This window comes from Halichoerus grypus, chromosome 15 (genome assembly GCF_964656455.1).
Source record: "Halichoerus grypus chromosome 15, mHalGry1.hap1.1, whole genome shotgun sequence".
Classification (NCBI taxonomy): Eukaryota; Metazoa; Chordata; class Mammalia; order Carnivora; family Phocidae; genus Halichoerus; species Halichoerus grypus.
Window position 1 is genome coordinate 1,953,406 of NC_135726.1, and position 282,084 is coordinate 2,235,489.

Below are 282,084 nucleotides of genomic sequence, written 5' to 3' on the forward strand. Positions count from 1 at the left end.
CAAATGCTTGTTTTTAGGGACAAAGTTTGACTGGGACAACCGTGCTGCCCATGTACACACAGCCACAGACGGTTTCACACTACAGTGTCAGGGTTGAAGAGTTTTGACAGAAACCACATGGCCCATAAAGCCTATACTACTCACCATCTTGTCCTTTACAAAGAAAGTGTGCCAAGCCCTGTGTCTTAGTCTGCTCAGGCTACCGAAACAAAATACTATAGATTGAGTGCCTTCCATCACGGGAAATTGTTTCTCACAATACTGGAGGCTAGAAATCGAGCTCAGAGTGCCAACAAGGTCAGGTTTTGGGGAGAGCCATGTTCCTTCTCACTGTGTCCTCACATGGTGGGGGGTTGGGGGTGGGGAGGGAGAGAATGAGAAAACCCTCTGGTGACTCTTCTTATAAGGACACTAATCCAGTGGGATCAGGGTCCCACCCTTATGACCTCATTTAATTTTAATTACTTCCTTACCCCAAATACAGCCACACTGGAGGTTAGGGCTTTAATATATGAACTGAAGGACACAAACATTTAGTCTATAATACCTGTTTTAAGCCACTAGGTTTTGGGGTGGTTTGTTACAGAGCAGTAGCAACCAGAACAGACCATATGCTTCATGAGGATGGCTCTGTGTCCCTTTCTCCTCACCTGTAAAATGTCACCAACACAATTCCTACTTCCGAAGGCTGGGGCAAAGGTGACTAAGGTGTTTGGGGGTCCCTAGTGCCTCACTGGTCTTCAACAACTCATAGCTGTATTTCCTTGCCCTCTCTGGGGGTGGTCATTCCCAAGAATGAAGATCACCCCGAGGGTGCTGGAGGTGTCCCCCTGTCCTCTTCCCAGCCACCACTGCTCATCCTCTGGTTTTAATGTTCCACCTGTCCATGCGTGTATGGACAAGAATACCCTACCATACAATATGACAATTACTTGGAGGTGCCGTGAGATTGTACCGGGACTCCTGATTCTCCCCAAACCAGAGGCAGAAAAAGATGCCAGCCGTGGGTGGGAGCAAAATCAGGAGTAGTCAGGATCATTGGATGTTGTTGGCCAATGTCTCTGTGCCAGACCTGGAATGCCTCATTTCATCTAAGTCTTGGCATGGCCCTTTGGGGTCCAGACTGTGACCATCTCTTCCTTCTTAAAGATGGGGAAACTGAGGCTCAGGCAGTTAAAGGAGGTAGCCCAAGGCCACATACAGCTAGCAAGTGCCAACCCCAGGGCTTGACCCCAGAAAGGTCAGGTGAACTTTGACAGAAATGTCCTCCTGGGCTGCAGTCTGCTGCCAGCACCCGGCCTTCAGACAGGCAGGCCATCCCCAGGGACTGATCCAGGAGACAGAGGAAGCCTTTGTTCTTGATCAGCTGCTGACCAGCTCCAGGGTCAAAAGTCTGCTAAGGAGAAAAGTTGAGAAAGCTAGTTTGAGCTTTGAAATTATACCCTAAGACACCCTGCTGGGAGTGTTTTTTCCTTATGCTGGAGCTGGCTCGATCCCGTCCTAGTCCTGGGCAATGCCGGGGTAACAGTGCTAACGGGAGTGCCAGTGGAGTGCCAGAGGTTAATTCATTTATTCCTCATAACAACTCCAAGAGATGTTGTTATCCCCACGCTACAGATGAAGAACCTGAGGCAGAGAACAGATAAATGAGTTGCCTAAGATAGGCAAGTAAATTCTCGAGGAATCAGATCTCCAAGCTTGCCATTCCAAGTTCATCCAAACTAACTGTCCTCTCCACCTGGAGTGCCAGAAACCATCCTCCATAAGGATAGCCAGGGGTGCCTGCTTTGAGCTGGGCTCAGTGCCCCAAAATCCCTACCTCCCCCAAGACATATCAGCCCCGAGGGTGGGCGCCACTTTACAGATGAGGAGCCAGAGCCTAGGGCAAATGAGCTAGCCTGCCAGTAAGTGGCCGTCTGGGTTCCTAGCAGGCATGTGGCCACCTGCTGGCCTGCACTGAGCCGCTAGACTCACGGTATCCGGAGCCAGCAGCAATAACAGCAGGAATTGTGCCCTGTCGCTGCTCTTACTGGGGCCCACCCCATGCAGGTACCAAGCACAGTGGTAACAGTAGCACCATGTGGTTCAAGATACAGAGCGTCTCTCTCATGTACCTCCTACCAATACTCCGCCCCCCCACACCACCACACGGAACAGCTACGCTGACTTGTATCACCATAGATTAGTTCTGCCTTATCTTTGAGACTCACGTCCATGCACTCATACATTTGTATCCGGCTCCTTTCATTCAACATCACGTGTCAGATTCATCTGATGTGTTCATGTGTAACTGTGCTTTGTTCTTTTCGGCGCTGTGTAGTATTCCATTGCATGAATATACTACAAATCATTTCTCTCTTGTCTGTTGATAAACATGTGTGTTGTTTCCAGTTGGGGGTTATTTTGAATAACCTGGTACAAGCACCCTCTTATGTGTCTTCTGGCAGACACCCATCTCTAGAGCGTACGCCTAAGAGTGAACTTCCTGGGGCCTAGGGTAGATGTATATTTAATTTTAGTATTTAGTTCTTGAAAGTGGTCCAGTCAATTTACAACCGCCCCCTCCCAGCAGAGGGTGAGCATTGCAGTTGCTCCATGTCCTCACCAACACTTGGTGATATCAGTGTTTTAAATTTTAGCCAATCTAATGTATTGTAGTGGTTATCTCACTGTGATTCTATTTTGCACTCCTGAAACACTTTGTAGATAAAGTAGTCTTCTTTTTTTACTTATAGATCACTACTTAATTTTTAATTTAATAGATATAAACGTATCTATTTTTATTATTTATTTGTTGTATTTACTTTTACAGTCTTCTGGAAGTATCATATGCTACTAATTTTCTATTTAGATTACTAATGTAAAGTTTTCTTTATAGATAAATCCATCCAAGTTAAAAAGAAAAAAGGAGGTGTGGGGGAGATCCACTTAAAGAGAAATATTATGCAACTAATAGACCAGCACAGGTGGGAATGTGGCAATTGTTGAAGAGATAGAGACCTCTCTGACCTTGAATTTAGAGGTGAAAGCAGGTTCTGGACAGAAGCCAAGAACCAGGAAGTCAGAACCCAAGTCTGTCCCTCATCCTGGGCCCCCCTATCTCTCCTCTTGGCCCATCTGCTCTGTGTATCTGCTCTCTGCAGTCTGCTGTACTCTGCTCTTTCCTTTGCCTCTCAGTCCAAACCCTGACAGTCAATAAACCAGACTCTATAGATCCAAATTCCTGGGAGACACTCCCCTGGGGTCATCTTGAGTCAGGCACTGATTCCTGACCATCAGCCATCATCAGGGAGTGGGGACCTGCCTTGTGACAGCAGGAAGAACGCATGATTGGCCTTTCCAGCACAAGTAGAGGAAGCACATCCAGAGGCAAAAATTGGGATGTGCCGTTGATGGGACAGATGATTTAAAATTGAGAATGGAAGAGCTTTGAAAAGCAATAGGCATAATTATACTTCCTTATTTGTCAAGATCTAGAGCTGTCTATGACCCCAGGGTCACTGTCACTGGCCATTCAATTTCTAAGTGAAGATTATTACGAAAAAGAGAGAGGTGGAGGAAGGAAGGAAGAAATGGAAAAGGAAGATAATGTGAAGTGATTTGGATGAATTAGCAAGAAGAAAAAAAGAGAGGCTGTGGTGATGATGGTGGTGATGATAATGGTGATGGTGATGATGGTGATGAGGATGCTGGCGATGATGATGATGATGATGGTGATGGTGGTGGTGATGAGGATGGTGGTGATGATGGTGATGGTGATGAGAATGGTGGCGATGATGATGATGTTAGTGATGGTGGTGGTGATGTTGGTGGTGATGGTGATGGTGATGATGAGGAAGGTGATGATAAGGATGATGGTGATGAGGATGGTGATGATGGTGATGGTGGTGATGATGAGGATGGTGGTGATGATGGTGATGTTGGTGGTGATGATGATGGTGGTGATGAGGAAAGTGATGATGAGGATGGTGGCAATGATGATGATGATGGTAGTGATGGTGGTGGTGATGTTGGTGGTGATGATGATGGTGATGATGAGGAAGGTGATGATGAGGATGATAGTGATGAGGATGGTGATGATGGTGATGGTGGTGATGATGAGGATGGTGGTGATGATGGTGATGTTGGTGGTGATAATGGTGACAATGATGACAGTGATGGTGGTGATGATGTAGATGAGAGTGATAATGGTTACGATGCTGGGGATGGTAATTATGGTGATGGTGAGGATGATGGTGATGATGGTGATGGTGAGGATGATGGTGATGATGGTGATGGTGAGGATGATGGTGATGGTGAGGATGATGGTAATGATGCTGATGACGGTTACATTTTTTTGCCTGACTCTGTTGAGCACTTTACATTCACTATCACATTTCATCCTAAAACAATTTCATGAGGCTGTTACTATTGTTATCCTCATTTCACAGTTGAGGAAACCTGAAGCTTAGACTGGTCAAGTCGCTTGCCCAAGTGGAAATGAACCCAGGCAGCTGACAGCAGAGCACGAGCATGTAACTACCATGTTCCTCTGTCTCAAGTGCATAAATGTCCCCTCACTGGGGAAGATGAGCTGTTGTCTGTGCTCAAGCCACATATTTGTACAATTTAACGAATGGTTATATAGCAAATGTCCATGAACAATCAAGCACCAGGGCCCAGGACTGAACATTATTCACATCCCCAAAACCTGTTGTGTGCCTCTCCCCAGTCATAACTGTCTCCTCCCCTGAGACAGAACTGTTCATCTGAATTTCCAATCATCTTGTTTTCCCTTATAGCTTCACCCCCGTGAATGTGCATCCCTGCGCACTGCAGTTCAGCTCTGTCTGTCGTTGGACTTTTTGTGGCTGCATTTGGAAAATCCGTGTTCTTTTTTTGCCCAACAACGTGGTTGTGTGTCTCTAGGGTTCTTTGTCCCCTTCTCTGCACAATAGTCCATGGTATGGATGCCCATTCCACTGTAACTGGACATTCGGGTTGTTTCCAGTTAGGGGCTTTTGTCTGTGTATCCTGAAATGTGTGCACAGGAACACTTAGCATGAACCTCCCTCTCCAGGGATCCCCTGGCCCAGTGGGTGCCTCTTCTCTGGGCTTTGTCAGCCGCTGTGCTCCCCCCGTAACCGCGTATGTCCCTCTGCCAGGTAGCTGTCTTTTAATTCATGGCCTCATCCACGCACATGGGGTTGGGGGCTGCTGCCAGCTGCGACCCTGTCCAGTTCCTCTCGTCCCCACCCAGCACCCAGCACAGTGTCTGGCGCTAGGAATGCAATCATAGAATTCTGAGTAAATGATGAATGAGCAAAGGAATAAATGAATGAACTGTCAGCATTCCCTCAACACTTGCTGAATCGAAGCGCGTCACCGACGTGAATGCTGGAGTCCGGGGGTACTGTTAGGACACAGCTGTGGCTGTGCCTGATCTGCATTTTGACCTTGTTTGACACCTGCTGGTATCACCGACATGGCATGCGGGGACACAGTCTACTGGCGGAGGAGCGGGCGGAGGTTACAGAGGCGGTTGGTGCTTCGCACATCAAGACATCGAGAGAAACCCTTCCCAGATGGATTCCTTTCCTCAGCTCCTCCTCCTCTGCTTCCCAGGGCTAATAAGTGTGATTAGACCTCCTCAGAAGGAGGCAGCTAGTGGTTTCCTCAGGCCTTTTCCTTACCTACCCTGTATCCGATCTGTCCCTCCCCGGGAAGATGAGTGAGCTGGGCCGCGGCAGGTGGCTCCCGGATCTGCTCCTTCATCGAAGAGGAAGATGAAACTCATGGAGGGTGAGCAAGGGCTGTGGACAGGGGGCTGAGCTCCCATACGTTGGGGGTGTATCTGAGGGTCCAAGCCAACGTGGAGAGGCTCAGAGGCGGGGGACACGAATCCAGAAGTCCCAGTCGTGGGTCAGAACCCTGGCTGGTGTAGACCAGCTTTGTTCCACACGCAGGCCAGGCCAGGTGCATTCACACCGTCCTATCAATGATAGGCTTCATCAGAGCCCACTGGCCTGCAGATCACGTCCAGCCTCCTTAACACAGTTTACAAGGCCTCCCTGACCGGTGCCCACCAACCCCTCCACCTCCCCAGGCTCTACTCCATACATCCTGCTCCTCTTCCTCACCCTGCCCCGGCTGGTTCCGCCCTGGCAGGTCCTGCTCCCCTTCCTCCTGCACTCTTGTATGGCTCAGCTTAGTGACTGCTTCTTCCAGGGGGCCGGCCTGACCCCCACCCCGTCCAAGGCCAGGCCGGGTGCTCCCAAAATGCCTTGGACCTTCTGAATCGTAGCACCTGGCACACTCTATGGTCCAGGCTTGTTTCCTCAGCACCATTCTCTGCTGGATGATTAAGAGCAGACACCAAAGGTGCTGGATTGATATTCTATCCCAATTCAGGGTCTGGACACAGCAGGTGCTCAGTAAATATGTTCTAGGTGACTGAATAAATAAAGTGATCAAGTATTTGCATAGAATCATAAGATGACTCAGAGGTAACCAGGTGTGGGGAGAGCTTCTTCCCTCTTCCAGCTCAGTCCCCCAACCTCGCCTTCCCTATAGACAAGCCAGGAGGGCCTCCCTCTCCGTCTCTCAAGTGGCTACCTCCTGAGCCAACTCAAGCCTGCAATGGGTATAGATAGGGTTGCTCAGGATCCATTACCCCCTAGTCAGGCAAAAGCATTCAGACCACTCCCCGATTCTCAGCCTGGGTGTTGGGCTGATGACCTGTTTTAGCCCCTGAATCAGGCAGAACCTGAAGCCAGCCTGTGTTTGAATTTACTCACTTACTGATGTACAGAAGCTAACAAATTCCCTTTTTGCTTATATCACTCTGAGCTGGGTTTCCAGGCATTTGCAAAAGGATTTTTTTTAAACAGCTTTATTGAGATATAATTCACATGCCATATAATACATACACTTAAAGTGTATAAATCAGTGTTTTTAGTACAATCATAAAGTTGGGAACTACCACCACAGTGTAATTTTGCCTTTTCATCACCCCAAAAAGAAACCTTGAGCTATTACCAGCCACTCCCGGTTCCTCCCTCCCCCAGCCCGTGGAAAGTATGAATCTGCTTTCTGTCTCAATGGATTTGCCGACTCTGGACATTTCATATAAATAGAACCATCCAAGAGGGGCCATTTGTGACTGTCTTCTTTCATTGAACCCAGTGTCCTCACGGTTCATCCATATCATGGCAGGTGTCAGACTACCTTTCTCTTTACATCTGAGTCATATTCCATCGTGTGGATGGACCACATTTTGTGTATCTGTTCCTCACGTGATGGACATTTGGGTTGTTTCCACTTTGGGGTCCTGTGAACGATGCTGCGGTGCACATTTGTGTTCAAGCCTTCGTGTGCATATATGTCTTCACTTCTTGTGGGTGTAAAGCTAGGGATGACGTTGCTGGGTCATGTGGTGGCTCTGTTTCACCTTCTGAGGAGTCACCGGTCCGTTTTGGGGACCAGCTGCCCAGCCGCTCTGGTGCTTAGTGATGAGGAGCATCTCCAGGTGCGCTTACCAGCCTCTCCTATGTCTTCTTTTGGAGTGATAGGTATTTGAACCTTTTCCCCTTTTCTAAATGTGTGCTTTTAGGGGCACCTGGGTGGCTCAATCGTTGAGCGTCTGCCTTCAGCTCAGATGATGATCCCAGGGTCCTGGGATCGAGCCCCACATCGGGCTCCCTGCTCAGCAGGAAGCCTGCTTCTCCCTCTCCGACTCCCCCTGCTTGTGTCCCCTCTCTTGCTCTCTCTCTCTCTCTGTCAAATAAATAAATAAAATATTAAAAAAAAATAAATGTGTGTTTTTATTGTGAGTTGTAGGAGTTCTTTATATAGTCTGGATACAAACCCCTTATCAGATAGATGATTTGCAAAAAATGTCTTCCTTTCTGTGAGTTGTCTTTACACTGTCTTCACAGCATCTTTCGTTGTAACACAAAAGCTTTTGATTTTGGTGAAGTCCAGTGTATCTATTTTTCTTTTTGTCACTTGTGCTTTTGGTGTCATTGCTAAGAAAGAATCTTAACACGCCCACCTTCCCTGAGAGGACTGCTCCCCCTCGAGAGTCTGCCCTGCCCTCTGTCCCCCTGGCCTGCCTCCCGATGAGAACCTGAAGACGGGGGTGTGTCTGAGCCCACCATGTCAGTGTCGCCTGCTCCCACAACAGTGTGTTCTCAGTGAGAGCACATCTCGGGCACCTGGGGAGACCAGGTTCTGAGCCACACACTCCTGCCCCCACGGTGGCCAGAGAAGACGGACATTCAAGGACTTCCAGAAGGAGGTAGGCGACAAGGAAGGGAGCCAATCATGGAGCGTGAGCATGAGTCACACTCCACCCCTTTGGGGCTGAAGACCCTGGAGTCTGCTTGAATCAGGTAGCTCTCCCGGCCCATTGCAGCAGCTGTGAGCTCCATCCACCCCAAACAACATTCAGGCCTCCAACCAGCAGGAGCCAATCTCTGCCCTTTGCTAACTGAAGAGCTGACCATGTTCGCTTCTTTCTGTGCCCTGCTCCCTCCCCACCCACCTTCCTGCCTCCAAAACATAGACCCTTCACCCTGAACAATTAACAGCTTGCTCAACATTCACTCAAGAAACCCAAGGCTAGAGCTGGGGACACACAGAGAAAGAAACAGGCATGGTCTTTGTCCACGTGGCCAGAAAGCTATCACGCTGTAGAAGCTGACACATTCTACTGACAAATGGCAATTAGGTTTGGGTGATAAGCAGTTATGTCACTGAAGGAATCCCCTAACCGAATGAAGAACTGCCCAAATAAAGGACTTCCAGAGGCCTGGAGTGGACTCAGAAGGTGTGTGCTCTGTCCTAACCTTGCCCCACACCAGCGGTGTGGCATTGGGCAGGTCACTCAGCCTCTCTGAGCCTCAGAGTCCCCCCTGTCCCGGGCACAGGGGGAGGTGGTGACAATCCCTCTGTTCATGAAGAGCTATGTACCAAGACCTGGCCTAGGCATTGCCCAGGGACTGTGCAACAACAGCCCCACGTGGGAGGAACCCCCAGGAAAGGAGACAAACACCTCCGAGTGGGAGAGGCAGGGCGAGAGAGCAGTGGTTGTCACCCCAGCCCCAGCCCCACCCCCTCGCCCTGCGGAGGGGCCTCGGCTCTGGGAAAATGAGACGAAGCTCCCTGGCAGAAAGGGTTGGGGACCCCTGAACTACAGCTTTCTTCTTTGCAGAGCAGCTGTTAAGAATGTGCTTCGTTCAAATCATAGCCATCACACTTACTATGCACGTTCTGGGAAATGCAGAAAAGCACGCATGAGAAATGCAAGTCCTCATTATGCCATTGCTCAGCGCATACACAGTTAACGACTTACTTCCTTCAAGTTGTTTTCTTTGGGGCACAGTTAACACGGATATATTTTACAAAATCAGTGTCATACTGAAAAGGCTGTTTTGTACTTACTTTTTCTTCAGTTAGCAATATGTCCCAGACATTTTCCCATCTCATTAAAGGGTCTTCTACAGCCCAACTTCCTAGTTGCTGGTGTTCGTCTGTGGACATTAATAACAGCAAATGCTTATACACATGTGTAGTTTATATCGTGCTTTAGAGCCTTGTCATGTCCCCCTTGTGTTCATATGTTCTCAGTGCTCTTCATATGCAATCTCATTTAATCCTCACACCTGTGTGAATGAAGTATCCTATTAAGACCCATTTTACAGAGGAGAAGGCTGAGGCGCAGAGAAGTAAGGCCACTTGCCCAGGGTCACACAGCTGCTAAGTGGCGAGGCCAGGATTTGAACCCAGGAGTCTGGCTCCAGGGTCCACTTGGCCTCTGATGTGCCCTCATCGTGAGCACAAATGGGACAGGGATGGCACTGGGGGGTGAGGGCAGGCTGCCTCTTCTTCAGAGCTCCAGAAGCCTCCCGAGAGGGGGCAGGAAGACTGGCTGACTCTGCGCCCAAGCATGTAACTGATGCTGGGCTGTCTGTGCCCCCACCGCACTGTTCCCAGGGGCCTGCGGTGGGGAAGGTGGCTGCACCTGTCTCCGTGGACCCAGGTGCCCTCCTACGCCTGTGAGAAGCGCTGCAGACCCATTGGACACAGAGCTCGCATCAGTTTTAGCAACAATTCCCCACCCCTTTGGTCCCAAGCATTGTGTTCTAGAACGAGGACCGCCCCGGCCTGCCTGTGGCGATGCTGGCCTACATCACTGCAGACAGGGGCTTCACTGGTCCATGGAAACCAGTGATTCCAGTAGCAGCCTCAACAGCAGGAGCCAGGTCACAGGCCTCAGCTGGCAGAACAGGCACCCCTTCCCCTGGGAAGCCACATGAGCCCCTGGGGCTCCGGGACTTTTTAAGAGGGCAGGAAGAAGGGAGGAAAGCATAGGCTTCAGGCCAGTGTGGAGGGGTGTTGTTCAAGTGTCCACAAGAGTCCCCCAAACTAGGGAGCAGGACACCCAGTTCTATAGACAGACTGCATCCTACGTGGCCAGCCCCCAGGGTGGGAGATGCATCGTCCTGCCCCTCCCGAATACATAAAGTCACTCGCACATGCAGGCATCGGGCTGCTGAGGGGGGCGGGCAAACGGTCTGCAGGCTACCTTCTGACCTTAATTCCTAACCCTGCCATGTCCTGGCTGGGCCACTCTGGCCTCCTTAGCTTCGGAAGCCTCAGAGAGCCACACCCCAGGGTTGCTGCAAAGATGGAACGGGACATCCACGGTAAGCGCTTTGTCACTAGATCAAACATTTCCATGTGTACACCCCTGATCGCTTCCGTTGAATAAATCCCAAAGTGCGCAAGGGCCAGGTCAAAGGGCACCTGCATTCTGCAAGCCTGCTGCTGCCACCTGATGGTCCCCTTTGTCACAGTGCTGCTCAACCTTCCACAGCACCAAAATCACCTGGACGCTCATGAAAAAGCAGACACTGGTTCAGCGAGCTGGGCGAGGCCTGAGCTCTGCATTTCTCCTCCCAGCGGAGGGGTCCCCATGTGTCCACGGGTTCTCTGCCACTTCCTGTCCACGGGAAGCCTACTGCTCGATGGGGCCGGCAGACCCCAGCCCCAGGCGGGGTGTTAATGGTCAGATGCATTGGCTGTGGGGGCTGGAGAAGGCTGGTTCTTGGCATGCCGCCTGCGTCCGGCACAGCTCCTGCCCACCCCGCAGAGCCTGAACCTCTGCCTTTGGCCGCTAGCCCAGCCTGGCCGTTTCCGCAGCCAATTTCTGCAAATCTAATCCGCCCAGAGAGGATTAGAGAGTCCAGCTCTCTGCACCAAGGCCAGGCGGCGGGGGTCCAGCCCTGTGCGTGGAGGGTCTTTCCTGCAGCCCCCAGGCCTGCGGGCTTCGGTCCCTGCAGCGAGCAAGTTCAGAGAGGACGGCAGGCTGAGGGAGACCCCATCTGGACGGGAGTGGCCGTGCAGCAGGCTCTCTCCACTGCAAACCCCAGCAATGGGGAACCGGAGACTGTGACCACGCGTGGGGGTTTCCGCTCTACCCCCAAGAGGCTGCCAATGCCTGTGCTTTCCTTGTGTTGGGGTTGGGAGAGGGGAGAAGCAAACAAATAAATAAATTTAATCCTGGTAAAAGTTGGGGGGAGGGCACAGAACACTTAAGAGTGTTTTGCTTTCCATGCGAACCATATGAAATTGCTGATTTGGGCCATTTTTGCCCTCCAGAAAGGCAGTTTCAGACGGTTCAGTGTTAATGCTCAGAGCAAAATCGGGGTTGTTTTTATAAGCTCCCGCATTCTTGGGACACACAAAACTGGTATATTTGCACACAGTCACATATCTCACACATATTGCTACCCACAGGTGCCATATTTCATGGAATCTGAGATGCCACCAAGTATCAGGTGCTCTGGGTCCCTCTGTCCCTCTGACAGCTGAGGAATTCCAGACAGTGCTCCTATTTCCTCTTTCCAGCGTAACAGGGCTGCTGTGCCTCATGGTACACTTCCCAGAGCCACATGCCTGTGAGGGATGATGAGCTAACATGGGGGATGAGGCCCCTCATGGGCCTGGTGTCTGTCTGTGTCAGTGGGGGCCATCCTCTTCCTCTTTTCTCTCCCACCAAGACTCTGAGGGTCAGCCCCAGGGAAGAGCAGCAGGGTGGGTGGGGAGGGGGGCCAGACCGAGGGCTCCGTGCCCCAGAGAATGCTAACCCAGGGGTGGGGCTCCCAGGAGACAAAGATGCTAATATGCTAATACATAGCCAGATTACTGTCTCACCTGGCCCCGGCCTCCCAGAATCAGGAGTTGAGAACTTCCCAGGAGTCACTGCGCTGCAACCACATTGGAGAAACAGGGAGGACCCCCACCCAAAGTTGTGTTCGGATGTCAAGAGTGATGAGACATACACAGGCTCCGAGGGTAGGAACAGGTTGTTACTCCTGTAATGAGGCTTTCTGGGGAGAGCAAGGCAGCTCCCAAATTGCTCCAGAATGGCTGGAAGGAGCAGGGGAAGGAGACTGGCCTGGGGTCTTCCTGTGGTTGGATGATGGGGCCAGGGGGAGGCTTCCTCCGCTCAGAAAGGAGCTGTGGGCTGTGAACCTACTACAGCACCAAAGGACGGAGCAGCTGGGCTTTTTCCCAGCCGGCCGGGCCACAGGGCCGCGGGGCACAGGGAAATGGGGTTAACCACTGCCAGCAGTGCGGCATCTCGGATGGAGTCAGACGCCACCACATGTCGGCACGCCTGCTTCCCGGCTCTGAGACACTCGGGGACACGCGTGGCAGGCATGCGTGTGCACACATGCACATACAATGCACGGGGAGCATGATGACCCCTGTGAGCCCCCAGCATGTTAGTGTCTGTGGGGGTGTATTCAAGCCACCTCTCCCAGAGCATCCTCATAGCGGCTCCTTTGTCAACATACACTCAAGATTCCAAACGATGAATAGTTCAGCATGTACCAGACGCCCATGTACCACCACCCAGATCGAACAAATGTTAATTTTTTCATATTTGCTTTAATGTTTCTTAAGGAGATCAAAGTTAGAGTTGACGTGCTCTCTCCTCTCCCTCTCTCTCCCTCTCCCTCTCTCCTTTTCTCAGATCGCTCACTCTGGGAAGCCAGCTGCCAGGTTGGGAGCCACCTAGCAAGGAGTAAAGGCCTCCTGTGAACAGCCAGCGAGGACCTGGGGCCTGTCGACAACCACAAAGTTAGCTTGGAAGTGGACACTTCTGCCCCAGTTAGAGCACCACATGACCCCCTGACATAGCAAGGAGTAAAGGCCTCCTGTGAACAGCCAGCGAGGACCTGGGGCCTGTCGACAACCACAAAGTTAGCTTGGAAGTGGACACTTCTGCCCCAGTTAGAGCACCACATGACCCCCTGACCTCAACCACATGAGATATCAGGAGCCAGAAAACTCAGGCAGCTCCCAGATTCCTGACCCACCAAAACAAGGAGCTAATATATGTGTGTTGTTTTAAGCCCCTGAGTTTGGGGGCATTTGTTATGCATCTGTGGATAACTAATACACCCATTGGCATCACTCAGAGGCTGGGTGCTAGGACACAGGTGGACTTGGGCATCCACCTGGCCCCACCACCAACAGTCTCAAAGCGTCTGTTCCTCGTAGTATCCTGGCATTGGATGGGGTGGTGATGAGCCAGGAACCACCAGTGTGGACCCCTGACCCAGCATGCTGAGCTGTGCCCCGGAGGGCTGAACCCGGGCAGCATGTCTCTATGAGTCCTGGGGGCAAATGCCTCCTCCTGGTCCCCCTCCGGGTCCTCCAGCCCACCTTCTCAGCCAGTTCCCTTACAGTCCGACCATCTGACCCTCTAGGGACTAACACCACGGAATGAACTCAGACCAGCTCTGATCTGCAGCTCAATCGCCTGGCCCAGCTTCCTTCCCAATGTCACTTCTGACACAGAACCCAGCAGTCCTTGCCACAGAAGGTGTTTGGAGTTTTGCCCCCAAGTCAAGAGGTTCTGCAGTCAGACAGACTGGTTTCCAATCTCCTCCCACCATCTCTGCCCCCGAGGCTCCTTCTGGAAAGTGGGCTCCATAATCAGGCCTATCTCCAGGACGACGGAGAATCGAGGCAGACGAGGAGGGCCAGCGCTCAGCAGAGAGCCCTCAGCGAACATGCTATGCGGATGTCATGCCTTTATTAACACGGGGACGGGAGGTGCTCGGCAGCCCAGCCCTGGGGGAGGCCTGGGGCCTGTGGCTGAGCCTGGCTTCCGCGGGAGGCCTGGGTGGGGTGTGGTGGGGCGAGGCAGGGGAGGCGCTCCCGAGCAGGGAGGGTCCCTCCCGTGTCCCACGGGGCCTCCTCTAGGCTCCATATGGAAACACGCTGCCTCCCACCCCCTGCTAACTATTTTTTCTTTCTTTTTTTATTGAGGTAAAATTCACACAACATAAAATTAACTGTTTAAAGTGAACAATCCAGTGGCATTTAGTACATGCACGGAGCTGTTGCAACTGTCACCACAATCTAGTTCCAGAACATTCCATCACCCCAAAGGAAACCTGCCCCCTCCCCCAGCCCCTGGCAACTACGAATCTACTTTCTGTCTCTACAGATTTGCATCTTCTAGACGTTTCCTATAAAAGGAAACAAACGCTATGGGACCTTCTGAGGCAGGCTCCTTTCACGTCGGAAACATTTTCGGGGTGCATCCGCATTGCAGCCTGTGTCAGAGTGCCATCCCTCTCTGTGGCTGAGGAACATGGCATTGTATGGGTGACGCCCTTGCTTGTCCATTCCTCGATGGGTGGACGTTTGTTTGTCGGCACGTTTTGACTGTCATGAATAATGGTGCTGTGAACACTCATTCACAGGTTTTCGTGCGGACCTGTGGTTTCAGTTCTCCTGGGGAGATACCTGGGTGTGGACCCCCTGGGACTGTTTGCTTTTGAGAACCCCACCCCCCACCTGCCCGCTCCCACCATGCTCTCAGCGCGCTGAGAGCTCATGATTGCGCTCTCTCCAGGGGTCATTTCCACGGGACTTTGGGGAAAGATCTGCATGGGGGTCTGTGAGCCCCATGTGAGCAGGAGGGGCTTGCTCACCCCGCATCCAGGCCTGGTGCATGGAGATACGCAGGGACACCTGTTAATGTGAGAATGGACTGCAGGTATGAGCCGACGGGCGAGCAGAGACGTTGCCGGGAAGCCCGAGAAGCCCGGTGCAGGCGACTCGGCAGATGTGGTGCACACTCAGGTGGGCTCGGGGCAGGCTGAGGTGCTGGGGCTTACGCACAGGTTGTGCACAGGGGCAGCGCCTACTGAATACGCTACATCCTACACTGGCCCCAAGGACAAGAGTGGGACGGCATCCTAGTGCGGTTAGAATGAACACGTCTGTGTCCCTCCTTCCACCCCCCACTGCCCCCCAGATCTTCCAGCATCACCTCCAGATTGACTGAACCCACTAGAATCCTGGCTCAGGGTCCGTTCCCGGAACGTGGTCTAAGACGGTAGGTGTGCCCTCTGGTCCGGTTGAGGACCAGCCTTGCCATTAGGAGGGATGCCTGATCATTTACAGTAAGGATTAACCAGAATCAAGGGCTTTCCCAAGGCTGCTGCATTAGGCACCATTACGCCCTGGTTCCACGGGGCTGCCCGGGGCTACACCGCCTCCCCCGGAAGACACAGGTCAGGTGGGACCAGCGGAGGAAAGTGAGAGGCCCCCCTCAGAGTCCTGCAGTGCAGGCTCACACCCAGGGGACAGCACCCCCTTGTCCTGGTGGCCCTGGTCCAGATGTGCACACGTGTGAGCATGTACACGCATGTGCCCGTGGTGAACACATACGTGTATGTGTGTATCCGCATGTCTTGCACGTGTGGCTGTGTGCATGCCTATGTATCTGCATGCGTGCAGTGTGCCTGTGTGAGTATACATGGGCACATCGGTGAGTGTATGTATGTTGGTGTGTGTCGCATGTATTTGTGTGTATGTGTGCCTAAGTGAATTGTGCATGTGTGTGTGTGTTTGCACACCTCAAAATAGCTACTGAGCACTTGTCGTAGGCCCAACATAATCCTCGGGGCTTTACATGTAGTAACCCATTTAATCTGCACAACCCTTTGGGGTTGGTCCTACCATTATCCCCATTTTGCAGATGGGGAAACTGAGGCTCAGGGAGGCCACACAGCTGGTAGATGTGGGACCGGGATGCAAGAGCAGACAGCCTGAGTCTGGAACCCACACTCTGAACCTCTAGGGAAGGTACTCGATGACGTAAATCTATCTTCCCCTCCGAGCTACGGATCAGTGATGCTCCTTCCTTTTGTGCTGGCTTCTTCGCAGCCAAGGAGAACAAGAAATCCTAGAGTGTACCTGGTACGTGTGCTCACTTTACAATCGAGAGGAAGGGCTCCAGGGAGAGACGCGATGCCCCCCCGCCCTGCAAGCTCACGGGGCCCTCGGTGACAGGTGTGGCTCCAGACCCGCCCAGAGCCTGGCGGTCCCAGAGGAGAGGCGGACCCCCATGTCTGCCAGACTGCAGGACCTCCTCCAGCCCAGCCCGCACAAGCTGTGTCCTTTCTCCGACGGCCGCCAGGACCCATTCTGTCCCGCTGAGGTGAGCCTCTGCCCATGGCACGCCGAGCCGTGCTCACTCCCCAGGGCACCTGCTGCCTGACCCCTTGTTCTTCCGGCGGGTGGGTTCCCCTTCTCACCTCACTGCCAGTGTTAGTGGGAAGGAAAAGGGCCAGCAGAGACCAAAGCCTGGGGGTGGTGCCTCTGGAGCATACGCTTAGCCCACGCAGAGGAGCGAGGCCGCTCCCTCCTGGCTTCAGGCCTCGTCTGCCCGCCAGGGTCGGATCATGGGACCGGAGAAGGACGTCGCCTGTGGCGACAGCTGCCCGCACTACCCACCCCCCCCCCCTCGCTCTGGCTGCCAGACAGGCTGGCCTTGGCCAGAAATGATATGTTCTGAAGCTGTTCCTGAACCAGAAACCCCAGGACAGTGCCGTTTGAATTCTCCTTGCAATCAACTTGCTTCTCCCCCCTGCTTTGATTTTTCAAAAATGTGTTTCACCTTGTAATATATATGCATTGCAGAAAAATGGGAAAATGTAAATAAGCATCAGGAGGAATTGAAAACCCCCCAAGTCCGCCGCACAGTGAGGAGGTGAACCGCCCTGATCTACGCACACAGCGGTCGCACTCCTGGCAGGAAGCCCGGCTCAGGGGCTCTGTGATCACCGCCGAGCTCCAAATGGGACTAACTAAAGTTTGGTGGCACTGGAAGCCGGGGTGGCGGCCACTGGGTGGAGGAGCAGGGCCCGGCAGGGAGGCTGCACTTTTGTGCTCCTTTGACTCATGACGTATGTTCAGCAACGTCTTGACCAGATGGACACTCGCCCTTTCTATTCCCAGGGATCGCCGCTATTCACCTTTGCAGGTCCCCTGACAGACCTTCTCGCGTGTGTTTTTCTCGTGGGAAGATAAAACCCACTGAGCCTGCCGTGTCTTCACTGGTCAGATGGCGGGCGCGCTGTCCCGCCACGAGCCCCCCGCCCCCCAGAGGCCCCCCGCTGCGTCGTTGAGGGAGGGTAGCAGCGAGCAGGCGGCGGCAGTACCCTCCTGCTCTTCACCTGGCTCTTTCCCCCTGGTCTTTGCAAACACCTTCCCAATCAAGAAATCACACCTGTGCCTACGTACCAGGGAGCCTCCAACCCAGGGAAACGCCCAGTAGGATCCTCCAAATTGGTTTCTGTCCAACCTGAATATAGAAATGTTTTGGATGTCAAACAAGTCGCCACAGGAATGCTATTGAAATTTAATTCGTTAGTTAAATTAGAAATGCAATTTTAGATCATAAATAAGGTCACAGAGAACATGTGGAGAGGCGCCTGGGTGACTCAGGCGGAGAAGTGTCTGCCTTCGGCTCAGGGCGTGATCTCAGGGTCCTGGGATCAAGCCCGCATCGGGCTCCCTGCTCAGCAGGGAGTCGGCTTCTCCCTCTCCCTCTGCCCTTCCCCCTGCTTGTGCTTTCTCTCTCTGTGTCACACTCTCTCTCAAATAAATAAATAAAACTTAAAAAAAATAAATTAAAAAACAAAACAAAATAAGAACACGTGGTGGAGGCCGGCGAGTTGTCTAGCCCACAGCTCCCCTCTCCCTCCCGGGGACACACGTACCATCCACCCCGGCAGGTAGCGCAGACACACAGAGGTTTGCTCGGCGGGACTCCGGCGGTCACACTGTGCACCGCTCCCAGCCTGGCCTCAGAAACCTCCCGAGTCCAGCCTTCTCCAGCTCGCAGCCCACGTGTTGCCCGGACGCCGAATCCAGCCCAGGATGCTGACGCCCCGGGGACGGTGGACCCACCACACGACGGGCCCTCGCCCCCCGAAGACCACTCGCCAGACACCCAACCACGACTGAGGTGAGAAAGGAAAAAGGCAGGGCTCACTGCACACGAGCGTCTCAGTGTTGGGGGCGGTGCTGGACCCGTTCTAACTCAACACGTCAGCTTACAGGTAGAGCTTCCTCCGCATCACGTCTCCAGACTCACGGCGTGTGTCGCCAACACGACAGCCACGCCGTGAGCCTTCACGCTCCTTCCCCAGGCGCGGCATCTTGCTCTGTCTTCCCGTTCTGAGGCCGGGATCCACTCCGGGGCTGTTGATGATCCCTTCACCAAGACACACATCTCCACTGACGCAATATGAGTGTTCTCCCAAGTCCACTTGCAGGTCTCGACGCCCGGTCTTCACCACCTCGGCGCTCGCAGGATTTCTTTGGAAGAGACCGCTACAAGGCTTATTCACTGTGGCCCCTACACTTGGGAGGTCCTCCCCACAGAAGATTGGCTAAACCCATGTCTGCGTCCTCTTTCATTGTTTTCCTCCTGTTACCCCCAAAAGGGCCTCAGTTGAAGTCATTTCAGAAGAAGGTTTTTTGTCCAAATAAATGTGCTGGTTCAAAATAAAATAATTGAAAGACTGACCTGTAAATATACAATTATTAGGTGACTTTACTTTTAACCTGCTATGTTTTATTTGTATTATTATTTACTTTTTAGTTTGGGGATTTCCAAACACATACAAAAGTAGGGTGGAGTGAATAATGGACACTCACGTGCCCACCACCCTTGGGACAATCTAACACTGTCTGCCCTCCAGAAGACGAGGGGGCCCTTCTCGGAGTCAGTTCAAGAAGCTGTTAAGTAGCTGAGGTTCAGGAGGCAGAAGCATCTTTCCCTCCTCCTTTGTCCTGTCATAGGCAGCTCAGGGCATCGCCAACTTTTCCTAGGAAGGGCCAGGCAGTAAATATTTGCGGTTTTGCAGATAAACGGTCTCTGCGGCACCTACGGGGCTCTGGGCCCTGGGGTTGCTATGTTCCAATAAAACTTTATTTACAAAACCTGGCAGTGGCTCGATTTGACCTGTGGGCCATCGTTTGCCAATCCCGATACAGCCCATCTCAACTTAGAGAAACACAAGCGTCCACCTCGGTTCAGCTGCTTCAACCATCAGCGACAAAAGACCCCACAGCCGAGAGCTTGAGCACTAGGGGTTTGAATCTCCGAGTGGGCCTTGGAGCTTAACTAGGGGTGTGAGCCTGGGCAAGTTAGTATCCTCTAGGCCTGGTTGGTGAAAGGGCCTTTGTAAGCGTCCCTGCCTCTGGGCAGAGTCGTGGGAGTGACCAGCTGACCTGGGTGGGGGGCTTAGCCCAGAGGCTGCCATGGGCTACCCAAGGACCACTGTCATTAAAACGGGGGCATGACAGGTAGCCGGGAACATGTGCTTCTGAGCATGAGGGAGGCGGCCCGGAGGGAGGCAGAGGTAATTAATAAATCAGGCCCGTTGGGGGCAGCAGGGGTTTGCACTGAGAGCAGGTAGGAGGAAGCCGACAGAGGGCTGCTGGTCCTTCTCCGTGTGAGGGCTCTTTTTTCTAAGGCCGTCTCTCCCACTTGACTATGCTGTGCATGCCACCAGGGACAAGGCGAATTTTACTCTAGCCCCCCAAGTGCAGGCTGCACCTCTGATCACTGGGACAAACAACCTCCTTCCAGAACCTTCCAGCTCGGCCCCTAGGGGAGGCAGTGCCCACTGCATTGGGCAATCCACCAGGCCTTAGGGGTGCTGGCTAGGGTGCATCAACCAAACAGCCCACTCTGTGCCTCCCCATCCCCTCCCCCCCATGACGGTGCCCAGCTGGAAGCCAGAGTGGGTAGAGACCACAGTGGTCACCCAGGCCAGGGTCTCCCGGGGCCACCTGTGCCCCCAGGAGCTGTGGAGAATCAGGTGGACCTGGCTTCTCAGGGCTTCTTCCCGGGAGGGGAGGCAGAGGGGAAGCCAGGGTGCAGGCCACAGGCCGGGGGGAGCAGGGCCATGCCAACGGCTGGCTGTCGCCAGGCAGAAGGCAGGGCTCTGGAACCAGACGGCAGTGGGACGAGGCGGCCCCTCGAGCCCTCAGTGTGGTGGTTGTTAATATGACCGATGGGAGGCAGAGGAGGTCAGCGGTCAGAGGTCATGACAAGGACTTTCAGGGATCAGTAGGAAAACACTGGAGAGAGAGATTTCAGAGGGCGAATCATGTGGCCTGGAGGAGGCCCGTGTTTGTGTCCCTGGCCCAGCACAGCTCTCTCAGCCCCACGGTGGGTCTCACCCCAAGAACTGACCTGGACCTGGACTTCCCAGGCCATCCCCCGACCCCGCCTCACCCATCTTCCTTTTGGGGGGCTGTCCTGCTGGTCTCCTGGGGCCGAACAAGCTCCTCATCAAGCGCTGCTTGTCCATTCGGACAGAGCAGCCCGTCGCCCCGGGAAGACATGACCCCATCCAGGCTGGGAACGTGACTCAGGAGGGAGGCAGCCGCACTGCTCCAGCAGCAGCCAGGGACGCCGTTTGGAAGTCTGGGGGCCAGAGCCACCCCCGCCCCGGGCTCCGCGCCCCCAGGGTCCTGCCTCTGTCACTGGCACTCCTCGCACCCGTGAGATGAGAGTGCTCGGCGACAGGAGGCCCTGCCTACCTCCGTGCCACGGCCTTGTGCCACGACCTCCCCCGATGGGCGCACTGCTCTCCATCCCCCAATGTGGGGCCTCGAGTCCCAGGAGAACCAGCAGGGGTTTTCCTTTGGGGGCCTCGGCTGTGGAGGCCCCTGAGTGAGTCCAGGCTGATACCGAGAAGATGGCCATTGTCCCTTGTCAGGAAAGGTGGGGAGGCTAAAGGGAGTCAAGGGGACAGAAGGACACCTGCCTCTCGAGGGCCCTGCGGAGGCCAAACTAGAGGGCGGGTGTGACCCAGCCCGACGCGGCCACTGCAGCCCACAGGTGATATACTGGCCTGTGCCACCTATGCGGCCAGTTTCTGACCTCAGACTTTAACGTTGTCATCGAGTGAATGAGTGAGTGAATGTATCAAACAGGTACTGAGTGTAGGTCGTTGAGCTAAAAGTGAAGTAAATGAAAGAAAGGAAAGAGAATCTCACCGCTTTGGGCAAGTTCCTACCTTGTTTGAAATGGAAATGTCTGGGGACACCCGGGTGGCTCCGTCGGAGGGCTTAGGTCATGATCCCGGGGTCCTGGGGTCGAGCCCCTGTGTCTCCCTCTCCCTCTGCCCTCCCCCCACCACTCGTGCTCTCTCTCTCGTGCTCTCTGCCCCTCTCTCAAATAGATAAATGAAATCTTTAGAAGAAAGGGAGGAAGGGAGGGAGGGAGGAAGGAAGGAAGGAAGGAAGTGTCTGGAGCTTCCCAGGAGCTGTCCCTTCTCCCTCCTGCCACTGGGAGGCCCAAGGGCTCCATGGATGCCTGGATGCCGGTGCTGGGCAGTCCCTGGTGGACAGGCAGGATCGCCAGGGCGGCCCGCCTCTAGGAACCAGGCAGTCCTCCGCTCCAGAACATAAACACATTCCACGCGGCCTCTGGGAGGGCCACAGGCCCTGCTAGCTGCCTCGGAGGGAGGATTGTTGTCCAAAGAACGGTGTGCAGCTGGGGCCTGCTTCCTGAGAGCTGGGAGAGCCCAGAGCATCATCAGGTTGACCCTGTGCTCCTGCTATGGGCAAACTGAGACCAGATGGCCAGTGACCTGCCCAAGGCCCCTCGGGAGTCAGGGGCAGAATCCAAGCCCCTGCTACTCAGCCGAGCCCAGGTTCCACCAGACTGTGCATCTTGTTAGAACAAGAGGCCCAGAGCTCAGGTGCGGAGGAGGGCCTCCTCTGCAGCACAATGGTGCCCACTGACCGCCCAGCACCCCGTGCCTTCATGCCGAAGCTGGTGTCCCCGCTGACCAGAGCCCGCTCGGACCCCTCTATGTTTCCATCCAAGCGGCAACGGCCCCCTGGGAGGGGCTGACCCCTTTGCAGTCAGAAGTCAGAGCCCCTTCCTCTGTTCTGGGCGATTTCTCCACATCAAAGGCAACTTCTGGAACTTTCTGTGAGTGACAGAACCAAGGAGCTGTTTTAGTCCCACCCTCCCCAACAAGCAAAAGCTGGGCTTTGGCAAAACACGAGCATGGGCCTGCCAGGCGGGGCTGGACAGCATTTCTGGGCAGGCCTGTGTGACATTGCCTAGAAACCACAAAACTAATCAAGCCTGGCCCCTCCAACTTGTGTGAGGAACTTGCACCGATCGTCCTTCCTGGGAGACGCCTGCCACCAGAGAAACCGCGGCCACGGGCCACAGATCCCACTGTGGACTCTAGGCCCGCCGCCGCCTCGAGACACTGCATGACCACTGCGTACACGGCCGCCCCCAAGGGCAAACTGGACTCTCCCCAGATGCCGGCCGCCCCGGGCTGTCCACGCGGTGGCAGCACGGGTCCCCAGCAGCGTGCATGCAGAGACAGGATGCCGCCTTCCCTGAGGCTTGCCTATGCTCAGCCCCGCCTGGTGGAGTGGCGTGTCTTGCTGGGCACGGAGATGGCTGCTGGGGGGATGGACGGCGGTGCAGCCACCGTGGAAAACAGTCGGACACTTCCTCCAACAGTTAAACATGGAGGGACTGCCCCAGGAATCCTGCTCCCGGGTCTCGACCCAAGGGAAATGAAAACATACGTCCACACAAAAACTTGTACCAGAATATCCACGGCAACATTATTCACAACAGCCAAAAGGTGGAACCAACCCAAGTGGCCGACACCCATTGAGCGGATAATGGAAACGGGAGCTAGCCACACACTGGAGTATTAATCAGCCACAAAGAGGACTGACATGCTGACGCGCGCCACTAGCCCGGGGCCTTGGACACTGTGTCAAGTTAAGAAGCAGTCACAAAGACCACGTCCGGTCTGACTGCATTTGTACAGAAACAGAAGGTAAATCGGAGCTGGCCCAGGGCCGGATGGAATGGGGGCCGGAGGATGATAGCTAGGGCATGCAGGATCCTCTTCAGGGTGATTAAAACGTCCTAAAATGGACCATGGTGGCGGCCGTACAGCCCTGTGAGTACGCTAACCACCACTGAACCGCACACCGGACACGGATGCATTGTATGGTCTGTGAATTGTATCTCAGTAAAGCCTTAAACAAAGCAAACGTTAACGGAGGGTGAGGACGCCGTGTAACGGGCACTCTCAGGCACTTCTGGGGCCTTGAGTTACAGAGCTTTGTAGAGCCGACCATGCCTACTGAGGCCGAACACGCATGCACCATGACTTCAAGCCCCACTCGCAGTTGGAGTGAATGCACCTGTCCATCCACAGACACGTGCTAGGACGTCCACAGCAGCGCCGCTGGTGACGGCTCTCACTCGGAGCAACGCGCTGTCCATCAACAGCGGCGGGAATAAATAAATGTGGTCTGCTCGTACAACAGAGTGCCGTGTGGCAGTAAGAGGAACGAGCGGAAGCCGCACGCGGCATGGATGTCTCAGACACAGTGGTGAGCAGGACAGGCACCTGCTGTCAGAAGCCAATCTTCCGCGCTGAAGGTCACATCAGTGCTCACTCCCGGGGGGCAGCCAACGTCAAGGAGGCACGGGAATGGGGGCTACGGGGGCTGGCCATGTTCCACGAATGCATTCGTTCTGAGAATGCAACCCACGGCACATGCAGGATTTGCGTGCTCTTGGCTGGTATGTCGTATCTCAGTAAAAAGTCTGCTGATAAAAATGTTTCCAAAGTTAGTGGAAGGAGACAAGCCAGTGTCCATCAGCTGAAGAACGGATACACGCAACGCGGTGACAGTGGGATGTTACTGGGCAGTGAAAAGGCAGGAAGTGCTGACCCGTGCTACAACAGGGAGGAGAAAACTGGGTGCAGATACCCCGCCACCTGCTGTGTGGATCCATCCACACCAGCTGTGTGCGCCGAGCAGGCAAATCCAGAGATGGAGAGCAGGTTCGTGGGTGCCAGGGTCTGGCGAGCGGAGTGGGGAGTGCCTGCTGATAGGGACAGGGTTTCTATTCGGGGCAGTGAAAAGTTCTGGAAGCAGGTGGTGCTGATGATTGTCCCAACTCCGAGAATGTGCTAAACACCACTGAATGCCCCCTTGAAATGGTGAATTTTGTGTTTAAGGAAGGAAGCAGAAGTACCAAGGAGCTAGCTCAATCCACAAAGAGCTGGGATTTCTAATCAACACACCCCCTGTCGATTGCCACTGAGCGTGTGTTTTGAGTCCTTGCTGTGTGCTAAGTTCCAGGGTGAGCCCCTTCCCTACAATCCCGTTCCCGTTTCCAAAGCCATCCTAGGGAGTCATCACAGTCATCACCCCCACATTACAGATGAGGAATCTGTAACAGCTGGGGGGCGGCAGGATGGGGCTCACCGTTCAGGGCCATCCTGCAGGCAGGTGGGCCAATTCCTCGCTGGCGGCCGGCCTGACGCGGCCCGTAGGGGAGGCGTTTGTGGGGGAGGGCACGGTGGGCCAAGACACCGACGAACAACCGGGCAGACCACCACTGTCCCCCAGGCCTCCCTTCAGTGAGCCCGCGGCAGGGTCGAGGGAGGCTGGCCTCTGTGGGCGGCACCACAGTGCTGACGTCGCGGATGTCCTCCCGCCCGCCAGGCCTCTTAGAGCCTGTGCGCATCGCCCCCTGGCCTCTCGCAACCACCCAGGCTGTTCTCCATTCAACAGCTGAGGGAACGAGGCACATTGCTCACGCAGCGCCCAGTGGCAGAGCGCGGACCGAAAACCGGAAAGCCGTGGGCTTGAGAGAACCCCCCCACGGGGAGCATGGGCCCTGAACGCACTCCCTGGTGATGGCCAAGCGGATTTGGCACGGTAAACACTTGGTAAACATTTGGAACCCTCTGGGGGGGCAGGTTACATAACAAGGGAGGGAAGCCAAGCCTTGGGCCTCAAGGTCAATGTGTGGAGACACACAGCTCCACAATCCCCCAGAGGCGGTGGTAAGTGTTCACACCTGGGACGCTTCCAACGGCACGCAGAGCTGGCGGCTGCCCCAGGGAGGCCACCACCACACCCCGCGGGGCCCGACCCCTCTCCTTCTGCAGAGTGGCGGGCAGGTACCCAGCTGGCCCCAGTCTAGGCTGGTTTCCCTCCAGCAAGGGAACAAACGGGAGCCCAGGGCTGAGGCCACAGCAAGAGGTGACCCGCAGGGCAAGGGCTGGTCTAGGACATGCGGGCTTTCCCGTGTCCAGGCCAGTGCCCATCAGAGAGGATTCTGCCCTAACAGAATCGGGCCTTGCCTGGCCCCAACAGGGTGGATTTATTCATTCAACAAGTATCTACCGGGCACTGTGATGTTTGATTTTATGTGTCAAGGTGGCTGGGCCACAGTGCCCGGATAATTATTTAGTCCAACCTTATTCTGGATGTTTTTAGATGAGACTAGCCCTTAGATTGGTGGGTTGAGTAAAGAAGGTCGACCTCCATAATGAGGGTGGGCCTCATCCAATCCGTTGAAGGCCTGGATAGAAAAAAAGACTGACCTCCTCCAGGTCAGAGGGAATTCTGCCAGCACATGACAGACTGGGACTGTGGCATCAGCTGTCCCCGGGTCTCCAGCCCAGGCCGGCCCACCCTGCAGGCTCTGGAATGCTAGCTGCCAGAATTGCATGAGCCAATTTCTCCATATATATATATGTGTGTATATGTATGAGAGAGATTTATATATATAAATATATAATGTGTGTATATGTGTATAATGTGTATATATGTAAATGTAAATTGGTTACATAATATTAATTCTGTTTCTCTGACAAATACAGGTGCCTACAGTCTGATAGGGCTGGAACTCAGAGTGATGACACAGCCCTATGGTGTCGGTCTGCCCTTCTGAAGAGAAACAGCAATGGGACACCTTCAGGTCATGGAGGTCACACAGGCCAACAGGCACAGGCTTTGCAAGGCTTTGCCAGCTGCTGAGAGCAAGCCTGTCTGCCAGGATAGAGGTTCCTTCCAGATGGCGGTGTGACCTTGACCAAAGGACTTCACATCCTAGGTTTCTATTTCCTTGTCTGTGAAGTGGGCTAATGACAGTTTTATCTCATGGGTGGCGATCCCAAGGACTGGACGAAACCTAATGCATATAAAGGGAGTTGTGCTCAGCCTCCCATAGGATCTCAGCAAAACTCCTCCGGATATGGTTCTCAGGTCGAGCCAGGGACCTGGATGTGTCAGAATCACCTGGGAGCTTGCCTAAAAAGGCAGGCTGCTGGGCCCCTCTGACCTGCTGAATCTTCCTCTCTGGGCGGAGAAGCCCAGGATCTGCCTTGGAAGCACACCTATCCCTAGGTAGCAGATTTGGGAATCCTGGCCCGTCACAGAGGGGCACCAAAGGACCCTTTGCATGCGGGCAGGGCTGTGCCTTCTCAAACAGGCAGGACCAGGCCCAGACCTCACCTCCCTGGGCTGAGTGAGTTGGACTGGGGCTAGGCTCTCAGCCACCAAAAAAATTGCCTGATAACGAGCTACCTCATTACCTTGCAGACTGCCAACCCCTCAGCCACCATCTGCCATCTCACCTGTCCCTGGCATATCCCCATCCTCCCGCTGCAGGAAGGGGGAAGACCATGCTGCCTTGAGCCTCCTCGATCCACACTGTGCCTGCATCCTGTTCCCATGGGGGGCCGTGTGCGGAGGCCGAGGCTGTGGGACAGATGCAAGCTGGGGGCCACGGGGGCAGGACAAGCAGCTTGCTCTCCAGCACATGCTTCAGCCGTGCTGGGGAGGGCTGTTTGTTTTAGATAGGTGATGGAGTTTCCTAGCACAAAATTCAAAAGGCACACAGGGTGCCCATCCTGCCTCCACACCTTCCGTCTTCTTTCCTACCAGGGCTCCAATTTTGTCCAGGGTGTCAAGTCCTTGCTGAAAACCCCCATGTCCCAGCCTTCCCTGCAGCCAGGCTGGGCCGTGGGACCCAGCACCGCTGATAGCACATGCATGTCAGGAACAGGCTTCTGGAAAGGCCCTTCCCACTTAGCTGGTTTCTGCGCTTTGCACGGCCCTCCTTCCTGTGTGGAGGCCACAGAGGGTGGGGGTGCAGCCACTGTCGGGCAGCCATGACGGCAGGAGCTGGGCGAGGTCACTGCTGCCCCAGCCAGGATGCCCACATCTGCTCGCCGCTGGGTCCCATGACGAGACGTGCTCCTTATCCACTATGCCCGAGCCTGGTTCTGTTCCCGGAAGTGCACACAGGCTGCTCCCAACCAACTCGGGAATAAGGTGAGAAGTCTCCTTCTCCACCCTGTCCCACGGCCCAGCTACCCCAGAGGCAAGCAATATAAGCAATATGGCAGGGGTCTTGGGGTCTTCCCAGAAATCTGGATGCTCATACAAGCACATAGCATTGTGGGTTGTTCTCCTTCTGCATCGGAATGGTGGCACGTGGCACACGGTTCTGCACTCTACCAGACTGCCTAGATTCCCTCCTGCCCAGGCGCGGTTGTGGGCTCCATGTGCGACATCACCCGAAGGGATGGACACCGGACTGTCTCCAACCATTCCAGGCACATGCTTTCCAGGCAAAGGTTTCTAAAGGTACTTACTGTTCGGCCAGATGGCTCCGGCTAGGAGGGAAACACAGGTAGCCCGGTGAAAAGCAGGCTGGGAGACAGCCAGAAGGCCTGCAACCCCCAGGCTATATGGCCGCACCCCAGGAGGCTTGGCCCCTCCCCCTAAAATATACGGCTCCACCCTCAGGATATGTGGCCCCACCGCCCACAATATATGGCTCCCTCTCCACCTCCACCCCAATGCCTGGCCCCACCCTAAGGACATATGGCCCCACCCCCAGGAGGCCTGGCCCCGCCCCAAGAACATATGGCCCCTCCCCCAGGACATATGGCCCCACCCCAGGAAGCCTGGCCCCACCCCCTAAGATATATGGCCCCACCCTCAGGATATGTGGCCCCAATCCCCCCACAATATATGGCACCCCCTCCACCCACCCAGAATGCCTGGCCCCACCCCCAGGCTATATAGCCCCACCCCCCGGAGGCCTGGCCCCCCCCCCCCCCCACCGGCTCCATTAGAATCTGTTCTACCTGTTTGCTTTCCTGCTGCCCAGCCCCTCCTCTGGCCATCACCACTGGGCCCAGTCCTCACTGCCCCATTCCTGTGCGGCTGTAACTGCCTCCCACCCAGCCCCACTCCTACCCCCTTCTCACTCCCAGGGTATGGCACTCACCCTTGCTTAAGGCCCCCTAGGGGGCTTGTTGCCTCCAGGGGCAAGGACCACGCCAGGGCAGGTCTTTCTGCAGCCACAGCACACTGTCAAGCTGTCCACCTCTGCTCGTGCACCCCCTTCCTTCATTTCCGATTGGGTGTCAGCCCCCCAACCCGCCCTGGGCAGCGAGCCCCGCCCCACTGGACCCAGCCACTCGCGACGGCTGCCCCTCCTGCCCTGCAGACTTTCATCCCGATTCTAGGAGTCGACCGCTTTCTGCACACTTTGCCGGCACCTCTCACTTAATCCTCAACCCTGGGAGGTCAGTGACTGTTCTCGGGTCTGACTGGAGAGGAAACTGAGGGCTGTCTGTGGTGGCGTCCCCCAGGCCCCACACATGGGTTTCGTTGGTTGAAAGAAGGTATAAATTAGGTGGGCAAGGAGATGGAGAGGCAAGAAAATGCCCAGTTTCCATAGCAACAGAAAGGCTGCAGCACCGTGAACAGAGAGGAGGGAGGGGGTTGTCCTGGGAGTAGAATCAGTCCTGGGATTTGAGGACAGAAGGGACCTTCAGTTCCCGCTAGTTCAGGAGTTCTCAACAGGGTGCGAGTTCCCCCCAGGGGACATTCGGCAATGGCCGCAGACATTTCTGGGGGGTCATTTTGGTTGGGTGGGAGGTGCTACCGGCGTCTAGTGGACAGAGACCAGGGACACCACCAAACAGCCTGCAGCGGCACCCAGGGCCGAGCAGCAAGGCTATCCAGCCCAGGACATCCACAGGGCAGAGATGCAGAAACCCCGATGCCAGGCAGGCCCTGTTCTGGGCTCGAATGTGCTCTATGACATCTTCCCACCCGCTCCAGAGCTCGTTTCAGTCTTTGCTTAACTGCCTCCAGTGACGGAGGGCTCACTACCTATGGGAGCAGCTGGTCCAAGGTGAGGAGCTCGGCATTGGTGCCAGAGCTGGTAGGACACCCGGGGGACGCTGCTGCACGCGTGTCTCCAAAGCAGGAAGGCAGCACTGGGCTTGCACTGAAGGCTTCTAGAGGAATGAACCCAGGCAAAAACTAAGACACCAGCTTCTGTCCTTAGATTGTCCAAGGAGGAGGGTCCTCCAGAAACCAGGGGTCTGGGGGGGCAATTCGGAGGGTCCTGCTGGTTCCTGGCCCAGGATCTCCCAGCCTGTGGCTGCAGGGTGGGAGTGGGGACAGGAAGAAGGAGGCAGGACATCTGGATCCCCAGAAGTAAAATTAAGTGTCTGCAGTACTAAAGTCTTGTTCGTGATACGCACGTCGAAGTACTTAGGGGGAAATGTACATACCCTGAAATATGTCCAAAAATAAGAGGAGATGGATGGATAGGTGGCATTAGATGGACCTGTGTTGGAACTCACAAGCTGGAGCCTTGTCTCCCTGCTGATCCTTGGTCCTCTCATCTGTAAAGTGGGGATGATCACAGCACCTGCCTGGAAGGTTGGAGGTGAGGATAGCATTTCTGACATGTCTGCCCTGACTCTGGCTGATATGACCATCTGAAGTCTCCATGGGAGGCAAAGTTGCCTCTTGAGCCTGTCCTTGTCCTGCCCGAGCAGCGGGGAGCCTGAGTGGCGGCGGGAATTTCCAGGCTGTTGGAGGCAAGGCCTCTGTGCCCCAGCCCATCCCACCCCGAGTCCCAGCCTGGAAACCCTTGGGGTCACAGACTGAGGTTTGCTTTCTGTTCTGCCCAGGAAGGAAACAGGGCCAGTCCTGAACAGAGGCCAGGCAGGCACTCAGACCTTGAGCCTGCAGCTGGGCGATCTTTTAGCAGCTGGGGAGAAGCTAGGCTATTTCTATGCCCATCAGGTCCCCAGGGGCCCAGCCGGCCAGGAACGCCACTCAGGGCCAGGCCCATGCAGTCACCAGCCATGACACTGGTTTTCCGGAAAGTGTAGGCAGGATGGGACAATGCTGTCTGGCTGGGAAGTGGAGACGCTACCCAGTTGTGAGAAAGCGGCCACCGTGCCCAGGGAAGCTGGGTGTGAGCGGCATGGCCCACAGCTGGTTGGCAAGTCCGAGTGTGTGGGAAGGGACGTTGCCTACAGGGCAGCACAGACCCTCCTCCCCCCAGGCAGGGCGGAAAAGTGAGGGTGTTTCAGGCAAGGGAACGGGCTGGATCCAGGCAGGGCAGTGGCGTTCAGCAGAAAGGACTGCACTGTGGGCCAGGGCGGACAAACCCTTCCTGGAGGCAGCAAGCGTGGCCGAGCATGTGGCCTCGGAGTCTGGCTCTGGGCTTCAAAGCCTGCTTCTGGCTGTGCGGTCTTGGGCGAGTTGCATAACTGCTCTGTTTCAACAAGATGGGGATGATCTGAGCATCTAGTCTTAAGAGCTCTTGCAGGGAGCCCATGTGACAACATTGAGGGCACAGTGAGCAAGGAAGGAGCATTAGCGCCTCTGGGCCTCGGTTTCCCCATGTGGGAACTGGGAGAGCAGACTCTGTCCCATCTATGGGACCCTCTAGATCCGATGTGACCCCTTCCTCTTGTCTGGAGACGGCGTCCAGCTCCCTTCCTCAAAGCTGAGCCTCTCTGCCCTCTTTGAAAAGCCTGTTTGGGGGGGGCACCTGGGTGGCTCAGTTGTTGAGCATCTGCCTTTGGCTAGGGCATGGTCCCGGGGTCCTGGGATCGAGCCCCACATTGGGCTCCCTGCTCCGCGGGGAAGCCTGCTTCTCCCTCTCCCACTCCCCCTGCTTGTGTTCCCTCTCTCGCTGTGTCTCTCTCTGTCAAGTAAATAAATAAAATCTTTAAAAAAAAAAAAAAAGAAAAGCCTGTTTGGTTCATTTTTTGTGCGGGAATCTTACAGAAAAGCTGAGTGCAGAGCAAGGGGGCAGAAGCAGCCCATCAGAGGGCCACCCTGCATCTCCTGCCCAGGCAGGATCCCCTCTGTCCGCACGCGCCATACACACACAGAGCACGCGCGGGCAGCCCTCCGTCTTGTCCTGCTTCGTGGCACCTCCGTTAAGTGTCTGTCCACACTGTTTCGTAATCCTGGTAAACACTGGCTTTCCCTTGCAACATTTATGTATTTATTGCAAAATAGCTATTTTTCTCATTGTAAGAGCAGTACAGTACTCATTGCAAAATATTCAGAAAATAAAAAGTGTAATGGAGAGGAAAAAAAGATTGCCCTTAACCCTCATATCCCAGGATTGTCACTGCTAACCCTTTGGTGCCCACCAGGCCAGACTGATTTTTAAGAACCATCTCTGTAGAAGGGTACTTGTTGACTTATTTACAAACTTAAGATCATACCTACATATGTGCTTGCTGTTATGTTTTTCATTTTACATGTACGTATACACATGTATGTGTGTGTGTTTCCACACATACATATATATTCACATAGATACGTATATTCATACGTTTTACTTTGTTGCATGGTCTCGTACCCCCCTTGAGGTAGGAGAGCAAAGACACTAAAATAAATCACATTTAGGAGTTCTGCATATACTCAGATACATTGTTAAATGCCGCCGCCTCTGTCCTGGGACCCTGATATTCTGCTGTGCGGGGCCCCTTCCTCCTCCACCCCAGGAGGGCAGGGGCTGCTGGCTCCCGCATCCTTTGCTAACCGCCTTGAGCCCCACTCGCACCTTCACAAATCGACCCTCCACTGAATTCTTTGAACTTGCCCATCTGTTTCTGCTTTCCATTCCACGCTCCAAGTTTGGAAGCTTATTCAACCATGTCTTTGCTGGGTGTCAGCGAGGTGGAGTCCGGCTTTTCACAAGAATTGTGAAATGCTGTATTCTCTCCCTTGGGTGTGCCTGGGAGAGGGATTCTGGGAAGTGAAATCGCTGGGTCTCGAGAGTACACGTTAATATTTCTAGCCGCCCCTGCAGATGGTCCCTGGACACTCTGTCTGGAGAGACGGCGCTGCTCACTCTGCCATCCCCTGTGGTTGGACGTGTCTGCTGATCCCAACAATTCCCATTATAAGTAACACTGGGGGGAACATCTTCAAGCACAAAGTGGCTTCTGTGTCTGGGACTGCTCTCTGGCCGGCCTGGATTTCCCAAATTGGCTACAGACAAGATGCCCAGGGAGCCTCCCGCCCGGGCTGGACGGTTCATTTAAAACAGCCATACCCGCCAAAGTTTACACTGGAGTGACAAATCTGACAAGAATAACCGCTTTATTTCATGATCTATGTGTCCACTGACATTAGGAGGACAGCGCCCCATGAGGCGCCCAGCATGTAGGTCCTACAGAAATATCTGACCTTAAAAAAAGCCACAAAAATCGAACCTCAACCTCCCTCCCCTGGGGCTCCAGCTGCCTATTCCTGCTACAGACGGAAGGAGATACTTCTGACTGCAGAGGGGGGTCCAGCAGGCCAGACCATGCAGCCCCCCACCCAAGCGCAGAGAGCAGGAGACCTGGCACCTGGGGATGCCGTCGGTGTCCTCCCCACACTGGACTCCCAGGCCCCCCACTTGCTCCTCCTGGGTGCTTGCTGTTGCCCCGGGGTTTGGGGTCGGGGCCTATACTCATGTGAATGGATTTTAAGGTCAGTCCCTGAAACTGGATCTCTGACATGTGTTGCTAGAAAATCACGTGATCCACTGTGTGCTGTGCACTCCACCCTGACTTCGGGAGCCTTCCATTTGGATTCGGTGGGTCCGAAGTGCTCATGTTCCGCTCAGAAACCTCACAGCGTCTGTTCATCCATTTCCAAAGCTCCTCCAGCAGAACCTCTGTGTTCTCTTAAATACTCAGGTTTTAACCCACATACTGTGTGGGAGCTTTTTGTGTGAACCCTATCTGTAGGTGCACTTTTCTTCTCTCGGCCCTCGGGCTGCCCCAGGGCCACCCCTCCTGCCTGACCCACAGCCAGCTCGCAGGTGGGAATCCAGGAGCTGCTGTCCCGTCCCTTGGCTCATTCACCCTGGGTTCTAGGCTGCACTCCACACTCACTGTCGGGATCCACCATTTACTGAGCGCCTGCTCTTCACGCGCAGGACAGCAATGTCTGGTGTCATCCTTACGACAGCCCTGTGGGCCAGCTAGGACTAGCCCCTTACAGATGGGACACCTGAGGCTCCGAGGGCAAGTCCCTGCCCTGCGAGTGGCAGGCACAAGACCCCTCACCATGCCTCAGCCTGGAGCGCCACTCAGGTGTGTGCTCAGAGCACACACGGGCCAGAGCCGGGGGACACCCAGGGACATGTGTGCGTGAAAGTGGTGGCTGAGGGGTCTGCATGCAGCTGCTAGCAGAGATGTGTGCCGAGTCTGGGTAGGAGCCCCAGAGGCACCCGCCTGGCCCATGTTCAGCCACCTCCGAGCCAGGTCTCAGAGGAAAAGGGAGCAGGGGGGTGGCAGCCTGCCCCTCAGGGCTGCTGTGAGCCAGAGGCTCCTTCCCGATCCCGGGCATGCCCTCTGCACCAGCGCCCTGGGGCTGCGATAGCAAAGCAGCACAGACCGCGGGCTTAGAACAACAGAAGTCTGTTCTCTTACATTCCGGAGGCCAGAAGTCTGAGATCAAGGTGTCAGCAGAGGCCACGCTCCTTCAAGCCTCTAGAGAGGATCCTTCCTGTCTCTCCCAGTTTCTGATGGTGGCTGGCAAACCAGGGCATTCCTCTGCCCGTAGACGCGTCCTTCCAGCCTGTGTCTCTGTCGCCACGTGGACTCTCTGGTGTGTGTGTCTGTCTCTGGGTCTCTTTTCATAAGGACATTTGACATTGGATTTAAAGCTCACCCCACTCCATCCAACAGGACCTGAGCTTAACTTGATGACCTCTCCGAAGACCCTATTTCCAAGTAAGGCCACATCCACAGGTAACAGTTAGGACTTGAACACGTTCTGAACACACCCCTTCCAATACACCAGGTCAGGGCTCGCTGAGGCGCCTGCGTGGAGCGGTCCCAGTGCCTTTGCGGGGTGTCTCATATCCATCTGTGTCCCCATTCTTGTGCACTGGGATGTGCTGCCTGTCCCCAAAACACATGGAGACAGAAGAGACCAGGGGCTAATGAGGGAGATGAGATGCACAGCCGTAACCGTAATTCCCAGAGGGGGCTCAGGGTCAGCCAGCGCTGGGGTGCTCCCAGGCGCAGTGTGCTGGGGATGGGATGAGGGCACTGTTCTAGGGCCAGGCACTTCCCACTGGGCACACACCTGTCCTGGCTCAGGGGCACGAGCTCCAGAAGGGGCCCTGATCTGCTCTGCTCACCACTGTTCACAGCCCTGATCATGGAGCAGGTCCCCATGAACACTTGGAACCTGTGGGAATGAACTCCCTGGTGTGGAAGGAAAAGCCTCCGGGGCAGGAGAACTGCCTCAGTTTCCCCGTCTTGCACACAGGGGGTTGGGCCCAGACCCAGACATCCTGCCGCAAACTGCCCAGGCAGCGCCACCTGCTGGACAGCCCAGATAGCGCACCTGGTGGGAACATAGCCAAAGAACTGGGGGACCCAAGGTCCTCATGCCTGGGGCCCCATCATTGTGTTCTTCCCTGAAAAGCGACTCCTAAGGAGGCCAGTGACCCTGTTCCTCGGGTCCCCCCTGTGGCTCTGGCTGGCAGAGTGGCCCGTGCCCAGCGACGGGGACCTCGGGGATGGCCCCCAAGTCACCGACACTGGGGGGCCGGCCGCTCAGGGTTTCACACTTGTGACCCCGAGACTCAGCCTCACTTCACACACTCATACACCCATCGTCACACACTGCTCACACTGTCACAATACACACATGGTCACACTAGACTCACTCACTCACATATAATCACACGCTCACACATCACTCAGTCACACACTCACATACACTCCTACACACACACACACACTCCTGTAAACACACCCACTCACACTCACCCATATATGTGCACATGTGCACACACGCTGTTCCCCACCGACGTCACCGCAATCACGTACACACCCCTGCCGGCCACACGCACACCCTCGCTCACTACACACCCCTGCCGGCCACACGCACACCCTCGCTCACGTACACACCCCTGCCGACCACACGCACACCCTCGCTCACTACACACCCCTGCCGGCCACACGCACACCCTCGCTCACATACACACCCCTGCCGACCACACGCACACCCTCGCTCACGTACACACCCCTGCCGGCCACACGCACACCCTCGCTCACATACACACCCCTGCCGGCCACACGCACACCCTTGCTCACTACACACCCCTGCCGGCCACACGCACACCCTCGCTCACTACACACCCCTGCCGGCCACACGCATACCCTCGCTCACGTACACACCCCTGCCAGCCACACGCACACCCTCGCTCACATACACACTCCTCTCAGCCACACACACACACACACACACACACTCCCACACACTGCATCACACCCAGTCCCCGCCCCGGCCTGGGCAGCGGGGCTCAGTGACGAGGTGGTGGGGGGAGGAGTCTGCATCTCAGCAGGGCAAACAGCCCCCAGGTAAACCCTGGACCACCTTTGCTGGGCTTCCTTTCAAACTGTATAGAAGTAGCGTGATGCCACACTTGCCATTCAGCTCTTTTGATTCATTATGTTGGGAGATTTACCAGCTTTCGTTCATTTATTGTAGAGGCTCCAGGATCCCATTGTACACATTTACCATAATTGAGTGATTCACTCCCCCACTGACCGACGCTCCCAGGCAGCCTGCTATTATAAACAGTGCTACAGTGAACACTGCTGCGTGTGTCTCTGCACACCGGGAGCATCCTTCCGTGGCCTGTCCTCTGCAGAGCACTTAGCGCCGGGCCACGTGTGCGGCATCTCCTCTGCTGGGGGCTGCCCGGGGGTCTTCCTGCGGGAAGTGCCACATGCCTATGTCCCCCATCCTGACCAAGCCTGGTGCTCTGCTGACCTGCTGGGAGTGAAAGAGCACCGCGCTGTGACTTGTGTGTTCCCGCGGACCACAGTGTGCAGTGCACGGGGCCCAAGCACATTCTCTCTTCCACTCGCCTCGCCGGCTTGTGCCCTTTGCTCATCTTTCCATTTGGTTCCTTGTCTTTTACTTACAGGTTTTCAGAAGCTCTTCAGATGGTCTGGATGCTACTCTTTCATCAGTTGCTTACACTGCACAGACTTTTAGTCTGTGACTTGTGTTTTCACTTTGTAAAAGAAATTTTTACATTTTTATTCTTTTTTAAGATTTTATTTATTTATTTGACAGAGAGAGACACAGCAAGTGAGGGAACACAAGCAGGGGGAGTGGGAGAGGGAGAAGCAGGCTTCCCGCTGAGCAGGGAGCCCGATGTGGGGCTCGATCCCAGGACCCTGGGATCATGACCTGAGCCGAAGGCAGACGCTCAACGACTGAGCCACCCAGGCGCCCCAAGAAATTTTTACATTTTTAAAAAGATTTTATTTATTTGAGAGAGAGAGAGAGAGCGCGGGCACATAAGCGGGGGAGGGGCAGAGGGAGAGGGACAAGCAGACTCCCTGCCGAGCACGGAGCCTGACGTGGGGCTCGATCCCAGCACCCCGGGATCATGACCTGAGCTGAAGGCAGATGCTTCATCAAAGGAGCCACGCAAGCGCCCCCAGAAATTTTTACATTTTTAATGTCAAAGCCACCAATATTTTCTTCCACAGTTTGTACTTTGGGTATCTTGTTAAAGAATTCCTTCCCAGCCATGAAGTCAGGAAGATACGGCTTCTTTCCCCCAAAGTTGTACACATTTTGCTTTCTGCTGTCACAGGCCTCTTTGCCATTAAAGGCAGCCGTCAAAGAGTCAGGCTGCTCCTCACCTGCATTCCCACCCAGCTCCCGCCTCCTGCTGGCTCCTTTCTGCCCTCTCTGCCGCCATCCCTCCTCACGTCTTCCCTCCCATCTGTTCTCCCACCCCCACCCCCAGTCCTCCATCTATCCTGCAGAACAGTCCCACTCTCCCCAGGCCCTCCTCCTGCACCCAGCTCCAGGCCAGAGAGTCTGACTAACACACCAGCTCTGTTACGTGCCCGCTGTGGGATTTCAGCCACATGCTCAGCCTGCCACAAACACGTGCCACAAAGCTTGATGCAAATGCCTGCGCAAACACCTGCTCAGATGGCTGCCACCGAAACCACCCTGCCCGTCCGCACCCCCGTCCACCCTGGTCTCTGCCCATGGAGCTGACCTGTCTGTTCTGCAGAAACAGCCATCTTTGCTCTCCGGCTTCTAGATGCCTACAGCATGCCCTGGTGCAAGGTGAGTGTGACGGTGCAGAAGGAGGTCCGAGTGTTTCCTCCTCTGGACCCTTCCCCCAGGGTGGCATCCGGCCAGGTCCCTCAACTGAAGGGCACACCCCCTCAAGGCTACGGCTTCATGCTCCCCCCACATTCCAGCCCCACTCCCCTGCATACCCCAGGCAGGATCACTGCATTATCCTCATGGCCCTCTGCCTGCCACACCCCTATGAATCACACTCCGTAAGCACCTCCTCGTGCGGTCCTATGGTGGGTGTGCAATGGCCACCCTCCCTCCTTCAGAAACCCCAACTGCTCTCAGTCGAGGCAGAAACCCTCAGAAAGAAAAGTCAGAAAGGCAATGGCAGGCAAATGCACCAACAGGTTCCAAAGACAATTTAACTGGTGATGACCAGTTGGACCACTGTTCTCCTCAAGATGGGATGTCATAAAGATGTGTGGTGACAGTCAGCATACTCCAGGGCCAGCCTGGCCACCAGAGAGTCAAGCTGTCCCTTCTGGCACTTGCTGGGCCCTGAGCTCTGATGAAAGCTGCTAGGCGATGAAGGGGGAGACGTCAGCAGGAGGGCGTGGTGATGGGCCCAGGTTTTCCCCGGGGCTTTGTCAAGGTCAGAGGAGGAGGCGGCCTCCTTCCACCCCCCAGCCAGCCTGCTGGAAAGTTAAATTCCATCAGAGAGCAGGGACTGCTGCCAATTAGAGATAGAGGGGACAGCGTGAAGGGCACACGCTCTGAAGTTGGGTCGGCCTCTGCCGAGTGCCCAGCCCTGCCGTTCTCTAGCTGCGTGGCTTGGCAGGTCCCTCAGCCTCTCTGAGCCAGGTGTCCTGGTCCGCGAAGCGAGGGCGGCATTCCTGCCCTTGTAGAGTTTTAGAGATGTGCTTATGAGCCGTTCGAACTGTGGCACATTAGTTATGCTTAGCATGCATAGCCACAGTGGGGAGCATTCCTAGGATTAACACGAAAACAGCACTGCTAACCAAACACGCTCTTTGAACTTAAGAAAAACGCGCATCTCTTTTAATGTTGAAACTGCTGACCGTTGACCTTCACTGCTTAGTCGCACAGATGAGGATGCTGAGGCCCAGAGAAGGTGAGTAGCTTGCCCGAGGTCACACAGCAGTAGCAGAAATGGGTCTGGAACTAGGGCCTTCTGAAACTGTTTTCACAGTCTCATGCTGCGGCAGACACATCCTAGGGTGACTGGCAATGAACCACACCCTGTTGGGGTCCTCTCCCCTCAAGTGTGGGCAAGACATGTGAGTTGCTTCTTTCTTTAAAAAAGATTTATTTATTAATTTGAGAGAGAGAGCAGGGGGAGGGGCAGAGACAGAAGGAGAAAGAGGATCTCACGCAGACTCCACACTGAGCGCAGAGCCTGATGCGGGGCTCAATCCCATGACCCCGAGATCATGACCTAAGCCAAAACCAAGAGTTAGACGCTCAACCGATTAAGCCACCCAGGCGCCCGTGACTTGCTTCTAACCAACAGAATATGGGATGCCCCTACATTTCATCACATAAGGCTCTGTCTTAGCTGATGGAGGGAGAGAGATCCTCCCGAGGGCCTTGCAGAAGTAAACAGCCGTGCTAGGAAATGCCCGTGGACAGAGCCGTGAGGTGGGGCCTGAGCGTGGCCTCTAGGTGATATCCAGTGATGAAGTAAGGTCCTCGGTCCCTCAGTCACAGGGAAATAAATACGGCCAACAATCTGAGTGAACCTGGAACCAGCCTCCCCGGCTGACTCTCCGGATGAGAGCACAGCCCAGCCGACACCATACTGCAGCCAGTGAGGCCTGGAGCAGAGACCCCGCACAGCCGAGCCTGGACTTCTGACCCACAGTAACTGGGTGTTTTCAGCCACTAAGCTTGTGGTAATTATTATGCAGCCTAAAAAACGAACACACACGGTCCTTCTGAGTGCTGCTAAACATCCCACCTTCCCTACCTGCAGCAGACAATCAGGGCTTAATCTCTCCTTTGCTGTCATTGATGTTCAGGGCCCCTGGGCTCTGGGCCGGCCCGTGGTGGCACAGATGCCTTGATCTATCTCCCCGCCACTCTCACAGCAGAGACCCCTGGCTTCCAACAGGCGCACGCGGCTCACGGTAAACACCACGGCACCAGCCTCCTTGCAGGGAGACACAGCCACGGGACCAAGTTCCCACCAGGGGCTTGAGCAGAGGTGATGTGCACAGTTCCCGAACGCCTCCTTAAAGCCTGGGGAGTGCCCTCCCTCGCACCCCCTTCCTGCTGGCTGCGATGCAGCCTGAGGTGAGCCAGCTTGGTTAGGCATTATGTGCCCCAGTGAATGGGGCGCTTTACCTCACTCCGCTTGCTGCCGGGAGGTGGCCCTCCGCCCTCAGCCCTCTCCAGGAATGCCCTCAGCTGAAGATGGAGGCCTTGCTCAGAGCCATAGCCCCCTGTGGTCCCTGCAGGAGATGAAGTCCCAGCCCCTCACCTGTGCTTGAGACACCTCAAAGGGCCACCCCACCCCATGAGGTTGCATCACAAAGCAGGTGCTCCCTCTGTCCGGCAGCATCTTGGGACCCCTTCTGCGTGCAGATCTCCCCCTGGGGTTAGCCTGCAGCCTGGTGAACAAGTCAGCACCAGGGGACTCGGAGAGTTATAAGTGAGGAGATGCCTGAACCCCACCAGCTTGACCTTGACATGAGAGAGACAGAAAGAAACCCCCACCTCTGCTGCTTTGGTTTTCTTCGTTAGAGTTAATATATCAGGCTGCCTATATGGACTGAGTCCCTGTCACTGCACGCACCTGTAAGTTTCCTGCACCCGGAGGGCTGTGCTTTTTCCAATTTGCCCTAAGACATCCCATAGACTGGTTCGTGCCCCATATGCCAAATGGCCTTGAAGACTTGCAGGAGAAGTCAAGGAGGGCCCCTGCCTGCGCACGGTGGGATCTGCACGGGACTGGGAAGGCGGTGAGGCCAGTTACAGCATGACGGGTGGCCAGCAGAGTCAGAAGTCCTTACGGGAAGTTTCCTACAGAAACGCAGCTCACCCGGGAAGCATGTGGCTCACACAGGACCACAGAGCCCCTGCCGGCACTGGGCCTCCAGCTGCAGGATTATTTGCAGAGCATGCACGGCAGGCGGGCCTGTGTGGGGGGCGGCACGGGGTGATCGTAGAGGCCTCTCAGAGGCCTCGGATAATGCAGTCCATGCTAGCATGTTCAGGATCCTGTGTATCTGAAAGACCTTAACCTTTACTATCAAATGTGGGGAATCAATCACCAAGTTATTACCAATAACAGTGTATTTTACAGTGATGACACAAACAGATCAATAAAACGTGGTGACCACTGGAGTGATTTCGGCACCGGGGCTCCGCGCACATCATGGCTGGCAGAGAGAGCGCCTGATCTCGAGGCACCGGCTGCAGGGTGGAGAACGGGGCCAGCATGTCTGATCGTGCTCACCTGCTGGGCACCAGGTGTCTGGAGGAAATTGATCTGTACCCGGCGGACCCCTCGTACTCCCTTGTTCATGGAGGTCCCCCATAAATAGGGGTGGTCCCTGAGCTAGGGGAGAGCCTCTGGGAAGCCGCCTGTCTGAATCAAATACAGCAGAACCAGTTTCGGTTCAGGGGAGAGTGTCCGGCCTCCTCCCTGGTTTGGAGGATCCATTTTTGCCATTTCTGTGAACCCAGAGTTTGGTGTGTTTAAAGCTCCCACAGCCACGGCTGTGGTGATTGTGCGGAGGATGTCCTTGGCTCCTGCAGGCCCTCTGCCTTCCCCAGTGGAAATGCCTGGGGGTTTACATCACTCTAGGCAGCCCTTCACCAAGACGTGGGCATCCTGGGTGGTCTCCTTCCCCCATGCTTATACCCACTTCTCCAGGGGACGGACACTTCTAATAGTCACCTGAAAACAAATCTTCACGTTAGGTTCTGCTTCTGGGCAGCTTGTCCTAAGAAAAAAGATCCGGGGAAGGACCTGCACGCAGAGGGGACAGCACTGTGCAGTTATTAAAAACACAGCAGCTGCAGCTACTGATCTGGGGACACCTTTAAAATATACTGTTAGGGACGCCTGGGTGGCTCAGTTGGTTGAGTGTCTGCCTTCAGCTCAGGTCATGATCCCAGGGTTCTGGGATTGAGCCCCACAATGGGCTCCCTGCTCAGTGAGAAGCCTGCTTCTCCCTCTCCCCTGCTTGTGTGCCCTCTCTCTGTCTAATAAATAATCTTTAAACAAATACAAAAAATGAAATAAAATATACTGTTAAGTGAAAAAAGCAAGGTGCCTATGAGTGCATAGAGTATCCTTATTTTTTGAAAGGGGAAGGATAGAACTTACACTGTATGTGTTTGATCTTCATCCAGAAAACTAGCAGAAATTGAGACACTAACAAAAGTGCCTAGGACAGTGAGTGGACGCAAGTGCACGTGTGCGGCTCTCTGTGGGGTTAGGTCACTGAGTGCCATGGGTTTCCACCAATCCAAAAAGTAAAATACAGACTCCTGGGCCCCATCCTCCTGGGAGTCTGCTGCAGCTGGCCTGGGGTGAGGGGCCAGAATCTTGAAAGGCTCCATGGCTGGCCGATGCTCCGCCAGGCTCGGGGGCCTTGTTCTGGACGATTTCATCAAGAGGCTTAACAAAACCCAACCACTAACACCCCGGTGGTGCTGCTTTCCAGGACATGCGCCAGCCCTCACTGGAAGCACAACTGAAAGCCTCCTTTCAATTCTGGTGACCCCCGATAGCGCGCGGGAGCTGGGGGCTCCCGGCTGGAGATCAGCCGCCTTCACCGGCCTCCGGGGTCCCTTCAAGCCCAAGCTTGCGCCACGTCCCTGTTGCCACAGCAACGGCACACACAACGGTTTCTGTGGATTTCGGGTCTATAAATAATTTCTAGATCAGTCGTTGTGGTGTGAACGGGGTGGGCTCGGCAGGGCGGTTCGTGGTGGCCGGGCCACTGTCCACGGGAAACGGCCATGCTCGGGAAGCAAGGTCACAGCCCTGTCCTGTCCCACCGGGCAGGGGCAGCCTAGCCCCATCCTGCAGCGGTTTCTGCTTCAGAGACCGTATCTGGGGCGGTTCCATCTTGTCTGTGAACCCCAGAGATGTTCACCTCCGAAGTGGCTGTGTGGTGGCAGGGACGATGTGGGTGTTCAAAACCCCTTCTGGGGACTTGGGGACTAAGGAAGCCTCAAAGGAGCACAGGTGTGGATCTCGCTGTTTCTGAGCCAGCAAGGACAGTCCTGTTGCATGCTCTGTTGGGCTGGGGGAGCTCAGGCAGAGCGAAGGGACCGGGGTCTGCGGGTCTGGGTTCTAGTCTGCCTGGCTCCCTCGGTGCCCGAAGCAATGCTTTCCACGTTCTGAGGATGCTCTTCTCCACCGGCCCTCCTCTTCTCCTTCTCCTCCCCCTCCTTCTTCTCCTTCTCCTTCTTCTTCTTCCTCTTCTTTCTAATAGTGTCTCCAGGGAAGGACTCACATTCACAAACCAAGGGCTGAGGAGGTGGATTTGGTGGTTAAGTCATTTGAAAATCCAGCTGATTGAACGCCTTTGCTCTCTGGTGAGAGTGAGTCCCCGGTGGGACACCTGAAGGGCCCCCTGGCCCATGGCCAGCTGCGTGGTGTGGCAGCAGGGCGTCGTACTGACCCCCTGGGGTGGGAGTATGACGGCGGGTCCCCCGTGCAGTTCTGCCTCTGAGGTTCCTGCTGTCCATGGCACATGGCACATTCCACAAGCATGCCGGAGCCATGTTCCATGCAGCTCTGTTTACTACAGTGAAGACCTGGAACGGCCTCATGTCTCTCCGGAGCGAGGGGTGGATACATTCCTCCTGGTGCCTGAGTACCAACAACCAGCGCGCAGTCAGAGAGAAAGAAGGGGTGGGTCTGTCCGAGGTGAGGCAGAACAGTCTCCGGGATGAACGAAGGAAAAAGAACAAGGCACATGGATGCCCCCGCTTGTGTAAGAAGAGGTGCATGCCATGCTGCAAACACACAGCTGTGTACGTGCACACATGGTCACGGACACACATACACGCATGCACGTGGATAAAGACTATTTCTGAGAAGAAACGGATGACCTTGCTTAGCTCTGGAAAGGTGGGTCTGGCACCCTGAAGGTTTGGGGTAGAAGGAGACTTACTTTTCATTGCACACTCTCTGTAGCGTTTGGGTCTTATCATTTGCATACATTAATTTTTCAATTAAAAAAAAAAACAGATGAACGGAAGCATGAAAAAAAAAGAATGAAGGGCAGAAAACGAAAGGAGCCAGGAAGGGAGGCAGGAATCTTCATTTCTCCTGGCTTTCAGGGGGTTGTGCCTGGGAGGTCAGAGGGCAGGAGGCCCAGTGTGGTTTCAGTCTGGGCACTCAGCACAGGCAATGAAAATGCAAATCAGATAGGAGAAGGCTTCTCTCCGCCTGCGCCAGCCCCTGGGCTGGTAGGAAATGCATTCTGGAGGGCAAAGGGCAAACTGTGAACTTGTGTTCCCCGACTGCATGGAGGCTGGGGTTTGGGCTTCGGGAGCAGCCGAGTGAACCGGGAAGCAGGTCTCAGGGCACTGCATCCACCCTCAGCCCAGGCGCAGCACCCCCCCCCCCACCCCCCGCGCCGGCGTTTTCCACATTTCTGGAACGAACGCCGGTCTCAGGCAGTCGGGCCTCCCGAGCTGGTGTCTGCTGACCGGCTGCGCTCACGGTGAGGGAGACCCGGCGTCAGCAGTGAGGGTCTAAGGGCCAGCCTCACTGGACATGGAGAACGCGGGGAGAACCTCTTTAAACAGAAGTGCTGGATGCGAGAGAATCGGTTGGCAGCGCGGGAAGAAACTGTCATAATTTCCACTTGAATTCATCTCATCCTTCTACAGCTTCTCAGTTACGTTTGCTAACGTACACAAAGCCACAGCAGCGTGCAGATCCGGGCCTTCTGCACAGTAACACAGTGACAGCCAGCCCCTCATGCTGCCCGTGCTACATAGCCCGGCCCCCAGCCGCTCACACGCACACTCATTCGCCCCTCACAACTCGGTGAGGTGCTCTCGCTCCCAATGTGGGCAGAACTGGGCACCCCCATCCACCCGTCAAAGTCCTACCCCCCAATGTGGCTGAATTTGCAGCAAGGGTAGCAGATGAAAGGCGTTCCAGAGGGGGCCCTGACCCGAGAGGCTCAGCATCCTTACAAGAGACGTCAGACAGCACTCTGCTCCCTCCATCATGTAAGGATGCAATGGGAGGGTGGCGGCCTGCGAGCCAGAGTCCTCCCCGCAAACCGTGGTCTCGGACAACTGGCCTCCAGAGCCGTGGGACGGTTGGCGTGTGCTGTTTAAATCACCCAGCGTGTGGTGTTTTGTTAAGGCACCCACAGGACGCGAGCAGCCCTCGTCGTGCAGGTGGGGAAACGGAGGTGTGGGGAGTTTGAGGAGTGCGGCCAGGGCAGCCAGCAGGGGATGTGCCTCGGAGTTGGGCTGAGGAGCCCAGGCTTTTAATTACATAGAGTAGGGCATGCTCTTTTATTTTTTTAACCTCATATGGCAATATGTTAGAAAACGTCTGGAAACTACCAGATTAGAAAGAAAGCATGTGAGAATCTGTGCTATGCAGAATAACCACCCCAGTGATGTCCAGGTCCCAAGGCCCTGGAACCTGTGAATATTTACCTCACTTGGCGAAGGGACCCGTGTAGATGGAGGGTGTCGAGACGTGTGGATTGTTCTGGACGATTCAGGCGAGCCCTAAATGCAATCCCAAGTATGCTCATGAGAGGCAGGCAGGGGGGTCAGACGGGGGTGAAGACGCTGAGCTGCCGGCTGGGAAGACGGAGGGAGGAGCCGCAGGCCAGGGAGCATGGCACCTCCGGAAACTGGGAAAAGCAGAACACACTCACCTCCAGAGCCTCCTGCAGACATGCAGACCATTTTAGGCTTCCGACCTCCAGAGTGTTAATACGAGGTTCGTGGCAAATCTCTGACAACAGCAGTAGAAAATGATTCAGAGTAAAAACTGCAGATTTCGGGGGTAGATCATCACGGGGATGGTATGGTTGGGAGAAGGAGCTGAAACACGCGGGCCTGTGGACCTGCTCCTCTGCAATGAGACTTGGCAAATCTGCAAAGGGCTTTGGCCCACACAGTGTGGCAGAAGTGATGTGCGACCTCTGACCTCGGTTTCGAGGGGCCCTGCAGGCCCCGCTCCCACTCTCTCGGATGGCCGCAAGGAGACCCAATCTGCCGACGGAAGATGAGGCCACGTGGAACAGAAGAGAGCCAAGCAAGCTACATGAACCACCAGGCGGGTGGCAGCGGCCACCTCTGACCATGCAGCCCCGGTGTGCCACCAAATCACTAGAGCCACGTGAGTGGTCCCATGCCATCCCACAGAAGGATCACCCGCCAAGCCCAGCCCAAACCGCCCTGCCTAAGGATCAGGAACGTGTAGATGCTGGAACCAGATCCCACCCCTTCGGGCACGGAAGTGGGGCCATCTCCCCATTACTCTCCACCTCTTCGGCCCCCAGTGCCACCCTCACTCCTGACAGGTCAGTAACAACGCCAGAGAGAACCCCCGTTCAACCTGCTCATCCTCACCACAAGTCTCGCAGGTGGTTGATCGCGGTATCACCGTTTGACAGATAGGGCACTGAGGCCGGGGGAGGTTAGTGGACCTGCCCAAGATCCAAAAGGTGGTAAGAGGAGGGAGTGGGCTTTGAACGCAGATTTATCTGACACCGGACCCACTGTCACAGAGCCTTTTGCTAGTCTACTCCACTCACTCATTCATCCAAGATAAGTTTATTGAGAGTCTTTTATGTCCAGTGCTTGGAAAGATGAACAAAAGAGACGTGGTCCCTCTCTGAATAGCTATTCAAATAGAGTCGCCATCCACGGTGATCCTGGGCTTTGTGTTTGCTTCAGTGATGGACAAGGAATGGATGTGAAAGTGGCTGTTTGTTCCGAGTATAAACTAGGATTGTGCTCGGCTGTCACAGAAAACCCACTCCCGTGGCTTGTCCAGCTAAGCTGTCATTTTCCTCAGAAGACCCTGAAGACAAGGGTCCTGGGTGGACAGCAACAGGATGGCATCATCTGTCTTTCTGCCACGCTGTCCATTCCCGAGGCAGGGTTTGTGGCTGTGGGCTTGGCTACCGCTGCGCTGGTTGGGGTCACGGGCCCACTCCTGGCCTGATCCCCGTGGCTGGAGAGACCGTGAGTTACACTTGGCCCAGCCTGGGTCATGGGCTTCCTCTATGGACAGAGGATGGGTCTGTCAGACAAAGGGGGAGGCCGGGAGCAGGAGAAAGGAGTTACAGGTCGTGTTTCCCAACAGTATGTCCCACCCACACGCTCTTCTTATAGTAGGATTTTTCTGCTCCTCCCAAAAGAAGTGGGGACTAGATCTCTTTCCCTTGAGTTGGAGCGGGCTTGTGACAATGGTCAAAGTAACTCTGTCCCAGATCTGGTGCTGGGTCATAAAGGTGATGCACCTTCCACCCACTTCTCTTGGGATGCTCGCTCTTGGAAGCCGGCTGCCATGGAGAGGTCACATGCTGGTGCCCGAGTGAGGTCCCATCAGCCCTGTGAGTGAGAGAACCTTCAGCAGATCTCAGCTCCCAGCCACTGAATCACGCTCAGATGCCGAGCTGCCCCACCTGAATCCACACAGAGCACAGACCCACTATCCCTGCCAAGCCCTGCTCAGATTACAGATTTGTCACCATGATGCACGATTTCCTTTTTCTTCTGGTGACTAGGTTTGGGGTAGTTGGTTAGGCAGTACCAGAAAACCAGAACAAGAGGAGGTGAGCACAGGTGAAGGACAGGCGTGCTCAACCACATCCTTTCTTCTGGGAGGTGAGGGCCAAAGGGCAGCAGGCACACAGAGGCGGAAGGAGACAGGCACAGAGACTCCAGGCTCGCTGGCAGCAGAACAAGGGCATGGGGCCTGGGTGTGCCTGTTTCTTGCAAACATGGAAGAATCTAAGCTGACCATTCGGTTGCAGGCTAGCTGGACCAGAAGAAACCCAGAGACGGTGTATCTGGGACCAGTGGAGAGTGAAACACGGGATTCGTGGGGCTAGCACCAGGAAACATGTGCTCCTCACCGTGCTGTGCCTCCTCTCTGACCAGGTGGAACCAGACCCACCCACATTCTTGCACCAGCTCTGGCCTTGGGCACAACCCATCCTGGGGACCAGCGGCTCTGTGATAGACTATGCTCTTGGGCCTCCATCTAAGTCCTGCCATTCGCTGCTCTGTTCCCTTGGCTCTAGATCCGAGTTTTTAATTACTGGACATAACCTTGCTAAACTCTTATCATTCCTAATTATTTTTTTCCTGTAGATTCAAGTTTTTAATAGTCGTATCATCTGAGAGTAATGATGGCTTTGTTTCTTCTCAACCCTGAGAGTTTTTATTACTTTTCTCATTCCCTTATGCTGGTAGCTGCCCCCGTACAATGTTGAACAGAAACAAGAGCCGTCCCTGCTTTGCCCCTGATTTTAAAGACACTGCTTCAAATGGGCACTGTTAAGAATGGTATTTACCAAAGCATTTTGGTAGGTGTGCTTTATCATATTAAGAAAGGTAATTGTGTTCTTTTTAAGAAATCTAAAAAAAAAAAAATTTATTTTTATCTTAAGTAGGCTCCATGCCCAACATGGGGCTTGAACTCACGACCCTGAGATTAAGAGTCGCATGCACCGGTGACTGAGCCAGCCAGATGCCCCAGCTAATGTTTAATTTTGTTCTTAATTTACCAGTTTTTAAGATAAAAGGATGTTGAGTTTTAGCCACTGCTCTTTCTCCATTGGTGCAGATGATCACCTGGTTTTTCTCCTTTAATCTGCTACTGTGATAGCTGACATTTATAGATTCTCAAATATTAAATCACTCTTGTATCCCTGGTGTAAATTTACATTTGTTTTGAAGCATCACCATTTTATATATCAAAGACTGGGTTTGCCAATATTGTAAGACTTTTGCGTCTATGTTCATGGGTAATGTTGACATATAATTTTCCATTCTCCCACTATTGGTGTCAGTATTTTTTTAGTATCAAGACTACACTGGCCTCAGAGAATGAGTTTGGAAATATTCCTCCTTTCTGTATTTGCTGGAAGAGTTTGTGTAGACTTTAAACGTCTGGTAGAACGACATCTGTAAAATGCACTGGGCCCGATGTTTTCTCTGTGGGAGCATTTGGAACGACTGTTCAGTATCATCTTTGGTTGCAGGACTGTTCAGACTTCCTCCTTCTTTGTGAGCCGGTTTTGGCTGATATGTTTTTTTCTAATACTGTTTCCATTTCCCTGCCGCTGCCTGCATTGGAAGAATCCTTGTCTGGCCAGCTCTACGTGACGGTCCAGCCTCCTGAATCTGAGCTGCCCTCGACTCTCTGGGGAAACCCAGTCTCCTTCTGCTCCTCTCTTCCTATGTTGGCATCTGAATCAGGATGATGTGGGCTGCAGGTAGCAGACCGTTGGGCTAAAAATGGCTTAAACAGCAAAGAATTTTTACGATTTAGTGTGAGCAGCTCAGAGTCGGGCAGCTCCAGGGCTGGTTCAGGGGACTAGGGTGCCACTGAGGACCCCGCCTCTTTCTTTCTGCTCCCTCATCCCCGGCACATTCGTCTGCACACGGAACACGACAGCTGCTGTCCCTATAGGCATCACATTTGTGGACATGGAAACACCCAGGAACAGGCGCAGCTCAAGCTTTGCAAGACTTATTATGGGGGAGGAAAGCATTCCCCCAAAGCAGCCCCCACACCAGGCCCTATGGGCTAGGGTCAGGTTCCAACGGAGGTCTTCACCTCTACAGTGGGGGGCAGGCCCTGCGGCCAGGAGTGGGAGGGGCGCTGGGGAGGAAACTGCGTCTGCCCCAGCACCCTCGGGCTTCACCCATGGACTGTCTCAGCGGACCCCTTCCTGACCTCTCTGGCCTGCTGCCACCCAGGCCAGCCTGACAGAAAGTACTAGCACCCATGGTGTGCGGGTAAATGTTTAACAACAGGCTCTTGGTGGGGTTGGGGGGGGGCTCGTTTGAAGGTTTGCGGATTTCCAGGATATAAAGACTCCCACTTTGGTTGATTTCAAGCTACCAATCAAAGTCATTGACTGCAGAGTTGGCAAGAGTGCATACAAGCGCTCCAGAACACCCCTCACTAAAACCCACTGGATCCTATACATGTGAGCTGGGTTGAAGGCGGATGCCCTGCCCTAGCCAGAGAACAATAATTAGGCATTAAAGGGGCTGCCCTCCCATGAATGAGACCATGTGTTGAACACCTACCATGGACTAGTCAGGTACAAAACACTGTCTTGATTCCTCTTAACCGTTCATTTGCTCAATGAGGAGATGGAGATGCAGAGACGCTAAGGCACACAGGGCCTTATACGGAACTGGATCCCAACCCAGGCTTGTCCCATCCATGTCCTTCCCCCCCAGACAAAGGCCCACGTGCGGAACAGACTCAGCTTGCTCTTGTTCAGCCCCCACGATGTGCCGGGGTAGTGCCATCAAAGTGGAGTGTTATTCATAAGAGCCCAAAATGTGGGGAAAAAACAAGTATCCAGGAACTAATAAATGGATCAATAGTGTGGTATACCCAGTGGAGTATCATTCAGCCATGAAGAGTAATGAAGTCACGACTCTGGCTGCAATGGGGATGAACCCCGGAAACATGCTGAACATGGGGATGAACTGAAACATGCAGTCATGATGGACCAGGCATGGTGTGACTCCACGTACGGGAAATGTCCAGAATACACAAATCTACAGGGACAGAAAGTAGATCAGCGGTTCCAGGGGCTGAAGGGAGGGGGAGTGGAGAGTGACTGCTACTGGATATGGGGCTTCTTTTGGGGGTAATGAAATTCTGGAAGTAGGCAGTGATGATGTTTGTGCGACTGTCTGAATATCCCAAAAGCCACTGGATTATAAAGCGAACGAAGTGCAGGATTAATTGAAAAGGGATTCTACACACACACACACACACGCACGCACGCACACACACAAGCACACACCCAGCTGAGGCCTTCTACAGACCTCTTGTGATCACTGAGCGGGACTGGCCAAGTCGCCCAGCTAAGGAAGTCCTTAATCCGGGGTCCTGGGCTAAGGAAGCACTTTACATGCATGTTTCCCACTAAGTCCCTCAACCCCCCTACAGGTGGGTCGGATTATTAACCCCATTCCACAGGTGAGAAAACGGAGGCTCAGAGTGAAATTAAGCAACTGGGCAGTTGACAGCAAGTCAGGACTTGGACCCTGGTCCATTGGACTCCAAAGTTTGTGTTCCAAATGCTTCACTGTTGTAAAGTGAGCTCTGGGTTGCTGGGGGACTCCTCTTTCCTCCTTCAGGATGCTGGTTCAGCTGACTCTGCAGCTCACAAGGCTACCTAGCCTAGGAGCAGCCCCCCATCTCTCAGCAGGAAGGACTGAGTGCTGGAAGAAAGGGCCCTCTGTTGTGGGAAAGAAGCCTGTGCTAAGAGGACAGGGTCCCTGCTCTGACACTCAGTTCTTTGGCTACACCACTGGGTGACCTAGGTAAGCCCCATCCCCTCTGCAGCCTCATTTTGCTTACCTTAAAAAATGAGGGACCCCACACATCACTGGTCCTCAACAGGGGCACTGCTGCCCCCTAAGGAATATTCTGGAAATTTGCAGGGCTTCCATGAGTGGGACAATTCCCCAAAATGGAGAATCCCCCCAACCCCTCCACTTTCCAGTGTCCCACCAGACCTTCATGGAAATGAAAGATCTTGGAATTTATGGGTCAAGAACCTAGCTCCATTTTCTGTTTGTCTGCTTTTTTGCAGAGCTATAATGTGTGCTGGGTCATCCAGGACCGCAACTACCGCGCAGTCAAGGGGAAGTGGTTGCTTCCATTTGGACTTGGCCGAGAGTCGGTCACCATTTTGGAAAATCACATCGCCGGAGCAATGCCTTCATGGTGTTTGAGCCTCCGTGGGACACACCCGTGTCACCGAGCTTCTCCCTCCGGTGCAAGCGACTGACCACTGTGTTGTCTAGTAGGGTCAGCCCCAGACATTTATCTTTGAAATCCATACTGTTTAATTTTAGATGACCTCTCCTTTATGTTACAGTTAGGGCCTCATGTTGGTTGTTTTTTGCAATGGGTGTGTGTCCTATGAATTTCATTTCAGAATAAGAAAAAGAGCATTCAAAAAAAATTTTAAGGTGTTAGTTAGGGCTGAAATAGGTCTGGGGACCACTGAGCTCCGTTTGATTTCTTCAGATCCCTTCCAGCTTCTAAATAATGAAACCTGACCTCAGAACACTTTTTCCACAATTCTAATAAAACCGAGTGTGTAGTGCCTTTTAAACAATTTCAAAACCGTCGCTGCGCCTCAGTGGCCCACGTGCATCCAGAAGCTGATCTCAACTAACTGACCCTGTGGACTCTCGAGAGGCTTCCTTCTGTCCCCGTGTAGATCACCAGCTCATCGGTAACCCACACTCACAACCAACTTCCCTTGTGTGCTTCCTTCTCACCTCAAGAGAGAAAAAAGCCAATACCCCAGACTCAAACTCTTTCTTATGCCATTTCTTTGTGCTCTAACAAGTTCAGTGCCTAACTGGAATGTTTACTGCAAGACAAAAATAAAATAAAAATAAATAGAAGATGATTTCCGAGGAAGTCAGAAAGTTCCAATTTTTGTTCCCATTTTCCAAATTTTGCTGTGCTTGAGTGAGTTCACGCCGTGTGCCATTCCTTCCTATTAATTACTGCTCCCAGGCTTATCTTCCCTCATCTCTTCTCTAGCTTATTATATTTTAACGGCAGCCAGCAGAAGGGTTTGGGCACCGCCCTTCCCATCTGCGTGGAACAGAATGTTCAGAACGGCTGGTGTAGGGATGCCACGCAGGACTGGCAGATGCGCCAGGGAGCGGAAAAAAGCAAAAGTGAGGAGGTGAGGAGCAGAACCCACCAAAGCCGGGCAGGGAGCAGACCAGGAGGAGGGGCACTCCGTGTTGAAGAGCAGCCCCCCCCAACATTCACATCTGCCCGAAACCTCAGAATGTGACCTTGTTCGGAAACAGGGTGCTTGCAGGTGTATAGTCAGGCTATGAGGAGGTCGTATGGGATTGGGGTGTGCCCTAACGTGGGCCCGCTTCTTGTAAAGGGAGGGCAGGACACAGAGAGATACGGAGGGGAGGCCAGGTGGCGGCAGGGGCAGACGGTGGAGGGACACGGTCACAAGCCACGGGACGCCAGGAGCCCCCAGAAGGTGGAAGCGGCAGGCAGGACCCTCCCCTGCAGCCTCCAGAGGAAGCGTGGCCCTGCCCACACCATGACTTCAGACTCTGGCCTCCAGAACTGAAAGAATACATTTCTCTTGTTTGAAGCCCTCCAGTTTGTGGTACTTTGTATGGCGGTCATAGGAAACTCTTCCAGGGCTTACAATGGAAAACCAAGAAGGTAAGTGTTGTGGACTGAATGTTTGTGTCCCCCGCCCCCCGGCCAAATTCTTATGTTGAAACCCTACCCTTGATGTGACATGACGAGGTGGGGCCTTTGGGACGTGCTATGGGTTAGATGAGGCCATAAGGATGGAGCCCCGGGAATGGGACCCATGCCCTTCTGAGAGTTGGGAGGGGCTTGCTGTCCCAGCTCTGTCCCCCATCATGGGAGGGTACAGTCAGAGGTCACCAGAGCCCCCCCATGCTGCACTCTGCCTCTAGAACTATGGTAAATAAATGTGTTGTTTATAAGCACCACCAACCCCCACCCCAATTTGTGGTATTTTGTTGAAGCAGCCCAAGCCGACTAAGATAATAAGTAGGCTGACCCCCATCCGCTCCACCCAGCTAACAACTGCAAAATTGATTTTGAGAACCAGAGTGGTGTGTGGGATGGAGGAAGGACCTGCTGGGCTCTTGCCTTGCTGAAAGGTAGGGGAGGTTATAGACTCACTGAGCCCTGGGTATATGTCAGCCCAGGCTGGTTGAGCCACATCCTTCTCCCCTCTGGTCATGCTTGATACCAGCAGCAGCCGGCATTTACTGAGTCTTTGCTACAATCCTGGCACTAGCCACGTGAAAAATACGAATACTGACAACTGCATTCTATATAACCTACTGATAATTCTATTCATAAATAGAATGAGTTGACTCCATATTTTATCCTCAAAACAATTGTATTTCATCAAATATTAGACGCCAGGAGTTGTAAGATACATCGTTATGTTCTATACTACTTAGAATCAAAGAAACTTCCAGGGAAACACGTCCTTACTTGTAAATACATTCCAATTTTAGAGATGTTAACACGTGAATCTTCAAATCGATGACATGTGGTGCTATTGTCACCCCTATTTTATGGATACGAAAATCGAAAATCGAGGCCAAGTTTACACCACTCTTTTTTTTTTTTTTTTTAAATGGAAGGATATGGTTCTTTTTTTTTTTTTTTTTTTAAAGATTTTATTTATTTATTTGAGAGAGAGAGAGCATGAGAGGAGGAGGGTCAGAGGGAGAAGCAGACTCCCTGCCGAGCAGAGAGCCCGATGCGGGACTCGATCCTGGGACTCCAGGATCATGACCTGAGCCGAAGGCAGTTGTTTAACCAACTGAGCCACCCAGGCGCCCCAAGTTTACACCACTCTTAAAGGGTAGAGCCACGATGAAAGCCACTGGAAGTTTGGCTCTGGGGCCTGAGCTCTTAGGGTACACACTGCACTTCCCACAGGGAATACTGCCAACTCTACAGCTTTGAGAGTCTTAGGCTGAGTCTCCTGGTTGTCACTCAAGGGCCATTCTCCCCCTTTTTCTTTAGCATTACAAACCTTGAGTTTCAGTGGGCACTTGGTCACTGGCTACGAACTACATTTCCCAGCCTCCTTTGCAGCTAGCTGGGGCCATGTGACTGGGTTCTGGCCAATGGGATATAGGCAGAAGAAAAGAGTAAAACTCCTGGGCCTTGTCCTTACAAAGAGGAGGGGGCGCCCTTTCCCTCCTCTGGTTTCCCTCTTTGCCCTGGCTGGAATGCAGACGTGCTGGCAGGAGCTGGAGCAGCCGCCTTAGGTCTTAGGGTGGATTACATATTGGGGTTGGCAGCGCAACAAGACAAGATATAAAAGAGCAGCTAGGCTTGTCATGTTAGCCTGAATTGTTTAGTCTTGGGCAATCATGAGAGAAAGAAAGAAACCTCTTCCTTGGTTAAGCCACTGTTATTTTGGCCTCTGTTGGAGCAGCCGAGATGTAATCCTAACTAATACACACCATTGTGTGCTGGATGCTGCCCAGGAGGCTCAGTCCCTGCCCTCCAAGAGCTGTGGGTTCACTGAATGAGAATGTATATAAAACACCCAATGCAGTGCTGAGCGCAGAGGAGGCCCTGGGGAGAAAAGAGTCAGTTCCTCACACAAACACGGGTAACTGAGGCATCAGTTTGCATATTGTGACATTCTCCTGCTTTCTCCAAATCCTACCCAGGTATGGCTGGAAAGGCAGCATGACTCTTATTTTACTGGGTTCCTTTGCCCAGCTCCCTACCACGTACACCTTAACAAATACAACGTTTTCTTGGTAGGCAGAGCAATTCATAACGAAGCTGTGGGGCTGCCTTTACACCCCAGAATGCTTACGCCTTCCTCGAATAGCCGCATCCCACTCTTCCTTCCTGAGCCACCCGTGGCCAAGTCCCTGTGGTCCTCACCAGGCCAGAGCGCGGCTCACAACCCAGCCTGAGGGCCAGGGCCCTTCATCCCTCTGGCCACAGCAGCCGCTTTAGATGAGACTCGTGCCCAAGCTGAATCAGCCTGCATCTTTACTAAGAACTGATATTGGATGTTGGGGGAGGGAAGATCTGGCTCCTCACTTGAGATTTGGAGCTGCAGTGATCATGAAATCTATTGCAGTTGCTACAGCTATGTAACAAATTACCCCAAGCCTAGTGACGGAAGACCACCATTTACTATGCTTATGGATCCTGTGGGTCAGGACAAAGCACAGTGTGGATGACCCTGCTGCTCCACAATGTCTGGGGTCTTGACGGCAAGTCTTGAAAGCTAGAGTCTGGAATTTACTGAAGGCCCAGCCTTTCATATGGGGCAGTAGCTGCTGTCAGCAGGGGCCTCAGGTCCTCTCCATGTGGTCTCTTTGTGAAGGCCAGCCTGGGCTTCCTGACAGCATGGTTGCTGGTTTCCAAGAGCTAGTGTCCCCAAAGAGAGCAAGCCAGGTAGACGCTGCAGGCCTTTTAAGGCCTAGCCTCAGGAATTACATGGAACTTCCACCACTATCTGTGGATTGAGGCAGTTCAAAGGGCATTCAAGGTCAAAAGGAGGGACCATAAACCCCAGCTCCTGATGGAAGTATGTTAAGGCCACATTTTAGAAGAGTGTGTGGGATGGGATGTGTGTAGATGTCGCCAAATTTGGAATACACAACAACATATCACAGAAGCCCTAGAGGTACTACCACCCCTAGCCAAATGTTGAGGTTATCTACAAAATGAGGCCAACACAGAGGAAAGCAGAGCAAAGAGAAGGCGAGCCCCCTGGATCCAGTTGTACCTGAAGCTTGACTCACCTGTAGATTGTCTTTTCCAGATAGTGAGCCAATAAACATTATTTTTCCTTTAGAGATCTGGGTGGAATTTCTATCATTTGCAGCCAAAAATGTCCCAAGCAACATAGAGACCGTAAGCACGGAAAAGCTCGGCCAAGGCAGGACTCCAGCAGTTAGCAGCATGAAGCACTTGCCTGTGCTCTGAAATGACATGTTTTCCTCTGCTCTTGGCTCACCAGAGTCCCCAGGCCAGCATCCCCAGTATGAATTTGCCACTCCCTTTAGAGGGCAAGAATTGATGACAGTCAGTTTTTTGCTTGGCTTAGGCTTAAGCAACCAAAATGTTCCCTTTTGCCACGAGTGCAATACAGGGTAGCATCTGGAAAGTGCTATCCAAATGACCCAGATCAAGGTGATGGTTAACACAAGAGAGAGCAACCCTGGGGCCTGGAACATTCCTCCAGGCTCGTCCTGCAGGGAGATGCCAGGCCTTGGGCAGAGAGTAAGAGCACTGTAGCTGGCATCTGCTCTGTGCCAAGCATTGGTGTCTGCCCACCTTACTCCCAATCTTTACAGTAATCCTGCAAGGGAGGTCTCATGTTACCAAGGAGGAAACAGAGGCGGAGAGAAGCCATGCAACTTGCCCAAGATCCACACCAGGAAGCTGTGAAGCCAGACATGTGGGTTTCTGACTGCCTGAATTCTTTCATGCCAAGCTGGTGGGGCTGGGAGGAAACCGGCGCAGGGCACTCTAGGCGAGGTGGACCACATGCTTGCCTCTGCGTGGGGAGGGAGGACCAGCAAGTCTGTCACGTGGCCAGAGCAAGGAGGGGAGGGGCTCGTCACGGGAGCAGATGCTGATGAGGGGGCTTGGTCAGACAGGATGGTCAGAGAGGCAAGGACTGGCATCCTGCCAAGGCCATTCTTCTGTGACCTATGTGTAAATCAAGGCCTGGCCACTCTGAGCAGGGTTTCGGTTGCTGGTTGGTGACTGTCGACCGGCTCCTGCTTGCCAGCCTCTCTGTTTGGCACTTGGCTGGGTAGACAGAAATGAGTCACACCCCGGTCCTGCCTGAGCCCCCCTTCCTCTTCCTGGGGCGCAGGCTGCCTGCCAATCCGAAATAAGCAATGCGTGGCCCGAGGGTTCAGGATCTGTGAGGGGAAGGAGCCCTGGGACAGGTTCTCCTGCTGGAGGACCTCAAGCTTTGCAGGGTGGACTCTGGCGGGGGCCCCGGACTTCAGAGACCTGGGTGGTCCCACTGCCGTCAATGGACTGAGGTCCAGGGCTGGCTGTGCCTCTGGTCAGCCATCTGGCCCTGGGCAAGTCCCTTCCTCTCTGCCTCTCAGTTGCTCATGTATAAAATGGAGCAAACCGATATCTGCAGCACACTGACCTCCTCCACCCCAGGCCTCCTGTTGATCTTACTCCCAGATCCTGGGCGCTGTGCTGCTCCTGTCTGACCTGTAATCGGGTATCCATCTTTCCTTTCTGTTCCGTAAACTCGCCCGTCTCCACCCAGTAACCCCCACCCCTGAATCCAACATGGCTAGCAAGAGTCAACCCCAAAATCCTGGGTGACAGAGTGACCCAGTTGGGCATCGTGCCCCGCCCCACACAACTGCTAATGTCCCAAAGGGGACTGGCATCCTTGCCTCAAAGCCCGCAAGGTGCTTTATCTGCTCCTGGTGGTGGCCAGAGCCCCCCCCAGTCTCCAGAGCCAGGCAGAAGGGACACATGTCGGGGAGGAGGGGGGAGGACCCAACACAGGAAGTGTGGCCAAGAAGCACCCTTACAGTCTGAGTGGGGCACTTTCCAGAAGTGGGATGTGGCCTCATGTGTCAGAGCTGCTGGGGAAGGCAAGGCAGGATGTGATTAATGTCGGCCGTGGGTGTGACAGCCCGCCAGCCTGCCAGCCCGCACTCTCATTGTTAGAGCAGAACAAATGCAGCCCCCCGCCTGCTCCCCTGCCTGCTGCCTGCCCAGCCCTGCCCTGCGTTGAGTCCCCCTCCTCCCTTGGGGTGTACAAACCCACAGTGCCAGGCTCTTAAAAATAGCATCCTACCCGAAACGTAGGCATGAGACGGAACTCCAGAAAAGGAGAAAGCGTCTCCTCCCTTGACTTGGAGCACGTGGACTCTGAGCGAGCTGTGCCTGGCGCTCACAAGGGGCCTCTCTCCGTGCCTTCTGTTCCGCGTGGGGAAGGGAAAGCCCATGTGGTAAGCTCCCTAGCCTAAAGCCAGCACCGTGCTTCAATGGGGCTGCTGCGTGGGGCATCACTCCTCCCACCCAGGGCCGCTCTGTGCCCCGGCCGTGAAGGAGAGGCTGACCCGAGGAACAGACACTGGGAGCTACTCACTTCCTACCTTCCTCCCAGAAGGTCACCACGGGCTGGCTGTGACCTTGGCCTCTCCATCCAGCCTCTCCCGTGGGGTCAGTGACCCACCTGATTGCAGTTTCTGCCATGTTTTTTTTTTTTTTTCTCTCAGCTTTGTTGATAATAGCGAAAAATCAGAAGGAGCTAAAACATCCAAAAATAGGGGTCAATCAAGGTAATTATCGCGAAGGCACCAAAGAGTACCCTGTGGTCTTCCAGAAGCCTCTTCAGAACGCCCCATTGTCATTTGTCACCCCGATCGCCCATCCCGTGACCCCCTTCAGGGGAGAGAGAGAGAAGAAGCAGCAGCTGGTACGTTTCTTTTGACAATGATTCTAAAACACGTCCCTATTTCAGAAACATCAAAGTGTGGGAAAATATGCAATCTGGTGAAATGGAATGATTTGGAGAAAATGTTCTCGATACATTTTTAAGTTTAAAAGAAGTGGGTTAAGCAACATCATGCCCGGTCTTAAGAAAAACTAGCACGCACCTACAGAAGTACGCTGTGCTCATTCAACAGTGATTCGAGTCTGAGACACGCGAGCCTACAAACAGGCCCGAGGGACACGTAACAGAAGCTATAGCAGCGTGCGTCTCCAGGCACCGGGGCTACGGGCACTGTGGGTTCTCTTCCTTGACGATTTTCTGATTTCACAGTCAGGTGACTAAAATCCCAGTGGTTCCTGCTTCTGCCCACTCCCCATGCGTCCGCGCTCACCTGTGCAGAACGCCCTGCAACGGGGACCCTTTCAGGCCTCACGACCCCCTGTGGCAGCAGGAATCCTTGCTGTTGGCATTCTGCAGGTTGGAAAACTGAGACTCAGACAGACTGAGTAATTTTTCCGACATGGTGGAACCCGGTTTCAAGCTCCAGTCAGCACGATTCCAGAGCAGAAGCTCCTAACCATTACGTGCGGACAGGAGCCTCACTGCGGGCCCTGCATCTTCATGCCACAGGGCATCTAAGGACAGTGCCACCTCCCTTCTGGCCAGGAAGGGAGGCCTTGATGTGGAGCCCAGAGAGGGCCCCTCACGCGGCTACCGAAAGGCTGGGAGCTGGGGCTGGGGTCCCCCAGCCCCTTCGGTCCTGAGCCACTGAAGTGTTTTGTGGCATAAAATGAGCGTGATTAGGCTGAGAAAACCAAGACCCAGACCACTAGCCCAGCCCACCCAGCCCCTCTTGCAGGTGGACATAGGAGACGGATATTCCCACAGCACCACACGAAGATGCTTTGGCAAACCCCCTGCACCCCTTTTTCACGGCGTCTTCTTGTCCTGCTGAAAGGAGTCTCCAGCTTCCCCAAGAGAGAAACATGCCTGACATCATTTCTTCTCAGCTGGGCAGCCAAGGGAGCAGCTGGGAGCCCTCCAAGCAGGGGGGTGGGGAGCATACTCATTTGCTGGCACTCAGCTGAGAATCTTTTCTCTAGGAGACCCCAAGAAACCGCTCCAAACAAACAAAAAGGCTGCTGGGGAAACTGGTGGCCAGGAACCCCGGGCAGCCACTGCAGCCCTAGAGAGAAGGATAGAGTCAGCAAATTCCAGTGTCGCTGGTACTGGGCATGGCCGCCAACCACGGAGCTCCCTGAGGCACCGGGCTGTGTACCCATGGCAACAACCCGAGTGGGGCAGGATGGTCCCATTGTCCAGGCGAGGGAAGCTGAGGCTCCGAGAGGTGAAGGACAGCGCCACGGCCAGAAAGCAGCCTGAGCTCCGAACGATGCTCTCCCAACTCTTTGTAATGTCCCTCGGGTCTCAGACTCCTTTGGGGACGCTGTGGAAGCCATATACTCTCTGCTTTAAAAAAAATTGCGCTCAGGCTTTTCATGCAAAACATGGCAGATAAATTCAGGGAGGTCAAGCTCTCCTCGAAGGCCTTTGATAAGAATCTCCGTCAACTGTCCAAACACATTCACCTCCACCCTGTGTCCCTGGGCCAGCACGGTGGTCAGGAGAAAGGGGCGGGGGTAAGGATGTTCGTCTCCACCTGCTACCGCAGCCTTGGAGGGGAGAAGGACCCAGAACTGTGTTTTCCCTGTAGCGGCCCTGTGCTCGTAGGACCAGGACTCTGTGCATGGTGGGAGAGCCGGACCTGGTCCCCCCTCCAACATTTCTGGCTATCGGGAACTCCAGTCTCACCCCCATTTCTAAACTTGTAAGACTCGTGTCAGACTTCGGACCTCCAGAACGGGGAAATAGGTATGTGTGCTGTCTTAAGCTCCGGAGTTTATGGGCATTTGTTACAGCCGCCACAGGAAGCCAAGGCACCCCCCGAGAAACAAACCTTTGGGGCTGCTCTCCCAGTTTCCCCGCACAGAGCAAGCAAGCCCACAGACCTGGAAGCCAGACCCCATGGGAAAATTTAAGCTCTGCTTTCGAAGAACACCAAGATGTCAAGTGACCCCTAGGAGATCGGTCTGCTCCATCTGAACCCGCCGCGGCCACACCCCAATCGCTGTGAGAAAGTGTCACTGCTCACGGGGGCCAGCCACTCTCAAGCTGCTGTACTCACGGTCCCTGAGCCACACAGCAGCCCATTACGCAGATAGGAAAAGTGAGGTGCAGAGAGACTGAGTGGCATGCCCAGGGCCACGCAGCCACGGACCCAGGTTCCCCAGGCTCTGGGCTCTTCCAGCTCGCTCTCATTTCCAACACAGCCCACTGTGAATGAACCCAGACACGATGAAGGGGGTGCCGGTATGGTCACCGCAGGGCAGAGGCGGGGCACGGGCAGTGCGGCACGCATGCCCAGGGAGGTGCGGCACCTGTTATCTGTGGCAATGGGCCAGCGACGGTGAGACAATCCAGGGGTGCTCCTGCCTCAGCAGAGACAGCCCCTCAAACCTCCCAGAGGAGCTCACGGGGGACATGGAGCCAACAAGTCCCTTCCCTCACTCCAGGAGAACCAGCCCCGCGGTGGATGGGAAGGCAGAAAGTGTCCCGAGAGGCCGCAGAGTCCATCCCCGCTGGTGAGGAGATGAACCGGGCAGACTTGGCCTCAGACAGTGCTAGAAGGTGCCCAGGGGGTCATCTGGGCTAGCCGTATCTGCCCAGCTGTGAAATAACTGATTACGAGCACAGACATGATCAAAAGCTGGCTCTAATGGAGTATGGTGGCCCCCACGATGATGACAAAGGGTGACAACAGCCCAGTCATGATATGAGCCCCGCTCCACCCACACCTCATGCTGCACGGCCGTGCAGCCCCGTGGAGACACAGCTGGGGTCAGACAGATCCAAGTTAGGAATCTGGCACGACGGTAGACCACAGCTGACCTCCTGAGCCTCACTGTCCTCCTCTGCAAATAGAACCCTTATTTTGTTCTGGCTTCCACACTCTGCATATCCAGGACTTCAGGACAGGCAGAAGGCATATCCTGATGGATCAAGGGCCATCACAATGGCTCTAGTCCTCTTGTCTGTTGTTACTTTCAACACAGATATGTGACACAACCTAGCCAATGAGCGGAGGGGCTTCAGTGAAAGATTTTTTTTTTTCCCTTAAAATTGATACACAAAGAAAGATAATCTTTCTCCTTCTGTTGGAAACTGCATGTGATGCCTGGAACAGCTACAGCCACTTGTAAGCATGAGGAGAACCAGCCTGATGTCAAGGCTGACACCCAGAGGATGGCACAATGTATGAACAGAAGGAGGCTGGGTCCTCAACGGTGTCTGTGAGCCAGGGCATTAACCAACTCTAGAGCCTTCCTGTCTCAGGACTTTTTGGCTTTTTGAGCTGCTAGTTAGCAGATTACATGGATAATGTCACATGCTAATGTCAGAAGCATGGATGGATAGTGAATAGGATGTATTACCGTCAAATGTTATCATACATTTAATACAGAAAAATGTGGCCAAACATTGGTGATCAAAAATATGAAGATGTTGTGAATCATACCAACCATTTTCTACATTAGCAATCAGCTCCCAAAGGTCGGTTGATAAGTAGATTGGCTGGGTGATCCCCAATGGCCCCTTTGCCTCTTTTCTCATCTGCTAATTAAGAAGTTAACCTCACATGACCACCAAATTCTCTTCCAGATCAAGTCTTTCCCATCCTGGGATTCACACTATGTTATAAGGAAATGTTAACAATATTTTGGAAAAAAATTCCACTCTGCAAGCACGAGGGTAGAAACATAATTACACATAACAAATCATCTCTGATAGACAAGATACTGTACTAATTAGAGAAATTAGCATGGTACCACAATCTTTACAGAAGAAAAGGGAGAGCTTTGGAAGAAGCACTGCAAAAGCTTATTTGGCAAGTCAGAACGACCATCCGCAAACATTGAATAAGTGCCTACTGTATACAAGGCGTCCATCTAGAGCTGGAAACCCAAAGTGACAAACACGTATCAGACCTAGTCCCTGTTCTCGGGGAGCACAGAATTTAGTTAAGGCTCTAACAGATGTGTGTCGACAAGACTGACCTTCCCTCGGGATGCGCTGGCATGGCCTTCCCGCGTTTCACAGCCAGGGACGGTTCTGATGGTTCCGTACTGATGTTTTTGTGGCACGCTGTCCCTGCGTGGAAGAGAGTGAGTCTCAGCGCCAAGGAGCCAATGCATGAAAAGAATCACATGTATGGCATGTGGGCCAGTGGTTTAAAAAAACGTTAGCTATAGAACAACTCTTCAAACAAAATCTGAAGCTGACGTCAAACACACATGACCTATGCAAGCATGCAAACACACATATGTATCCGGGCCGCTGTGGTTAACACGTGAGGGCAAGGCCTCCACTCGGTCAGGAAACCTCTCACGTGATTAGGGTCACACAGTGGCCAGGACATGGGATCTGTCCTAGCCGGCTGTGTGCAGAGGGAACATAGCCTCTTTATCTGTGAAAAGAGAGCCGAGGGACACGATGCAGAGCACCGAGCCTCTGGCAAGTCCCCAGAAGGGCTGTGAGCTCCGTGACACCGGGGTCACCTGAGCCATGTGGAAGAGACACTCCATGATGACCTTCCTCATTATTCGGCCTCCATCTGTGCCATTCTGGAGGGGACAGGGCAGCGGGACTGGGGACCAGGAAACCTTTGTGCAGGCCCCGCTCTGCCAACGCCCGCTCTCCTTCCTCAAGGCCTGATCGCCTCCCTTGCCAGGTGAGGATAATGATCTATTGATTTCCAAGGCATGTCACAGGGTTAAATGAGGCATGAAAGTGCTTTGTCCCCTGGCATTTCTGCCTTTCCTGCTTTTGGTGCCAAAACCTTTAGCTTGGCCGGGCTTGGCAGGAGACACAGTGACCTCCCAGCCTTGAGGCCTAGCACTGTCACTTGCTAGCCATCTGTTCTTTAAAAGTGACTTGAGACTCTGTGCTCTGTGCACCGAACCCACTGGATAAATGACGGCAAGTATGATAACATCCTGTTATTTTTGTCCTGTGACACGGAAATGGCTTGGGCCAACACACACACACACACACACACACTAAGATCAGGGGGACTCATTCGGCATCAAGAACTCGTTCACATGAGAGACTATGGACTCTGAGAAACAAACGGAGGGTTCTAGAGGGGAGGGGGGGTGGGGGGATGGGTTAGCCTGGTGATGGGTATTAAAAAGGGCACGTTCTGCATGGAGCACTGGGTGTTATGCACAAACAATGAATCATGGAACACTACATCAAAAACTAATGATGTACTGTATGGTGATTAACATAACAATAAAAAATTAAAAAAAAAAAAGAACTCGTTCAGAGGCCAGGTGACATGGAAGACTTCTCACCCTGGCCCTGTTTGCACTGTTTACAGCACCAAGCCTGTTATGGGACCCCTACCCTCAACAGAACACAGGAAGAAGATGCTCCTAGAGATGCTGCCAGCCACCATTTCTTGAGTACCTGCTAAGCAGTATCTCATCTCATTCCCCAGCCACCTTTTGAAGTAGATACTTCTACCTCCATTTTGCAGAGGAAGGCGGGACACGGGAGAGGAGGCGAAATGCAAGCTGGGGGTGAGAGCCAGGATTAGAATCCGCTCCCTCTGACTTCTGCAGCTCCTGCCCTTAACCTCTCTGGTCCACCAGAGGGGAGATGGGCTCGGGAAGGCTTCTGTGGGCAAACCACGGTATTGGCTAGGAATGCATTCAGCAGCACGTAGCAGAGAGCTCAACTAACTTGAGCAAAGGTGGGTTTATTTTTCAAAAAGGAGCTTGGTGGAGCAGCTGGGTGGTGCCAGGCACAAGGTCTGGGCTGAGTGTCTCTCCTGTTCATCATCACAAGGTGACAAGATGGTAGCCGTGGCCCTCCAACGCGTGGCTGCACTGCGTTCAAGAGAGCTCTGGTGGGCAGGGTGAAGAGCTTTGCCTGACGCAGTTCCCCTTCTGGTAGAAAAGCAGTTTCCCAAAAACCCCTTGTCACGCTTTTACTTGAGTCTTATTGGCCAGAACTGGATCACAAGGTTACTCCTGGATACAAGGGAAGCTGGGCATGTAGAAGTTTTGTTTTCCAACCTTCGTAGCCAGAGACGGTGAGAGAGAACAACCGGGAATGGCTTTCTGGTCGTTCACCAGCCATGTTGAACACCTACCGAGTGGCTGTCCCCACCCTTGTCTTGGAGACCAGATGCGTGCCCTGGGGCTGTCATTACAAAACACCACGTATAGGGAGTGGGGTGGGGGTTTGCTTAAAACAGCAGAAATCTGTTCTCTCTCAGCCGTGGAGGCCACAAGCCCAGAGTCAAGGTGGAACAGGGCCTCTCTCCCTCTGGAGGCTCTATGGGAGCTCCTTCCTGCCTCTTCCAGCTCCCAGGGGCTCCTCAAGTCCCTCTGTCTCTGCCTCTGTCCTCACATGACCTCTCCCCTGTGTGTCTCCTCTTCTAGAAGGATACCAGTTCTTGGATTAGGACCTACCCTCATGACCTCATTTCAACCTGATTACATCTGCAAAGACAGTATTTCCAAATAAAGTCACATTCACAGATACTGGAGGTTAGGACTCCAAGACATCCTTTTTGGGGGACACAACCCCTAAGAGAGACCGTGTCAGCCTTCTGTCTTTGGGAGGGAATGTAAAGGACCACACCTGTTCCCTTCAGAGGCACAAAGACGTCTTCTTCCAAGATCAGACCCCACCCCCCACCCCTGCCCCCATGGCCTCGGGTCAGCCTTGCCTGAGTAGGGGGTTTTGGATCCCCCCTTCTCCTTCCTCATACCCCCCTTTCCACCAGAGGCCCTCCAGAGTCCTCTGCTGCAGGGGCTCATCTCTCCTCCTCCTGCCTGAGGGTTTTCTTGGACACATGAGTCCTAAAGCCTGTCAGAGACAAAATGGTTTTCAAACCCCTGAACGAACTGCCCTTCTCGATAGGGCCCTTACCTCCCACCTGAAACCTGGCACTTGCCGTCCACGTGGCCCCTCAATGCTCAGGGCTCCTGGGGTTACCTTTCCAGGGAGGGCTCAGCTCCTCCCTGGCCCAGTGCTAGTTACCTGTCCCCAGGTGACATGCCTATGCGGCCAGAGCTGCGTGAGCCCCTTCTCCAGTCCTCCCCTTTGTGAATGGATGAGGAAATTGCTCTTGGAGGACCAGCCCTGGGGCATGCAGCTTCTCAACATGGGGGTGGGGTGAGGTGCAAGAAGCATTACACCTGAGAATCCTAACCCTAACTGCTAGCGCTTATTGAGCACCTGCCACAAGCCTAATGGTTCACGCCTACCACCTCTGAGTCAATGGGGCAGGAGCTCCTGGGAGCTGGGAAGTGACTTGCCCCCAGGCTAGGTGCACCTAAAGCAAAAAACTTTGCTGTTTGCTTCTTTTGCGGGGGGCGGGGGGGGGGGCAGGATGCAATTTTCTGGGCTGTTACCCTGAAAAGGGAATTTATTATGTTTAAGGACTTTAGCATGAATCCTCCTGGTCCTAAAAACCTATAAAACATCAGGACAAAATGTGGTTAGACCCACTCGGCTCCCTCGTCTTCAGTAACTGCTCAAGCACAAGAGGGGATGTGTCTCTGATTTCCATCAGCCTCTGAAGCCACCGAGGACACCCCAAGCTGAGTTCATGTGGTGCCTCTATGTCTTTGCAGGGGCCAGAAGGTCTCATGGGTGAGTGGCTGAATGCACGCAGGGGCTGGGGGAGGCAGAATATGGGGTTGTCCGATCTCACACCTTCATTCCCCCTCATCATTCTCAGCGTCCCCACCCCCAGACCTTCGCCAGGAGCAGAGGTATGTTAATTTGTGCGACTGCAGAACCCACAAACTCGAGAGGCCTGAAACAGCACCCATGTATCATCTGGCAGCTGCACATGCCAGAAATTGGAACAGACTCATCTAGGATCTCTGCTCAGGGTCTCCTGGGCAGAAATCAAGGTGTTGGTGGCTGGGTTCTTGCCAGTGGGAGAATCTGCTTACAAGCTCAAGCAGGTTCTGGCAATCCACTTCCTGGAGGCTGTAGGTCTGAGGACCCATGTCTTTGCTGGCTGTTGGTCAGGACCACCCTTTGCTTCCTTCCCACGTGGCCTTGTCTGTTTTACAAGCAGCAATGACATCTCCTGTCCTCCTGACCCTTCTAACATCGCTGACACCCCATCTAAATATCCAGTTTCCGGGGCTGTGAGAGGATACATTTCTGTGGTTTTAAGCCACGAAGTTTGTGATAATTTATCTATGGCAGCCCTAGGAAACTAATACACCCACTGTGTGTGTGTGTTATTTATTTATGTATTTATTTATTAATATTTTGTTTCTTTATTAGAGAGCAAGCACAAGCAGGGGGAGCGGCAGGAAGAGGGAGAGGGAGAAGCAGACTCCCTGCTGAGCAGGGAGCCCAATGTGGGGCTCGACCCCAGGACGCTGAGATTAGGACCTGAGCTGAAGGCAGACGCTTAACCTACTGAGCCACCCAGGTGCCCCAGTGTGCGCGTGTTTTTTTGTTTTTGTTTTTTTTTAAGATTTTATTTATTTATTTGACAGAGAGAGACACAGCGAGAGAAGGAACACAAGCAGGGGGAGTGGGAGAGGGAGAAGCAGGCTTCCCACCTGCCAAGCAGGGAGCCCGATGTGGGGCTCAATCCCAGGACCCTGTGACCATGACCTGAGCCAAAGGCAGACGCTTAACGACTGAGCCACCCAGGTGCGCCTGTGTGCGTGTTTTTTTAATGTAATCCTGACTGGCTACAACCCTCACCCTATTTTATTATTCCATCCATCTTCAGTCACTTACTTTTTGCCGGCCTCTTTAAAGCATTTTAATTTGCAACCCCTGGTGTAATTAAATATAACACTGGGTTTCAAAAGCAAATACCTCATATTACACATAAGAATAAACTCCAGGGGTGCCTGGGTGGCTCAGTCTGTTAAGCATCCCACTCTTGATTTCAGCTCAGGTCATGGTTTCAGGGTCATGAGGTCAAGCCCTGCACTGGGCTCTGTGCTGAGCATGTAGCCTGCTTAAGATTCTCCCTCTCCCTCTGCCCCTCCCCTCCTGCTTGTGCGTGCACACACATGCACTCTCTCTAAAATAAATAAATAATAAACCCCAAATGGGTCAGGGATCTAAAAATGAAAAAAATGAAACCATATACATAATATAAGAAAACCTGTAAACCTATAAATTTCTTTATAACTTGGTTGTAGGGAGTGGTTTTTCTAACCACAACTAAAAATCCAGATGTAATAAGTGATCATAAAAATAAACTCTTTCAAGATAAAAACACCATAAATGAAGTCAAAGGCAACTGACAAGCTGGGACAGAATATTTTCAACATAAATCACAGATAAAGGGCTATTAACTCTAATATATAAAGAACTTTCAAAAATTGATGGAGGGGTGCCTGGATGGCTCAGTGTGTTAAGCATCCAACTCTTGGTTTCCGCACATGTGTTGTGGGATAGAGCCCCACGTTGGGCTCCTTGCTCAGCTTGAAAGAGTCTCTCCCTCTGCCCCTCTCTCCGCTCATGCCCCCCCTCCATCTCTCTAAAAATAAATAAATCTATCTTTAAATAAAATAAATAAATAAAAATAGACGGAAACAAGGACGCAAAACCTGATAGAAAAATGGGCAAAAAGCATGAACAGGCAACTCATTTAAAAAAAAAAAAAGATACAAAAATGGCATCCACATCTGGTTCTCCAACCCTACCGAAAACTCTGAATCCCCTGTTGTAATTTAATAAACCTGTTTCTGCTCAAACCAGACATAGCAGACTCTGCTGTTTGCAGTTTATTTCATAAGCACAGGCTGTTTCCAGATATCAATCCACCTCAAAGCACAAAGACTTCCCAGCCTACAGTGTCTCCAAAAATTACTTATACAGACTGTGGAGACAGCTGCATGAAAGATGAGTTCATGGATATATTTTCAAGCAATCACAGTTTTATCACAACAGGAGCACTGCCTTCCGGGGTGAGCACCTTGAAGGAGGGAGTGTTACTGGGTTGGGTGAGCGCTGGTGTGTTTGCTTAAAAAGAATCCTCCCATCTTTTAGAGTTACACCTTGTCACCCAGACATATGTTATCTGCCTTTGGAATGTATTTTTCACCCAGATTTGAGTCTGGTGTGTCCTGTGTCTTGAGCCGTCACACCAGGGGGTGCAGCCTTGACTGGGATGGCACTGGGAAGCAGTCCAGTTCCTCCACGTTAGACCTGCTTGTGCTTCTCAGAAACACCCAGGGGATCTCGAGGAGGTAGATCGGGTTTCAGCCTGGTGCAAGGTCCAGGGTAAGCAGAATGCCTTCCGAAACTCAATCGCAAGGCACAGAAACAACCTGAATGCCCAGCAATAGGGGATTAGTAGAAAATATTGTGGCATATCCAAACAGGATTCTAGGCTGCCCTTGAAAACCAGGAGTTACAAGAGAGTCTGTGACATGGGAGGACATCTGTGATATGTTGTTAAATGGAAAAAAGAGATCGCAAAATGTGGAGAAGAGCCCTATTTTTGTGGAGGATACCACTTATGTAAAAATAGGTGTGCCTATAAATATGTGTGAAAACAACAATGTCTAGGAGGATGTGTTTTAAAATGTTAATGTTGTTACGACTGAGAAGCGAGATTATGTGTGACTTTTATGTCGTGTTTCAGTAAGATACAATCTCTGTACGAGGAGTATGTATTACCCCATAATCAGGCAAAACAACACTAATATATATGTATATTACTACTTATATATGCATAAAACCCCTAATTTATTTGCTTTAAAATAATCCATTAGAAAAATGTGCATCTGCCAGGGTGGAGGCAATAGATGAGCCATTACCGTGGAAGCTGGGTGACAGGGACACAGGGAATCACCATACCAGTCAAATGACTTTTGGGTATGCTTGAGAATTTCCATAGTAGAAAGATAAGCAAAACACACAAAACCAAAAGCAGCAGTGAGGGGCGCTTGGGTGGCTCAGTCGTTAAGCGTCTGCCTTCGGCTCAGATCATGATCCCAGGGTCCTGGGATCGAGCCCCGCATCGGGCTCCCTGCTCTGCAGGAAGCCTGCTTCTCCCTCTCCCACTCCCCCTGCTTGTGTTCCCTCTCTCGCTGTGTCTCTCTCTGTCAAATAAATAAATAAAATCTTAAAAAAAAGACAAAACCCAAAAGCAGCAGTGAATTAATTGTTGGCTTTCAGAGATATAACTGTGGTGTGAGAAAGGCAAAAATGTGAAAAATGAACAAACATACAGAAGAAATAAGGCTCAGGACTTAACGAGAACCCATGAGCCACTGAGGGTGTGACCTCTTTAAGCCTCAGCTTCCCCGGCTATATAACAGGGAGGATCCTTGTCCACTGGCAGGCCTGTGATATGGACGTAAGTGATTATTTTCGTGGTTGCTCTTGGTCCAGAGAAGGAGGCCAGATGCCTGAAAGCAAAACCTCCACTGCCCAAAGCAGTTTTCAAATGTCGGTGTGCACTGGGGTCACCCGAGAGCTAGCATAAAGCAGAGTCCAAGACCCCAGCCCCTGGGAGTCTGACTCCACACCTGGGGTCAGGCTTAGGAAATGTCCATCTTAAATAAGAGCCCAGACAATTCTCTGCTGTGGAAATGCCGCACATAGCCAAAGGCCAAAGACACCCAGGAAAGCAGGTCTGCCCTGAAGGAAAACGTGCAGCACTGCAGAAACGGCGCCGGGCACAATGCGGACATTTGCCCATTTATGACTCCAGGTGGACTCGGTCAGCAAAGTCCAGGCTGGGAAAAACTGGCATGCAACAAATACGACCAGAGTCTCTGGTTTGCAGAAATAATGCATAAATGACATGTCACCTTCGTACTTTCCTCCGGGAGGGACAGAGTCTGGGCAACTGACTTATGTCAGGACGTGGTTCCAACGCGCACAAGCTGCACAGCCCTGGGCCCACGGCGACCGGTCCACATCTGTAAAACGGAACAACAGCAGCAGCTCTCAGAACCAGGCACACGGAGTTGTGGCGATCACACGAGGTGATCAGGAGCTGAGGCACCAAGCAAGGATGCCGTCGGTAAGAGTAGGGACCCACTTCTTAAGGCCTGCACGTGAGGGGTTTTGGGTCTCTTTGTTTTCTGTCTCAGAAAGACAGAGCCTTGGACAAAGGAAAAATGAAACTCAGTAGCTATCTCCAACTGGACACCATGCACACCCCTCCATGAACCCTCAGGGAAAGGTAAGTGGGGGATCCCGGCACAGAGCCTGTGTGTGCACCTGCGCCCTGACTGCTCGAGGAGCTCTTGTCTTAACCGGACTCTCCACCTTAGCCCTCTGTTTTCATTTTCCTATCCCAACGTGGCCTCTAGGCTCCTCCTCTAGGGCTGGGTTGTAAATGAGAAGGGAGAAGTGGGGCGACAGGGCGGGGGTGGGGTGCGGGCATTGGACTTGGAGTCCAGATGGCCGAGCCCTGGCCTCAGCCCTGGCCCTGCCTCCGCAGCAAAGTCACCAGTGTCGCCACTCCGGACACAGGAAGTCATCCAGGCACACCACGTCTTCATTACAAAAGCGTTTCTTTGGGGCATTTGGGGTGAACTCCCAGTCTTTCCCTCGCTCTCTTTCTCAAAAATAGTATTAATTTATACTCTGTTCCAGCTTTATAGAAAACGTAGACAGACCTACTGTTCTGCCCTAGACCTACACCGTGAGCTCCCGAGGGCAGGGCCCACGGCACCGTTGGCGCCTGGCCTGAGTTAGGCACGTTGCAGGTATGTTCACTCCTGGGAGTGAACTTGCTGTCCCACTCAGCGTCTCACCGGGCACCTCTCCTTGTCTGAACACATGGCCTGCTTCCCCTTTACCTGCAACCCCTTTGATTGTGTGGAGGAAGGCTCCACCATCTGACTTAACACTGCGCCCCACCTCCCCAGCCTCCTCCCATGGATCCTCAGGCCCTCCACTTTCTGGGGGTGGAGAAATGTTCACATCCCACTTGAAGCCAGGGATCACCTTTTGCAGAGAGAGCGGACAGAACCAGCTCCAAACAGCCCGGAGCTGGAGGCTGTTTTAGGGAAGGAGCCCTAGGTGGGAGGGAGAACAGCGGCTGGCTAAGAGAACCACAGCCCCACGGCCAGGCCTGAGGGACAACATTGGGAGGGACTGGCAGGTCGTCGTCCACTCTCCCCTTCAGGAGGCTCCTGGCTGCTTCCTGGGAAAGGGAACAGTATGCGAAGAGAAAGCTCCCGCAGATGGGTGGCCATCTGCTTTGGAGACAGGAGTCTAGGCCGTCTGTTCCTTAAAGTGGACGAGCTGGGTCTTATTCCTCTTGGAGGCCCCCAAGTCCTTAGTGGGGTCTGGTCCTGCAGGGTAGAGATTCACTATCCACAGAGCTGAATTAAATTGAGCTGGAGTGAGGGGAAATCACGCTGTAAGAGTGTCCAGGGGCAGCCATGACAAATGACCGCAGACTGGGGGCTTCACATGACAGAAATGTTCTTCTGCAGTCAGACGTCCAAAGGCAGGAGGTCACAGGGCTGTGCTCCCTCCACAGGCTCTAGGGGAGGGTCTTTTCTACCTCTTCCAGCTCCTGGTGGCTCCAGGCATGCCCTGGCTCCAAACCTCTGCCTGTTTTCAATGGCGTCCCCCATCCCTGAGTCTCTGCTTGTTCTTTCCTGTTACAAAGGACACTCTCATTTTGATTCTTACCTAAAGTATATCTGCAAAGACCCTATTTCCAAAAAAATTCACATCCTGAGGTTCTGGGTGGACATGACCTTTTGGGGGACACCACCATTCAGGCCAGTACACACATTCCATGGCACATCGCACAGCAAAAAGTGGCAAGAAGGCAGTCAAGAGCTGGGAGGCCTTGATCCTGGTACTTGTGGCTCAGCTGTCCCAGCTGTCTGGGCCCTCTGTTCGCACCTCTGACCTCCACTGCCAGCTGGGAGTGGGGTCCTGGCTTCCTTTTACACGTGGAGGCTTGAGTGAGTGGCCAAGGTCACAGAGCTGGCTGTACCTGGGACCGGAACACAGGTCAGCTTGACACCATCACTTGGGGGCTTCACAGCCTGGCTGGGCTGGATTGGAGGAACCCTCAGTGCTGGAGGGCCCTGAGATCTTTCCGCTCCGAGGAACCTAATCAACCAAGAGAAGGCAAAGGTGTTGACTCGCCTTGATTTTCACATTGCTTTACTTCCACATATCATAAATTTTGGAATGTGGCTACTTTCCTGGAATCACTTGAAAAGGTGAGGTCAAAGAGAACAAGGATTAATTTAATGATTTATAGAAATTAGTCTGTAATGGGGAAATGAGATAGGGAGACCCAACGGAGCCAGACTTTACCCTGCTGCCTATGCAGATTTTACACTCCCTAGGATTGTCACCCAGACGCTGGGATGTCTGGGAGTGTCACCCGGTTGCTGGGATGTCTGGGGCTGTCACCCGGTTGCTGGGATGTATGGGAGTTTCACCCAGTTGCTGGGATGTCTGGGACTGTCGACCAGATGCCAGGATGTCTGGGACTGTCACCTGGTTGTCGGGATGTCTGGGACTGTCACCTGGATGCCAGGATGTCTGGGAGTGTCACTGGTTGCTGGGATGTCTGGGACTGTCACCTGGATGCTTTCTCCTCCTGTCACTGGCCAAGAGCCCCAGAGTGGCTCTGGGAAATTTTGCCCAAGGAGTGGAGAGGGGTCAGGGAGTGGGAAGCAGATTTTCTTTTTGTCCCTCATGTGGCTCTACAAAATCTGTCCAACCTTGAAGTCCCAAAGCTGGAGAAGGTCTTGTTAGAAAGTTTACAGCACCTTGGACCTGTCCTGAAGAAATCCGCGCATGGGTCCAGTCCTTCCTCTGGTGCACTGCTGAGAACCAGGGTGTGAGCTCCGCAAGGCAGGGAGGGCAGGGCAGCGCGCACCCCTGGCCCCAGGCCTCAGGACCTGGCACACACAGCTGCGGAACCAATGAACCCGCACATGAGTCACAAGACACCCGCAGCCGAGACCTAGCGGCAGGGCGGGGAGAATGGGCGACTGCTCCGGAGGGCAGCGGTTTCCACGCCCGAGGCCTGCAACTGTAGGGTGTCCAGGGGATGGGGCGCGCCGGCCTCGGCTCAGCCTGCAGCCCGGCGCCACGCACAGGCCCGGGCAGGCGGGCGCATTTGCGCTCTCTCGACTCCCCGCTCGCGGACAGGAGCCTGGCTTAACAATGGCTCCATCCGGGCGAGGATTCCGGAGAACGGGGTTCCCCGCTCACCCCAAGGCAGGCGGGTCGGCTCGCACGGGCGGGCGCCGGCCCTCTGTAAGCTCACGACCTTCTCGCGAGCCCCCCGGGCCGGTGAGAATTACCCTCAGGTTCCGCGGAGGCGCCCAGGGCTCAGAGAGGCCAAGCGACTCGGCCAAGGTCACACAGCTTCGCTGACGGAGCACCGGGTCGCGCGGCTCGGGGCTCCGGAGCCCCGCTCCAGCAGCTTTCCGGAGACACTCGCCGCCTCCCTACGGTGACGCCCGGGAGTCACACGGGAAGGCCGGACTCCCGACTTTCACCTCAAACAATGCTCGGCGCAAATCTGCGGGAACAAAAGCGAGCAGGAATCCGCCCCGGGTTTTCCGCCGCTCCGGCCCCGCGGGCCGCCGAGGGGCGGGACGGGGCGGCTCCGACGTGATCGACAGCCCCGGGGAGGCGTGGCCGCGGCGGGGGCGAATCGGATTGGGGACTCGGAACAATCACGGGCCGAGAAGGGGCAGCCCGAGCCAATCAGCAAGGGGGGCGGGCCTGGCCGGCACGGCTGTCGCGAGAGGCGGCCACCCCGCCCACTTGCGCCTCGTCCCGGCGCCCGTCAGCAGCGAACGCGGCGGCGCTCGGCCCGGATCCGTCCGCGGCGCGGGGAGAGGCCGGAGCGCGAGCCCGCGCGAGTGCCGGCATAGATCCCTCCGCCGCCGCTGCCACCGCCGCCGCCGCCGCGCCCGCCAGTCCCTGCGCGCCCCGCGCCCGCCCGCCGCTCCTGACGCGCCCGCCCGCCGCCCGCGGCCTCCGACCCGGCAACGGCCGGCCGGCCCAGGCGCGGCGGCGGCGGCGGCGGCGGCGGCGGAGGACGAGGAGGAGGGGCAGCAGCAGCCGCAGCAGGAGGAGGAGGAGGCATGGCCCGGGCGGCTCCGGCGGGGGGCGGCCCGCAGTGACAGACCCTGCGGCGCGGGGGGAGATGGGGGCGGCCGCCTCCCGGACGACGACGACGACGACGACGAGGAGCGGCCGCCGCCGCCGCCGCGCACCGGCCGCCGCTGGGGACGGGCGCGGGCCAGGAGCCCGCCCGTGAGCGGGGGGCCCGCGGCCGCTCGCCGCCCCCGGCCGCCCCGGCCGCCCCGGGCCCCCCCGGCGCCCCGCGCGCGCCCGCCCGCCGGCCCCTGGCGGGGGTCCCGCCCGCGCCGCGCGCCCCCGGCCCCGGCCCCGGCCCCGGCGCGGCCCGCGGCGCCCGCCCGCCCTCGCCCGGCCCCGGCCCGCGCGCCCCCGGCCCCGGCGCGCCCCGGCCCCCCGCGCCCCCCGCCCGCGCCCGCGCCCGCCCGCGCCCCCGGCCCCGGCCGGCGGCCCCCGGCCCCGGGGCGCGGCGCGGCGCGGGCGGCAGCATGGTGGAGAAGCGCTGCCCGCTGCAGAGGGACGGCGTGTACCGCTGGTTCTCGGAGCTGCCGTCGCCGCAGCGCGTGGAGTTCCTGTGCGGCCTGCTGGACCTGTGCATCCCGCTCGAGCTGCGCTTCCTCGGCTCGTGCCTCGAGGACCTGGCCCGCAAGGACTACCACTCGCTGCGCGACTCGGAGATCAAGGCCAACAACCCGGCTGACCTGGGCAGCCTCACCAACCTGACGGACGAGGTGGTGCGCAGCAAGCTGCTCGTGTCGCTGGCGCTGCTGGGCTCGGAGCAGCGCGAGGCGGCGGGCGTGCTCTACCGCACGCTCACGCACATCGACTCCATCATCCACAACTACGGGCTGCAGCTCAACGAGGGCCGCACGGGCGATGAGTTCCTGCTGCTCTTCACCATGGCCTCCAACCACCCGGCCTTCAGCTTCCACCAGAAGCAGGTGCTGCGCCAGGAGCTCACGCAGATCCAGAGCAGCCTGAGCGGCGGCGGCGGCGGCGGAGGCCACGGCGGCAAGAGCGCGCTGCCCACCTGCCCGGCCTGCCACAAGGTGCGTCCCCCCGCAGCCCCGAGCCGCTCGTGGGCGGTCGCGGAGGTTGCGGGGCGCCTGGGCCCTGGGGAGGCCTGCCCGGTCAGAGTTCGCGGCCCCTTTGTGCCTCTCTTTCTTTCACGCCTGTGGCCGCAAGCGCGATAAGGCCTTTGTCCCCTTAATCGGGCCCTTGGGCGACAGATCAGTTACGCTTGGTGTCGTCCGGATTTCTCCAAATCTGGTGTTTCTTAGCAGGAAGGGAAGCCGTTGGCGAGGTGGAGATGGGAACCTTAGCGGACGGCGCGGGGGCTGTGCGGCGCCCCCCACGGCCTGCGTGTTCCCTTGGTGGGGCGGGTGTCGCCGCGGGGCAGGTGCGGAGCCCGGCTCCCGTGACAGGCACAGAAATACGTCTGCAGCCTTGGACGCATGCGGGACGCCTGCCTTTGTGGGAGCAGATCCTGGGTCTGCCGGGAGGCCCAGGGTGTTGGTCTCCAAACTAAACAGGAAGGGCATTGTGGTCATCCACTTGGAAATGTGAACTTTTGTCTAAATGTTTCAAAACTATGTAAACACCAAATGTTCGGAGCTCAAACTCATTTTTCACAGCCCCATGGGACCCAGTGCCAAAATGGTGGTCCAAGAAAAAGGGTTTTTCTTTGACCCAGTGTGGCGTGTGTTCAGATGACACTGGGACCCTTGGGAAGAGACTGCAGTCAGGACCAGTGGTGCTGCGTGCCTTTTTCCGTGGCTGAGCTGTTTTCAGGGAACACTTGGGTCCTCTCTGCTTTGCTGCTGGTGGCTTTCAAGCTCTCAACTCTGGGTTGTGGCTTTTCTTCTTTAATGTTTTTCTCTAAGATGTGGTTGTGGTACCTCCATTGGTTTTAATCTGTGTCTTATCTTTTTTTGGTGATGTGGAGCTCTGAGACTGTGGTTTTCTTTTTAAATGTGTGTTCAGCTGCCACTGTGAATCTCCTGTTGTGCACTGGGCAGAAAAATGGTATTCGAGCTGTAACAAAGGGAAAGCAGTGTCCTAGGCAGTGTGGTCGTCTGTGGGGGCTCAGTCGGCTCTGGGGTGCCAGTGCTACATCACCTGTTCATGGGGTCTCAGTCCCTGGTGGTTAGTTTCACGTGCTGCTAGCCTTCTGTTCAGATGCCGTGCACTGATGTCTGGGTTCTTTCTCCACTCCTGTTCAGCTCTCGAAGGCAGTTCTTTTGTGTATACGGATTCATCTCTTTATAAAAGGGGAAGATGGCGATTATTATTTTGGTGGGGCAGGAGCTGGCTCTAGAACGAAAATATGCTTTAGAAGAGAGCCTTTCTTTCTGTCAAGTGAGAAATCCCTCTGGTGACGCCAAGGGCCAGTCTCCCCCCCACCCCTGCCCACACGCTCGGAACTGGCCAGCTGTGTGACCTTGGCCAGAACCCCGCCTCCTCTTGGTGTTTCCTGTGAAGTAGGTGGCAGGTTACCTGCCTCCTGGGCTTGTTGGAGGGCTACATGAGGTCACGCGTGACGTACCCAGCAGATGTGCAGGGACTGCTCCCTTCTCTGCCAGGTCCATCCTCTCTGGGTTTTTATGGAGGAGTGCTGACTTCGGCAGGGCACACTGTTACAGAGTGAAATATTTATGTCTCAGAGAGTTCCTGTTTTCTAAATTGATTTTTGAGTAGTTGCTTGGGGCTGACAATTTTTTCTGTTTATCCGTGGGAAATTGGAGAGTTCTGCCTGACCCTTAATAATGACGTTATGGTGAGTAACCTTAGGGCTATTGCTTCCATATTTCAGAGCAACCATGGTGTCTAGTTTTCCCCACATTCCCTCTGTCACTGCTAAACTAATTTCAGTCTCATTCATGTAACTTTCTGTTACTTTTAAGGTCTGATGCACCCTTTGCTGCTTTTGGAGGCGGTCCCTCTGGTGAAATCTAACGTCTGAGTGTTTTCCCGTCTTAGTGTCTCTGGATCTAATGTTTACTGTCATCCTGGGAAAACAGCCCCATTAAAGCTCTGCTTGCATTTCTTTTGTAAGCTGTTTTTATTCTGTTTTGAACTCTTTGAGCTTAGAGGCTTTGTGTTTATCCCTTAGGGATGAAGACGAGGGTTTGATCTTTTTCTTTTCTTTGTTTAAAGTGATAGTTCTTATAACGATGTTTTCTGATACAGTCATGATTTGCAATTGCATCTTCAAACCCTCACTGTGTTATTTGGTAATCCTTCCCGCTCAGAGGACAAGCAGAAGGCGTTTAAGAGTGTGAATGACGGGGGCGCCTGGGTGGCTCAGTCGTTAAGCGTCTGCCTTCGGCTCAGGTCATGATCCCAGGGTCCTGGGATCGAGCCCCGCATCGGGCTCCCTGCTCCACGGGAAGCCTGCTTCTCCCTCTCCCATTCCCTCTGCTTGTGTTCCCTCTCTTGCTGTGTCTCTGTCAAATAAATAAATAAAATCTTTAAAAAAAAAAAAAAAAAAAAGAGTGTGAATGACGTAAAATAGACACTTTCACGTCCGAGAGGGAAAGCAGTCGGTGCGGCAAAGCTGATGGTAGATTGCGGTCGCGTTGCCGCGCTCAGGAGCGCACAGGTGCCGTAGGTACGCTGCTCCTCGGGGTCCCGTGTGAGCTAGTGATAAAAGTTGCCTGGGACTCTTCACTCTCTTCCTAGTTAAGTAAAAAGCTGTAGTTTTGGAAAAAGTTTAACTTTATCCTTTGCGGTCTTTTTTTAATGTAAATGATAATGTGTTATAGGTATATGCTTTTTTAAAGTTTTTGAGATTTAATTTTTAAAAATCGTAAAATTCACCCTTTCAAAGCGTACACTTAAGTAGTTTTTAACATACTGACGGAGTTGTGTAACCATTACCACTGTCTCCTTCCAGAACATTTTCATCACCCCCCAAAGAAACCCCATGCCTGTTTGCGGTCCCTCCCCATTCCCTCTTCCCAGCCCCTGACAGCCAGTCGTCTGTGTTGTGCATTTGCTTGTCCTGGACATTTCATGGAAGCGGAATCGTACAGTGTGTGGCCTTCCGTGTCTGGCCTCCCTCACTCAGCGTCATGTTCTCACAGTTTATTCCTGTGGTAGTATGTGGCAGTGCTTCTCTGCTTTTTTAGGGTTGAATGATATTCACTGTGTGGATAGACCCTGTTTTGTTTATCTCCTCGTCTGTGGATGAACACTTGGGTTGTTGCATGTGCTTATTTTTAGACTTTTTTTTCCTCGTGGTTAACAGGCTCTTGTTTTAATCCCTTACACTTAACACTTAACCAGTCGTCTTTGGAGCACCGTCCACGTGTGGCTGTCTGAGGGACCTCCCGGTGGTGATGAGAGCCCGCCTGGGGGATGCGGGGTGCTGTGCGCGGGGCCGCTCTCCAGAGCCGTGGCTGAAGGTGGCAGAGAACGCGCTGCTCTGACGGTCGTGGCCGGGCGCTGTGGGCTCCGTGTCGTGGTTGGGAGCCGGGTGGCAGTGTCAGCTCTGGCTGGGCAGGGTAGCAGGAAGCTGCCCCCACCCTGGCATTTCAGAATCCTCATGACGAGGATCACAACCGAACAACTTCATGAGGTTGACTTCTGTGGGTGCTGCTGAGCCTTTTTAAGGGGCTGGCTGCGGGAGCGCAGCGGCGGCGTCACCGTGAGCGCTCTAGGGTAAGCACCGTGGGGGCGGGGGGGGGCAGATTTTGTGAGTAAGCTGCTAACAAGGGCTTGCCCAGGGCAGGCGACAGCTGGCTCTGTCGCATTGCTTCCTGCGAGCTGCTGAAAATCATTGCGGTTCAAAGGTGGAAGCTTGGTAGTTTGTGCGCTGGTTGTCACATGAGGGTTGAATGGCCCCTTCTGGTCTCTCCTTTCCTGGGAAACTCTGCCCGGTGCCACTGAGAGTGATGCTGCTGAGAGTGATGCGGCACCCCACGGGAAGGGACTTTGTCGGGGCCGCTGTCCTTAGCGCTAATGGTTGCGGGAGGAGCCGTGACCTCAAGGCACAGCGGTGGCTCCCCCTTCGGCACTGGGGCCCCGGGCAGCTGAGGATGGCCCGGCCCAGGGACTCAGGCCTGCGGTCTGAGCTCAGTCTGGCTGCCTTTGCCTCCACTGCTTTGTTCATGATGCTGCAGGAGCTAAATGTCCTAACGCATTCTGGATTCCTCGTTTTGGGCCAGCTTTTATAGGCCCGCAGACTGCCCTCTTTTTATGGTGAGGTGCACGATCATTGAGACTGGGTGCTGGGATGCAGGTTTGCTTGGTGGTGGTGGTGCAGTCCCTTGCTGCTGCCGGCGCCCGGCTGGAGGGTGAGCCGCCCGCCCGGGTCCTGCCCTTCGCCCTCGTGTGGGCTGGTGCATGTGAGCTGTGTCCGACCCCACTGACGCCCCAGCTCCGGCTCTCGGTGGTGTTCTGGAGCGCAGCTGTGGAAAGCGCAGGTCTTCTGGAGCTTCTCCGGAGTGTGTGGCAGGGTTACTTAACACAAAACGTAATTACAGACAAACATCCGCGTTCGCCGTGTTTCTGCAGTGTTCGATGTTCACCAGGTAGCTTCACTTTACCCATTTTCCCCCTCAGCGCTGCATACTTCATTTACCTTCCTTTGGGACTGAGGACATTTGGGATTGATACATTTTTCCCCCCACAAATCAACATAGGCGTCTTACGACCTCAGCGGCAAGCTAGCAAAAGGGACAGTTTTGTTTGTTCAGTTGGTGGCTGCCCTCCCCGAGACTGCTAGTAACAAAAAATTTCTGTTATATTTAGGGAAAAATAGTTTCTATATAAGTGTGCTTTTTTTTTTCTGCCTTAGATAGATTATATTTCAGAAAGAAAGATCCTTTGGTTGTTTCTTTCTTTTTAATTTTAATTTTAATTTTTTTGAGGAACCACCATATCGGACACCAGTTCTCTTTTGAGAACAGTTGCCACAAGCTCTCCAGTGAGTCTACAGATCACTGAGGGATTCTGATTTTGGACTCTAGCCCTGACGTGTGCAGGGCAGAGATGAGTGTCCGCGAGGTGGCTCGTCCCCAGGCTCCACAGAGGTTTTGTGTGTGGAGAGACCTAACGTGTTATAGAGCTGCTTCCTGTCACGGTGAAAGCCATAATCAAGAACTTCATAAAATAGGTTAATTCTTTTTCCTTTTTTTGTTAGTACAGCCAGAATTTATTCAGTCACTCTTACACTGAATGGATGGGCATAAAATAGGTTCATTCTTAAGCAGTTTGTTTTGTTCTGAGTTACAAGGCCTGAGGTATTTTAGAGTGAAGACAAAGGCAAGACTGAATATGTTTCCCATAATTGATACTCTAGTAGCTACTTGTAATCTGTGATCAGGGCGTAATGAAGTGGGCCTGGACTCGCTGTGTGGTCCCCAAGGACTGGCGTAGACTTGTGGTCCTGTCTCTAAAGCAGCAAGGGGCACTCTGGACTTGAGGATGCTTTTCACTGAGTCTTGTCTCTAAGTAGTGTTTGGGATTTTAGGTGGGTGTTTCTCAGGTCCATAGAAAAATCACGAGCCCCTGGAAGGTCTTGTGTGTGCCTTTCAACGTTGGCGAGTTTCTCTGTGGACTAGAAACCTGGAAGTGGGGTTGATGGTGGACCAGAGGGTGTGTGCCTCTGGGATGATTTTAGATACTGTGGTGGCCCTCCTCTGCGCCCCCACATCAGTGCATGTGAGTGCCTGTTTGTTCGCCTCCGAGTGGTGTGCGGGCTCGCCGTGTCCCCGCCGGTGGCTGCCCCTGGCTGGCGGGAGGCGCCTCTCAGGGTGCTGCAGTCCCCTGGTGAGTGAGCTTGAGCATTTCTTCAAGCGAGCTTTTTATTTTTGGCAAGCTCTCCATATCCTATGCCCATTTCTTTTGAGTTGTTGGTCTTTTCTTTATTAGGAGCTCTTTAAGTTTCAAGGAAATTGTCCTTTTGTCTTTAGTAGAAATGGCAAGAATTTGTTTTCCTGGGGTTTTTCCTGCCTGTTGACTTTACCATGCAGGTCCTTCTTAGTGTCCTTTTCATCAATCTTGTATGGCTTCTGGGTTTTGTGTCATAATTAGAAATGTATTATACCTCATGCATTGCACAAATTGTGATGTGCGTGATAGACTATGGTCAGGCGCGCGTTACGCAATGTACGTTGTGAAAGCGTTCCCTGTGGCGTCCTCTGGTACAGATGTTTCACAGATCCATCTGGAATTTATTTGGTGTAAGGTATGGAGCTAGTTTTATCTTTCCCGAATGCGAACCTGGTTGCTCCTGTGCCATTTGTTGAATAATCCATCTTTTCCCATTGCTCGCATGCTGCCCTCCACTTGGAGATGTGGGTTTCCTTCTAGACGGTGTGTACTGGGTTTCACTGATGTCTTTATCTGGATGGCCTCTGATTTGCCTGGTTCCTTGCATGCTTTTCAGTCCTTATCTTTCTTATCTCTCATTGGTGCTGTGGGCTCCCCACACAGTGGAATACCCAGGGGAGGGTGTGGTTGTGGAGGTGCCTCCCCCAGATGCTGGCTTTCAGGAGCCTGGGCGTGGCCTTAGTGTCCCGAGAGTCTCCGCCCCCATTCATTCCTGGCACTGCTGATTTTCCTCTCACTTCTCAGTGTTCTCAGTTTCTCTCAGCTCTCCTGCCCTTTACATGATGGTGTTCTCACTGATGAATCCAAAACCTGCATGCCCACCTAGATCCGGGCTCCAGCTGGAGGTTCCAGGTAGCTCAGTATGTCCAGAGGCACTCTGCTTGACTGCTCTCCCCCTGTCCCCCAGCCAGAAGCCCATGCCTCTCCTATGGTTGCCTTCTCTCCTGGGCCCCCAGTCAGTTAACAGGCCCTCAGCAGCTTTGCAGGTTTCTTCTCTGCTGACACCAGCACAGCCCCTGTCTGTCCCTCTCTGTCTCTCTGTCTCTCTTTCTCCCCACACACTTGACGTGAGGGCTCCACATACAGCACACTTCCGTGCAGGTGGACTTAGATTTGGGGCCGTTTGCCAGAGAGCCAGGACGCAGATTAAAATGGTGTTCAGGGAACAAGCACACCCCCAGCCTCGTGTAACTTCATTCCTTCCCCTGAGTCCAGAACGCATGCTGGCATGCAAGTGAGTGATCACCTCCTTTTAGAATTGAGCTGATGTCATTGTTTAAAGTCTACAAGAAATAACTTGTAGCTGCTCTGTTTGGTTTTTTAATTAAATTATCCAGAAACTGTAGTACCTTAATTCTTCTTAGAAATAGCAGTGACATGTCCAACTTCTCATCTTGACCAAGGTCTAGTCTGCTATGACAGCCAGTCCCCTGGCCTAAGTCTAGTATACTGTGACAACGTGTCCCCCTTGGCCTGTGTCAGGAGGATGAAAACCCATTCTCCTGGCCTGGTTCTAATCTACTGTGACAACCTGTTCCCCTGGTCTGGGTCTAGTCTACTATGAAAAGCCGTCCCCTCGGCCTGGTTCTAATCTACTGTGACAACCTGTTCCCCTGTTTGGGGTCTAGTCTGTTATGACAGCCTGTCCCCGGCCTGGGTCTAGTCTACTGTGGCAGCCCATCCCCCCTGGTCTGGGTCTAGTCTACTGTGGCAGCCCATCCCCCTGACCCCACTCTTAGCCTCTTAACAACAGGTCTCATGGTGTCCCTGGAATGGTCTTTGTAAGATGCCTGTAGGATTGTTACCCTCCAACATGCGGGTCTTAGCAGGGCATGCTGTGGCCTTTGTGATCTGTCCTCTGCTTGTCTATACTCACCTCTGTCTATACTTGAGGTTCCTTATATTTACTGCAATTCCTCTTTCCCCTGAGCCTTTATAGATACCGTTCTCTCAGATGGGACACCTGGTACCTGGGGCTCCCCAACCCCCAGTTCTTGGCTCACACTTACAAGCCTTCTGTGGCCTTCTTCTGTCCTAGACCTTATCATACTCTACTGAAGTGGGTTTCATTACATTTTCATCACCAGACTTGACTTATTGGAGGGCAGAGATTGTCTCTTTCAGTCCAGAGCCTCATGGTCCCTGCCACCCAGCAGGGGCTGTGTCCTGAGCATCTGTGAAAGCCAAGTGGGAGGGAGGTGTTGGATGTTTATGAAAGGCCACTCTAGTGAGAACATTTTTTCCTTCATGCTTTGCTTTTCTGTGGTCCTGTCAGTAACACCTGTTACCAAATCACACTCTTCCTTAATGGCTTTTGTGGCTGTTTCTCTTATGCATTACGTAGCTGTGGATTCTAGGGAATTTTTAACATCAGTATTTTACTTTATTAATTTTCAAAAGCTGGTATGCAAAAGCTTCCTGTGGGAGCAACTCTCTGTGGTTGATAGTTCAAATGGTATTACCCCATGGCAGAGTGGAGTGTACGGACCGTCCACTGGGCGCTGGAGGGGCGTGAGCTCTCTGGTGCTCTGTGGCCCTGCCTCCCGTGACTTTGCTGTCGGGGTGGTGCTGGCGGCCCTAGCGGTAAGGCTCTTGTGCTTGTGGTCCTCACATGCTTATGGGAGTATAGATCACGGTACGCCTTGGTGTTAGAGTTTCCTACAGAATGGCAGTAAACCAAACGAGGATTCATCATGCCAATTAAAGTGTGGTTTATATTCTTCTAGACCTTCAACAGGGACATCAGATTAATTAGAAGGGAGCATTACAGAGTCATGTCCTAATTATTTGTGACTTTTATGTTAACACTTCAGTAGAATTACTAGAAAGAAATTATATCCTCAGGTTTCTTACTGAGTCACAGTGAATCTAATTAAAACATGTATATGTAGAAACGACTTCTGGAAATATAGTCTAGACTAGAAAAAGTAACTTTGTGGAAGGAGGAGAATTAATTTATGGGGAAGAGGATCCCTTCTCCCATCTCTTTTGGGCATTTCAACAAAATAAAAAATCTTGGGACTAATGCTACCAACCTAGCCCTAATACCATGAATAAAATCAGTGAGACATTTCGAAAGTCCCAGGTCCAGGGGTTGTGTGGCGGCGCTGCGTGGTGTGCGTGCTGGGCCTGGACGCCGTTCGTCCTGTGCTGCGATCGGCGCCTGCTCGCTTTCCTCCTGACCGCGGCTTCCGGGCCCGTGAGTTTTCTCGTGTGGGCGCTTTTGCGAGGTGTGGGACTTCTGAGAACACTTGCTGTGCAGTGGTTTTCTGTATTTTAAAAATGACGTATGAAGCTCGTGAGCTGGTGTCCTATTAATATTTGTATTGAGGAGGCTAATTGACCAATCAAGGTGATTTTTTTCTTCCAGAATTACCAATAAAGAGAGGAAGGAGAGGACAGGCCGTGAGAGGGAATGATGCCAGTGCTAACAGTTCCATTTGCTGTGCTCCAGCGCTGCTCTGCGAGCTTCCCATGTATTTATTTAGTCCTCAGAACAGCTCCATAGTTCCCGTCTGTCTTTGTGCCCGTTTTAGCTGTGAGAATTAAGTGTAAGTAATTTGCCAAAGGTGACATTAGTAAGTGGCTATTTTTATTATGTGAAGCCAAAAGTATATTTAACGATGTTTTCACTTCATCATTAAAAGTTAGAGGGAAAAGCGAAGATCGTGACTGAGAACAGGGGCCTCTGGGGCTCGCGGGTGCTGGAGCGTGGCTGCCCTGGTGGCCCGCGAGCCCCTGTGCTGTGGTACGTGTGGACTACACGGTGTTGTCATTGTCATGAGAGCACGATGGCTGCCTGCGGTGTTCATTCCCATAGCCCCTCACATATGTGCGCTTCAAGAAATGCGCACGTTTATGTGTATCGTTTCCAGGTGGTTCTCAGTCTTTTGAGTTTCGGTAAATGTGTGACGCTCTGTAACCAAGCCCCTGTGGAGATCTAGAACGTTCCTGTTACTGCTTTTTCCTGGTCAGCTCAGGCCTCCCCCCTCCTCCCACCTTTAACTATGTTTTCTTCTGGGTTTTGTTTTTTGTTTTTTTTCAGTATTGATTAGCGTCCTAGAACTTCATTCAAGTGGAATCATAGAATCGCATTTTAGCCCCTGGCTCTCGGCGTGCCACGTTGCATTCTTTTCACTGGTTGGTCTAGGGATCACGAACCTAGATTAGCTTTCCACAGCCCACCTCAGCCCACCTCGATGGGGTGAGTGCTGCCCGGCTTGTCGTGAAGTGTAAGACTCTTGCACTTGTACTGCGACCATTTATCTTCTCTGTCCTTCATGCTGTGGTCACCATACCTATTATTTCCACATGTGCTGGACACCCCAGTGATACCAGAGTACTTTTTGCTTTAATACGAATGTATTTTTTTTTTAATTAAGAAGAAAATATAGTCTTATATTTACCCACATATTTGGTATTCTCAGTGCTTTCCATTCCTCACCGAAGAGCCAGTTTGTTACTATGTCCCTTTAGTCAGGAAAACTTTCCTTAAGCATTTTTTGGAGTCTGGGTCTGTGGGTTAGAAATTCCCTTAGTTTTCTTTCATCCAGGAATGTTTGACTTCTACCTGTGTTGTGACAGGGCATTTACACTGGACGTAGGAGCCTTTGTTGACAGCCTTCCTCCAGCATGGAAGGGAGGGGAGGCCGTGGTCCTCCAGTGGCCGCAGCCCATGGTCCTGGCCCGGCGGCCCGCGCTGGCTCCTCCCACCGCCCCGGTGCGCGCCCTCGCCATTGGTGTGGGGCCGCCTGGCTTTGACGCGCCCAGTGCTGTTTGCTTGAATCTGTCTTGTTTGGTGTTCTCTGAACTTATTGGATCTGTAAGTTTATGTCTTTTACTAAATTTGAGAAATTTTCACTCATAATTTTCCATAGTTTTTCCTGTCTCGATGTTTCCTTTTGGGACTCCCCTGTAGGGATGTTAAGGCTTCTGAAATTATTCCACAGGTCCCAGAAGCTTTTTCTTTTCTTATCCAGTTTTTTTCTTCTCTCTTTTTTTTTGGACTGGACACTTTCAGTTGATCTTTCTTGAAATTCTGCAGGTCTTCTATTAATTCCAAACTGCTGTTAAGCTCATCCAGTGGATTTTTTAGTTCAGAAATAGCATTTGTTTCATTTTAGAATTTCTATTTAAATTCTTTTTTATGATTTTAAGGGTTTATTTATTTTTTTTAGAGCAGTTCTAAGTTCACAGATAAATTGAATGTCATAATCATCCAAAGTCTGTGGTTTACGTCAGGGTTCACTCTTGGTGTTGCACAGGTTATGGGTTCGGACAAATGTATAATAACGGGTGTCTACCACCGTGGTACCTCCTATTTTCCCTGTCTTACAGTCCTCTGGGCTCTCTGCCTTTTCACCAGCCCCCTTCAGCCCCTGACCTTTCACCATCTCCATAGTTTTGCCTTTTTCAGAGTGTCATCCGGGTGGGGTCACACTGGATGTAGACTTTTCAGGTACGCATTTCATTTTCCTCCATGCCTTTTCATGACTTGACAGCTCCTTTTTTATTGCTGAATAATATTCCTTTGTGTGGACGGACACACATATCCATGTGTTCATTTATGTATTCCCCTACTGTGGGACATCTTGATTGCTTCTTGAATTTTCATATTTTAAGAATTTCCATTTCTCTCCTGAGATGTTCCTTTGGTTCTTACATCACAAATGTTTGCTTTTCTTTTGTTGAGCTTCGTTTTAACAGCCACTTCATGCTGCTTGCCTCTGATTCCAGCATATGACTCGTCTTGTGCTCGGCCCCCTGCTTCTCTGTATGGTCATGTTCTTGTTTCTTTACATGTCTAGTAATTATAGATTGCTTCTTGGATTTTGTGAACGAGACACTGTAGAAACCCTGGATTTTGTTTGGTCCTCCTGCAGAGTATCAGGTGGTTGTTTAGTTTGTTTGAGCAGGCAGTAAACTTGGCCTGACTCAAACTCCGGAACGGTCTTCCTCTGTTGAGCGGCAGTCGCAGTCTCCGGTGGTTTGGTGTTAGCCTGGCTTCTTGGGTCCTGCCCCACGTGTGCCTATTTCAAGGGCTCATGCAGAGGTGCAGGCAGAATTTATATGCAGAATTAGACATGTTCCCCATCTTTTTTTTTTTTTTTTAAGATTTGATTTATTTGAGAGAGAGCAAGAGTGCACATGGACGTACATGTAGGGGGAGGGGCAGAGGCAGAGGGAGAAGCAGGCTCCCCGTGGGGAGCCTGACACGGGGCTCGATCCCAGGACCCCGGGACCGTGACCTGAGCCGAAGGCAGACGCTTCACCGCCTGAGCCACCCGGGCGCCCCTAGACGTGTTTCCCTTCTAAGGCACTCTTCTGTCAGGGACTTCTCCCTCACTTTGCTGCCATTACATTTTACCAGAATTCTGATCTTGGCTCCTCAAATCAGCAGGACTGTGGAATTCAAGCTGAGCTTCCACTGCTGCTTTTCCTGATGTGCCTGCAGCGCATCAAACCCACCCAGTACAAGTCTCTTTTTCCGAGTGTAGACCTTCCTTTAGTTTCTGCCTGCTTTTGGTCATGTTCAGTTTCTTGTTTTTTTTATACTTTGTCCAGAGCTTATGGTTATCTGTAAGAAGGTTGGTCTGAATACTCAGCCATTTTTTTTTTTTTAAAGATTTTATTTATTTATTTGCCAGAGAGAGGGAGAGTACAAGCAGGGGGAGCGGCAGAAGGAGAAGCAGGCTCCTAGCTAAGCAAGGAGCCCTATGTGGGGCTCAGTCCCAGGACCCTGAGATCATGACCTGAGCCGAAGGCAGACGCTTAACCATCTGAGCCACCCAGGCGCCCCAATACTCAGCCATTATTGAAAGTAGAACCACCTGCTTTTTATAATCCACATGTTGTGGTAAATATGGGCCATGTGTTGTAGGAAGGATTAATTCTCTCTAAGCAAGTGTAGCTGTGAAGGAGGGTTTTATAGTAACTGTGACATTTGTCCTTACAAAGAATGAGGCTCAGTGTGGAGGAGAAATGAGCTGGCCTGGTGCCTTGAAACCAGAGGGTTGTTGGAGAATGTCATGGGGTGATTATTAGGCGTTCTGGTCCTGAGTAGGTAGGTGCTGAGGAGCTGGAAGTGAGCTGGTGGGACAAGTGTGGAGGGCGGTGCGGGCTTTGGTCTCCCTGCTGTTGTGGGGCTCCTGTGAGCAAGTACCATTTCCCTGCTGGATGCAGGGTGTGCCTGTATCTGCTGTGGGGGGTCAGTCTTGAATTTCTTGACCTCAGTGTCTTTTCTGTTCCGTCCAGTTGAGCCCTTTCTGGCCTGACCTTCCCTTCATGGCTGACCATAGGGGCCTGGTCTCTGACTCTCTGAGCAGCTTTGCCTTGTTCCTAATAGGTGTCCAGTCAAGACTCATTAAGTGGAACTTGTGGCTTCTATGGAAATAAAACCCAAGGGCATGTTTTACTGACACTTGGTGGACCTTTGATATGCTCTTGTTCTCATCCAGATGCTTCCTGGTCATTTCTAGCTTGTTTTAGTGCTTGTCCTTTCCCATCCTGGATGTCTAAATGCTCTGTGACTGAACTCCTGTCATGGCCAGTATCTCATGGGGGTCATAAAACAACCGTCTTAATGTGCTAACAGCTCTGAATGGTTCATCTCAGCAGTTGTATATTACATTGGGAACCAAAATGGTCATTATAGCAGTTTATTTATTAGTATTAGACACTGAGCCAGTTTCTCAAAGAAATCCCCAATATTTAAACTACTTGTGACCAAAATACGCATAACAGTACTGGGTGTATGTGCCCTTAACGTCAGAAGTCTTGAAGGTGGCGCGTGCGGATCGAAGCCCTGCCTTAGCGGGCCCAGTGCCGTGGGGGAGGGGCTGCGGCCTGTGCACCTGAAGCTCTGGCTACTCTCCACCATTTTCCATAGCACACTGGTCACGTGATTTAAGCATTTCTGGAAGGGAAAGGAAAGAGCTTCCTGGAGGCATTGTTCTGTATTCACATGCAGTGTTGCCCTCGAGTTTACTGAGACTGGGTTGTTCCCATATGGCTGTGCCTTTTTAAATTCCGGTCACTTGTCGCTCCTTCCTGCTAACGTTGTACCTTCCTCTAGCAACCATTGGTTTCTTTTACTCCCCTGCCCTCACCTGAAATTTGCGCCTGTTCTCTGGAGAACACACCAAGCCTGTTGGCACTGTGTTTAGAGTGACCGTCTGAGATGCTGGTCGTGTGGCTGTCCGAGGGACGAGCCTTCCTGCCACACCGCCTCCCCCTCTGACCTGGGTCATGGTGGCTGTTCGTGGAGCACCTGCTGTACGACCAGCCCCAGAGCCGCCCTCTGGGTTCTAGCTGCTCTGACCTGGGTCATGGTGGCTGTTCGTGGAGCACCTGCTGTACGACCAGCCCCAGAGCCGCCCTCTGGGTTCTAGCTGCTCTGACCTGGGTCATGGTGGCTGTTCGTGGAGCACCTGCTGTAGGACCAGCCCCAGAGCCGCCCTCTGGGTTCTAGCTGCTCTAATGCTGCACAGGCCAAGGTTGTTGGCTTCCGTAGGTTTGCGTCGCAGAAGTGTCGTCTTCAGCCACCTAGGGCCCTTGACTTTGAATCCATGCTGAGTCTGCGCTGCAGATCTCTGGGCAGGGATTCTGGGCACTTGCAGAGCTGTTTGTGACTGACCCCGCCCCCCAGGTTCTAGCTTAATTGGTCTGTTGGGGGTGCCCTGCGGTCTGAATTTGTAAGAGCTGCTCGGTGTGCACGCGGGTGTGCACGCCGAGGCCTGGGAACTCCTGGGAGAGGCTGCTCTGCTCTGAAGGCTGCTGGTGGAAGGACTTGGTTTTGTAGTCACTTTGCTGGAACTCTTCTAGCAAAGTACTTGGTACCTTTTGCCGAGATTTTGAGCAGCAATCTTTCTTTTTTAATGAGTACAGCTCTAGGGTAAGAAATTTTAAAAGGAATGTTTTTTCGTGGAGAACGGTTTCTGGTTAGCATTGGCTTTCACTTGGCCTAAGTCAGCAAATAGCTTTCGCTACTAAACTATCTATTTTCCTTTTCTGGTTTTGAGAGACACATAATTACTATTTTAGTAAAATGCTTACAAATCACTTTTCTTTTTGATTTTATGTATTTTTTTTCCCACTGAGTTAAAAGTGTTTAACAGATGATACTCTTTCCTGTATGGAGGTGGGTTGCTTGGAAAACAAACTGAAAATAAATGAGTCTGTTTGTCGACACTCTGGAGCTCGTGTCTGTGCTTGAGGGCCCCGGCCCCCGCTGCCCCTTGACATTCATAAGCTTCAGGCAGGAAGGCCTTCTGCCTCAGCGTTCCACACTTTCCGTTTCTGTGTCTGGAAGGCCCCTCCTTTGCTTGGCTGGCTCCTTCTCCAGTTTGGCCTCACCAAGCAGTCCCTGCACCCAGAGTCCATGCCCCGCCCCTTGGACTTGCCCTAGTTGTTGCCGTGTCTGCCCCCCACGTCTGGTCCTCTGGCAGTGTCTGCCCCACCTGTCTGGGCCACTCAGCACCTCGGGGTGAGCCATTGGTTTTATTTTATTTTATTTTTTTTAATTTAAAGATTTTTATTTATTTATTTAACAGAGAGAGAGAGCACAAGTAGGCAGAGCGGCAGGCAGAGGGAGAGGGAGAAGCAGGCTCTCTGCTGAGCAGGGAGCCCGATGTGGGGCTCGATCCCAGAACCTTGGGATCATGACCTGAGCCGAAGGCAGACGCTCAACGACTGAGCCACCCAGGTGCCTGGTGCCATTTGGTTTTAGAAGCTGCTTCTGTTTTCCTGTGTTGTGTTCCTGTCTTGTAGGAAGTTACTTACGCTGAGACTTAGTAGCTTCTAACTTTTATTTTAGTTCTAATAGTAACCGTTCTTTGCACAAGAATTGGAAAATAGAAAAATATTTTTAGAAAATCACCCAGGGCGCCTGGGTGGCTCAGTTGGTTAAGCAACTGCCTTCGGCCTAGGTCATGATCCCAGGGTGCTGGGATCGAGCCCCACATCGGGCTCCCTGCTCAGCGGGGAACTTGCTTCTCCCTCTCCCTCTGACTACAGCTCTGCCTACTTGTGCTCTCGCTCTCTCTCTCTCTCTGTGTCAAATAAATAAATAAAATCTTAAAAAAAAAAAAAAAGAAAAGAAAATCACCCGAAGATAATAAACGTTATTAGTATTGTGGTATATTTTCTTCTGTCTTCAGTGTCTGTGTGCATGCACCGGTGACACATTCTGCCTCGTTCCCAGGATCTGAGTGTGAGCATCCCCGTGCCTTTTGTTTTTTAAAATTATCTTTTAAAGGCTGCATAATATTTAATCATATGATTGTGAATTTACGTGTTTAGATTATTATTAATTTTATTGGGCATTTTTGTCGTTTGCAGATATATATATATTTTGCTCTTTTAAAGCTAAGTTGAACCTCCTTGTACACAAACCTATGACTGTATCACTGATTGTGTTCCTAGGATAGATTATTCCCAGACGGATTAGTAGACCCAGAACTCTTGTACTGGCGTAATAAAAGATTGCTACATACGCCTGGTTTTTGTGAGGACAGTTGACCCATTTTGCACTTGATCTTTGGGGCTGAGATTGCTCCCGTTGTAACAGTAGGAATGTTGACTCTTAAGAATGTTTTGTCGAACTGTACTTCACGTGATAAATGATCTTTCTAGCTGCTCTGTGCTGTTTTTAGACTAGGTGATCACTGGTCTTGGTGGAGTCCGTGTTTCAGTGGCTTGTCTGTTGAGAGAAGGTAGCCCCCAGCTCCCGGTGAGGGGCCACGGAGAGTGGTGGTGTGTGGAGCTCTTCCCAGGCGGGCGTGGCCACAGACGAATCAGCCTCGTGGAAGCAGTTCTCTGCCAGGACATCAGAGGTGTGTGTCTCTTCCAGGTGTCCTCACGGAGCTGGTGTCCCCCGGGGCACTTCTGCCTCTCCCACCGTGTCCCAGCCAGACTGGTGGCCTCAGGAACAAGAGCAGCCGACGTTCTGTTGAATATTGACTGTTTGCCCAGCACTCTACTTTAGGTGCATTATTTATATGAGGTGGGCACCGTTATCCCCACTTTGCACTGGGGTGACTGGACCTGAGCGACGTGGATCCTGGCTGCCTGTCACAGCCAGCAGGGGCTGCTGGAACAAGTGCTGTGGCCTCTGTAAAGGGGCTCTGCTCTCCCTGGATTTGACCCGCACCAACCAACTCGTGAAGCTTGATAGCTGCAGGACTGCCCCCTACTGGTCGGGTGACCCGGGCGGGGGGGTACTCCTGCTGTTCCAAGTGGAGAGAGTTACGAGGGTTGAGTAGGTTGGCGTGGTTACGAGCAGATTGCATCCATGATAAGAAACGTATAAAGTGTGCTCATAATTCTAGTCGCTCTCATTTTTTTATTCTGCATGGCCTCTTCCCGTATGTTCACATCTCGGGCATTCCATGTGCACCATGTGCACAGCAGTTTTGAGTTGATCTGCTGTCTTAACCGCCTCTTGGTGGCACAGCCTGGCTCGCCATCTCGTTCCCAGCCCTGCGCACAGCCGTCGTCTTATTTACAGCCCTCGGGAACAGCACTTCATTGTTACCGTGTGCATCACTGCAGGGGAGAAACCTCACAGAGATGCCGTGTTGAATGTGTCTGGGTGTATCTGAGGGTAGAATCTGGAACTGCTAACTTCATGGTAGGGGAAAGGCTGGCCATCGTCTTTTTGTAGGAGTTCCCCTAAGAGATTCTTCGGGGGGCCTCACCATGGAGAACCATCACCTTGGGAATAAATACACGGGGCCCTCCTGTTGCCTGCAGCACCTTCGGTTTCTTACCTGGATTACTGAAGATCTGTTTATATTACGGCACAGCTGGGACACTGAGACTTTGCTTTTCCAGCATATTCACTGTTGCTTTGCCAGATTTTTCTTAAAAACTCCCCACCGTCACTCAGACGTTGAATGTTTGCACACGTGCTGCACGCCTTGCCCTCTGCCTGCCTCTGTCGCATCCAGTGACTTAGAAAGATCTTTAATGAAATCGGTTTTTAAAAATGAAACCTCTCTGCTAACAGTTGTGGTTCTGGTCCCTGAGTATTAAAGTGGGTTTTCAGCACAAAGCCTCAGGCAGCCTGTTCTTCTGGTCTCTCTGGTCAGAGGCCAGCACTGAGGGAACCTCTGAGGAAAGCATCTATCTGAGGGAGCGGACGGACGGGCAGGAGCCTCGCTGCCGGCCCCCCTCGCATCTGCAGGCTGATGTGCTACGCCTCGGCGTCTTTGTCCCTTGCCCTTGGAAGGGGCCTCGGAGCTCGTCTGACCTCATGTTCTGTGCAGAGCTGGGGTTCCGTTTCGCATCCCGCCTGCGGGGAGGTGGCTTGGCCTTTGGACGTTCTGACCGCGGTGAGCTGCTTCATCTTGAAATAGTCTTGCAGCGCCTGAGAGGAGTGCAGAGCCGTGGGCCCTACCTGACCTTCTCCGTCAGAACCCGCACTTCAGACACTGGAAGCGTTGTGCACGTGGAAGTTTGGAGACCGAGGCGTGCCAGTGAGAGGGCTAGCGCTCAGAGCTGGGGCGTCAGCTGCTTGCGTCCCAGGCTGGCACTGGCCCGTTACCGTCTCCCGCGTGTGCCGCCCCTGTCGGACCACGTCACTTTCCCGAGGCAGCCCAGACTGGAGTGAGTGCCCCATGCCTAGGAACGTGCTCCAGAGTCCGATGTCGTTCACGCTCACGGCTCGGTCGGCCCTGTGTCCGACCCGGTGAAGTGCTGTGCTGGTCGTGTAGTGTGTCACTGAGAACGCAGACATTTTACTGGGAAGTAGAGGTGCCGTTTTTGTCCGGTTAATCCTGATTTCACTAAAACTCGGTGAAATGGTCAGATTTTTCAGACACCCATTAGGTGCCTGTGTCATATAAGGTGCTGTTCGAAGTCCAGAGGGTACAGCCGCGAACAAGACAGACAAAAAGTCCCTACTTCATCGAGCTTTGAGAGGGCCTAAGAAGGTCACACGAGCATAGACCTGACGTGTGAGGGGTCCGTGCAGGTGCGTACGGGGTCTGGGGGGCCCTTCAGGCAGATCCTGGCTGCCAGGCCCACCCTGGTGGGGCCACAGTGGGTTGAGTGGAGGGGAGAAGTGAGAGGTGACAGGTCCCCTGTAGGTTGTGGCAGAGGCTGTCTGGAGGTGGGACGGTGATCAGCTGGTCCCGGGGGCACAGGGAGTGTCCATTGAGTGAGAAAGCGAGGTGCTCACGGGACAGAGGACTCGGAACTTCATGGAAGTGGCTGAGTCGGGCTGGTTGTTGGAGAGCATCTTCTTGTTGCCCTTCCAGCCGTAGCAGGAGGCGACATTTGGAACTGCTCAAGTCTTTATTCTCGTGTCCATCAGGCTCATGACTGGAGTGCCGCTTGTGAGCGTGAGTCAGAGAGCATCTGAGTTGAACTGCGGAGGTCACATGGGGCAAATTAACTTAACCAAAAATAACCCCAAACACAGCATTTCTGGGAAATGCAGGGGAAGAGAGCTTTCAATGTAAACAAAGGAGCAAAATCAAGATAAAGGCTTGGTTGGAAAAAGTGAGCATCTGGAAAACTAGGAAGAGACGCTCTGGTAAAACACAGTGAGGCAAACAAATACTTCTTCTCTGCTGGTTATAATTTTAACGAGTTTTGTTTTGCACGTTTGTGTTGTCGGCATGGTGTGTGCTTCCATAGTGTGACTCCTAGGCTTTCCCCTTCTCCTGGGAACCGTGGCGCACGGACCTACACCCTTACCTTTCCTGTGAACCCGCGGAAGGAGCTTCCTGTCCCCCTGGGTGACACCTGGTCCTCACAGGGGCTGACCAGACAACAGGGCTCCTGTGCTTTGCACTCTGGCTGAGGTGCCCAGTGCACAGGACAAAAGAACACCATGACCAGTGTCCAGGCCCCACTCCGGAAATTCTGATTGGGTGGGGGTGGGAGGCACACGTTCTTGCTGGGCCTCGGGGGTTCCCCATGCCTCCAGGTTGAGAACCACCGTCCAGTGCAGTTGTCTGTACCTCCCAGGCTGTGCTCGAGGCAGGCGTCCTGGCTGGGCTGTGTTCTCCCCCTGCCCCTGTTTCAGCCCTTCCAGAGGCAGAGTCCGGAGGCTGGTTTTCTGTTTGTGGCTGTTCAGGATGCTTTTGGGTGGGCATCAGTGTGTGCGCGTCTGTGTGTGCGGGTTCGTCACTAGCAGGGTTGGCACTTCTGCGGTTGGTTGTCCGGACAGCTCGGCCTCACCCTTCTGCAGTTGAGGACTTAGACATACTTCCCAAGGGAGCCCAGAGGACATGGGGGCTCGTGTGAGCCAGGCCAGATCCGATGGCATCTGCTGTGGTTAGGTTTATTACAGGAGTTAAAAATGTTAACCTCCTGAGTTGTTTCCCAAAGTAATATTTACTGTTTGGAACTAAAAATCTTGGTCTTTCATTAATTACTTGTAAGTGTTGCTTCTGTTATTTAATAGGAAAGAAGTTCATTCCTGCAATACTCTGACCATTGGATGAAACTTTGCTGAATCTGAGGGAAATAATCCATTTTAGTTAAATGACAAATATAAGTAATTTAAATTTTAACTGTCTTGATAATATCTTGGTAATGTTATCCAAAAAATTGACTTTTTAGAGGAGTCTTGGGTGGTTAGGATTCATTTCCTTGGGCTCTGTGAACTCCAGATTTCACGGGACTGTGCTGGGTTGCTTTTCTCGTGTGGCGTAGGACCTGTTGGTCCTGTGCTGGGTGCACGCGGGGAGGCCTCCCTGCGGTGGCTTTGACGCGGGTGGGTGGGAGGAGAGGGGGCTTGCTGGGTACCTGGCGTGCGCGGTCTGCCCGGAAGATACCGGCTGTCGCCGTGCTGCAGGCCTGGTGGCATCTCTGGCCTCTCCTGCCGGCTCTCTCCCTCTGCCTTCATGGCCCTCTGCCTGCTCCGGGCTCACGGGCTCGTCCGATGGGCCGCCGCCTGCCTTCCAGCTAGTGAAGCCGGCTGATGAAAACCAAGGGCCGGCGAGGCGTGCGTCTCACGCGACTCCACATCAGGATGGAGACCAGCAGTCACGTTCCTTTTCTCCCCCAAACCTTGCCCCTTCCTTGTGTGTGTAGCATAGTGTTTCTCACCCTTTAAAACTCACACCTGTCTTGATAAACTTTAAAATCTTTACTCGCCTTTGAAATTTTGATATATATTAAATTGTGACTCTGAGGAAGTCAAAGCATGGGTCACTTTCATTCTTCTCAAGCCTACAAGTACTCAATAAATTTTGCCTGTAAACTTTTTAGGTACTGATCCTTGTTAAGGGGGAAAAATGAAAGTTCTTGCCCCCAGCCCGGGGGCTCTCCTCTCTTCTGCGACGTCACTGCGGTTCGCCGTGTGCCGTCTCCTCGGCTCTCCTCCCGCCTCTGGCCGTGTGCTTGCACAGACACGCTGGCGGCGGGCGGAGAGCAGGAGGGCGGGAAGCCCGCGCGGACTGGGGGTGCCGAAGAGCTGCTGTCGCAGGGGCCGGGCCCCCGCCGACCTTCATCTGGTCGGGGCTGTATGCTCAGCTCTTTCGGAGGCTTTCCACTTTTCACTCTTACAGAAGCTGCTGCGGTGAGCGCCACCCCCTCCCCCCCACTTTTCTCACGTGAAACTTTGTGTGACGAATTCCTAGAAGTGGGATTGTGGTGTAACGTTAGGACGTGTACCCCACATAGATCCAGTTGTCGTCTCTTCTTGACTGTTCTTTTTGGAGCATTTGTGACTTCTTCAAGATTTATAGGACAGCGTCAGGTCCAGCTGTGTAATTAATTTTATAGGGAACTCTATGATTTGAACAAACAAAATACAAGGTTTGACCTCAGATGGGAGGTATGTGGCTCACGGAAGCTCAGCTGATGGAGCTCCTGTGCGGGCGCACGAAGCAGCGGCGCGGCCAAGCTCCCAGGTGCACGCACACTTCACCTGGCTGGTTTTAAATTTCAGGGGTGAGTTGGAGATGGGTGCAGGAAGTGCTTGTTGTTACAGTATTGTGTAAGTAGTGTTTTATATAACATTTTTATATGAAAATTGAAACTATAATAAATATCAGTGACTTTAGGATAACAATGAAAATCATTCCACATGGACCAGATGGAAGAAAATAAGGTGATTTATTTTGTCCTCCCAGGTGACTCCAAGAACCGAGGCCCCTGTCAGCAGCGTGAGTAATAGTTTGGAGAATGCACTACATACATCAGCACATTCCACGGAGGAGTCGCTACCCAAGAGGACTGTGGGGAAACACTCCAAAGGTGAGTCCGTCTGTGTGAGGGCTCCAGGGGAAAGAGGTGCACCAGGGTGTGGAAAGCAGATCTTTGTGATGCTATGTGGTTAAATACTTTGAGATCTTTCATTAGCCGTGGTCTTTTGTATGGTACGCCAATTTTCTAAATTGTACAAGTAATATACAAACGTATTTTGGCTGTAAAAGTCTCAAATGCTGATGTTCATTAAGGGGAAAAATGAAAGTTGTTGCACTCTCCTCCCTGCCCCATACCAAATAAGTCCTAAATTCTAGAGAAGGACTATCCTGTAGAACTTTCTGCGGAGATAATGGAATGTTCTCTCTCTGCACTAACTCGGGTGCCATCAGCCACATGTACCTTTTGAGCACTTGAAATGAGCCTCATGCAACCAAGGACCTGAAATTTTATTTTTATTTCCTTTCCATTGGAACCGCGATAGCTCTGCGTGGATAGGGGCCACCATATGGGACAGTGCCGCTCTGGAGATGGCAGAGGGCACATTTCAGACGAAGCTGAGTCTTCTTGGTTCTTGGGTCAGCTAGACAGTCCAAGTGTCGCACTTAACCATACAGTTGTAGTCTGAGTGGTGGCGTGGGGACTTCCCAGGAGGCAAGTGCAGGTGATGTGTGGGACTCGTGAGGGCCAGGATGGGCCCAACTTGGCCCTGTGATCAAGAGGCCCAGGGCACTCCAGGCTACCCACCCCCTCCCTCACTGGCCTTTGCTCTCCTTTTGTTCGTGTCTCGGGCACAGTGTACCTCACGGATGTTTCATAAATACTTCATTTTTAAAATAAAGCCCCATTCTGAGAATCCCAGAGCCAGCTGTCCCTGACTTAGGTCATAGGCTGGAAGTAGCCAAATCCTAACTGCTGCCCTGTGTTTATGTGCATAAACGTGTACTGGTACCAAAACCGTGAATCCTCGTAGGTCAGCTCCTGGATGGGGCCGTTGTTGAGAAGACGCAGCAGGGCTTCACCTCCCTGGATGGATAGTTGTCACTCAGGCATAGGGACTTTCCTACCCTGACACTGCTCTTGTCCTTTCTCCTTAGACATGTCGCCCTGGGAGAATTGCCTTCCAGTGAGGTGTTGTGTCCTTTGTCCCTCGACTGTCCAGCATGGGCCCTCTGCCCTGCACCCTCCTCATGTGGGGGGACGGCCTCCTCTTTCCCATAGTGCTTTTTCCTTGAGACATAATTATCAAGACCCCTCATTCCTATCTTTTAAATATAGTTGCAAGATACGTGACTGTTCTCTGTCCGTCCCTTGTCTGTGTGTGGTGGTGCTGAGAGCCCTGGGTGAGCTGGCTTTGGTATCAGGTGCAGCAAACGAAGCATAGTGAGCCAGGCGTTGTTAGTTGTCCACTGTGTTCTCCACTCAGTGGTTCTAAGTAAGAAGTTTCTTCTGCCCAGAATTTGGCAAGCAAGCGAAGTTGGTTTTCTTCGTCACGCTTCTCGTGACGCTCCGCTGGGCCTGGGCGGTTGCTCTTGGCAAAGCCTAAAGTCACTGCAAGTGTTATTACTATAGTGTTTTCTCGCTGTCTTTTCTGTATTCTACTTGTATTTTGATTTTTCTCTGCTTCCTTGGAAGTCCTCAGCGATAAAAGAAGTCAGAACTTCTGTTTGTTTTGTATGAAAGTTCAGGGGATAGCACGGAGGACAGCCAGAAACTGACTGCTCTCGTCAGATGGCGTTCAAGGTGGCGGTCGTCTTTCCCTGTGCTCTTCATTGTGAAGATTTTCAAGTACGGGAGTAGAGGGACTGGGGCAGCCGTTCCTGGCATCTGGCTTCAGTGGCAGGTACGGGCTGTGCCCTCCTCAGGACCGCCACGCGGCGCTGCCGGCCTCGCCTGGAGAGAGCTCAGAGCCCGCGCATCCCGGCTCGCCGTACTGACGCGTAGGGAAACATCCGTGACGTACAGGGTGAGGCTGAAATTACTTGTAGTGATGCTCTCGGTGAGAGCAGTTCTTTAGCTTTTTCTGGGCTGGAGGAGTTATTTTTTAGAATTGTCCTTGTGTGAGACTGAGAGTCTCAGCAAGCTTAATGACAGCACAGACCGCTTAGCTGTGGTCCTAAAACCTGGTCTCCAGACCGCTTTGCATTCTTAAAACTTAAGGATTCCAAAGAACTTTTGTTTCTGTAGGTTATACCTATAGATATTTATCATATTAGAAGTTAAAACTGGGATTTTTTTTTTTTTTCTGAATAAATGCTTTTTGTCGTGCACCACTGTGGTTTTTGTGTTTGTTGTGCAGCAGCTTTATGACACAGGGAAACGTCAAGGTCAAGCTCCAAAAGTCTTGTCCTGTTGGTGACACAGAGTTAGAGTAGGAATTCTGATAAGAAGCATGACCGTAAAACCCGGCTTCTGGAAGACCGGTAGTAGGCTGCCTTGCTCATGCAGCCCTGGGGATCAAAGGTGCGTTTGGAACTGAGGCGTTTGGATCATTTTAATTTGTCTGTTGGCTCTCTCAACATTTTATTAAGACTTTGAAACATACAATAAAGTTCAGAGAATTTTACAGTGAACACCTACCATCCAGATTCCATAATTTCATTTTATTTTACCTGCTTCTTCCCTTATCTATCTCTCCATCCATGAAGACATTGCATTTTTTGGTGTATTTCAGAGTAAGTTGTTCTGTTGACTTTTTTGCTATGTTTTTGTGCATTATTATTATTTTTTCAAAACTGGTTGTTTGCAACCTTCCTCAGCCAACAAGTCTCATTTGAAGCACAGAACAGAGTTGTCTGAGTGACGGTTTCTCATCCCCTAAAGAAGGAGTGACCTGGACACATAGGAGTCGAGCTGAGCATCCCACAGGGCTTCTTTCAGACGGCAGGGCTCAGCTCTGTTGGAGCCCCCGTCGAGGGCAGCTGCCGGGACCACGGCACACGTCTGTCACTTTTCAGGCCTTGCCTTGAATTCATAGCCACCCACTGGATGCAGAGCGCGAGAACCGTGCAGTCTGCCCAACGGTGTACTGAAGCCCGGCGTGCCGGCCCACGGGGTCAGCTGTTCAAAGTGCAGGAGGGTTTTTGGCCTCTTGATGTCCTGTTGATGGCAGAGAATCGGCCGTGGTGGAAGTACTTACACCTTGGAAGTGGGTACGGGCCGCAGAGGAGGGGCTGTCCCGCAGCGAGCCGTGACACGTTCTGCAGGAGCCCCGCCCCCCCAGCCTGTCCTGTCTGCTGTGGTTGTGTCTGCCCCGTGCACACGTGCCGTGCACCCGCAGCCCAGCTCTGGGAAGAGCAGGTGGTTCCCTGTGACCCGTGAGCCCCGGCACCCTGACTTCAGCACCCTCCTCTCTCCAGCTGTCATGAAAGGTCACGACAGGTCAGCTCTTCGCTTGGCATATCTGGTCTCCCCCCGCCCACCACCACCGCTCTGTCCTCTCTTGGTTTCTTTCCGTTTTTAAACTGTGGACCATCCTACATCCAGAAGCATTGGGGTGGCGTGCTCCGTTGGTCTCCTGGTAACACACGTCCCGGTTCTCCTCTTGCCTCTCTGTCTGCTCGTTCCCTGTGAAACCCCCGCTTCTGTCTGCCCCTTAGACGCTGGTGCTGTCTGGCCTCCTCTCTGGTATCCACTCACGCTCTGTTGGAGTATCTTCTGTTCACCTGTTGATGACTTTAAGATCTGAGCGTTCAGCTGAGACCCTTGCCGGGGACCCCGAATCACTGTGAATATTTCCATTGAGGGGGCCTGCTGGCGCCTCTGCTGTGTGCCCGGAATGGACCCATCACTCCCATTGCTGCCCCTAAAATGAGTTTCCAGTATACGCGATTGGTGCCGACCTTCCGGTGTTGGAGCCACACCTTCAGGCCCACCCCAGCTCCCTGCCCCACACGAGGGGGCTCAGCCTCACAGCCCTGGTGGGTGTGGCTCTGCGGGGCCATCACTGTGGCCGCCATCCTGGTTCAGGCCTCCATCCCCTCTGCCACCTGTGGGTTCTCCTGTCTGGTCCATCCCCAAGCAGGGACCCGCCCTGCAGCCGGACCACAGTGCCCCTACTCAGGAAGCTTGTCACGGGGCTTGCACTAGGTGCCCCCCTCAGTGTGTGTGTGCCCCTCATTGATGTCACAGGCCTGTGAAGTAGGGACCAGTCTTCCTTTTGTTCAGGGACTCAGTAACTACTCAAGGTCACTGAGCTGGAAAGTGTCACATTTCTAACGGAACCCATCTGACAGCAGACCCCACAGGCTTACCTTGACCTGCCTGGAGGAGGCCCACTGTGGGGTTTGTGGGATTTGTGGGCCGGCCTCATCTTGTCCTCTGCTCTGGTCTCTTGTCACTCCTCTGAGTTGCTGGCTCTAGCCATGAGCAAACTTCCTCAGACGCCCTGCTCTGTCCTGCCTGGGCCTTGATCACCACGTCCCTCTGCTCAGATGGGCTCTTCCCTTTGAAGTCCACCTCTCATGTCACTGCTGTGAACTTTGTAATTTTTGTGTCACTTATGGTTAGTGCTGTGCCTGGAACATACTAATGCTGAATAAAATGTTTGCCTTAATATTTAAATAAGTGAAAAATCCTTGGGCCCTTAGATTCAAGTGCCATATCCCTAACCATTCAAATAGAATATGTATGTGTTCATTTCCTACTTTTGCTACTTGAGAAGTACCTTTTATCAGCTTTATATTTTCTAGATCATGCCATGCACTACTCTTGTTTCTATTTATATTTCTAGAGACTTAACAAATCAAATTAATGCAAGGTAGCTAGATTAAAAAAATCAAAGAAAAACAAATTAGGGAATTCTTAAATATAACATGATATGTCCTAGAAAGATGTCAGAGAGGAGGAGGGTCAGGTTAATCAGTGAAGTAGTGAATGCTCAGATTTTAACAATAGCTGAAAAACTGCTTCTAAAAATGATCCCCACTAACATGGACAACCACACGGAAGGGAGAAAGTCTGTCGATACATGAGGAACATTATTATTCAGCTGAGACCTTTAAGAATATAGTTTTTCAATTTTTAGATGAAAACTAGATTTCAGTAATAAAAATTTAAGGAGGAAGCATATTTTTTTTTTTTAAAGATTTTATTTATTTATTAGAGAGAGTGCGCACAAGCAGGGGGAACGGCAGGCATAGGGAGAGGGAGAAGCAGGCTCCCTGAGGAGCAGGGAGCCCGATGCGGAACTCCATCCCAGGACCCTGGGATCATGACCTGAGCCGAAGGCAGACGCTTAACCAACTGAGCCATCCAGGTGCCCCTAAGCAGGAAGCATTTTAAATGTTATTCTGGTTCAGTTTCTTTATTTTAAGTAGGAAGACATTGAGTTCTTTTGTATAGGACTCGGGAGAAGGAGGTGTTTGTGCCGGGGGGGATGATCATGCATCTTTTCCCGCAGTCATAAATGATACACTTCTGACTTTGATGGCTTGTAGCATAGTTTTGGTAAGTTTTGAAGTGCTTTCCTATGTGGGGCACATAGAAATTAAACTGTTTGACCAAAGATACATCGAAATCAAGTAAAGGATCTATGGCAGAAAAGTACCAACCACTCAGTTTTTTCCAGAAGAGTTTAGGGTACAAAGGGAAGTTTCAGAAGAGTGACTCATTCTTGGAACACATTAAAGCTATTACCTATGGGTGTCTGAGATCTATGTGTGACATGACAGTCAGCTCTCGTAAATCACTTGAAGATGCTTGGCAGTGAGGGTGACCCTTAGAACATGGCCGTTTGAACTGGGAACTCCCAGGGCTGCGATCGCGAGAATGTGTTCCTGGTCCCGGGTTTGTCGCTGCCGGCTGAGAGGCCTTTGGGTCTGGCTCAACCGTAAACCGTCTGTGACTTTTTGCCAGCCCCCGCCCCCATTCAGATGCCCAGTCCTGCTTCAGGATGTTTGGAACCCCTGCCTGCACTGCTCGAGCAATGCCTTTGTACTTCTCTCCCACACGAATTCCCTCCCACATTTTCCAGTTACATTAGCGTATTGGTTTTTGAAATTAGGTGTCGATCCAATGATAGAAGTGGTAGTTCATTGCAATTAGATGTTTTATTGACGGCCATGTGGTCTGGCTTGCAGGACTGGAGGCAGATTTCTCATGTGCATCTTGAATGAGAAAAGAAGGAAAGTTAAAACAAACCATCTTAAAAGGAGAACACACATCCCTCTTTGCTTTCTCAGTTTAGCATGAGCGAGCCGGCTGGACCCCATCGGTCCTCGACAGATGTGCCTGCATGCAGTCCAGACCCCAGCCCGTTGCTCCCCACATAGGAGCCCTCCTGCCCGGTCCACCTTCCAAGTGCGCTTCTGTCTGTGGCCTTTCTGTCTGGGAGTCGTTGTGGGCGACGCGAATCTCATCCCTACATGATGGATTGATTTCTAGCCCCTCAGACCTAGCCGTGATTGCTTGCACTCTTCAGAAAACCGTGAGACTTGTACGTGCCAGTTAGAAGACCATCTGCAGGACTGAGCAGGGCGGTGTGAGGAACAGGGATCTCACTGTATCTACCAGGAGAGAAGTGGATCGTAAACAGATGTTTGTGTACATATGGGAACGAATACCCTTTAAAATCATGAAACTACATTATGGAAATTTGGGATAAATACTCATAATTCTACCACCAAGCCCAGTGATCCTTGTCAGCTTTGATAACTTATTTTTCATCTTTCTTTTACATTTTAAACAGGTATAGCCATGTTACACATACAATTTGTAATTTTTTAGTTAATATTACAAGGTCTTTTCATGTTTTTGTTCTTGAAATCGGGTCTTTAACATGAACTCCAAAATTGAGAGCATGTTTGACCATCTTTGAAGCGTAATGAAAGACCCCTAGCCCCACCCCGCATCAGCCGCTGTTGCCCCCACGCCCGCTGCAGGTGTCTCCACAGGGACAGGCCCACCGCAGGTGAAATAGCAGAGCTCCCCCGTGGTGCCTGGTGCCCGAGCCGCGCATGCTGCCCGCGGGGGGGCTGGTGGCGCCGCTCGCTCCGACCGCCGTCCTGGACAGGCCTCCCAGACTGCAGCCACGGAGTTCCAGATGCCTCCGTTCCTCGCAGACAGCTGGAACAGCGTTCATCTGCTTTCCACATTCTCCTGTCCAGAGATGAGTCACTTCCGCCTTCAGTCCAATTGGGGTTTTCTCTCTTGACTTTTTTTCATAAATCCTAACATTATTCAGTCCTGGGACATTTAGGTGCACTTCGCTGTCCTGTGGCCGGGGAAAATGCTGACTACATTTTTCTGTGTTCATTGACTTCGTATGTTCTGTTGTTTAAAAAGGGGGAAGATCCAGGTTAGAGTGATGTCATTGTGGGTCAGTTTTTTAAAAATGCCTATTGGGAAAACATAAAAGCTGTTTATTTGCTGACGGTCTGATGGAGGAGGCCAGACAGGAACAGCTAGTGGTTTCACTGAGTGAAAATAGGGAGGTGTGCAACCTCGAAATGTGTGTTCTTCGTTTTGCCAGAAAGGAAACACTTTTTTTTTTTTAAAGTAATTCCTTCCTGTAAGGTGCTATTTTAAGCTTAAAATACTTCAAACCGAATGGCTTCTCGTATCTCCCGAGATGCATATCGACCCTGATGCCACTTTACAAAATTAGGGAGGCCTCAGAGAGAACCGTTTAGCAGGTGAAAGGTCTTCCCCGAAACAGCCAGTAACCTCTGCGAGTGTGAGGACCCATCTGTCATGTTCGCTGCTCTGTTCACAACCCCTAGAATTTGACCTTGTGCACAGTAGGAATCTGATAGGACATGTTGGTGAGTGAACAGTTGTTGGTTTTAGAGCAGGGATCGCACATTTTTCTGCACAGATCCAGATAGTAAATATTTTTGGTTTCGGGAGGCATAGGGTCTCTGGCACAATGGCTGGGCTCTGCTGTCGTGGGGTGGAGGGCGGCCACTGACAGTAGGTAAACAAAAGGCGTGGCTGCGTGCCAACGAAGCTGTTTACACAAGCAGGCCCAGGGCCGCCTCCAGTTGGCCAGCCCCGCTTAGACCCGTGCTGTCCAGTGGAAGTCTCTGTGATGACCGAATGTTCTGTGTACTGCACAGCATGGCAGCCACTAGCCCCATCTGGCCGTGGAGCACTTAGGATGGGATTACTGCAACCAAAGAAGTGGATTTTTGATTCTGTTCGGTTGTAATTAATACAAATGTAAATAGTCACATGTGGTTAGTGGCTGTGGTGTTGGGCGTTGCAGGGTTAGAACCTTCCCCGAAGCACGTTGCACAGAGTGGTTTGTTGTTCTCTGGGAGGTCTGTGCACGGGTGGGGAAGAAAGAGTTCTGTGGCCTCCAAAACTGGGGAATTGTTAATAAGAATAGACTTGTTCATTTCAGGACTGCTCAGAGCCTTTAATATTCTAATGTAAAAGACAGTCTACCAGAAAGTCTCAGATTTTTTCCTCTGAGCTTTTTGACCGTGAAGCTTTCCGGGCGTGCCCTTGAGCATCTTAGAGCACCGGTGTTCTTGGAGAAGACCTTGGGAGATGCCGGTGTGGCAGGCCAGGCCAGGACGCTGGGCGTCTGCAGGACATGGAGCTTAATAGTTTCAGAGGTTCTGTTAAGTGCTTCCCCTTGGACAGTTAGGTTTGTGGCCACGGGCTCTCTGGGACTGTGAAAACTGACATGGAGGAAGACGTGTGTAACACGCACGTACCGAAGCCCCTCGTCTGTCGTGGACTCTGCTCGTTCACTGCATAGGGGGGTGACTAGACTGTCCGTGTCTGCAGACAACAGAGACGCTCCAGGAATCCGTCCCGTTAGCACTTGAGAAACATTCTCATTTGAATTGGAAATAGGGCGTGCACACCTTCGTGTGGTTTTCGAGTTTGGAACGTGCATCACGTTTGTAAGTGGCTGTTTTATCTTCAGCAAATGTTTGTGCTCAGATATTTGCATTTTCATACTGTAGTTAAAGTGCGTAAGAACTTAACTGTACCCTTTTGGTTCTGAGGAGACACAGGATGCAGCCCTGTGAGTTCGAGGGCGGAGTGGAACTGTCGCGCGGGGGCTGGGGCCGTGCTTTGTCCCCTGCGGCGCTGGCGGTGGGCCGCTGCGGCCCCGGACTCCCCGTTCTGCTCTTCAGAGGCAGCGCTAGGAGCCTTCCATGCTGCCTTGACTACCGCCAGCCAGGCCCTGTCACAGGACAGTGACACCGTCACAGCCGACAATGTGGAATTTTCCCGAAGTCGGAGCAGATCCTACCACATCTGCCCTCATAATTGGGGTCTGTACCCTCGTGCATTCCCATCAACTCCTGTTCTTTTTCCAAGGACCGTTCTCTTCCTTTTCTATGATTTGTTTTCATGTTTGGCCTTTTTTTTTTTTTCTGTTCCGCTTTTAAATTCCCCTCCGTTCCCGAGTGTGACAGCATTCTGCTTTCCATTTCCGCCCCTCCTCCCAGGCGAGCACTCGGCAGAGGAGAGTGAGCGGCGCCGGCGTCTGAAGCCTCGTTTTGAAAATTGCTAAAATATCAAATGCTAACTAATTTGTGCCCCAAGATTTTATTTCATTTTTATAATTTTGTTTGTTGTTGTTGTTGTTTTTTGCTTTTACAGTGAGTGTTGAAAAGATAGACCTGAAGGGATTATCTCACAAAAAAAGTGAAAGAAATGTTGAATGTTCCTTTGAGGTAAGATGCCAAGTTTTTTTTCCCTTTTCTCCTCTGAGGGGTAGGAAGGAAACATTTGCCATGAGTAGATACTTAGCTTGATCTAAATGGAAGATGGGCTCTACCAGTGCTGTGGGAGGCAGAAAGCCGGGCCTGGGCCACGGGCGGGCAGTCTCCCGAGAGCCTGTGTGCTGAGCGTGGTCTAGACCGGCGTGCTCAGCTGCTACTGCTCGGTCACCAAAGTTGGCTGACACAGGGACACCATGTGAAAATTGAGAAGCACTGCATATGAGGATTGGAGGCCCCCAGGAACCGTGGCTCAGCGGCCTCACAGTGTGCCGGGAGCTGTGCTCCATGAGGCCCTTGGGGGCCTGGGGCTCCCCCCAGTTGACTGCCTTGATATCCCTGGGGTGTGCGCCCTCAGCCTCATGGTCCAGGGTAGTAGCCAGGGCGCTAGTCCTCATGTTTTCATTCCAGGTAGCAAGACACAGGATGAAGAGGAGGGAAAATTTTACTTCTCTCTCTTTTAAGGAAAATTCTGAAAGCGGCCACTAGACATTTCCATTTATGTTTTGTTGACCCAAACTTAGTTTCTTGGTCCTGCTTAGCTGCAGAGGAGGCTGGGAAATGTATTCTGGCTGGCCATATCCCCAGGGTTCTGTTACTTGGCTGTCATGTTGTGTGAGGTTCTCCTTTGACCATGTGCCTGAACACTGACTGGTAAGGGAAATCTGCTTCCTGCATTACTAGGGAGTGTTCTCAGGAATGAAAGCTTCTGGTTTGTATCTAGTTTGTATGCTCTGATGCTGTGTGTGGTTCACTAACTTTTCAGAGGGTATAGATGCATCGAAATACTTTAAATAGTCTCACCACTAAAAGGATAACATCTTCATTTGATTCGGAGGGTGTACTGCATTGTGAGAATCCCTTGTTTCGCTATGCATGTGTCTTCAGAACATTCGGGAAAGACTCACCTAAGGTTTTGGAGGCTGTTGAAACTTGTGACCAGCACCCAGGTCTCAGCACCCGGAGAACCTTGGAATCCCAACATCTTCAAGGCCTTGTAGAGGTGGGAGCCTAGCAGGTCCCTAGAGCCCTGAGCATGTTGTTTTCCCTCCACCATGCTCTGGGTCTCACGGCCGGACCTCCCCTCGCGATCATCCGCCTCCACACGGCTGAGCCATTCTGGGGGTGGGCCCCGCTCAGCCCGTCCTCGGGCCTACAGCCTGGGCTTACACAGCGTGAGACGTGGTGACTCTGGCTGGTGTGACGCCTGCAGCTTCTCTCTGAAGACGTGAGCTTTGGCAAAATACACACTTGGCCTCTCGTGGCCTTTCGGAGGAGGTGGGAGTTATGTTAGGAGTGGGGAGGCAACAGGCTGGTGAGGACGGGGACATGGTGGCCTGAGTCCTCTGCAAGCAAGCTGCACAACTCCAAAAGGAGCCGGGAGCCCTGAGCTTGCGGCCCTGGACTCTGGAGTGTCCCTGGTGTCGATGCTGTCACAAAGGGTGAGGTGTGTAGTTGAAGGTGTTTCTACCCCAGTGGGTGAGCTGAAGTGTTTTAAGACTTAAAGCAAAAGCTTTGGTTATCTGCGATTCTTACTTTTCCTGAAGTGATAACTGACAGAAGTATTCTTGTGTTTAGGAAAGTGAGCATTCCTCTCTAACCCGGAAGTCCAAACTAGTTTTTCTTTTGGGGTACTTTTTTTTTTTTTTTAAGATTTTATTTACTTGAGAGAGAGAATGAGTGGGAGGAGGGGCAGAAGGACAGAGAGAGATCGAATCTCAAGCTGACTCCATGCTCAGCACGGAGCCAGACATGGGCTCAGTCCCTGAGATTATGACCTGAGCCGAAATCAAGAGTCAGACGCTTAACTGACTGAGCCACCCAGGCGCCCCTTGGGGTACTAACTCGATATGCCCTGAGGGACTCCAGCCCAAACTGTGTTTGTTGAATGGTAACTCGAGGCACAAAGGAAAGATAGGATCGACGTTAAAAAAAAATTTTTTTTGACCTTGTTATTCCAAAACACTGTTCATTTGCACAGCTTCAACCGTGTGCTTGTTTTGTGCGGGGCTGGGAGGGTGCTGCTGATGCCTGTCGTTCACGTGTCAGGCTGGAGACTTGTGTCATGCGAGGGGGGCTGTGCACCTTGGGGAGTGTAAGCGCAGGGGCTCCCGCCAGCGCCATGCTCCGGAGAGAGGAGAGCTGAGGGCAGGCGGCCCGAGGACAGCGGCGGGCCCACCTAACTACTCACCTGCTATCGTTGGAAATGACTAGCCTCAAAAATAAGCCCCAGCAGGAATTTTCTGTCTTAGAAATCAACAAGCTAGCCCTAAAACGTATATGGAAAGAACAACAGAGTAGTCAAAACAGTTTTGAGAAGAATAAAGTTGGAAGCTGCACACTGCCTGTCTCGGAGACTCGCCGTTAGACTACAGGGACACTGGCGCGTGGGGTCGCCGTGAGCGTGGGGCACCGGTCAGCAGGTCGGAGCACAGAGTCCAGAGTTAGACTCACGGGTCAGTGGCCGATTGACAGGCCAGCAGTTCCGTGGAGAAAGGACGGTCTTTTCAACAAATGGCTCTGGAACCCTTGACCAAACCTCTCACCTCACATAGAAAACTAAGTCAAAACTGATCATAGTCCTAAGTGTACAACCTAAACCGATAAAAGTTCTGGAAGAGAGCCTTCAAGACTGTGTGGCTAGGCAGAGATTTCTTTGCTATGGCACCAAGAACATGATCTGTGAAAGACAAAATGAATACGTGAGACCTGATCGGAGTATTGAACTTGCTCCTGGAAAGGCACCCTGAGGGTGAGGAGACGGCCGAACAGGATGCAGACTAGGAGACATTTGCACGTTACATATTCGATAGACAGTTTTCATCCCAAGTAGATAAAGGACTCTCAACACTCAGTAATAAGAGAGCAACCCAATAAAAAATGAGCCAAAGATTTGAACTGACGTTCGGAGGGCGCATACCCCACGGGAGCAGATGTCCGGCCCCACCAGTCATTAGGACCATGACCATTGGCGCTGCGGGCCTGCAGCACGGCCGCAGCTGGAGACGGCACGCCGCAGCACGGGGACTCTCCCCGGCGGCCGGAGCGTGTGCTCAGGGCTACGGCCTCTTTGCCAGGCTGTCTGGCAGGTTTATAGAGAGCTAAACATTTCCCTAAAGTATGACCCATCAGTTCCACCACTAGGTATTAATACACGGGAAAGGAAAGCGTTTGATCACACGGAGATTTGTACGTGAGTGTTCACGCCAGCTTGATACGGTGGACCACCCTGAGTGTCCGTCCGCAGGAGAATGGATAAACCCGTGGTGGTTCTGGAAGCACCGTGGAAGACCACCCAGAGTGGAAAGGACTGAGCTATTGTTACACTAGCAACGTGGAGAAAACTCAGATAATTACGCTGTGTGAAAAAAACCAGACCCTTTGCCACAAAGGATATATGGTGTGAGCCCATTTACATAAAATTGTAGGAAATACCAACTGTCTATAGTGAGAGAAGGCACACAGTGGCTTCCTGGGGAGAGGAGGAGGGAATGTTTGGGGGTGATGGACATGTTCGTGGTATTGACGGGAGTGATGGTTTCCTGGATGTAAACATATGCCCAGACTTAGCACATTATGCCCTTTGGATAGGCGTGGTTTATCGTCCTTTAGCACTCAGTACAACTTTAAAAAAAAAAGGTCACCTAGGATTAAGCCTTGCTTTTTGTCCACAGAACCCTAACTAATGAAGATTAAATAAATTGTCCTTTAAGTAAGGTGTCTCTTGTGTGTGGAAGTAAACAGCTACCATACTGGGACCAGAGCCATCAAGCACCTTCTAGAAGCGCCGGCCGTCCTGGGCCGCGATGGGACGGCTGTGCTGGCCGCAGAGGGAGACGCAGAGAAACCTCTCTCCTGCCGGCCTCCCTGGCTCCGGAGGGGCAGGTGGCCTCTGCCCACCGTTTCCTTGATCCTGTTTATCTCTAGTTCCACTTTTTATGGATCAGTGTTTTCCAGGGGAACAAATGAAAGGCTTCTTTTATAGGAAAGCCTACGTAGCTGAAGTGAGATGCTTCTCGTATGTAAACATGTACTGCAAATAGGAGTCTGCGCCTCCTGTTCTTTTCCATGGGGTTGGCTGTGTTTTCACTGGAGTCGGAGCCGCTCCGTACTGGTTCCTGAGGAGCCACATCAGGGCGCAGGAAGCCAGAGGCTGCACACAGAGTCAGCTTGCAAGGACGCACATGTGGAGTGTCCAGATGTTACCAGTTTTCCCAGATTCACTGTTGAAAAAGTGGAATGAGTAAAATTTTTTTTAGTAAAATGATTTCCTGTTCAAAGTGAAGGATAGGGAGGGAAAATACCAGAAGATGTCCCAAACCCTTGAAGTACCTCCTAGACTGTAGAATTTCAGCAACTTAGAAAGAACTGGAGAACAGTGCTAATCAAAACCATTCTTTCTGAAGAACCCAGGCATTGCATTTACTTTAGTGCTCTATCTTTTCCTTGAAAGTTTTATTTTTTCATCTCAAAATAATCTTAACTGCTCTGAATATCTTATTGCCATTAGCAAAGATGAGTCTTAACAACTATTCTTTTAATTTAGTTTGTGTTTTCATCAGCTGTTCTTGCGGAATTGAGAGTCCAGTAATCCTGCGAACATTGCCAAGAGAGCAGGGAACTGTTTGTTTTGACGCGCATGTTCGAGTGACTGCGTGAGGGTTGCTGATCCTGGAGCCACATGGTGCATGCTCAGGGCTTTCCCTCGAGTCGTCTCTGTGTTTGCTGGTTTGTTTTTTGCTTAGGGACAAGTTCTTAGAAATGACTTCACTCCAAAAGTCCTGTGATTGTCTGATAGTCCCCCCGTTGTGCTCAGACAGGCCCAGCGCCCTGTGGTTCTGCTGCCACGTGGACCCGATGGCCCTCGGTGAGCCCCAGCTCTCCCCCTCATCCCCACCCGCACGGCCCCTCCCTCCTTACAGACGCCATCCCCTGTTCTCGGGTCTTACGTCGCCCTCTTTCTGGTAGCTTCTTAGAAAGGGCACTTGGGAGGTCCTGCTTCTGGGGCCTTCCATATCTGGACATGCCCCCCCCCCCCCCCCCCCCCGCCAGCGTGTGACTGAGAACACAGGCGGAGGCTGGGCATCGTTCTTCCTCAGGGATCCGATGCTCTGCTGACTTCCCGCCTCCTGGTCCTGAGCTCTGGCACTTTGGACGGTTTCCTCAGTCCTGGGTGTTTGCATACCGCTCACCCATGCTTGGCTGTGGGTCTGTTTTCATCACTGTGCTGGCACTCAGTGGGCCCTTTTAACTTGAAAACTCACATCCATAATCTGGGGGCCCTGTCCTGAATCTTCCCTTTTGGTTTCCTCTGCTTTGTGTTTCTCTGTTTGCTTGCTTTGGAACTCCGGCTGTCTGCATATTGGACCTCATATTGGCCTGGTCCTTTGTTTGATTTTTTTTTCTGTTTTCTCTCCTTTTGATATTTCGATCTACTCGAGGGAGGACTGCGTCATCTCTCCCCTTCATCAGTGGGGTTTTTCACCCCTGTCCTGGTTTTAATTTCAAAGAATACTTGTTCTCTGACAATTCTTTTTTCATAGCATCCTGTTCTTGGCTGTGCTTTTCTTCTCTTGGATCACTGAGAATATTGGTAGTTTTTAGTTTTTTAAAACTATGGTCTGTGTTTCAGCCTGGCTGCCTTGAGCTCTTCGAGGCCGGTGCTGGATGTTCTGGTGCTGGGTTGCCGGCTCACGTCCGTGGTGCGGCAGGAGTCGTGGGCAGGGCCTCTGGCTGGGCTGCTCCCTGGGCAGAGAGAACATTCTGCTCCACGTGCTCCAGAGTAGAGTGCTGTGGGTGACCCGGGGACATTGGGGACGGAGCTGTCAAGTGAGTCAGAGGACTGAGATGTAGTGTGACGTCGTCCTAAGTATCTGTTTTGTGCATGTTTTGCTTTTTGTGTACACTTAGGGTATTTTACGGTCTGGCTTAGTGAGGCTGTGCAGCTCTTCAAACAGGTACAAGTGACAGGAAGCCCCACTGCCATCATTTACTCGGCAACTTTTTTCTTGGTGGTACGTAACATAACGGGGTCGCTCACGGTTGGTGCCGCCTCGGGTTTGGCGGGACGCGTGTGTAGCACGAAGCACGCCGTGAGGCTCTTCTGTGTCCGGGCCCCTCCTGGGGCCTGTCCCCTCCTCTGGTGCAGGTGCCTGGCCTGGCGGGTGAGGCCGAGGGTGAGCGTGAGGAAGCCCGGGCCCGCTGCAGAGTGTGGTGTGTCCCGGGAGTGGGCATCCCGGGAGTGAGCCCTTGCTTTCTGTCTGCTCAGCCTGGAGTCTGGAAGGACAAGTAAAGCATCGGGAGCTGGCGGCCTGGAGTGCTGGTGCCTGTTGGAAGCACGTTGTTGAGGAAGCAGATTGTCTGTTTCAGCAGAGCACGATACGTCTGTGCTGCGCGCGCAGCTTGGACGTTGGGGTTCGTGCTTTTGTGGGCTTTAAGGTGCATTCATGCCACGTGAATGTGCACGAGAAGAGAGTCGGGTTTTGATCTGGGTTTAAGAGTCACAGAGAAAACAAAAATCCTCCACCACGTGCTGCACCGTGACCAGCACAAGATGTCAGCAGTGTTTGGGGTCCAACATCTAAAGACCAGAAAGTTTCTGCCTTTAATCCTAGATGGTGCTGGGGTTTCCTTGGGTAGCAACTTGCCCCAAACTTGTGTTCAGTGCTGTTGGTGAGATTTGTCTCCAACAAAAGCAGGTTGGGGTCTGCATCTTGGTGCAGGTCCATTTGGGCGGCGAGGCACGTTCACTCAAGGAGCACCAGCCCTGCTGCATCAGTGAGCCCCAGGCGCCCCGAACTCAAGAGATCGGGGAGGATCCCCTTTCCTCTGCTGGCTTGTGTTTCCCGGGAGCTCAAGGAGACAGCCACTGTGGTGGTGGTTTCGTGGTGCGGCAGCTGTGGGGACGGAAGGGACGCGTGTGGGGTTCAGCAGAGGAAAGGGGACGTGGGGTCCATCAGCAGCCACAGTAGGCTGTTTCTCAGAAGGCGCGGACGGTTGGCGGGAGCAGCGGGTCTTCCAAACCGCCATGCTCCGTCTGCTCCATCACTGCGAATACAGTGCTTTCTTTTTGGTCGTTTTACTTCGTGACTTAAGGCCCTCTGGTGGCTTCTTCTGGATCTGAGGGCCAAGTTCCTGCTTCCCAGTCTCACCCTTCTGGTGGCCCTCCCGCCTCGCCCCTGCTCGCCTCTTGCTGCAGTGGATTCCCTGCTTCCCGGCCCTGCTCCCGTGTCTGAGTGCGGCACGCCCCCCACCAGTCCTCAGCGCCCCAAGGTGGTCAGGAAACACTGGAGAAGCACCGGGAAGACGGAGGGAGGAGACCTCCCCCCAGGACGCCTGCAGTCCATCATGTAGGGGGACTGGCTGGGACGCAGTGATGACACAAGGCCTCCCGCCCGCCACACGCAGCGCGGAAACGCAGCCGTGTGCTCGGGTCTTGGGCACGCCCAGCGCTGTAGGGCTGCTTGCAGAGAGCCCTTCCTGCTGCTCTCTCCGGAAGGTTTCCGCCCCAGCCTGCACCCCGGCCGCTCCCTGGGTGCCAACTGCCCCGGCCCCCGTTCTGTCAGGTTCCCGAGGGTGGGGGCCTTGTCTCATTTTCAGCAGCAGGGAGGTCCCCTTGAGGACAGTGTGCCCTGGCACACACAAGCAGTCGTGGTTGTCGGTGACTGCACACAAGTTGGTGGAGCAAGCCTCAGACTCCATGCTCGAGTAATTTGGTGATATTTGAATAATTGCACACAACAGGAAGCGAAGCCTTAAAGGACTTGAGTTATGTGAACTTTTCTCTCACGAGTCGGGGGATGTGTAACTGCCCCATTCAGCAGGTGCACCACACTTAGGGCTCAGCACGCTCACTGCGCCTGTGCCCGTGAAGACTCCCTGGACAGGTGTGTTGTGAGGGACGTACGTGGCGTCTGTTTTTAAGGTTTGTTTGTTTGTTTGTTTTTAAGGTCTTGTGGTCTGATTCTTCAGTAACATCAGTAACCAAATCTTCCTCTGAAGTGACTGAATTTATTTCAAAGGTAAGGTGATTAAGGGCTCTTATAAAAATTAAAAGGCTCTCGATAATATTGCAGAGTGATTTCAGTGGATTGCTTCCTTCAGCTGGCAGAGCAAGTAATTCGTGCATGACCATAAAAACATGGTCCTCGATGCCACGATCCCCGCTCCTTGCAGTTGTTGAGAATGAGAAGAGGCAGGACGCTGTGACCTGCACAGGCGGCTGAAGGGTGTTTGCTTCGGTTACTCTGCAGAGAGACTGAGAGAGAGTCCAGTCCCAGCTCGGTCTGTTGGACATGCTGGGTTTTCCTCTTCATTTTCTGATGGCTTCAACAAATGTCATCCAAACAAAAGGTTCCACTACTAAATAAATACCACTTTGCCCACATAGACGTGTGTCCATACATACATACATGCACACCTCCACGGTTACAATGTGTTTGCAGTCCACTGGCCCGGGCCATCCCAGTGAACCGCTGTCGCTAGCCAAAGCATCTTAATTAGTCCCCTTTGTCTCATGGAGTGACATATCAAAAGTGTCTCCAAAGCGAATCTTAACGTTTTCACTGTAAAATCAAGGATGTAATCCTGTAGGAGAAAATCCAGTGGATGGATCATATTTTAAAAGCCTATTCAGAAGTTGTCTGCTCACGCCTCTCCTCTTGGCCTGTCAGCCATGCTCTCTGGGATTACTGGTCCCCCCCCCCCGGAATTCACGTTTTCGTCTGTGACACTGAGGACGCTACATTTCCTCTCCTGCGTGCCTAGCCTCTCGTTTATAGAACACCCGTTGCTCCGGACTGCGCTAACCCTGGCGCAAACTTTGACCCCACTGGGTGCTGACGGTGATTCCTGCTCACCTGGCTTTGTGTTCCCTGACCTTCCTGGATACCTGGTTTGTTGTCTCTTGTTAATTTTGGAGAATTCTTCCCCATTATCTCTTCAGATATTTCTTCTGCCCCCCTCTCTCTCTGCCTTTGGACTTGAACTCTGTGCACCTGGACCTTTGACATTGTCCACAGCTCTTGGGTGCCCTTTTTTTTTTCTTGCTCTTTTCGCTGTGTGTTTCGGTCAGACGATTTCCCTTGCCCTGTTCTCAGGCTCCCCGACGTCCAGTCCACAGCTCTGCCCAGGCTGCCGCTGAGCCTGTTTTATGTGCCGAGTTCTTCATCTCTGGGACCATGGTTTTCTATTGTTCTCATTTCTTGTTTTTCCTAGCTTTTCCATGTGACACATCTTTTAATAAAGTTTCCATCTCTCTGCTGAGATTTCCCATTTGTTGTCATGCATGTTGTCCATTTTTTCACTAAATCTTTCAGTACGTTAATCATAGTTTTATAATCCTTATCTAATAGTTCCAACATCCAGTTATCTCTGAGTTTGGCTCTGATGTTTATCTTCACAATAGTTTTCATTCCCTCTTATTTTTGTGTGTGTGTATCTTGTAATTTTTTGATTGAATATTAGACATCATGTTTAGAAAACGTAGAGACTGAGGGAAACAGTGTATCTGCCCTGAAATGGGCATGCTGCTGTTTCTCTCAGGCCCTCAGTGGGGTCCTCGATTTGGTCCGATCAGGAGTTGAGCTGGGTTTGGGTTTTGTTGCTGCTAGTTACCTCCAGTTCCCCCACGGGCTTCAGATTCTTCCAGTGGAGGGTGGTTGTCACCTTGAGCCTGGGGAGAAGTGTCAGAAGTTCCTCTCAGTGGTCTGGCTTCACCCTTGGCCCTCAGCAGTCCTATGTGTCCGTGGTCCGGAGCGGCTCTCCCTGATCTGTTGACACACACCCCACCCCCACCCCCGCCCGGGGGAGATTGCGGTTACTTGTTGCCTGGTGACAGACTTGTGGTGGGCGTGAGGTGTTCTCCATGCTCCTGGTCCAGCCTCAGTCCCAGGCGCATGGCCCTTGGGGGCTTTCTCGGCATACCTGCCCCTTTCTTCCCCAGCAGCAGCTGACCTCCTCTTTGTACTGGTGCAATATCCTCAGCCCAAGAGGGCTTTTGCCCCTTCCTCAGGGCCAGCGGGCTGTGCTTGCACCTTACCCCAGAAGCAGGGCATCTTTGCCCGGGGCCGGGTGCCAGGAGGACTCCCTCCCCTCCCGCGGAGGCAGGACAGTAGTGCTCCTGCCTCATTCCCAGAAACGGGGGGTCTGCCTGGGCTCTGGGAGCAGGAGCAGTCTTGTCCCTCCCCCAGGGGCTTAAGGGCTTTCTCTTTGGATTTAGAGAAGGCTCCAGGGCAGGCGTAGGGTTCCTGCTGGGCCCCCAGGTGCAGCCAGCCCCCACCTCCGCTGCCTTGGAGGCTCTCTCCAGTCTCCTGTGGAAGCGAGCTTGGGAAGGAGGGCACACTCCCCTTGTGTCTGGGGCTCTTGGCTGACCGATGTCTGGCCCACAGTCAGCCCACGGGAAGTGTCCATCTTCTGACTCTTCTGCCTGCTGGCATGGCGGCTACCTCTTCCTCGTGTTCTGCCACAGCGGAGACGGGTCCCGTGTCTTGTCTCTCCTTGGAGGGGCAGGTCCCTCTCGAAATTCAGTTCACGTGGTGACCTTGTAGCTGAGTTCCCGATGGGCTCACGGATAGGTACGATCGTGTTGGTTATGGAGGTTTTAACTGATGTCGTGGTGGGAGCGATGTTTTTTTGTGGCTTTCCACATCCTGAGTGGAATTAGAGCCCCAGAGAACTGAGAGCAGGTGGGTTGTAGTGTCCTGCACAGGGTCAGCATCTAGTGGCTGCCTGTCTCTCGACTGGAAGAGGCCCGTGTCAGGTGAATTTTGACAGACGTCCAATGCTTTTCCATCTCTTTCAGTTACCCCAGCTGTACCCTGAAGAAAATCTGGAGAAGTTCATTCCTTGCTTAGCTGGCCCAGATTCCTTTTACGTAGAGCGAAACCACATGGATCTGGAAGCGGACCTGAGGTGAGGCTGCCCCGCACCTGCAGGCCAGGGACGCAGCCCCAGCAGTGCCCTGTGGGCCCGCCCGTGTGGCGATGTGTGGCGTGGCCAGAGCGGGGTGGGTGCACACCTGAGCTGCCTGGTCATCCCAGCGGTCTGGGTCTCTGGGTCGTCCCTGGGGATTTTCATCAGTTGTGGAGAATTTGGTGGAGTTAGTAACAGAGGCATGATTTTGAGGATATGAGTAAAGGAGTTTCACAGTACATGCCACCACTTCATGTGATGTTGACGGTCTGAGGAAATGAAATCCAATTACTGTTTCTGTCCCGTAGTGGAAAGTTGAGACTGTTGCAGGACAAAACCAGGGCCCGGTAAAGTCCTGTAAGCCCGTGTCTCCTGGCCGTTGAGCGTACCCTGCATGGGTCAGCGGGCAGAGGGAGCAGGCCTGCTTCCTGGGTCCGGGCCCGGCATCCTGGCACCGATGAGTCGGGTGTAGCCCGGTCGCCACACGCTGCAGGAGACTGCAGGGGGCCCGACTGCGCTCTCGTGCTAGCCCGATGCCCCCACCACGGTGTGATGCGGTGGGCGTGCGGACGGGGCTCCGGGAAACGATAGGAATCAGACAAGAATGGAATCGAAACAGGGAGAATATGGGTTGTGGTGCTTCTGTTTACTTTTTTCTCTCATGGGTATTTCTCTTAACAAAATCAAAATTTCACTCTGAGTTAGTTTTTGGTAATAACCATTTTAATCCTGATAAAACCGCTTTGTTTAATTTTTAGGTATTTGGCTTCATTACCTTCTCACGTATTAAAAAATGACCACGTTAAGAAGTTTTTCAGCACTTCATCTCCCACCCAACAGCTTCAAAGTCCAAGTGAGTTTGTGAAATGTGATTACGTAAAGATAAAAACACCTTTATTGTCTGTAACCTCTCTGACATTTATCTCCCCTTGCAGGTCCTGGCACCCCTTCCCTCTCTAAAGTGGGTACCGTGATGGGCATGTCTGGAAGGTGAGGCATCTGGAACCAGCACGTTTCACATCTGCAGAGAGGTTACTTCTGCCTGTGTATAAATGTTTGTAGAGTGAAGTCATTTTTGGTCTTAGTCTTGAATAATAGTGTGAGGGGAGTTGGATAGAGATACTCCAGTTTACGATTTCTCCATGTAAAAAAAGAAGTGGTTCTCTGGGCCATTGGAGTTGGAATTCCCAAGGACTCTTACTGCAAATGCCGACTCCCAGGCCCTGTGCACCCTAGGACAGCAGAATTTCCGAGAAGCTTCATTTTTATAAGCTCCCAGGGAGCGACTGTGCCCAGGGTCCTCCATCAGCAGCAGGCCTGATGGTGAGTGGGTGACAGACAGGTGGGCCAGCGTCACAGACGGTGACACACGCACGGACGCTTGTGGGAAGATGCAGTCAGGTGGTCGGGGCTTCCACAGTGCTGACTCTCCCCTTTACCCCTTGCCTGCTACATACGGAGTGCACCGTGAACGTGCGGGTTTGCAGTCTGGGCCGGAAGGGTCAAGGGCGGAAAGCAGAATGCGGAGTGTTCCTTCCAGCCTGCTGCTAGGACTCCCTTTCACAGAGTTCATTCAGACGTTAAAGATCGAGGAGTCAGTTGTAATGTATGATTTTCAGTACCATGCTATGATCGAACAACAGAGCCTGGGCAGCTCAGCCACACGTACGCACGGGTGCGCGTCCACGGACACGTGCACACCCACAGAGGCCTCCGGGGCGGGGGGGGGGGGCAGTGGCAGGAAAGGGCTCTGATGCTGGCAGTGGGCGTGGCCTCGATGCAGCCCAGCACGCGGCAGCCGGCTTCTGCCCACTGCCCACCCGTGTGTCCGGGAAGGAGGCCACGGTCCCGGGAAGACCACCTGTCTGCTGTCCCCACAGGCCTGTGTGTGGCGTGGCCGGCATCCCCTCCTCTCAGAGCAGTGCCCAGCACCACATGCCGCACTCGGCCAGCTCGGCCGCCTTGCCCCACTGCTCCCACGCGGGGGGTGCAGGCTCGGCGTTGGCCTACCGGGCCCAGATGGACAGCTCGCCCGCCATCCTGATGCCCTCCAGTCTGCAGGCCCCTCAGACCCAGGAGCAGAACGGGATCTTAGACTGGCTGAGGAAGCTGCGCTTGCACAAGTACTACCCTGTCTTCAAACAGCTCACCATGGAGAAGGTATGTGGATGACCGGGCAGGCAACCCACAGTCTTCCTCTGACCTCGTTCCTAGCGGGCTTGAGGTGGGTGTCTTGACCGTCCACGATGTGGGAATCCCGTGGCCTGCTAGTCGATGCCATGTGTGCCCGGGGTCCTGCACGCCCACTGGGGAGCGGCGGTGCCTGTGGATGGGAAGCCTCCCTGCCGCCAAAGCAAAAATTCGAACAGGATTGGTTGTAAACAAACAGCTTTTTTTTTTTTTAAGATAGTCTGGGGTCTTCATGTGTTAGATCCTCTACATGATATAAAGGACATTGTATCCCCAGCAGCCATTTCAGAAGAAATGGTGAATTCTGGTGCGCACGCGCCCTTTGTTAGATGCCCTTCGGCCTGGGCTGTGCGTGTGCAGGAACTTAGTGCCAGAAGGGCCTGTTTTACAAGGCGCCCAAATACTTGCATGCGAGGAGGGAGCAGCCTGCTGATGATCTGGCTTGATTGACGGTCATACAGCTGAAAGTAATAGATGAATTTTATGTCTTTCAAGCAGCCCTACAAAGTTTTGGTTTTTTGTTTCGTTTTTTTTTTTTTTTTTTTAAGAGATAGAGGAGGGTGGCAGGAGGGGCAGAGGGAGAGAGAGAATCTCAAACTCCCTGCTGAGCGCAGAGCCCACCCCAAGGCTGATCTCACAACTTTGAGATCACCACCTGAGCTGAAATCAGCAGTCAGACACTTAACCGACTGAGCCACCCAGGCGCCCTGGAAATTATTTTTTACAACAGAGAGTTTTGATGAGCATTTTTTTGTTGTTAAAGAAAATTCTGGAATTTCTGAAGTCTTGGTGTCACTGAGAAAACTAAATTTGACCCATGGCGGTGTTTGAGCTCTGACGCCCCTTGCTGGATACGATCACTTGGTGCTTTTATCTATATAAACATCTTATTTGTCCAAAAATCTGCAATTGAATCTAGAAATCAAGCTTGTAGTACATAATAAACCGCTTCTAAGTATATTTGTAATACTCTTGGCTTAAGATTCATAAATCCTAAAAAACAATAGCTACTGCCAACTTTGTCTCATGATCAGTTTAAAAAAGTTTTAATGTAATGTAGGAGTTGAATTTTAGCCATAAAATCACAATCGCGTTATGAAGTATCATGCGAACCAGTGTTATGTCTGCTTGGTCTAAGACCCCCGGGTTAGTTAGCCATTCAGTACAGGTGGCATCTGCTTTTCTGGGTCACTTGCTTTCCAACAAAGTTGCTTTGCCCCTAAAATGATGGTGATTGTGAGACAAAAGAGCTGTTAAGAGTTCTCCTTTCTGGAGGAGGATAAACAGCTTGCATTTACCCCAGGGGGTAGGTCCCTGGACAGGAGGGGGACATTTCCACAGACCCAGTCTCTGTAGAAGTGGAAACTGCAAGACATGTTCTTTAGTCACCTGCCTGCATAGTGCGGACCTTCCAGGTGCCCCGTCTTCTCCAGGCCGTGTGCGGAAGGCCCAGTGGACGTGGCCGGTGAGCCTCATATGGAAAGTGAGCATTTCATGTTTTGAACGAGGGACACCACATCATTTAGCAATGGACTGTTTTGGTGTTCCCAAGGCTTTTTTTTCTTTTTTTTTTTTTTAAGATTTTATTTATGTATTTGACGGAGTGAGCGAGAGAGAGAGCAAACACAAGCAAGCAGGGGGGATGGGAGAGGGAGAAGCAGGCTCCTCTCTGAGCAGGGAGCCCGATGCGGGGCTCGATCCCAGGACCCTGGGATCATGACCTGAGCCGAAGGCAGACGCTTAACGACTGAGCCACCCAGGTGCCCCTGTTCCCAAGGCTTTTATTATCCATTAGGTTTGATCTGTTTGTGTACGCTACTGGTAGAATACGTTTATTAAATTATACTCCAAGTTCTTTGTTTTCAGAGTCCTAATTGATTCTCAATAACTTTATAATGTGTTTCTTCTGTGCAAGTTTCTGAGCCTTACTGAGGAAGATCTAAATAAATTTGAATCCCTCACAATGGGAGCAAAGAAAAAACTCAAGACTCAGCTGGAGCTGGAGAAGTAAGTGTGAAACTGCGAAATGTCTGTTTCTTTTCATTCCTAATGTACTGAATGTGGTATCTAAATGGGGTATCTCGATTGGATGGGGGCCCCCAAATGTGGGGTGACTATCGGGTGGCCTGGGAGGTGAAAGAGTTCACCTGAAGCGGAACAAAGGAGAGTTCATTGAGGAGAGGCTTTCAGCCAGGAGGCAGTGTGTGGGGGCTTTATTTAAAGAGGGAAGGTGAGGACGTGTGGAATCTTCCCCCTTTCTGGTAACTGTGCTGGTTGTAAGTATCCCAGTGGTCATCTGGGGCCTAGGGGTATTCTGAGGTGGGTCATCTCATGGGCCTGTGTTCAGCCAGGGGGTCGCTCTTAGAGTGCCTCTGCACTGAACAGGTGCTAGTGAGCACTTAGCTAAATGCCCTTGATTGGATTACTTTGATTGCTTATCAAAGCTTCATTAATGCTTTCACAGTTCTACGATGTGGTTTGGGTGTGCTAGGAAGGGCCCTGTGCAGCGAATCCGACAAGTCAGAATGCATTGCTTTCCGCCTCTGAGGGTATTTGGGCGCGGTCCCCTTTGTATGGAATCTGTGCAGGAGAGCAGAGCTTGGGCAACAGTAAACCGTTCTCTAGCAGAAGACCTGAACGCTCACTCGTTCACGTGCTCTCTTGTGGCACAGGGAGAAGTCAGAGAAACGGTGCCTGAACCCCACAGCCCCACCCCCAGTCACCAGCAGTGGAGTGGCCCGCGTCCCCCCCACCAGCCACGTCGGGCCCGTGCAGACCGTGCGAGGCCCCCACGCTGCAGGTGGGTGAGGGCGGGGTGGCCTTGAGGGGGGCATCGCGGGCTCCTCCTTTGGAGGATAGTTATTAGACTCCAGACCACACACAGCCTTTTGGCATTTGCCTATTTTTAGAATTTACAGTTACTGCTCATTATTTTAGCTTTCATCATTTCCACCATTAGAAAACAGAAGGGACATTTGGTTTAGAACCTAGAGACCGGTGACTCACCTGAAGTTGTTCGGGCAAAAGAATTAGATCCGGCAGCTGCACGGCCAGAGGGAAAGAGAAAGAGGTACCCCAAACAGATGAAGATACGCTTCTTCCCCAGGAGGGTGCAGACAGGTCCTTGTAGGTCCTTGCCTCAAAGGTCCATCTTGAAACTCCCCAGAGTGCAAGAGCGCAGCCTCCCTGTCGTGCAGCGCCTGGGAGCCGCGGGGCCCTGGGCTCTTAGCCGCCCTCCTCCTCTCCCTGCCTTCGCCTCTGCAGTCGGGGCGCCGGATGCCGGGGACGGATGGCCCGTGGTTTTCTTTACACTGTGGAAGTACCAACAGTGACAGGACGCCAGGGAGAAAAACATGCCAGTCTGTCTTTTCAGTGGTTATTTGACTAAAAGGGTCTTCCATCCCTTGGCCTCGTAAAATGGGGTGTCCCTCAGTGTTGGGAGATGACTTCGGTGGCACCGTGGTGGCTGGGCGCCCCTTGTCGCTTCTTCTCCGAGGTGTGAGTGGAGCCTCGGGCAGCTTGTTTTCTCCGAGTCCCCGGGTCCTGTCTGAAGCAGGAGTGACAGCACCCGCCTCCCCGGGGCTGGTGCCCGGGTCAGCGGGATGGGTGTGCGCCGAGGCGGGTGGGGAGGGCGCGGTAGACACTGGCCGGCACGACCCCTGTCGGCGCCCCTTTTCCGCAGCGCTGCGGGTAGAAGTGGAGCAGCCCCCTCACCAGACGGCCCGGGAGGGCAGCTCCTCGGAATGCTCCAGCTCCTCACCCAGCCCGATGGGGGTGCAGGCCCGGGAAGAGAGCTCGGACAGCGCCGAGGAGAACGACAGACGTAAGGATGCCCGTCCTGGGAGCGCCCTGCTGCCCCTGCCCTGGCCCGGGGCGCCGTGCTGACCGCTGTGTTTCCATCTCTAGGTGTGGAGATGCACTTGGAGGGCTCGGAGAAGGAGAAGCCCGTCATGCTACTGAACCATTTCGCTTCAAGTTCCGCCAGACCCACGGCCCAGGTTCTCCCGGTGCAGAACGAGGCAGGCTCCAGTCCGGCGGGCCACCACCCCCTCCCCCCCCAGATGATGGCCGCGGCCTCGCACCTGGCACCCATCCGGATGCTGAATTCCGTGCACAAGTCCGAAAGGGGGGGCGCGGACATGAAGCTCCTCCCGCCTTCCGTGCACTCGCTGCTGTCTCTAGAAGAAAGGAGTAAACTCTCGGGACCAAGAGGCAGCATCAAAGTGGACAAGAACTTCGGCCACACCGTGATCGACGCAGCACCCACGCCCACCCCCCAGCAGCCCCTGCAGGTGCTCTCTGCCCTGGCCGAGAGCAGCTCCGTGTCACCCACCGTCTCCTTCGGTCCCCGCGCCAAGGTCGTGCACACGGCTGCGCTGGACAGGGTGATGAAGCCGGCCCCGCAGCCGGCCCTGGCGGGGGAGGCGAGCACGGCTGCCGCGGGGACGTCGAGCGCCGTCTTCCACGTGGCCCGGCCACCCATCAAACTTCTGGTGTCTTCATCTGTCCCCGCGGATTCTGCCATTTCTGGGCAAACTCCCTGTTCGAATAATGTGCAAATAAGCGTGCCCCCTGCAATAATAAACCCCCGGACTGCTCTGTACACCAACACCAAAGCTGCCTTCTCTGCGATGAGCAGTGTGCCCGTGGGGCCCCTGCAGGGCGGCTTCTGCGCCAGCAGCAGCACTGCCTCCTCCAGCAGCCACCCGCCCACGTCCTTCGCCAGCATGGCCTCTGTGCCCAGCTGCCCGGCCCCCAGCTCCAGCCCCGCGCTCTCCTCGGCCCCCGACAGCGGCTTCTACGGCGGCGGGGGCGGCGGGGCCGGGGCCGGCGGCTCCCCGGGGAGCCTCCCCGCGCCCGCCCAGAACCACCACCACCACCACCACCATCAGCAGCAGGCGGCGGCCCAGCAGCCCGCGCCCGCCCCGCCGCCCGGCTGCGTCGTGTGCACGTCGTGCGGCTGCAGCGGCAGCTGCGGCTCCAGCGGCCTGACCGTCAGCTACGCCAACTACTTCCAGCACCCGTTCTCGGGGCCGTCCGTGTTCCCCTTCCCCTTCCTGCCCTTCAGCCCCGTGTGCGGCAGCGGCTACGTGGGCGCCCAGCAGTACGGCGGCGGCGCCTTCCCCGTGGTGCACCCGCCCTACGGCGGCAGCGTGCCCCCCGAGCCCGTGCTGGGCGGCCAGTCGGCCTTCGCCGTGCCGCCCATGCAGAGCTTCATGGCGGGCGCGGCGGGCGTGTACCAGGCCCCGGGGCTGGTGGGCAGCAGCAACGGCTCCGGCCACAAGAAGAGCGGCAATCTGTCGTGTTACAACTGCGGGGCCACCGGGCACCGCGCTCAGGACTGCAAGCAGCCGTCCATGGACTTCAATCGGCAAGGTAAAGGGGGGCGGCCGCAGAGCGGGCCGCGCCCAGGAGACGGGCGCGCGGAGCTCCCCTCTGTGGGGAAACGGTAGTGAACTCGCTGCTTTCTAAAGCAAAAACGAATGTTCTGAATGCTGTTGGGAAGAGCGTGTAGTTCTGGGTGGGCTGTGAAGGCCCCCGAGAGGGTCACTTGGTCTCGAAGCTGTGCGTGGACTGCAGCCTGCTTCTCGCGGAGGGCGCCGGCGGCCGGGCCGAGGGCTCGTGTGGGGCTGGAAGCCGAGGGCCTGCCGCTGGCCGGCCTGCGCCCGCTCTCCGCCCCCACGGGGGCCGGGCTGGTGGCGCGTGGTGCGCCGGGTCACCTCGCTGTGCTGCCACGCGCCACCCCCCCTTACTTGCACTTGCTCTCTTTTGTCTCTAGTCCAGTTCAAGTGTGTGTCTGCTGTGGCGGTGACGCAGGTTTGTTCTTGCGGGTGGCCTTGGAAGGGAGATTCAACTAGGCAGGAGGAGCGTCCCTCCCAGCTCTGGGAGACGTGCAGCCTGGAACGGTCCCCTGGTCTCTGTGTAGGCGCTTGATGGTTGCCCCAGGCCTGGGATTCCTACACCCGCCTGTGCATCTTGGTCACCCAGAGAGCGTTAGAGACGGCTCTGGTGGCAGGTGGGAGTGGCTGTGGGCCGTCCTCACGCTGGGGCTATGTCCTGAAGCAGCGGGCCCAGGCCCGGGGTGAGGGTCAGGCATCCCCGGCCCCCAGCCCGGCCGAGCTCCCGAAGAATAGAGAACCGGACTGGTGACCGGCCGGGTCACCCCTTGGCGTTGATCCACTTGTCATGTCTAGTTTTGGGGGTGGAAGCGAGGAGCTGGGAGTGGGTACGACAGGCAGTTCAGATTTCCAGCACCCGCCTCTTGACCAGTGACTCTGGAAAGAACTTTGGACAGCTCAGTTGTTGGTAGTAATTGCACAGTGATTCAAATTTGATCTCTTTCTCCCCCCCCTCTCTCTAGGTACTTTTAGGTTGAAATATGCCCCTCCAGCAGAAAGTCTGGACTCCACAGACTGATAATTTTCTCTGGCAGCAGAACACTATTAAGCCATGGAGACATAAGGAAAATTAAATACAAAACTGAGAAGTCTAGTTGCTGTTGAGCTTAATATTTTTAATCCAAAGGTGCTTTACTTTACTAGACTGGATAGAAAACCTAGCGTAGGAGTGCATCAAACTCAGTTTTATTGCCAAAATCCTAGATTGGAGCTTGACGTCAGGACTCGCCTGGTCGGCGCCTCCACCGTGGTTGCGATGCAGAGACCTCCGTCTCCCGAGGAGCATTGCCGTCATCGGTCCTTCCAGGCTCACACGTAATTCCCGGGCAGCTACGCAAGATCGGAATCGAGAACTGCAGGTTGGAGTTCTCCGCGTGGAGTTCCACCAGTCGGACTCTTGATACCCCTGGGTGAGGGAAAATGTCGCCTTCGTTGTTTTGTTTTGTTTTTTGTTTTGTTTTGTTCCTCAAGTGGTTAGACACTAATCTCTCTGGGCTTTTTAAGGATTGCACTCCAGAAGAATGTAAACTGAGGTCAATCTCTGCCGCTCGGGGAGACAGACTCCCTGAGACCAGTCAGTGCAAGACACTCAGAGAACCCGTTTTTAAGGAGCTGGCACCAGCAGGCTGCGTGACTTGGTACACAACAGAGATTTTAGCATTTCCTTCCCTCCTTAAAACACTTGTAGCAGTTTGAAGTTTTTAATTTTTTTTTCTGCGAATAAATTTAAACTACGTTATTAAATAGAAATAGTTACTCGCAACAACTTAATATCTAAGGGTCCAAGTCCCAGAGAATCCCTAGTTGTCAAAGCTTTGAGAATCCCTTCCTTCCCGGCCCTTCAGTAGCTTGAAGTCCTGTCATCTTCCACCGCGACAGAGCTCTCGCCAAGACATGGTGACCGCATGGCCTTCGTGACTGGCTCTGACGGATGCTACACATCCTTAGCAAAGTTGGCAAGTTCTTGTCTCTCTCACGGATCTCCCAAGGACCCCAAGGCTTACTGCTAACGGATTCACACTCGAGACAGACGTTTCAACAATAATACAGTCCTATAATTTATGAGCAAAAGATTTGAAACGTTCTCCTGTCAGCTTCTTTTGTATTAGGCTGTGTATTAGTGGTTAGTTCTGCTAGAAATTACCTGAAAACTACAGTAGAAAGTGGTAAGACTCTGAAAGAGCCCACACCAACAGGACAGAGCTACAAGATCTGCAGAAGTCTAGTTTTATCCAAAGTGGGAAGTAAGTCCTCACCATACAGCTCTGTTTCACCCCATTACAATGAAAGCTGCTTGGTCTGAAATTTAGGGACTTAAACCTTTAAAGCCAAAAGGGAATTTTCTGCTCAGATAGTAGTATTTTAACACTAAAGCCTTCAATATTAAAATATTGATTGGTAAGGCCTTGCCCAGGGATTTTGCAGTTGAATATTTATTTAAAAAAAGAAAATCATAATATTCAGACCTTTCTTAAAATGGGACAATCAGCCTCATGCCGAATTGGTATAAATCAAAAAGAATACCCTAGAATTTGAGGCACTGTGATGTGAGGCTTCAAATTTTATGATCAGTTTCCTGGCGGAAACTAAGGCAGAGTTACCTTTTTTTTTTTATGACAGGCTTTTAGTAGCGTTTTTTTAGAGTTTTATTTTAGTAGAGTTTCATTTCTATGCAATGCAGAATTGACAGACCTCCGTATGCTTCTCTCTCTTCCTGGTACACAGTATTACATACGGTTTTGAAGTGATGGTGATGCTTACAACAACTTTTTGGGGGAATGTTACATTGATCTCTTAATTATAAACACTACAAAATGTCAAAATAATGAGAACTGACACAACTTTGCCTTAAAGAGTACGAGCCTGGAACTTGTCATATGATGTTAAAGGAAGACTTGGGAGTGTCCACTGATGTTTACGATTTTAATATTTCTGAAGGCCGTTACGGTGGCCTGGACATGTGCTGAAAGCCAAACTTTTAAATTTTTTGGTTTTTTAAACAAAGAAATATTTTAAATAAATCCTATTTCAACACAGTGAAATTGTTGAAAACTGTCTCATAACAAAAGAAAAAAAATCATATTTAGGGTTTTTGTTTTAGTGGTCAGTATTGGGGAATGAAAGCGTCTGTTGTTACCCTTATGACTATTTTGATAAATATTAGAGGTTAGTGTGTTCCATACAACAAAAAATTAAAATAGGAGCTTCGATTCGAAGTAGGACATTCAGATTGAGGTAAATAAGTCCAGACATTGTGTGGCTGTGTTCCAGTCATCAAAGGTCTTAGAAAAATTCCCACTTGTCTCTGAGAGTGCGTGTGCGGTGTGATGTCTCCAGTGAGGCCATTCCAAGGGGAGAATCGTAAAACGGAAACGTGAGGCACACGGGACACAGAGCATCCAGCTGCCGGTCCGTGAGACTCTTCCCAAGTGAATACTTGGACTTGGGGAGTGTTTGCTGGCAGTGTAATCTCTGATAAATTTCTCTCCAAAAGCAACCAAAGTCAGTAAGCCTCAAGAGCATTCTGCACTTCCTCAGATGGCCTCATCTTCATAGAAACACAGATCTGACTGACCCTTTCAACTCTGTAGTCGTTTTCCTGAAACCATGGCTCAGTGTGCAAATGCTGTAGCGACCAGGTAGGTGTGGCACAGCCACTCTGCTGTGTAGTCTGTCGTCTGTCCAAGTTTCTGTCCCCATTTTTTGTCTCCCAAGAATGGGGGAAGTGGAATGTACAGATTGAAGTAGAATACAGTGTTGGGATAAAACAACTATTTAATCCTTTTTTTTTTTTTTTTTTAGCAAACAATTTTCTACCTTCTTTTCTTGGTAATATTGAAAATTGGAAAAGTGTTTAAATGTTAAAACTCGTAACTGCTAATGAGCACTGAGGAAATGGGAGCTAGCACTTAAAATAACAACAGAATTATTTTCTTCAAAGCAGGTATGTGTGATTGGGTATTTAAAAAAAAAAAAAAGCCAACCAGCAGCATCTATGATCTCCAGATTATGGGAGTCGGCTTGTGAATATAGTAGTTGGTAGGGTCCGTGTTCTAGCTCCCTCCTTAGAAGTCACCGTAGCTAGTCTGCACTGCCCCGTGTGGAGGTGCGGAGCAGCGGCCCCGACCCTGCCCCGCGGGCGCCCGGCGATCGGATCCGTCTGCGTCTGCCCGGGCCGCTCTGGGCTCGCTCCAGTGTCGCGGGAGAGCGCTGGCCCGGCGCAGTCAGGTTGCACCCTCCTCACTCCCTATCATTTTGTACTCTTCCTGCTTCTGTGATGGGTTATTTGATGCCTTGCTTGTTTTACATCCTGGTTACTGGTGGCGTATATATTGAGTCTTAAGGATGGTAAGGGAAACCGTGTCCTTCCCAGAGGATGGGCCTGTGGAACCTGAGCGGGCGGACGTCCTTTCCAAAGCGCAGGTGACGTTGAAAGCCGTGGGTTCTGAAGAGGCTCCGTTTGCAAAGTCCTGAGGTTCTGAATGAAAAAATCTTTTAATCAGCACTCGCAAAACCACATACTTGCTGGTTGAGGCCAAAGGTCAACTTGACTACACTGTTCTGGGGGGAGGGGAGCTCAGTGTGGCTCGTCAGTCAGTCCCGGGGATTGTAACAAGCCCCTCACATGCATTAAGTTCTTACATGCACAATGAAGGCTTTGGTACTGAAACCAGAGACCTCGTGTATTCGAGAATCTTCACAGCTTATATTGGACAGATTTTCTTTTTAGGAATGAAGGAAAATTCTCCCATTTTTGAGCCATTCTTTTATGTCAATTCTACAAAATTGCATGTAACTTTATAAATATTTTTAAAAGATATAGTTTTGTAAATATTTAATATTCTGCTAATTTGATTTTGAATTGTAAATGTTAAGTATTGTTTTTGAAGTTTTTATGTTTTATTATACTTTGTTAAAAAGGAAAAATTGTACATTTTTAGAATGTTTTTATGAGTAAATTTAATGTACTGAAAATAAAAATTAAAAAAAGCTGTTTCATTTTATTAGGTCTTTGTCTCATAGAATATGAAGCACACATCTTTTCAAATAAATTGCAATTCTTGATCTGCAAACTAGGGAGTCAACCCTTTCTGCCTTCTCCACTTGACAAAAGAGATACATGGTTTTAAATCCATTTTCTATCCAGTTTCCCGGGTTTAAAAAAAAATGTCCTTGCTATGACCAGAAACATTAACTCTTGGTTTGGTATGTTCCAGCTCTAGGTTCCCTAAGAAATCAAGATTGGCATGAACTGATGTCAAGTTTCTTTGGAACGTCTCTCTAAACACGTGGTACGACATGGTATGAACGTGCCCTGGCATTTCTGGATTTGGAATGGTGGTGGTCTAATGAGCACAAGCTGGCCCAGGACTGTGGTGTTCTCATGAGCGGCGCCAGACACCAGAAGGAGAAACCTGGCTGGCGCCTTTTTCCCAACAGAGGTCCCCAGGGCCTCTTGGTCTTGTCAGGCCTGTGGCTACCCAGAGGAAAATGTTCATGTACACACAGTTCCAGCCATCAGGGCTCCTGTCAGGAGACACACAAGTGGTCCATGCTTGGGGCCCACAGCAGCCCCTCTGACTTGCTCTTTGGTCAGGTCAGGCTTCTGAAGATGGGGGACATGAATACCAGAGCAACAAACTCGGGGAAGCAGAACATTTCCTCATCTTGCTCCCTGGATTCTTCCACAAAAACATTTTAAGTGCCTGCTTCAATTTGGAATGGGTGCAGTTTCTCAAACGAGTAATGCTGCCCACTACTTGGCCGATGTTTGTGCTGCATCTTTCCCCGATGCGGCATGAGGTACCACAAACACGTAATGCCTCCTTGACCACTCAGCACATACTCTCGGCACCTGCTGTGTTTTACTCTTTCATTTATAGTGGCAGGTTTTCAAGTGTTTATTCCCACAGACACCCAGGTCTCACATCCATCCATCCTCTTTGTGCTATGCCTTTTAGTTCCCAGGAGAATTTACTGGTGCAAAGACAAGACCAGCTGGCAGAACCTTGACCAAGGTAAGGAAGGTGCCTGGGACAAGGCAGAGACCTTCAGAGATGGGTGCCCCTCTGTCCCCCCTCCCCCACTGCCACCACCACCCGGCCTGGGATGGTAGACAGTATACAGCATTGCCAAGTATCAAATACTGATCCATTAAACTGAGCTTCATGAGTTTTTAGTTGTGCCTTTATTCACCTTAGTTCATTAAAAATGTACTTGGTTTAGAGATCCTAGTGACCACCCACTAATGTGGGATTAGAAGTCACCCCTCTCTGCATGGTACTTTTTTTAAAAAGCAGAATTTCTTCTAGGAATCTTACTGATCACACAGTAGTTACAAGAATGTCAGATATAATGATGTATACAATCTAAACAAGACAGGCCAGTTAAGAATTTACATTATGTAAAAACACACATTAAAAGTTAGCCATGTGGACAGATGCATGCAGCGGGAAGAGGAGTCGGAAGGTCAGGGGTCAAGCGCCCGTATGCAGTACTACCGCGCCCCCCCCTCCGTTAATAAGTAACTTCCACTAACAGGTACACCACACACATCTAAATACACAAAGGGAAATCGTGACCTGCCGCAGTACAGTCCGAAGGGGTCTGTGATCCTTCTGTGCTGCTCCCACAAAAACAGTAAATAGTGAACCCCATGCAGGTAGCAGGAAGCATTGGTTATTCTAGGTGAACTCGGAAAATGTTTAACTTCTGACATTAGTATCTGTGAAGAGCATTAGGTCTCCTTTTGCTACTGTTTTCTTCACAACTGACATGCACTCGGGAGTGGAGGAACTTTGATGGTTGGCTGACCTACAATGACAACTGAAATACTCTTAAAAATGTAACTTTTTAATAACAGTCACACACTTAACATAAAACATGGATCATCTACAGCTTTAGGCCAAAAGGCAGAGGGAGTGCATCTGAATTTTAATGCTTTAGTTTCCGTGTTCTGTAGTTTCTAGCACTGTAGTTAAGGAATGAAACGGATAGGACAGCTTGTTTCTTTACCAAAGCGGACAGCAGTTTGACTTCTTAGAGAATATACAAACCAGGAGAAATGTCACACGTTCTTTCTCTGGGCCCTTTGAGAAACTAGACCAAAATTTTAAATTATTCAAGGTTCTTACTGAGCCGTGGTGCTTTTCTGTTACTGTCTAGAGAAGCAAACAAGAACTCGCCAGCGCTGCGAGATCACGGGCTCACAGTACACGTACACGAGGAGCAGGAACCTTGGGCAGCAGTTCAGAGTTTTCCTACCCCCATTTTCCCAGCTTTTTGCCAACGATTATAGCAAATGGGGGGGGGGGGGGGAGACGACTATGCTTGACAACTTATACTTAAAGATCCTCTTACAGGTATTTCCCCAGTTGAATAGAAAACCTTCTACAAAAAGTTGGCTAGTTCAGTGAACCTCGTAAAGAATGTCTCTGAATGCTTAAATTGCAGGTTCCTAATAGGGAAGGAGCATTAAAATAACGTGAAGGTCTATGCTATTGGCAACTTAGAATGCAAAGTATTTTATTCTTAAACTTCTAAATTTGAAAACAAAACAGCCTAGGTTAAATAATGTAGTTTCCCAAAGCTGAATGTGCTCATTTGGAGCTCAGTTTTTCTGCTTACAGTACAAAACAACTTCCTAAAACTCCTAGGCAGGAACACTACTGTTTTGATGATCTGTGATTGGATGAACTCATCAATCTCAGTTGGTAATATCCCTTTTTTTCTCCTTGGTAAGGTTTTAAAAAAATTCAAGAACAGATGCATTTTTCTAGTCTTACACAGACAGTTTCATTCCAAATGTCTCCTGAGAAGCGTACACCATATACAGGAATCCGTCTTCGTCCTTCTCACTTTCATACACTTCAGAAATCGGCGTGGACACACTCACCATGCTGTGTCCATTCACTAGCAGGAAGAAGGCTTGATTAGCGTTGAGTTGTAAGCGTCTCCTATTGAAAGAGACACCAACACATCAATATGCAGGGGACATGGAGAAATATCACCCTCCCCCATTGACAGAAAAGTATAAAGCTTTTTTGAATGCTGCTTCTGGCAAAATAATGTGTGTGCCTACCGATGAGGACTCTCCTAAAACTTCTCATAAAGCATAGGACATGTCCTAGGATTACATTCATGACTGATATTAGTGGTAATTCTTAGTAGATTATTATTACTGTATTCCCCAGGCCAGTTTTAAATTAGTATGCTCTCTGAATAGCCATTAGTGTCTAATGAAATAGTTCAAACTATAATTTACAAACTATTTATTACCATTTTACCAAGTCTACATTATTTTTTACTAATTTTGCCATACAAAACTTGTAAACTTTTCTCATTAAGAGACATCTAGGGGAGGCTGGGTGGCCCAGTCAGTTAAGCATCTGCCTTCGGCTCGGCTCATGATCCCAGGGTCCCGGGATCGAGCCCCGCATCAGGCTCTCTGCTCAGCAGGGAGCCTGCTTCTCCCTCTCTTTGCCTGCCGCTCTGCCTACTTGTGCGCGCTCTCTCTCTCTGTCAAATAAATAAAATCGTTAAGAGAGAGACAACGTCTACACTAGATGTTATGATGAAAGAATCTGAGGGACAGGAAGCCCAGCAGATAAGAAAAAGAACTCAGGAAGGAAGGAAACATCTCTAGGTTTTATTAAGCTTGCACAGATGTTAATCAACTAAAGATTTATCTGTAAGTCTGATACAGAATGAGCAGTTACCCAAAGAAATAGAAAAAAAAAAAGGTGATTAAATACCTAATGATCTTGATGAGCTCACTCATGTTGACATGATCAGGTACAAGGAATTTGGTTTTGTCCAGGACAGGAAGTTGCTTCTCACCCTTGTACCGTTCTATTATCACCTAGAAGAGCAGCCAGACGAGAGATTTTAAAATAACTGTTAACAATGAAGAGATGAAATACTTTCTATGTTGTAACTGGCACATACCAAAACGGGGTTTGAAATAGAAACAGCACATTTGTTAGTTTCCCCATAGATCTCCTGCGAATAGTGATCATTTATTAGCTTAGACTCTATCCCTTACAGAATATAGTACACAAGACAAATTGGCTGCCTCCAGGGAGGTGAGCAGGGTGGTGAAAGAAGTTTGCTATATATTCTTTTTGTTATTTGGAACCATGAAAATATACTAACTAGTCAGAAAAGAGCAGATGCTAGGTACCAGCTTAGAGCGTAAGCTCTGAATCTATGTCAATTGCAATACCACTATTTCCTCTGAAATGTGTGAGATCTTAATTACGGTAATATACTCAAATGTCTTTTTCATACTAGACTGGTTTCTCTACTTGATGTGGAAAAAGTCCTAAGTAAATATCTGATAAGTAGAGACAATGATCAGCTGGCTCTGGAGACAAATTTTGCGCAGAAAGACTCAAAGATTCTTTCATTTTGACAAAATACTCCTTATATTTCTTTAATGAATTTTAAGAGTCAAGAATCTTGCACTATGCAGGGAACAAAAATAGTTCCACATCATGAACCGAAATAAATTCATTAGCTCCTTGCCATACTTCCTTTCCACAGAGGACAATTTCTCCCCTAGTTTGAAGCCACCACAAAAGCTGGCCAGAGTGCTGACTGCCTGTGCCTCATCATCTTCTGAGTACCACAGACACTCTTCTCCAGGTAAAGCAACTCTCTACCCTGCCACGACGACGAGAAGTTGAGAGACGGGAATGGAGAGAGAGGAATGGAAATCTTGGCATAATGTTTCTCTCTCTAGAAAAGGGGAAGATACTTATCTGTACATTGTTCCACTATATATGGGACCCACATGGGTTCTGTGTAAGGCCAAATCAAACTGCTATTCCCTTCCTTATTAAGATCAAGGACTTTTATCCATTGGATGTGTTCAGAACACAGTAGCCACAAGGGAGAATCAGTAGGTAAGACTACTTTTGCCTGGGTTTGACTAGCAGCAGAGATCAGAGGCAATACAGAAATCTTTTTTTTTTTTTCCAAAGATTTTATTTGACAGAGAGAGACACAGCGAGAGAGGGAACACAAGCAGGGGGAGTGGGAGAGGGAGAAGCAGGCTTCCTGCCGAGCAGGGAGCCCGTCGTGGGACTCGATCCCAGGACCCTGGGATCATGACCTGAGCCCAAGGCAGACGCTTGACGACTGAGCCACCCAGGCGCCCCGGCAATACAGAAATCTTAACTTTGGGGCGCCTGGGTGGCTCAGATGGTTAAGCATCTGCCTTTGGCTCAGTTCATGATCTCCAGGTCCTGGGATCGAGTCCCACAACGGGCTCCCAGCTCAGCAGGGAGCCTGCTTCTCCCTCTGCCTCTCCCCCTGCTTGTGCTCTCTGTGTCTCTCCCTTTCAAATGAATAAATAAAATCTTTAAAAAAAAAAAAAAAAAATCTTAAATTCCTAGTTCAGGAAGAGGCAGAAGCAGTCAGAATGAGAAGAAAATCTCCTGACCTTAGACCCTCTTCATTAAAGGAAGACACAACAGCAGCCTGGGGACACAGGACAGCATGGCCTTGGGAACTCCCTCCTCCTCTCAGGTGTCCCTGACTCTCCAGTGCTGTTGATCTTCATGAAAACAATTCCCTATAAATGACTGGTTGACTTTTCAGTTATTTTTTTCTTTTTCCTGTACTTTTTTAATTTGGGAGAGAAGACGCGTAAGTCATGAGTAAGTCATTTGGCTAGACCTGAAAAGTGCCTTCTCGAGTGCTGCCATCTAGACAGCAGTGTTATAGACAGGAGCGAAGGAAGAAAAAGCCGTCCTTGGGGAGTGGAGAACGGGGACTGGAGAGCCAGCAAGCTGCCTGTCCATCCATGCTATCCCCAATAAGGAACGCTTGTAAACTTGTTTAGGAGCCACAAGCACCTATGTGGAAGTATGAGTATGTGATTTCTGCAAAAACCCTGGAACTGCTAGCAGAAAAGAGGACTGCTAATGTACGCAGATATTCATGTTTTCAAAGGGAGGCTGCAGAACAAATCCTGGCAGACTGCTGGGCTATTCGTTTCCAATAGCTAGCACCAAAAAGTGAAGAAAACCTTAAAATTAAGGAAATCCCCGGGCCACATGTTGACCCCAAATATAAGGACAGACTGAAATTTCTAAGCAGTCCAAGGAAAACAGAGACTGTGTCTTTTACTGTCGAATCCTATAGTTGGGAAACTGCTGGGCAGACCCATCTTATCTTTTCTGTGTACCTTACAGCCCCAACCCCCTGGACCTTTTCTCTTTCCCCTCAGTTTAGTCTGAGGGGACACATCAGAAAGCCAAACATGAAAGCTTCTACAGAATTTTTAACAGTGGAGTGTCTGGTGTGTAGCATTTGTAGGAGATAACAACCATGTATAAAGAACTAGGCAAATCTTTCCAACTACTACATGGGATGGGATTCTCTTCCCATTTTACAGATAAGGATGTGGCAGCCCCTTTCAGAATTTTAGTAACTAGCTCAACATCACTCAGTAACCTTGAACCTAAGGCCTGAACTCAGCCTCTATCTGAAACCAGAAGTTCCTCTTAACCACTTCTCCCTAGACCTGGTGCCTCAGCAGAAACCTTTTTAGGGTCTGCCAGCAAAGGATTCGGAGTACGGGGTATTGCTGCCTGGGCACGGCAAAAAGCATCTGAGGCACCTACACGTGACAAGAAAGAGCAATGTCTTTCCTCCATCTCCTGCAGAGCAGCCAAATAGAACAGACTTCTCTGGGGCATCAAAAAAAAGCCTGGAATGTACAGTCACATTTCAATCCTGAGAGCTGATTTTCCTACTGCAGTACTCCTTCCTTTAGCAGAGAGTGGACACTTCCTTCCACTGTAAAATACGAACAGTTCTAGCCCCTCTATCCCTTTCCCCCCAAGTAAATACATTTGACTTGTGAAGTGTGTAACATTAAGGCAGCAAACTCAGACTCAGGAGGAAACAGAATGTGCTTAGATCAAAGAACCGTATATTAAAATACCTCAATTCTAGGTCATGAAGTTGACACTGGGGTTACTCGTCTGAGGAGCTCTGTAGAAACCTGTCACATAGTCACACACAGTCACACACACACACACGCACTAAAGTACTTCAGCAATGCTCTCTTCTGCGCACACTGTTAACGACTGAAACGTAGGTGCCGGAGACTACCTACTGGGATTTTGGTAGGATGCTGCTCTCGGATAAGTCGGACATCTTCTACTCTTTGCTCTGCAACGAAAAGGAAGAGACATAGACATTATTAAGGGCCAAAATGCAGCTTCTTTCCTGCACTTTTACTGGTGGTTTCTGTATCTAAATTCACCATCCCTAGCTGTGACAGACCAGAGCAGTGAGGTCATCTTCCCTAGAACGGAGAGGAGCCACCCCTGGCACAACTTGATACGTCACGTCAAACGCAATTTCCACGTAAACCAACGTGCACTTACACCGCTCTCGCAGGTAGGGTGACACAAGACCAAGAGTACAGAATTTCTAGTTTCAAGGGTTTGGGACCCCAGGCTTACAGTCAAATGTAAACAGCAAATTAACTGCATGGCATTACCAATCTTTCCTCCAATGACTCCCAGAACCGGTCAATTTTTGTGAATATTTCGAAGTTTAAGCTGGTATAGGAATCTCAGATAAGCCATAGGCTCTTCAATGCAAGTTTCTGTTATTACTTCCTGCTTTTCAATGATACAGTGCTTAATGGAAAAGAAACTGCCCAAAAGAGATATGGGGCGGGGAAAATGCCCTATTTGACTTTTAAATAGTTTTGCTCAGGGACGCCTGGGTGGCTCAGTCCTTTAAGCGTCTGCCTTCAGGTCGGGTCACGATCCCAGAACCCTGGGATTGAGTCCCGCAGCAGGCTCCTTGCTTAGCAGGGAGCCTGCTGCTCCCCGTCCTTGTGCTCTCTCTCTCTGATTAAAAAAAAAAAAAGTTTTAAACAAATAATACATTATATGTTAAAAAAAAAAAAAAGAGGATAGGAGGGAAAGAATGAAGGGGGGGAATCAAGGGGGAGATGAACCATGAGAGATAATGGACTCTGAAAAACAAACTGAGGGTTCTAGAGGGAAGGGGAGTGGGCAGATGGGTTAGCCTGGTGATGGGTATTAAAGAGGGCACGTATTGAATGGAGCACGGGGTGTTATACGCAAACAATGAATCATGGAACACTACATCAAAAACTAATGATGTAATGTATAGTGATTAACACAACATAATAATAATGAAAAAAATATACACTATCAAAATTTAAAAAAAAAAAAAAGTTTTGCTCAGTGCCTGCCTCCTCCCACCCCCCATCCAAAAAGTTTAAAGCACAATGTCTACTGTTGAATACTTTTTTTAGAGAGTATCTCTGTATTCCTCTCAATATAATCACTTATATGAATGATCAATGTCATGGACTTCCTGGAAGTCCTGGTGGCTTCAGAAAAAAGATGCTATGATCTATGTGAATATATTCTACCATTGCCTATTTTTTTGGATCTAAAAAAAACCACTCAGTATCATTCCTCATAAAAATGACTAATTCCCATGTTCAAATATGAACATATAGGTTCTATTTCTATTTTCCCACCCAACATTTCTAAATCAGCTTCTAAGATAAAATTACTAACATATCTGCTATAGAAGAAGACTGCAAACTCAGGGATTCCTAGCAGCGCGCATTCCTATTCAGTACGAGAAAATAGAGATAAAATTTAGTTATTGTTAATAATAAGCTTAGCCTAGTGGTCTATAATATAGTGATTATTAACAAAAAATATGTACTTGGTCCTGGCAGAGCTTCCAAAACCACTGGAATTTTCTAAATGATAAGAGTGGTACTAAAAAAAAAAAAGAAAAAGTTGTACTGATAAGGGCCATCTCTTGTTATTCATAGCAAACCCCAATCAACCATATCTGAGTTTATGTTAATGCAGTGACTTTTGGAAAGCTCCTAAGGATGGGGACTGGTTGCCAGGGAGAAAGAACAGTGACTTGGGGTTTGAAATGTTCAGACCCACCCCAATCACCAGGGAGGGGAAAGGGGCTTGGAGGACGACCTAATCACCGATGGCCAATGATTTAACCAGTCATGCCCATGTAATGAAAACTCCATCAAAAGGATGGGGTTTAGGGCTTCCAGGTGCTGGGAGAGTGGCACATACCAAACTCCACAGGGACTGAAGCTCCTGTGCTCAGGACTCTTCCCGACCTTACCCTATGTGCTTTTCATCAGGATGTTCATTTGTATGCTTGAATATTCTTTGTAATAAGCCAGTAATCTAGCAAATAAACAGTTTTCCTGTGAGCCACTCCAGCAATTTAATTAAACATGAGGGGGTCATAGGAACCTCTGATCTATAGCCAGTTGGTAAAAAGCACAAGTAACAAACTGCACTTGCAATTAGTGTTTGGAATGGTGAGTGAGGAGGGGCAATATTGTGGGGCTGAACTCAACCTGTTGGATCTGAGGCTATCACCAGGTAAACAGAATTAGAACTGAGTTAAACTGTAGGAGAGGCATCAGTCGGTTGAGCATTCAACTCGATCTCAGGGTCGTGAGTTCAAGCCCCACATTGGGTGTAGAGATTACTCAAAAAATAAATAAATTTTTTTTTTCAATTCTAGGACAGCCAGCTGAATTGCTTGATATGTGGAAAACCCACACATCTAGGGTCCAGAGTGAAGCAGTTAATTAGTAGAATACGGAGAGTAAAGGAAACACAGGAGGAGGAGGATTTTTTCCCAGGCATCATCCTTCAAATCCTTCTCTATTTCTGAGAGTGTCACTGATTCCCCTTCAATGTTTCTCTCAGCTTTGAGACCTGTCTCTATGTCTGTCCTACCCCAGGAAAAGGTGCTCTACCATCTAGATTTACCTCTCAACCCTCTTCACAACAAAAACCTCCATTTTGTCAGGGAAGATTATTTCAGAGGTTAGAGGAAATCACAATTAATTCACTCTAGCAAATGAAGGATAATTCTTTAATATATCCTGGAATATGCTTCACATTTAAAAGCGTATCCTAACTGGGGGTGCCTGGGTGGCTAGTCGGTTAAGCATCTGGACTCTTGATTTCCAGTCTGGTCGCGATCTCAGGGTGGTGAGATTGAGCCCCGTGTCAGTCAGGCTCTGTGCTCAGCGCAGAGTCTGCTTAACATTCTCTCTCTCTCAAATTAAAAAAAAAAGCTTATCCTAATAAACCTGAACGTTAAGTGGAAACATTCAGACGAAGGGGGAGTTTTTTAATATAAGGAAATAGGTTTGTTTTGGCAAGTGGAAAATGAAAAAAACAAAATAGGCTTAAATGTGAGGCTTCAAATCTGAAACTATAATTTCTATACTATAGTATCAAAAGTTTATCTTGATTTATCCCCAAAATACGGTCCAAAAAAGACAAAAATCATTATTTTTATTAAAGGCAGAAAGTCTCATAGAAGTGTCACGACTATCTTGGCCAGCTGCAGCGAAAACCCAGTGGTAAGCCTGGAGCGACTGAGCGAATACGGTATATGCCTGGGCCTCACTCTTTTTTTTTTTTTTTTAAGACTTTATTTCTTTGACAGAGAGAGACACAGCGAGAGAGGGAACACAAGCAGGGGGAGTGGGAGAGGGAGAAGCAGGCTTCCCGCCGAGCAGGGAGCCCGATGCGGGGCTCGAACCCAGGACCCTGGGATCATGACCTGAGCCGAAGGCAGACGCTCAACGACTGAGCCACCCAGGCGCCCCTGTGCCTCACTCTTCTGAGTAGACAGCTATTTTCAGAGACTAACAGTATATTTAACAAAAACATTACTACCAACACAAATCAAAGGCACATATGAGCAATTCTTTTACTTAAGTATTTTTTTTTAAATGTTGTAATGACCTGTTTATTATTTGTCTTCCTCAAAGGAGTGCCCCTGGCAGCCAGGGACCCGCTTCTATCATCTTTGTATTTACCAAGGGCTCAGCCTTGCACACAGAAGATGGTTAATAAACAAATTAAAGTTGTAAAATGGAAATAAAACACTCTTCCAAATGCGTATCAAGATATACTTCCCAGATTCCTTTTCTCCTGTCTCTAAGAACCCTTATAAGACTTACAAACATAAGAATAGAGGAAGGGAGTCAAGGTGTCTTATTTTTACCAACATATCATTTGCAAAGTTGCTTCGAGATTCCCTGGGGTATTTAAAGTATAACTTTATTTAACTGAGTGAAATGGAAGCATAATATTGCCCCCATCTGTCTATAAATCATAAAAATAATACCCAACTCAATGAGTAACAACACAGCTTCAGTTCATGGAGTGCTACTGACGTTTTGGCATAAACCTTGCTCTACAGTCTACCTATTAGAGTAGGTGGAGCTATTTATCCTAGACCAACACATAAACTTCCCCCAAGACATGCTAACTTTTTTGATATTAATGGAGAAGCTTAAATCTACTCACCACTAAATCACAGCAGAACAGTGTCATTAAATAAACTTGGGCAATCCCAGAAGCTGAAGCAAAATTATTACATTTGAGCATACCAAATCCAGAATTATTTGCTCAAACACAACTCTGGAAGTTCATAATTTTCCACAGACCTGCAAAGACACACCATGCCTTTTGACTTAGTGTTGGCCCATCTCATGTACTGAAAATGATGGCTACCTACTGGAGGCTGGGAAAAGACAGGGCAGGGAGAAGATAAAGTGCAAGTCTAGACTCTACCACTAGGTGGACCATGATCTTCACCTCTCTGGGCCCCACCCAGTTTCTTCAGCTACAAAAAGAAGGGGCTGTTTTGGGTGAGCCCCAAGGTCCACTTCAACCCTCTCAATCTTAGTAGAAGATATAAGCAGAGCTATATTCAATTCTGAATTAAGCTAAACTCATTCACTTGGAAAGAGAAAGAACTGCTCAAGCTAACTGGGGCTGCTCTTAGGTTCTACAGAAGGGGTTCTTTCCAAAGAATTGATTTCCCTCATTTACTGGGCTACAAATCAGTGAAAATTGTCAGCAGTGGAGCAAGGAAAGGTAGCAGCCATTAAATGATATTTGATCTTTTTTCTGCAAAATGACTATTAAAGAGATCTTTTTAAAGGGGGTAAGGGGGGCGCGTGGGTGGCTCAGTCGGTTAAGCATCTGCCTCTGGCTCAGGTCATGATCTCAGGGTCCTGGGATGGAGCCCTGCATTGGGCTCCCTGCTCAGCGGGAAGCCTGCTTCTCCCTCTCCCTCTGCTGCTCCCCCTGCTTGTGCTCTCTCACTGTCAAATAAATAAAATCTTTAAAAAAAAAGGGGGGGGGAGTAAAGGTGAGCTATGGGGCAAGCCCACAAACAGTATTTATAAGATGTACTAACAGGGAAAAAAAATGGGGGCATTCCTGGTTTACCCCCCTGGTTCACCCTCAGGGCCGCAGGTTCCGTGAATTAGAATACGTTTATCTCATCACTTTTCCTACTCTTACCACCTACTCCTCAGAGATTTTTCTAGAATAACCTAAAAATACTCTAAGCAAAAGGAAAATAACTATAGTTTCAGTCATGAGAAAAGAAGCATCTTTCCCACACAAATGTCCCCAGTTAACTTCTATTGTGTGTGTGTTTTTTTAAAGTAAGCTCCACGTTCAATGTCGGGCTGGAACTCACAATCCCAAGATCAAGAGCTTGAACTCAATCAAGAGTCATATGCTCCATCCGCTAAGCCAGCCAGGCGCCCCTCAGTTAACTTTAAAATGCAAGAGTCAGTGAAGACAGAAGTCAGATACATGAGGAAATCTGCTTCAGATGCTGCTCTCAGGGCTGAATAAAAGCTAAATATTGAGAGTTCACAGAGGTCATTAAAGAGAAAATTTCCAGCAAAACGCACATCCAAGTGTTGCTAAATAACAAACTGCCCCAAGAGCCTGAAAAGGTATGCTTGGCAGCTTCTCAGGCCCAAGCAGTCAAATCATTACCAGTAACGAGATCTGCACCACCACGTCCAAGCTGTGTGAACGCTCAACTCTGTGGACTTCAGGCACGGAAACAAAAGGAGTGCAGTGCTGCTGCCCCAGACCCTAAAGACGACGACCTCAGGGAACCCCCCGAGCTGCTACAAACACCCCCACCCACACGCTGCCCGGGGGGCCGCGCTGTTAGTGCAGGGTTTTCTTGCTTCCAGGGAACACCAGTCACCTCCTTATCTTCATTTTTCTGGTGGAGTAAATATTGTGATAAGGTTACTTTCAGTTTCACCAAATGCGAGGAAACCCAAGTCGGGTTTCTAGCCTGAACTGGGAAGGAGTGATTCACTGCTGGAGGAGAAGGATGAATGCAACGGCAAGCCAAAACGAAAAGCCCCGGACCCCAGCTCTCCCGCAGCAAACAGGATCCAGACGCGCCGCCACACCCGGTCTACACTGGAGGGCGCAGGGATGCGTACAAAGCTGCACCTCGGGGCTCCTCCACACTCCTCCTCTCCAGCAAGGTACGGACGTTTGTAAGCGACCACGTGGGACCGAGGCGACTCACCTGGGGATGATTCACTTGCAGACAAGTGTCATCACTTCAAAGACCTGTCACAGCCTGGCCTGCGGGCCGGCCTCCCCCACGGCACCCTTGTCACGCGGGTCTGCGCCTCCGGAGGGGCAGCGACCCCCGGACTGCAGGGCTGATCGAGAACCCAGCACACAACCGGGCCACGGCTGCGGGGGACCAAAACGGTGATTCAGCAGCTCCGCCGCGGCGCGCCCTGGACGGACAGGCGCCCTCGACGGCGACCCGGCCGCGGTGGGGGTGGCGGGCCTTCCTGGGTCGGACCGCGCGCCGGCCCTGACCCCCACCCCCTCGGCGGACGACCGCCATCGCCCGCGACACAGCCGGGGCGGTGTTGGCGGGGGGCTCCCAGGGTCCCACCCCGCTGAGGCCCCGGCCCCGACCCGGAGCGGACGGACGGCCGCCCTCGCCCGAGACCCGGCCGACCGAGGGAGGGGACTTCCAGGGTCCGACCCCTCTCAGGCCCCGGCCCCCTCAACCCCTCAGGCCACCCCCGGCCCCGACACCGATCCCCTCAGCCCTCGGTCAACCCGACCCTCCCCACCCCCCGACTCCACAACGCCGTCGGCCCCCGGCCCCTCAGCCCTCCCCCCGGTCCGCCGTCGCCATCCCCGGCCACCTTAGGTCCCCGCCTCCGACCCTCCTGGGTCCCACCCCGTCCAGCCCCACATGAAACCCCGTTCCCCCCTCAGCCCGCCGTCGGCCCTCGCCCCGGCCGTCGCCGACCCCAGCCGCCCTGGGTCGCCGCTTCAGCCCCTCCTCCGGCGCGCGCACCACCCCCCCACGCCGCGGCACCCACCGAAGGTGCGGCGCTGCTTGAAGGTCTTCTCAGACGGCATGGCGCGGGCGGCGAAGCGGAGGCGGTGAGGCGGAGGGTCCCGGCTGCTGCAGGCGGTGGCGGCGGCAGCAGAAGCTCCTCGACTGTGGCGACAGCGACTTCCCTTGTGTCTCTTCAGCCCGCAGCTGCGTCAGGTGACCGGCGCGGCGTCCCGGGGGGCGGGGCCAAGGCCGTTTGCCGCCGCCGCCATGGCGGGCGTGGCGGAAGCGGGGCCGCGCGCGTGCGCAGAGAAGACCCCGCGGTGCGCGGGCGCGCGGGTCGGGCCGGATCGGGTGCAGAGGTCCAGGCGCGGCCGCGGGAGGGTGGGTGCGCCTCCCGCGCCGAAGTCCCGCGTGGTCCAGCTCCTCTTGCTGACCCCGCGTCGCTTGTGTGCCGCCTCCGTGTGCCGATGGCCGAGAAAGCTCCGGCCCGAAAATACAGTCGTGGCGTGCTCCCGCCGCAGCGCCACGGGTCTGGGGGCTGCCGGTTGCTCGTCTAGAGTGGGTACCTGTCGCTGCTGTGTGTTTAGGGAACTGCGCCCATGTGGCCCCGGGGAGTTGCGGCCTGGCGGCCTCCCGCTCACACCCCTCGGGCTCCCCGCCGCCGAGCATCCTCCCGAGCCTCAGCGTTCTCTGTGATCGGGCAGTAACACTGGAGGGTGCCAGGTGCTTGGAGAGGAGCCTGCAGGCTGCAGACCGTTCGTTTACCGCACGTCCCCACGTCTACTGGACGTGCACCTGGGTGGACAGCGCTGCAGTCCTAGGCTGGGCTGCTTTGTAATACCTAATACTTTGAAACGTTACCATAGCTCCCGACCTCTTACCCCTCTGTTTGTGGAAGCCTTTCTTATAGGATCGTTTGATAGAGTAATTGGATTGTGCTGTATACATTATTAGGCAAACATACAAAACATGCTAAAATATATTCCTCAGAGTGGTTTCAACGTAGCTGGGATTTCTTTCCTTACAGAGAAGCCAAACATGTTGCAGATCCTTGTATAATTACTCTCCCAGACCAGAACAATGATGTTAGCTGTAGCTCTTCATCCTGCTGTTTACTAGACAACAGTGCATTGTGCATGTGTCACTTTCTGTCAGGTGTTCTCCCCTCTTTGTAACTGTTATTTAACTTGAAAAACCTCTGAATCAACAGCACTTAAACATTCTCTCTGGTTTCAAAGTTCCAAAGGAAAGCTTCAAGCTCCAAGTGTACCATCTTGGTTGCTTTGTATTTATTCTGTGAAAATTGGAAAAAAAATTTTCATTCAGTGCTTGTTACGGAACTACCTTCTGCCAAACAAAATAATCAGGGTTGAAGTCTTAAAAGAGAGTGCGGGGGCACCTGGGTGGTTCAGTCGGTTGGCTGGGGGACTCCTGATTTTGTCTCAGGTCATGATCTTCTGGTTGTGAGATCCAGTGTCAGACTCCCTAAGCAGGAAGTCTGCTTGAGATTCTCTGATTCTCTCTCCCTCTGCCTCAGCTCCCTCTGCTCTAGCACCCCCCGCTCTTTCTCTCTTTCTCTAAAATAAATCAATAAACCTAAAAAAAAAAAAAAAAAAAAAAAAAAACTGTGGACTGTTTGCCGCTTTCTTTTCTGGAGGTTTTTTTTTTTTTTTTTTTGATATTAAGTATTGATTGGTGAGCTGCGTTCTTGGCTTAATTGCTATTTTGTAAGAAATGGACTTTTTGTTCTCTTGCTGGACAACTGTTCCAAATGCAAGAGGGAAAAAAAAAATCAATTATCTGGCATATGGAGGTTGGGGGAAGGGAAGGAGAGTTTCATATTTCCCTAGTCCCTTAGGCATCCATAAAGCTTTACCAAATTACCCCAGGCGTTGGGTTCACAGCCACAGAGGGATAGGCTTCAAGGGCTGTGCTAGTGATGGGACAGGATCACTGTGATTTTCAAGTACTGAAGTCCACATTAACAGTGACTGCCAAAATCTTCCCCTAACCTTGAATTCCTACTTGCATCTAAAACCACACCTCCTGGGGTGCCTGGGTGGCTCAGATGGTTGGGCGTCTGCCTTCGGCTCAGGTCATGATCCTGGGGTCCTGGGATCGAGCCCCACATCGGGCTCCTGGGTCAGCGAGAAGCCTGCTTCTGCCTCTCCCACTGCTCATGCTCTCTCTCTCTCTGTGTCTCAAATGAATAAATAAAATCTTAAAAAAAAAAAAATAAAATAAAATAAAACCACATCTCCCTATGTGTTTCTCAGGAAATCATCCAAGGCTGTGGGCATGTAAAGGTGTCTCATAAGGATAATCTCCATGTAAGAATAGCATATTCATAATATATAAATTATATCTAAAATTTATTAACTTATATTAACATACAAAGAAGTAACTTAGAAAAATTTCATGTGCCCTCAGATTGCAGTTTAATAGAAGTCTGAGGTAGTGAACAATTTTCAGAGTGGCAAATTAATATTCATGAATTATTTTAAGCTAGTTAATATAAGCATAGCATGATTTATTTTTAAGTGAATAACAAATATTACTGTTCCTTAAAATAATCCATATAAAGTAGAAAAGCAAGAACACATCTTTCAAATTTATTAAATGTTTTCTCCAGGAATCTCATGGTGCCTTTAAACTATCAAACTATTACTCTTGAAAGCCAGGTGGTGTTTTAAATAACTCGACCCTCTTCCCTTTTCCATAATATGAAATGATCATAATTGTGAAGAAAATAAGGTAACCACTAAAAATTGAACATGACGCCCCCAGCATTAGTAACGTGACATGGTTGTAAATCATACTGTCTAGCTATTTCTAAGAATCTGTTAAATGAGGCATGAAACATTAACCTGCAGTGCAGGACACATTGTTTTTGCCACACACAACATGGAGGACAAGTCAAACCAAGAAGTTGTTCAGGTCCCCAGGCCGGCCTGGCCTGTCCCACCTCTCCTCTTTCTGATTGGAAGAGATATTCCAGCCCCGAGGATGTCTGGGCAACTATTGGCCTGCTGTCCTATCATTCCTGTGTCATCTCTTTGCTCTTTGGAACAAGTAAACAAACAAGTATTGCTCAAGAGCAGCCGCAGGCACTATTCTCAGAAAGGATTTAGTCAGGAGGATTTTGAAGTTGACCCTCAATAGGTTACAGTGTTTAGGAGTGTCTTCGCTTGCTCCTCGGAGGTACGATCAGCAGCTGGGAGTGGCACCGTTTTTCAGCGCTTCCTCTCGCCGTGAGGCTGTGTCTGGTGGACAACTTCAGAAATCTGCAAGCGAGCGCATGCGGGAAAGCCATCACAAATCACTCACATAATCTAACATTATTTCTGAAATGAGCATGAGCAGCTATTTCGGCGTTCCACAGGTTTTTTTGTTTGTTTAATTCTCAGCAAATTCTCAAGGATTGCTTTTTTTCCCTTTTTCTTCCTTTTTTTGCCCATATATGGGACTGTTAAGGGAGGCATCTCTTGGGAGTCTATGGGCCCTCTTGTTTGGCCTTTAAATATTTTTCTTTTTTTCCATTACCTTGGCTGTTTCCTCTGAGCAGTGGGTAAGATGCCACTTTTCACATATGGACTGTGAGAACTAGAATGGGTAAAGTTAACAGTTTACTCAGGTCCAAGAAATACTAGTTTCTGGGACTTCCGGGGAACCAACAGAAAAATATCCTGCCCTGTAATTTGCTTATCTCCTTAGATGTTATCGGTTCTCCATAACAAAGAGTTCATTATTATAGTCTCATCTAGCGTTGAAACAAATGATCTCTTTTGTCAACCATACCCTCTTTAGTGTTCTTTGTATGGGATACGTTATATATAAGGGACTATAAAAGCATTCAGGACACACAAAGCTTTCAGGATTCAGTGTGTAATAATTATCTGCTACCTGAGACCTTTCCCCTTGGGTTCCTTCCTGACAACAGGGGTTACCCATGCTCCCACAGCTATGTTTCTTTCTATTCTGGTTAGCACTAATTCAATCCTTCCACATCCTGGGGTGGGTTATTGTACACAGCCTTCTGTTATTCCTGCCCTCAAGGATATACGGATATAGATAGGTCTTCCTAACTGTTGGATAGTTGCATAATCCAAACTATAAACAGAATAGTTTAACCATTTTGGGAAGTCTGGGTGGCGGTTAAGCATCTGCCTTCAACTCAGGTTGTGATCCAGATCCCAGGGTCCTGGGGTCAAGCCCTGAGTCCAGCTCCCTGCTTGCCTGGGGAGCCTGCTTCTCCCTCTCCCTCTGCCCCTCCCCTTGCTTGTGCTCTCTCTCTCTCTCTCTCTCTCTCCCTCTCATGAATAAATAGAATCTTAAAAAAAAAAAAAGAATAGTTTAACCATTCTTCTGACAAAAATTTAACCAAATTATTTTGTACGTGAATACAAGTCTAAGCTCCTCTGGGAGAAAATTGCCTACTGGGGGGTAGACAGATTTAGAAACAAAACAAAAGAAAACAAAAATGTAACAGGGGCAAGGATTATATTTTAGAACCTATGGATCCATGCAGAACATAGCACATAGGCTAGTTGGGCATTCTGCAAAAATTTATCACATTAGTTCAGGCATTTTTGCTTGCTGAAATACTTCCCAGCTTGGATTATAATGCTGATCCACCAGGCTTCTCTAAATCTGTTTGGTTCATGTTTCTCACTTTTTAGTCTTTTAGCCAGTTTTTTTTTTTTTTCATTCAACATTGAGTCAGTAAACACTCATTGACTGCACGATGTGTGTTAGCATATCTATCACATGACAAGAGATACATCTAGGGAGATTGGTACAAAGGCAGCAAGTGTTTATAATAAAACGATGTGATGGTGCTATGAAAAGGGGAACATCCTTCCTTGGAGATGCTATTTGGGGACAAGGAGGAAGGGGGTTGGCTCTTTAATGGCACGGAGGGAGGAGATGGGTCTTCCTGGCAGAGGAGACCGCTTGAGCAAAGTCAAGAGATGTGACTAGGCTGATGGATGACCTTTGGATTATCAGGTGGCTCCTCTGGAGACATGGCCAGGAGGCTAGACTGGGCAATTATGTGTGATGTGATAAAGAGTCAGTGGGGCCATTAAATACCTTTAAATAGGTGAGTGCCACAATGAGTCTGATTTTGCTCATGTGTTACTATCTGCAGGAGAGTTGTGAAACCAGCATGGAGGCTGGACTGAAAAGCCGGCTGGGGCAGCGAGGTCAGTTAGCTGTTGTTTTTCAATTGTGTGGACCTAAGTGGGTCAAGATTTAATTTAGGACATACCATTTTGTTATTTTTGTTAGAAGATTCGCTTCCCCGATTACCGGATTCCCTCTCTCCCACCTTGAGACCTCCCTACAGAGGCGGTAGTGAATAGTGAGGAATTTGTGGGAACTGGCAGGGTCATTCATTTTCTATCTGATTAGCAAGATCACCCTTGCCCAGAAACACTGAGCTGGCCAGGGCATTCTAGGCTTCCCTTTAGACTCTGGGCAATTCCTCCAGCGCTTCAGGGCTGTGTTGTAGAGCGGTTCCTATAACCACACCCACAGTCAGGGGCCTGACTCTCTGGAAACAACTAATTAACTACAGTTTCTTGTTGTTGTGAGCTATTTAAGGTAAGCCACAGTCACGAGATGGCTTTACACATTTCTCCAGTTGGGCCCCACCTTCTAGAACACACGTGCCCCGGGCACAGTAAACAAGGGTAACTAGGGCAGAACCACAACACTAGTATGGACAAGGCGGGAGCTGGTGTTTTGATCCGTCAGCTAGCAAGATTTTTCCTTTCATTGCAGTAAGGGTGGAACTGAGTGAATGTCAGATTTTAGATAAAAGAAAGGGGCCTGATATCCATATGTCAGGGTTCTATTTGGCTTCCGTGGTTCGGAATGCTAGAGAAGTTTGCATCGCTCCATTGGCCACCTAATCACGCCTTATGCGGTCCTGGACACCATCCTGGGGCAGTCCTTGGAGCCGTGGTGGTAGTCTTGGGACATTCTCCGGAGGGGTGCTGGGGATTCGGGGGAGGGACTTTGGGGAGGGGGCTCCTTGGGACTGTTCTGGGAGGGAACCTCCAGGGGGTCCTCCGGGGCATTCTGGGGGGGATCCTCGGGGGTGGTTCTCGGGCCGTCTTGGGGGTGTGAAGGAGGGGAGAACTTCCGGTGGGATCCTCAGGCCGTCCCGGGGGGGCTCTCGGGGGACAACCTCCGGGGCTCCTCGGGCCGTCCTGGCAGCGGCGGTCACGCCGGCCTGCGTCCCACGGCGCGGCGACCTCGGTTAGCGCAGTGGGGAGGGCGTCAGTCCATACTCTGGAGCTGGAGAGTTGGGCCCTCGCGCACGTCCACGGTCGGGAAGGGGCTGCCATCGTGCCATTTTAAGCAGCATTCTTTTCCCGTGCTCCGTCCAGGCGCGGGACCCCGGGCCTGAGACCCGAAGGCGTCAGGTGGTGGCTGGGCCGCGGAAAGCCCACAGGCTCACCCCGCTGCGGGCCGGTCCTAGTCCCTCGTGGTGGGCGGGGCCGAGAGGCGCGGGGGCGTGGCCTGAGGCTCCTGGGCGGGCCCGGCGCTCCCCGCCCTGCTCCCAGGGGCGGGGCTCGGCTCTCCGGCGGCGCGTGCGCATGGGCGGCGGCGGCGCGGCGGCCGTCCCTCGCGCCGGCATGGCGGTGTGCGCTCGCCTCTGCGGTGTGGGCCCGTCGCGGGGATGCCGGCGCCGCCAGCAGCGCCGGGGCCCGGCCGAGACTGCGGCGGCTGACAGCGAGCCGGACACGGACCCGGAGGAGGAGCGCATCGAGGCGGGCGCGGCGGCTCTGTCCGGGGCGCTGGGCGGCCGGGGCGCGGGCCCCCAGTCGCCCCCGCGCTGCTCGCTGCTGGAGCTGCCGCCGGAGCTTCTGGTGGAGATCTTCGCCTCGCTCCCCGGCACCGACCTGCCCAGCCTGGCCCAGGTCTGCACCAAGTTCCGGCGCATCCTGCACACCGACACCATCTGGAGGCGGCGCTGCCGGGAGGGTGAGCGCGCAGGGCGGGGGTCCGGGCGGGCGGGGGTGCCCCAGGGCTCCGGAAGGGGCCCGGCCTCAGATCGGGGGCCTCGGGGGGACGGTCCCGGCCGGGCGGGGGGGCGGTGATTCCGGGGGCCTCTCGCACAAGTCCGGGGCGCGGGGTCTGGGAGAGGTGGAGTCCCGGCTGCGCCGCGGAGCCGCGCGCTCTGCCCGCTCTGGGGGAGCTCTGAGAGGGGTGGGGGTCCCCAGCCGCGGAGACTGGGCTGTGACTGCCCTGGGGCTGGGGCTGGGTTGAGGCCGGGGAGTGAGCTGACGCATGTGGGCATCCTCGTCTGTCCTCAGGCCTCGGGAGGCGGAGCTGAGGAGAGCGGAACGGTTAGGGGAGTGGAGTGGTTAGGGAGCCCGGGATTGTGGAGGGGCTCCTGAGGGGCCGGTGGAGCCGGGCACGGCCGGAGAGGGTTGAGTTCCCTGTCGGGGATGCTGGTGGCAGTAGTGAGGGTGGTGAGTAGTTTTGTAACAAATCCCAGGAGGAAAGGTTTATACTTAGTCCAGAGTTCAAGGCTCTCTACGTTTAAACGTTGATAGATCCCAGGTGTTCCATGAGGTCTCCTATTTTGGTAAAAAGAATAGCTGGGAAACAAATCCAAACAATGCAGAACAGCAGCAGGAGGAAAGGAAAAATCATCAGAGACCCCTGCAATCAAAGATAACCCACTCTTAAAATTTTGGAACACGTCTCCATATGCCCATGTAGAGTCCTGTACACATTTTTACCTAAACGGGATCATACCATATATATTCTTCCCCAGACAGTTTAGTATGAAAAAGCTTTGTGGGATTCCACTGCATACATCTGCCACCAGACCAGTTAGGCCCTTACCAACTGACTTTTGAGTTTGCAGTTTTTTCTTGTCATCAACAATGCTGTCAAGGCTGCCTTTGTGCAGTTTTGTAGAAATTTGTGCTGTTTACTTGTGCCTTCTAGGACTTCTGAGATTATTTTCTTAGGGTGCACTTCCTCTGGGAGCAGGGTTGTGGGTAATAGGGTAAGCACACTGATGGTGTAGATGCCCATTGCCCAGCTGTTGGAAATTGCATCCCCAGAGAGGGTGCGTGAGAAGGCCTCTTTCCTCGGATGCTCCCCAACAAGGGCATCGGTCATCTTATCTCTGCAGTGAAGCTCAATGGTCAAGAGTCCGGAGTTTTAGTCAGCAGGCCAGGCTCAGTTTATGTGCTTTGAGATCTTGGACATGCTTCACCTTCCCAAGTATTTTTGGGAAGTGCTGCTCCTGTAGGGTCACTTTGGGGGTTAAATAAGATCTTGCACATGAAGCTCTCACCCCCTAAATGGTATTGTTCTACTGTGAGGCATTTTGGCCATTTTATTTCATCTCTTGTGATTCCTTATTTGTGCGTTTTTGTTTATGTCTCTTAAAGCATCTGTTTTTGTCTTACAAATTTGTGAGACCTCTTTGAATATTAGCAGTATTAACCTTTTGTCATATATGTGGCAAGTGCATTTCTTTTGACGTTTTAAAATAGAGGTAAAGAAAGTTCCACATTCTTTGTGAACTCTACCTTTTCATTTGCTTTGTTTTGCTTTTTGTATACCTGTAAGACCCAGATTCTTCACAGGTGTTCCATTGTGCTTTGAGAAGTTTCTCCATCGGTCAGCCAGACCTGTGTGGTGGTTTCTGGTGGGTTTGTCTCTGGGGAACTGGAACTCATCTAGTTCAACTGTAGAAACAGAGTAACGACATTTATGTAATCAAAAAAACTTGAAGGTATGGTATGGATTAAAACTCACTGGGGTTAGAGTTCAGGGTGAATTCTTTAGAGTTGCTGATGGAAGTGCAGGAAGCCCTGATGAAGATGTAGAAGGAAGTTGGGGACAGACGCAGGACTGCAGTCCTTGCCTGCTGGGGCACTTCTCAGTTCCGCTTTCCTGGGGCAAGAGTCAATGTGACATTAGAAGCAAGGCATCTTCTCCACCAAGGAAGGCAGACATGCTAGGAAAGAAATTTAAAAAAAGAAAGAAAAGAAAGAAAGACAAAAATGGTAAAAGAGGCATTTTCCTAGTCACCCCCAATAAATAACTGTTAATTCTTTTGTTATGTTTGCTTTTGATTCCTTTACCTTTTAAATTTTTAACATTTTTAGGTTTTTTATGTTTTTAAAGATTTTATTTATATGAGAGAGAGAGAGCACGAGCAGGGGTAGAGGCAGAGGGAGAAGCAGACTGCCACTGAGCGAGGAGCCCCATGTGGGACTCCATCCCAGGACCCCAGGATCATGACCTGAGCCAAAGTCAGACGCTTAACCGACTGAGCCACCCAGGCGCCCCTCCTCTACCTTTTTTTAAGGAAAACGTCTCAGCTGATACTCACTTCTGATCAGCACTGCCCTTCTTATTCTAAGAAGCAGCCTCTGTCGTGGGTTTAATTTACTTGTGTATACATATGCTTTTGTGTGTCCCCAAATAAAACATTTTGTGATGGTTTAATTTTTAGAAATGTATCATACTGTAAGTCTTGTGCATCTGCTTTTTCCCCTTTTGAATTTGTGTTTTTAAGTTCTGTGTGAATACATTTAAGTCTGGTTCAGTCTTTTTAAATGCTGTGTGGTGGTTCATAATTTGAAGAGACCATGTTTTGTTCCTTCTCTTATTTTTATTTATGTATTTATTTAGTTATATACAGTGTACAGTGAACAATCTCCATGTCTGTTGAATGCAGGTAGAATACATGCAGAAGTAGTGCTGCTGGGGTGGGGGGGCGGTGGGCCGTGAGCCCTGCAGTTTCACTCAGTACTGCCCAGTGAATTTTACTACGGCTGTGAATTTTCGCTGCTTACCCTCCTGACATTAAAGCGTGAGCAGGTGAGTCACAGAAGGTGACATGCAGGTGTTCAGTACGCACCGTCTCACCACAAAGCAGTTGTCATTTCTGGTCTGGCTGCTCCGAGTTACCCCATTTAATCCAGTATGTGCCAAATTCTACTTTGAATGATTCACGTTTAATTATTTTAATTTGCATGTTTTCGATAACTGATGAGGATGCACACTTGGAAAATAACATTATTGGCGGTTTGGATTTTTCTTATTTGCTTATCCTTACTCCTTGCCCACTTTCTACCCTATTTTTTTTTTTTCTTACTGATTTGTGGGTTTTATTTATTTAGTCTGGATAGATTTCTGTTTAATACATTTCAAGGCATTTCTTTAATAGTCTATAGTGATAATGCTATTTAACTTCATTTGTAATGACTTTTGTGAAAGTTACAGTGTTAATTGAACTTACGTATTTTGGGTTTAAGTAATGATTTTCATCTGAAGGTCAGGAAGATGGTCGCTAGGTCTTCAGTTTCACTAGATCGTTCTGGTAGCCTTAATTTCCAGCTTATCTATGTCAAAAATTGGATGGCTGGCAATCCCATATGGTATTCATAGATGTCTCATAGAGTTAGTCTCATTATATATATAAGAACAGTCAGGTATGGGATGGGTCTGATCTTAGTTCTCTTAGCTTTCAAAGTTCATCTTTCCTGAACTAGACATTTGGTTAAGGTGAGTGTTCATACTGCCAAAGCCCCAAGTCCATTTAGGTAAAAACCAAAGCCCTCCCAGCCTTGGTGGGCAGGAGGCCGGATCTCAGGCTGGTTGAGGAGGTGAGTTGTCTTAGCCCCTCAGCGGTCCTGGAATGGAACCTCTGGGTCTGGTCCAGCTCTGATGGGTATAATGGTGGCTCCATTTTTTAGTGTCTTGGGAGGATGAGTGAGACTAATAAGTGAATTTGCATGTTTACATGTTTGCTTTCTGTCTTTTGATGATTGGATTTTCCAGAACAGAAAACAAGCAACAAAAATGGGAGTCGGAAAGAGAATAGCACACACCTGTGTTTTATTGCTTCAAAGAATTTGGGGCCATGATTGACTTTCAGGGGGCAGACAATGCATGTGTGTTTAAGAGCCCTTCCTAAAATGATAGGATGAGTTTGTGGGGGTGGGGGGTAGCGCTAGAAACTTAAAAACGAGGTAGCTATATTTATAATGTTTGGTGAGAAGCTCACAATTTCCAGTGTCCTAACAATAAATCAGTTATTTTTATAGAACTTTGGTCTTTTGCTGCATACTGGAGCTGTTGGGTTAAATATTTTCTTTTTTTTTTTTTTTTTTAAAGATTTTATTTATTTATTTGACAGAGAGAGACACAGCGAGAGAGGGAACACAAGCAGGGGGAGTGGGAGAGGGAGAAGCAGGCTCCCCGCGGAGCAGGGAGCCCGATGCGGGGCTCGATCCCAGGACCCGGGATCATGACCTGAGCCGAAGGCAGACGCCTAACGACTGAGCCACCCAGGCGCCACCTGGGTTAAATATTTTCTAGTGGTATTTCTCTAGGCAGGTGGAAGAAGGTTGCTAGTGAGAAGCCAAGTCCATGCTCCTGACTTAGGGGCAAGCACAAAACAACTAGGTGATATTTATCCTTTTACAGGAAACAAACCGAACCAAGCCCAGCCCCCAGGGCAGGCGCAGGCCAGGGTGAGGGTAAACACTTTTTTTGATGCATCACTCCTTTGGCTGCCGGCCTCCTGCAGTTACTTGCATGTGGGGCTATAAATAAGTCATCATTTCTCAGACTTCTGAGGGTAGAAGCCAAGTGCGTTATTTTGCCTTTGACCCTGACAAGGCTTTTCTTCGTTAATACTTCACCATTTACTCGGTGAATTTTGAAGTGTACATTCAGACTGTAGTTCTAAATCAAAATACTCAAGTAATAACAAAAGACAAAATTAGAAACAAAGGAAATGCTCATACGTGTATTTTCTCTTTCCACACTGAGCTTTAAATACTCAGACACAAGGATTTCATATTATTCAGCTCAGTACCTGTCGGTGTCTGGTTTTGAATTTATAATATATAATTTGCCCATTTCTTCCCTTGATGGTAAATTTTTTTGACACATAGAATGATATTTGTATAATATTTTGATTTGTTTTTTTAAGTCTAAAGTGGGTTTAAATTCCATCATAATTAGGAATAATCCTTTTCCAATAATGTATGATTTTTATGGCAGAAATGGGGAATTAAAAACCAGTATTTAATTCTGTTTTTGCAAGCAGAAGAAAATGCTGTGCAAAAAATGAGAAATGTGGCTTTTGTTAAATACAACTAAAATTGGAGGGTCGTCTTGGGAAGAGGTGAACTGGGCAAGTTGTTCGTTTTAAGGTTGGCTTCAGGGATTTTTATGATTCCGGTAAAGCGGATCCTTGCTGAGCCCACTGGTTTTGGTGGTAGGGTGGGCACGTTGGCAGGTAGGTAGATAAACTGTTCAGGTAGTAACACGTCTTAACCACGAGAGGGGAAACCAGCCCCCCTCCTGTACATGGAGCAGGATCTCAGAACTTGGAGGAAAACCTTTATCTTTTTCTTCTGCTTCGCCACTTAAGGGACTGCAGTTCTGTTTTTTCAAGTTGAATCTCCTATGCTGCTTTATGGAGAAACCTCTTCCTTTCCCTCAGCAAAGCAGGAAAGGGAAAAGGACAGTGGTGCCTCGTAGGGGAGCATTTTTCAGATTTCCTTTATTTCAACCTTAAAAAAGTAAGCTGGAAAGTGAACCTGGTACCCAGAGAGCATCAGGTAAAGATGTCCCCCGGCCATATTTAATTGGACAGACGGTGGTACCTTGCCAAAAAGAACCGATTAGTTGTTAGAGGACCAGGCACTGCTGTTGTCACTGTTTTCATAAAGTGATTACGTAATGCATTTGAGGCTCTGGGTTTGTCTTTCTGGCTGGAAAGGGCGTGCAAACACAAGGGTGTCTTTGGGACTTTGCAGAGGAACAAGTCTCCTCTCGAAAACGAAGGCCCTTTCCCGAGACGGGCAGGGTTTGGAGCACATGAGTCAGCATCCTTTGCCACCGATACCATCGCTGTCCACCCGGTGGCGATGGAGAGGCTGGTGGACCCGAGCCGGCCAGGCCTGCTGTGGGGCATTAGTGGAGGAGCCGGGAAGTGTCGGAAATTACTAGACAACGTCCAGGGCGAGATGATGGCAGAGTCAGGCTCACAGGCTTCTGTCCTGGTCTCCTACATGGGCGGCGGGACAGTGGGACACTCAGGAAGGGTGGGCGTCTCAGGGTGACAGATGGGCCTCAGCCGGAATGGGTCTCCCTTGGCCAGCAGGTGCCTGTCATGGGAGCTGGACTGGGGTCAGAGTCCTCCTGCTGGAAGAGTGCGCTTCTCACGGTGTCCATTGGCACGGAGGCTGTTTCTCTTCACGTGGCCTGAATTCGTTGAGAACAAGTCACATTAATCTTGTAGGCGATTTCAGCCACCCTGGGGAACTGTTAAGCCTCCCAAATAGTCCAGGTGTTTAGTAGGAGACACCTGTGGGCTGTGTCCAGGTTCTGAGTTATACATTCTTCCATCCTAAGATGAGGTGGCTGCAGAGCGTTTTTCCAGATCTGCTACATTATTTAAAAAAAAAAAAAAGGCATTTCATGCAGTTACAGTAATAGCTAAGTAGAGCAGTGTGCTGGAGAAGCCCAGGGGTTTAAGTCAGTGCTCTGTTGTTGGAGGGCATTCTTGGGTTTTGGCACCCAGTGGCTGTGCCGGGAAGCCTGGGGACTGGTTGCCTGGCCCCTCCATCCCGCCTGGTGGAGGTCCCCTCCCCCACCAGCCCCCGCCCCTGCCTTTGACTTCTTTTTTAGCCTCAGAAGTAAAAGTGTGAACCATATTTTATTAAGGAGTATAATTATCCCCTAATTTAGTGCAAACAAAAATCAGTTTTTCTGATCAAACTGCCTTTTAGTTTTATTTAGAGAACTGTGTGTGTGCACAGCAGGTAGGAAAGAAGCCTCTGGTGCACACTCCAGCCCTTCTTCTCTCGCTCCCTCCTGCTTGCCTGGTACCACGTCTGGGTCACACTGTCCTCTCCTCCTGCCTCTGACTTACCTAGTGGTGCAGTGGCCTCCTGGTACCCCCCCGCCCCGCCGCCACCTGCACTTCCAGGCACATCTCTGCTGGCGGCCCCACAGGTGAATAGTCTGCGCTGGAGCCTCTCTCCATACCTAAGACTCTTGTGGACTCCCTTCTCCGCCACCCAGCTGCCTTCAGGGCGGGGAGAGAACCCCCCTTTCCAGATGGATCTCGTCTGCCCCCAGCCTCTGCAGGTGGTGTCTTAGTGCCGCGCCTGTCCAGCCTGGCAGAGCTCCCTCCTCGTGGCATTGACCGGGAGAATGAGACGAGGTCCCCGCTGTGGCGGCCTCCCGGTACCGACACAGTGCCCCGAAGAATGGCGCTCACTTTCTTTGTCACATTCTGCTCCGACGTGCGTGCGCATCTCAGCCCCGACTGCCACGGCTACCATGTCCCTGAATCTCCACCTTGTCCTCGGGGAAGGGGCCTCGAGAAGCAGAGCTGTGTCTCCGGGGTTCTCCTGCAGCCGGGGGGGTAGAGAGAGAACACCTCTAACCTCCTACTCTAGAGACTGACCAGAGTTAGTGCATGTTCAGAACTGTGCTGTGGGGACAGGACGTTTTTGGTAAAGTCCATCACGCGGCCCTGAGCTCGTCGGACAGGAAAGAGTGTAGAGCGCTTGGCAGCCCCGGGCAGTTAGGTCACAGGAGGCTGCTGCTTACGTGTTGACTTGACTCTGCCAAAGTACTAGGCTGTTCTTCCCTCCTGGCAAAACATTTTTCAAATAGCTTTTTGGAAATTTTCTGATTGGAGTATTTGAAGTGGCAATTTAATTTTTTTATTATGGTAACATATACATACAACAAAAATTGCCATTTGGACTATTTCTAATTGTACAGCTCTGTGGCGTTCAGTAGTTCAGTACGTTCACATTGTTGTGCAAACACCCCCCCCGCCCCCCGCCCCCTGCCCCTGGCCGCCTCCAGCCCTTGTTCATCTTTCGCACCTGCAGCTCTGTCCCCTTACACACCAGCCGCCCTCCCTCCATCCAGCAGCCACCATCCTGTCTGTCTCTGGGAGTCTGACTGTCCAGGTACGTCATAGAAGTGCAATCATACAGTATATTTGTTTTTTTGGGGACTGGCTTATTTCCCTGAGCATGATGTCCCTAAAGATCATCCATACTGCAGCAGGTGACAGAGTTTACTTCCTTTTGAAGGCTGAATAACATTCCAGCGAGTGGATGGACCACGTGGTGTTGATGCGCTCATCTGCCCGCGGACACTTGGGTTGCTTCCATCTCTTGGATATTGTGAGGAGTGCTGCAGTGAGCCCGGGTGTAGAAGTATCTGAGCCCCGGCTTTCAGTGCTTTGGGGGCTGTACCCATAAGTAGAATGACAGCTGGGTCATAGGGTGATTCTGTGTCCCCATACTGGTCTCCACAGCATGACCATTTCATTTTATAAATTCCCTCAAGTCCGGCTGACCCATGTTTCTCCCTTCCCAGCTTTTTGTTTTGTTTTGTTTTTGCTATCTTTGGAGTAAATACTTTCAAAAAAGAATTGCTTAAGCTCCTTTATATAAAAGATTAGCAAGGAAATTTTTTTTGAAGTTTTTATTACTTAATCTCTACACCCATCCTGGGGCCTGAACTCACGACCCTGAGATTAGGAGTCACATGCTCCACCGAATGAGCTAGCTGGACGCCCCATCAAGGAAGTTCTTTGAATCGACAGCCGGTACCACCAAATCCAGTGTCGGATTGAGAAGCATCTGTAGGCGGCATGGGTGGTGTGCTCGCTTGCAGTCAGCGGGGACAGGACCTGTGCCAAAGGGTGGAGTTCACACTGGGTGGTTTTTCTGGAAGGAAGGATACACGGTGCTGGTGAGTACACAGGCCTTCAAGCTATTTTAAGGGCAGTTTCCCTTGATGACTTATGGGAACGTTTGTAGAACAATCAGAGGATGTGGCATTGTTCTTAGCCCCTCTTTAAAAAAAAAGATTTTCCCATCAGGTGGAAAATACCAGACAATTCTTGTAGGAATGATTGGGTCAGAATAACATTATTCTGCCTTGGGGGATTTATTATGACCTTTTGGGAACATTAAGAAAAACCCACCAAGGATTGCTCTATTTATTAGCACTACATCCTAATTTTGCTTTTCTTCTGATTGTTCATAGTGTTTTTGTGGATGCTTTATCTGCTTGTGCGACTTCATATCCTGTGCCATATGCGCAATGCCATTTCTTGACACAGCGTGCAGAAATTTATTTGTTTGAGAGAAAGAATGAGAGAGAGAGAGATCACGAACAGTGGGGAGGGGCAGAGGGAGAGGGAGAAGCAGACCTCCCCGCGGAGCAGGGAGCCCGATGCGGGGCTCGATCCCAGGACCCCGGGATCATGACCTGAGCCGAAGGCAGACGCTTAACGACTGAGCCACCCAGGTGCCCAATGTGCAGAAATTTATGATGAGGTGGCCATCCTGGCTAAAACCTTGGGAGCCATTCAGAAGCATTGTTTCTGTCAGGTTGGAGTGTGCGTTGGACTCTGATTCAAAAATCATAAGCCAGGTCACCAGCCTTCACAGCCTGGGCCCGGAGAAACACCTAAGCAGCAGTACCAATGCGTCAGAGAGGCCTGGCTGTGGACCTCTGGGGCCGTCAGCCACAGGAACGTACCTGAATGCATTTTCAGGGCTGTGCCCCGAGTCTAACCATTGGCACCGAGAGTCACAGTGTCTTGCCCGCAGCACTACACACATTACAAAGGAGAAGACCCCTGCCCCCTGCGGTCACCCCACTTTGTCTCCGGGGCAGGAAGAGACTTGTCCTTGTCTGTTATTGTAAGCACCGGTAGCATGCTGGAACCGAGAAACGGAGCTGTCCTTTCAAAACCACCCAGGAAACAAACCGACACACCGATCCTGTTAGGCGGTAACAATTTTGAAGTGCACTGTTTGCACAGGAGAAAGCCAAAGTGTGTGTATGGAGAGCCAAAGTAGTGACCGCTGACCGGGTTTTCAGGAGGAGCCACTTGGCCATCATGGGCATCATGGAGCCAGCAGGAGATGGTGAAGAGAGTTTTATATAGCGTTTATATTGAGAGTGGGGTAGACCGGTCGTCAGTGTGTTCTGCCCACCAGGGTGAGGGTGGGCCATTCAGCTGGTGCACGGGGAGAGCAGGGGTTTGGACACGCTGTGGTCTCTGAGATGCTGGGGACCCCGTTGCACGCGGGTGTTGCTGTGTCCCTGCCCTGGATGCATGGACAGCATATTTCATCTGTCTGTCCTCATAGGCTCCTAAGACTTGCATTATCCTCCAGAATGGAGTCCACATTCTTCTTGGCAGCAGGATAAAACATATGCTTTTTATTTTTTTGCCTGATAGTGAGCAAGGCCGTGATTTACATCTTAGAGGAGTCTTTAACTTCATGTCTGTTCATCAGCAGAGGAGGTAGGGAAAAGCGGGGCTCCCCTGGGCAGGCCCTGTCGGGAGGGACATTGCCGAGTAGCTGCCTTGCCCTAAATACCTTCTCCCCTCTGTGCATCTGGAGCTTTGCTTTGTGCACTATTGGAATCCTATCAGTTCGTAGAAACGTTTGGGCCGATATCATCCATTCTGTTGAACAGACCAGACCAGACCCCATCAGGAGTGACATGATGAGGGCGCCTGGGTGGCTCAGTTGGTTGGGCGACTGCCTTCGGCTCAGGTCATGATCCTGGAGTCCCTGGATCGAGTCCCGCATCGGGCTCCCTGCTCGGCAGGGAGTCTGCTTCTCCCTCTGACCCTCCTCCCTCTCATGCTCTCTGTCTCTCATTCTCTCTCTCAAATAAATAAATAAAATCTTAAAAAAAAAAAAAAAAAAAAAGAGAAGGAGTGACATGATGAGGGGATGGCACTTGGCCAGTACTGGCCACACTGCCTGAGTCCATGTTTCAGACGGACTGCTGAGCTGCCAACCTTGCCCAGCCTTGGCGTCCCTTCCTGTGATGGGCGCATAGTGCTGGCCACAGAGGTGGCTGTCCGTGATGCCCCAGCTGAATGACTGTACCCGGGATGACACAGAGAGTCCTGGTGGGGACTCTGTGAGGACTTGGGCAGCGGGGGTGCTGAGCACGCTTCTTCCTGCCCGGGCTCTGCTCACCACTATGAGGCGCCCCATCCAGGCTTCGGCTCTGGGTCCTGCACCACCGGCTGTGCTCCTTTGTGCAGGCCCCGGGCCTCTCTGTGCATGTTTTCTCCTCGCCGAAATGGATGAGACGGTAGCAGCTCTCTCAGGCCTGCTAGCAGGGCCGAATACAGTGGTGCCTGGCCCGCACAGAGGTGGGTACCAGGCAGGCTCTTGCCTCCCGGCAGTTCTGGATTCGTGGTGATTCGTTCCGTACGGTGCTTTCCTTGCACAGCTTCGCTGTGCCAGGCGAGGACGGAGATGGGGAGGCAGGGAGGGCATCCAGGATCTCCATCGCTGGCTGGGGTCTGGGGGCCTGGTGCCAAAGGCATGTGGCACAGCTCCTCCTTCCAGGCCCTCGTCCAGGCTCTCACCGGGGTCTCCCCTCATGGCCGTGGCTTTGTTTAATAGAACTGGTGGTATGGTGAGCCACAGTGCAGGTTCAGCAGGCCTTCGTGTGACCCTGACACCAAGGACGATCTCATTTCCATGGGAACGTGCTGTTTCCAGGCCAATGGGGATTGTCTCATTTGGGGTTTGTGCAATTAGGCTTCTAGAGTTTATCAGGATAGACAGCGTGGATTGTTGCTTTGTCAAGTGTGGTCTAAGCAGAATAATGGCTTCACCAGTGAGTGGGTGCCGACCAAGTGTGGAACAGCGAGGGTCAGACTCCGCCTTGGAAGACAGGGCCAAGGCTTCGGCGCGCACCTTCCCTCCCCGCGCTCAGTCTGTCTGTTCTGCAGCCTTGTGACTTCTTGCCTGTGATCTCCAGCAGATGTTTCTTGTTGCAGAGTATGGCGTTTGCGAGAACCTGCGGAAGCTGGACATCACGGGCGTGTCGTGTAGAGACGTCTATGCCAAGCGTAAGTGAACCTGTTGCCGGCCACGGTCCCCTTCGTTCCAGATGCAGATGCAGAGTGAGCACCCTTGATAGGAGTGCGAAGAGTGTGACCCACAGCCCACAGTCCCCTCCCGGACACTCTCTGAGAGTCGTACGTAGCTGGTGCTCCACGGACGGCGCTGGGAGCGGCAGCCCTGACCTGGGGGGTCTTTTCTCCATCTTTGGGGGTGTCATCCTTATTTTTCAGCCCATCACAGATAATGGTGTCTTCTATTAGGCGTGGAGAACCCTTAGATCTGAGAAACGTGGCTGTGTTGGGAACAACCCTGGGGTGCTTCCAGAGGTGTCCCCTTCCCTGGATCTGGGCCCACAGCCCGAGGGTCACGTGGACAGCAGCTTCACTGGGAAGTGTGGCCGCTCCCCGGGCGTCCTCGGCCACCTGCCTGCAGCCCCACATCAGGCTCCGCCTTCTGGGGCTCCGTCTACCCCGGAGCCTCGCGTCCCCATGTTGAGCCCCCCAGCCCCCATTTCCTGTTCTCCCCTCCTTTGCTTTCCAGAGTCACCAGTGACACACCCTGTCTGAGTGCTCCGCGTCCCCCCAGCCCCAGATGTCTTTCCTCGGTGCCCCTTAGCGTGAGGCTGTGAAGATCTCTGTTCACACTGACATCAGCCAGGAGCTGCGGGCCAGCACCGACCCGCAGGGAGCAGCCTGTGGGTTCACCCCTGGGTGCCCGCCTCGTGTTAGCGCCCCAGGGCTGGGGATCAAAGAACAGAGTAAGAGACGACGGTGACCAGTTCTCTCTGGCCTAAAGTTGACTGTTCACTGCTCTTAAAAGGACCTTAAGTGGACGCTTGGATGGCTCAGTTGGTTAAGTGTCTGCCTTCGGCTCAGGTCATGATCTCAGGGTCCTGGGATCGAGTCCCGCATTGGGCTCCCTGCTCAGCGGGGAGTCTGCTTCTGCCTTTGCTCATGCTTGCTCTCTCTAAATAAATGAATAAATAAACAAACAAAATCTTAAAAAAAAATAAAAACACATTAAGGTTTCATCTTAAAACCATCTTGGTAGATTTTGGTTTTTCACATTCTTTTGAAATGTTCTCCATTGAAAGCAGAGCAGGTGGTGCTCCTTCCTAAATGCCTCACCCGGGAGCGCTGGCCGCAGTCTGCACGGGACTCAGGACTGAGATGGAAGCGGGTCTCTCAGAGCCAGCCGAAGCCCTGGCAGCCCCTCCAGGGTATGGGGCACGCCGGCCGCTGCCTCTCTCCGCGTCCGTCTTCTTAGTGGGTCTGTCACTCGGGTTCTCCCTCTGAGATGCCCCTCCTTCACATGGCCACAGGGGAGCATGGGGTTTCCATGTAGGGCCGACTCTTGGGGAGACATGGGCAGTGCTCCCTCCTTGGAGGCGGCTGATTTTGCCATCCTGTCAGTTCCTTGCTCTGTCAGAGGCTTCTCCCCACACTGAGATCCATGGCAGCTTGGGATTGTGCGGTGGTTGGTGTTCCAAGTTAGGATTCGCTCACATTGGGGAGCTCTCCTGTCAGCAGGCTGGAGGTTCCTCACGGACCTTCCTCTGGGGAGCCAGCCTGCTCAAACTAGCACAGCTCATGGGGGCTCAGCCATGCCCTCTGACCTACCACCTGCCTCTGGGAGCCCTCTGCCCTACCATGCCCAGCTCCCCGCTTTTCCCTGCCCTCCTGAGGCTTTGGGCTTCATCCTTGCCCCAGCCACCATGCCCAGCTCGGCAGTTGCCTCCTGAGCCCTGTCTTTGGGACCCCAGTGCAAGGCTCGCTGCTCAGGACCTACCAGGTCCTTCTTCCCTGTGCGTGCTTGGACTTGCGTTCTTCTCTTGGCTCCGCTCCACCTTCCACCGTCCCAGGGGATGTGGGTCTAGGGGGCCCTGGTGGCCACATGTCCAGAAAGCCTGACCCCTTCCTGTCTTCTCCTCTCCGCAGCCAGAACAGTGCTGCTCTGAACCCTGCAAAGCCCAGATTCCAGAGGCAGAACGCCAGTCCTACCCCCTGCCTCCCACCCTCCATTCTGTGGGTGCCCACATGGCCCTGGCTCCACCCTTGGTTCCTCCGTGCTTGCCCAGAGCTCAGTATCTGAAGTCCAACCAGAGCTTGGAATTGGAGGGACTTAGGCTGGCTCTCAGCATTGGTGTTCCGTCCAGAACAATCTCTGTGTATGTGCCCGTAAAACATAGGTGTTCTGGCTTTTTTGGACGGTCAGCTGGTTTCTAGGAGTATCACTATGTCAAGTTTTTATCAACGGACTCCTTGAATTTGTTAGGTCGTTGGACAATGTCACCTGAAAGCCACTTGAAGGCAGAGTTCTTCAGGAGTTTAGGAGTAAGCACTCCAAACAGCACCTGGAGGAAGGCAGGTGCTGACGCCTGCCAGGTGTGGGGGCAGATGTGGGAATAAGGCCCCCACGGAGCTCAGCTCAGTTACGCTGTCCTGTGGAGCACAGGTGGGCAGGCAGGTGGGCAGTAACCGTGAGCAGCAGATGGTGTGGCCGGGGGTAAGCTGGGGGTGGGAGAGGGAGAAGGGACAGGCTTACCTGCGAGTCTGGAATGCTGGGGACATGGGCAGGCGCAGGAGGACATCTGGAGATTTCTTTTCACCGCTGAATCTTGACCCCTTAAAAATGGTTGCAAAATCCGGGGAATGATTACCTTATTCAGTGTCCAGAAGTGTTGCATCTGCCCCGGGTAGAGCCAGCTTCAGTTTTCATGTTCACAATGCAGGAGTGGTGTTTTTGTGAATTTGCTCTGAAGGCCTTATTGAGGAGAAAATTACTTAGCTTCTGGAATGGGTTGTGGAGGAAAATCAAGGTTGGTTCCTGGCATAGACAGGTTCAGGAGGGAGGAGGCCTGAGTTAGGAGGTAGGCCAACATCGCCCTTAATCAGAAACAAAACACACACGCAGCAGAGATCGAGAAGAACGCCAGGTGGGCACCAGGCAAGGGAGAGATTGGACTCAGGCACAGGGGTTCTCTAAATGGTCCCCCAGATATCCCCCAACCACAGCCTCGGCTCTCCCACCTCCGTGTGCTCCCTTAATCTGTGGCCACTGAGAGAGGAGGGTCCCGAGATTGCTTGCCTTTATGAGTTTCTGGTGTGGCTCCATTGGTTAAAGGAAGACCCGTCACCCCTGGCAAACGCTTGCACCCTGAGTTTTCTGGGGGCTGAGTGTGTAATGGGAAGTGTCCGTTGTCAGAGAGGGAGGGTGTTGAGTCCTGGGAACTATTCATACTGTCCTGGAAGCAGAGCCATCTTTATCCTTTCCCTGCTGTGTCTGTTCAGGTATAAACCCTCGCGTGAAGTCGGGACGTTTCATGAAAATTCTTCCCGATTACGAGCACATGGAGTACAGAGATGTTTACACCTGCCGTACGTACCTCCTGCTGGCTTTGGCATTTGCGGGCGAGCACGGCTGAGAAGCTGCATGGAGAGGGACCTCTAACTCCGGGCACGAGGACTGCTTGGGTGTTAAGAGCGAGCTGCCCTCCTTGGCTTTTGCTGTTTCTTACCTTGGCTGTTTTCTGGGCTCGGCCACAGCCAAGGCCACACCTGAGCTGTGGCCCTGGGTCAGCTGCACACGTGGGCCGGGATTCCTCAGCAGCTTTGGGGTTTTTGGGTAGTACCAACAAGGCCACATTTTTTTTTTTTTTTTCTGTTAAAGATTTTATTTATTTGATAGAAAGACAGAGAGGGAACACAAGCAGGGGGAGTGCCAGAGGGAGAAGCAGGCTTCCCGCGGAGCAGGGAGCCCGATGCGGGGCTCGACCCCAGGACCCTGGGATCATGACCTGAGCCGAAGGCAGACGCTTAACGACTGAGCCACCCAGGCGCCCCTGTTGGTACACATTTTAGTATTTGCTGTTTATTGAGGCTGAGGGGAGAGGACAGGGTAGAAGCCTTAAAACACTTCTCCAAAATTAAATGTGTTTCGTTTCTAGATTTCATTAGTCACATCATTACAGCATATGTGAATTAAAAAAAAATCATACAGTGGACCCACACTGGGCAGAAGTGAATAGAAGCACTTGATTATTTAGAACCGGATTCCCCTCCCGATTGGCATTACTTGAGTCTAGAAATTTCCCTGAGCCTTATTGCACACATCTCCGCTCTCTGTTAGGTTGAGCTGAGGTGGAAAGTGAATGTCTGCTGTCAAGAAGACATCACACATACCTGCTTGCACTAAAAGGCGTTTTTACGTTCCTAGAAGCGCACGGCACCATTCCCTCGTTACTCCCACCCCTCTGAACCCTCCATGTGTCTGTGTCGCCTGCCTGGAGCAGACCTGCTCCTGAGTCTCGTAGATGCACAATTTCTAACAAAACCTATGGGAGCAGAGGAAATGGAGGCGCTTACGGGATCGTTCCTAACCCCCGTCAGACTGTGGACATGCAGCCGGAGTGTGTTTGCTGGTCCCGTGGAGACCATCCTGGCGTCAGTGCAGAGATGCGTGGACTAAGTTAGCCTGCTTCTGGGTGTGTGCAAGGACTGGGCACGGCTCCTGACAGTGCCCACCTTGTTCGTGTCATCAGGCCCAGAGCTGAACTGCTGGAGTGGAGACCGGTGACCGCGGGGCTCATCGGGAGTGTGAACAAGCAGGCGTGAGGAGCTGGCTGATCTGTCAAGGGGGTCGGGTGGGTCAGGGGGAGTCGGAAGGCATGAATTGGGTTCTTCCTGAACCCTCTTGGAAGTTACCTCGAGCACATTTTGTCCTAGTTTGACCCACCCTCCCGGTTAGCAGTCATTCAGCAAAGGGGCCTCATCCAGCCCAACCTTCCAGAAATGTCCACTGTGATGACTGGCGTGTGAGGACCTTGGGACCTGGCACTGTTTCTGTCTCCCTTATCCACTTGCCCTATTCCTGGAGCTCTTGAGACCCCGTGTTCCCTGGTTCCCTGGTCTCTCTGCTCTTAGGCTAAGCAGCCTCAAGCCAAAGACACTGTCCCAGGGAGAGGCAGGTCAGCCCATCTAAAGCTAACCTTTGAGGAGCTTTGTGGCCCCACATGAGCTTCTTCGGCTGTGTCACTTTTGCCCTTTTTTTTTTTTTTATCAGGCTGCATGTTGTTGCCTGATACTCTTAGTAGTCCGTGTCTCTAAAGCGTGGGGAGCATCTCGGGGGAATGTGTTGTGTTAACGACCTAGCTAACACATGTCCTTGTGTGTGAATTGATAGTAACTGTCTGTAACCACAGGGCTCTGGGTCTTGAGGTTCCCATCTAGAATTCTGGTGGTGCTCCAGATAGTTCTGGTAGATACAGGGAGTTTGGTGGAGTGCCAGAGGGTGGGACATTGCGCACCACTGGTGAGGAGATGGGTCGGCTGCTTTGAATGCTGGGGCATAGGTGACAGGGTGTCTGGCTGCACAGGTAGTCTAATGGGAAGGCTCCTCCAGAGTCCATCTGCCAGGTGGGGCCAAGAACACACAAGGCGTCCTGAGGAAGGCGGAGACCACTGGGAGGTCTAGAAACGGGTGGGTGCTCCTAGAGAGGGCAGAGGGCACCGGTGGGAAGTGCATCTGGGAGAGGGAGACCACCTGCCAATTACCTGGCCGAATTCTTGGAGCCTGTGGGTGGTGTTCCTGGTCCTGTTCTGGATGTTGATTCTGTATCCTGCAACTTGATGCAAGGTGGGCATCCTGCCTTGTTCTGACCTTAGAGGGAAAGCTCTTAGCCTTTCCCCGTTGAGTATGGTGTTAGCGGGGCTTTCTCATATACGGCCTTTATTATGTTGCGGAATGTTCTTCTAGACATTTGTTGAAAGTTTTTTATTATAAGTAGATACTGAATTGTATCAAATGCTCTTTCTGCATCTATTGAGGACATATGATTTTTTTTTTTTTTAAGATTTCATTTATCCATTTGTCAGAGAGAGAGAGAGAGAGTGCAACAGGCAGAGGGAGATGCAGGCTCCCCACTGAGCAGAGAGCCTGATGCGGGACTCGACCCCAGGACCATGACCCGAGCCAAAGGCAGACACTTCTAACCGACTGAGCCACCCAGGCGTCCCTAGGACATACGATTTTTATCCTTCATTTTGTTAAGGTGCTGTTACTACATTGATTTGTGGACGTTGAACCATTTATCCCTGGGATAAATCCCATTTGATTGTTGTCAGTGATCCTTTTAATGTACTGTTGAGTGGGATCTGCTTGTATTTTGTTGAGGATTTTTGCATCTGCGTTCATCAGGGATATTTTTTTTTTTTTAAGATTTTATTTATTTGACAGGGAGGGAGAGAGAGCACAAGTAGGCAGAGCGGCAGGCAGAGGGAGAGGGAGAAGCAGGCTCTCCACTGAGCAGGGAGCCCAACGCGGGGCTCGATCCCAGGACCCAGGGATCACGACCTGAGCCGAAAGCAGCCGCTAAACCGACTGAGCCACCCAGGCGCCCCATCATCAGGGATACTGGCCTGTAGTTCTCTGTCCTTGTGGCCTCCTTGTTTTGGTATTGGGGTCATTCTGGCCTGGTGAAATGAGTTTGGATGTGTCTCCTCCTCTGATTTTGTTTTCGTTTACCAGAAGCTACTAGCAAGTGGCAGGACATACATTAGTTGCCCTTACGATAATCTTTTGGACAAGAGTCACGGGTGGGAACACCCATCACCCAAAACCCCGGCTCTGCAGCCTCAGATGTGGTGGTTCAGGAACGACTGAGGGCCGTGCTGGTGGAGGGCCGGCTGTCCTGCGTGAGGGCCACCGCGGCTGCCCGCGGACCGCTGGGGAAGAGAGCCCCCGCCCAGCCCACGCTGCGCCGAGGACAGTCGGATCTTTTGGGTTTGCTGTTTGTTGTCTCATGTGCCAGGAGTTTCCCGCTTGCCTTCTTAAGTGGCCTTCCTGTTGGCAGATGAGAATTCACTGGCACTGACTAGGACGGGGCGTTTTCCCACTAGCACTTGAGCTGAGAGGTCGCTTAGCCAGCTCAGATGATTTCCCCCATTTTGGGGAACAGGGGTGTCTTGAGCTGGGAATTTTTTCTGAATACGGCCACACTGACCTTGGGGACCAGTGGTGGGAGCAGCCTACGAGCTGCCTTGTTTGGAATAAATACGAATTATTCTGAAAGGTCTGCGTCCTGCCTTGTGTGGCTGAAGCAGTGGTGTTTTCTCGATTGTCATGGATAACGGGATTCTCTCTTGTTGAGGCTCTCTCTGCCCCTGAACTGAAGTTCTGCAGGGTCCTAAAGCCCATGACAGTAAAGCACCTGAGGGGTCTAACACAGTTGCCTCCACGTCTCAGGTCCCCTGCCCAGTCTGTAACCTGATCCTGTTCTCTCCTGACCCATGGTCAGCGGCTGTTTGGAAACATTGTGGGGAGGGCTCTGTGAGCTGGGGGTCTTCTGCAGGTGAGAAGCCCCTTTGGGTCTGGGGAGCGCCTTGCTCCAGGACGTCTCAGCCAGGCCCTTCCTCTACCCGTGCAGGGTCAGGCAGAAGGTGCAGTGGGAGCATGAGGGAAAATGCGTGAACATGTGCACACTCCTTGTATTGTTCAGGGGCTGGCCTTCCCAGCAGGGCCCCGGGCATTAGAAGGTAACTCCGAACATGGCCCCCGTCCTGGTGTGGACACCCAGTGTTTGTGTGACTCAGGTGGGCACTTTCAGTCTGGAGGCACCCTCATGCCGGACTCTGTTCTGGATGCTTGTAGTTTCTAAAGTGTCCTAAAACACAGCCCTTACATTTGCATGAGGAAATGGCTTGTCCTGCCCAGGGGTTCGCCCAGAGGTTACCTGCTTGCAGGCCGGCGGGCGATGCTGGTCTCCGACTCTTTCTTGGACTGTTATGAGGGTGGTCCCAGGCTCAACGAGTCAGTGTTGTGTTAGCAAAAGCCATGAGGGGCACAATGATTTTTCTAACACGTGCAGAGCTTATACATCCAGAGAGTGCTGCCCCTCCAAGCAGACAGATGGGAGGCAGTGTTTTTATTTCAAAGGGCTGTACCTTTTAAAGCAAAACAGGGAACTCTCCTTTCAAAATTTCCAAGAGTCTCGCATGTTCTTTGAGCAGTCCAGGGGGTCTGAGATTGTAAGACTGATTTGGAAAGAACCAGACCATCACTAGCAGTCAAGCTGGGGGCTAGGGGGGAGAGGGAGTAAGAGGGGATGGTCAGGGCCCATAAAATAAATGGGCACATTTATTTTATTCTCCAGTATTTTAGCATGAAAATTTAAAAATCTACCAAAAAAAAAAAAAATGGGATTATGGAGCAAATACCCACTTACCATCACCAGATCCTACAACCCTCAGCAACACTTTATTATCACACAGCTGTTCATCCGCCATCTCTCCATCATTCCACCTTATTTTTTGATACATTTTAAAGTAAGTGCCAGATACTATCACATTTTACCCCTAAACCCTTGAGTATACATGTCACTGTTTGGAGTTCATTATTTGCTTAGAGTTCCTGGTCCTGCTTATTATTGCTTGCTAATTAAACGCAAAACCTATCAGGGTATGACCATAAGATAACCAGACTGAATTTACTTTGCATCTTGTAAACCAACTCAGAAGATTGCACACGGGATGAGTGGCAGGTGTCTGGGAGACAGTACGTGCTCGTTTGGAAACCCGGGTTCCTCAGCTGTGTACCCTGGGTTCCTCGGGTCACTGGTTGCCGGCGCACCTGAGAGGCCTGGGCTGCTTTTGGCCTCACTTTCCTCGTCCCTCTACTCCGGACCAAGGTGGAGACCTGGTAGCCGCCGTCCCATCTTCGTCTCGGGGTCCCATTTGGCCCTGCTGGCTGGGGCTCCCTTCCCGCGGAATGCTGTGATCATGCAGCGCCGGGGCTCCAGCCCATCGCTGGCTTCCACTGTGTATACACCAGGGTTCGCCAGACAAATAGAACCAGTTTCTTTAGATGAATTTATCATAAGGAATTGGGTCCCACGGTTAATAAGGCTGAAAAGTCCCAAGATCTACCATCAATAAGCTGGAGACCCAGGGGAGCCGAGGGTGTCGCTGGGGTCTGAAATCTGGCAGGCTCGGCACCGTGGAAGAACCCCTGCTTCCATTTCAAGTCCTCAGTTAGAAAAGACTGATGTCCCAGCTCACATAGGCAGGCATTCCCTGCTTGTGGAAAAGCCTTTTCTTTCCAGGCTGTCAACTGATTGGACAAGGCCCACCACACCAGGGAGGGCAGTCAGCTTTACTCAGTGCACTGATTTAAATGCTAATCTTGTCTGGAAACACCCTCACAGTACACCCAGAATAGCGTGGGACCAGATGCGTCGTCATGGGTCACGGTGGCACCTGTTGCCGGGACAGGGCCGTTGGGCCTGTGTGCCCAGCAGAGTGAGCAGTTCACTCTAGTGATGATTTTTAGTCTAACTGCTTCATAGACAGACCGCGTGTACAGCTGCCAGAGTCCCAGCGTTCTAAAAATCTGGTCCCCGTCTGCCTTAGTCCCTAGGAAGGCGGTGTCCCCGTCTCTGACTCCCTCACTGATGGGAGGCTCACCACTTTACAAGGGTGCTCACTGTCTTTCAAGGCAGTGTCATTGGCACTGGCCACTTAGAGCCTGGGTTTCAAAGTGGCCCTGTTGTCTGTTTTATTATGGTTTTGAAAGACATTTTCCTTCTTAGAATTCTTTAGAAACTCTTTAAGCAGTCTGCTGAAATCCGTGTTTACGTCCAAGGCTCTGTCCCCAGCCGCCGTGAGTGGTTTGTCCGCAGTTCGCGGCTCCGGTCTCGCCCTTCCCCTGTGTCCCTGCGGAGTGCAGACCGGCCGGCTGCAGTGTGAAGACCCGCTCTCTCTCTCTCCCCTAGTGCTTCATCGGTACAGACACATTCTGGGGCTGTGGCAGCCAGACATCGGGCCCTACGGAGGACTGCTGAACGTGGTGGTAAGTCCAAGAGCGCCGTGCGTGGGCCTTCGCCCGCTCCAGCCAGAGGGGCAAGCCTGCTGTCGCCTGCGTGACGGCATGGCTGTCGTTAGGGGCCAGAGGCTATTCGGTAACCGGTTCTCAGCCTTCTCGCTGCGTCCCTGGACTTTGTAGTGATGAGCCACTGGTTGCCTCGAGGGCATCTTCCCTCCCATAGCCTGGTCCCTGCCTCCTGGACACCTTGGGCCCTTGCGCTCACGCCTGTGGGACACTCTAGTTTTGGGTTGTGCACTTGTTTGTTCTAAATGAGGAGCCCTGGGAACTGTGGACACTCACCCTCTGGCCCTCGGGGTCACATGGAATCGTAGCAGATGCCCCATCGCTGAGCCCTAGGCGCACCCCGGCTGTGACTCTCCCTGTGCGCCTTCTGTCATTCCACTGATGTGTGTGAGCGCTTGCCCTGCGAGGAAGACACAGTTCAGCGGCCTGGGAGGCATGCCGGGGAGCCGCGTCAGAGTGAGTCACCCAGCAGCCCCGGCGGCCTTGGGACCAGGCTGGGCCTCAGAGCCAAGTCTGAAAGTGGGGCTGTGAGGCCCCGGTTTTAAATCTTTTCTCACCCACCATAGTAATACTGGGGTCAGGCCAGTGTCCTTGATGGGTGGGAGCACCAACGGTGGGCACTTTTTGGGGAAACCGTATTTCCACCATCAGAGAGCATCTCCCCACAGATCCCTTATCACTTACTGTTGTAGCTTCCAGGGGCCGCCATACCAGTGACCACAAACCGGGTGGCATAAAACAACAGAAATGTATTCTTTCACTCTTATGGAAGCCTGACATCTTCAGTGTGCCCGACGTCCTCAGTATTCCTGATGTCCTCAGTGTGCCCGACGTCCTCAGTATTCCTGATGTCCTCATTGTGCCTGGCATCCTCAGTCAGTATTGCTGACGTCCTCAGTCAGCGTGCCCGATGTCCTCCGTCAGTGTTCCCGACCTCCTCAGTCCATATTCCTGACGTCCTCCGTCAGTGTTCCCGACATCCTTAGTGTTCCTGACGTCCTCAGTCAGTATTCCTGATGTCCTCATTGTGCCCGATGTCCTCCGTCAGTGTTCCCCACATCCTCAGTCCATATTCCCGATGTCCTCCGTCAGTGTTCCCAACCTCCTTAGTGTTCCTGACGTCCTCAGTCAGTATTCCTGATGTCCTCAGTGTGCCCGACGTCCTCAGTGTGCCTGACGTCCTCAGAACGTACTCCTGGGCTGAGATCAAGAGTCACCACTCTTCCTCTGAAGACTCCAGAGAAGGGTCCTTCTGCCCCTTCCAGCTACAGGGCCCAGGCAGCCCTTGGCTGTGGCCGCACCCCTCCTACCTCTGCCTCCATCCTCAGTGTGGCCTCTCCCCTTCTGTGTGTCTCAGACCTCTGTCTGCCTCCCTCTTAGAGGGGTACAAGTGATGGTGTTCAGGGCCCACCTGGATGAACCACAATCCTCTGAAGATCCTCAACTTCACATCTGTAAAATCCTTTTTTTTGCTGTGTAAGGTGATGATGTGCACAGGTTCCAGGGATTAGGACGTGGACTTCTTTGGGGGCCGTTATTTAGTGATCAAGATTCCAGGGCCGAAGAGGGGCCTTACTGGGGAGAGATGTGGCCCACAGCGCCCATCCCAGTGATCGATGTTAACTAACCAGCAGTAGGACTCTGACCTCAGGCCCCTCCTGGTTTCATGTGAAGCACACAGCCCCGCTTCTCTGGATCTCCTGCCAAAAATACCTGACCCGAATCTAATCATGGGCACCTCATCACACAGACCACAAGGGTCAGGCCCCAGAAGCACTGCCCTCCGCCTTCCGAGTGTCAGGCTCACCGAAGGCCGGAAGGGCTGATGAACTGAGAGCTATGGTCCTGGTAACCGTCACCAGTGTGGGGAACATGGGGGCCAGGGCTGGCAGAAGAGGACCAGAGGGGACAGCCTGCCCGGCGGGAGTGGGGGCTGCCTTGGAGGCGGGCGCTCTGTCCTGCCATCAGCCTGACTGAGGTCCCATGAGGGGCTCTCCTGGCCAGGCTGCTGCTGAGACCACAGTATTTCTAGTTTCAGCCTCCTTGTCTTCCTGACTCTGGCTGTCTGCCGTTTTCCTGTCCCCTGCACGCCTGCTCTTTTCCCTGCGATGGTGGACATTGTTGTTAAGGAGTGACGAGATGGATGAGTCCCTTCCCTCAAATGGGGTCGGGCTGGTCAGGTGGACAGGGTGTTCGTTGAAGGCCACTGGGTCTCTTAGGGATGTGCTCTAGCTCTGTGTCTAAGGTCCCAGTGCTGGGGGTTCTCCCTCCATGCCCTGGGGGTTCCCTGAGGACTCCCCTCCCCGGCTGCTTGGAGCTGGATGGTCCAGCACGCTGCCCAGCCTGTACTGGGCTCAGTGAGTGGTTGGAACCCAGGCCCCTTGGCAGATCCTTGGGCTCTGTCTCCGCACGGCTCCCCCCTTTCTACTCCAGCCCCGGCAGCCTCCTTGAACTCTGATCTCTATTTGCTCAAGTTAGAACACTGCCCGGTTCTGCCTGGCCCCCTCTGAGCCCCGGGGTCTGGAAGGTGCCTCTGGCAGGAATCCAGGGGATGGCAGGGGTGACCTCTTATTTCTCTTCTCTGGGATCACAGCCCTGTGTGGCCTGTTGTCCGGGGTCACCTTGGGGCTCACAGCAGTCCCGTTACTCCACTATGGCCAGGATGTAAGTCTAGCCTCTTTTTTTTTTTTTTTTTGGTGACCTTTGTTTTCCTTCTTATTGTGTCTTCTTAAATATATCAGTCAGAGTTCCTTTAAAGTCTGTGATCTCCGGTTCAGCTTACAGTCTCTCTTTCCTCGGGGTTTTTGGGCATGGCAGTGGGCTGCTGGCGTGCCCGCACACGTGGCCGTGGATGCCGCTGCCCCCACGAGGGTGCCTGGCCTCTGGCCTGGGGTCACAGCCAGCAGAGCGCCTTGCCCCGACCAGGTGTGGTGAGGGCCGATCTCGTCCCGGGTGGCCCCGTCCACAGAGTGTCCCCTCCGGGCACCTCCTGCTCTCCAGGGCCTGCATTTCCCCTAGCGGGCCAGGGATACCACTGACCCCTCTCCTGGCTGGTTGGCCTCTTAGCAGCCACCTTCTGCTTGGCTTCTCCGTCTCCCGCCCCCCACGGGTTGGGATCCAGAAGGTGCCTCGAGGGCAGAGCTGTGCACACGGTAGGGCCTGCTTCTTTGGGGTCCTGCCCTAGCACGCTGGCCTCTGCGGCAGCCCTGGGCGATCCAGCGCCCTGCCGCCCCTCTGCCCAGCCACCAGCGGTCAGGGACCTGGGGCACAGGGGTGGGAGGCCCTGCCCCCTTCGGCTCACCTCAAGCCTATCCCTTGTTTTTAGGCTCTCGGTTCTCATCTTGGGGCCACTGTGCATGTTCCCTGATGTCTTCAGGCAGCATTTAAACTGTGGCGTGTGCAGACAGCTGGTGTCAGCAGGCGGGGCTGGTTGGCGTAAGCCCCTGGGTTCTAGGCAGGAGAAAAGTCTTGCGGTCTCATTTTTAGATGCTGTTCAGTCCCTTGCCTGTCATGTTTTGAAAGGTAGCTGCTCATTTTTAGTGCTTTACGGGCATCTGTATCATAGGATGTGGCACTTACTGGGGCTCTGTAGTGTGGCCGTCCTCCTCGAGCTTGCTGTGTGCTCTCTTCACGGAAGCCCCGGGGCTGGGGGGGTCTCGGTGCCTGGCCCCCATGTCGCTGCCGCTGATGCTTCACTGGGAATGAAGTCTGGTGCCCTTTGGGGAGCACTGGTTTTCTGATCTTGCTTCCCCCCTGGTTGCACACACCCTCGGAGGACCGGAATCCCTAGCTCACGGAACCGGCCGTGAGCACGTCTCTCAGACGGCACGTCGGGGCCTTGGTGTGGGCCCTTCTGAGCTTGGCCCGCATGGGCCCCCCAGGGACTCTGGGTGCTCTTTTACTCTGTATTTTGCTCACCAGGTGGGGTTTTGGACAGGGATAAATATTGCTTCATGTCCTTTATGATTCTGTGGAAACATCCGTTAAGAAACACACTTTATGTTTATGTTTAACATCACTGGGGAAAGCCTTGGATTTAGAATGTTCCTAACAGGACAAGCCAGACTGCTCCCCGTGTGGGCAGGCTGCCTTCCATGCTTTAGGCAGGGAGGGTGATAATTGTTTTTCTTACTGGCAGTGACTAATAGAGTTAAAAAAAAAAAATTGCAGCTTCTGAAAGCAGGGGATAATTAGGGGAAAATGGAGCCATGACAGAACAGGGCCAGCTCGCCCTCGTCGGATCGGGTCGGATTGGATTGGATCGCCGCAGAAATGGGTGAGCCAGAGCCGGCCACTGGGCACCCAGGCTCCCCTGACTACGGGCTGGCCCTCTGGCCTCGGGGAACGTGCGGCGTGCTGTGCTTGGGGACCACTCCCCGCTCTGACCCCATCTCCGCTGTGGCCGCCTCGTCGCTCCGACCCCGTCTCCGCTGCGGCCGCCACGTCGCCCTGACCCCGTCTCTGCCGTGGCCGCCACGTCGCCCCGACCCCGTCTCTGCCATGGCCGCCTTGTCGCTCCAACCCCCCGCCGCGGCCGCCTCGTCGCTCTGACCCCGTCTCCGCTGCAGCCGCCTCGTCGTTCCGACCCCATCTCCGCCACCTGGTTGCTCCGACCCCGTCTCGACCGTGGCCGCCTCGTCGCTCCGACCCCGTCTCCGCCGCGGCCGCCTCGTCGCTCCGACCCCGTCTCCGCCACCTGGTCGCTCTGACCCCGTCTCCGCCGCGGGCACCTCGTCACTCCGACCTGTCCACCACCACGTCGCGTGAACTGGAAGAGTGATGGCAGCGTGGTCGCCCTCTGTTGTCGAGGGCGGCAAGCCCACGGCACCTGCCTCCTCCCTTTGCTTCTGATTTTCAGGCATTTAAAGCAGATCCCAGGCCTGTGCCGTTTCATCTGTTGATACTTCCATATGGGTCTTTAAAGAATGTGGGTGTTTCTCCGCACGTGGGCCTTGTCCTTCCCCCGCCATACAGACGTGGTGGGGACGCACGATGTGGCCTGAGGCCTGGTCCACATCCGTCTCCCTGAGGGCCGCAGAGCTGCTTTGCACGAGGCTTGCTTGGAACTGAGTCTGCAGCAGCCCTCACGTGGCGTCGTGTGCCTCGCAGGTCTCTGCTGCCGGAAGCAGCCCCCCGTTTCTGGTGGGTCAGGGGCCGACTGGGGGCCTCCTGCTTCTTTCTAGCGTCATCTGGTCTTTCCCTCCACTTCAGAGCTGGCCCTTCTCTCCAAAAGGCTTGCTTTTAGGTTTAGGTTGAACTACCTTTTTTTTTTCTTCCTGTTTTTAAACAAAATCTACTTATTTTTTCTTTCAGAATTTATTTTTACTGAAGTGTAGCTGACACACGCTAACTATGTGAGTTTCAGCTGGGTGACACAGTCTGTGACGCTGTGCTCACAAACGCATCTGACTTACTCCTGTGACCTACTCATCGCGCAACTGGGAGCCTGTCCCTCCCCCTCCCCTTCGCCCATATGGCCCGTACCCCTCAGCCCGGCAGCCATCTCTTTGTTCTCTGTATTTATCCTTCTGTTTCTGCTGCTTTTGTTTGTTTTGTTTCTTAAATTCCATGTATGAGTGAAATCCTATGTATTTGTCTTTGACTTATTCTACTTAGCATAATACTCTCTAGCTCCATCCATCTCGTTGCAAATGGCATGATTTCATCCTTTCTGATGGCTGAGTAGTAGTTCATGGTACATACACACCACATCTTCTTTATCCATCCACCTGTCGATGGGCACTTGGGCTGTTTCCATATCTTGGCTATTGTAAATAATGCTGCAGGCATGTATCCCTTTATTTTCAGGTTTATTGAGGAATAGTGCACAGGTAAAATTGTAAGGTGCATGACAAGTACGTCTCGGTGATTGGTATTTGTACACTTTGTGCAAGGGTTCCTGCCATCTAGGATTAGCATGTCCACCACTTCACATTTTTATTCTCTCTCTTTGGTGAAAACATTTAAGTTCGATTCTCTTAGAAGATCTCAGTGTTGGGGCGCCTGGGTGGCTCAGTCGTTGAGCGTCTGCCTTTGGCTCAGGTCATGATCCCAGGGCCCTGGGATCGAGCCCCGCATCAGGCTCCCTGCCCGTCGGGAAGCCTGCTTCTCCCTCTCCCACTCCCCCTGCTTGTGTTCCCTCTCTCCCTGTGTCTCTCTGTCAAATAAATAAATAAAATCTTAAAAAAAAAAAAGACCTCAGTGTTGATGCAGTGTTATCAACGACAGTCACCCTGTTCACAATCAGTAACTACTTCTAATTAACAAGCACCTGGTAGATGGGCCATGCTCGTTGCGGTGCGCTAGATGGGGCACCGCGGTCTTCTCTGGCCCCGAGAGTCAGCGGGGCTGCCGTGTGAGGACGAGGGTGGCTCTTGCGGACAGGGTAGGTTGGAGACCTTCTCCCTCGGCCCCTCATCCTGAGCCTTGTGTGGACTTGTGCCCTTTCTCCTCCCTGCAGGTGGATGGCTTGTTCATCATTGGCTGGATGTACCTGCCTCCCCATGACCCTCATGTGGACGACCCAATGCGATTCAAGCCCCTGTTCAGAGTCCACCTGATGGAGAGAAAGTCTGCCACGGTGGAGTGCATGTATGGCCACAGAGGGCCCCACAACGGCCACATTCAGGTGAGCGCTCGGGGCTCCCTGAGGCGTGGCAGCCGCGTGCAGGCAAGGGGCTAGGCTCCTTTGTCCGCCCCGGTCCCAGTGGCCGCCGGGGGGGGTGCTGGCCGAGTGCGTGTGCTGTTCCCGCTGCAGACCTGTGTCCACACCGAGCAGTGAGCACGGGAGGAAGGGGGGCTGAGCCCGCTCCGGGGTGCGTTCGTGATGTGCAGAGACTCTCGCTGGGACCCCCCCAGGGATTCTGCGTTCAGTTGGAACTCGTTGTTTTTGTCGTGATTCCTCACTGCTCCCTGGTTTCCTCTTTGCGAGAATATAAACTTGGAGTAAGACACGCTGCTCTCTGATAATGGTTTGCAGACAGCCTCCCCGATCAGCACGTGTGTTCCCTAACACACGACGAAAGCACAGCCCCTTCTCCTGCTGTAAGGTGTCCTCCTGGGAAGACGCACATGCACCTTCCCCTGAGAAGGAAGTGCGTGCGCAGGGTGGCTCTGAGGTCCCTTCTTCGGACGGGCCGAGATGCGGTGGCATCTTGGGCTTCTGTACACACGTGGGGTATGTCGGTGCGGGAGAGGTTGATCGTCCCACCCGTAACTGACACGCTCCCCTCTCCTTTGTGGCGAATGCTCAAGATTGTGAAGAAGGACGAGTTCTCCACCAAGTGCAACCAGACTGACCACCACAGGATGTCTGGCGGGAGGCAGGAGGTGAGCCCGTACCCCTTCTGTTCCCATGGCGCGGCTGTGATGGGGTTGAATGGTTTGACATCGCCAGTGAGCCCCCAACGAGGGGCCGTCTCCCCGGCTCATCCCGATGTGTGCGTCTGGCTTTTCCGTCAGGACGTCCTGTGTTCGTGTCCATGCTCACAGGCTTTCATTCCCTGCCGCCCCTCGGAGTGAACAAGCCCCAGAGAAATCGTTCCCTCTGATCTGCTCTCTTTCGCCCCTTTGGCGAGAGTGTCCGTGTGCTGCTGGAGATTTCTTCCTGGATGTGAGTTTGCATGGAGACCAGGGGGCTTTTTTGGAGCCTCTGTTCTCCCCACAGACGGGCCTAGTGGCTGAGATTTCCAGGTCTTGGCAGCGCACCACGGAGGCCTGGCTCTGAGCCACACCGCAAGCTTCTTAGCACTTCCTTTTATTTGCACGGATACTTTCACATTGCCTTTGAGTTTTCCTTTTCTGAGGATCCAAGTCATACTGCTGTTTCAAAACATTCTTAAGAAAACCTTGAACTTTTAAAATGTAGGATGCTCATTGAACTTACATTTATTTAATGGCTGTGTATTTCTCAAGTTCTGAGTCCGACAGCTTCCCTGTTAGCCAGAGAATTGCGGGGAGGTGTAAGGTAAATTCATACGCACGCATGTCTGCGTCTGAAGAGTGCACACAGGTGCTCGCGGGAGTCCTTTGGAGGTAGACCAGGCCCTGTTTTCTCACATACACGGCCTGTGAAGGTGACGGTGCATTTTTCATTCACAACACCGTTGTCGAAGCCTGCACATACAGTCACACACACAACGTACAGGTGAGTGCTCCAGTCCGCGTTTCAGTGAAAAAGGTCAATGTGTTTTCTGAGAATAGAAATTCCTCAGCTGTGAACCTTAAAAAGGCCAGATAGTGAATTTCTGGAAATACGTATGCTGGGATCAAAAAAGGTCTTGTAAGCCGCGTCTGTGTGATTTTGAGGTGGAGTGGTATTTTTTCTGATTATGAAAGTACTAACACAAGTCCTTTGTGGAAACTCTAAGAACACGTGCACGCTGGGTGGGAGTAAAGCTTTGCTGGTCTCGGGACTGGGGCGTCAGTTTGCATTTCTGTGACCATGACCGTGCCCGAGGCTGAGGTTAGGGGCCTGGCTAAGGGCTCCCCGGGGCTGCTTTTCTGTGACATGTTTGTTAGTAAACATCCTCGCTGCTCTCTCTGGTGCTGGTATGTTTCTAGTTGATTTGTAGGAGCTTTTTTTTCATATTAGAAAATCAGTCTTTCAGGTGTGGTTGCCAAGTATTTTTCCTCATGTTTTTGTCTTTTAGTTTGATTTATGGTATATTTTTTTTCCAGGAGTTTTCTTGTTTTTAATTTTTATGTAGTCAGAGGTGTCTGTCTTCCCCTGCGGAGCCCATCGGGGAGACGCGGTGCCACCGGGCAGAGCAGAGGGAGAACTTGCTGTGTGGCCCCGCGGTCACTTGTCCCTCTCTCGTGTGCTTTTCTCTCTGTCCCTCCCCTGTCTGTCCCCTCAGCCGTGTGGGGACAGGGTCTCCTGCTGGTTCAGGAGTCAGCCAGAAATGTCTTCACTTTCTCATGGAGTCTTTCAGACCCAGGGGAATGGCTTCAGGCCCCAGGGAGAGAGGACAGGCCGTGGGGGGACATCGCCATGTTCCTGATAGCTCTGCACACCAAGGTGAAAGGCTGAGCTGTGCACTCTGGCTGTCCTGTGCTCTGGTGGCTGATGGGCATTTAAAATTCTGGGGCCACAGGGGACGGAGGGCTCCTGGCGGCCAACAGGGCTAGCAGGGGAACAGGGCGGTGCGCGGTCTCCTGGGCAGGGGATCCTCTCATGCCCCCAGGGGCTGGCCTGGTGCTGCACTGTCCTCCACCCTGTGTGGCACTCTGAGAGCTTGTGGGGGATGCCCTGGCAGTCCCCCTCTGCAGGCCGTGCTCTCTGAGAAGTGATGCCCATGAAGGAACCAGTGAGTCTCCCGTCATTCCCCTGTGAAGGCCACAGCCGCCCTGCAGGTCTCTGGCTGATGCACTGCATCTTGCTCACCAGCCCTCCCACTGCTCACACCCAGCTCTGGTCCCGGGGTTTCTGCCGCCATGTCCACCTTTGAATGCCAAGTCCAGACTGCTGTGGTGTGATCTGATGTCTCAGGCTGCGGTGGCCTCGGCCTGCCCCTCACAACGCCTCCGGGTGACTTGTGTGCTTTGCACACTGCAGCCCCTCTCCTGGGTTCCTGTGACCAGGGCAGGCCCTCAGGCCTACCCAGACTCGTCTCCCCTGGCCTCCTTCACAGATGATGGCAAGGCCCAGCTGCCATCTTCCCTGCCCCCCCGTGCCTGTCCAGCCCCCCAGCCTGAGGCTTCTGGGGAACTGGGGCCTGCGAGGAGGAGCAGAGACAAGGAAGAGAGGAAGGAGTGAGGACGGCCAGGCCCCACCACTGCGATGCTGTGGGCGTCCCTTGTCCCTCCTGACCAGGCCATGGGCTTCTGCTGGCCCCACTCAGGGTGTGCTCTGCACTTGGTCATGCAGACTTCTTGACTGGACACAAGTTGCTTTTGTTTCTTTGTCTCATGTACTGAAATGATATCTTCTCACCATCAAACACGCAGTCGTGGGAGCCCCACCCAGGAGCAGCCCCCACACCCGTCCTCCGTCATCCCTTCTTGTTCTCCTAATTTTGTTTATGTAACTGGGATCTAACTCCATCTAATTTGGGTCTTTTTTTTTTTTTTTTTAAGCTTTTTAGCTCTTCCAGAAATATTTTCCAGGCTCATTAGAATTCTTTTAATCTTTATTTTTAAAGCACTGTTCCATCCGTCATCCATAGGGCGATTGCCTGAGCGTAATGGCTCTCCTGCGGTCAGACACAGGGTTTGTGCTCCCCTCCTGACCTTCCGCGTGGGTGACTTGCTCTTTGGGAGCCTCAGTCCTCATCTGTGAAATGTGGACCCCTGCGGGGGTTGGAGGACTGAGTAGGGCAGGGCGTGTGAGTGCCTTAGCGCCAGGCTGAGAGCCTCCAGGTGTTACTGCCGGAACTCTGTGCAAAAACCTTCCCTGGTTTTTGGATCATACAGAAATGGGATTGCCAGGTAAAAGGCCCTGTTCCAGATTCTTGTTATGTGTTGTTAGTTTGCTGGTCCTCGTTTACCGCCCACCAGGGTGGGTGAGCCCCCTGCCTCCTGTGCTCCTGCCAGCCTTCCTCTTGGCCCTGGTGGAAACAAGGCCCCTTAGCACGTGGGCTCAGGAGTAGCTCTGATCCTGCTGCTTACTAGCTGGGTGACTTGGGGAAGGTTTCTCAAACTCTGTGAGCCCACATCTCCGTAGAACAGGAAGGGTGTGAGCACCCTTCTCCTGGACTGGCGTGCAGATGGAGGGGATGATTATATAATGCCAGCACCTGTGAGCATGCCCTGGGTAAATATTATTCTTGTCGTGTATGTTCTGGTCCCCTGTGTTTCTCCTTGTGTATGCATAGCTCATGAGATAATTTCATAATGAACATATCTCAAAGGTGTTTGTTCTGAGTAATTGGGTCTGGTTGGTATTTCTAATGACTCTGACCTTTTCATGCAAAGTAAATAAGATTATGACTCCTTACAAGTCAGCCTCATGGTATTTAGCTCAAGTGTGATTACTCACCGTGGTAACATAAAATCCCTACTTGTTACATTAGCTCACTTCCATTTTTATCTCTTCGTTATCTGTTTGATTTTTTAGGGCCTTACTCCATTGAAGTGGAAGGTTTTGAGGTGAAGTCTAATTTGTCAAGTTTTTTCTTTTGTGATTATTGTTGTCTGTGTCTTAAAAGACTTTGCCTATCCCTAAGCTGCAGAGTCTCCTCTTCAGCAGTTTGGTAGCTTCACGTTGTGTTTGGGTCTGTGGCCCATCTCGAATTATTTCTTGTGTGTGGTGTGAGGCAGGGATCGTGGTCCTTTTCTCCATATGGATGTCCAGTCGTTGGAACATCATTTGTGGAAGAGACTTTCCACTTCCCATTGGGTGGATTGGATGTATTTGTCGGAAAGCAGCTGACTAGATGAATGGGTCTGTTTCTGGGCTCTCCGTTTCATTCCGTTGGTGTATTTGTTGACCCCGATGTTTGTACTACTGTCTTGATTACTGCAGCTTTATAGTAAGTCACACCATGAACTGGTGCAGTTCCTTCAGCCCTGTTCTTTTGCAAGATTGCTTTGGACATTGTTGGTCCTTTCCAGTTCCACGTGAATTTCAGAATCGACTTATCGGTTTGTACAGAGACCCTGGTGGGACTGGGACTGCCATGGCATTGAATCCATAGATGCCTTTGGAGAGAATTGCTGGCTTGGTACTTGGTCCTCTGGTCCATGGGCGCCTGTATCATGGAGGTGTCTCCGTTTCCTTCCGGCAGTCCTGTGGCTGTCAGAGTAGGGGTCCTGCACGCACTTTCTAATATGTATTCCCAAGTCACATGTTGTCTGAGGCTGCTGGAAATAGGACTTAAAATTTTTCATTTTCCAACTCCGTGCCGCTGGTATAGAAACTTCCAGTTGATTTGTGCGTAATGAGCTTGTGGCCTTGTAGCTGTGTGCTTGTCACTGCAGTGAGGGGTTTCTGTGTGTGGCCAGAGTTTGGGCGGGAACATAGGAAAGCAACTGAAAGATTATAGCTCTCTTGGTTTGTTGTTGTGGTTAAATTGCTTTTGTTTCTGTTTGTAGAACTAACTCTGCATGGTCAGTAGAAACAGTATATTGAGCTAGGAACTCAGAGCGATGGATTAATTTGGTTAAATGTGCAGAATCAAGCTATTAAGCACTAACTATCCTTCACATTGTTTGATCCCCTAATGAATGACTGAGCTTTGAGGACGCAGTGTTTATAAAAGCTCCCTTTTCACAAATGGACTTTCTGAACGTGTAACATAACTATGAGGCACCTCCCTGCCCCAGCGGCCCCCCCCCCCCCCCCCCGGCCATACCTGTCTTGTTCTTCTTCGGCAGTAGCAGAAGGCAGTTCTGGCCAATGTGACCAGCACAGGAGTCCTGCTGTGCTCCTGCTTTCCTAGAAGCCCCAGAACCAGGCTCGGTGTAGACACCGCATGTCCCGTGGGTGGCCACAGAAGTGAGGCTCACGTGGCTGCTACCTAGGGAGCTCTGGACACGGGCTGAAGGGACCCCACAGTCCCTGTTGTTGCCTGTTGAAGTCTGTGCCTGTGTGCTCTGGGAGAGTGGGGACCAGAGCCCTTTACTTTCCTTTGGTGGCTGAGCTTCACAGGAAGGAGGTCAGGGACTCGGAGACCAAAGTGTAGCAGCCCCCTCCTCTTGCCCAGTCTTCATCTCCATCTTGTCCACCCCGCTGGGACCCCAGCACTGCTGTGCCCAGGGCATCACCCCAGCTGGAAGAGTGCTGCTTTTTAAAAATTTTTTTTAATTTTTTTAAAGATTTTATTTATTTATTTTGATGGAGAGAGAGCACAAGTAGGCAGAGAGGCAGGCAGAGGGAGAGAGAGAGAGAGGAGACTCCCCACTGAGCAGGGAGCCCGATGCGGGGCTCGATCCCAGGACCCTGGGATCATGACCTGAGCTGAAGGCAGACGCTTAACGACTGAGCCACCCAGGTGCCCCAAGAGTGCTGCTTTTATCCACTTAGTGCCACAGCGAGCAGTCCTCCATGCGCGTCGTGGTGGTTTTCATGACCTGTGCTCTCTTGGAAGGAATTCCGAACGTGGCTGAGGGAAGAATGGGGGCGGACACTGGAGGACATTTTCCACGAGCACATGCAGGAGCTCATCCTGATGAAGTTTATCTACACCAGTCAGTACGAGTAAGTGCAGTCCCCTCTGTGGGTACTGTGAGCACAGTCTCTGTCCCTCCTCTGTCCCCGCCCCCCCGCTGCCCTACCTGGTGTCTGTTTTCTGTCTGATTGATCATCACGAGCCTGGCCTGTGTGCTGGAGCCTCAGGGTGGTACCCCCACATCTGCCGGGGGACGCCTCCTCTCTTAGCTGCTCTTCCTGCCTTGGCCTCTGCCCCACGCCCTGTCCCCATGACCCATTTAAATAGTCCCTTGTGCAGTGAGCATCCCTTTCGCGGTCTCCGGGGTTCCTATGCTGGGGTGACGGAGCAGGGGCAACGTCCCCTTCTCTTTGGAGAGTGCTACCTGCCCCAGTTCCCTTGTGGTGCTGGTAGAGCGAACGTGCGCCCCTGTTCAGCCCTGTTGGAATTCCAGAGAAGGTGTGAGATGTGCCCTGCAAGTGTTTTGAGGAGGGGTGATTGTGGCTCAGGAATGTGGGGTGCCCCCGCTCCCCCCTGGCCTGGCAGGAAGCTCAGCCCGGCTGTTCTAGGCTACCCTGCCCTGTCTGCCATCCCTCACACGGCAGGGAGGTGAGTGAGCTCTGTACTTCGGCCTGCCCGCTGAGCTGCTCTTATGCCGCCCCTTCCCTCCACAGCAACTGCCTGACCTACCGCCGCATCTACCTCCCGCCCAGCCACCCGGACGACCTCATCAGACCCGGCCTCTTCAAAGGCACCTACGGCAGCCACGGCCTGGAGATCGTCATGCTCAGCTTCCATGGGAAGCGTGCCAGGGGCACGAAGATCACCGTGAGTCCGGGTGCTACCCTGGCGGGCCCCGCTCTGTGAACTCAGTCTGATTGGCTGTGTGGTGGCCTGACTCGGGCTGCACCCCAGCTACTCACAGTGGGCTCTGGGCCTGTGGCACCCCTGTGCTGGGGGGTTTGCTGGGAATGCAGACTGTCAGGCCCCACCCAGACCCATTGAACTAGGATTTGTATTTCACAAGACCTCCAGGGGATTTGGAGCATTTCCAAGGTGGCTTTACCCATGGCTCTCAGTCCTGGCCACACACTGAACCCTGGGGGCTGTTGAAGAAACCCTGATGCTGGGCCCTAGAGATGCTGATTCAGTGGGGGAGGGGCCTGGGTGTGTGGCTCCAGGAGGTCCTCCGGTGGCTGTGAGGTGCGGAGACCTCCTGCATTATTACACAGGCTCCCGATGCCATCCTGGCCTCAGCAGCTGAGGAACACAGTCAGAGGGTTGTTGAGCTGAATGGGGGTCTCGAACCAGTTGGCCATTGGGCCTGCTGTAGGGGCACCGTCCACACTGTCCTCACCTGTCATTTGCATAGTTGGGGTGTGTTTCTGCCAGATGCACTAAAGTGTCCTGGGGAACAGTGCCTCTTCTTTGTTCTCATGGAGCTATACTCTTGGACCTCGATTGGCCAGGGTCCCTGTGCTCTGGGAAAGCTCCTTGTGTGCAGAGCCCAGCACTGGGGCCCCTGGTGGAGCTGCAGGGCCTGGAGGGTCTCCCAGGTTCAGGGTGAGGAGCGTTTGTGTTCCAGGCAGACAGGTTTGGGCTGACATTCAGGTCTGGCCCTGGGAGGGTCTGTGCCCTTCTCGAAGCCCCAGTGTTCTAGAATGGGGAGGTTTTTATACCTGGAGGGCTCAAGTGCACATGAGCCGCTCTGCCGGGTGTCTGTGCGTGTCTCGAGGTCACTCAGGTGCTGTTTGCCCCTATTCTCGAAGGTCCCTTCACAGATGGGGGCGCCTGCTGTAGGCACGTATTTTTTAAGGGCTTCTAAAATATTCTTCAGAAGGGATGCTGCTAAGTCAGTGGGAACGCTGGAGTGTGCTGATTGGGCCAGAGGTGTGATCTAGGCAGGAAACCACACGGAGTGGTGTGTCTCTGCTGATGGCCGCACGCTCGCTCCTCAGGGTGACCCCAACATCCCTGCTGGGCAGCAGACCGTCGACATCGACCTCATGCACCGCATCCAGCTGCCTGACGTGGAGAGCCTCCGCAACTTCAATGAGCTCTCCCGCATCGTCCTGGAGGTTCGGGAGCAGGTGCGCCAGGAACAGCAGCAGCAGGAGAACGGGCTCGAGGACGGTGGGGGCCGCGGCCGGCAGAGCCCCCGGGAGCCCCCGCGGGGCTCCGCCCAGCCCAGTGTGGAGCTGCCTGCCGAGAAGGTCGGGGAGCCTGGGGACGGAGAGGCTGCGGCTGCGGCTGCCCCTGAGCAGCCCGCCCAGTGCGGGCAGGGGCAGCCCTTTGTGTTGCCCGTGGGCGTGAGCTCGAGGAACGAGGACTATCCCCGCACCTGCAGGATGTGGTAAGAATGCCAGCGTGGGCCGCGACAGGCCTTCCGGGGAGTCCTGCTCCCCACCTGCGTGGAGACGGGCTGTGGGGGCCGGGCTCAGCGCCGGCCAGCGTGGGGGCTCCCTGCACCCGGCGGGGAGCCCCTGACAACTCCGTCTGAGTCCCAGCTTGGGCCCGTGCGGACAGCGCCCTTCCCTGGGCTGCACAGAGTTTGGAGGCTCCCGACCCCTCACCCCTGGGGAGCCTCCGAGGGGGCTTATTAGAACCGCCAGGCATGAGGCCCCCTTCCTAGTGCCTTCTGTCGCCTCGCCAGTCAGGTTCAGGGTAGACAGGTGAGTCTGCAGGTGGCGTTGAAAGCAGCCGGTGAGGAGGGGGCTCTTCCGCCCCTGTCCCCCTAGAAGCCGGCTCGAGTCCACCTGGTTGTCCTTGTAGGTAAGGCCCACTGGGGGTCTCCCTCTGGCCCCTGCTGAGCACCGTCCAATGTGAGCCGTCTGTGTCTTCCCGTGGTTTCTCTGCCGGCTCAGAAAGTGTGCGCAGAGGGCTGGCAGCGCACTCCTGCCCCAGGGCCGGCTTGCTCTTTGCTTGACGGCTGTCCTTACGGCTTTGTCTCGGGTCACTGCCCTCAGCCACTCAGGCCCCCCCGCCCCAGCCCGCTACACTTCAGGGCTTCCTAGGTGTCGATGAACCAGAATGAATGAAGCCACAGACTTGGGTCTTCCGTCCCACTGGCCACATTTCCGGTGCCAGCAGCCACACGTGTATTGCACAGTGTAGGTCTAGAACGTTCCGTCAGTGCAGTTAGTTCTCCTGCACAGTTGTCCTAGGGGACCTTTGAGGGGATGACCTGTCTGTCTCTGGGCATCACAGCTGCCTGGCCTGCATGTCTGTCCAGTTACATGGAAAGGTCTGTTCCCTTGACTTCCGGGCTGACTGCTGTCTTGGGCCGGTGGCGGCCATCTGATTGGCCCTTCACGCGTAGAAGAAATGTGGGCGGGGCTCTGAGCTCCCGAGGGAGGCTTTAGGTGTCTGTGTGGGCTTGGCAGGTAAATTGGTTCTGAGCACCGAGTGCCCGTTGACGTGGTGCCCCCCACACCAGCACGCAGTCCTCCACACCGGCTTGGTGTCCGGCCACTGGACTCAGTCCTGACACCGCCCCCCCCAGAGACGGCGTCAGACCCGGCAAGACTGCCTCTGTCCTCTCAGACACCAGTCCCAACCGTGCTTCTGACCCACCAGCTCTAGGTCGGGGGTTCCCACGACCTCCTCCTCAGGTTCGATTAATGGGCTGGGGCGGCTCCCAGAACTCAGGGAGACACTACGTTTACCATTTTGTTGAAGGAGTGAGAAAGGACGCAGGTGGGCAGCCACATGAAGAAAGGCGTAGGGTCCTGAGCGCACTAGCTTCCAGCCCCTGGAAAATGGAGTGTACGTGGGTGTCCCCCACCTGGGGGCTCCCTGAACCCCATACTTTGGGATATTATGGAGGCTTCCTCACAGAGGCATGGTCCATCATTAGCTCCATTTCCAGCTCCTCTCTCGTCTGGAGAATGGCGGGGCCGCTCAAGATTCCAAGCTTCTGTTCCTGGCTGGTCACCTGCTAGTGTTCTTATCCCTTAGGAATTTACCGGGGTTTCAGGAGCCCTGTGCCAGGCACCGGGGCAGAGATCAATGCACATATTCTTCTTTTATCTCATGTAGGGGAAATCCATTCCATTTTCCTTTATGTTACACAATTATCTCAAAAGTGGCTGAATGCGGGTTTCCTGAGAGGAGATATACAAATGGTGTTCCAGTATGATTTCAACTGTTGTGAGCTTTTTAGTGGTCGTAAAAGAGAAGGGCTCTGTTGTCCTTATGAAACTCCACAGCCCGCAGTGTTTTGTGGCTAGTCGAGAGCCCAGAGGGCTCAGTCGGGCGCTCTCAGGCCAGCCCTGCGGTGGAGGCATGGGACGTGCTGCGCATCGGTCTCTGTGACCTGGGAGGGGCGTGCTGTGGTCCCTTCCCTGTTTGGTTTGTGTGTCTGCGAGGCCTTGCCCCAGTGAGGGTGCAGGACATGGCTGCCTCCGGTACTAAGCTTGGTGGGCATCACTTTGCCTCCCTGTGGGTTCTGGGGCCAATTTCCCCACCTGAGAATCCCATGAACCCCTCGCCCTCATGCACAGGCCTGCTCTCCCCCTCCTGCCCAGGGGAGCCTCGGCGTGGTGGATGGAGGGCCGGGTGCCGGGCGCCGTTCTGTGTGCTGGGAGATCAGGCCAGCCCGCGGCTCCTCATTATCTATATGAGCACCAATTTCTTGGCAAGAAAGACATAAATGCATCTCAGTCTCACATTGCTCTCGAAACTTGAAACTTGGCCTTTACGGGTATTTGAAAGTTCTGCCTTCTGAGCTCACGACGGTTGGGTGCCAATAAGTCTTTATTGATTATATTTGAGTTGTTCACATGCTGACATAACTGTCCTGGGAATTCAGATTTTGGTTACCTGAGCCAGCTTTATGAAGGTGTACTTCGGGACAGAATTACGCGGTGGGGCTGCCCGAGACCCTCTTTCTTTAGCTGGATGAGCTGGTGGAGAGCGGTGGTCAGCAGGGTGAGCCTGACTGTGGGCCTGCGGCTCTGCGCACTGGCACTTAAGAGTTGCTTGGTGGTCCAGGTGATGGCCTCTCTCGGGCGCCGTGACTTGCTGCTTCCTGCTGGCAGGGAGGAGGGCTGGCCTATGGTGTGGGGGTGCTGCGGCAGGGGGCTCATGGGGTGGGACGGGGCCCAGCGCGCTCCTGGCCCGTCTCACTGTCCTCCCTGCGCTTTCCCTCTTGTCTTCGCACAGCTTTTACGGCACAGGCCTCATCGCCGGCCACGGCTTCACCAGCCCTGAGCGCACCCCTGGGGTCTTCATCCTGTTCGACGAGGACCGTTTCGGGTTCATCTGGCTGGAGCTGAAGTCCTTGAGCCTGTACAGCAGGGTGCAGGCCACCTTCCGGAATGCAGAGGCGCCGTCCCCACAGGCCTTCGAGGAGATGCTCAAGAACATCCAGTCCCTGACCTCCTGACGGGCCACTTTCCTGCGGGGCAGCCCCCGGGGCCCTGGACCTGGCACCTGGGAGAGGAAGCAGCATGCACTTTGGAGATTCGGCCTTCTGACCGGAACACCCGCCTTGTGGGAGTCTCGGCCCAGCCACCCCAAGACTCTTTGTACGGAGTGTGTGACGTGTGCGTGTGTCCTCGTTAGGAGCTCGTGGGAAGGCTGACTGGGCACGTCTTACAGAAAGAAAGAAAGAAAGAACCAGAACGGGACTGATTGAGAGGGCTGGCTGCAGAGTTTTGTGAACAACTCAAGTGGAGAAATTGGGTTTGTCCTTGGCCTGCTGGCGGTTTTCAAGGGACAGGCTGAGCGACCCTGGGGGCTGCTAGGAGGGATTGTGTGTGGGCCGTGCCAGCTGGAGGCGAGTGGAAGCGGCTGCAGGCTGGCAGGGGCCTGGGGCGAGGGCAGCCTGGGTGTGGGGCAGTGTGTGCACAAAGGGAGGTCCGGGGGGGTCCAGGATGCTGGGCCAGGACCCTGGACTGAAGTGCCGTTTCTCCGCTAACCTGCTTGGAGTTTGGACAAAAGCATTTCACCTCTGACACGTTTGTGCATCAGTGCAGGGGGTCAGTGATGCGGGCCGGGAGGGAACGGCGGCTTGGCGGCCCTGGCCTCTGTCCAGCTTTAGAGTCAAGACCTTCGCTGCATCCAGTTCCACACAGGCCGTTTGTTTGCACCCCCAACCCACCTCCTGCCCATGCTCTGGTCTCAGAACCTGCCCCAGAATTGGGCAGGGCCGCATCCGAAACAGCCCTGCGTTCCCCCACTTGCGTCGCGTGCACAGGTGCTGTTCTTGGGAGGGTGTAAGCAGCAGAGTGGTGGCACAGATGACTTTGGAGCCCCTTTGCGGGGAACAGGGCAGCTTTCTAGAAGTCACCCCATGGATGGAATGCACTTTGGAGACCAGGGTCCCTTGGGATCCTCCACGGCAGAGGTCTGAGCACGGACGCTTCTGTGGGTGCTGTGCTGCTGTCCCACTGACACCTGCATTTGGGGACCCACTGGAAGGTCTCTGCTGATCTAGTGTCTCCTGAAGAACAGAGCCCAAAATGCACGTAGACCCCCAAGAATTAGCTGCAGCTCTGCCTCCAGCCTGCAGAGAGCTGTCACCACGTTCACCTTCCGTGGGGGGGGGCGGCTTCACTGGGGAGGCAGGCCAACGGTCCCCCTCTCTGTTGCTCGCCCTTGCTGGGTGGACTGTGCTGAGCCCTCATGCCGGGGGCAAGGGACCCCAGGGAAGGGGGCAGCTTCGTGGTGCCTTCATGTAGAGACCAACGTGAGATGTCCCATGAAACATGTTTTCTTGATGAATTTCTCCCTGACTGGCCTTTTTTTAAAAAATAAAAAATCCCTATTGCTCTAGCTTCAGTACCTTTGGCAACTTTGAACTTCCTTTGCTTCCCAGAATTGTAGAATTGATAAGCTCTGGGGCATGGTCCCTAAAAGGCAGACCTTCTAGGAGGTTCTTCCCAGCTCCCGACTTGGGAAGGAGGCAAGCCAAGAAGGTGGGGTCCCGTCCGGCTGGCTGTCGGACACACCGTGGCTACCTCCCACATCCTTCTAGTAGGACCTGAGGCGCGGTCCCAGTGTTCGTGTCTTCCGCAGGACCGAGCCTCCAAGCGCTGTCACCCCCACCCCCTTGTGGCCGTCACTGTGTGTCCTGTGCCAGGCATGCTGCTCCTGCATGGTGGTAGCCGCGGCCGGGAAGCCTCGGTGAGAATGGAGTGAAGGCCCGCGGGGCGTGCGGCTGCCGTGCTCCACGTCTCGCCCGAGCCTGAGGCTCACTTCAAGGTCGCTCCGCCCGAGGCCCCCCGTGGTCTGTACGGCCCACTCAGATTGAAGATGAGCCTTTCTGATGAAAAACCAGTCTCGCACCCACACGGTGGGACCTGCCTGTGGAGTGTGGGTCTCTCCACGGTTCCTGCGAGCCGTGGCTGTTGGCTGTGTTCACGTGGGTCCCTGGCTCTGGCATCAGGCGGTGCCCCGGGGACCTGTGGGGCCGAACGGCTCGGCAGTGGTCTGGGTGGGGGCTTGTCACCTGCACAGCCGGGCATGCGGCATACATCTTATTTCCCACTTGGTGGAACTGTGGCCAGTTTTGGTTCAGTAGGCGAGTGTGCAGAGCCTGTGCAAGCCAGCCCCGGGGGCGTGCCTGAGGGCAGAGCGGGCAACCGGCCCATCCGGGCAGCTTCCAGCCGGTAATTCGTTGCAGGGGAGGATTCAGAAGGGCTGAGGTTGTGGTTGGAAGCCTGAGGGCAGCTGGGGGTTTGATAACACAGGTCGCCACAAGGAACCTGAATGGCCCAACTTAGGGACGGTCTGTGCCCACGTGCTGCATGATTCGGGGAAGGTGGCGGTGGACCTGGGTCAGTGTGGCCATCTTCCCCTGGTTGGCACCCCCTTACTCGCCACTGTGCTGCCGTGAGGTCGGGTGAGTCTGCCGTGGTGTGAGTGGCAGGAGAGGAGCCTCAGGTGCGTGTCTGCCTCCCTGGGCATGTGCTGTTCTGCTGCTTGATGGGAAGAGCTGCGATTGGAGATTTCAGATGCGAGTCCTTGCAGGTTCTTACGTACTGGGGCTGAATGTTCACTGCAGGAGGCTGTTGCGATTGGCCACTCAGGCCTGGCGGTCTGTCTGGTCATGTTGGCCCACCCAGCTCAGACGTGCAGTGTCTGCTGCTGGGTGGGAGCAGGTTTGGAGGCCTCGTGGTGGTGGGCGTTCCAGAATCCTTCCTCCCACAGTCCAGGCCTCGCCCCTCCGTCCCTCCATCTGGGCAGCTGGCTCACTGTGGCTGGTGCTGAGGGCTGCACCCTCCCGCCCTCCCTCCCTCACCTCCTGCCCCAACCCAAGCAGCTTAGGCTGGGTGCCTGTACCTGGCGTTCCTCTTGGCCAAGGCGGAGGGTGGCAGTGCTCCCACAGTGGGCTCGCTCGAGGAGCAGGCCAGGCCTCCGTCCCCGCTTCATGCAGAACAAGCTCCGAGCTGGAGTTGGCCCGTCCGACGTCCTCTCTCCCTGAGAACCTGGGGTTCGCTGCTGTGGCCCGGTCAGGCAAGGCCCGTCCCTTAGGCAGCCCACCCCCGTGCCCCACCGGCTGCGGCGGTTCAGGGCTGGTGCTCGGTTTGTGGGTGGCCCGTGTAGCTCACACTGCTCCAGTGCTCACGAGCAGTGACGGAGAGGACCCTGCTCGGCCCCCTGCTCGGCCCCCTGGCGTGGCGAACTCGGCCACAGGGGTCCCGGGATTTCTGAGCTCCCCGCGCAGACCCGGTGCTTTGAGGAGGCTGCCCCGTTCTGTCCGAAGCCCCCGTTCCGCCTCCGTCTTTGTGCTCTCACTTTCAGGAATGCTTACGGGAGGGTTCTCAGACAGCCCTCCCTGGCTTGTGGCTCGTGCACCCCAGTCCTCGGCCGGTCCCAGAGATAACACAGGCTGACCTCCTGTTCCTACTTTTGGGAGGTCTGGGACGTCATCTGACTATACATCCTCGGAAGCGTTTAGAGAGTAGGAATGAGCCATGGCGCCGTCGGTTAGGCTGCAGCTGCGAATGGGAACAAGACGGTGCCGAGTTACCGAGCGCTCTGTGTCATTTACAGCTTGGCGGCCTGCAGGAGGCGTGGGTGACCGGCGGTGCCTCTGAGGCTTGGAGGACATCCTCTCTTCTGGGCCCTTTCTGTGCTCACAGGGAGACCCACCAACACACAGGAAGGGGTCAGGACCTTTACTTTTTCAGCCTAATTTTACTTCCGGTTGTTCTTTGAGATCACGTAGCCTACTTGGAGAAGAAACCCGTTTCTGCTGCTTGATACTGAAATCCACGCCCTGACAGCCGACAGGTGAGGTGGGGGAGGTACTGTCCCTCTCGGGCGTCTGCTGTGGTGCGGGGTGGGCTGGACGGGGGTGACGCCCCCGCGGCAGGGCCAGGACCCAAGGAAGTGGCTGCTTTGAGCCTGCGCCCAGTGTTGTCACTGGGATGGGACCACCCTGTGGGGCTGTTTCTCCATAAATCAGTTTTTGAAATGTTGTTGTGTGCTTTGTAATTGTTTTTTGGGGGATGTGATTTAGATGGAGGCCGGAGCCATGAGCAACGTGAGGTGGGGGGCGCTGGGGGCCGGAGGACGGGACTGGATCCTGGCGGGGTGGGGGGCCCTCCTGGGAGCCTCTCACACCTGAACCTGACAACGTTTTGATTTTCCCGATTGTGCAATGAAGCGGTAAGTGATCCCTGGGAACCCAGACAATGGTAGGTCCCTGGATCCCTCCCTCTGACCTCGGCTTGATAGGTGTCCCCATCACCGACCCAGTGGCCCTGAGGAAGCTGGGGCCACAGTGGGATTTTCTCAGGCTAAATTCAAGGGGAGTTTGCCTTTTCTGAGAACAGGATAAGAACGGGGTAGATGAGGGCAGGGGCCATGCTCTGTGGTGGGCACACAGCTGAGGGTCTCATTTCTGAGTTTTCTGTTTATAAAGGTAATATTCTTGTTAAAAAGTGCAAGAATTTAATATAGGAAGTAAAAGTACCTCATGTTCCTGTTCAGGGGCGGGAGGATTTCCCTCCTCTGTCTGAGCGGTGGCTTAGCCCCGCAGCGCCCCTGGAAGAAGGCTGCGTAGTCCTTCCCCCATGGGCGGCTGTGCTGGCAGGGCCCTGGCCAAGCTCCCAGTGCGCCCTGCATCCCTCTGGGCCCCCTCATGGGACTTTCTGTAGTCTGGCCTCCGGTGGGGATTTAGGGTCGCCGCATGCACATGGGACCCCAGCCAGCACGAACTGAAAATCTAGGAGTGCTGGAAGGCTGCCTTCCCACCACCTGGTTTTTGGAAACAGACGGCTGCAGGGGATAGTTGCTCTGCTCACGTTGAGGGCGGCACCTACGGTCCCTTCCCACCCCCCACTGGCCCTTCTGTAGATGCCCAGTCCTGGGATGAACAGGTGCTTCTTTGGGAGCAGACAAGAGGGAAGGAGGTCGTGGACTGCTAGGACACACGTGGGGAGCGCTAGAGGGAGGCCTGAGAAGTGACCCAGCATTCCCTCCCCAGATGGTCCTGCTCTCCCACCGTGGGCACACGCCTGTGGCCCAGGTCCAGCCGCAGACCCAGGGCTGCTGAGCAGCCCACAGCAACCCCTGGCGCTGCTCAGTCCCCAACCCCAGCTGCTTGTTTGGAGCCTTCTCTCTTGGGCACTGAGTCTCCATGTTTGGGGCCGTCCCATGTGGTAGGGCACTGAGCAACATTCCTGGTCTCCTCTGTCATGGCAACCCAAAACGTCTGCTGACACGGCCAGTGTCCCCTGTGGGTCGTCGGCTTGTGGAGAACCACTGGGTCAGTACCTGCACCTCCATGCCCCAGACATGGTGCTGCCCGTTGCGGACACGGCAGTGAACCAGCAGTGGGGTCTCTGCCCTGCAGAGGTCACAGCGTGAAATGTCCCCCAAATGGGCCTAGGGGCCTCCTTTGGACACTCGGGGGCACCCTATTAGGGTGTGGAATGGTCTATCCCCAGTGCAGTGAGGGGTCAAGGCCAACGTGGACGTGGGCGCACTTGGACCTGTGGTGCCTAGCTTGGGCGATGCCTGGCCCAGCATCTGCAGGGCCAGGGCAGTGGGTGGGTGCTGTGTCCTCACCCATCTCCCTCAACCCGGGAGGGACATCACTCCCAGAACCTCAGCAGGGGCCCAGGAGCTGGATCTCCCTGGTGCTCCAGGGTTTTGGCTCCTCCCAGGTCCAGCGCTGCCTTCCCCAGCACACTTGCCCCGGTGCCTGGTGGTCGGGAGGAGGTGTGGACCGTGTGTTACAAGTCGTGCTGCCGGCCACTTGGACCGATGGGCTGGCTCCCTGTGGGGTGGCCGGGTGGGAGAGGCAGATGCCTGCCCAGCCCTGGGATGCTGAGCCACGGCCGCTGGGGAGAGGGTCCGAGCACTCGTAGCTTCCGAAACCCCCCACAGGGTTCTGATGCTGCCACGTGGCGGCCCGTCCGTGGCTGTCCTCCGTGCTGCGTAACACGCATCTCCTTTTCCAGCATCTTTTGGGAAGAGGATGCAGAGGAACGTGACTTTCAACAATCGGCTGTCTGCCTCGCTCTTTAGTGAGAAATGGTTGAGCTATCCTTTTTTTTTTTTTTTTTTTAAAGATTTTATTTATTTATTTGACAGAGAGAGACACAGTGAGAGAGGGAACCCAAGCAGGGGGAGTGGGAGAGGGAGAAGCAGGCTTCCTGCGGAGCAGGGAGCCTGATGCGGGGCTCCATCCCAGGACCCTGGGATCATGACCTGAGCCGAAGGCAGACGCTTAACGACTGAGCCACCCAGGCGCCCCTGAGCGGTCCTTTTTTATCTTGGTTAGTTTGTGTGTTACAATTCGTGTGACTGTTCAGCGTGTGCACGTGTTTCATGGGTGTGCACACAGCTCCGTACAAGTGCCACAGTTGGGGTCCGGAGCTTCCATTCCCTGGTGCCGCCCCTGCAGTCAGCACGCCGCCCGCAGCCCCTGCTCCGCCTCCATCCCTGTAGCGTTGCCTGCTTGGAATGTCCGGTTTCCAGGACAGCACTGCGGTGAGCAGCGCCTCTCAGCCTTTTCTTCCTTATCCTCTCCCTCCCGGGAGCCTGTCTAGACTTTTTCCCTCATACTCCCCCTGACATTTTAATACCACCGGTAGGCCGTGCGAGTTTGTGCGCGTCTGTAAGTGCATGTCTGTGCTTGTAGCCACATAGGTACACATGACAGCATCCTTCTGGCCGAGGGAGGCCTGGGGCGCTAACTGCGAGCCCCCGGGAGCCCTGATGGCCACGCTGAGAAGGGACAGCTGGTGAGGAAGGTGCAGGTGGGAGGTGCCCCATACCAGGCTGCCGCGGGGATTCGGATTAGAACTGGCATGGCCTGGCAGCGACCAGAGTCTGGATGAGGAGTCGTGCACACTGGATGTGGGGTTCGGGGAATGAGACAGGAGAGCTGGGGTGTAGATCTGATTCCACTCCTGTCTGGGTTGTGCTGCTGGGCCACATGCGGTCTCAGGTCCCACCTGCTAGTGGCTTGGCCCCAGGGCTCACCTCACCAGAGCCCCTGTGACTACTCGGTGGACAACAGGAGCCCGGACGCAGCCACCCCTGCCTGGGGAGGGGAGGAGGGGAGCCCTGAGCCCTGCAGTGCATGGGCTGGTCAGCCCTCCTGCAGACTCTCAGAGAGCGGCTGCCGAGCACCCCCGTGGACCAGGGCCCAGGAGGCCGGTGAGGACCTAGACCCAATTCCCGTCCTCTCCTCAGGCCCCCTCCTGGACCCAGGATGGGGACAGAGGCTACGGAGCCCGGGTGAACGGCCCTCATCACCATGGAGCTTCACCCCCACTGCTTCTAACATTCCACAGTTCTGTTGGGAGGCAGGCTCCCACAGGGCACCACGGGCATGGGGAGACATGGTGAGGAGCCATGGCACGGAGCCCCTCTCCTAGAAGACGCTCTGGGGATCTCATGGAAAGCACTAGAATGTGAGTCTTTGGTGCTGGGATGAGACAGGGACAGGTGCCTGGCTGTCTGGCTCGGACTGTGTCCCTTTCGTGGCGCTCTGATGACAGTAAGGATGGTGGTGGTGCCCTATCCCCTGGCAGAGCACAGGACATGGTGAAGGAGAAGGAAAGGGAGCCCACGTTCCACAGTGCATCACAGAGAGAGTTCTAGAATGTTGTGGTTGGAGAGGTGGGGAGAATAAGGGGTGACGACGGAGCCTGCGATCCCACAAGGAAAGGTAAGGGTTTGGGACAGCTGACTTGCGCAGCGGGGACCGGTCGCATATGCAGGGCCCCAGTCAGAGTGAAAAAGGGAGTCCTCGATCCCGGGGGCCGTTACTACACCACAGGAGTCGGTGGCACCTGATACGACCGTGACCCAGACTGGACTGGGAAGGGATACTTCCAAGAGATCTCAAAGTGCCCCCAATGGGGGACAGGAGCGTGCAACTCTTGATCTCAGGAACGTAAGTTTGAGCCCCACGTTGGGTGTAGAGATTACTTTAAAAAAAAAAACGTTTGAAAAAAATTTTTTAAATCATGTTTTTACCAAGCCCACAGGATTTAGCTTTGTAGGGCTCCTCTGTGCCTGTCATGGGTCCATCAGGCAAGGTTATCCTGTAATAACAAACCTCAAAACAAAATCACAACTTCTGGGTTCTTTTCTGGGTTAGCAGTAACAATGTTCTCAAGGATACGGACGTGGACATGTGGAAAGGACAGTCCTCCAGCCACGGTCCCCAGGGCCAGCATGGTGGTGGCCGGGATGGTCCTGAGGACAGTGTCCTTGCTGCTGGATGATCTGTCCCTTGCTCTGTCCACCTGCAGGGGTAGGGGTGTGACCTGCCACTTTGGGCCCTCTGTCTTGGCAGCCAGCTCCGTCAGGTCACACAGAGGCCTCCCCAAACCCTGCTTCTAACTGTGGGGTTGGGTCCTCGTCTGGAGTAGAGGACACGCCCATTTCTCTTTCCACTCCTACAGGAGGTTCAAATCATTGGGAAGTCAGTCTGGAACAAGGGACTGAAGAAGAACGTTTGTGCCCCGTCTCTGGCTGTTTGGTGACCTGTCCCTTATCTTGCCCCAGCAAGGCGGCAGTTGCCCTCCTTCTGCTGGTCTCCCTGCATCTGCCCAGGGTTTGTTTGGTTTTTAAAGCTTTTGTTAGCGCTCACTTGGCCTCATGCTGCCACAGCCTGCCGCCCTCACCACATGCAAGAGTGACTGGGGAGAGTCCCGCTCTGCCACCAGCTCTCCGACGGCAGAGGTGGCCCCAGTCCCAGGCAGGCGGTACGAGGCTTCATGACACTCTGAAAGAGAACCCCAGGCTGTAGGTGACGGTCACAGGGGTGGCAGGAAGGGGCGGTGTTGGCTGGGTTCCCCTAAAAGCCAGCCCTGAGCTAGGATCTGCAAGTCTATTACTGGGGAGATGAACTGGGATAGGGTGTGGGGAGGGAGGTAGGAAGCGAGGGGTGGTACACAGGGCATCAGCAAGGGGACAGCAGTGGGGGCAGCTGGGGCTCAGGCCTGCAGGGATGCTGGCAGGTGGTGTGGAGCACGTCCCACAGCGGTCCCAGCTGCAGCACAGAAGCTCAGATACTTACCCATCTTCCCCGTCACTGCTGAGGGCTACTCCCAGGGCCATCAGTCCCTGGCACTCTTGGCCTGCCCCCGGACAGGGGTCTGGAGAGTCCTGTCGTCAGGCAGTTATAGGAGTTGACAGCCATCAGCATGAGTGCTGTGGGGGCTGGGGAGATGCCCAGGTGCTGGCCATGCCTGCCTCAGTGGCCCACCATTTGTCCGTCCCCTTCGAGCCAGGTCATATGGTCCCCTCTGGTCTGCTGAGCCACTGCTAGCCCAGGGTGCTCCCCTGCAGGTCATATAAGGGGGCCTCTGGGGGCAGGGGCAGGGGCAGGCCCAGTGCAGGCTGAATGCAAGCCCGACTCGTGTTCTCAGCTGGGGACCCTTGGTCGGTGAACACACCGCACAAGTGCACGACTCTAGGACTCAGAGTGCTCTCTGCTCCTCCTCCTCCTACCTGGGGGCTTTGGAAACGACGTTTGGTAGCCACAGGCTTCTCTGGTCCCCTTCCCTCCTCTGAGGCAGTGGCTGTGAGCCAAGCCCTGGCTGAAGTAGGGAGGGACAAGGAAAATATAGGGGAAGAACAGGATCTGCCACACGCACGTAATGACAGCTGACCTGCACGGGAGGCTTACTGCACGCTCGGCCTTATCTGACCTCCTCAGACTTCCTGTGGATTGGGTCTGCGGTTGTCGGTGTTTTACAGACGGCACCCAGGCTTGCGAAGTGGGGCGACCCGCCCGACGCACACAGGGAGGGAGAGGCAGGGCCAGGACTGGGGTCAGGACCTGGTTCCTCTGCACGCTCAGGGTCACTCATAGGGAACCATGGGCCTGCTTTGGGGGTCTGGCTTCTCCACACTGCTGTGTGCTCTTCCTCATCCACATGGAGTGTTGGTCTCCCTGGAAGTGCCACCAGTTCCTTCTTTCATCTTTCCGGCTACGAGCGGGCATTTGGGTCACTTCCAGTTTGGAGCTGTTAACCTTGCTGGGTTTGCCTTGCCTTCTGGTGGACTGAGTTCTCATTTCTTTGGGGTGTATGACGGCCATGAACAGCTCGGTTATAGGGTATTCATTCATAGGCTTGGGTTTTGTAAGGATTGCCAGAGGGTTTGCCAGCGGTTCTACCAGCTTCTGAGCAACAGGGGGTTCCAGCGGCCGCATCCTCGGTGCACCTGGTGTTTGCTGGTCCTTCCAGCCACTGCGGGGGCGGGGGCGGGGACGGGGTCGGGGCTGAGCGATTGTGGACACGGACAGCACGAGGGCCAGAGCGTCCAGGGGGCACGAGCCTTTTACAGCGGAGCCACGTCCCAGTGGGCTCAGGAGCGGAGAGCGGGAAAGCCGACCGCGCTCCAAGGCGGGCGGCAGATGAAATGCTAGGTTAGTGGGGAGATTCCCGGGTATTTTGTCATTAGCTAGTAAGAGACCGGTGGCATTGCTTATACACAGCCACGCGGCGGGTCGTCTCACGGCCGTGGCCGCCAGCACGCTGGGGGCACGGCCCAGGCGGCGCGGGTGCGTGAGCCACGCTCGCAGCAGGCTTCGGCGCCAGGAAGCCGGGCAGGCCCGCGGCCAGAAGGCGGCGCAGCGGGGTGTCGCCCGGCAGGGCCAGTTACTGCGGGCGGGTCGGGCCACCACGGGCACGAGCCGCGAGTACCCCGGTCCGCACGAACACCCTTCGGGGCGGGGCCTCGGTCCCGACAGGAACACCGAGAGGCACACAGCCTCCGGCTCCCCGGACAGGCGCGGCCTGGGTCCCTTCGGAGCCTGCGGGGCAACGGAAGGCAGGCCAGGGCTCGGGCCGCGACGGGGCCCTCCGACGGCCCCAGCCCCAGGGCGCTCGGGAACGACGCGCGTCTCTAAGAGTCACGACGTGAGCCCACATGCCGGGCGCGCAGCTAAGTCCGAACTTGAGAAAAAGCAACGAGCGGCTTCAGGGCGCCGCGCGGGCTTCCCTCTGCCGGCCGCGGGGCGGAGACACCGCTGCGGCGCCCGCGACTGCCGGCCAGGAAGCGATCCCCGCGCGGAGGGCTCCGCCCCAAGCCCTCCCTGTGACCCACCCACCCCGAGGCCCCACGCCGCCAGAGGCCAATCAGACGCCAGATGAGGGCACATGCCTAGAAGGCAGCGCATGATTGGCTAAACTCGGGCATGGCAGCGGCGCGCCGGGGCCATCGGGCCGGAAGGGCGGGGCCTGGGGCGGCAAGCGGGCGGAAGGGGTGGGGCCCGCGAATGGGCGGGCCCTGCGTGCGCGTGCGTACGCGTGCGTGCGCGCGCGGGCTGGCCTCGGGGAGGAGCCACACGCGTGAGGGCCGGGCCTGCTGTCGTCACCCGCCTCACGATGGTCACCACCACCACCACCACCGCGACCCTGTCGGAGCCGCGGCGGGCACTTCCGGGGGCCCTCGGGTGTCCGTTGGGTCTGTCAGCACGCACTCCCCCGAGCGCGTCGCGGCAGGCAAGTGCGTCCCTGAGCCCCGCTCGCCGGGCCGCGGACGCCGCACCCGGGCGGCCCCAGCCCCGTCCCTGGGGGCCGGGCCCCGGTCGCTCCGGCCCAGCGGTGGCTGGGGCACGTAGGCAGGGCAGAGGGCACGCCTACGCTGACGTAAGCACCGGAGGGCCATTTAGTGTTTCCCGACCTGAGAACGTCAGGGGAGGGTCTCCAGGCTCGGGTCCCCACGCTGGGCACTGTGGCCAGGGACCCTCCGTCCGTCCGTCCGTCAGCTGCGCTCCCCTGGAGCCGGCGCCTCTGGAGGCTGACAGCCTCGACACTGAGGGACCTGCTCTTGCCCTAAATTTTGGCAGGAAGCCCCAGAATGAGTGTCGCTGGGCTGACCCGCGAGCCGCTCTGCTGAGAGCCGGGCGTCAGCTTCGCGGCTGCGGCCGGGGGGTCGGGCCCGTCTGAAGGGCCCCCGTCCTGGGCAGCAGCGTGCCACCGCCTCTTGGCCAGCATGAGCTGGGCGAGCGCAGCGCAGGGACCTGCCGGGCAGCCGTGACGAGGCCGCTTACGGTGGGAGGGAAGCACGGCCGCGCTGTCCGGTCTAGGTTCCCGCGTCCCACGGCGCTGAGCCACATCGCCGCCAGGGGGCTCGCTCTGCTTTGTGTTCCCTTAGGCCCCCGGGGCCTGCGTGTGGCCTCCTAGCGACTCGTTCCCGGGGCGGGGCCGGCGCTGGGGAGGAGTAGCGTGGTGGCCCCAGAGGCAGTTCCATTTACCCTACAGTTTCACGGTCTTCGCCTCCAGTGTTCCCAGTCAGCTCGGGGGGCCCTGGGGGGTGTGGTTGGCAGGTTCTCACGGGGTTGGAGCCTTCCTGTCGTTCCCTGAAGGGCCCAGCACGAGGTCAGCTGGAGGGTGGGTGAAGCCGGTAGGTTTGGGAAAGCAGACTGCGGCAGCCCGGCGTTCAGGAGCACGCGTCCCCCTGCTGCTGTCGTCAGCCCCTGCGCCCTCGTAGTCTCAGAAGGATGCCCCCTCCCTCCCTGGGGTTTAGTGGCGGGAGTCGGGAGCCGGTTCCAAGAAAGCTGGCCCAGGTCCTCACCCAGCAGTGCCGCCCCCCAATTTACACAAAGCTCAGAACTTTCTAAGCCTTCCTGTTCTTGTTTTCTAGGAAGAGCACATTTCAAACCTTTGGGAGAGAAGTGTGCCTCATAGATGATTCGGTAAGGAAAGCAAGCGCTCAGCAACTTTGCTCCAGCTCCGATACGCCCGTGGGTTTGGGAGAGTGGACACAGTGGGTGGGTGCGCAGCATCTCATGAGGATGTGTCAGACACGGAGTCCGTGGTTCCAGGGCCCATCAGCTGGCCCCCAGAATCTGTGTAGGGCCACCCACTGCCTCCCCCAGCCCTGGCGCCTGAAGACGCCTCCAGACAGGGACTCAGGAGGCCTGGGAGAACAGTAGTGCCCCCTAAGCTACCTGCTCTGGGCATCAGCTTCTTCACCTGACCCTGGAGAGGATGACTTCCCCTCCTTCCTGAGTGTGGGCGTGGTGAGGATCACGGGATGGATGTGGAAGCCTTTGTGAATGTAAAGCACCGATGGCAGATTGACACCCAAGGAGAGCAACCCTCTCCCCACCGCAGGCGGTTGTACTCCCCCAGACTTGCCCATGGTAGCGCGGCAGGAAGCGGCTGGGAGTCCTAGCAGCTGGTCTGCAGGCTCTGCTGGTCCCCCTCTAACTGACTCTGGAGTGAGCCATGGTCGCCTGCCTCTTGCTGAGCTGCAGGAGGAGCTGGGGCCCCTGTTCCCTGCCCCTGGACGCCCGGCCTCCACCCTGGCTCTCTCCAAGCATTCATTGACTATTCCGGAGAGTTCCTTGGCTCACATTGCAAACACAGCAGCATGTTTAATTCTGTCTTTTCTGGCTCTTGCTCAGATGTGTCCCGTCCCCAGCACTGTTCATCGAGAGCCCATCTGCTGTGAGTGCCAGGCCAAATTCGGGGGCTGCCTGCCGGTGCCCAGGGTCAAGGCGGCGTTGCCTTACTGGGTTCCTTTGTCCTTGAGACCCCGAAAGCAGGTAGGTGACTTGGACCAGGGCTGCTTCGTCTAGTCCAGGGTTAACTTCAGGGGACCAGTCACCCCTCAAAATCAAAGGTGTTATATGTGTGATTTCTTAAAATTTCTGGGAGACAGTTTTTGTGTGTGTTTTTTTTAAATCCAGTTTTTTTTTTTTTTTTTTCAAAAACCAGATCTATGGAGTTAAGACTGGCATGTGATAACTGCACATATGTGAAGTGTACAGTTTGCTAAGTCTTGACATAGATATCCGTCTGAGAAACCACCACTGCTGCTGAGCTGACGTGCATACACACAACCCTGAAAGGTTTCCTTGTGCCCCTTTGTGACGCCCCCCAGCCTGCCCCGCCCTGCCATCCCCAGGCAACCACTGATCTGTTTCTGTCACCCCAGATCAGCTTGCATTTTCTCAGATTTTATATAAATGGAATCATATAGTAGGTCCTCTTTGGCCTCGTTCACTCAGCATAATTATTTCCGAGCTTCCTCCATGTGGTTGCTGAGTGGTGCTGGGTAATGTCCATCATATGACTGGACCACAGTGCAGCCATTCGTCTAGTGAAGGACATTTGCACCGTCTCCACAAGTTTTGTCTATTACAAATAAAGCTGCTGTGGATGTTTGTGTACAAGTCTTTGTATGAACATACCTTCGTTTCTCTTGGGCAAATGGCTAGGAGTGGATTTGTTGGATCCTGGGGTAAGTGTATGTCTGACTTTTTAAGAAACTGTCAACTGTTTTCCAAAGTGGTTGTATCATTTTACATTCCCACCAGCAGCGTATAAAGTTCCAGTTCCCCCATATCCTCAGTAACACGTGGTTTGGTCAGTCTTTTAAATTTTAGCCATCTTAATAGGTGTGCGTCTTGCTGTGGCTTTAGTTTGTATTTCCATAGTAACTGGTGATGCTGAGTGTCTCCTCCATATGCTGTTGCCATCTGCATGTCTTACTTGATATGTGTTCAGATATTTTGCCCATTTAGAAACATTGGGTTGTTTGCTTTTTTTTTTTTTAAATTATGGAGTTTTGAGAGTTCTTTATATATTCTGGATATAATATGAGATATTCAATTTGTAAACATTTCTGCATGTTTTTGACTTGTTCTTTTATTCTCTTATCAGTATTTTTCACAGAGCATAAGTTTTAAATTTTGATGGAGTCCAGTTTATCAATTTGACCTTTTCTGGATCTTGCTTAAGTGTGCTCCTCCCCCCAGCACAGTGGTAGGACATGCTTTCTAAGTATTCCTAAAAAAGCTTAAGCCAAGGTCAGAAAGGTTTCTCCTTTATTTTCTTCTGGAATTGTTATAGTTTACAGTTTGTGTTTAGGTCTGTGATCCATTTTAAGTTAATTTTTGTGTATAGCTTGAGGTATGGGTTGAAGTTCCTTTGCTTTCGTCGTGGGTGTCCAGTTGTTCTAATGCCACCTGTCATAGAGCCCGTGCTTTCTCCCCTGGCTGGCCTTTGCACCTTTGCCAGAAACGAGCTGTGCACGTAGCTGTGGGTCTGTGTCCGGACTCCGTTCCTTCTGCTGCTCTCGTTGTCTGCATGCCGCCACGCTGTCTCCATTACCGTGACTTTATAAGGAGCCGTGTGTCCTCCAATGCCGGTTCTCTTTCTTTAAGTTGGTCACTCTAGTTTCCTTGCATTTCCATGTGAGTTTTAGGATCCATCTGCCAGTTTCTACAGAAATGTCCTGCTGGGAGTTTGGTTGGTGTTTTTTGTGTAAATTAGTGTAAAGAGAATGATCATCTTAATAACACTGACTCTTCTGACCCGAGAACGTGGTGACCTCTCTATCCGTGTAGGCCTTTTGTGTTTCTCAGGGGTCGCTTGCAGTCAGCAGTGCACGGGTCTGACATACCTTCTGTCACATTGATCCGTGAGTTTTTCATAGCTTTGATGACATCATTTTAAAAATTCAGTTTATGATTGTTCATTGCTAGTATTTAGAAATACCACTGAGTTTTGTATTTTGATCTTGCATTCTACAATAATGGTTACCTCCTTTATTCTCGTAGCTCTTTTTGTAGATTCCATCAGATTTTCTATGTAGATGATCATGTCATCTGCAGAGAGACATGATTTCATTCCTTCTTTTACAGTTTGGATGCCTTTTATTTTTCTTGCCTGATACCCTGGCTAGAACTTCCAGTACACTGTTGAGTGGAGTGGGGAGACAAGACGTCCTTGTCTTCTTCCTCATCTTAGAGGGACAGCATTCAGGTTTTCACCATGAAGTAGGATATTAGCCGTTGGTTTAGATGCCCTGCATCAGGCTGAGGGAGTTCTGGCTATTCCTAGTTTGCTGAGAGGTTTTATCCAAAATGAACATTGGATTTTTTCTGTCTATTGAGATTATCACTTTTTTTTGTTTGTTAATATGATGGATTGCATTGGTGGATTTTCAAAAGTTAAACCATTTCCTAGGAGAAACCCCCTTTAATCATGATGCATTCTCCTTCATATATTTGATTAGAAGTTTTGCATGTTTATTCATGAGGGTTATTGATCTGCATTGTCCTTGTTTGCCTTTGTATTTGGGTAATGCTGGCCTGGTACAATGAGTTGAGAAGTATTCTCTCATTTTCAGTTTTTTGAAGACTTTGTGTAGAATTGGTATTATTTCTTCCTTTAATGTTTGGTAGGATTTACCACTGAAGCCATGTGGGACAGAGCTTCCTTTGTGGGAAGGTTTTTAACTACAAGTTTAATTTTTCCGTAGATACAGAGTTATTTAGGTTATCTGCTTCTTATTTAGCAAGCTTTAAGGAATTTGCCCATTACATCATTGTCAAATTTATTGGCATTGATGTTATTCATAATATTTTCTAATTACTCTTTTAATATCAGTAGAATTTGTAGTGAGGCCATCTCTCTCATTTCTTGTTTTTTAGTAGACTTTGAAAGGGGTCACTGGCTTCAAGATGACTGAGTCATGTTCTAGGCAGTGATGACGGCCTTAGTCCCTCCTGTTGGTCACTGTATCATTTGAAAGTTGGGCAGGGTAGATATTATTGTACCCCTCTAAAAGATGGGCAGACTGAGGTCCAGAGTGGGGCAGGCTTTTCTAAGGTTCCACAGTCAGTTCATAGCACACGAGGGCTTAGAATCCAGAATTCTCCCCACTGAGTTGTGCTGCTGGGCGTCAGGGAGGAGGTGGCCCTAAGCAGGATGGAAGGAATACAAAGGCCAAGGTGCCTAGCCTGTCTCATGTTTTCCGGCGGGTCTCCCTGCCTCTGTCCTCTCTAGCTCTGGCTGTCCATGTTCTGATCGGCAGCCCCATGAGCTTTTAAAACTGTGGATCTGGTCCTATCACTCCTCTGTAGCTCCCAACTTCGGAGTGTGGAACAAAGTCCCGGACACAGTTCCTGGGGTCCTTCCTGATCTTGCCCCCGCCTGGCTCCAGCCTCCTTTCCACTTGCCCCTCAGGCTTCTGTTCCAACAGAGGGAAGGTGTTAGGTGCAGGTAACAGGAAACTGACCCACAGTGGGTTCATCCAGTCTTGGTAGAGAGGACTCTTCTAGGATTGGCTTTATGGCTGAACAGTGTGTTTAAGGACCAGAGTCTTTTTATCCTTTACGCATAGTGTTGGCGCTGTCATCTTTAGTGTTTTGAGATGGTGGCCATGGGTCTCTTTTTTACACCATGATACACATGGCAGAAAGTGAGCCTTTCTGGCGTCCTCCTTTTCTCAGGGGAGGCGTAGAAGGCTTACCTTCCCATTCTGCTCTCTCATCAGGGATAAAAAAATTCCCAGATGCCCCAGCCGACTTCTCTTTTGTCTTTTTGTCCTCACCTCCAGACTCATTCCTGGCAAAGCCCTGACTGGCTGGTGCTGCTCCCTTGGGACTGGGCACTTTGCCCCTTGAGTAAAGCTGGGTTCTTTTAACAAGGGGGGCTGGGGAATGATTGCTGTGGGGGCAGCCCATAGGGTGTGCCTGGGAAGTTCGTTCTGTCCACATCCTGAGGGCTCTCCAACAGGCACATGCTGCTCTGCTGCCTTCTCCACCTAGCCGGCCCCTGCGGCGCGGCTCAGCGATGCTTCCCAGACAGACTTTCCCGGCCTGGAGTTTCTCCCCACTCCTGCTCCCCTGCATCCTGGCATTTATCCTGTCAGCGGACAGCGCTGCATAGTGAACTGCTGTGGGCAGGACGGGTCTTTGCTCCTAGCGCCGTGCATGCTCAGAGAGTGTGCTCAGCCAGCGCTTGGTGGATGGGGCAGAACCGGCCCGAGTATGCCTGTCCTGTCGGGCAGTGCCATGTTGGCAGGAGGTGGGGGGGGACGGAGGCTCCTGGGTTCTCCAGAACCCCTTCCATCTCTTCCTTTGGATGACCCTTCCGCCCCTGGGCCCTCCCCTGTGGGGTCCTGTGCTTTGCAGCATGTCGCTCACCTGCTCTGGGCCGCTTCTCCTCTGCCTTGGGAAGTCAGCAGGGTCCACTCACAAGTAGGTTTTGTTGTCTTTTCTAACGTGCGACCCGAGCACATGGCGGGAACTTACGCTGGTTCAGGGGGGATACCCTGGCTGCGCCTCCCCCGAGGCTTCCCTGTGCAGCCCGGAGATGTGCTGTGCGTGTGCTCTTTCACTAGCGACACGTGACGCATTGCCCGACTGCCTGCCTTCAAACTGCAGTCCCTGTCATTGTGAGCGGCTCAGCTGCGTGGGCCGGCCCCACCTGCCCCTGATCTAGGGGCCAGTGTGCAGGCCCAGACGTTTAGAGGCCTGTGTGGCCGCTTTGCCTGGCCAGACCTGGCTGCCGTCACTTCCTCCTTGTTCTGTGCGCCAGACCCCTGCACGGCCTAAGCGAAGTCCAGGGGCGGGCTCCACGCTGCCCCTCTGCCGGAACGAACGGGGGTCCCAGGGCAAAGGGCAGGGCTGTGGGGAGGGTACAGAATGAGACAAGGCCGTGTGGTCCCAACAACTCATGCCCAGGAGTCATAGCACGTAGATTTTCTGTAAAAACTGCACATGGCTGCATACCGGGCCTGCGTGCTATGTTTCCCACTCCACATCATGTCTCTGCATTCATTCACATCAGGACAGACGGGTCTGCCTTGCACTTTCCAAAGCCTGCCCCATTCCCTGTTGTCCCCGTGTCCCTCCCAGAGAGGCCCTTGGGCTCTTGGGCCACGACAGCTGTGCTGCAGCTACTGTTCTTGTGAGCGTCGTTCTGCAGGTACACACGTGTCCCAGAGTGGAACTGGTGGATCAGACACTGTCCATTTTAGACTCTGACCCGTGTTTTCAGAAAGCTTTGTAGCCAAGAATGCTGAGGCTCAGAGAGGCTAAATGTTGTGCCCAGGGGCCACTCCCGGAGGCCTGCAGACTCAAGACAGAGCCACGTCTCCTGACTGTAATTCACGTGTCCCACCATGGCAGCCAGGTAGACCTCCCACTGCAGAGGTGCAGGCGGCCCCAGGGAATGTCATGAGGGGGAGACTGCTCCCTCAGCTGGGTGGTTGGGGTGGGCCTGTGGGAGGTTACAGAAGAGGAGCTCCCCAGGGCCCTGTCCCAGGGCGAAGGTTTCTGGGGTACAACCCCTTTGGACCTTCTCTTCCCTTCCTCTCTGTTAGATCCAAAAGATGGTCCGGTTTTATATCCCCAAAACCTCCGAGGCATGCCCCTGCCCATGCCACCGCTTTGGGGGCCGCCTCCCGATGCCTAGGGATCAGGCCGTGATGCCCTACTGGGTGCCCCAGGTCCTGAGGCCTCACAAGAAGGTAAGAGGGAGGCTCACGGCAGCGAGGCCCCAGAGGGACCCGGAGATGGGGTGGAGGGTGCTGGGTTCTTTCCCCACAGTGGCCTCCACTGGTGTCTGGGGTCTCCTGGAAGGCACAGTGAGTGCAGTGGAGTGCAGGAGGCGGGTGTGTGCAGGGGAGGGCCAGCTCGGTGTCCTGGGGGGTACTGGGAGGGTGGGCCGCACGGCTCTCTGAAGGGGGTCTCTCATCACTGCCCCCACTTTAATGCCGTCTCTCCTGCCTCCTACTCCTTCCTCCTCTTCTGCACATCCCTCACCTTGCCTCAGCACCCTCTCCAGCTCTCTGGGCATCCTGGCAGGCAGAGGGAGGAGCTGGGAAGGTCCATCGCTCTGAATTTCTGTCCTGGCTTTTCAGCTCTGTCTGGGCGCCTCCAGGGCTCTGGGTTCCAGGGCGGTGACTCCTGGGGTTGCTGGCCAGGTCCAGTCCTCCTCAGCCCCATGGCCCCTTCTCTCCCATGCTTTCTGGGTGTCCTGGGTGGTCAATAGAGGCTTTCTTTCTGCCTTCATCCACTTACCATTTGCTGGTTTTCTCTCATCAAGTAGCAAACTGTCCCCAGAATTAAGACTCAGAGGCCCTTTAAAAGGGGACCATGGCATGCATTCTGAGCTGGCCACAGCCCTTTCCTGGTTTCCGGCCCAATCCCTGGGCCCACCCTTCTGGTAGACACCAGGCTGGGCTGACACATCTGCCCCCATTCTTTTCTTTTAGGTGGTGAAAAGGCAGCAGAGTTGTAAAGGCATCCAAGGTAACCGAGCATACATGTTTCATCCCCTCACTCCCCAAGGAAGGTGGGGTGTCATGGTGGGGATGGGGAGACTTCTCTCATCCCCAGGTATCTGTAAAACAGAGATGGCCACGTGACACACATACCGCATCTTCACCCCCTTTTCTTGCCAGGCGTCGCTAGCCATCTACCATTTTTCCCCAGGGAACCTAGAGAAGCCTTACACTCTACCGGTCTATCTGCCTTGGCTTTCAAGATGAAGCCAATTTGCAGCCTGGAGTTAGATGGTATCTAAAGTGTATTTTCATTTAGACTCTAATCTTCCATAGTTTGTGACATTGTGTGTGTGTGTTCTGGCATATACATACACACATATGCTTATGATCTAGTAAGTGTATCTACTAGTGATATGGTACCTATGCCTACATTTACATACGCAGGACACACTGTATGTTCGTGACATATTTCGGTATGCACTCATTTTGTGGTACATTTATACATTTGTGTATTTGAGAGCTAGTGTGCACACGTCCACGTGTTTCTGGCAGATGTGGTCCATACCACGGATACGTATGTTCATGATGCGGTATGTATCTGCAACAAAGCGTGTTCGTGGATTTATGTATCTGTGAGCCGGTATATACTTATGCACTCACGTCAGCCCTTGAGGAGGTGGCATCTCCATCCCCACCTTTATTTTCTTTGTCTCTAAAACAAATGGGTTGGATTGCTCTTGAAGACCTTGTCCGGCGCCAATGGCCAGCATGTATGCTTCCTCTGCATTGCACGCGAGCAAAGGAGCGGACATGCTGGGTGGTTCGCATCAGGTCCTCCCCTTGCCCAGCCGTTCCCGTGCTGTGCATGGTGAGCAGCCCTTGCTGGAATCTGTGAAGGAGGGAATGGATGGATGCCAGGCTGGGGCTCGGTTCTTGTGATGGGCGAGCAGTTTGAGCGGCCTGCCCAGAACCCAGGAGCATAGGGCTGGGTGGGAGAGTGCCCAGGAAATGAGTGGCCACCAGCCAGCATGCCCACCTCTTAATGCTGCAAAAATACTATTTTCCCTGATAATAAGAGTTACACAAAAAGAGCAGCACAGATGGACACAGCCTTTGTGGGGGCAGTTTAGAGGCATCTATCAAATTATTTTTTATTGAGATATAATTGACATAGAACATTATATTAGTTTCAGGAGTACATGTAACGGTTTGATACTTATATTTTTGTGAAATGACCGATACAGTAAGTCTAGTTAACATCTGTCACCTCATATAGTTAACAAACTTTTTTTCTTGTGATGAGAACTTTTAAGATCGACTCTCTTAGCAACTTTCAAATATACAATACAGTATTATTAACTATGGTCGTGCTGTACGTTAGAGCCCAAGGACTTATTTATTTTATAAGTAGAAGTTTGTACCTTTTGACCACTTCACCCATTTCTCCCATTTGTCAACTTTTGTAATACGCGTCATCTTTACTCCAGCAAGCCCATGTCCGGGTAATGTCTGGTAGACACTCCCACATGCATGCCTGTCTGCAGCAGCAGTGTCCTTGGCAAGGTGTCCGAAGCAGCTGAAATGTCTCCCAGTGGGAGGATGGACATGCGTGAGGGTGTATTTGTAATGTGGCACCTGCCATGTAGAGCACGCAGCCCTTGGGGACAACGGGAGGGGGCCCAGACACGCTGCAGTGAATGTAGAGCATGCAGCCCTTAGGGACGACGGGAGGGGGCCCAGACACGCTGCAGTGAATGTAGAGCACGCAGCCCTTGGGGACGGCGGGAGGGGACCCAGACGCACTGCAGTGAATGTAGAGCACGCAGCCCTTGGGGACGGCGGGAGGGGGCCCAGACGCACTGCAGTGAATGTAGAGCACGCAGCCCTTGGGGACGACGGGAGGGGGCCCAGACGCACTGCAGCGAATGTAGAGCACGCAGCCCTTGGGGACGGCGGGAGGGGGCCCAGACAAGCCGTGCAGCTGGACCCCATTCCTGTGGCTCTGAAAAACTGAAGCCCCGTGTGGGTGTGGATGCGGGTTGGTGGTGTGTGTCTGGGCTGACCGCACAGGTGACCTGTGGGGGTGGGGAAGACAGGAGCTCAGGAACCCAAAGAGCAAGACTGGGGGCTGTATAATCAACAAAACAGAAAGCAGCATGTTGGCTCCAGTTTGGGGGAGAAGAGCCAGAAATCCCTTTAAGAAAGAAACCATAGTAGGAGGATAAGAACAGTTGGAGAAACTGCTCTTTTAACTGTGTAATCACACATTTATGGGTTATTTTTATTGGTTGTTTTTGGCTTTGAATACTCTGCATCTTTAGGAAAAGCTAAAAGCTCAGCTTATTGTTGAATCCTATGCATCAATTTGATACATTTTCAAAAGCTAGTATTAACTTTTCTCCAGTCCTTGTTTAATAGTGCAGGCAATTTATACAAACAACGAGTCAAGCCTTAACCCATTCAGGCCCGAAGATGTTCCCAGGACAGGACTGAGAGCCCAGGTCTCACTGGTACCAGCTCCCCTTGAACTTTGTATAGAGTGATTTAAAAGTATGATTTAAAAAAAGTGATTTAAAAATATTTCCCTTAGCCTCAAATCCAGATTATTTCCATTTTAAAGAGAAAAATCTGTATTTTTCATCTTGTATTTTCTTTGTAAAGAGGAGGCTCATCTGCTTTTCTTCCCTATGCTTTTGCAGTAGGATTGTTTAATAAAGGAAATATTGTGTTCTATATTAACCATGCTTTTACACGTTAGTATAATTAGAGTAGTAATGTAGCATATAATATGCCAAATAGAGTATACGTGTGGTATATGTAATATATAAATATAGTGTAATTTGTAGTCGTAGCATGTTCTAATATAAATAAGTGTAATATAAATAAGATGTGATGTCGGAAGGGCCCCATGTTGACCAAAGCAGATCTCAAAAGCTAGCAACTGGAGTCCCATTTGTGGTTGTGGTTTTTTCAGATACTCACATAAATCCCATGTTTCCATCACTAAGTTCTACTCATTATCAACTTCTTGCCAGTCTGGTTTCATCTGAGCTTCACCCACTTGTTCCCCCCCTTGGAAAAAAAACCCAAAAAATTAATGGGAAGCACATCCCAGCTAAATTCTATGTTTTTTCATCCCTAACTAGCTCATCATGTGGCTATAAGGGATAAAGACGCTGGCACGAGCCCCCAGTCAGCCCAGAAATAAGTAGACAGCAGTGTTCTCTTCATCTCCATGGATGTCGGTCAGCGTCCACACTCTCGGGGCTGTGACCAGCCTTGCCGGGACACCTGGCATCCTTGCCCTGGGTTCTGGAGGGTTCTCCCCTCTGTGGTGTGCACATGTGGCACTCTGCCCCCACTCTGCCCCCACTCTGCCCGGGGCCTGACTCGCTTTCTCGCCTAGAACCTCCCCTGGACTTGCGCTCCTGGTACAACCGCTGGCGGATCTGCTGTGACAGGCACCTCCTCCTCAAGTGGCAGCAGCTCCAGGCCCTTCACCAGCATGAGCCACTGGCCCCAGGGAGGGGAGTGAGCCCCCCGGCCCCCCTCCTGCCCTTCAGCCTCCTGACCCTCCTGCAGGCGGTCCTGAGGGTCGTGGTGGCCATTCGGTGAGCAGGCACAGGGCGGGGGCGGTGGGGGCCCTGGGCCCATCTCACTCCCCGGCCTTTTGGGTCAGGGGCTGGGGGTTTAGTTGAATCCAGGATGGGGGAGAAGTTGGCTGTGGCTGAAGAAAGGGTAAGGAATGGCTGCAGCGGGATCACCATGGTGCTGTTCTCACCGTCCAGAGTTAGTTGCTCATACCCTACGTGGGGATCTTACTCCAGCACACACTTAATGGACAAGCAGTCCAGGCACATCAGAGCTGACGGTGGGGCACTGGGCATCTTGGGGCAGCCTGCCTTTCTTCAGCTCGTCCCCGTGGCTGCCACTGGTTCCAGTTTGCACACATTTCCGTCACGTCGAGGTTGAAGGTGGCTGTTAGAGGCCGCTTGCCCAGCCACCCCGCTGGGGAGTAAGCACAGCTTCTGGCCTAGGGACCTGCGGCCTCTACCCCTGGCCCGGTCCCAGCCATCGAGGCTCCATTTTGGAAGGCCTTTGCCCCAGCCTCGACCCCACCAGCCTCACTCAGGCCTTGTCACTTAGATCCCCACCTAGGCCCTCCTCCAGGGTGTCCTTCCCAACCCCCCGCCTGGGGACAAGCAGGACTGCTTCCTTTGGTCTTGTACTCAGGCTCATTGATCACAGCTGTGTGCAAGGACATGCAGATACACAAATGTATGTGGATAGAAGATGTGCAAAACTGTACCAGCAGATCAAATTTATATATATTGATTTGTTTGCTTCTTAATCGTCAGTTTTTCTGTAATTGTAAGAGGAATGTACTAGAAAGTGTCCAGTATCTGAAAATGGTTGTTGGTGTCTTCTGTCCAGTGTCCTCGTTGGTGTTGTTCACAGCAGGGGGTTAGCTCTGTCTTTGTCTCTGGTCCTGGCTGGAAGCAGAAGGCCTGCCCCCTGCTGGTCTGCTCTCCTGGCGTTGGGCACTGGTGTTTCCTCTAACCCTGTGATTACAAACGATGCCACAGGGCGCATCCACATGCGAGTGCCCCTGCGGACCTGCAGCCTCTCTGGGGCATGTGCTCTCAGGCAGGGGGCCGGCGGCTTTGGGTGGTCTGTGAGCGTGAGTAGGCTCGTGAAACTGTGAGATTGTTTCTTCTTTGCTTTGCATGAAGATTCATCTTTTCTTTGTGTGTGTTTGCCGACTTGACCGTCACAGTGAGTTGGACTCCCTGGTGCCCACTCTGGGAAGCGTAAGGAAGCAGCTTGGCTGTAGATGGTACATGAGGTAGATGGTCAGGGTAGGCCAACGGGAAGGTGCTAATGACCGTGGAGGAGGCGTTTGCCTCAGAGCCAGGCTCTTAGGGCCAAGGTACAGGTGCCCCTAGATGTCCAGGAGAACTCTCTCGTCTGCGGGGTGCTCTGTGAGATCCCCCAAACTGTTCGACCAGCTTATCTCAGGAGAAGCTGCCAGCTGCCTGTGGGCTGGCCTGGCAGAGATTTGCTAGAACTGTGAAGGCCTCAGGAGGGGAGGTGAGCTTGAGACTTTCCCAGCAGGGACCCTTGAAGAGTTGTGACAGTCAAACTTGCCTTCTCGATGGGGCCCACTGCAGCCGCATCGGGTCCCTTTCACAGCTGCACAAGGCGGGGACTCTCCTTCCCGCCCCGAGGGGGAGAGTGGGCTCTGGGGGCCGAGTGCCTCATCTGAGGACCCATGGCTGGAAGTGAGCCAGCTACGACACACCCTGGCGTCGCCTCCCTGTACCCTTTCCTGCCTGGGCTCCTCGGGGACTCAGATGGCGTCCTCCTCCACTGTGGGGGTCCCCCCGCCTTCCAACCCAGGGAGGCTCCCTACCAGGTCCTGCCAGGGCAGCATGGGCTCAGCGTGGGGCACAGTTCCAAGTAACTGCATTTCTCTTTGCTTTCCAGCCACTTGTTTTGGGTTTGAAGTTGGAGTCTTCAGCCACTGCCGAGAACATCAACGAAAATGTCAGTCATAATCAAGGTCTTTAACGAAAGCCGTCAAGTCAGGAGGAGTCTGTGATAAGCCACCATTTTCTCAGGTCCTATAACTCACACCGGGGTCGGGTCTAAGTTCTTTCTCATCAGGCAGTGCTCCGTTGTGGTGCTGCTGCCGTGGATGCGGGTGAGACTCTGGCGAATGCGGCCAATAAATGTTATTTATGAAACTCCCGAGTGGCCCCTGATTGAATGGTGACACTGGTTACGCTTTGTGGAGGGGGCGTGTTCTCCAGCCCGGCGTCCCTGAGGGAGGGGGGCCGCCTCGGTGCCTCTCTTCCCTCTGCCCGGGACAGCGGGCCCACCGGTGACTGGCTGGAGGTGCTGTGGGCACCTGTGTCAGGCGGCTCGCACTTCAGTGAGTTGCATAAAATTAGGGGAGTTGAGGTTTTTTAAACTGAGATGTCATTCACATCATAAAATTCACCTTTTTACAGCATATGATTCAGTGGATTTTGGTGTATTTACATGGTTGTGCAGCCCTCCCCCTGCTGTCTCATTCCAGACCCGTGTGGTCACCCCAAAAAAGAAACCGATCCTGCATCACTCCTTCCCTTGTTGCCCGGCCTCTGGCAGCCACCCACCTGCTTTCTGATTTTTCCTGTGCGTGCAGTCCTATGGCATGTGGGTCTGCTCTGTCTGGCGCCTCCCAGTGCACGTGTAGCCCATGTGAGCGCGGCATTCCTTTTTATGTGGGTAACCGGGGCTGCTGGGCCTTTGGGTTGTTTCCGCCTGTCGGCTCACCATCACTCGTGCTGCTTTTGTGTAGACCTGTTTGCGTTCTTCTTGAGTCTGCACCTGGGAATGCTGGGGCTTAAGGTAACTCCGTTCTCCACAGTGGAAAACTGCCCCATTTTATATTCACATCCATGCCAGCCAGGCAGACCAGTTTGGGTTTCTCCACATCCTTGCTGACACTTGCTGTTAGCCTTGTTTGGATGATAGCCGTCCTTGTGGGTGTGGAGCAGTGTCTCATCATGGTTTTGATCTGCGTTTCCCTGATGACTAGTGACATTGAGTGTCCTTTCGCATGCTCATCGGCCATTTGCGTGTCTTCTTGGAGAGATGTTTGTTCAGACTCATTGCCTGTGTTTTAATTGGATCATCCATTTTTTTCATTGTTGTTGAGTTTGTGTTCTGGCTGTGTTCTGGATGGTAGGTCCTTATCAGATGTATCATTTGCAAGTATTTTTCCCTGCGGGTTGCCTTTTCCCTCTCTTGATGATGACCTTTGAAGTACAGAAGTTTTTAAATTTCCATGAAATCCAGTTTTCTGTTTTTTCTTAGGTTGTTGTTTTTTCTTAGGTCAGATGGTCATTTCTCAGAAACCATTTCCTAATCCAGTGTCACAAAGATTTACCTATGTTTTCTCTCTTGCTCTTTTTTTTTTTAGATTTTATTTATTTATTTGTCAGAGAGAGAGAGCACAAGCAGGGGGGAGCAGCAGAGGGAGAGGGAGAAGCAGACTCCCCACTGAGCAGGGAGCCCGATGCGGGGCTCGATCCCAGGACCCTGGGATCATGACCTGAGCTGAAGGCAGTCACCCAACCGACTGAACCACCCAGGTGCCCCTACCTATGTTTTCTCATAAGAGATTTATAGTTTACCTCATACATTTGGGGCTTTGATCTATTTTGAGTGAGTTTTGTAACTTTTATATATGGTGTGAGGTACATGCATTTGATGTTCTTTTGCATGTGGATATCCAGTTGTTCCACATAGCATTCTTGAAATGATCAAATTATAGAAATGGAGAACAGACTCGTGGCTGCCAGGGGCTCGGGGGTGTGTGGGGGGTGGGAAGGAAGTAGGTGCCATCATCCAAGGACAACATGAGGCATTCTGTGGTGATGGAAACATCCTGTATCTTGACTTTATTGATGTTCTGGTTGTGAGATTATGCTACAGTTTTGCAAGATGTTACCAGTTGGGGCAAACTGGATGAGGATAACGGGATTTCTCTGTGTTATTTCTTGTAAGTCATTGTGAATCCACGATGATCTCAAAATAAAAGTTTAATTAAAGTAGCACAGTTCGCTTTGGAAGATTTTGAGAATACAGAAGAGTACAGAGGAGAAAGTAGAAACCCCTGAACCTTACCCCACCCCCGACCCCGAGTTGACCTCTGTTGCTACCCTGGCAGGAAGGAATGGACGGATTCCCACAGGAACCAGACTTGGGGGTAGGGCATGTATGAACTGGGGTGGCCACCTTAGAGACGGGAAGAAGACAGAGGTGGGGATCTAGGCTTTGGAGGGCTGAGGATGACGAGGCTGCCGTTGGGCCAGGGGCTGGCCCCGTGGGGCATTTGAGTGGGTAGTCCTGGAGGGCCTCCAGGCTTCCCTTGGGGGCATAGTGGTGTTCTCCTAGGGCCCATCTCCACTGGCCTAAGGGTGACACTGAGCGTTGTTCCTTCACTCAGCAGGTACTTATCGGTGCGTACTGTGTGTCAGGCATTGGCAGGGGTGAGCATCAGACGTGCCCCTGGGCTGATGGGACACTGTAATGTGGGGACAGTCGCGTAGTGAGTGAAGTACACGTGAGCGTGGGGCTGGCAGTGCAGGGGTGCTCTTGACATCCTGTGCACATTCATTCCCATGTTGCCCCACGGACCGGCCGTTCCTGACTGGTGTTCTCTGGCTGGGGGAGCCCGTGCAGGCACAGAGTGCATGTGCTAGGGAGTGACGTCCCCGGGGGGAAGCCCTCAGCCAGTTGTGGCTGGGAGCTGTGGATAGACAGCCAGCCTCCTCCCTGGATGGGACAGCTCTGAGCTGTGTTCTGTACTGTCTCTGGAGCTCCTTAGCAGGACTGAACCCCACTGCCCTCTGTGCTCACCTTGGTGATGCCCCTTTTCCTGGCTGCTCACCTTCCCAGGCTCACTTCCCCATTCCTTCACAGGCCTCCCTGGATCACCTCTCAATAAAGCACTTGCAGTTAATCCTGGCCTCAGGCTCTGCTTTTCCCGGGGAAACTAATATCAGACAAGGCCTGTGGACCTGGTCTTGAGGTCAGGGTAGGTTCCTGGGGGAAGGTGGTCTGAGCTGAGGCTTGAAGGCGAGTCCTGTTGTCCTGGTGATGAAGGCTGACGACAGTGTGCAGCCGAGGTGTGCAATGTGAGGGCCTGCCCAGGACGGTCTGGAGCATTCTGTCTACATAGGAAGCTTATGCTTAGGAGGGGCAATGACAGGAGATGGAGTAGGGACCAGACTGCGGGAGGCCTTGGTGGTTTTTTAAAGATCACAAGCGCGTCACACTTGTGTTTGGGAAAAAGCACCCTGGCTGAAGCAAGTTGAATGGAGGCCTGCCTGGAGGCTGCAGCAGAGACGCTGGGATGGGAGTGCCTGGCCAGCTGTGCTGGTGGCAGCGGTTTTGTTCTAGGTGGGGGGTATGTGACCGCTTTGTTCAGAAATCCCCCAGACACATTCCCGGGGATGACACGCTCTTCTGCGGTGGGCTGGCCCAGCCCCGGCACTCCTGCCTGTGTGTGTGTTGTCCTGAAGCTTGACATGAGGAGCCACGAGAGGGCACTAAGAGTCTCTTGTCTGGAAACCGCTTAGAGAGGCTGGAGGAGCTAGGGAGGTCAGGAGGGGTGGGCCCAGCCTTGTCGGGCCCTCCCTTGACCTGCAGCCTCCCTCCCCTCTTGATTGCTTTCTCCAGGACCGGCCCTGAAATCTGCGACCTTCCAGGCAGAATGTGTTCCAAGGAGTTTAAGGAGTTTTGAGAAAGATGCTCCTATGGTCCTTGGTGCCTCAGACTCAGGGAGCCCAGAGAAACTGCTCCCTCTGCCTCCCCCTCTCCCCTAGCCCCCTCTTTGCTGCCTCCCCCTCCCCGCTGCCTCCCCATCTCTCCCAGTACCCCCTCTGCTGCCTCCCCCTCCTTAATGCCTTCCCTCCTCCCAGCCCCCTACCTGCTGCCTGCCCCTCTCTTCTAGTCACCCCTCTGCTGCCTCCCCCCTCCCTAATGCCTCCCTCCTTCCCCCTCACTCCCAGCCTCCTCCCCGCTGCCTCCCCCTCTCTTCTAGTCCCCCCTCTGCTGCCTGCCCCCTCCCTCATGCCCCCCCTTGTCCCCTCCCCGCTGCCTCCCCCCTCTCTCCCGGCCCCCTCCCACCCCTCCCTCCTGCCCCCCTACTAGTCCCTCACCTCCCTACCACCCAGCTCATTCTCTCTCCTCCTCTTCTCTTCCATCTGTGTCTCATACCACTCACTGAGCAGTTACCATGCAGCCCAGCCCTGGCTAGTAGAACTTTCTGCAGTGATAGCACGTTCTAGATCTGCACTGTTCAGTGCAGCAGCCCACAAGCCACATGTGGCTATTGAACACTTGAGGTATGGTCACTGCAACTGAATTGTAGTTTAATTTAATTCACTTTAAATAGCCATGTGTACCTAGCAGCTAGCAATTTGGACAGCAAAGATGTGGCCCTTTGACCCGTCCTAAGGCTTCATGGCCTTCTAGAATGTTACTGAGCCTGGTTACAGCGTTTACTGTAGATATGCGGGTCTGCTTCTCACCTTCCTAAATCTTGTTACTGCTCTGAGGGTAAGGGCAGCAGGCTCCCCGGAGCCCCATTTCCACCTCAGGTGCTTGGTATCTCCCAGGCATGCTGAAGGCTCGTGATGGGCTGCCAGGTGGAGCGAGCACTCACCCCTGGCACAGGTGTACAGACCCAGGCACTGAGAGAGAGGTGAGCTGCTGCCCTGCCCAGGCCACACGGAGCCAGGCCAGCTCCCAGGGACCTCCGTGGCCTGGAGGCTGTTCCAAACGGGAATGGTGTCTCTGGTTTTTTGGGAAGAAGGCTGTCTGCTGTCTACCTGGAGACCAAGGACACCAAGCCGTCAGAGAATCCGTCCTTTGAAAAAAATCATGCTGGGGAATGTGGCCAAGCCACTGCCATGCATGAAAGCTGCCACATCCAAGTGACAATGAAACTGCAGAGCACCTCAGCGTTTATCCAGAGGGACATCTCCACCACCCCATCCCCCCCCAGGGTCTGGCCTGTGTCCTCATCCCTGTCCCAGGCCTCGGTCCCAGCCTGTTGACGGGCGATGGGGGACAACATGCCTTCCAGTACTGTAGGGGTACGTGTAGAGTGGGGGGAGCCAGGGGACAATGGGACGTGCCTAGGGCAAGGTCTCAGGAGGCAGGGACACTGAAATGGAGAACAGAAGGATGCAGCAAGCAGGGCAGAATGAGCAGAAGGAAAAACAATTCTTGGGAAAATGTCTTGCTCTTTAGAATGCAAATGAAGTCCCCAAACTATTGATGAACATTGGATTTCTAAGATGTGAAAGGATCCCACAAGAGAATCTCAACCTGAGGGAAATCCCCTAAATTCCCTTTCCAGAAAGGTCGTTTACAGCCAACTGAGAGCTGTTCCTTTGCTGTAAACCTGTTTCTCCTGGCTTCCGGAACAATGGTCAGCATCTAACTGCTGGAAGCGCTTGCTGCATTTGATGAGTTTCTCCTAGCCCTGGATGGAGCAGAACCTACGGGTTGTTTCGGGGGTGGGATGACTGCTTTCCCATCCAGTGAGTACGTGGCTGGTCCCTCATGAGGATGGTGGCCCCAGCTGTCAGCTTGCCCCCAGCGGACGGCCGCATGGAGCAGCCGGGAGCTCTGGGCCGAGCAGCTAGCCAGGCGATCCCAGAGGGTGATGGTGCTGCAGCGCTCCCCAGCCAGGAACGGCAGCATTCTGAAGGGAGCCGTTGTCCTGGTTCTCTCTTCAGCTGCAGAATTCCCTCGACAGGTGGCCACGGTGGTGGGTAGTGTTCTGGTGGGTAGTGTTCGGGCTTTGGAAAGCACCAACTGGAGAACTCACATCCAGACTGTGGAGGGTTCCTTTACAGGGCGAGTGTTTCTGGTTGAGGGTGGTTGTGTTTTTTCCCCAAAGAACTCAGCAACATATCTACTTCCTTATTCATTTCTTACTCAGTAGCCATCTCCCCTTCAAGTGTCCGAGAGGAGGACTTGGACATCTTTGGGGGCCAGTGTTCTACTGACTGCAGCTCCCTTGAAGTCTTTTTTTTTTTTTTTTTTTTTTTAAGATTTTATTCATTTATTTGACAGAGAGAGACACAGCGAGAGAGGGAACACAAGCAGGGGGAGTGGGAGAGGGAGAAACAGGCTTCCCGCCGAGCAGGGAGCACGACACAGGGCTTGATCCCAGGACCCTGGGATCATGACCTGAGCCAAAGGCAGACGCTTAACGACTGAGCCACCCAGGTGCCCCCCCTTGAAGCCTTGAATAGCATATTAGTGTGCGTGGATCCAGAAGGTTCTTACACTCCAAGGCAGGCTCTCATCTGTGGCTGTACCTCTAATGGGGGAGGCTGGGGGTGCAGACTTCTTCTGCGCGGCCATGCCCCTCTGCTTTACACTCGGCTCTGGGACTGAAGAGACGTGAGTGTGACTGCTGGGGACGACTTGCCGTGTCATCAGCCTATTTTACAGATGGGGCAGCTGAGCCTTGGAGAGGCTGGTAAGAGGCAGAGCCACGATTCAGTAACTGAGCTGCACCACCCCCCATTTGTGTCAGATGTGCAACAACCTGCTGGGTGAGATCCGACTCACGTGAGAAATGTCTAGCTCAGAGAGGTGTAGTAACTTGTTCTGGGCCCCACAGCTGTAAGTGGCAGAGCTGGGATTCAAAACTGCGTTTTCTGACCCCGGTTCCCCTAACATGGCCACGTGGGTCCTAGTTCCCGGAAGTCCCTATGTGTGAACTTTGCTGCTAGTATTAACTTGTTTCCCACAGCCGGGCCACCTAAGGGCACTGTGCTGGGCTCTCGCCGGACAGCTGTGAGGGACCTCCACTCGCACAGCCCTGGCCTGGGGCGTGTCTCCATTGCAGGACTCAGGGCGTGCTGCAGGCACCTGATACTGCTTGCTGGGGCCATCCGTCTCTACCAGCTGGACCAGGTTTACCGAGTCAGCACCTCGTATGCCTGGTGCTTCACACAGAGCTCGGCACACCCGCGGTAGCCCGTAGCTGTCGTGTTGGGTGAGTGAGTGAGTTCGTGAATTACAGAGCTCCAGCTGTGCACCAGGACGCATCACACTCCTGTCTGGAAATGACCTGCTGATGGGGCCAGGTGCCCAAGAGCCGGGTGCTTGTGTGGCCTTGGGAGGTCAGCTTGCATCTGAAGGACTGGGGAAGGGTCTTATGGGGGCCTGGTGTCCTGCCTGCCCACATAACCCCACCCTGCACCTGCTCCAGCCTCCTGTCTGGCTTCCTGGGACCTATGGGCCCACCTGGGATTGCCTGGGAGAAGGTGAGAGCCCTAGTGGCTCTGCCAGGCCGCTGTGGCTGGGTGGAGCCCCTGCTGTCTGCCCAGCCCAGCCCTAGTCCTGGGTGGGCTCCCTGCCCAGCTCCACCCTCAGGGAGCTCTCTGGTTACCCCGGTGCTGAGACCTAGGGGCTGGCAGGGGCTGTGGGGACACCTAGTCCAGCCACCTCATTCATAGGTAGGGATGCTGAGACCCAGAGAGGGTAGTGCCATGTCCAAAGCCACACCGCAAGCTGGTGGCAGACGCAGGACTTGAACTTAGCTCTCTCGCATCCCATTCAGGTCACCTCCCTCTCAAGAAACTCCCCGCCTCCAGGTGTCTCCAATTCACTTCTCCTCGGGGAGCTCCCTGGGGGACATAGTCCCCCAGATCCACTGGGTTTTGTTTCACGTGGGGTCGGTCCTGTGGCTGGGGCCCTGCGGCCACACGGAAGCCACGTGGGCCCTTGAGGAGAGAGCTTGGCCGTCAGTGAGGCATGTCGGCCACGGTTGGGGCTCAGGGTCCTCCTGGGTTTTCCTGCTGTCCTGGCAGCTCTCGCTTGGTGCACAGTAGGTGCTCCATAAGCCCTTGGCGCACAGTAGGTGCTCCATAAGCCCTTGTTGATTTGGGGGAGCCACTGTTTTTTCTGCTGGATGCCCCACTGGGGGGTCTGGGGGCCACAGGAGTGATGGGGAACTGCCTGCTTTCACTTTGGCCATTTCCAAGAGAGCAGCCCTGTTTGAGGGCACCATTTTTATGTTAAAACAACAAACCTCAGGGTTGATCCATGAGCAATGGAAGGTGGTGGCATTCTGGAGGAGGCCAAGTCTGGCATTCCAGAGTTTGGGGAATTTTGTTGTCTCAGCACCAGCCGAGCAAGTGTATCCTTTCCAGACATCCCACATTTGAAGGGGGGAAATTCCAGAAATTGCAGCACACACGCTCCCTGTTCCCAGGTAGGGAGCAGGGGGTGGGCCGGGAGCCAGAGGCCTCCTCTGAGCTGCCTGGGTTTGCCCCTCACTTGCCGACAGCGTGGGCTTTATGGGGGGTCGAGGTATCTGAGCTCCAGGGTGCCTTGCCAGGTTGGGCAGGTTGTCTCTAGGGTGCAAATCCTATCCTCTGACCTGTGTGTGCTTCACTGGCTGACCCCTCCTCCCACTCCCAGCAAGCACGCTCCCTCCCTCCTCTCTCTCCCTCCCACCCTTCCTTCTCTCCTTCCCTTCCTCCCTTCCTCTCTCCTTTCTTCCTTCGAGAAACCATTTTATGTATAAAAACAGGCATAGGAGTCTGAAAATGTATAAAAAGTGAGGATTTTTTAAACATAAACACAGTGCCTCATTGCTGTTTTTTGTTCTGTGTTTCCTGATCTAGAGACCTAACAGATTGAGGTATATTATTTTTTGCAAGATTGCTTCCGAGGCCAGGCTGTGTGCTCCCTGTGGCATCGTGTCAGGAGACTCCTGGTGCTCGTGGTCCCACTCGTCACATGCTACGAGTGGTCGACCAGGAAGCCCAGAGGGGCCAGGCTGATGCAGCAAAGCCCCACCTGGGAGCTTTACCATCCCTTGACAGTCAAGGACTAGATCTGTTATTTCATCAGGGGAGGAGTTTGCTATATATGGGTTTAGAAATTATTAACTTACATACACTTTTGTCCCTGGGACCTCAGTTAATGCTTACAATTCTCACATTTAATTATTGAAAGCTAAGATTATTGTTATCCTCTTTTTTGCAGAAAAGGAAACTGGTCCCCAGAGAGGGTCTGTTGTGACTGCACAGGGCCACACATGGCCACATGGGTCAGAAGTGGCCCCATGGGACCACCTGGGACCAAGATCTGCTCCAGGGCCTTGTTTTGTCTCATTTCATTTCTTTCTTTTTTTAAACAACTTTTTTTTTAATTAATTTTTTAAATTTGTTTTTTGGACTTTTTTTTTTAAATTTAAGTTCAAGTTGGTTAACATGTATATTATTAATTTCAGAGGTAGAATATAGTGCTTCATCAGTTGCATATAACACCCAGTGCTCATTACATCATACATGCCCTCCTTAATACCCATCACCCAGTTACCCCACCTCCCCTCCAGCAACCCTCAGTTTCTTCTCTAGAGTTAAGAGTGTCTTATGGTTTGTCTCCCTCTCTGTTCTGTCTTATTTGATTTTTCCTTCTCTTCCCCTATGTTCATCTGTTTTGTTTCTCAGATTCCACGTATGAATGAAATCCTATGGTATTTGTCTTGTTTTGACTGACTTATTTCACTTATTAATGCTGGCACTGCGTTGCCTGTATCTTGCTTCCTTCTTGCCAGAAGTTTTCCAGATAGCAGTTCTTGCCCGCATGCGTTCCATGGAACTCTCAGCATGTTTGGTGCTCTGGGAGGGTTCCACTGTCAGATCCACTGGGGACTGTGCCTGTGTGCATGTGTCTGAACGGAGCTGTGCACGCAGGCTTGTGCTTGTGAGTCATGTAGCATCCAGCAAGAGACGTGTTCCCCACTCTGTGCGGCGTGCAGCACACTCTCTACGGACACAGGTGTCGCAGCTCTTTCTAAGAGTGCCATGTGGGTATGAACCAACAGCTGTGTTTGAGTTTGTCTCTTCCCCACACCTGCAGTGGGTATGATTCCGCTTGTGAATATTTGCCAGCCTGGGAGATAAAAATGCTGTTGCTGTGTCATTTAATTAGCATTATTTAATTAAGATGTACACAGTTCTTCACCCATTTGCTGGGAGGTGCACTGCCTCTGCTAAGAATGGTCTGTCCACAACCTTCACCTGTCCCTTCCTCTGTCTCACATGGGTCTGTCTGAGGACAGCTGACAGGCCAGCCCACATACTGAAAAACAGAGCAAAAGGGCAGTGTTATCTTTAACAGGAATGTCCTTGGACGCCAGTGTGCTGTAAGAGCATGTTTCTGTTATGGGGCATGAAATGATGGGGACTGAGGTCATGGTCATGGGCAAATAGACTCTGTCGGTGCTAGGAAGGTGAAGCAGAGTAGAGGGATCGGTGCTGATGGGGGAGGGTGGGGCTTCTCTGAAGAGGGGACTCTGCAGAGGATGGAATGGAGAGTCTGGGGGAGAGATTGCTGGGCAGAGGGTGGCAGGTGCAAAGGTCCTGGGGGTGGACATGTTGTGAGTATGCAGAATAGCAGGAGCCCATTGTGGCTAGAGTGGAGAGAGGAGTGGTCAGAGGCCTGGAGGTCAGCTCGGGCTTGGCACCATGGGAAGGTCTTCGGCTTTTTTTCTGACTTGCGGAAGCCCTTGGAAGTCCCTGAACAGAGTCGCTGATCAGGCTTGGATTCTAACATGCTCCCTCTGGTGGCTGTGCTGAGAATTGGCCATAGAGGGCTGCCTGGAGGTGCTGTGCCACCCAAGAATGAAACTGGAAGGATGCTGAGGTCTGGGTCTATCTTGAGGATGACGACAACAGGATTTGCTGATGGATAGGCCGGGGGTGGGAGAGCAGGAGAGGAGGCACCTGGAAACCTGATGCTGTCATGTACTGCGCCAGGGAAGCAGGGGAAGGAGCAGGTGCGGTGGTGGGCACTGCCGAGCAGCCACATGGAGAGGTGGGTGTGGCTATTAGAACTGTGTCTGCATGGACGGGACATGTACATCCGAGTAACCAGCTGGCCCGTTTTAGAGCCCTGGGAGTGGAGAAGACAGGACTGAGGTGGGGGGTCAGCCGTTGCGGGTCCTGCTGCCTGCACGCACATGCTCCAGGCCATCTAGGACACCTGGAGTTCTGGATCACAGAATTACAGAACACACACTATGCAGAGAGACTCATTGTCCTGGAGATGGAAGACCATGACCTGGTCACTTGACTGACCAGGTGACTGAACATGTGCCATAGCAATAGAGATAGGTCTGGTGTCACATAGACCCGGCTGACTCAGCTTTACAGCCTACTGGTTGTGTGTCCTTGGGTTGATTATGTCACCTCCTTGAGCCTTGTTCTCCACATCTGAGAAATGGGGATGATGATATTACTTTGCAAGGGCCTGGCAGGCAGAGAGCACTCAGTAACTAGTGACCCCTCCTCCTTTCTCCAGTTCCCCTCTTCCTCTCCCCTCCTTCCTTCCCCTTTTCCTCTCTCCTCCTCTCCCATTTCCTTCTTCCCTGTCTTTCTTCCTCCTGCCCTCCTCTTACCACCCTCCTCTCCTCCCACCCTACATCTCCAGGTCATCTTTCTGCCATCAGTGATGATGTACTAGATGTGTGCTCCACAGCCCAGGATCCCGCAGTCTGGGTCCTCCTGGTGCAGAACGGGAAGACCCTCTCTGTGCTGAGTTGCCAGGGCACTTGTATTCTTGATGGTGGGCTTGCCTTCTCTGCCTGCCCCTGGTGCCCAGGGCTTGCCTTTCATTTGCACTGCTTGTTGGGGTCTGGAAAGGGCTGCTCCTGGGGTTTGAGAGTGCCTGGTGTCAGTGGAGGAATGATGTGCAGTCAGTCTCCTCTGTCCTGAGCCCCCTTCCCAGGGTGCATCCTCCCCTCGGTGGAGCAAGCAGCTCTTGTTGGTGTGGTCCACGGTAGCTCCAAGGAGTTAGACACCCGCTGTCAGCCTTCTCCCAAGGTACCTAGTACCAGGTACATTGATTGACAAGGGGGTGAGTGCTCAGGGGAGACATGGGAGCAGATCCTCCTTTGTGCCGGTCCTTGCTGTTGCCTGTCCTCCTACATTCTTGGATGTATATATACACACATACACATATAATGTGAGCCACATATGTAAGTTTTCCAGTAGCCACATTTAAAAAAGTGAAAAGGAACACATGGGGCGCCTGGGTGGCTCAGTTGATTAAGCGACTGCCTTCGGCTCAGGTCATGATCCTGGAGTCCCTGGATCGAGTCCCGCATCGGGCTCCCTGCTCAGCAGGGAGTCTGCTTCTCCCTCTGACCCTCCCCCCTCTCATGTACTCGCTCTCTCTCATTCTCTCTCTCTCAAATAAAAATAAATAAAATCTTAAAAAAAAAATAAAAATAAAAAAGTGAAAAGGAACACATGAAATTAATTGTAATAACCCATTGTATTTAACTCAATTTATGTAAAATGTCATGTCAACATGTGGCACTGGCCATGTTTCAAGGGCTCACTGGTCACAAGTGGCTTATGGACAGTGTGGCTCTGGACGCCACCCCTTGTGGGTGGGTTGAGGATGTTCTATGGCTCAACAGTCTAAATTCAAACCCAGCCTTCATCTCTCACTAATAGTGTGGCCCTGGGGAAGTTTCCTAAATGTCTATAAACTCAGTTTACTCAGTGGTAACATGGGCCTACAAAGATCTATATCATACGATATGGGGGAAGGATTAGATAATGTGATAAATTGTCTTTGGCATAATAGATACTCAACCTGCTGGCTTCTGCTCTGCTTCCTGGTTGTTTCAAACGTGGACTCTAAGCTGGATGATCTGGTTTGAAACCTGGTTCCACAGCTTCCTGTGTGTTCAGTCCATGCCTCAGTTTCCTCGTCTATAAAATGGAGATAATAGTAGTTCATACCTCATATGGTTGCTTTGGAGATTAAATGAGTTAATAATTATAAAGCAGTTTCAACAGTGCCTGGCAGGTGATGCTAAGGAAGTGTTTGTTAAATAAAAACAAATAACTGCTGTCCTAAAAACACTCAGCATACTAGGAGTACAAGGAAACTATCTCAATATAGTAAAATCCTGTATGAAAAACCCATAGTGAACATCATAGTTACTGGTGAAAGACTGAAAGCTTTTCTGTTGGCAAGGATGCCTGCTTTCACCACTTCTATTCAGTGTATTGCTGGGAGTCCAGAAAATTTACCTCTCTTCACAGATGATATAATCTTATAGGTAGGACATCCTGAAGATTTCACAAAAATTGTTAGAACTGGAAAATTAATTCAGCAAAGTAGGATGCAAAGTCAGCACACAAAAATCAGATGCATTTTTTACAATAACAGAAAGGAAGTCAGTAAAACAGTTCCATTTACAATACCATCAAAAAATAAAATACTTAGGAATAAACATAACCAAGGAGGTGAAAAATATGTACACTGAAAACTACAAGTCATTGCTGAAAGAAATTAAAGAAGATATAAGCAAATAGAAAGACATCCCATGTTCATGGACTAAAAGACAATATTCATAAGATGCCAGTACTACCCAGCGTGATCTACAGATTCAACATGATCTCTGTCAAAATCCTAATAAAGTCTTTCGCAGAAATGGAAAAACCCATCCTAAAATTCATATGGAATCCCAAGGGACCCCAAATAGTTTCAGTTGGGGAAGAGGAAAACGTTCTGGAGATGGATGGTGGTAATATTGGCACATTATGCATGTATTTAGTACCTCTGAACTGTACACTTAAAAATGGTTAAGGTGGTAAGTTTTATATTTGTGTATTTTACCACACAAAGAAATGAAAACAGCTGAATTGTTGGTATTTGTCATTAGCACAGGTCATTTGCTCTGTGCACTCACAGTTGTCCTGAGCTCTGAGTGTTGTAGTCCTAGGTAACCTGATGAGGGGGATCTAAGAGCACGCTGGTGAAGTTGGCTAATCTCTGGGGCAGGGGCATCCTGTTGACTTGTTCTAAACATTTTATGAGGTGCCTACTATGTGCTAGGGGATATGCCAGCCCCTCATGTGGTTCTAACACCCAGTGTGAGGCCTCTTAATTGGCTTCAAACGTAGCTCTAGTCTTCCTGAGTTACTTAATGACCCTGGGTAATGAGGTGTCTCAGTCTCAATATTTGTTTAATGCTTTATTCATGGGCACAAAACAGTGGCAACGTTCATTTCAGGGGAACTTTAATGATGTATGTGTCTGGTGAAGTCCCCAGCTCCTGACCCTTAGGTGCTAGATATGTTTGGGTCCATGTGAAATGTTTTGCATCACTTGCAAGAAAAAAAAAAAAGAGGTGCTATTTTTCCTCAGGAAAAGAAGAGGTATTTTGCAGCCAAACCTTGTTCTCCTGTGGAACATTTGTCAGAAACTGTAGAAAGCAAACACATGGAAATTTCCAATGCTTCTCCTAAAGGAAGGAGTTGGACTCTTCACAACCAGAACAATGGTCCTATTCCCCCATTTGCTAATCTGTTCATCAGTCCACCCACCCGTCCGTCCATCATCCTTCCATCCATCTATCCATTTATCTATCTGTCCGTCTGTCCATCCATTCATCCATCTATTCACATACTCATCTACTCATATACCCCTATATCCCTCCATTCACCTACCCACCAACTCATCTCTTCATCCCTCCATCTATCCATTTATCCATCCATCTGTCCATCCATCCATCCAGTTATCCATCCATCCATCCATTCATTTATCCATCCACATACCCATCTGCCCATCTACCCATCTACCCATCTACACATTCATCCTTCCATTCTTCCACCCACTCACTCATTTGTCCATCCACCCACCCATCCATCCATCCATCCATCCATCCATCCCTCCATCCATCCATCTATCCATCCATCCATCCTTTCTTCCATCCATCCACACACCTATCACAGGCCTATGGGACTGCTCTGTTTCACCAGCCCCAGGGTCAGCATTGTGTCTAGCCAGGTGGGCAAGGCCAGTGACTTCACTTTTCTGAGTTTCTGCTTCTTCACCTGTCAAATGAGATCATGTTGGTGACATGCTTAGCCCTATGCCTTGCCTACAGTGAGCAAGCGTTCAATACATGTAGCCACAGCCATCATCATCAACGATAATAGTATACTCTGAAATAGGTACTGTTTTCACCCCATTTTACAGAGGACGAAACAGGTGGAGTGCTGTGGCCCTGTCGCCTCTCAGAGTGCGGATGTGAAATGTGCAGGAGCTGGCTGGACACCTGGAACTGCCCCTTGCTCCCTGAGTGACTGTGACTTCTTTTAGATCCCTGGGGGTTGCTGAGGGCACAGGTTCCACGGGCTGGCCTGGGAGGAAGCCAGACACGGTAATTTTCTACCTCTGGAAACAGTGAAAAGATTAAAAACAAAAAGATGATCACTTCATTTATTTTCCTATTAAAATAGCTACTTTGCTTCCCACTCACCTCAAACAAAGTGTGCTTGGGGTTTCCCAGCTTCTCTCTTGTTTCTCTCCTCCCAGGTGAGAGAGAAGCTGATTACGACCCGATCCAGCACAGACAGCCTTTGTTTGTGCAATCCCAAATTCTTCCTTCTTAAATAAAATTCAAGACCACTTGAACCGAACGTGGGGCTCTTTTGATTCTTGGTTGAGTTTCTGACATGCACGTGAAGCCTGAGCCTGCTAATATGTGGATATTACCCTGGCCAGAGGGAGGTGTTAATGCCTTCGTCACTCACCTGCCACTTGTCTTGCAGCTGGGAAGGAAAGTTCCCCGTCAGGTCCCAGCCTTCCGGGGACTGCTGGCCCTGCTGCCCACCCTCATTGATGGCAGCCACGTGACACTGCACCAGGGGAAGATGTGGCTGCCCCCACCTGTGCTCCCAGATGGTGTTTTTGGAAACAGACCTCCATAGGTCATGGCAGCCAGCCTCCGAGATGCCCTGTGGTCCCCCCTTCTGGAATTCACACCTCTGTTTTCTCCTCACCAGGGTTGGTCTGTGTACTAATGGGATTTGCTATGTCACTTCCAAGATTAGGTCATAAAAGACACTGTGGTTTCCAGGTTGGTGCCTCTCCTTCCCTCTCCCCCTCCCCCTCCTTCTCCTCCTCTTAGGGGAGCTGCCCCTGGATTCCTGACTCTCAGAGACTGTGTGAGATTACAGACACTCGCTGCTTTAAACTGTTAACTTCGGGGGAATTTGTTATGTAGCACTAGGTAACTGATAGACATGTCCTGTTTCTGCAGGACAGTATCTTGTATGCAGTGAGAGCCAGAGACGTTCTCTCACTTAACGCCCACCCCACGTGGGAGAATGATCAAATGCATGCTCAGGAGTATGAGAATATGCTTCCAGGAAATGAGCTCGAGGGCCTGTAACAGAATGTTTGCTTTCCTACCATGGAAAAGGGGAAGGGAAGCAGACTGGTGTTCTCTGAGCAGCAGCAGTAACGCTGGCTCCTGCTCGGTGTGTGCTACTTCTGCCTGCCCCCCAGACTGTGGGGCACGTGTGATCCTCCTGCCTTTAACAGGAGGCCACCGAGGGCCTGGGAGCCGCAGTGGCTTGCCCGGTCGCACAGCCAGGCCGCGAGGGAGTGTGGGCTCAGCCCAGGGGTGTCTCTTGGTGAAGGGGTGGACAGGAGCTCAGAGCTCGAAGGCACTGAGGTTCCACAGACTGTGATCATGTTCCCCAAAAAAAGTGCAACTGAGACACAAGATTTGCAAATTATTTTTTCCCCCAGATGTGTGAACTTAAAAGAAAAAAAAACTTAAAAAACATTAAAATTGAATCATATTTCGTCCTAGGTTGAATAAATTGCCTGCTTTGGGAAAGAGGATTCCAGGAAGGGAGACCAAAAATTACCCAGAAAGATGGTTACCTATCGATGTTAATCAATACCGTATCTGAATATTGGACTTCGGGCTGATCCTGTCCGATTGGGCACCTATGGCTGTCACAGTTGCTTATTCCGCGTGAGCTCTGGGGACTGGAGTTTTGGCCTCCCCTCCTTCCAGGTGATATAGCTGGCTGGGCTTCAGCTCCTGGCTGTTCTTGTGTGAGTCAGACTCATTTTTTAAGTGAAGTTTTTATTTTGTGATAATTTTAGATTTACTGAGAAGTTGCAACAATGGCGCAGAGAATTCTGTGCCCAGCTTCCCCGAGCTCAGCTGACCTCTTCCCGGCAAGAGCCCAAACTAGGAAATGTGAATACACTGCTGTTAACTAAACTGGGCAGTATTCTGATTTCACGTGTTTCCACTGATGTATTTTATTTTCTGTTCTGGGATTCATAATTCAGTACATTTCTCACACTCTTGTTGAGTAAATCTGAAGTTGCTCTTAAAACCCTGGGCCTAGAGCTGAAGTCTGCTGGCTAACCAGGAGTCCCCTCAGCGCGCCCCTGACAGCATCCCCACTACTTCTTGCCGCTTAAGCCCATTTCCACAAGTGGTGCGGAGGTCTCAGTGATCTGCTGATGGGTCTGCCTGGAGCTGTGTGTCGAGAATGAGGATGAGGCCATGTCTCAGCTCTGGGATCTGCCAGCAGGGTCAGTCACAGGCATGGGAGTAGAGGAGTGATGCGTGCTCAGAATGTTTCTCACCTAGTGTTCCATCCACATGTCCAGGAGAGGCACCTGTATTTGAATGTTGGGTTATGAAATGGGGTGTTTCCAGTACGCTAGCCACACTTAGCCATGGGGGTGGTGGTGGTGATGGTATAAGAATAGCTAGTATCCTAGGTACCGTGTACCGATGCTTCCTATGTCCCGGGCACTGTATTAACTCGACCACAGGACCTGTTCCTTATAGCAGCTCTGTGAGGTGGGGAACAGTCGTCATGCCCATTTTACGGGTGATAAACGAGGACTCAGATAAGAGAAGGGCCCTTTTCTGGCTCCCACAGCTGGTCAGTTTCCTTGAAGAGAAGCCCATGTTCTCCAGGCAAGGCGGAGTTCACCAAGCCTCGACCTCTCAGAGGTTGTCCGCCTCGTTCCAGACCCTCCTCCTCCTGATCACCTCATCACCTGATCACGCAATCCACGTTGGGCCCTGGCAGCCGTGCAGACTGTGAGATTTATTCCAAGGGGTTCGGGGCAAGAGCAGGACTGAGTGTAACTTCACAGAGGTGACAGATGGGGAGCGCCAAGCGTCTGCATGCCCATAAGTATTTCTGCCGGATTTAGGAGTTTGGAAACTCTTAAGTGGGTAAGGTCTATCTGTGCCAGAGATGCAAATTAAAATTTGGGTTTCAAAGGAATAATAGCCATACACTACACCTAAAGGAACACCTCCATTGATTGCAGGAATAGATTTTCTCCTTTTGGTGGGGTACAGTTCCCAGTAATCTGAGCCCTTCCGGCCCGTGAAACCCCATCTTCCAGGCCTCTCCTGGCCCCACACCCTGCTTCTCCTGGCCCACTCGTTTTTATTTCCGGCCTCTCTCCTTTGCTTGCTCACTGTTTTCTGCCAGGAGAGCCCTCCCTACTCCATTTCTCCCTTCAGAGCCCCTTTTCTGGTGGATGCTGCTGCTTGGGCCCTGCCTCATCCTCTCTGTACCTGTCTTCCTGCTGCCTCCAGCCTGGAAAGCTCTGGAGGGCAGCACTGTATCTCTTTATGTTCTCAGAGCTTGACCCAGCACTGGGGGGTAGAGGTGGTGCACGAAGTTGGTCTCTTAAAAGATGAGCAGGTCTGTAGCCCAGAGGAATTTTATGTCTTCCAGTTCCTTCTTCAGAATTGTAGGGGCTCCTTAGGCAGTATTTGTGGCCAAGGCAATGATCCAATACTCTACATTTATCATGTGCTTGCTACATCGTGGGCTGATCATACTCCATCTTAGTTCTCCCTCTCTGTAATCCTCTGGGGTGGGAGGCTTGTCCCCCTTTTTATAGAGAAAGTTATGGAAACAAGTTACTTGTCCAGGGCCCTGAAGCTGTCGGCACCGCTGCTGATACTGAAGGCTTGCCGTGCCCCAGAGTGCAGGCTCCCAGCCTGGAAGGATCGCTGAGGGCTGAAGAGGATGGTGGGGCCAGGACTGCAGGGTGTGGCACCCCACCCCACCCCAACACCATCTCACTTTGTCACCCCACCACCCATCCGGGATCAGCAACCTGGATGTTATCAATGTTTTAAAGAGACAAGATAAGCCAGTTTTTGATAAATTGTGAAATTTAGTAAATTCTATAAGTTAGTTGGTCATAGAGCAAATGGATTCTTTGGGGGAAGTGGCATGAGATCAGGTGACCCTAGTTAGGACTGCTGTTAACCTATGCAGTGAGCAATGGGGACTTGTCTCTGTTGGGGACTTTGTGAGCAAGTGTGTAGAATGAACCTAGAATTTGTCTGCTGGAGGCAGAAGGGGTGAGTGCTTTTCCACTGGCTCTGACCTCCTGTTGGTGAAGGGCAGTCCCACAGGGTGATGCGTTTTTGGCACTTCTGTGATGAATGGGCTTCTGGAGGCAATGGCCGAGAAGCTGAGCAGAAAGCAGGATGTGCACAGTGCAGCAGGGCATGGCTGGCTGCAGCAGAAACTTGGAATAGACTGGTGGTTGGGGAGAGCAGACGGGGCATGCAGGGCCCGATGTGCCAGCCTCAGAGATCCACTGGCTTTTCCCCAGACATGCCCTGGTTTCCCCACCACTCCCTTTCTGTAAGCATTTTCTCTAAGCTGGGTCATGTTTCTTCCATGCAAAATGAAAAGTCGGTAATACTTCTGACCAGTATCTCAGTTAAAGATCTTTCCATGGGCCTTATTTGCTGTCTTTAGCCTAGGATTCATTATTCTGCTAGGCTTATTAGATTCATAGTAATATCATTTAATATTAGATTTATTAGACTCATAGTAATAATTAGGTGTCAAGGGCAGGGTGGGGAGTACTTGTTGGCTAGTTTGCTGTAGAGTTTGTGTGTGGTTTATGCATTCATCTTCAAACGAGCCAGACTTCTTAGAGTCTTCCCAAGGTCAGACACAGCAGTGCAAATGCTCATCACAAGATAAATGTGCATTACAGATGTCGGGGGGATCAAAAATTTCCTTTTCTCAACATAAGCTGTGGTTCTCTTTGTCCCCTTTTCTAGGTAAGATTATTTTTCCTGACTGCCATTGCTAACTAAACTGTCTGCCTCGCTTATAAGCTCCTGGGAGGGAGACTGAGTTTCTGGAGATGGAATTGTTTATAGATGGTATTCCAGATCAGAACTTGAAGACAAAAAGCTAGCTGGCAGTTAACCCACTTCCTTGTGAGCCCCATATGGGAAATCTGCATTCAGCTGTTTGGGGTTCTGGAAGAAACCCCAGCTGTCATATAATGAATGGGGTGTATGCTGCTGATTCATTCATTCCACAAATATCTCCAAGCACTTAACACACGTCAGGCCTGGGCTCCGTACTGCACGTATGTGACCTCATTCAGCTCTCTTCCTGACCCTGCGAGGTGGGCAGTCCACTCATTTTTAGGTCTGGTTGGTTTTGTCAAAGAGATGTAACAATTTCCTCTAACCTCTACCTTTGTGCTATTTTTCTCTTACATTTTACTTATACATGTGTTATAAATCAATAATACATTCTTATTATATTTTTATCAAGCATTTAATGATACTTCTTGGCTGTCCTAGGGTTTAGAATATACATCCTTATTTTTCAGTCTACCTTCAGATAGCGTGTCGTTTCATGTATAGTGTATGGATCCCCACCCTATGTGCTACTGGTGTCATGTTACATTTACATAGGCCATACATCCACGGTCCTTTGCTTTTGTTTTTGCTTTAGACACTCAACATTTTAGAGTGATTAAGAAGGTCTTCCCTTCATTAATTTTTTTATTTTAATTTTTAAAAAAATTTTATTTATTTGAGATAGAGCTTGTGCACAAGCGGGAAGAGGGGCAGAGGAAGAGGGAGAAGCAGGTTCTCTCCTGAGCAGGGCGCCCGATGTGGGACTCGATCCCAGGACCCTGGGATCATGACCTGAGCCGAAAGCAGATTCTTAACCAACTGAGCCACCCAGGTGCCCCTCTTCCCTTCATTTAAACAATTTCCAGAGCTCTTCATTTCTCTGTAGATCCAAGTTTCCGTCTTGTTTTATATTCCTTGTACTTGAAAAACTTCACTTTACTATCTTGTAATGGGGATCTTCTGGTAATTAATTACCTCAGATTTTGTTTATCTGAAAAAGAATTTTAAATTTTGCTTTCATTTATGAAAGGTATTTTTGCTGGGGATAGAATTCTGTGTTGACCGTTGTTCTTTTCTCTCAGCACTTAAGCAATGACACTTCATTGTCTTCTGAATTGCATAGCTTCTGATGAGAAGTGTGCTGTCATTCTTCTATTTCCTTAATTTCTTTGGCCTGCCTTAATGATTTTCTCTTTCTCTTTCAGTATTTTGCATGTGATGTGTCTATCCTTTTTTTTTTTTTTTTTCCAATAAATAATCCTGCTTGGGGTTCTCTAATCTTTTTGGATTTGTGACATGATATCTTTCATTACTTTTATAAAATTTTCGGCTATCACCTCCTCAAATATATCTTCTACACCATTGTGTCCCTCCCTTCTCCTTCTGGGGTTTCAGTTACACATATGTTAAATTATTCATACTGTCCCAAGTGTATTTAAAACTCCTCATTGTCATCATGATCATTGTCCCCCTCCCCCTTCCCTGTCCCCTCCTCCTTCTCTTCCTCTTTGTTTTAGAGTTTGGACAATTTCTATCAACCTATCTTCACCAATTCTTTTCCCAGCTGTAAGAATCTAGTGATGATCACAGTGAAGTTCTCCATCGCAGGTACTGTGTATTTTATTTCACAAGGCTCACCCGCTTTGTTTCCACCATCTCAGGCATGACTCTCCTGGACTCATGACTGTTCATGTACTTCTCCTCCTTCCTCCTTCCTTTTGTATAAGGTGGGAAGAGAAATCTGGTATTTACTACTTTATTATTGTCAGAACCATCTTTTTACTTAAAACATGTCAACATCTTTTATTTAAAGGTTATTTCTAATAGACAACATGTCGCTAGTTTCCTACTTACTTGGATCAGAAGATTGTGATTTTTCTGAATCTACTCAACATTGAGAACAATATCAGATATATTCTTTGGCCATGTAGTCAGAGCTACAAGGACTGTAGAAGGACTGCACGTCACTTTCCGGAGCTCCTTCCCAGAAAGCGTACCCTGACTAATCATGACAAAACATCACACAAACCCAAACCCAAGGACATGCTATACCAGAACTGGCCTGAGAAAGACCAGAAAGACTAAGGAATGTTCCAGATGAGAGGAGGTCCAAGGAGATAGGACCGCAGGCAGAGTGCAGTGTGAGGTCTGGGGTTGTCTTTCATTTGAAGGACGCTGTCAGGACACTTGACACTTGGTAGATTAGACAGTGACATTGCATTCCGGCAAATTTCCAGTCGTGAGGTGCTGTACTGAGTACCGTAGTTGAGAACGAGAATGTCCTTGTTTCAAGGACATACGCATTGATGTCCTTAGGGGCCAAATGGTCATCATGTCTGCATGACAGCTTACTCTTAAATGGCTCTGAAAACAAAGGCACATAGACAAGAAGATAAGACAAATGTCAGAAAATGTTAATGTTGGTGCTGTCCAGGTTAAGGGGATATGGGAATTTTTTATAGTATCCCAAACTTTTCTACAAGTCTGAAATTGTGTCAAACTAAAAAGTCTAAAAAAGAAAGAAAGAATCTTCCCTGCCAAACAAACAAACAAACAAACAAAAAACCCCACAGCATACCCAAGCACCTCGGCAAGTGTCATTAACAGGGCCTTTGACACATCAGTCGCCACCCTGTGGCCTCGCTGCGCGGCCTGCTCTAGTCACTCCGGCCCCAGCGTTCCTGGCACAGCCAACAGACCGCTCTTAAACACCAAGCAAGCGCCTCCTCTCTTGGCATCACCTCCCCGTGGGCCTCCTGTTGGGGCTTGCTGCCTTTTTCCTGAGCTGCTCACAAAAACAACCACTTCTATGGGGGCATGTCCTGGGTGTCAGGTATTTTGTAATCTTCACATCGACCTGCTTGATCTTATTTCTGTCATACAGATGAGAAAACAGGCCCAGAGCCAAAGCTTGACAGTGGGTCTGACCAGCTCTGCCTGTGTGCCCTCTCCTTTCACCCCTGCACCTCATTCTCTTGTTCATCTGTTTGTTGTCTGTCTTCTGTGCGGCAGCTCTTGGGGGGTAGGGCCCTCATTCTGCTCTCTTCACTGATGGATCCTGACAATCTGGCTCAGTGCCTGCCCTGTGACAGGAACTCACTGAATACCTTCTGGAGGAAGGACCATCGTGGGGCTTAGCACACTTAATACATGGGCATTGGGTTTGAACATTGGCTCAAATTCTGATTCTGCTACTGAGAAGCTGTGTTGACCTTGGACAAGCTAATTAGCACCTCTGGAACACAATTTCTGAATCTATAGGATGCAGATTGTACTCTTACCTCGTGGGGTTGTGGTGAAGATCTACTGACAATACACACAAAGTGCTTATCGTGGTACCTGGTGTTCCGTAGGTGCTCACTCCATATTGAATGAATGAATGAATGAATGAACGTTTCAAGTGGCCTCTATGTCTGGGGGACCCCAGCTCCTCCTATAGGTGTTTATTGGAAGCTCTATGGAGAGACTTGCCTGAAAACTTTAACTTACTGCAACAGACTTTGTGGGAGCGTATTACAATGTTTTTATTTGTGCGTTTCTGATGTCCCCCACTGCCCTGTAAGCTCTGGGCAGGCAGGCCTACTTGCTGATTGAGTTACCTCGTTCTGCTTCATCACACATTTATTGGGGTCTGCCCTGTGCCAGGCCCCGTACTAGATGCCGAGCACCTGCCCCATGCCCCCAATTTCTTCCCCGGGGCCCCCAGCCTGGCTCATGGGTGGGGCTACCTTGGGCTCTTCTCCTGGGTGCTGGCCATCTCCCTGCCCCAAGAGACCTGGTGTCCTCTGGCGCATGGGCCCGTTTGGTAGCTAACCTTCGGAATATGCTGGGAGGCGTCCCTGGAAGCCCCTGGGCTACTGCAGCACGGCAGCAGATAACTGAGCCCAGGGGGGCCAGTGCAGCCTCCTCTCTTCATGAGCACCTCACATCCACACTTATTTCCTCTCCTAGTCGGGACTGAGAGGCTACACTGCTCAGGAGGTGTCCAGGACGGCCTGCTCACCTGACACCTCCATGCTGGACGCTAGCCGTTCCATGCCTGCTGACCAGGAGGTGGCGCTGTCCCATACCTTATGGGCCCCGAAGGGGAAGGAGAGCCGAGAAATCCATGTTTTATCCCTAGAATGCTACTTTAAGATTAGGGGAAAATTATGGGCATTTGGGTTAGTTCTGGAAGAAAAAAAAGAATCCTGAAAATAAAATGAGTTAAAGCTTCCATTCAGATTCTGTATCTGAGTATTGAGTTCTGCTCACACGACAACCTGTTTTACAGGTTATCAGAGTTTTTTGTTCTGTTTTGTATTTTTGTTTTTCGATTCTGCCTGGAAATCCCTCAGGCAAGGCTGATGGGGTTGAGAATCCAATTCTGTTTCTCTGAGTGATTGAGAAGGTGGGCTCTGGCCCGTGCCCCTTGCTTTTCGTCCCTGGGCAGGTTACAGGAGCACTCTGAGGCTCGGCTTCCTCCTCCGAGACGCGGAGGTAGGAGTCCAGATGCCAGTGGGTTGTTGAGAGCTTGTGAGATGATGAGTATAAAGCCTGAGCCCAGTGCCTGCGAGGGAGGAAGCGCTTGCCGTGATGGGGTGTGGTCTCGGTGGTGGTGCCCCTAGAGGGTGCCTCTGACCGCTCCTTTCCCCAGGGGCCTTGCTGGAGAAGCAGACCCTCCTTATCACTGCAGGGAGGAGGGGCCGGCGCTTATGGAGCTCCCAAGGATGAAAGAACCAACCGCACCTCTTGGACCCCAGGGGAGGTATGTGAGTCCTTCTGGGTTCTGGCCGAGGTGCTGGGGGACACAGAGGGAGAGGAATGTGTTCTTCCGGGCACGCTGGCACAGGCGTCATGGAGGGTGGCTGCACAGAGACGGGGAGCCTTCAGGTGTAGCTCCGGGGGCAGTTTGGAGGGAAGGACGGGTGCAAAAGGGGTCCATGTAGGTGTGGACATTCACTCTGCGCAGGGCCTCCAGGAGGGATATATATATATATATATATATTTAAGTTTTTATTTAAGTTTTTATTTAAATTCTAGTTAGTTAACACACAGTACAATATTGGTTTCTGGAGTAGAATTCAGTGATTCATCACTTCCATACAACACCCAGTGCTCATCACAAGTGTCTCCTTAATGCCCATCCCCCATCTAGCCCAGCCCCTACCCCCTCCCCTCCAGCAACCCTCAGTTTGTTTCCTAGAGTTCAGAGTCTCTTATGGTTTGTTTCCCTCTCCCTCTTTTTTCCTTCCCTTCCCCTATGTTCATCTGTTTTGTTTCTTAAATTCCACATATGAGTGAAATCATGTGATCACTGTCTTTCTCTGATTGACTTATTTTGCTTAGCATAATACCCTCTAGTTCTATCCACGTTGTTGCAAATGGCAAGATTTTATTTTTTTGATGGCTGAATAATATTCCATTGTATATATAAACCGCATCTTTATCCATTCATCTGTTGATGGATATCTGGGCTCTTTCCATAGTTTCGCTATTGTGGACATTGCTGCTATAAACACTGGGGTGCATGTGCCCCTTTGGATCACTGTGTTTGTTTCTTTGGGGTAAAATACGCAGCAATTGCTGGGCCGTAGGATAGCTGTATTTGTAACTTTTTGAGCAACCTCCATATTGTTTTCCAGAGTGGCTGTACCAGCTTGCATTCCTACCAACAGTGTAGGAGGGTTTCCCTTTCTCCACATCCTCACCAACACCTGTTTTGCAGGAGGGACTTTTATTTATTTTTTATTATGTTATGTTAGTCACCATACAATACATCATTAGTTTTTGATGTAGTGTTCCATGATTCATTGTTTGTGCATAACACCCAGTGCTCCATGCAGAACATGCCCTCCTCAATACCCATCACCGGGCTAACCCATCCCCCCACCCCCCTCCCCTCTAAAACCCTCAGTTTGTTTCCTGGAGTCCATAGTCTCTCCTGGTTCATCTCCCCCTCTGATTTTCGCCCCTTCACTTTTCCCTTCCTTCTCCTAATGTCCTCCATACTATTCCTTATGTTCCACATATAAGTGAAACCATATGGTAATTGTCTTTCCCTGTTTGACTTATTTCACTTAGCATAATCTCCAGTCCCATCCATGTTGATGCAAAAGGTATTCATCCTTTCTGATGGCTGAGTAATATTCCATTGTATGTATGAACCACATCTTCTTTATCCATTCGTCTGTTGAAGGGCATCTGGGCTCTTTCCACAGCTTGGCTATTGCAGACATTGCTGCTATGAACATTTGGGTGCATGTGCAGGAGGGACTTTTAAACCATGGCAAAGAGATCCCTTAGCGCTGGGGACAAAGCCGCGTTGCTTCAGCTTTGGCTTTCCTGGAACATGGTGAGAAGTGCAGGTCCCCAGTGGTTTTTCTCAGAACCTAGGAATTTCAGCCTTAAATTGTGCAAAAGGGGAAGAATGATCCATTTCAGTGAATCTACTGTTCACTTTTCCCATACCTCCTGCTCCTTACTCTATGCCTTCCCTCCTTCTCAAGGTGTGTCTTCTTTTTCTCCTCCACCGAGCTCTCGGCCCCTCACTCAGACAGAAGCCTGGTCTGCCTCCCCTGGGCCCCAGCGCCCTGCCTCCCAGCCTCCCAGCCTCCCCTTCCCTCTTCATCCTCCCAGCCCCATCCAGCAAGGTTAAGCTTGTCAGAGCCCATTCTGAATCTCCCAGGCTTTTATCTGGAGGGCTGTCTAAATTGTTTCGAAGACAGTTGGCTGAACTCAATAAACAGATGTGGGAACTCTGGGGTCCCTCTGTCATTTCCCCCAGAATTCGAGTCTGCCAGTGGTGGTTGCCATTCTAAGGGGCTCTTTCTTTCTCTGTGCATGCATGCATGCACACACACACGTGCACACTTGGTCCAGACCTGGAGGCCCTACCGAGATGATTCTTTGCACGCTAGTGTTTGGCTTTCTGTTGAGGGGCGGGCGGCAGCCATGGCCAGGTTTGATTTATAGGACAGGGACAGCGCCAGGAGTGTTTGGGCTCCTGACGGGGACGTCCTGGTTGCCTGGCTCTGTCCAGAAGGGGCAGGCAGCATCCCGCTGGAGGAAGCACCCTTGAACTGTTTTGATGTGAAGAAAGGGGCTGGGTGACCTGTCCCTCAACACAAACCATCTCACTGGACCGCTGAGGGATTGGCCCCGCAGAAAACGTTTTGGTCTTTATGCTCGGCACTGAAAAACCATTAAGTAGAGAGGAAACCTGTACCCCTTCCCTGCACAGTCCCGCCCAATGCTGTCCCCATGTGCCTCACAGTGCAGCTTTTGTTCGGGGTCTGCAGCATAGAGCTAGAGGGGCAGATTGTCGGTGCGCACATTTCCAGTTTCCTGGCTTTCATCAGCTGCGCCACTCAGATGACAATATTTAATCCCAATGTTTCCTTCCCTTCCCTGGCCCCCGCCCCATCGGTAAAGTAGACATTGCTGCCGCTCCTCCAACCATAAAGAAAAGTGTGTTTATGATTTTTCTCTCATGTATTTGCCGTTGCACAAAGCCCTCCTGGACAGGTCCAGGGGCCTTGTTCAGGAGGACTGGACTCCCCAGGTTTTAGTTGAATGGAGGTATCTCTTTGCTGACTTCTGCACCCCAACCTGTGTCTTAGGGTGAAGAAGATATGCTTTGATCCTGCCAGGGCTCGGATCTGGCGGGGATGGTTCCACTCCGTTTTATTCCGTTGAGGTGGCTGGGGTTATGCCACCCATGTTTTGAGTCAGGCAGTTTTTCTGTCATTTAGGGAGGGAGTTTTCATTGTAGTCATTTTATTAAAGGGTGATTTGTCCAATGAGCGAATGCGACACCCAAAATTTAAAACTTGAAGCTTCTTTTTGTTGCTTAGTAACTTTGTAGAAGCAGTTGCTCAGCAGGACAGCCCTTGTGACACGACAATGCCGAGAATGTGCTCACACCGTCATGTCTGCGTTCTCTAAGGGTACACATCCACATATGCCCAGAGCCATCATTTACGTTTTGCTCAGTGCGCCGGAGTATCCCATATAATATTTCATAGGAAGAAAGGAGCGCACACATCAGAGCAAGATCCTTTCACCCTTCCTTCCGTGGGTGATATCTGCTTGTGTCTCAGTTACGGCTCCTTGGTTTACGTGTCCCTGGGATCTGACACCTGAGTGGGTTCTGACTCCTGAGCGGGATCTGATGCCTGGCAGAGACGCCCCCCGGGTGGTGTGACGGTCAGTTTCATGTGTGGAGTTGGCCAGGCTCTAGTACCCAGCTGTCTGACCAAATGCTAACGTATCTCTTGCCGAGAAGGCTTTTGGCAGATGTGCTCAGCCTCTACGGTCAGTAGGCTTTGATTAACCTGGATGGTCTGGGTGGGCCTCCTCTAATCAGGTGAGGGCCGGAAGAGCAAAGTCTGAGGTTTCCCTGAGATGAAGAAATTCAGCTTCAAGACCGAGGCCTCAGCCCCTGTCTGAGTTTCCAGCCTTCTGTCAGCCAGACAAATCTCAGACTTGCTGAGCCCCACAAGCCTGCCAGCCAGTTTCTTAAGACCAATCTCTTTATATATACAGTCGACCCTTGAACAACAGGGGGGTTAGAAGTGTGGACCTCCCATGTAGTCGAAAATCCATGTATAATTTTTGACTCCCCCAAAACTTTACTACTAATGGTCTACTGTTGACCTGAATCCTCACCGATAACCTAAACAATTAACACATATTTTATATGTTACATGTATTACATACTGTATTCTTAAAGTAAGCTAGAGAAACAGAAATGGTAATAAAACCACAAGGAAGAGAAAATACGGTCCTGTACTGTATTTATCAAAGAAATCCATGTATAAGTGGACCCACATGGTTCAGAGCCACGTCATTCGAGGGTCAGCTCTATGTATCCCCTGTCGGTTCTGCTTCTTCGGAGAGCGACCTGCCTGACCCTCGCTGAGATGAGGGGGGTTTCAGGCTTGACTGTGTAAGAGGACAGCAGTCTCGGGCTGCCAGAGGTCTATGAAAATCAGAAATGAGCTTCTCTGTGCCTCTCTAGGACCTTAAAGGGATCTGGAGTTGTTTTCCGACAAGCATGTGTGTTTGTGCTGGGGGCCCGGTGGAGTGACACGTGGCACAGATATTCAGGCCTCACTGCACGTGTATTCCACTGAAACCAGTTACCACACCCGTATTCGTGGCCGTGGACAGAGGGCCCCGGGAGAGGGCTCCCTAGACAGTGGCCTTCCAGGAGGACCACAGAACTTCTGATGGACAAGGGCCAAATAAATATCGGTGAGCACAAAATATAAATGAGAGGCAGGCAGCACCATGCCCTGCAACAAAACACAGACGTTGTTCAGGCGGACTTGCAGCCGCAGGGCCCCCCCCCAGTTCCTCCACGAGCTTGAAACAGAGCAAGCTGGTTAGCCCTTCTGAGCTGCAGGTGTAAGAAGGGGGACGAATTAATACCTGCCTTTAGGGGTTCTGGGGAGTGGACATGTTGGTGCGGGTGAGGCCCTGAGAAAAGCTCGCACACTTTGAGACACCGTGTAAGGACACGCACTTTCATTATAATGTGACAGGTTCCTGCCTTGTGACTGTTTGGAGTTGGGCTCAAGCTCTAGCCTGCCGCACACAAGCCCTGTGGCTTTAGGCCAGCTCCTTAACCTCTCTGAGCCCGGTGTACAATAAGGGAGGTGAGGAGCCCACGCTGTCTCCTAAGGCTTCTGGTAATGGGTAAGAGAAAGACAGAGAACTGCCCAGCCCATGGGAAACCCGCACGTGTCAGCACACCTGCTCCGCTGGGCACTGTTCGGGTCTGCCCTGGGGGAGGACAGTCAGGTGCCCAGTGTGCAGAATGTTGGCTGGTGCCACGAGCCTGCCCTTGCATGGCCTGAGAGGGAGTGCTGCCTGAAGCCAGTACCCTGGGCGCCTTGCTCCTCCACCCTCACTTTACCCGTGAGTGCCATACCAGCTTTGCCAGGTACGGGGCTCCAGTCCCTGTCACAGAGACTGTGACCTGCCCCAGCCCTCCCGGGTTGTGCGAGCGCTTGGAAGGCAGTGGCCGCCCCTGTTCATCTCGTGCAGTCTCCCACGGCACTCAGGAGGTGCTACATCAATGCTCACAAATGTGGGATGAGTAAGGGCAAGAGGGAGGGCTCGAGCCCGGACGTGGCTCCATGCTGGAGGCTGCCGTCAGCAAGGGCGCATGCGGAAGTGAGGCTGCAAAGCCCTCCGTGTCCCCTTGGAACGGAGAGCCTTGTTGGGGGACTGAGTGCTGCTCAGTGTTGCCTGAGACCAGATTTGGACAAAAGGTCACATATGGAATGGTTCCATTTATATGGAATGTCCGGAATAGGTAAGTCTACAGGGACAGAAAGCCAGGGACTGCCAGGGCGGGGAGGAAAGGGGGATGGGGAGTGGGGGCAGCAAGCACAGGCTTTCTTTTTGGGGGATGAAAGTGTCTTGGAAGTAGACGGAGGTGATAGTTGCGATCCCGTGAATGTACTAAACGTCACTCTGTTGTACACTGTAAATGCAGTTAAAATGGTAAATTGCGTGGTATGTGTGTTTTACCGTACACTCCACGCAGACCGGATGTGGCCGGACTCGGTGTGTGTGTGACAGAAGGTCAGGTAGTCAGCCCTGGGGTTGTTGGGGGTTCGGCACCTGAACTACAGCAAGGGGCTCAGGCTCCATCATGAGTCCATTTGACCTGCATTTCTGCTTCTCTGCTCCTATCTTTTTCATGCATCACCACCACCAGCTGCCACCTGGTGGGAAGTAGGGCTGGGGAAGTGTCTAGTGGGTCCACATGCTTAGTGTTGGGGAGGAGCAGCCCCCAGAAGACAGCCGTGTGTATCTGGGCTGGGGGGCCGACATTTCAGAGCCACATGCCCCATGTCATTGGTCAGCAGGTGGCTGGGAGCTGGGTCTCCACTGTCTTTTGAATAAACGTTCCTCAGCAATATCACAGCTTTCCGGAGGACTTCTCCATCTGTGTCTTCTTCAGACTTATTCAGAGCAACTATTATTTTCTCCCCTCCAAAGCCTCCTGGATGCCTAGAAACACCTGGACCAGTTGGCAGAGTTTATCGGAGATGCAGAAGCCCCAACATGGGGATGTGTTTGGGAGGTGGGGAGGCAGATAGGGCACAGTACACCTGGGAAAGTCTCATGCGTGCTAGAGCTTGGATGGCGCTAAGGGGAGGTGCTTCCAAGGTGAAGCCCGAGTATTTGTCCTGGGGCAAGGCAATGGGGTAGGTCTCCACAGCCTGATCCCGATGGCCCGGTGGGTCCTTCGGAGAATTGGGAAGCTAGCAGACGTCTCAGGGCTGCATGGGCTTGCAGTCCTGATCATCTGAGGCGATGTGATACTGCAGGTATGTGGAGAGCGTTATGTGGGTTTGCAAGTGCGTAGGTGCCGACTAAATAATGGGTCCTGGTTGGTTCTCCAGCTGCAGGAACATCTGTTCGGCTTTTGACTGAGAGCCAGCGGGAGATCTCCTTGCCTGATCCCCAAAGATAGTTTTACCTACTGTTCAGGAAAGAGATTGTGAGAACTCTAAAATAAACAAACAGAAAACTCAACTTCAAACATGATTGCTGTCCTGGGGGAGATTTCTTTCCCAACCTTAATTTTGGGATTAATTTGTTTTAGAAGTTCCTTGGCTGCTGTCCGTGTGTGTGTGTGTGTGTGTGTGTGTGTGTGTGTTTAACAAAAAAACACACTAAGGAGAAAGTGTGTCTCGTTCTTCTGAGTGCTGTTACCGGCCGTTTCCTCTCTGTACCTTGAGGCTAGCCCGAGCGAGGGCATCTCTCCCACCTCTGTCTCCTCTGAAGATGCAGGGCTCAGAAAGCATGAAAAGGGAGCTGGACTGTCCTGAGCCTCGTTCCTGCAGCGTCTCCTCACCTGTGTGGTTTGAGCATTTTGTTATCAACCCAAACTGATCTTGGTTAATAAAGATACACGGGCAAGAGTGGCAGCTCCCTGATTTCCAGCTCCAGCCCCTTTATTATTACTCATCTGGACACAGCATCTCTCTGTTCCAAATGTGCCACCAGTTTCCTGCTCCTGGGGTGGGCAGTCCTCGCTGTGCAACTTTCTCCTCCAACTTTACCAATTTTAATTTTAGTTACAGGTCACCAAAGACTCTTTTTCTAATGATTCCTGAGTTCTTGTGATCTAATAGGGGGCATTAGTTATACGTGAGCTTCTTCTTTTTTTTGCTTTTTATTGGGGGGGTTATTACTTTATAGATTATTTTATAGATCATAAAGCTATGCAAGAATATACAGTCGACCCTTGAACAACACGGGTTTGAACTGTGTTGGTCCACTTATATGTGGATTTTTTTTTTTTAATTTTTAGGGAGTGTGAGAGGGCAGGCAGAGGAGGAAGAGTAGGAGGAGGAGGAGGAGGAGAGAGAGAGAGAATATCCTAAACAGGCTCTATGCTCAGTGGGGAGACTGACATGGAGCTCAGTCCCACCACCCTGAGATCATGACCTGAGCTGAAATCAAGAGTCTGATGCTCCTAGGTGCCCCCCCTTTTTCAATAAATACAGTCCAGTAATTGTATTTTCTCTATCTTATGATTTTCTTAATAACATTTTCTTTCCTCTAGCTGATTGTCCTGTAAGAATGCAGTATATAACGCATATAACATACACGATATGTGTTAACTGTTTATATTATTGGTAAGGCTTCTGGTCAACAGTAGGCTATCGGTAGATTAAATTTGGGGGAGTCAGAAGTTATACATGGATTTTTGACTGTGTGGTGAGCCCCCAACTCTCAGGACTAAGGATTCAAATGATTCTGAAGTTCAGACCAAAATGCGCTGCCCTTGCCTCCACAGGGAATCACCCTGAGTGGTTTAAACGCCTCTTCCCCAGTTCCTTCCCTAGCACTCATACGCGTGTGGATAGTAAGACTTCTTTTGTTCAATGCCGCTTTCAACATGTTGAATAACACCATATATATGTGTGGGTTCACCCAACGTTTCTGAGCCCCTGCCGTGTGCCAGGTGTCATGTTGGGAGCTGCAGAGTTGACACTGAGCAAAAACGGCCCTGCCGTCATGCACGGGCTGTGGGCGCATTGTGCTGGGGCCTAGTCCCCTCGCACTTCACAGAATATCTGCGTGTTCTCTTCAGGGCCCTCCTTATTCATGTGCTCTGTGTTCTTCAGCATCTGGGGGTCACACATGAATTTTGGTGGACACGAATTGAGTTCCAGTTGATTTGCCATTATGAAAAGCAAAGCAGCGAAGGTCTTTGCTTATATCTCTTTGAACACCTGGGTGTTCAATAGGATTTAAAGATTGTTTGGATGGCAAGACAGAACACACTGGCCTTCAGATAGATGAAAGTCGCGTTTGAATACTGTGTTATAGTTTCCAAAACAGAGCCTTCAAGTATGAAGTCTCACTGAGTCTTCACTGCCAACCTGGGAAGCAGGTACTGATATTTCTACCATATTGTGGATGAGAAAACTGAGGCTTAGAGAGGTCAAGAAACCGGCCTAGGATCACACAGCTCAGAAGCGGTAGGGGCAGAGCTTTGAATTCAGGCTTTTGATGCTTGTCCGAGAACTTTCCATTTCAACTCTGTCTGGCATTCGGCTTCTGTGCTCAAGGTTTGATTGTACCATGAACCTGAGGAGCAGAGAAAGCTGGGCCCTTTCTCCTTACCTCCAGGGGTTGATTTCATACCTGGAACAAGGACATTTTCCTGTCCCGGGATGCTAAGCCACGACTCCTTTGGAGCGTTAGGATATCACAGTAGGAACGTTTTCCAAACGTCCCTCACCGGCCTCTCACATGGCCCTGACACCTGGGGAAGGGAGGCCTGTTCCAGAGGAGGGAAGGCGCCCTCTGAGTGATTTCTTCAGGCACACGTCACTCTGCTTGAATTATTTTTCTGGAAGGTGAACACTTTTCAATAGTCAAAGCAGGGGTCCAGCACTTGTGAGAGCCCTTGGCATGCTGATGTTTAGAATTTAAGTATGTGGAGTGGCCTACATGTACATGGCCTTTCAGCTGCTTAAGGTTTAAATGTGTTTTCATGCTGTGATCCCCGGGGGACAGGAAAGGCTGTTTGTTCTGTCCCTGGGCCTCCAGGAGTCCTGGCCCGGACCACCTGCGGGAAATTAGCCTGAGCCCCGAGCTCTGCTGGGAGGCGGCAGCCTCGCTCTTCTCCACACTACATAATCTCGTCTTTCAAGGGGATTGTCCTCTGGAGAAGCAGGAGCTGAGCAACTAAGCGGACACGGTGCCGCTAATCCCTCTGTCCCGAGGCTGGAGGCTTTAACCTGGCCTCCTGTTGTAAGGCAGAGAGTTCCAAGTGGGCTGTTGGGGTTGACATCAGAATTTTTTTTTTTTTTAAAGATTTTATTTATTTATTTGACAGAGACAGAGATAGCGAGAGCAGGAGCACAAGCAGCGGGAGTGGGAGAGGGAGAAGCAGGCTTCCCACGGAGCAGGGAGCCCGATGCGGGACTCGATCCCGGGACCTTGGGATCATGACCCGAGCCGAAGGCAGCCGCTTAACCGACTGAGCCACCCAGGCGTCCCGACATCAGAATTTTATAGAAGTGTTTGGTTTTGTGCTCTGTGCCGGGGAGAACTTGCAGCGGACACTCCGCCGTGTCCCAGGTCCTGCTGCGTGGTGCTGCTCTCAGCGCTTCAACTACAGGAAGCCGGCTGCTCCTACCGTAGGCGGTGGTGCTGTTACTATGCACCAAGTCACTTGCTCAGGGTCCCCGGAGGAGGAGGGTTGGGCTGGGATTCAGACCCAGGCCGGTGGCTCCCCTGTGCTCCCATGACAGGGGAAGGGCTCAGGATGGCTCTGAACCGTCTGCCTGGTCAGTGAAGGCCAGGCTGATAGAGATAGAGGTCCTTCATGGCAGCCAGACTGGAACGAGGACCTCTACGGGTGATCCCGATGTGCCGCGGAGGGCAATGGCAGACTTGGCAAGGGCCCCGGGGGTGAGGGCGCATTTAACTCTGGGATGGATGTGGGACAGCGTCAAGGAAGCTTCCTCCAGGAGGTCATCAGCAGTGGCAGGACAGGGTGTTTGCTGGGAACGGGTGATGATAGGGTGCACTCGGTGGAGAGAATGCCTTCTGGGAAACTCTCTGGTGGGCAGAGCAGAGGCAGAGAGCAGCCTGCCCTGGGTTAGCTTGGCCTGGGCAGGTTCTTAATCAGAACCTCTCAAAAAAGCAGGCCGTGTGAATGATCCCATTGGGCCTGGTGGCTCAGCTGCTTAGTGTTTCTAGGTGGCGAATGGCCAGAGGTCCTAGCTGAAACTGTAGGATGTAGGACTCTTCTTTCTGCAAAACCAGTGGCTCTCACCTGCTCACTGTACTATCCACAGAGTGCCACAGACAGAGGCCTCTCAGCGGCGCACGAGCTGTTGCTGTGTGGCTCAGCCAGTTTCATCCCTCTCCCCACAGAGGGCCCAGGAGTACTAAGTAAAGCCCCACCCCCCAGGACACAGGTCAGGGGCAGGTTCTTGACCCTCATCCATCACAATGTGACTGCCAGCTGGTGCAGGATGTGACCAGGTTCCAGCTGGTTCCATCCCAGTGGCAGCAGACAAACCATCCTTGCATTTCTGTTCTGTGGCCCTAGCTGGGGATAGCACCAGAAGGGCCCCAGCAGGATGCCCCTCTCCCCTAGCCTGAGCTGCGGTGTGTTCCTCTGGCTCCCAGGGCTGATGCTGAAAGTGCCCCTCAGCCACCTGGATTCGGGGGGCTCTGCACTGGGAGATGCAGAGATGTTTGGAGCTGGAGGGGCTGTCTGCCATTTGGAAAGGTGCAGAATGTTTCAGTAATTACTTCCACATGTGGGGACCTCTTTCCTCCCCTCACCTGAACTCCCGTCAGCTTCCTTCTCCTGCCAGACTTGGGTTAGTTTGAGCTGGGTGCTGCGTTTGCCGTGTCCTGCTCTGTGTGCCCTTCGCCCTGTGCCGCCCTCCTCTGCTCTGTCCGCTCCTGTCTGGGGCTTGGAGTGAGCTCTAAGGGCACCTTGTGAACGACTCTGATTTCTCTGTCCTGATTACTTCTTTCTTTGCTTGTTTGTTTTCAAGCATTTCTCTTAAATAATCACACAGAGAGGGGCCCTGTTTGTTTTTCTTGCGTACAGCCTCCTGCCAATCAATTCTTCCCCAAACAAAGGCCTTGCAATCCCCTCGGCCCTGCCAGGACTAAAGGGAGCAGAGCACTCTTCACTAGGGAGAGGCTTCCAGCAGACACACCCGCTCCCAGGGAACACGGCCCATTTGGAAGGGCTGTTTGCCATGTGATGGTGCAGATAAACCCAGCTCACATTTCTGTGCCAGAATGACTCCCATTTCGTGGATTAGGAACCTGAGGTCATAACAGTAGTCATGCAGGTGGAGTTCACATCCACGGTCTGTGAACTAGGGCAGTCAGATAGAAACATCATTTGAGCTGCATGTAAAATCCAAAGTTTTCCAATAGACACTAATAAATAGTGAACATGAAATTAATTTTAATAATATACTTTGTTTAACTCAATGTATCCAAAATAACGTCCTTTCAACACATAATCAACAATTAAAAATATTAATGAGTATTATGGGCTGAATGTGTGTGTCCCCCAAATTCTGTGTTGAAGCCCTAGCTCACAGTGCGATGGTATTTGGAGGTGATCAGGTCTTTTGGGAGGTGATTAGATGAGGTCATGGGTCAGGACCCCCATGATGGGATCATTGTCCTTATAAGAAGATGCAGAGACCTGCGTGGCGTCATTATATTGTACACCTGAAACTAACAGGATGCTGAGTGTTAATTACACTTCAATTGAAAAAAAAAAAAAGACCAGCGCCTCCTCCCCACCATGTGAGGACACAGCAAGTAAGTAAACAATACTAGTCAGGGTTCCTTGGTTTCTCGGTGCTTACCGCACACCACTCTGTCTTTGCAGAGCAGGACGAGGGCAGAAAGCTCAAGCAGTGTGATGAGTTCAAGTTAATCTTGAGGCCTGTCTATGACTGTTTCAATGTATTTTTATAACCGAGGAAGTAAAGTTAGTTTCAGAAACTTCCCTCATCAGAGACAAAGAAAAAGTGGTTATATGAGTCCTTAGTCTCTTGGTTTTACTTGCTTAGAGTGATCCTGTTTTTTTTTTTCCCTCTAGAAGTTTATTATGTATTTTAATAGCAAAAAATATTGCACTGGAACAATGGGGAAATATTGAAATCATATCATAAAAATACTAAGTTGTCCTTAGAGGCAAATTTACGCACATGTGGATTAGTAGTTTGTATGAAACATATAATGTAACTGCATTGTTTTCAGTGCTAATGAAATACATCAGTCAGTGAAGCACTTTCTAAAACAAAGCTTAGTCCTTTATGTGAACTCACTTTACCCCAGTTTATAAATCTGGAAAGCACGAAAGTGGGAAAATGTTAGAAGAAGGAAAAAGAGTTAAAACATACTTATTCCAGTGATTTAATGCCACTGAGTTTTAACATCTTCCTTGGAAGGAGAAATTTCTACTTGGACATTTAGTTTTCTTTCTGTTTATTTATTAATTTGTTCAACAAATATTTGAGTCAGATCCTGAGCTAGGAACTGGGGAAACCACGGAGAATAAAACCAATGTGGTCCCTGCTCACACAGGGCTCCAAATCCAGTGGGGGAGACAAATAAATATTGTAGAACCACAGTGTGGTTAGAATTACAAGGGGAAGTGCAGGTGCATGGGAGTTTGTAAAAGGGGGCCTGAGCCAGGAGGGGGTGGTGTCTGGCTGAGGGAGGTCGTCCTTGGGAACTGGTGCTTCTGCTGAGGCCTGGAGGGGGAAGGAGATGGAAAGTAGGTGGGCAAGGATGTTGTAGGCAGAGGGAACAGCATGTGCAAAGGCCCTGTGGCCGGAAGGAGCATGGGGACGTGGACCCAAGTCCATGCCCTAGGTGGAAACTGGGCGAGGAGACCCTCTATGGGAGACCCCAGCTAGAAAGGAGCGCCATTCCCCACCCAGTCGCCTATGCCCCTGTTAGAAGCCAGCTGAGTTTTTGGCCCAGAAAGCAGACCTGGAGCTGGGGTCTGTGGGAGGCTTCTGAGAGCTGCAAGGAGGGAGGGCCTCTTCTAGGAACACCAAACACTTGGTGCAGAGCTCTTTCTCCATTTAGCAGTGCCCTGGCCCTTCATTTCTGTTGCGCTTGGCAGCTCCCACGTCCTTCCTACCAGAATTCTGACTCCGTCCAGGGCACCCAGCCCCAGACCCATCTGCGGCAGGGGTCAGCAAACTACAACCGAGGGCCAGGGCCATACCCATTCACTGATGGGTGCCTCTGACAGAGTTGAGTAGTGACAGCAGAGACCATGTGGTTCACAGAGCCAAAGATATTTACTGCCTGGTCCTTTGTGAAAAAGGTTCGCCAACCCCAGGTCTAAGTTAATACTGATGACCCCGTGTCCTCATTTCCCAGCTTCCCCTGCAGCTGGCGGGGGGTATCTAGGTTGTGGACCGTCGAGTAGATGGTGCAGCATCTCTGAATCTCAGTTCCTGACCTGTCACTGCAAACACTTTACGTACATTCTTTCACTGACTATAATTCACAGCAGCCCCTGAGGTAGGGGCTGTTGTTATCTTGAAACTGAGGAAAAGGAGAAACAGAGAGGTCCAATAACCAACCTGGGACCACACAGCTTGAAAATGGTGGCTCCTGAGTCTGGGCCTGGTGGGAGAAGACAGGGGGAGGGTAGCTGTATGGATTCCTTCAGGTCTTGGATCCTAGTTGGCATCCATGTCCCTGTTCCTGTCCCTTCACGTGTAGCACGGAGGAGGGGTTGAGCTTGTGGACTTGGGGGTCCAGCTGCCTGTGCTAAAATCCCAGTTCTACTGCTGACTGAGCCACAGCCTCCCCGTCTGTCTCAGGGGAACATAACCTAGTAACTGATCATCGGGGAGGTGCGTGGTACCTAGTAAGTGCTCAGTAAAATGAGCCATGATCACTCAAAACCAGACTTTGCTGAAGGGAAACACACAAGCATGAGCTCAGCCATTCGGGGAGTCAGTTTTTAAGAAAGGAACTGGGAGGGAGAAGTAAACACCACAGCAGGGAATCCAATCTGGGGAAGGCCCTTGGCACGTGAGGGCTTTATCTTGTTCAGTCTTGATGAGGGGTGCTTTGTTACTCCCATCTTTCTGAAGGGGAAAGTGAGGCTGGGAGGGGGACAGTGTCTGGCCCCCGGCAGGCAAGTGGCCTCAGGCACTGTGCAGAGCCCTCAGCTGGTTCTCTGTGCCCACGTGATGTTTGCAGCCCGGCGCTACGGCCAGTCCCAGCCCCCCAGCGACGGACCTGTCCTGCAGAACGCATGGTGATTTTAACTCTCTGCAAAGAACTGGAAAGCTAGGCCTGAGGAACTCGCCCAGGACCACAGGGAGAGTTTAAAACCGGGCCTGGATTAGCGCTCCGAGCAGCCAGGTTTATGGTCTGAGGCCAAGGCTACTCGCTCAGACCTCATTTTTTTGGCCTATGAATTTCTATTGAGTCAGTTAAAAAACAAATGGATCTATTTAAGTGAAAATGCTTAGAAGCAGGGGATTTAATGACTTTTTTCTTTTCTTTTCTTTTTTTACTATTGAAATTAATTAAAAAATAATTTTGAACATGTATGGCTGACACTGTGCCAGGAACATGTCGTGTGTAAAATTACTCCTCTCTGTCATGTATTCATAAATCCCAACGGGCCGTCTGTTTTCCTGAGACCATGGGGGGCCCACCTTCAGGGATTTTTTTCTCTTTTGGCCAAACAAATTAAGCTTTGTAACTTTTCCTTGGGGAAGAAAAATCCTGATGGAGATATATGGGTGTGTCCTTGAGTGTGTATACATGTGTGTTTACATGCTATACATGTGTGAATATACATGTATGTGTGTATAAATATGTATGGTATACATATGAATATACATGCAAATTATCTTGAAGTCATTTCTAGGCTAGTTTGTGCTGAGTGGTCAGAAATTGCTGAATGTCAAAGATAGTAATACTGGTCTAAATACTGACCCTTTAGTTATAACCTCCAATTGACATCAGAACTGACTGGAGCTTTTGGGTCATTTCTTTGTTTAAAACTTCTCTCCACCTACTATATAAGGGTCTGTGTTTATTAAAGAAATGCATTTCCATCCCTTCAGCTGCCAAAGACAAACCCCATTAATTATGTGATGTGTTTCTTTCTAAATGTATGTATATTTTTACATGCTCTAGGCTAATGCATGCAAGTACAATTTTATATTCTGCTTTTTCTTTTTCTTTTTTTTTTTGCTTGAAGTTATATTGTAAGCATTTCCCCAGGTGTTACACGGTCTTTATATTATTTTTGGTGGCCACGTACTATTTCATGCATTGGCTGCTGAGGTTAATGAACCACACTGCTATATTTGAACCTTGAGGCTGTTTCTCACTTTTCAATATTACTAATAAAACATAGCCATGAACAGCAACGTGTAAAAATGTTGCTCCTGAACACTAGGGCAAAGCAGGCACGTCCTCTAAGTCTCTGCCACGTCGTCCTGGTCATCTCCTTTCTGGCATGCTCGTTAACCACAGCTTCTCTTGCTTCCTTGTGTGCTCCCCTCTTGAAGGGAAGTGCTGGGGAGCAGGTCCCATGGACCCAGCCCTTTGGGGTGTCCTCAGCCAGCTGTCTGCCTTGTGTGGGGCACCAGCCAGGAGCCTGGACTCTGAGCCCCACGGCCTGGGCAGGAGCCCGCCTCTGGGCATGTGGGAGCTCTGCTCAGTTTTCTGTAAATCTCAGACTGCTCTGAAGCACAGAGTCTGTTAATTTTAAAAAATTATTTTTCCTGGTCTGTTCAGGACCTTAGGCAAATATGAGCCAGTTTAGGTCTCAAACAAAGGGGGCACTAATGGGAGAGAACCTTATCTAAGATACTTGTGACCCTTAGGCTCAGGGGATGCCGGACGAGTGTGTGGAGCTCTCCGCTCTGCCCAAACCCACGGCGCTGACGCTTGCTTGCAGCTCCCGTGTGAGGAAGTGGGCCCAGGGATGTCTGGAGACGCTAGGGCCTGTTCACCTGACTGCCAACATCTGTCCTCTCTCCCCGCCCGTCAGGTCCAGAGACCCGTCTTCGGGAGTCTCGGCTACGCTGGTTTCTGTCTTATTTTCCCTGTGTATATGAAATGCTTTGCACCAAAGGAAAATTATACAGTGTAAACATTTATGCAGAAAAATGGTTTGCAGTGTTACCTCCCTGGAGAACTTGGCGGAGAATGAAAGCCTGGTACATGCGCCTGCCGGCCGAGGACAGGAAATGGAATCCTTTGCTCAATATATTTCCAGCTTTTATGAGGCAGCTTTAGTGGAGATGTGTCAGCTTCTCGCCTGAAGCACAGGCTGGAAAGAGCCCTACTCTGCAAAGCCAGACAAACACCCCGGGTGCGGAGAAGGGTCGAGAAAATTGGCGCCAGGGGTCCTGGCGACCAAATGGTGCTCGTGGTGACTTTCATCTCTGCTTCGAATGGGCCAAGTGAAAAGAAAGGGGGATGAGAGTGGCCTCAGAGTCCCCAGGGTCCAAAGGGGATGGGGTCATGCTTGTCCTGGCCCACTAAGACCACAGATGCTGGAAATGTCACTGTTTGGACACACAGACACATGTTGTCCCCTGACTCTGGCTCTTCCTTTCTCTGCTTTATTTTCTCCAAACACAACTATGGGTGGAATTATGTTCCCTGAAAAGATATATTCAAATTCTAGCCCCTGGAACCTATGAGTGTGACCCTATTTGGAAATAGGGTCTTTGCAGATGATCAAGTTAAAATGAGGTCTTTAGAGTGGGCCTTAATCCAATGACAGGTGTCCTTTTAAGAAGACGGGGACACAGAGATGCACAGGAGAGGCGTGTGAGACAGAGACAGAGCTTGGAGTGATGCGTCTACAAGCCAAGGAGCACCGAGGACAGCCGGCTGAGCAAAAGGCCTGGGATGGATTTTCCCCTCCAGGGTCCAGAGGGAGGTGGCCCTGCCCGCACTGTGATTGAGAGAACAGATATCTCTAAGGTGAGGCCCTAGTGGGTGCACCTTTGTGATAGGAGCCTCAGGACACTCATATACACCGAATAGTTTATTCCTGATATTTGGGGCCTGCCTCCTCACCCCACCTCTGGGTGAATGGGCCTCATGTCCCTTGTGGTCACTGCTGGACCCCATGTGCCGGGCACATAGTAGGCCCTCAGTAAGTACTTGTTGAGTGAGTGATTTCTCAGGGATCAGTGGAGCAACCTGGGGGGTCCTCTTGAAGCTGGGTTTTGGGGGTCTTGAAGCAACATGGAGAGGAGGCTACCATACCCCTCACCAGAATCCCTGCACCACCAGACCTGTCACACACCCAGCCCCCAACAGCTCCTCCTCCTGAACACCACCTGTGCCTTGCCTGGGGCACGTGAGCATGCAGAGAGGGCGCAGCCAGCTCTTCTTGCTTTTCTTTTTCTTTTTGAATTTTCTCCCTGCCCTGGTCCTCACTCGTCACTCTGGATTATGCATTTGTGCCTGAGTAGCCCCGGAGAGAGGAGAGGGAGGAGAAACACACAGGGAAAGGAGGTGATGGAGTTTTTGTGATGCATCAAGAGGAGAGAAATACTTTAAAACAAAGACACCAATATCCTAGGGAGCATGATGCCTCATTTTTTCTCACCCACAAGTGCAATCAAGCTGCAAGCTCCCTGTGGGGAGGAGGGAGCCTTCCCCACTCACAGAGCATCCAGTGTGCTGTGGGAGATGGAGAAACATGCTCTCTGGGCAGCTGGGGACGCCCCAGAAGCAGGCGGACAGCACGCCATGCGTGGGCCCTGGGGACTGGACCCTCTCACCTGGGCTGGATGCACAAAGCAAAGTCCTGGGCCTCATCTGCCGGGAGGCTGTGACCCCCAGTCCTTGGCTGCCAGGCTTGGCAGCCTGTCGCAGAAACTCCTGCCAAGTACGGAGTTTGGGGGCAGACAGGGAGCAGCCCCTGCTTATCCTCTCTCTCCTGCAGCCTCACGGTGGAATGGGAAGGAGGCAGAGAGGCTCAAGAGACTGAAATGCAGGAGTGTGGTCCCTTCGGGGTCCAGGGAGATGAGAGTCTCATGGAATTGGCACTGAGACCCAGGAGACCTGGGTCCTTAATCTATCACCCAACAAAGACTTATTATTAAATAGTTTGTGCATAATACGTTTGTCCGACATATATTTATGGAACACCTACTATGTGCCAGGTATAATTAGTACGGAGGATTGAATGAACCCAGATCCCCGCCTGTGTGGGGCTGATGTTTAGTGATTAATAATGGCATTTGTGTGTGTGTTCACTCATTTATCTTCAGACACAGTTTGGTAAGTGTCAGGAAAGGGGATGGGAGAAGCACTGGCATCCGTCCGAGGGAAGGAGGAGACTTCCCGCTGAGCACAAGCTGCGGACAAGTGTAGGTGGGCGACTGGGCTTCCCAGATCCTCCTGATTATCAGAGCAGTGGGGAGGGAGCCTGCTCAGCTCAGTGGGTGCTGGACCCTCTACTCTCATGCTGGAGTTCCAGCTGTGTTCTCAGCTCACTCCAGACTTGTGTCCCCAAGCACCCCTTTGTTCTCTTTATTTTCTTGCCTGTTTCTCCAAATGTCTAGCTTCAAATTCCCATTTAACCCTTTTGGTTGGGAGGGAAATTTGCAGAACTTTTCTGCTCCTGGGGCTTACTCATTCGAAAATGCCGGGAATGGTGCTTGCCGGCGTGTGGCCCCTAGAGGGCGCCCAGTGGAGGCTCAGCGTCTAAGCAGGGCATGATGTCCAGCGGCTGCCTGGGGGTGCTGTTCCCCCAAATCAGAGGGGCCGTCCTCGCTATGGGTTCGTCATGGGAGTTCAGGGGGGCTTGACATTCCTCTTAGCACTTTGTAGTGTGAAGGCTGAAAACCAGCTGGGGGAAACTGAGTGGGGAAGATGAGACCATCCCAAAATGAGGGTGGCCCCCCAGCTGTGAGATGCACGGATGCACAAATGAGGATTAAGTGTCCCAACCCAAGTGAAGCTCCGAGGACGTGCTGCTGTTTGCCTTCTGTCTGTGCGGTTGATTGTATCAACAAACAGTAGGCAATTAGCTGTGCTCGTTTTCTGAGCTGAGCCATCGGGCTGCTGCATGATCTCCCGCAGCTCTGACTGAGGAGGAGGCTCCTTTGCCTTGTTTCTGGAAAACGGATAAGAAACCATTGGTTGGAGTTGCTTTCCTCTTGGGATTTTCAAATAAAATCAGAGACTAATCCCTCTTCTAATACCAATTTAGTAAGGGCTGGGTTAGAATATAGTCAACTCCATTTATGAACACCAGTTAATATTTCTTTATAGAAAGCTATACTATTTTCAGAAGCATTTCAGACAAACATCCTAAGAAGACTTAGCAGGCTCAAGATGTTTACCTTGGACCCGAATCTTATTTCTAATTAACCGAGTCTTCAACAGTCCATCAGAGAATGCGGTTACCTGCCAAATTTCACACCTAAGGGGAAAAAATATTCCCAATAAAATTTTCCTTAAAAAAAAAAAATCCACTCACTTTTACCACTAAGACGTCCTCGACATATTTAAATCAATCCCTCTCCATGAGCACACAGAAAACTAATGTTCTAGATCCCAAACCTGTTTGTGGTCCCAGATTTCGGGGAAGCTGTTGAATTCAACATTACATTTTCCGCAGACGCTCAGGCAGGGACCCCATGAAGATGGTGGGCTGACCGTGTGGGCGGAGCCAGCCCGAGATTTCCAGGCCGCCCGCACATTCTCCAAGACTCCACACTTTCTGATTGTATTGTTTTAATTCACTTCACAGAAGCAACTGACTCCTTTTGGAGAGTGAAGTTTTTTTCCTTCTCTGTGTTCACAAAGAGGCTGGCTCTGTGGAGAGGCTGTGGGTTTCCTCTTGCTTCACTATCCAGCACGTTAGAGCTCATTTTGAGGTCCTCCTTCTCACACATGAACTTCCTGGGTGGACTTGAGCTCTGCGTGGTTTAGTGCTCCCCTCCCCTCTGTGGGGCTGGGCACCTGGGAGGCCCTTATCAAGTATTTATAGAATAAAAAACTGTTTGTTGAATAGGTAGGCCAGCTTGTTTTTACCAACAGTTTTACCCAGATCTCTTTATAGCTAAGTTTTAGCTATAAAGCTTCTCAGAATTTTATTATTTTTAAAAAGATTTATTTATTTTATTTTAGAGAGAGAGTGAGAGCATGAGCAGTGGGGAGGGGCAGAGGGAGAGAGAGAATCCCAAGCAGACTCCACGCTGAGCCTGGTTACCTAGACACCCTACCCCCACCGCATGAACCCAGCTTGTCAACTGTCATAGATCAGTGAGTAGAAACTTAGCCTTTTTTCTTTTGGTTTAGCTCTTAGGCTGTCCTGAAAAAACAAAAGCTAAAAAGCTCACATTGGTGAATTAAATTCTTACATCTGTCCCATGTGGTTTGGTAGAACGGGATGTGTTTGTGAGGAAGGGTGTGATACTGTAGAGAAAGCCCAGATCTCAACCTCACCACTTCCAAGCTGTGTGGCCTTGGGAAAGTCACTCACCCTCCCGGGGCCTTAGTCCTTACTTGTGAAGTGGTGGAATTGGAGTTGATGCCCTCCGCAGTCCCACCACTTCCTCACACCTGGGCCACCACAGGGAGAGTGAGTCCTCAGGCCCAAGACAGACCTGCAGATGTGCTTCCCTGCCTCTGCGTGGCCGGGGACGATGAGAGCAGGATGGGCCGTCCACTGTGACAACTTGCTGTTTCTTAGAGATTGATCATTAACATGTCGGTTTCCTTTTGCTGGCTTTTTTTTGGGGGGGGGGAGCATTCTTTTCATATTAACTTTTGTGTTTCCCTTGCAATGTTCTGTCTGTTGTTGAGTAATTTTGTTACTTACTTTGGTTTAAGATCTGAGAGAGCAAGCATTTATTTTAGTATTTATTATCTGTTTTCAGAAGGAATTTTGACTGACTTAAGCTGAAAATACAAAGCATAAAAACCATTAATTCAGAATAAAAGGCAAGAGGGAGGAGAATAAAGATGTAGAGATAGAAATTATATTAAAAAAATCTAGATGGAGGGACGTTTTTGCAGCTAAGCGTACAAATTAGCTCTGAGTTTCCTAGCAGCCAAGGCAAAAAAGCAAAATTAGGAGAGCCTTGTTATCACTGTTAAATGTGGGGAAGCAGAAATCCAGGAGAGGTTATTAATCCTATAGGTTCATTGACCAAGATGAGCCCTTCAAAGTTCCTTGAACATTCTGGATCCCTCTGTGAGAGGGAGATTGTGTGAGCGTTTGGAATCATCCATGAGTCTGAATGTTACTGACCTTCCGTTCTAGGTGGTTAAGAAATACTAAAATTAGGGGCGCCTGGGTGGCTCAGTCGTTAAGCGTCTGCCTTTGGCTCAGGTCATGGTCCCAGGGTCCTGGGATCGAGCCCTGCATTGGGCTCCCTGCTCAGCGGGAAGCCTGCTTCTCCCTCTCCCACTTTCCCTGCTTGTGTTGTGCTCTCGCTATCTCTCTCTCTCTGTCAAATGAATAAATAAAATCTTAAAAAAAAAAAAGAAATAATAAAATTTGCTGGCTAACGTGTAGATGATATTTGTTCCAGGAATTAAGAACTGATGAAAATAAGTAAATTTTACTGAGAGAATGTGTGATATGGAAAAAACAAAACAAAAAAAAACCACTGGGTGGAGGTCAAGAGCCCTGGGTTTGAATCACAGCTCTGCCAATAATCTGTGTCCTTTTTAAAAAGATTTTATTTATTTATTTGACAGAGAGAGACACAGCGAGAGAGGGAACACAAGCAGGGGGAGTGGGAGAGGGAGAAGCAGGCTTCCCGCTGAGCAGGGAGCCCGATGCGGGGCTCGACCCCAGGACCCTGGGATCATGACCTGAGCCAAAGGCAGATGCTTAACGACTGAGCCACCCAGGAGCCCCAGTAATCTGTGTCTTAAAGAAGGCCCCACAGCCTCTCTGGGCCTCGGTTTCTTCACCTGTAAGATAACAGGGTTCAAACTGGTTTCCTTTGAGGTCTCAGGTATGACGGTTCTACTGGTGCAACTCTAATGGGTATCAGGAGGGGACGATTTTGTCTTCTGCAACCAGACCTGTTCCTGGCACAACTCTTGCATATCAGAAATCACCTTGAGACCTTCATGTTTGACTCCTCGGAAAGCAAAACGATCCCCTTTAATCTAACCTCTTGAGAGAGAAAAGATCTTTTCTCGTCACCTGGGGTTTTTCCGATCAAGTGCATTTCAGTGACCCGAGGCTCGCGCATTTGGCTGCAGGTGAGGGACGCCCAGTGGACAGGCGCGCCGGCGGCTTTCTTGGGCTCAAGCTGAGCTGTCACAAGGTGGAAACGCCACAGAGATGTTTTTCCAAGAAATTGTCCCTGAGCAAAAACTTCGCCACTTTCATTGGGAGAAAATGGTTTCAAATATTGCCTTTTGTTTTTATGGAAAATGGTGAAAACTTTGAGGGAAAACCACAAAACCCTTTGCTTTTATTGAAACCACAAAAATTGATTAATTTTTTAAAAAGCCCAGTTTTTGCTGAGGGCTGAACTTTCTTCTTTGAAAGGCTCTACTTTACTTTTCTTTTTTGGAAACATCTCCTGAGAGCCTCATGAAAGGTCTTTCTGTTAGCTTGGCTGAGCCGAGCCCGGGCGTTCCGAAGCTCCACACAGAAGCATAATTTTTGTGCCTGAACACTGCCTTTTGGGGATGTCTTCATGCTCCGATCTCCAGACACTGCCCTAAGTCTTCCTGAGTCCCCAGGGGGCCATGGTGTTGGTGAAGCTGCTGAGCGTTCCCTGGTGCTCAATGAAATCATTGAACCTGACTTGACTTCCCGGCTGGGCTCTGTCTGCGTTGCCGCCGTTTCCTGCACCAACGGAAAGCTGTGTGCGTAGATGTTGCCTTTGCCAGTGGGGGCCTCGAAAGCTGACTTCATATGTTAATTGGTCCCCCACCTGGTGGCTGGCATGGGCTGTCCCCGGGCAGGAGACAAGCTGTCTGTCCCAGGTGAAATCTGTCTTCCCCTCTGCCCACAGTGGGCCAGGGGGCCACCGCCCTCGCAGGGCGTTCAGTTGTTCTCGGTACAGGCAGCTCGGGGATTCTCCGGTGCCACAGACAGCCAGTGGGTCTCTGGCCACCAGCACAGAACTGGTCTTAAAGCCAGTTGGAAGGTGCAGGAAAGAGAGGCCTCCTGGGGGCATCTTTGGGGGACCCTGACTCAGCTCCACGGCCGGCATGCGGACCTGGTGTGCCAAAGGGCAGGTTTACGGCCGAGACGTCTCCCTGTGTGCGGGGTTCCACCTTCGTGGTCTGTCTGTGGGTGTACCCTCTCGTGGAGGGAAGTTCCGTTCCTGGAGCGGGACCGCTGGATTCATGTGGCCGGCAGGCTCCGCACGCCTTCTGGGCCTTGGCTTCTCCGTGTGTCAGATGGCGCAGGGACAGCACCGGCCGCACAGGTTTGTCGTGAGTGTTGAACAGAACAGTGCCAGACACACAGAAAGGACTGTGTGTTACCACTGAAGGGTTACAGAAATTATGATTCCTACCCTCCCCGCCAAGTCCAAGTCTCACTTCATTTTACAAACGAAGAGACTACAACATGACAAAACTCAAGATGAGTTTAAGGAAGCGATTATTGGTGATCTCCCATGATCCTAAGATGGCCATTATGTTCAGCTGGGGTGTCTAGTTCACTGCGGCCGCTGCTAGTGATCGTCAATGTCTGAGCGAGAGTTCCATGCATGCCGCACACCACGCAAAGTGTTCTGTGGCCATGCGCCCGCTAACGGGACCTGAGGGGCGGACAGACGAGCCCACCCAAGGCCAACAAGCTGAAGTTGCAAGAATTTGAGCCTTGCCTTCAAAACCTCTGGGCTTACCCAGAATGCTGTTTTTCTGTCCCCTGTATGTGGGTTTTGCATTATGTAAAAGAAAAAGCAGGAGGTTTCCATCTGAAGCACTCTTGTGCTCTGTCTTCATAGTAGGTGAATCCAGGGAGGTTCAGTCCCTAGTCTGCCTGGATAGCCTCTTCTGGCCACACAGAGGCACGGAGGGATGCAGGGAGGGGGTCCCCCCACCCCCCTGCCCTCCCGCCCTCCCACAAAGCATGTGACAGCGACTGACTGACATCTCAGGGAAGCAGGACCCTGGAGCCCGACTGCTCAGTCACCTCAAGTCCGGGAAGAGGACTCAGGAGTGCTTTCCCTTTCTTCCTCACCGAAGTCACGTTAGCCCTGAAAAGATCTTCAGAGACTGGATCTTCTCCCAAAGGCTCACCCTTCCCTGTACTATTCTGGACTGTTATTACTCAAAACACAGCCTGCCCGTTTGTCCCTGGGTGAGGAGAGCGCGCTGGCAGGCAAACACTGCTCTGGGGATCACTGACCTGGAATCGCATTAGCTTTTAAATTTAATGTAAATATTGTGTGATCATGGGCTCAGTGCAGTTTGGAACAAGTCTCCCTTTTGCTCTCTTATCTGATTACCTTTTAAGAAAGCACCTCATTGTTCAGATTCAAGAATAACAAGTTTCCCCACATCCAGTCCCCTCAACCCTTCATTTCCCTTCTCTCTTTCTGTCCTATTCAGCATCGTCTAATTACAGAAGCATGTCTGTAAGTGCCTTGCACATCTGATCATCAGCTTTTCCCTTGTCCCCAACTCTTCCTCCATCTGCTTCCCGCCCCCTCCCCATTCTGCTGCATCTGGAGCAGTCCCCTGCCACTCCATGCCCAACTGACTGCTGAACTGTTTCCAAGTCACATCTCCCCTTTCCGGCCCTGGCCGCCTGACATGCTCAGCTGTAAAATACTCAGCTTCCAACTTGTGGTCCTCTCTGATTCCTCTCCTCTTGGACGACAGGCGGGGAGCAGAGCCATCGCCCCGTTCCTTCCATTCGGATTTGGTCATGTTAAAGTCTAATTTTCAGGAGGCAAAATCATGACCCTCGTGCAGAGATAAAATGAACACATGCAAGAGATTTTATGTGTGTCACTAATAAGCCGGTAAGTCGGTGGAGCCCGTTGAGAGGGAATGTGAAGAACAGATGTGTCTGTAGGCAGTCGGGAACTGGCGGCGGTGCTGTCCCAGGCACACGCCTGTTCATGTCTCTCGGGCAGAACGTGTGTGTCTGAACGAGTTGTGTCTCCACAGGACAGAGTTCGTTTGCACTTACGCGTGCAGGAATCGTCGGGGTTGCTCCGTGTTCTCCAACATCCAGGGCCACTGCCCAGCTTCCTCCGGGTGCCCGGTCCGCCTCCACCTCTTGGCCAAGTGCCGCTAGCGTCTTCCATTCAGCCAGGGTCACCGAAGACCCGCTAACCCTCTCGGCCCGTCTCAAAGTGTTTCACAGCTCTTCTAAATACTTTTTGCTTAAATCTACTCAGCATAGTCACACGGAGGGGCTGCAGTTTCCAGACCTCCTTTTAGGAAAAGCGTAGGGAGAACATGGGTGGGCAAGGGGGGAACCTCACTAGTTCAATGTAAATCTTCCAGAAATGACACTTGAGTCTGGGGAATTCTTCCGTGGCTCCCTATCATTTGCATGATAATTCCCAGATACTCCCATGTGGCATGTAAGCTCTTCCACAACCTGGCCATGATACATGTTTAAGTCTTCAAAAACATTTGTTAAAATAATACAAGGCAGAGATGAGAGAAGCACAGAAAGTGAAGGCCGTCAGCTTCCTCCATCTCTCAGACCTTTAGCATGGACCCTGGAAGAAAGAATAACCGGTGGCCAATCATCGATTCTTGACTGAGGGTCAGCTTGATGTTTATTGAAAATTGTGTAAGCGTTTTATCAGAAATGCCCATTTCTTCCCAGAAGGATGTTGTGAATGACAAATTAGAAGGTTCTGTCCAAGACCAGGTTTAGGACAACTTTTCATTACCGTCTTTCTAGAAGTTTTCTTGATGTATAAAATCACTTTTTTTTTTAAAGATTATATTTATTTATTTGACAGAGAGAGACACAGTGAGAGAGGAAACACAAGCAGGGGGAGTGGGAGAGGGAGAAGCAGGCTTCCCGCAGAGCAGGGAGCCTGATGCTGGGCTCGATCCCAGGACCCTGGGATCATGACCTGAGCCGAAGGCAGACGCTTAACCACTGAGCCACCCAGGTGCACCTAAAATCACATTTATATTTACATCTACATCTATATAATTTTAAGCATAAATGGTATCATTTTCTACCCATATGTCTTTTTCGATGTTATTCTTTCTTTTTTTTTTTAACATAAAGCATGTGTCGCAGCTCTTGTGAGGTATGGAATGTATCTGAGGGAAGTTGGAGCCCTATCTGCGTCAGCGCAGCACATCTCACTCTGGCCCACGCTGCAGGGCACCCCTTCTCTAGGTGCACTGACAGTTATTTAACCACTACAAATTCTTCCAGTTTACTTTCCCACTACACGACTTTTCCCATTGGAGCCAGATTAATCCAGTGTCTTTCTGTAGAAATATCTCCCTTCCTGCTAAGGTATCTTCCCATTCGTTGTACCAGCATGAAGAATGTAGACACCACCCAAGTAGAGGAGGATGCCCCATGTGGAGTGGCTGTCCCCGCGGGGACTGGTGCACACCGCCCTGCCTCTGCCTGTCCCACCCATGCCCCTAAGCCATCCTTCAAGGCCCAGGTCAATTTTGATCTTCCTTAGGAAGCCATTCCTGATGACACTTATTAAAGTATAATTTTCAAGAAGTTAAAAGCATGTCAAACATCTACTGATGACTCATTAGTCAGGGAGACAGTAAGAAGCAATGGCTGTGTACAAGCTCGCACACGCCGTGTGCTCCCGGGGCACTGGGTTTCTCTTCCCGTCCTCCTTCCCTCCTTCTCTCCCATTTCTGTCCATAGATGATTCTATGCCATGAGCCGTGCAAGAGGCGCTGAGAAGTCAGTGGTGAGTAGAACAGAAACAGTCTCTACCTGCTGGAACTTCCGGGTTCCATGAAAGAATTAAGCGCCTGTGTAGATGTAACATTACAGGTGGAGGTCAGTGTTTCAGAGGGAAAGCACAGGTGCTGAGGGGCGGTAGCAGGGCTCCAGGGCTGGGGGCGGGACCTGTCTTTGGCAGTGAACTTCAATGGGAGATTTGAGGGGGAGCAGGGCAGGTGTGATCACCTGGCCAGTGAGGGCAGGATGGGCAGGTCATTCAGGCCCTTGTGGCCTCCATCCCACGTGTGCATTTGATTGGACATTCAGCAGGAACATAATTAACAAAACAGCAACCTCGCCTATCTGGGCTGCATTTGCGGGATGTCTTATAGGAGGCAGTAGACCGTTGTGGTGAAAGTGGGGGCTCTGGAGGCCCATTATGGGTTCAGAGTGGCTGCATCACCTATTGGCTATGTGACCTCCCTGTGCCTTTGATTCCTCATCAATACATTGGGCAATGTAATAGGACCGCCATGTTGGAATGTGCGGCTATGAGCTAACTCTTGCCAAGTGCCCCGAGTAGCTCCTGACTCGTGGCGCTCTCTGTATGAGGTGTTGTCACACTGCTTTCCTTGGAAGGGCTGGAAGAAGCAGTCTGAAGTTGTGTCTTCACAGACAGAATGGGGGGTGGTCGCTGATTTATCATGATAAATGCCCAGCACCCCTCCTGCGCCCTGACTCTGTGGTTGCGGCAGCTTGCTGTCCCACCGTCTGTGTGCTGAGTCTTGTGTTTCACTGTGGTGTGGGGACCGGATATTAGTCATCTGGTGGGGATGTGGCTAAATATAAGATAAATATTGTTCTCCGTGCTGGTGAGTTTCCCAGGCCCAGGGACCGGAACGCCATGGGTGGTGCTGAGAGCCAAGAAGAGTTTTGGATCCAGGAGCAGAGAGCTCTGGGTGGATGGTGCCCTTGGCAAGAGCCAGGATTGAGAATGGAGGCTTATGGGGTTCAGTTCGTAGAGACAGGACTCAGGCAGACTCTTGCACCAGAAAGAGGTCGACTCCTCACACCCTTCCTGCAGCTCACCTGAAACCTCACTGTGCTGAGTTCGTATCCACATGACTCGCTTCTCTGCCTAAAGCCTCCCAGTGGTGCCCAGTGCTGCTAGTGTGAAAACTGAGACTGCTCCAGGGCCTTGGCCACATTGCCCAGCACCTTCCGCTGTCACTGCCGCACCCCTGCCTGGTTCCGGCTCACTGCAAGCGCCCCTCTGCACTCCCAAGCAGCCTTGCCCCTCTGCCTCGGGGCCTTTACTTGAGCTCTCTCCTCTGCCTGGGGACTTGTTCTCCATCATTTGCCTGGTTAACGTCTACAGTGTTTCGATTGTAACTCACATGTCACTTTAGGTCCCAGGTCAGCCTCCCCCCTCCCCCCATTATAAGTTCTCTCCTCACCCTGGCCCTTTTCTACCACAGCACTTCTGGAGGCCCAAATTCCATTGTGTGCTTATTAAATTCCCATCTGCTTCGCTCCTTGGGGCAGGGGCATTATGTGGCCAAAGACTGGGTCTCTCTTGTTGATCATGATGCCCCCCCCCCCCCCCCACCTAGCACCATGTCTGGCACACAGGAGGGCCTCAGGGTGTATTTGTTGACTGGCTGGACATGGGAATGGCTTCCCGGAAGAGAAAAAGGAGCAGAGTGGTGCTTTTTTGTGTGACCCTCCCTGACCATGAGTACTTGGGACGGGGAAGGGACACTTGGCTCTGGGTTGGCCAGATTCTCTCACTTAGAAATTTGGGATTTGGGGACACTGCTCTCTAGGGGTGGCTTGAATGGTGGGTGCATCACTTGTGAGCCATGGGGCATTTATATCCTGCTGTGCATGCGGAGAACCAGAGAAGGAGGCCTGGAGTCGCAGGGCTCAAAGACAGGACTTCCCCTGGCACTGGGCAGTTCTCCTTCATGGTCGTGCCAGGCCCAGGATGCCAGGCCGGCCCCATGAGATTTTATTGATGCTAACTTTCCATTCGGACCCTTGTGACTGCTCCCAGCTTCCCTCCAGGATGGGTGCTGGCTCTCCCTCCGCACTTACACCTTATAAACCACCGCTGTTACCCGGCTGGGGCTGCTTGTGTGGGGCAGTGCATGGCCCCTGGGAACGGAGAGTAAACAACTCAGTAATGTTTCCTTGCCCGCTTCCAGCTTTTGTTTGGTCTCAGAAGAAATAAAACCACAGACTTGAAGGTGCTCTGTGATCTTCTGCACCAGTGGCTTTCTTTATAAGGTGTTATGCAGAGTCTGCGTAAATCCAAACTCTGCAATGGGGTCGGTATTTCCCAACAGGTGCTGGGTGGGTTTAGGGTGAGATGTACCCATCCCATATCCCCAACCTCCTGAACAAATGTAGACGCGGGAGCTTGTTTTCTAACACGGTGCTCATTTACAAGCCAGGTGTCTGCTCACAGCCAGCTGCTTGGACCCCTTCTTCCCCCACACCCAGCTCGATGGAATAGGGTAAACATGGGAGGATATTGAAAGGGGGGAAATCCAAGCCATGAAGAGGGCAGTCGTGGACCTGCGCCTCTGGGTCAGCTCAGCCAGGGCAGCGTGAGAAATGGCTCTCTCTCTCTGCACGCCCCTCTTCTCTCACTCTCTAAAACTGCTTCCTCCACACGGGGGCCCAAGGGACAGCATCCGCGCCTTCACCTCAGGCTGCTGGGGGCGTGCACGAGAGGGACCTCCATGCCTTCTCACTGCTGTGTGAAGTTTCAGGGAAGCACTCTGATTGGCTAATGGGGTCTCCCATGGGCCAATCAGCCATGGCCATGGAGACGGAGTCCTGTAAGAAAGGAGGGATGCCAGGGCCACAGACCTAGAGACCGTGCTGTGTGTCCCTGACACGGTCCTGCTACTATCTAGGCCCTGGGGGCTCGAGCAGATGAGCCCACAGCACCTCTAGCTGGCCACTCAGCAGCTTGCAGACTCCAGTGTACCCCACCCTCTAACCCCGTCAATGAGGGCAGGGACCAAGAGACCAAGGATGGTCAAGGACTTGCCTACATGCTAATCTCTGCCTTCTTGGACCCCATTACTGCCAGTCCTCCACATGTCCAAAGGATTAGCTAATCTTCGGTTCCCAGGATTATCCGCAGGGGTCCATAAAGCCTCCTGTTGGCCTGATGTGCTTGTCACCAAGTCCTGTCTGAGCTGTGCCTGTTGCCCACCGCACCCACTTGTAGTCTCTCTGATACACTGCCGGCCTACTTGCTTTTCTCTGCGGTGCCCAAATTTCAAAAGATTGGACCACTGAAACCTTTTCCCTAAGTTTCCTGCAAATTAAATGGGTGGCAAAACTTGACAGGAGCTGAGGTGAGTCTCTCTAGGTCTTTATTTCACTCAGCGGGGCGCGTCCGTATGCTTTGCTGCAGGAGGAGCAAGGTCCTTGATCACAGCCGTGCCAGAGTTAAGACAGTGCGTGGTGTGTAACTCATGGCCTCCTTAGAATCCCCCAAGCTCTGAGCTCTGAAGCACATCTGGCCCCAGAGGCTGCCCATAAGGGATTGTGGACCAGTGACTGGCCTGTATCCTTGGCAGAGTGCTGGAAACTTCAGAGGGAGTGAAGATGGACCAGTTCTCCGAGGGCGGCTGTGATGCTGAACGCAGTAAGACAGAGGAAGCCCAGACAGCGTGCCTGGAGCGAAGAAATCCTCCCACTGATGTTGCTCTTACGTGGTCGGATCTTCGCCGCCCCCTCTGCCACTGGGCTTCCTCACAGGCTCCTCTCACAGATACTAAAGCTGACGGAACCTGCCTAACCTCACCAAGCTGGGACGCAGCCCTGCCAGGGTTGGCTCACTCCGGAACAGAGCACTTCCCGTCACAGTGCGACCTGCTGTGAAGTGTCCCCCAGGGGCTGCCGACTCATCACCTGCTCGCGGGGCTTCCTCCCCACCCCTTTCAAAGGTCCTGGAGTCGAAGCGCGCATTTAATGGGCCAGGGGGTGCCCAGCCACTTATACGTGTTACCTAACCCAGGTCTCGCTAGCACCCTGGCAAGCGGGTGACCTTGTTATTCCCACTTCATAGCAGGAAACTGAGGCACAGAGAGGTTAGGTAACTTGCCTGGGGTCACACAACCAGGAGGGGAGGCAGCCTTGATGAGAGGTCTTCAGTTTCGCCTCAGGGTCTGTGAACTCATCCCGTTCATTGAGCTGCCAGAGTGTGGAATGAAGCCCCTGTACAAAGAAGCACCCTGCCCCGTTTCCCCACAGAGCCTCAGCCTCCAAAGCCCCCGCACAATGGAACACAAGGGGAAGGCGCTGTCCTGCGTTACGGTGGTTCAGACAGGTGGAGGTACTAGCCAAGGGCACACCGATAGTGTGGGGTGTGTGCTGTCTCCCCACGCTTCTGGGGTCATGTAACCAAACTTAGGGGAGCTGGAAGCAAAGCAGAAAGGTTGACGAAAGTCTCCTGTGATTACGATGACTGTCTGTGTCTGCTCCCTCAACCACGGCTCGGTGCAGGGAGGCTGGTCTCGTGCCTGGCGGAGCCCAGGAGGCATGTCTCACGCACCACAAGCCAGTGGTTTGCTGCCGCTCACATCACAAAATGAGACAAGAAGACTCTCGATGGCAGAGCACACCATTGCTCTGAAGCAGTCTTGCCCCAAACCTCAAACCTGAGCTTGACTGGGCCTCTTGATCCAACCTCTGATTTACAGGAAACCCAAAGGACAGAAGAACAGGTGAAATGATGCCATGGGGACGCAACCAGCTGAACCCAGACTGTGGGAAGCTGTGAGGTGAGCCGCTGGGGTCTGCAGTCTCTGTCGGCTGCTCTTACCCTCCAGGCCCGTATGTGTACCCAGAGCAAGTCACCTCGCCTCTCCATGCCTCAGGTTACACCCGTTTCCTACACACATGTTCACAGACACACACACATACACGCATGTGCATGTGTGTGTATCTGTGTGTACAAGAGAGAGGGAGAATAATCCATGTGATAAAAATGCTTAAAAGTCCTATCAAACAATTATAATTTGTGGCCTTTATTTGGATTCTGATACAAACTGTTAAATGATTCCTAACACGATGAGAAATTAGGAATGTGAACGCTGGCTAGCTTTGGGATGAGATGGAACAGTGGCTGTTTTTTAGGTGGGACAGTAGTACTTGTATCTGGATGAAAAGGGTCAGGGGAAATAAGATCAGACAGGAGTTGATCGTTTTGGAAGCTGGAAGCCAGGGGACCGGTCCATTGGGGTTAATTGTACTGCTTTTTCTATTTTTGCATGTGTTTAAATTTTTCCATAACAGAAAGTAAAGAAAGAATGTGTTTACTTGCCTGAAGCAGAACTGCTTTTGAAAACAATTCCAGTGATATAAAAGCTAAGTAAAACATAAAATTTCCTCTTTCTTCCAGTTCCGCATCCAGGTAACCACCGGCTCCGAGTTTAGTGTCGATTCTTCTAGGCTGCCCAGTGCTTGCATAAACGCCACATATATTTAATGCTTTTTTTACACAAATGGGGTAATGCTATACACACAGGTCTGCAACCTGCGTTTTTCACTCTGCAGTGTACCGTGGCCCATGCTTCACGTCCGAGCCCATGTCTTTCCGTAACCGCACGGTATTGCTTGGTACGGCTGTCCCGTAGCTGATTCAACCATCCCCTTAAGCAGACTTCTTGGTCGCCACCATGAGCCCTGTGTCTCAGTGCCTGTGCTTGGCTCATGTGTCCCGGCGCATCCGTGCAGGGGTTTGCGTAGGACGGATTCCTAGAACCGCAGGGGTGGGACACGGGCTGCCAAAATGTCCCCAGAAGGTGGTCCTCTGCCGACAGGAATGCGGTGACCTGTATCCCTGCTTTGCGTTCAAAGTGCCGTGGACCTCCCCCCGGATCATGGAAGCAGTATCTGTGTTTTGAAGGAATTTGGAAACACCGAGCAGTGAAAGCAGGAAGTGAGCGTCAACCAGATTTTCGTCGTCTGTCCCTCCCTCTGCTCAGCCACACCGCTTCATAGTGCGTGCGGCCGCACGTCGTCCTGCGGCAACCACCGCCGCGGGTAGGCCGTTAACCACATCTGCTCGTTTCCTCAGGAGATATTCAGACAGCAGAAGTGATTGAGTGAAAGCTTTTGGCTTTTTTAGGGTTCTTGGGCTGGGCCACCAAAACGAGTAGGAGAATGTGTGTGCGTTTCGACCGCCGCAGGCAGTGTAATGGGGGGTCCTGTCTTAATACGTCTCAGCCAGGGCCGAGTGTTGCCGGTGAAGAGCTTCCTCTCTGTTGCTCCTTTTCAGGAGAGGCTTAGGCTCTGTCCTGTCACTGTCCCTCCTTTTGTTGGTGCTGAGGGCTGCGAAGTAATTAGTAATGTGGTTAATGACACAGAGCCTGACGTCAGGCTGCCGGGGCTCAAATCCCCGTTTCTCCTCTGCACACTGGGGTTGTCACTGGTCTATTATGAAATGAGATGGTCCACAGGAAGTGCAGGGCCCGGCTCTGGGCACCGGGCGGGTGCTGAGCTGTGAGACCACGTGTACGGGAGAACATGAGACTGGAGCCATGGTGCATACGATGCAGCTGACAAGACGTGGCCTGAAAGGGGAGGTTAGAAATGATGCTGGCACTTAGGGCTGCATGTGAGGTGCCAGTGGAGACGTGGGGGGTGAAGTCCTCTGCCTCCAGGGAGTACTCCCTGAAGGCTTCCTGGCAGCGGCAGCAATGGCCCAGAGCCTGGAAGGACCAGCACGGGGCAGCAGGAGAATGGGGTCAGGCAGGAGCATGAAGGATGCTTCTCTCTCTTTTGGCCCGTGATTGCTTTCACTGGGGACAGTGGCCACCCTGAGGGCTGGGGGAGCGTGGGGCCTGGACAGGGACGGCTGTGCAGCAGAACGGACTCAGTCTCACGGGGCAATTTTGTTTTGAATAATTAACTAACATAGCTGGGAAGTGAAGACAGAAAAATGTGGAAAAGTACTTTCCAGCGGGGGAACATGAGAATTTTCTGTTTTTCCAGTTGCATTAGTGCTGACAGGGATAAAGCTCAGAAGTGTTATACAATGTCTGTGTTTCTCAGGGACACTCGTGTGTGTGAAGCATGAAGAGTGGGCAGTGACAGCTCTACCACCGGCAGGAGCGGGGGCCAGCGTCAACAGTGCCATCCCGTGGAGCGTCCGGCAGCTACACGTCCCACGGAGCTCGGCCTGTGGCCGGCTGGCTTTCCCAGAAGGTAGGGGCAGCATCTGTGCGGTGCTCCCAGGGGGCAGGTGGGCGGCCGGCCTGCTGGCTCTCACAGCATAAGGGGTGAGGAGCCCTGATGGGCAGAGCAGTAGACTGATGGTCCTGAGCAGTGATCGCGGGCCCCGCAGATGCTGGCAGAGGGTCACTGAGGGCAGGCGTCCGAGGGCGAGGGGCTGTGGGCTCGCCTCGAAGGACCCAGCTGGTCTCTGGTATTTACTGTGGTTTTGGGCCAACTCCTTAACCTCTCAGGGTCTGTAAACTGGGTGCAGTAGTGCCCACTGCACAGTGATACTAAACAAATAAGGGAGCGTGCCATTCGGGGGGGGTCCAGTGCTGCACCCCATATCAAACACAGGGCTTCAAACAGCAGCTTGTGTGGAGGCCCAGCATTCTGTGGGCCGGTTGAGGCTCGGCGGGCGGCTCTTCCGTGTGTCCCGGTCACACGCTGGGGTGGCGGCTGGACTGTGGCCCAGTGGCAGGGTGGCTCCCCGGCGCGGCGCTCTCGTTCCCCAGGGCCCCTTCCCACAGCTGTTCTCTCCAGCCACAGGGTGCTCCTGAGGAGGCTCAGGGCTCCTGGTGCCAGGTCTTCCTCGTACCTGGGTCTGGACAAGCCGCACGTCATGTCCTCCACACGCTGTTGGCCAAGTGGGCGCAGGGGCAGTTGGGTCATGGGAATGGGCGTGAGCTTCGACTCTGGCGTGTGCAGGCCAGAGCAGAACTGTTTAGGGCCATTTTGGAGACCAGCTTGCACGGGGGCTTTGCACTGGGCTGGCACGCAGGTGCCGGGCTCCGACGGGTTGCGCTGAAGTCCGGCCACATTGTGTATACAGGATTGCTGCCCGGAGGCCCCAGGCACGGGCCAATTGCCCCTGCTCCGCCCCCAGGGCCGCCCCCTCCCGGCCTCCCCGTGACGCGGCCACCAAGGGCTAGCGTTGGGCGTCACGGCGGTTCTGAGACCTGTCTGGTGCGTTCTCACCTGCTGGTGCTGTGGCTTCTGGTTGCTAAACAGTCTGAATATCGCTCTGCAGGGTAGTGTCTCTCTAGTAAGCATTCAGTAAGCGGGAACTTCTTTCATTATTACTAATGGTTTTTGTTTGTTTGTTTTTTGCTGTTATTTTAAGGGGGGCGGTATCCAGGGGTTGTGCCTCTGAGAAAAGAGGACGTGCTGTCAGTCCCCAGAAAGTCAGCATGATTCAGCTTTCCTTGTGGAAAAAGCCCTAGTCGTCAAATAAGAAAATCAGTGCTTCCTACTTGATTTTCTCCCCGGCCAAGGGGACTAGGGCCTCACACTGCAGGACGGCCTCCGCACAGAAGAGACCTCTGTCCTGGCGGCAGCCCCTCGGCTTCCCCTCTCTGACGGCGTGTTCCTGGGCAAGCCACGCTGCTCCAGACCTGGGCCTCGTCCCAGCCCTTGCAGCCTGCTTCCTGAGCTTGCTGACGGAGCCGTCTGTGGGGTGCTCGGGTGTGCATTCCAGGCCGTCTTGACTGCGAGGCCGTTTCTCCCAGCCCAACTTCAACAAACACAGACAGACCACCACAATCCAAGCCGGCTCGCGATGTGGGGCTGGCACCGCAGGCCTTGGCGGCGGGGAGCGTGAGTCGCTTGTGGCCAGGGCAGCAGATGTGGGCCTTCTGAGCAGCGCCAGCCCCACAAACACGAGGAGGCGGCCTGGGGCCGAGAGCGGAGCCGCGCCGTCTGGGGGCAGTGGCCTCTGCAGATGGGGAGCGGGGGTCCCTCCTCTCTGGCTGCAGCTCCGGTGGTGGGGGCACTCTTCGGAATGTCGCCACGCTCCCTGTGATTCCCGTGGCTGTGGCCCAAAAGCAACCTCCAGGCAGATGGGAAAATCTGCTCTTTTTGTGTGAACATGAAAAATTCTTTGAAAACAGCTCATCTGTGTGTCCTGTTTAGAAAGGTAGGAGGCCTGAGAGATGCCAGCCGCCTGCTCCACAAGGGCGCCAGGCCTTCTTGGGGAGGTCACAAGAATTAAACTAGAGGACAGAACACGTCCTGAGGAGAATGGCTCATGCCTGTAATATGTTACCAAAGGCCTCACTCTTCGGAGGTTTTTATAAAGAAAATAACCTCACAGTTTGGGGAGGATGCTCATGTCTTGTTCTTTGCGAGGAGTTGACATCATTTGTTTGATGCCTGTGGCCCCCACCCGCCCCCCAGCTGTGGCAGAGCCTGCCCTCCAGCTCCGAGCTGGGTCCCACGGGCCTCCATTTGGCCTCGGTCCTCAACACAGCCTCCAGTTTTGATCAGCCAACTCTCGTGGAGACCCCACACCGTCCCTGGACTCCACAGTCCTACATTCACTGAGGTGCGTGAGGGACATTTTGGACTCGTGGTGTTCTCTTGTGACGATGATGCATATCTCACCTGTGACAAGACTGGTGGGTGGCTCCGGGTGGGGTGGGGGGCATGGGGTCCCGACCATCCTAGGCCAGCAACTTGTCACTGAACACTGTCTCTAGACCACATTCTAGGTGTCTTGTGACTATGCCAAAGGTAATAAACTTTTTGGTTTTAATGGTATTTTATTGGCTTTAATTTGTTGTAAAACAAATTAATTGGCTTTGAATTAATTTATTGTAAACCAACGGTATTTTACTGGCTTATGTGACGGTTTTAATAATGGTTTGTATGTTACCCCCGTTTGGTCGGGGCGTCATGTCCACTATGGATGGATATTTGCTGAGATCTCCTGTCTCCCTCATTCTCAACTCCTTGTCACTGGCTTGCCTCCTATTTGAGAGTAAACTGTCATACCTCGTGTGCTCAGGCAGACCACCCCATCTGGGCTTCGGTATTGGGGCTTGTCTGTTCAGAAATTTGGCGAGAAGAGGGTTAGGGTGCAGCTGGAAACCACAGAGGCTTGTGTTGTACACTGACTTTCTTATGTGGGATTTAAAAAATTATAGAAATATTGGTGTGCTGTCTCAGTAGCTCTGAGAATCAGAGTGAAATTTAGGGGAAAAAGTTTATTAGTGTAATGCCTGCTCCTAGGGGTTCCCTGGAGGTGGGCACATCTCCAGCTCAAGGACATGCATGAGTGAAGTGATAAATTACACGCGTTTGGGTGAATGTAAATCAGACGAAAGTGTAGCGCTGTCCCCGTCTCTGACGTGCACTGCAGTGTGGTGATGACAAGGCCATGCTGTCCACGGCACCCTCAGCCTCATCCCCTTTACAGAGAGAATGTGACCCAGGTTCAAATCCCAGGTCTGCCATTGAGCAGCAGGGTGGCCTTGGAACACCTACCCCTGCAAGCCTCGGTTTCCACATCTGTGCAATGGGATGATGATATGGGGGAGGTGACAGCTACAAAAATGGCCAGCATGATGTGGGCCGGATCTCAATAAGGCTGTATTAAAAAGGGCTGATGGGGTCCTGCTCTAGGAGAAAACACCTAGTGAAAAAGCATGTTTCCCTCACATATGATGAGCCCTCTGTCAGTGCTTTGAGTTGACAAGGTGATAAAATGCTCAGAGCACCATGTTTCCACAAGAAACCAAGTGCCATGAGTGGTGGGCAGCTATTCTGTTTCTCATTATTTCTTTCAATGGGAAGTAGAAGTGGTTTTCGTCCAGAGAGGGCTGTCTTCGTCCTCAAGTGCATGCTTCAGGACCATGACTTGACTGCTGTCAGTTTTATCAGTAAAATGGACAAAATGGTTTTATTCTGGCTGATTTACGGCTTGGGTAAAAACAATAGCTATGAAGTCCAAATACACCAGGTTGGAATCGTCAGCCCTGCTCCCTCCATAGTATGTGACTTTGGGCAAGGCACCTCCCCTGTCTGAGCCTCAGTTTTCTTATCTGTAAAATGGGGATAAAAATACTTCCCTTGGAGGGTTCCCTGGAGGATTAGCAGGATCATATGCCCACTGTACTTAGGAAAGTAGAGAGTCAAGGCAGATGTTAGGTCATGTTACCATCAACAGCCCAGCATTTCCATGAAGGGCAAATGGGGAAGAAACATCTTGATGAATTTTTAACAAAACATGTAAGGAAACTTACAGGAGAGCCTCCTGGGGGAGCAAGCTCTTTCAAGCATTGAAGCCTGGGTGGAGAAACTCCCCCTGGAGCAGAAATTTGCAGCCTCTCTAATGCTATTTGGGGCTACAACTGAAGATGAGAAAGAGGAGGGGTTGTTTTATATGGGCAGATGAGAGCAATAGCTAACATCTGCTGGGCAGTTTCTAGCAACACTTTAATTCTGTTACCTCACAGAATCCTATCAGTGACCAGATGAGATGTGACTTCAGGCACCACACTCTTCCTCTCTGCTTTGGTGTCAGCTGGTTTTGCAGGAACACTGTCCAAACTGCATATGATTTGACTTGGTTGAGGATGGATAGTAGGGCCATTATATACACTTGCTCAGGTTGTGCACTGCACAACCCTAGGGGCTCCATTCACATCATAGATATCATAGTTATGGATGCTTGCTGTCATACTTTTTGGGCAGATGCTAATAAAGTGACTTGTTCCAACAAAAATGACCATTTTCTGATGGATTGAAGAAGGGCACACTTTTCTAATTCACACCAATGTTCTATATGGAATAGTAGTGGCACAATTATTGGATGGAGTCACTGTCTGCTTCACCTGGATGGAGGGAATCCACATTCTAATGGGGAAG

General features: G+C 52.2%; 4 protein-coding genes and 3 long non-coding RNA genes across 28 annotated transcripts; 4 read left to right on the forward strand and 3 right to left on the reverse strand.

The window, feature by feature from the left end:
* Positions 1 to 36,989: 36,989 nt before the first annotated feature.
* On the reverse strand, positions 36,990 to 75,808 carry LOC118541327 (uncharacterized). Of its 11 annotated transcripts, none has more exons than XR_013444359.1 (7): positions 75,518 to 75,650; positions 74,201 to 74,421; positions 73,661 to 73,805; positions 72,871 to 72,989; positions 70,715 to 70,825; positions 62,945 to 63,038; positions 36,990 to 47,169 (listed from the first exon to the last, which is right to left on the reverse strand). It is a non-coding gene; the product is annotated as an uncharacterized LOC118541327 (long non-coding RNA). The 11 variants fall into 11 exon arrangements; XR_013444366.1 differs by having other exon boundaries at positions 36,990 to 45,330; positions 45,483 to 45,562; positions 73,661 to 74,421; XR_013444361.1 differs by having other exon boundaries at positions 36,990 to 45,562; positions 46,183 to 47,169; positions 73,661 to 74,421.
* ZCCHC14 (zinc finger CCHC-type containing 14) lies at positions 75,417 to 132,339 on the forward strand. Of its 9 annotated transcripts, none has more exons than XR_013444355.1 (14): positions 75,417 to 76,036; positions 97,913 to 98,036; positions 107,550 to 107,623; positions 115,618 to 115,689; positions 118,470 to 118,579; positions 119,338 to 119,432; positions 119,515 to 119,569; positions 120,460 to 120,739; positions 122,685 to 122,776; positions 123,442 to 123,569; positions 124,452 to 124,592; positions 124,676 to 126,145; positions 127,131 to 127,294; positions 127,372 to 127,494. XR_013444355.1 is itself a non-coding variant. In XM_078063452.1 (14 exons), exons 1-13 carry the CDS (start codon positions 75,476 to 75,478, stop codon positions 127,566 to 127,568), a joined length of 3,399 nt encoding a protein of 1,132 aa, XP_077919578.1. In that variant the 5' UTR covers positions 75,417 to 75,475; the 3' UTR covers positions 127,569 to 127,577; positions 129,662 to 132,339. The 9 variants fall into 9 exon arrangements, 8 of the variants coding, with proteins under 8 accessions (XP_077919578.1, XP_035956823.1, XP_035956822.1 ...); XM_078063452.1 differs by lacking the exon at positions 127,131 to 127,294 and adding an exon at positions 129,662 to 132,339 and having other exon boundaries at positions 127,372 to 127,577; XM_036100930.2 differs by lacking the exon at positions 127,131 to 127,294 and adding an exon at positions 127,672 to 129,203 and having other exon boundaries at positions 127,372 to 127,577.
* MAP1LC3B (microtubule associated protein 1 light chain 3 beta) lies at positions 132,337 to 145,597 on the reverse strand. The gene is made up of 4 exons (XM_036100938.2): positions 145,427 to 145,597; positions 138,296 to 138,351; positions 134,922 to 135,028; positions 132,337 to 134,123 (listed from the first exon to the last, which is right to left on the reverse strand). The coding sequence occupies exons 1-4, from the start codon at positions 145,464 to 145,466 to the stop codon at positions 133,949 to 133,951; spliced, it is 378 nt and encodes a 125-aa protein (XP_035956831.1). The 5' UTR covers positions 145,467 to 145,597; the 3' UTR covers positions 132,337 to 133,948.
* A 6,375-nt stretch (positions 145,598 to 151,972) lies between these two features.
* FBXO31 (F-box protein 31) lies at positions 151,973 to 194,065 on the forward strand. 4 transcript variants are annotated; one of them, XM_078062675.1, is made up of 10 exons: positions 151,973 to 152,379; positions 164,246 to 164,317; positions 167,603 to 167,689; positions 174,079 to 174,155; positions 180,655 to 180,822; positions 181,449 to 181,523; positions 187,223 to 187,332; positions 187,957 to 188,110; positions 189,241 to 189,635; positions 192,446 to 194,065. In XM_078062675.1, the coding sequence occupies exons 1-10, from the start codon at positions 151,992 to 151,994 to the stop codon at positions 192,666 to 192,668; spliced, it is 1,749 nt and encodes a 582-aa protein (XP_077918801.1). In that variant the 5' UTR covers positions 151,973 to 151,991; the 3' UTR covers positions 192,669 to 194,065. The 4 variants fall into 4 exon arrangements, with proteins under 4 accessions (XP_077918801.1, XP_077918802.1, XP_077918803.1 ...); XM_078062677.1 differs by lacking the exon at positions 151,973 to 152,379 and adding an exon at positions 160,950 to 161,169; XM_078062676.1 differs by lacking the exon at positions 167,603 to 167,689 and having other exon boundaries at positions 151,975 to 152,379.
* On the forward strand, positions 174,162 to 179,075 carry LOC144380218 (uncharacterized). Its single transcript, XR_013444148.1, has 2 exons — positions 174,162 to 174,650; positions 174,887 to 179,075. It is a non-coding gene; the product is annotated as an uncharacterized LOC144380218 (long non-coding RNA).
* A 6,757-nt stretch (positions 194,066 to 200,822) lies between the features above and the next one.
* On the reverse strand, positions 200,823 to 203,805 carry LOC118548891 (uncharacterized). Its single transcript, XR_004923791.2, has 2 exons — positions 201,777 to 203,805; positions 200,823 to 201,482 (listed from the first exon to the last, which is right to left on the reverse strand). It is a non-coding gene; the product is annotated as an uncharacterized LOC118548891 (long non-coding RNA).
* Positions 203,806 to 203,969: 164 nt separating this feature from the next.
* C15H16orf95 (chromosome 15 C16orf95 homolog) lies at positions 203,970 to 218,491 on the forward strand. Its single transcript, XM_078063453.1, has 7 exons — positions 203,970 to 204,214; positions 205,355 to 205,406; positions 206,121 to 206,261; positions 211,835 to 211,981; positions 212,729 to 212,765; positions 216,147 to 216,351; positions 218,228 to 218,491. The coding sequence occupies exons 1-7, from the start codon at positions 203,985 to 203,987 to the stop codon at positions 218,244 to 218,246; spliced, it is 831 nt and encodes a 276-aa protein (XP_077919579.1). The 5' UTR covers positions 203,970 to 203,984; the 3' UTR covers positions 218,247 to 218,491.
* Positions 218,492 to 282,084: the final 63,593 nt, after the last annotated feature.

What these genes read in the sequence shown, in the direction of transcription:
- ZCCHC14 (XM_078063452.1), top strand. Translation starts at nt 75,476, where the DNA reads ATGGTGGAGAAGCGCTGCCCGCTGCAGAGGGACGGCGTGTACCGCTGG. An exon ending in CCTGCCCGGCCTGCCACAAG is followed by an intron (nt 76,037 to 97,912) that starts GTGCGTCCCCCC and finishes TTGTCCTCCCAG; the next exon opens with GTGACTCCAAGAACCGAGGC. An exon ending in GATCTGGAAGCGGACCTGAG is followed by an intron (nt 118,580 to 119,337) that starts GTGAGGCTGCCC and finishes TTTAATTTTTAG; the next exon opens with GTATTTGGCTTCATTACCTT.
- MAP1LC3B (XM_036100938.2), bottom strand. Translation starts at nt 145,466, where the DNA reads ATGCCGTCTGAGAAGACCTTCAAGCAGCGCCGCACCTTCG. An exon ending in AGCATCCTACCAAAATCCCA is followed by an intron (nt 135,029 to 138,295) that starts GTAGGTAGTCTC and finishes CTGCTCTTCTAG; the next exon opens with GTGATAATAGAACGGTACAA. An exon ending in GAGCTCATCAAGATCATTAG is followed by an intron (nt 134,124 to 134,921) that starts GTATTTAATCAC and finishes CTCTTTCAATAG; the next exon opens with GAGACGCTTACAACTCAACG.
- FBXO31 (XM_078062675.1), top strand. Translation starts at nt 151,992, where the DNA reads ATGGGCGGCGGCGGCGCGGCGGCCGTCCCTCGCGCCGGCATGGCGGTG. An exon ending in GAGGCGGCGCTGCCGGGAGG is followed by an intron (nt 152,380 to 164,245) that starts GTGAGCGCGCAG and finishes TTCTTGTTGCAG; the next exon opens with AGTATGGCGTTTGCGAGAAC. An exon ending in CCCACAACGGCCACATTCAG is followed by an intron (nt 180,823 to 181,448) that starts GTGAGCGCTCGG and finishes CGAATGCTCAAG; the next exon opens with ATTGTGAAGAAGGACGAGTT.
- C15H16orf95 (XM_078063453.1), top strand. Translation starts at nt 203,985, where the DNA reads ATGGGCGGGCCCTGCGTGCGCGTGCGTACGCGTGCGTGCGCGCGCGGG. An exon ending in TCCTGAGGCCTCACAAGAAG is followed by an intron (nt 211,982 to 212,728) that starts GTAAGAGGGAGG and finishes CTTTTCTTTTAG; the next exon opens with GTGGTGAAAAGGCAGCAGAG. An exon ending in GAGTTGTAAAGGCATCCAAG is followed by an intron (nt 212,766 to 216,146) that starts GTAACCGAGCAT and finishes TTTCTCGCCTAG; the next exon opens with AACCTCCCCTGGACTTGCGC.